Genomic DNA, 238,588 nt, shown 5'->3' with positions numbered 1-238,588 from the left:
GGTTGGTTGGGTTTTGGCTGTGAACTGAAAGTGACATATACCTGCTACAATCCTCTTCAACAGCTGGTTAGAACCTGATTCAGATCCTGTTGGACTCCAGGTGGGGTCCTTGCTGTCACATACAGCTGTCAGACCTGGCCAGAGCCCTGCACAGCACCCACAATGGGCTGGGTACCATCTCCTTGGCTTCACGGAGGTGGTGGGGCTGCACCACCGCTGAGGTGTCCCCAGAGGCTGGGGGCTGGGGTGGCCCTCTTGAAAGCAGAGCCAACGAGGCCAGCGTAGGGGCCATGTGGTGTTATCCAAAGCATGTAGGTTGTGGAAACTGGGGCTGCAGTTTAACGCCTGCTCCAACCAGAACATCTCTTCCAGAGACCTGCTGCTGGCATAAGGTGCTCTTTCTTTTTCTTTCTTTTTATTTTTCTTTTTCTTAGGCATAGTAGAAGGTAGTGGGTTGGGGGACGGGGATGGGAACAGAACATAAAGCTGTTAACTGCTACTCTTAAACAGTGTTGTTTAATGCCAGTGTCCTGCAGCTCCTCTTAAAACCTTCGCTGCTTCGATCGGATCAGGTGAGAGTTGAACCTTTGTGGGAGCAGAACATTCATGTTAACTTCTGATCTTGTGCATCTTGTGGGACCCAGTGCATGCACAGAAATAGTTTGTTGATAAATATAAATGCGATCTATTTCCAGGTCTGCACAAGCTCTCTCTTACTTCAAAGCAAGTGGATTCAAGTGCTCTGTGTGGTAAATATTGCAGCATTGAAGTTCTGAGTGCTATTCTGATGCATTGAGAATTTATAAGACTGAGTGCAAAACCCTTGTCAGTCTTTCCTAAAGGCCATTTAATTGACCTGGGCCAAACTACATTTGCAAAGATTTGCCAGTAAATCTGAATCTTTTTCTCCTCAAAGAAATAAAGAAAGAGTGATTGTGCCTTGTAAACATCACATGTGTGTGCATGTGTGAGCACTTGCATGTGAGCATGCATTTGTGTGGGACAAAGGATGATTTTCAAAGAAGAATTGTCCTGTGCTTTTATATTTTACAAGCTTGCCTACTGCTTTTGTTTGCTTGTTAGTTTATTTGATTCCTTTTTGAATTTTTTGCTTTTTTGCTTTGCTTCCTGCAAAGTGCTGTTTTGCAGCACAAAACTGCTAGTCTCTGCTTTGTTAGCCAAATATTTTGGGCAGGCTTTGTAAACCAGCAAAGCAAGGTACCTGCAGTGATGCACAGAGAGCTGGTGTGCAGCTCTTCTGTTCTCTTCTCATGGAGCCCTTTTACACTGCATTGAGTATTTCAGTACCAATGGATGTGCAAAACAGAGTATCTTGATTCGAGTTTGTACCCATACCCACCTAAAAACTGGCCAGGATGGAAGGGAATAAAAGGTCTTGGGGACCTTTCTGTCTCTGTTTTTATGATTATAAGGAGGATGGGTAGCTTTGAAAGAGTAAAGAAGACAAAACATGTTTACATCCTCCTGGTCCTTGTGTATCTTTTTCTCAAATTACTGCACAAGCCCTGTGTGGAGGACAGTACAGAGCACTTTGACCTTACAAATAGAAAACGCTTTTCCTTTCTGAGGAATAAGTGGTGCTAGTTCTCCCTGTCTGTTAAATGCATTTGAATCAGTGCAGCTGTTTGTTTGAAGGTCAGGTGCCATCTTTTCACATGGGATTGCCTTGTGCTTTGCCTCTCACAGCACCTCTGGTGTGAGCATGTGTCCAGGTTTTGCTCTGTTGTGCCTGCTCTGAGTTTAATTGCTGCCCTCAGGGCTGGCCTGACATTCATACCTCTGCGAAGAGAGGGTAAAAAAAAAATATTGGTGCTCTAATCTGCTAGCTTTCACTTGGCAAAAATGTAAAGCTTTGGGGAAGGGAAATTTCTCTGGATTTTGCAGCAGCTGGGGACAGCGGTGGTGGGAGGCTCAGGGTCCAGCACAGACCTGGCTGCCCACAGTAAGGAGTTACAGGGGTCCCACATGCTCTGCAAAACAACCTCTGCTACACCAAAATGAGGTGCCAAAGGATTATTTTTTAACTGCAGTGTGACTGCCAGTTTCTATACCTTCAAGCTATTCTTAAACAGCAGCATTTTCTTTGGCTGGCTGGTGCTGGCGATTTTGCTTTTGCATTTAAGCTTTGTCATTCGAAATTTTGTCATTCGAAATCACATTAATAGCTTTTTTTTTTTTCTGAGAAAGAGAGGGGTGGAAATGGCTCCTCCATTTCCTTACTGTATATTGAAATTTTCCCTTCTGAGGTGCATCATGCTCTCCCATATGGGTAACGCCTCCCTTACGGTCCCAGGCACAGCAGGATGCAGCCAGGGCTCCCTGAGATGTCCTGGTGCCTCTGTGCTGCAGCTGTGTCTAGACAGCAGGCAGAGCTTTTTTCTGCAAAACCCCATCTGCAAGCTCCACTCATCCTGCTGCTTTCAAGGTGATGAACTGTGCGATTCTGAGCGTGTTTGTGTGTCGCTGAAAGAAATTAAGAATTGTCAGGTAAGTCAGGAGAGAGATCTGGCTCTGAAATGAGTTCCTGCAGACTGAACCTGGGGTTTGGGTCAGTCTCAGCCATCAAAGACCTGGTTCTTGGCTGCTGTAAACGTGTGTGGTCCCACTGCAGTCACTAAAGCAGCATGTATACCTGCTTAATGCATGGCTCTCCTCTCTGTTATTGTCTCATCTGTGTTTAATCACACTGAATCCATCCCTCTGGGAACCAACAGGGGTTCAAAATACTCAAGCTGATCTGCAAGTCCGATGCAAAGAGTGTCTCACTGGTGCTGGGGATTTTACAGCAACCTTGCATTTGCTAATTGTCCTGGCTGTCCCAGGCACTGCTACTGGTCTGTCTGTTTTTAAACCCAAAAGCCTAGCATGGACTTCCCCACCACCATCTTGTTTGAAGTTTAAAAGAAAACATACTTTCATGACAATGTATTTTTCCTCTTCTCTCCCCCCTTACGTGTACAAAGGGTGATGGAGCAGCTGCAATTCCCTCGTCTGGATACAGATAGAGAGTTTCTGCTGTGACTTAATTAATAAAGATTCAGTTTTCTTGGTTATTCCCAAGGACTGGAAAAAGTTCAGTTATTGCTCACATTTTTAAATTCTCAAGTGAATAGTACAATTAGGCTTCAAATAATATTTGAAATATTAGACCAATGTTTCAGTAGCACCTCTTCAGCATTCTTGCCTTGTGTCAGGCAAACAACAGCACACCCAGCTACAATGACCACACGTGCATGCACATTTGCACCAAGCAGTGCTGGTATTCAATCTGTTGTGATGTCTCTTGGGGGAACACTCAGAACAAGCTCCCTGTTGTACTGCACCGCTTGCTTCACCTGTAGCTGAATATGCCCTGGTAACCCAAGGGGTATAATTTCAGTGCTATTTTGCTTTATTTAATATCATGGCCCTAAAAACTGCCTCTGGATCACATCATCTTTCATTTTGGTCAGACTGTGAGGATTCTAGAAATGAGAAGTGTTTATGCATAGCAGCTGTAAGATATCAGCTGTGTTAAGTCTAATTAGATGGCACACACTCTGGATAACACTCTGGATAATTATTTTTTAAATTTTTCTTTTGGCAATTGGTCCATCTTTTCCTTGGTTGCTCTAATTCTTCCAGGAGACTTTTCCAGTAAAACAATAAAACCAAATTCCTCAAAATAAATCTGAAACTCACCTCATGTATTTATAAGAAAAATAAAGCTGAGTTAATGTGGTGACTTCAAAACCTTCATTGGTTTGGTCATACAGATCATGATCCGCTTTGCTATCATCTTCTCCAAACTTCCAGCTCTAATCGCTGTGCTCATCCCTCCCATGCAAGTTCACCTTCTGTTGAACTTGCTGAGGCTCCCTGACATTTATTCTGAGAGAAGCTTCTTACCTGACTTGCCCTTAATGATTTTTTTATTAAAAAAAGCTCTGGCCACTATCATCACAAATATCAAAAGAATTTCAAAATGAAGAATCCTTTGCTGTTCTTCCCAACGCTCTGTTTGTGACCTTGCTTTTAAGTTTGACCTTTTCTTAATTTTTGTCTGAAGGAATGGCCTGATTATGCCTAGAGATGGAGCTAACTATGGCTGCAGCACCATAATTGCACCGTGCTGTTTCTACACAGATTAGAAAATCCATGTCACTGGCCATTTTCTCACCTCTGCAGAGCAAAATTAACACCACAGCGTCAGCCAGACATTAATGACTTAAATTGCCTTTAATGAAATGAAAGGTGTTTTGCATGACCTTCTTGGCTGGGGTGAATAGGAGGGAAAAAAAAAGAAGGCAAATCTCTGATATATGTTGCTTAATTTGTTTCTACAGATTCCTTTAGGCTAAATTACTGCAGCGGTACACTCAGCTTTCTTCTCAAGGCCCACCGTCATCAGCAGTGCTGAAAGACTTCTTTAGGACTTCTTTACCTGGCAAAGCTGGTGTTAGGCAAGTGTTACATGTAGGGTACAGTGGGTTTGTCAATTGCAATATGCACTGTTTAACTCCTTCCAGGTTCTTCCAACAGGTCTGACTCAAAACATCCAGGTGGAAAATTATATAGCCAAAAAGATGAGCCTGGGATATCTCTTTCATGGACACCGACTGGCTGTGAAGTAGCTTGTGCTGCCTGAGGGGGGAGGGATGCTGTGGCACTCTGGAGAAGTCCGTGGAGGTGAAACCATGACCAGGCCATCCTGAAGTGCTGCCAGGCTTCCAGGCAGAGAGGGTGGGTGGATGGGGGGAATGGGACCAGCGGAGAACAGCAGCAGCAGCAGGTCATAGCTGCACTGCAAACGGACAAGCAAAGACAAGAGTCAGAGCTGGGCTGGTTATGCACCGTGAATGTACACAGAAGCTGCAGGCCAAGGACTGGGAACAGGAGGGCTTAGTGGAGAAAGTCTGAGCAGGAAAGCAAGCCTCGTCATGCCTGCAGAGAGTTTTGATGTGCCAGAGGCCCAAGTGTGATGAGTTAGTCATGAGACCTCCCTCCTGTGGAGTTAAGTCCTGGAGGGCAGTGTGAGCTTGCATCTTCACCAGCTTCCTGCATCAGCATCCTGCCTCCTTGAGGCTCACAGGCACAGGACAAAACCCGCCTTGGTATGCTGCTCCCTCCTGTTTAGAGGTGCACAAATCTCTTTTTCTTTTCCTTTTAAAAAAAAAAAATAGGTGAAACCACTGAGTATAGAAATAGATGATGAAAAAAGCCAGGAAAGTAAGCAACCTGGCAAAATTCACAGAAGTCATGGGACTGGGTGCTGTAATTTCTAGTTCCCAAACTTCTGTTTGGTTGTCTGGGCTACGCCTCCCTCTGGTGCCCTATCTTGAATTTCATTAATTTAATTACTTCAATGGGAGAAGGAGCAAGACCTTAGGCTAGGATTTTCAAGGACAGTTGAGGGAGTCAGAGACTCACTGCTGTTTTCTAGAGGGATTTTCTTGTCTTTGAAACCTATTCAAAAGCCAAGATCTTTTAAACTGTGGCCTAGGGAATGTGGAGTTTTCCCCTCCTTCTTTCTGCAAATCAGGAGTTCAGAAGAATTATGTGGACCCTGGCAGAGCTAACAGTTAATTGCTGTATTTGTTGGCTAATGCATGTAGCCATTGGCTTTTCTGACAGGTAGGCATACAGGCATGCTTTGTACTGTAAGCGTTTAAGAAAATTCCAAAGAAATGTAAAACTAAAGAGTGGTGTGACAGATGGTCTTGCAACAACAAAATTACAGCTTGATGCTCTGGACCTACCTCTCGAATGCCTCCATGATATATTAATACACATGTTTTGGAGGAAAGGCTGAGGATCATAAACTCCTCCAAAAAGGGTGTTTTTCTCTGCCTAAATCATTAAATTTTACGGCTCTCACTGTCAAAGTGTCTCTGTCTCTGAAACACCAGTAACCCTGCTCTTGGCAGCACTGCTGGCTGCAGGGAGGAACATGACATGATGTTATTTCACAGAGCAGCTTTGACTTGCTGAGGGCCTAGGGCAGGGGACAGGACAGCCTGTGACCACATGGACAACCACAGCGGGGAGCACAGGAGCAGTGAGTTCCCCTCATCACCAGTAAAACCCTGTGGGTTTCCAGCCACCTCTGCCGCAGAGGACCAAGCGGTATGAGTAGGTTGTGCAGCCATCACAGAGATCCCCCTGCATTTCCCTTGGTCTGCCAGGATTTACGGTGCAGCTCAGGAGATGCGGCCACACCGGGAGCTGGGTCAGTCGGAGCAGACCCAAAGCTGTGGGATGGGTGAGGAGGAGGGTGTCTGGCAGCATGACTGCCTGAGCCATATTGCACATCTCATCTTCATGCAGATGCTCCAGGAGTCACGCACACACCATTACCCTTGGATGCAGAGGCACACACATTACATTCGCACAGCCAGCGGTGCTCTGCATGCAGATCACATGCCAGTAAATGCACATGCAGCGTGTTTGGCATGCGACTCTCCTTCACAAGCACAAATGTCAATGTAAGGTGTGAGAAATAGAGACCCACAGCCAAACTCCCAGCCATTAGCATGCAGAGCAGCTTTGGTACCATCAGAGTCCCCTGTGCTCTGCCTTACCGTAAGTGGGTGATGAATAAAACGCTGTCATGGAGAAGAGCACAGTTCCCGTAACTGCAGGTGAGGGATGTAGAGATGGCATGGCAACACCATCAGCTCCATCCCACTGCGGGACATGGGGAGCGACAGAGAAATAGTCATCTCAGTTCCCTCTGCAGAGCCATCTCTGGTGCCTGCCACAGGTGTGTGTGCACCTGCAAAGCATCATTTTATATATATATATATACACTGCCACATCTCCTCGCAGTGTCTGTCCCAAGGCTTGGTGGAGAGCTGAGAGCATGCCTTTCTGATGCAGCTCCTCTGTTGACTTTTGCCCAGACAATTTCACCAGTAAATGCTGTCCAATATCAGGATTGCATCACCACAAAAAGACATGCAGGTAAACGTTCATTCCTGTTTGCAGAGCTGTAGCTAAAAGGGGTTTACAGCTGTGTTTGAGAAAAAAAATCCTTTCAGGATTTGTGTGAAAAGCTGTGGTACTGCACCACCCACGACAAGGAAGTTACCACCCAGCAGGAGCTGTGGTGCGCCTTGATGTCTCTGAAGCCTTTCCATGGGGTTAGGGGCACTAACAGCAGAAGACAGAAGTGAAGTTTAGTGACACAGGGAAAGGAAAGCAAAGCACTCTTTCCAGACTTGTCCTTTTTCTGGGAACACTTTGTGCAGGGTTTTAGCTACGTGTTCCTCCACTGCTGTGGTGGTGACCTGTGAAACAAGCACACCAATGCACACACACACGCCTGCCATTCCAGCTGCAGCTTTGATTACAAAGATTTAACCATGTACTTATTCAAGTTACTTTCTAAATCCATCGTGATGGGTGGCATGTCATGTTTCTTAGAAGCAGCCTGTTTCGGGTCACAGAGTGTAATTAAAGGCAATTAATGCAATTACTCACAACTGTGCTGCTGATAATGCTCCAGATGCCGTTGCGGCACCACGCTTCTGCCACCAGCCCTGCAGGCTGCGCCTTTATGTTCCCCTAATGTCGTCCTTGTGGTTGAACCAGGGGGCTGGAAATGGGAGAAAAGTATATTTTATTGTTCTCAACTCCCCTTTGCCTGGCAGGCTTGAGATTTCCAGACTGACCCTAAATTCATTTTTCTATTCTTTTGTCTGTTTACTGACTGGTGGAGAATAAGGGGGAGACAAGGAGGAGACATCGGGTGAAGAGTGCCCTGGAAAATGGTCATAGCTAGAATCCGATACAGCACTTATACGTAAAAAAGTGTATTTTACAGTAGTCTGTTCTACAATTAAGTATGTACTAAATGTGCCAATTTTCACTAATGAGTTTTATAATTATGGGCTAACTATTCAAAGGGACTATAACTTGAGGCAGTAAAATCTGAAAGACTTGAATTAGCCGTGAACTTCAAACTTTTCCTTTGGCATCCAGCCCTGTCTTTCCCTTCTTTGTCAGCCACTGCCAAGTAATTTACAGTTCAAGAAAGGCTAATGGAGCTATAAACAAAGCACAGATGCCTCTCGCATTTCCCTTATTGGGCTGTGGTATGAAAATAGCCACTGCTTGCAGAGGAGGCAACAGGAGTAATTACAGAAGTTCCTCAACTCTCCTGTTTATCTACAGCTCAGTTACACCATAAATCACCTTTTGTCTTCAGTGGGCCTGGCTTAAGGGGCTAAAACCTACCTCGTTTCACTTTCTGTCGTCCGGATTTATTTTTGTAAAGGGAGCATTGGCCTACCGGGATGACTGTTAAACTCATTAAGTTTCTGAAGCAGGACTGACTGCAGCAAGCTTGGTTTTAAGAGCTGTCTTAGGCAGATAGTGGGATATCTTCAGATCACCTCGTGAGTCTGTCAATCACTGAACACACATTAAAGTTCAACATTTCCCACTTGCATCAGCATTAATCAAAAATAACTCCGCTGAACTGAATGGTGTTAAAACCGTTCCATAGCAATGCGGTCGTGACTGAGTTCATTAGCACCAGGACAAGGCAGCCTCACGCTCTCTTGCGCCTTTCCAGAAATGCAGGTTCTGCAGTGCTGCAGCCCAGGCAGATGTCACCATCCCGCTGCAGCTGGTGTCCCCTCGTAGGGACACCTCTGAGCACTGTGTGCCACCAGGACCAGCTCCTGCTCCTGCTCCAGCAGGGAGGGCTGAGCCCATCTCCCTCCTTCCCACAGGAGTGGTTGCGGGAAAGGGGAGTCTGTGTCCTCAGAAAGATCAGGTTTGATTTTTGGATCTGCACAGAAATACCACTGCTCAAAACACAGCAGTGGCAGCATGGACCCCTGGTCACTCAGAGCTCGGCTCTTCCACTGACCACATTGCTTGCAGACTGTTTTGGAGAGCCAACCTTTAGAAGGGTGGTATGACTACAAGGGGAGGAGAGAAACAGGGTCTCTGAGCTATCATATTTAGAATGGTTTCTCTGATACTAAAGGGGAAGGAGCTTCTACCTGTATAAAGTATAAGGTATTATTTCTGTACTACGTTGTACAGCCCATGCAACACCCCTGAAGGCTTTTGCCCTCTGTATGACTTCTCTTATCCAGAGTTGTGGAACACACCAAGCATATCTCAGGTATCTCCCGCTTGTCTCAGTGGCCCTATTTCTGCTCCCATCCCTGCTGGCCTCAAACACATAGTGCCAGGGCAAGCAGACGGGTGGCCAGCTGGGGACTGGGTTCCCTGCCGGCCTGGCAGCACTGTGCCACAGAAGCTGTCCCTCTGCACGTGGTCAGGAATGTCATCTTCATTGCCAGGGCAATGCACAGGTGAGCAGAAGCTTTCCTGCTGAATTCAGTTGCACCTTTTCCTGATATTTATAGCACATTAACTGCAGTAATATGATTACTGGCAAAAACAAGATGTGAGGTGACACACCATTGGTTGTGGTAGGGCTTAATCCATCTGGAACCAAATCAGTACGGTTTAGTTTCCATACAATAACCAAAAGGCTGTTCATAAGACTTCATAAAAGTCTTACGAAATATATACCTCCATCCACTGAATCAGTCTGTAGAGCTTCGCATCTCATTTCTTCTGATGGCTAGTGCACATGGATGGTTGATTTGAGAACTTCCCTGTGGCAGCAGCTCCACCCATGGAGGAGTCCTGTGAGCCAGGGCCATAGACTGGTCTCCAGTTAAACCTCCTCTGTTTTGTGAGAATCACTGTGAGGTATGCAAGGACTGTTTCACTGAAACGGGTTGCCTGGAGAAGTAGTGGAGTCACCGTCCCTGGGGGCGTTTAAGGAAAGGGTGGACGTGGTGCTTAGGGACATGCTTTAGTAGGGGATATTGGTGGTAGGGGGATGGTTGGACCAGGTGGTCTTAGAGGTCTTTTCCAAACTTAATGATTCTATGACTGCTTTCCATCATATGGCACTTTAAAGCTGTCATGGCTGCATGTCTTGTTCACAGGGGAAAATGAAGAATGGGAAGAGCAGAGACTTGAGGTGGTTCCTGCTTCACTGGGTAATCAAGGCTAATCCCATTTTCTAGTGTTAGGAGCGGAAGACGAGATGTGAAATCTTACATTAATGATCAGTTTATTATAAATGCTGCTCTGTATCCACAAAGCCATTTAGGAGCTGAGGCTGTATTGACCTGAGCCTTGCATTCATTCCAAAGCCTTGAGGCGTCTGAACGTCCACGTGGAGCCTGGCTGATGACATACAGCTAAAATCAGGATGACCAGAGAGTTTCACAGCACAGCCTGACACTGCCATTAACATCTCCCTACCGTGCACAGATGTGACAGCAGTGCAGGTGTTTTGTCTCCACTTTGGGCAGAAGGAGGAAGAAGAACAGAAAGTGTATGGGGCAAAGGGTCAGCAGCCATGCCTGGTCAGCCAGTTCTGCTGTATAGACCAGGGTCTGAGCTCTGAATGTTACCTGTCTGTCTCTGAGTCACTGCCAAGTGCTGTCAGGAGCCTCTGATCCTGATTTGCTAAAGAAAAACAAGCTGTTTGTTCTCCCAGCTCTGCAATGTACTTCAGATTTGACCTAGCAGTTTCATATCTGATGGAGAAAGACTCCTTCAGCAGCTGTCATTTGTCTCTTTTTGTCGTGATAAAGATACCAATCATACAGAAACTGGGGAAAAATAGCCACCAGTTGCAGAGATGAATCAGCAGGGAACTTGATGGGTATCAACTTACCGACCTTGACCAGTGGTCAGATAAATTAAAATATCTTGCCCTGTTACTCATGATTCATCTCTTTTCTTAATGGGCAACTAAAAAAAATAAAAGTGTTTTAAAATGTTTATTGTCAGTGTCAGTGTTAAATGCAATCTGTATTTTATGCTTGTAGTTTAACACAGAAAAGCTCTAAAATAATTTGTCTGTTGGTGCTCCCTGCTGGTGAGGTTTGCCTGCAGTAAAGCTACAGAAATTTTGCTAATGATCATGCAATTCCACATCTTAATTGCTTTAAATAAAAGTCCTGCAAAAAGCCTGTTTGGGGTTGCAAGATCATTCATACATACAGTGCTTGAAAGACTGAGCACTTATGCAGCACAGTGCTGCATAAAAATTGGAAAAATGTACACACCAGCTAGGAAAATCATTTTTCCTTCCAAACCTTTGTTCCTTTCTATCCTTAGTATTGACATGACCCGTAAAGCTTTCCCAATAAGACGAGATGAGACTCTTTTTTCTTTCCTCTTTCTGTATCAGACAAAAGCCGGGCGCTAACACAGCCAGGCAGACACACAAGCACGGAGGCACAGGGAACGTTTCTGCTGTTAAAACATCCCCTGGGCTGGACTTCTGCAGCAAGCGGTGGGGTTGCCAGTGGGGAGGTCTCTCCTGTGGTGGGCTTGGTGGCTCCTTGCCCATTAACGTGACAGGCTGGGGACAGGCCATTGCCCAAAAGGACCTTGATGTCTTTCTCTTGGGGTAAACTATCCCAAATTGAGAAATGCCTGAGAGAGGAGAGCCAACAGCCACAAGCCTTCTGCCTGCAAAATACCTGCGTGCAGCCCAGCATAGCAGGTCCCAAGTGCAGATGCATACATGTAGCAGGAGCCAAATATGACCACACTGCCCCTGAGCAAGAGAAATTTAGCCAAAAAAAGGTTTGGTTTCTTCTGCTCTCATCCACCGCCAGCTGTGCTGCAGGAATTGCTCTGACCCTGAGCCCATGGACAAAGCCTAGCTGAACTGGTAAATCCACACCACGTACGTCTCCTCCAGCATGAAAACCCTAAAGCCTTTGGGTTTCCCCAGCACATGCTGGGATTTACACCCACAAAAAGCAATGAAGGAACAAAAGAGGAAGTTGGGGCAATCTGTAAATCAAGATTTGGTACCTTTTAAATAGGTGTACATTTTATATATAAATATATATATATATGTAAAGACATACATACCTTTTAAATTACACCAAATAGCACCACTCTCAAACACTAAAGCACAGTGCAATGGTATTGGCTGTGGTCCATTAGTCTCCGTTAATGCAAAAGGCTGATAGCACCCCTGTTATCCTAAAAACTGATGCACCACAAGAAGCCCTCCTGTGCCAGAGTGCCTTCTGTGTTGGTGGGCGATGCTGCCCTGTCAGCACGGCCTCATGCCTGAGCACAAGGAGGCACACAGGTCTGGTAGTGCGCTATTACTTAAGCCAAGATGCATTTCTGAGCCTCTTTGGAAGGATCCTGTTTTCTGCTGTGATTCCTTCACCTATCCACAGATGCAGACCAAGTTTCCCAGGAATGCCTCAGCTCTGTTCTGGAACATACAGCAATCTAGCAAATTAGCTCTCAGCCTGCAGGACAGACACTAGGGCAGATGTGCTTCTGTTGCAAAGCTGATGTGGCTGTTTAGATTGTAATTTTCTTGTTGTTCAGACAGGGCTGGAATGGAAAGCTACCTCTTAGCAGCTCGGTATTTCTGCTGCTCAGCTGCGGGTAGCACCACAGCAGTTTCCATGTCATGCTGCCCTTCCATAGACACTGCCTGGTCTTAAAACCGCAGTGACACCTGTCCTATTGCTCCCAACCAACACAGCTGCACCAGCTCTGAAGCTGTCCAAGAGAAGAAAGGTTACATTAAACATTAAACATGATAGCAGATAAAAGTTCTGCTTGGGAATGCTTGGCAAAAGTAATGAAGATTTATCAAAGGGAGATTCATAAGGATCACTTTTAATTAACTGTACCATAACTAATTTATATGTAATACAATTTAAAGTAATCACTGCCTTATTCTCTCTCTGTTCTCCTGCCTTTCCAGGCAGGATGGCTTGCTCTCCTGCAGCACTCCATATTTCCTCTCCAAATTGACGGAATAATAGGCCAGCGGTTGAGTTCCTTCTTTTGCCTCATTTAAAGTAAAACTCAATTTATGATACGGTAGGCACAGAAACATATTTCTATCCCATCAACTGCGGCAAAAGCCCACAAACATCTCTCTGCCCATGTAATCACATTGCATTTAGACTTCTCGATAGTGCAGCTCTGTACTGACTTGTCCTGCAGTGCTCAAGCTAGAAAATTTTATTACTGGATCTTAGCTATATGGGAGCTCAACTGAAATCAAATCAAAACTCGGCACACAAATGACCTGCCTGCATCTCAAATGCGTAGCACATGTTTAGGATGTTTTCAAGTGAAGTACATGCACACATCGTGTTATCGGCGTTATAAGCTGTGAAATGCTCACCAGCCACTGGTGCTCCCACTGCAGTGCACCATGTCTGCGGGGAAGTGCTGCTCTGCTTCACACATCCTGCTGAGTTTTCCTCTAAAGAAATGAAATTCACGTTTTTTTCATTACTGCAAAGTGATCGGAGGGCAGAGGCAGCACCAGAGATGAAAGATGGGCTAGTACTGTGGGAGCACCCTGCCAGTCACTGCGACTGCCAGGCTGAAAGGAGCTTTGTGATGGGGGATGTTCACAGACAGCTTCTGTGGAAACACTGCTGGAGGAAAGGCGCTGAATGGGTGGGGGATGTTCTGTAGCCTCCCGATCACCACCAGTGCCAGGGGCTGGCCATCCTGTCTCTCAGGGAGGAAGGGAGGTGGCGGTTCAAACGTCACTCCCGCATCCGCGCCTTGTGAGATAGAGGCCCTGCCACCAACCCTGTGAGCAGCTGAACTTTTCCTAGCACTGACCTTATTTTAATCTTTTCTTGCCACATTCTGTGGTGGAATCAGTGCCAGTTCCCCCAAATCCTCCTCCTTATTATGTGCTTCGGAGGTGATGGATGACTACTTGGTAAAATTTTGAAAAGGAAGAAAACCCAACAGCAAGACATCTGGAAGGACTAGTTTAATTTTTGCAGCTCTGATTCCCAACACCTAAATCTGTTCAGAGCTTCTGACCATGCAGAGAGACCCTGCTGGGGTTCTCCTGCAGCATCATCCCTGATCGCTTCCTACAACTACATCAAAGGAGGTTGTAGTGGGGTGGGGGTTGTCTCTTCCAAGCAACAAGTGATGCAATCATAGAATCATAGGATGTCCCGACTTGGATGGGACCCACAAGGATCATCGAGTTCAACTCCTGGTACCACACATGTCTACCCGAAAATTCAGACTGTGTGACTAAGTGCACAGTCCAAACACTTCTTAAACTCCGACAGGCTTGGTGCCGTGACTAATTCCCTGGGGAGCCTGTTCCGGTGCGTGACCACCCTCTTGGTGAAGAACCTCTTCCTGATGTCCAGCCTAAACCTCCCCTGCCTCAGCTTGACACCATTCCCGTGCGTCCAATCACTGGTCACTAAAGAGAATAGGTCGGTGCCTGCCCCTCCACTACCCCTAGCGAGGAAGCTGTAGGCTGTGATGAGGTCTCCCCTCAGCCTCCTCTTTTCCAGGCTGAACAGGCCAAGTGACCTCAGCCGCTACTCATACATCGTCCCCTCTAGGCCCTTCACCATCTTAGTAGTCCTTTGTAGGACAGGAGGAAATGGCCTCAAGTTGCACCAGGGGAGGTTTGGGTTGGATATTAGGAAAAATGTCTTCATTGAAAAGGTTGTGAGGAGTTGGGACAGGATGCAAAGGAAATTGGTTGAGTCACCATCCCTTGGAGGTATTCAAAAGACATGTAGATGTGGTGCTTAGGGACTTGGTTTAGGGGTAGACTTGGCAGTGGCAGGGTAACAGCTGGGCTTGATGATCTTAGAGGTCTTTTCCAACCTAAATGATGCTGTGATTCTATCATGAGCTTTGGTCTGAGGGCAAACTTCTGTGTCTCCCCTGACCTTGGGGCCCCAGGGAAGACAAAAACATGGTGTTTCACTGCAGGGCAGCTCAGCTAGAAGCACTAGGAAGCCATTGGAAAAGACTTACGGTTTATTTGGAAAGCAAGTCAGTGAAGAAATAAGAATTTACTGGTGACAGATCTGGAAGGTTTCTGGCCACCTCTATTTAGAAAAGAAAGGATGCAAAGGGAAGAGTGGAATATGGGCATGAGAGTGAACTGGCTTAGCTTGTGCAAAACAGAGAGAACTGTGACATTTCTTCTCAATTTGAAGTACCTGGGGGAAAAAAAAGAAAAAAAAAAAAGTTTAATTTTGGCATAGAAACAAATGGAACCAAGACTCATGGAGATGCAGGGAGCTACCTTCAGTGTGTTTAACCACCCGTGGCAGAACTTCTCTGGATAAATAAGGGTGTACCAAGGCAAAGCTGCAGGGCTGTTATTCCAGTGGCTATTTTGGAGTGGGTTCCTGAAGGAGAGCACAAATGACGGGTGCCCTGCTGCTGGCGATGCCGTGTGCCGCGCCGTGCTGCGGGGAATGCCACCCTTGTCATCGGGGGGCCGGCAACAGACAGAATAAATGAGATATTTTACAGTTCACTTTCCTTATTGCCAGAGGATCTGTCAAAACAGCTCAGTATTGAAGCTGTTCAGATGGCCTTTTCTGCTTAAAGGTGCCTTCACTTTTCTGTTTGTTTCTTTCAGTGTCCCTTCTCATCGGGGCCATATAGGGTGGTAAAAGTTTAAAGAGGAGAAAAAATACCTACTTGAATTATTGAATGAAGTGCTAGGAGTGTTTTCGTCCAAGTCCAGCTGGATATTAATCTTTAATCTGCCACATAGGGATGAGAGATTTATTTTGTTTTTCATTTTCAGGAAGAATTTGATTTTTGTCCAGTGAAGTGCCAGTTTATTCTCTTAAAACTCCAGGCTTTATCAACAGTGAAGGTGAGGGCAGAGAGCTGCAAACACATCTACAATGTCTGTGTGAGATGATGTGTGCTGCTCAGTAAACTGTTGTTCATCGCCCAAAGAGCTGGAGGTATGTGGTAACCACCTGCAGTTGTGAATTTTATGGGACAAAATAAATAGTTTTTCCTGTCTCTGTATCTGGGGGATCTGGAGAGCACCAGGAGATGACATTTAAATTTGTGAAGTTTTGACTTCTGCTTTGCTTACCTCCCAGAAACTGTTGTGGTACTTGCTTACTTCCTTCTGCTCTTTCCCCTTTACAGTTTCAGGCTTTCTCCCTTGAGCAAACCTTTGGGGTGAGCCTGTAAGCTGCTCTTGCTCAAGTTAGAGGTTAACGTGGGTGGATAACGTGGTATTTTTTGGAGCAAGAGGAATTAGAGGATGAACTAGATGAGGTATGACCCTGTGAAACCCAGCTAGAAACACGACAACCTCAGGCCGAATATTCACTGGCTTTCTCAGCTCCATTTAGGAAACATTTTCCCTTTCTCTGAAAAATGATCTTTTGTAAACACACTGTGGCAGAGATGAAGGCGTGCTATCTTTGTTTTGCATGAGAAGTATTTCTTATAGGAATAATGAAATTGATGTCATTGATAAATGCATAGGCCACTGTACACTCTCACAAAGTCTGTGTGCTGTAAAATGTCATGGATCTACACACTGACCTCTCTGGGTGCTCCCTGCTTTCTTCCAGTTACAGTACTTTGGTCTTCAGGGACTGCTGGATCAGCACTTAAGACCAGAGACTTGGTAAGGGGCAGCGTAAGGTGGATGTAAAAATTGCAAGACTGCAGTCCAGGGTGAAAGTAACTTTGGTGGTGATATTTTTCCCCATGAAACTCAGCTCCAGAAGCTGACCTTGTTTGCAAGAACCATTATTTCCTGTGTTGCTGATTATATTTCTCAGTGTTTGTTTCTCTAAGATTTATTTGATTTCTTATACTCTTGAACAGCCTTCTGAGCAGCTGACTGTAGACAGTAGAGTGTCAACACTAAGGTATCTCCTCTTGTTCAGATGCCCTGGCTTGTCCTGTGTTATAAAGGATGGACATATATTTGCAAGAGCTGATGTCCAGATGGTGCAGAACAGAGTGAGATTGGTCTGTGGACTTCCTACAGACAAGGCCTGTGATGAACAGATCAGCATTATATACGAAGAGCAGTCCTGCAGTGCCATGAGCTGAGCTGCCATGCCTGGGAGAAGCTCCTTCCTCGGGTTGGGCTTCCTCAAGCCCAACCTGTCCTTCACTGCTGTGGCCCATCATCTCCAGTCGACTCAGTTACGTTCACATAAATCCTTATCTATGGCTTCAATACCAATGTAGTCGTACTGTCCTCAAGCTCTGACTTCAGTTCGACGTCTGTCAGTGCCACCTACCACCTAATGCTATTAATGCCAACTGTGGTGCTTCTCTGCTAGCTTGTTCTCCAGCTATGAGTGGCACAGTCTGCTTATGGACTGTATGAAGTGCCATTTCCTTGTAATCCCTTCTAAATATACGAAGTTTGAGTTACTCCTTCTTTCTCTGTTAAGGAAGTCCACAGTGAGTTTTTCAGCTAGAAGTGTTTAGCCATCTGCATATTATGATATCATATATTATAATTTTACATTGTATAGTATATTATATATGCTCTATAATCTGACCTGCAGCTCACAGTTGGCTTTTTTCTGTAAGCCTGGAGAAGCCAGGCAGCTCCTGTTGGGGGAGCCCACCAGTGCTGCAGGAGCTGCCCTCAGAGAGCTGGAGGTGCTGGGTGTTAGAGGATGCTTTCTGGAAGGCAGAAGCCAGTACTTTTCACACAACTTTACAAATTCCACCCTCCAGCATCCGTGGAGCCAGTGACTATTATTTATTTTGATTTCTTATGACAAGTTTACTTGATGTAATAAGGATCTGGCTGAACATAAGTTCACTAGTTGTCCTCAAGTTGTGCAACAACACTTTCTTGGCCAGAATCAAAACATGCAAAGGCAACTGGAAAAACAGCTCAGCTGTTTTTCCTTTTCAAGGACATATATGGTGTTGGGTCCCAGAAAAAGAACATTGGGTCCCATCCCATGAAGATGATCAGAGGGCTGGAACTCCTCTCATGTGAAGAAAGGCTGAGAGAGCTGGGGATATTCAGCCTGCAGAAGAGAAGGCTCTGGAGAGATCTCTCTGCAGTCTTTCAGTACTTAAAGGGGGTCTTATAAAAAGGATGGAGAGTGACTTTTTGCTTGGGCAGATAATGATAGGACAAGGGGGAATGGTTTTAAACTAAAAGAGGGGAGATTTAGATTAGATGTTAGGAAGAAATTCTTCACTCAGAGGGTGGTGAGGCCCTGGCACAGGCTGCCCAGAGAAGCTGTGGATGCCCCATCCCTGGCAGTGCTCAAGGCCAGGCTGGATGGGGCTTTGGGCAGCCTGGTCTGGTGGGAGGTGTCCCTGCCCATGGCAGGGGGGTTGGAACCAGATATCTTTAAGGTCCCTTCCAACCCGAGCCAGTCTGTGATTCTATGAAATAGGGGAATGTGTTTTGAGGACTCTGACTTGACACATTTCTGCCAGCCTGCTGAGATGAAGGGGGATTCAGTGCACTGCCCCCAGGTGGGTCACATGTCAGTTATCTGGGAGGCTTTGGGTTCTGTTCCAGGCTTTGCTTGTTTCTTCAAGGCACACTGCATCCTCTGTGCTTGTCACGGCTGTGTCTGCTCTGCAGGGGTCTCAGGGTGGCGCCCATGTGGCCCAGCAGAGGCACTCAGCACAGAGCTAACCGTGGGTGGCAAAAGACAAGGAGCCATAAATAACCACAAATGTATTTGGATTTTTGCTTTCTCTCTGAAACCAGTTTTCCCCCGTAAGAGAGGGTGCAGCGTCAGACAGGTGTTTTTACCCTGGCCTATTCTGGCTCTCATTTCCTATTGAAAGCAATAATGAATTACCAGCATGTGCCAACTTAACAGATTCTCACTCGTTTGCCTTCAAACTGAGAGCAGAGAGGTGGTACGCCTCTATCAGGCTCTGCAAGGAGACCTGCAGTGCACTGAGCCATTGTGGCCTAATGCAAACATTTGTATTTCTTCTCATGTTGGGCAGCTAGGAGTGAGGAGAGATGTTCCCGCAATTCTCCAGAAAACACCTGCTGCTGAGGGTACCTATGGTGGAGAGGCTGCTTTGTGCCAACCATTCCCATCACCAGACTGGATCTGCCCTCATTAACGAGTAACCAAATCAAACAAAACCTCCAACCTTTGATTTTAGAGCCTGCAGCAAACCACACCGAAGTTGCGCCAGGCTGCAAAGTTGTCTGGCATTGCAGCCAGCAGTCTCACAGTAAGTTGATAAGGAAACTTTTAAATGGCTTCAATGCATGCAGGTTAAAGTATGGAGAAGCTTCTGAGGTTTTGATTTGTTTTGTTTGTTTGTTTGTTGTCGTTAAAAGGTTAAATTCATCTCTATGTGCACTTACCTTTATATAGTTGCTGACACATTTCTCATGTACTGATTGGCTGGAGCTTTGCTAACAGATGAGAATAAACGGTGTTTTTTATGTAAAGCACAGTGAAGGAATGAACAAAGTACTGGAGAGAGTCTTGTAGGGCTTCTTCATCTCTCTTCTAAGTTGGCACTGTTGGTGTGAGGAGCCAGGAACCCAGGTAAGGAAAAAGATCTTCCACCTGCTCTCCTCTTGGTTCATTGGCAAGATTGTTGATTTCTCTGTCTTCAGGTCCATTATACTGTGCTGATTATACTTAAATCTCTGAGAAGCTTTTTCATTGAATGACTGCATAAAAAGTGCAGAGTTCTCACTGCTACAGCTGTGTGGAGTTTTACTGGCTTTCTTTACTAAAGGAGGAAGCTACGTCTTTACTTCACAAAAATTATTTTTCTTAGCAAGCTATAAAAGCCATAAAAGCATGTGTTATACAGTTAAAAAAAAAATAAAATAAAGTAGAAAATAAGTGCATGTTTCTTTTCAACATTTTCAAAATGAAATCTTTCAGAATATTTCTTTAAAATAAATATATTTGTTTTTATGGTTCCATTTTTGTTTGTTTGTTTGTTTGTTTTGAGACAAAACAACATTATTATGTTCTGCTGTAACATCCTATAAAATATAGTGTTGTTTCAGTGACAGGATGAGGGGAAAAAGCTTTTGCATTTTTTCAGCGAATAAATGGTTTGCCTGGAAAACTATTTTTCAAGTCTACTAAATGTTATTCCTTCCCGGAGACTGTCTATAACCTTCTGTCTCACCAAATAAATTTTGATTGACCATTGGAGTGAGAAATTGGCTAGCTGGTCTCTCTTCAGCTGTTGGTGAAGAATCTGGATGAGGTTTGAATAGTGATGGTTTGCAGTTTCGACAGGCTATTCTATACTAAGAACAATAAAAAAGCTGAAGGAAGGATTCACTGCAGCAAAGCAGTTAGGCAAAGGGGGATCATAGACACATGAAAACAAATTGTTTATGGGCAATAGGTTGGGGCTAGTTAGTTTTAACTTTCTGTTGTTTTACATGCTCTGTAGGAAAAACAGTCTCATGCTTTTATTTGAATTCCTATAAAATATTTTTGAGAATACTTGGAAAAAATGAAGAGCAGTAGCAGATCTCTGTCACATTCAATATGATTGATAAACAACTTCTTAAATAGAATTAACATGCAGTCGTGATTAGTACTCAATAAGTGAAAAACCCTTGATAAGATTAGCCTTTGACATCTTGTCTCGTCACGTACCACTAATTTATTTCATACCTTCTCATGCGTTACCACATTCCTGGTACAATGCTTAGTAACTTTGTACTGTGAAAATGATTTATAGACCCTGCAAGTCAGAACAGACATGTCACTAAGATACAGGCATAGCTGTGAGTGCTACAGTTTACTGAGCTCTTGTTACCTGTCCGTGTGCTGTAGATGAACACCTCCACAATGAACAAGACTTTGATATTGCACCTGTTCCTGCTGAGCCTGGTGGTTGGCAGCAGCCAAGGGTGCTACTGTGAACATTACCCATGGGGGCCGTGGTCCAGCTGTTCAAAAACCTGCAATTATGGCACACAGACAAGGCACAGGTAGGGCCAAATGGTCTTACTACTTTTATGGTTCTACTTCATGTCTTAAAAACAAAACAAAACAAAACAAAAAAAACACTTTGGGGGAGAATGGACTGTGTCTGAAGCTCCAGCTTCCATAATATATTGGGAAAGAAAAGTTGTTTTATCTAAATGTTTAACACATTAATGGATTTTAACTGCAAGACTTAAAAATTACAAAACTGCCTGTAGAATCCTACAGGGCCTCCAAATGTACCTACTACTGCCAAGACACATAGTGAGGTGAGATCAGCCAGGTCCTACGATGGCCTTGCCAGCAGTGGGCATTGGGCAACCAGCCCCTGTGAACAAACAGGGCAGGTGTCCAGTGCAGAGCAATGCTGTGGGAGGAGAGAGCTCCAGCATGGCAAGCCTACAGAAAGCTGCTCCTTGTACAAACAATTTTGCAATGACAGTTAAGTCGACTAAATATTCAGCAGCACCAAACTAGATGCAGTACAGGGGTATACTCTACACTTGCTGGAAATCCCCTCTTTCATTCCTGGCTTTTTCTGTTGCCATTCTCTTGACGGGATGAATTGAAGTTTTCTGCTCTGCAAATTTAAGGCATTGTTGAATTTTTTATTTCAATCAGCATTCCACAACTACCTATTGTCATTCAAGTTTTCATTGGGTTCAAAGCATTATCAGCCTTCATCCACAGTTCGAGAACATTTACATTCTGTTTCCTTCCTGGTGTAACTCTTTCAATTACATTTTTTAGGCAAATAAGAATGGATGAATATTATAACCAAAACTTCTGTGATCAGTTGTGCACGAAGATGGAATCTCGTGCTTGTAACCAGCAAACATGTCCTATCAACTGTCAGCTTGGAGACTTTGGACCTTGGTCAGAATGTGACCCATGCATTAAAAAACAAGTAGGTAGAAAATGCATTATGTGGGCTAATTACAAGAGATTATGCTTAAGAACCTTCTTTCTTTCAGATATTCGACTTCAAGGAAATTGGATCTGCAAAATGACAGTTTAAGTTAATATGGGTAATTGGTTACAAATTATAATAGTAGGAGCTGGAGGGAACAAGTTAAAATAAGTAGATCAAAATAGAAAGGAGCAACTCAGTAGTGTAAATCCATTTATGTGAAATTCCTTCAAAAGTGCCGTTGTCATTATTAAAGATGAGTTTCCTACATGAAGGATAAATTAAGATAAAGTTTACATGTCTGTTTAAGCAGGACCAAGTCATGGGATCTTTAACATAGCATAGCATCTTATATGTTCTAAAGATGAAAAATAACAGGATCAAATCATGCATTGAAAAGAGTTAACTGGCAAATCCTAACCAGTACGGGCTAGAAATGCTGTATCTTACACTGATGGTCAGGATCTGTCTGAGATTGCTGTTAAGAAATCCAGAGTACCATTTTTCCAAGCATTATAGCCTACACAAAACCAAGGGGGGTGTGCTTAATATCTGTAGAACAAAATACTCCAGTGACCAACTCCCTGGGCCTGCGTTTATTCCCTGATGGTAGAGTTAGGAGTTAAGTGTGTCTTCCCTGGCAGAGAGGGAACGGGTGAAAGGGCAGGTTCAAGTAGGTTTGACCTAAAGAAACCAAGCCCTGTCAAATATAAGGTTATAGGGAGTGGAGCACATTTTGTTTGGGGTATTTATGTGGCTGGTGGATCTGAGCTTGAGGTTTACCACAAGAGTAGCTTTGAGTGTTCGTGCAGACATAGCCTACAGCTCTTCTGAAGGTCCTGCCCAGTTTCAGAAATCCACACCTGAAGAGCGATTGCAAAATGCCTGTTAGGTATCATAAGTATATCTTTACACATATATATACGTACCTTGATGTCAGTGGAGGACAAGAAAGACATAGTGTTGGATGTTCATAAAGAAGCAGTTCTAAATGTGAGATGTGGACCACCCTGTGGGGTTCCCATCCTGCAGCCAGGATGGAGAGTGACAGCAGAATGGGGAGAAATGGTGGGAAACAGCAAATAAACCGTAATTACTGAAAACAGATATTGCTCTCATTCAAACTGATTTTTGTGATCAGTATCCTCTTGTTAAATTGTTGAGTTTCTTACCTACACATATGTGAAAGAATTGTTCATTTTTATTAACTTTAAATATTGATGCAAAGTATTTGCTGCCTTTTTTTTATTATTTAAAAAAAAAGGGTGCTTTTATGAGCTAATCTGTTTTTTCCATCCAAACTATAAAGATCACTGCTTCTGACCTTTATAAATATAAACAGCCATCAGAATAGAGAATGTGACCTCAAGATGAATATGAAGACTAGTGTAAGCAGGCTCACAGTGAATGGGAGGGGTGAAGAGGTTAAAGCTCACACAAAGAATATAATGAGTGCTATAGATCCCAAATGGAGTGGTTATCTTGCTTTTAGATGGTCTGGTGCTGCTCCATGCACCCTCCATTCATAGTCACTGAGTTACTGCTATTTCTCGGAGGTCATTCTGCATTGATTAACTTCAGGGTCCATCTACAGAAACAGTCTGTAGATGTTAAGTCTGGTTATCAAACGTCTGATAAGTCTGGTTATCAAATGGGAAAAAAAAAAGGAACTGGTTATCAAATGGGGAAAAAAATCCTACCCTTTTTTAGGTAAACAACAGTTCAGTCAGATGCAGATCAGTTTCACCAGCAGTCCACTGAAGTGAAATGGAAAACGTATCTGTCATTATTTTTCTAGCAGCCTTCAGCATCATTATTCTGCAAGTGGGGTTCTGATTTGGGGACAGAAAACCAAATGAGCTTGAGATTTTGCTCCCAGATAGAAACAATAGAAACTCAAGAACAGTTTCTATCCTGTCCAGTTCTCCCCAGACAAGAGGTCCCATGAGTGGAAGCCAAACCAGCTAGTTTTGGGATGGGGATACATGCCACTGTCATGGTACTTCTGTTTCAACAGAGACGATAAAAACATGAAAAAAATCTCCACTAGCCTGTTCACACCCACTTCCTACCATACCTCTTTGACTGAATGTGCTGGGATTGAACTTTTGATTCCTGCTGTGATGTAGCTCATGTTGTCGAAAGTTTCATTACTTGTGCTCTGCCATTGAGGCTCTTGGATTTCAGGTGCCTACTTGCCTTACCTGGGATGAGGATGTGGTAGGGTGTAAGGGAAAAATCAACCAATGAATTTCTCCAGGTCTCTGATTTCAACAAAGCTTCAGCATCACAGAGACATGTGGCTCTGCCTGAGGGGCCAATCAGCTACAAAAGAGCTCAAAATTTTTTTTTTTTTTTAAAAAAAAAGCTTTCATTTCTTCTGCCTTCCAAAAAAGTTTTCTTTTCTTCTATCATCCAGTTTCGTGTTCGAACACTCTTGCGACCATCTCAGTTTGGGGGTCAGGCCTGCTCTGAGCAACTGGTGGATTCCCGCCCCTGCTTTCCAGCCAAACTCTGCAACATAGTGGAGGTCAACTGCAAGAATAAATTCCAGTGTGAAAGTGGTAATGATGGCTTCATAGCTTAACTGCTGCATTGTTCAATAGTAAAAAAACACTGCTTGAGGTGAAAAAAGAAAAAAAAAAAGAAAAAAAAAGAAAAAAAGAAAAAATAAAAAATAATAATAAAAAAAAAGGTCATGATTTTCCTTATGTATTCCCTGCACAAATTCCAGGGAAAGGGGCAGGGAGAAATCTTTACTAGAGTATTTACATATGTTAGTAGGAGCTTATGTTTGCAGTTTCTTCTGTAGCTAAAGGGAATAATTCAGGGTAGTGCAATCTTTAGCTTGGGTTGTCAGCAAAACCATGGCAGCTAGAAAGTATCACTTTTCCAATGAGATATTTTTTTTGCACATTTTTTTCTTACACAAACATATTCATACATTTTGTCTGAACCCAAAATTGCACTATTTCTGTTGAAACTGCAAAACATTTTGTTGGTGTTTCTTGCTTGCTTCAGTTTAAGTATACCTGACTAGGTTCTATAACTTTATCATCATATCCTTTTGCTAAAACTTAACTTAAGCCGTTGCGGCTTCAAAGCAAGTCAAACTGGCAGAATAGAAACTACTACATTTATAGGAGTAATCTAGACTTTATACTGCCTTGCTGTTAATTTCTGCTGCAAGTTTGCACCTTTACTAGGGAAAGAAACTGCCTTTCTTTGCATTCAGATGCAATGAATCTTTGCATAAGGATTATTGCTGCTGCTTTTTCTCTGATGCAGGTCGCTGCATTGCAAAAAAACTGGAATGCAATGGAGAAAATGACTGTGGGGACAACTCTGATGAAAGAAATTGTGGGAGGAAAAAGACAGTGTGTGGCAGAAGGTTTGAAAGCATCCCCAGTGTGCAGTTAATAGGCAATGGGTAAGCCAGCTTTGCTTTTCATAAACATAAAATTGTTGCTGAGTAATTTACATAAACTAGATAATACCCAGATTTGCATGTGAGAGTATCTCCAAACACATAATGTCTCAAATTAAAACTAGCAAGAGATTACAAAAATGCAACCAAACTGTCAGGCTAGGACTTGTCAGCTGCATTTGTCAGTCCTATTCTGCACTGCTGCTGAGGAGCCATCAGAGAATGTTGCTGTCTGAGGGACCTTACCTGCCCTCACAGCACCAGAACATCACGTGTTGGCAAATTCCAGCTCAGCTATGCCAAAGAACTTCAGAAATGTGGATGTTCCTCTACAGATGTGTGACTGTGCGTGACAAACCACTCACAACACAAACCATAACATCTTCCAGCCTACCAAAAAAAGCAGTTGGACACTTAAACACAGAAAAACAGAATGGTTGGAAGGGACCTTAAAGATCATCTATTTCTAACCTCCTGTCATGGGCAGGGATGCCATGGACCATGTCCCAGGTCTTCTGGTTTTGAATGGACTTAGTGCACTCTGGAAGCATCGCTTGAAGCAGAACTGCTTGTTCATTTTTCTAGGCCATTTTTGACCTCTTTACCTGAGTAAGAGCAATTGTCTAGGGAAGTCTTACACTGACATTGGTGTTATCTGGAAGGTTAGGCACTACTGGAAAGAATAAAACAGAATTGCTACTGTAGCCTGGGTGTGTGTTTTTTTCAGGTGAAATCAGTGTGAATTAGAAATTTGTGTAGATAAATTTCATTCAAAACAGTAACATTGCCTTTACACTCACATCCTCTCATTCAAACATACAGTATCTTCAACATAGCTGTATTCCAATGAAGAATCCAAGTTTATGTCTTCCTGACATTGTTTAATAGTTGGTTTTGTTTTGTTTTGTTTTTGGTTTTTAGATTTCACATTTTGTCAGGAGAGAGCCGAGGGGAAGTCCTTGGCAATTCATTCAATGGAGGAGAATGCAGAACTGTGAAGCGTAACGAGACAAGGATATTATATCGTATTCCTGCGAACCTGAAGGATGTCAGCTTTCAGGTACTCTCTAGCAGCAAATACTAGCTGAAAAACCCTTGTCATAATTGTAGTCCAAGTTAAGTGCTGAAGTCTTAAGAAGTACTGCATGTTTTAAGGCAAGATTTCTCAATGTGGTAAGGCCTGAACATGCTTATGGTGATGTGTGGAAATGGGATGAATTGAATGGTGTTGGGTGGCTTACTTGTGCCTTTCTGGTCTGCTTTTACCAACTGCGCCATATATTTGAGTGAACGTGATGGATTTAGGCTTCTCTCCTGCTTCTCATGGCCATGCCTCTGTTGTGACTTGATACCAAGGGTCTTGATCCCAACCCGGACATAACCCAGCCAGAGGTTTGATCAAGTCCAAAGCTCATTTCAGCATCACTGCTGTGTCCTTCTTGTACCAACAGCTCTCCCAGCTGCAGCTTCCCTTTCAGTCATCTGCAGCCTTGGGACAAGCTCTTCCTTGAGCTGTTTCAGCCCCTCCATCCTGCCTGTTGCCCTTCCAACCCTTCCAACAAGCAGTGAGAAGAGGAGGCAGATACAAAATTTGGCAGGCAGAAAGACAAGAAACACATGGTCTGGGAACGGGTTTTGCAGGAAAATCCAAGGACAAAAAGGTGCTGGCTTATATTTTTTCGAAAATCCCTGAATCTGATTTTTAGATAATATATTTTAGATTTTTAGACACGGATATTTAGAAAATAATGTGAGTAATGTGGTTAGTGCACAACATCTGGCTGCATACATATGACAGGCTGTCTGAAGCAAGTAGCTACTGCGTTGAGAAGGAAGAGATGCAGGACACGAAAAAAGGCTCAAGTAATGTGTGAAATCTGAACTGCTAATTTTTGTCACAAGTGCTGTCAGATTTTAGAATTACTTTAAAGGAAGCAATTTAACAAAGGAAATCCTTTTTATTCATTTTCTTCAGTGGAAAATTTAATGAGTTTGGCTATTCTTCTGTTTTGTTCAGGGATGATGAAAAATTACTACATGCAGAAATATTCAGTCAGGAAAGCAAGTCTTGTTTTGCTGTGGTTGTTTCACACTGATGTCCAATTAGACTTTACCACATGACTCCCTTACTCCTCCTTCTCAAAAGAAGGGGGGGGGGGGGGGGAAGGCTGAAAATATGATGGAAAAAAAAAAAAACTCATGGGTTAAGATAAGGATAATTTTTAAATAAAGTGAAAAGGAAGAAGGGGAAAAAAAAGAGAGAGAGAGAGAAAAAAAAAAAGAATAAAAGTCTAGGTGGAAGCAAAGAGAGAGAAAACAACTATTTGATGTTCAGCCATATACTGGGAAGCAGGGCTTCAATACACATAACGGTTGTTCAGGAGGACAGATGCTTTCTTAATGAGAGCCCACTCTTCTCGTTCTCCTTTCCCAGCTTTTATTGATTTTTCTACAGCTTTTATTGCTGAGTGTGCCATCACACGCTATGGAATGTCCCTTGGTCGGTTCAGGTCATCTGTCCTGGTGATGTCCCCTCCCCACCTCCTGCCCACCCCCAGCCTGCTGGCTCTGGGGTTTTGGGGAGGGTCTTCTCAGCAGCAGACACAACACTGGTGTGATACCAGTGCTGTTCTAGCTACAGGTGCAGAGCACAGCACTGTATGGGCTGCTGTAGGCAAACTGAAGTCCGCTGCAGCCAGACCTTGTACATTGGCCCACATCTCCTCAAAGTTGTGTGCTTTATGTTGTTATTAATGTCCATCAGCAAAAATGTTCAGTGTTTGTGACTCTCACTAGGTTTGCACCACTATTTCTGAACATTTAGAATAGTCTTTGGTATAGAAAGGTCACTGGTTCAGGTTTTCAACTCCGTTGCATTTTCATGCAAAAGCATGTGACTTCCTGAAGAACAGAACTGGATCAGGGGGATGGACATCAGTGCTCAGGGTCCTTTGCAGCCCTATTAGGTGAGCCTAAAAGGGAAAAATTTAATCTTTCTAACACCCACAGATCTTGGGAGGGATTTGCCCAAGTTTTGGGAAATCAGTTACTTTTGAACTGATGCTGAAGTCATCTTCGTGATACTGCTTTACACAACATTACCACTGAGACTTACCAAGTTTATCAGGCAGGTTCATCCCCTGTTCCCCTTCCCCTACCCCTAGCTCATCATGCAATATGGGTGCTCACACTGCAGGTATGCTCTAGAACTCCCCCCTGGATTAAATGTTTTCATTCATCTAGCAGGCAATGAAGAAGAAAGGAAAAAAAGGCACCAAGTTCTTTGTGCTGTACACACAAAAGCCATGGGAATGGGACTTACTCCTGGTATCAATGTAATGTGCAGCTCTGAGAGTCTTTGAAAAGTGTGATGAAATATTTGTTGAAAATTATTCCTAAGGTTCAGATCAGGGAAGCTGGGGAATTTTGTGAAAAATCTTTTGAAAGAAAGTGATCCACGCTTACCTTTTTTTTTTTTTCTTCCCTTATAATGTACCTATTCATAAATCTACTTATCCTTTAAGTATCTCACCTATTAACTCAATTTATTATTTTTTTTCCCTTTAAGGACAGCTTTTAGCTTATTGGCAAGTCTAAAAAACATCAGGCATGTTTCTTCCAGAAAATGTCAAGAATTCATTGTTTAGTAGGTTGGTTTGTTGCAAGTTGTTATTTGGGCAAATCCATTTTGCTTTACTGAATCTCCAGGTAACAAATGAAGAGGATGATGTAAAATCACATTTCTACAGAGATTTAACTCACCTGAGTGATGGTGATCAGCGAAGTAGTTCATCCTCTCATGAAGCACGAAAAAGATTTAGCATCCCAATACTATTCTCAAGAAAGAAACGGGTTCAAGTCACATCATCTTCCTCCTTCAAGAAAGCCATAAAAGCCTCACAAGAAAAGGTAATTGAATGTTGCCTTCAATTTCTTCGTTTCTTTGAGTTTCCACCTGCATGTTTTAGAGAACTGAGCTACCAAAGGTCACTGTCCATTATCAAGGCACTGGCATTACATTTTACAAAACTGCTAGAATAAAACATAAGGAAGGTCAGAAAACAAAATACGTCAAAAAATAGTCTCAGAAATAACATACCAAGATAAAAGTTTCTAAGAATAGACAACCCTCTCCCATAAAATTCTGCCCCTTTAATGCAGAGGAACACTGTGGCATATTAGATGCACGTACTTATAGAGTTTAATGTCAGTAAAGGATCAAGTATTATTTTGTTTACAATTCTGCCTGGCAAAGGCCATAGAACAGACCACAATTAAGGTCTGTTGAAATCCAAGAGTTGTAATAAAATTAGAAGGCATCTTTTACAAAAATACCAGTCTAAATTTTCTTCCTATGACATAAGCTTTATTGTGAACCTTGCTAACTTGTCCTAATTAGTAAACCTGACTGCTTAAAAAGTTCATTATTTCTAGTTTGAATTCATCTGTACTAAAGTTCTGGCTACTGGAAACCTGTTTGCTTTCATTCCCATGTAGACACCTATATACAGATCAAGCTGGTCTTTTGTAGAACTGGTAAGTTTATTTTGGTAGTGTCTTCTTATTGAAGAACCCATCAGAACTAGATGAGTTCAGAAATTATCAGATGTTCATTTCAATAAAACTTTCATGAGGAAGATTTCTTGGACTTACGTTGGTTTTGACTATTGCCATGCAATTTCAGAGACCCACATGAAATATCTGATAGCTTAGAGCTGTTGGCTCTAGACGTAACAGGTTAAAATCCCACCTTAGTATGTCCATGGCAAGAGTTTTATCTTGGGTACTCCTCATGTTCTCTACTGTATTATACAGGATACAGTATGTTTTTACCTCTGTTTTTACCTGTACCTGTCTGTATACAGTTTATTTATAGGTGTATATACCAGTAGATATCTATATGTATGTGAGACCAATTTATAAATTTACATTGTTCACTTAAATAGATTAAATAAACCACTTAAAAGGAGTGAGAACTTGGGCTTTGGGAGGTCAAATTCAGACCTATATTTTAAACCGTGTGTATATGGTCTTCACATGAGCATCCCAGGGTCTCAAGCCCAAGTGACTTGGAAGATCTTAAATTTTTCCATGTTAGAATGGATGAAATATGAAAACAGTGCTTTAAAATTTATATTTGTTTTCCATAATTCTTTTGCTAAGCTGACCTTTATAGGTCCTCTAGTATGCCACTTTGCCATGATCTCTCTGAGGTCTTCTGCTTATGTTAAGGTAACCATCTAGGGTGGTCCATCTTGCATATCTGTAGACAACAGCAGTTCTACAGAGATCTGCATCTCCCTCCTTTTGTATCAATGAAGAGAAACTGGGTGGATTTCTACATGAACGTGTGTTCACTGAATAGTGTCTTAATGGAGCTGTGGAGGGAGCCCAGGTGACCAGTTCTCACTCTTCTCTACTTCCTACTGTACAGAAAGACTTTTACAGTGAGGCTGGAATATCATGTTACATGCTTCACTATGAACTACTTTATTAATCTTGCCCTTCCTGCTGCATGTTGTTATTTTTATACATTATTTTCTTCACTTTTTTGTTACCGAATTCCTATGCTGTCTAATTTGTTGAACTCCATGTTGCTTCGAGATTGGGGAGAGAGCTCAGAAACTGGCACATCAGCACCTGCCTGATAGCATGTGCACTGCAGTCAGTCAAAGTCACCATGGACCTTGAACCAGGCTTTGTGCCCAGAGCCTTAGCTCAAGTTCCTTGTATTCTTGGCTGCAGTTAATTGAGTTGGATGGCTCGAACCACAATTCAAAAACTGAGGGCTGAAAGGTGTGAAGTCTTCTCCATCCTTGGGGATGTCAGGCATGGACAGGCATAATTCCATGGCAACTGTGCTTACAATACTTGGAATTAAACATCACTTAATTAGCCAGTATATTCTGGTGAAACTCTACTTTGTTAGAAATTTTCCAATTAATTAAAACTACTGATTTCAACACCAGCCCATCTCAGCTTGCGTTTGGCTGCTTTTTTTTTTTTTTTTTTTTTTCATTGGAGTAGTTTTTATAGAATAAATGAACTATCTAAGTGTTTACACTTGATTTAGATCAGTTTTTTTGGCTGACCATCTCTGGAAATGATCAGCTCTGATCTACAGCACTATAGTTTGTATTAATAGCTGGTATTAATGGGTCAAGATAGCCACAGACACCAGAGGCTACCAGTACGTTTAGATGTGTGCCCAGAAATAACTGAAGACATTGGAATCCAGTTTCCTGAATTTCTTCTGTAAGTAAGAGCTTCCAAGTTTGTTCAAGTCTCGGGGATTTAATATAGAAATCATGGGATAAGGTAAATTGCTAGTAAGAAATGCGCTTAAGGTACTTTTAGTAGCAGAAAATATAAATGTGAGATGTATGTCAAGCAAAAATTCTTATTTGGTATGCAGAAGCATTTTATCCAACTGAGCATTTAGAATCAGTATTTGCCAAACTGGCCTGTAATTTTGTTCATCATAATTGAAATGCTAGCCACCATGGCTGAAAAATCAGGATCAGAACCCAAAGGAAGTCCTTTTTCTATAAATGGTATTACTACAAGGTATTTTAGGAGCTGAGTACAGCCTGGGGACTGTTACATACCCTATTTCTTCCATTCTTATTCTCACTGCAGCAAAAAGCTGAGCACCCTTAGCTTATCTTCCAGTGTGCAAATGAAAGCACTGAAATGAACAGTGCAGAGCTGTGCACAGCTGGGAGCTGAGATCCAGCTCATGTGTTTTGTTGATGAGTCCTGGCTGGAGAAAGTCCTTATCTAGATGCTACCTTGTGTCTGCTAAGCCAAACCAGCTTGAAGACTGAAGGGGAGCAAAAACAATGTACCCACAGCAAAATTCAGCAGAAGAACTCACGCATCTTTTTTTTATAATGATTTTTTCTGTCTGCATGTTACTCATTTGCTCCAGTTTCCTGTCACTCCTTTTGCTCTTGATCTCTTTGCTTCAGCTTTTTTTTTTTTTAATTGGTCCTCTTTGCTACTTTATATATTTCTTCATTCAGTATTCTATTTCTCTCCTCTCTTTTTAGTTAAACTCCCACATTGACAACTTTTAGCATTGAAAAAAAAAAAAAAAAGGAATTAACTGTCTCTAAACATGACATTGCTCAATGTAAGAGGTTACATTTCCAGTTTCTGAACTTTTGCTTTTGCTTTTTTTCTTCTCATATCACTCTCCAGCCCTTGCCTGTTAACAGCCTGACACTTAAACTGAACGAGATCTTTATTCCTGTGGTTGTAGTTTTAGCAGACTGATAAATAGTGTCTGAGACTTCATGACAGTGAGGCACTACACAAAATACCTACTCAGGATTAGTTTCAAACAGCCCACAGATGTTTATAAGCTGCAGACTAGCTTTATGGGTGTCTTACCAATTTCAGGTGTATTTGTTATAGCAGGAATCATTTTACTTTCTGTTTTTCTAGTCCTTAAGAATTCTTGTGTTGGAAGGTTATGTCTTCTAGTGCTTAGGAATTCTTATGTTGGAATCCAATATACTCCCACACCGTAAAGTAGTAATGAGCATTGTCTTCAAGAACTTCACAGGGCTCTTGGGAACTCAATGGCTATCTTGTGTTCATTTACTCATGATTAAAGCAGCACAACAGACAGGATGAAATAATTCTTTCAGTGTAGTTCAAGACATACTCTTGGCCACTCTACTTTCTGCAGTTAACTACCTATTAAGACTCTCTCTTTTTTTTTTTTTTTATTTCTAGAATTCCAACTTTGTTAGAGTCCATAAAGTCATCTCTGTTGCAAGCTTCACAATGAAAGAGTCAGATCTGCAGCTTTCAGATGTCTTTCTAAAAGCACTTAACCACCTGCCCCTGGAGTACAACTATGCTTTATACAGCAGAATATTTGATGACTTTGGCACTCATTACTACACCGCTGGGAAGATGGGTGGTTCCTATGACATTCTTTACCAGTACAGTTCAGATGAATTGAAGAACTCAGGTGTGTAATCCTCAACAAGAAAATATCATGATATGTTTACCAGCTTTTCTTATCACTGCTTGGTTTTAGGGCTTACACCACATAGTAAACTCAACAAAAATCCTTTAGGCTTTCACAGGCACAGGAATTATCCACACTGCCCAAATACAAAGCAAGAAAAAAATCATATCCCATGTTTTATTTTGAAAAGTTCAAGATTTTCCTTACTTGGTAAACACCACTGTGTTCAGGGACATCTCTTAAGACCTTCAGATCAAGGTCCTGTGACACTAGGAAGAGGTATTCCAACATACCCCAGTATGGGACAGAGGTCCAAGAGGTATAAGTACTATCTTCTGAGCTGCAGTCAGTAAAATTATTGATATTGATTAAAAATGAGTCTGAAACTGTTCCCATGCCAAAATGAAAAAAGAACACTATAGAAGTGGAAATCTAAGCTTAAAAGCTGTGAAAATTAACACCATCACTGTAACTTGTATAGATACGGGAGGATACCTGAACAATGTGGTATGAATCAGTATAATGCTGTTTGCACCTAGGAAGTGGGTACCTGCAGCAGTGATGTCTCCTTCTAGACCGGTTAGTGCCGTATGCCCAAAGTGCTGCAGGAACAGGTACAGCCTTTTGCCATGACCTCAGAGAAAGGTTTGTTGTTCCCACCACCTCTGACTTCTGCAAAGCAGCACCTTGGGAGAGTGTGGTTGGGCTGTGAACAACAAAGGATTGTTCCACGGTGTACCAGTAGCAGGAAGGAGTGTCAGATACCACAGAAGAGGTTACATGGGAGAAATACCCAGAAAGGAATGGGAGGAGGACTTTGGAAGAGGGTGAACATGGTCAGAGCCTGATGGGACTAGGGAGATGAGGAGCAGAAAAGCCACTGGCAGTGGGATCAGTGGTGGCTGAGGAGCTTGAGTGAAGAACAGAAGTCAGAAAGAAACCAGTGAGCAGGGAGACCTGTGGTGGCTCACCTTGATGCAGGAGCCTTAGGGCATGATGTGGTCATGTAACACAGGGTGATGCAGCTGCTGCTCTGGTATTTCTAGGTCTGACAGAGGATGAATCAATGGAATGTATCCGAACAGAAACATCGCGGCGTGTGCTCTTCAAAAAGAAGAAGAAAGTCAATACCAAATGTGTTACAAACAAGATGACTGTGAAACATGAAGGTGACTCTGCTGATAACAGGGCTGTTATCCTGTTAGTTACCCTGAGAGATACCACCCCCCTCATCAAGGCACCCCAGGTGACCTCCCAGCTTTGAACTAGCAATGCTCTTCTACCACAGTCAGAGAAACCAGCATTTCACTGTTTCCCTGAAGCAAGCATCAGAAACATCTACTTGCTAGCAAAAGAAATTATGACGTAGGAGTGCTCATCCTCTGCTCTGGAGCACTGTCACTTGAGATCCAGTGTCACTGGCTCTTCCCAGCAGTCATGGATCTGACAAACATCCCCCATGGCCCCAGAGCCAGGTGTGCCAAAGTGGGAAATGGGCACAACTAGAAATGTGATCGCAGCCAAGTCCCTGATCCTCTCTAGGGGTTGCTCAGGGCTGCTGAGAGAGTTGGGCAGTAATAATGCTCCCTGACCTTTCCCTCCCACCTTCCTCATGCCAGGCAGACATCTAGGTGCAGAAAAACCCCAGCAATGTGTCTCAAACTGCAGACAGCTGGTATAATTTCTGCAAAAATGGGAAGAGTCACGTTCTGCATCACTAAAAACAGGGATTTCCTCACCTCCACTGCTTTTACGCTCTTTCTATGATCAAGTCCAGTTACTCAGACATTTACTCCTGGGACTAAAGAGCCTGCCTAGAGGAGCCTTCTGTATCCCATGCAATTTCCACAAGTCTTCTGTATAGTTATATCTCTGTGGTGAGAGTCTTGCACATCCTTCTTTGGCAAACTATGGCACACCACTGAACAGAATAAGGATTGTTTTTCTGAGCTTAGACTCCTTTCTTCCAAGGATAACTTTATAAAATTAAAGATAGTATATTCCTTTCTATCCTTTCTAACATTTTTTGTTGTAATGTTGATGTTACATCCACTGTCTCTGAAGGCCTTTTTCTCACAGTTCTGTGCTGAAATCTCCTTTCAGGTTCCATTCTGGAGTCAGCTGAACAGTCCATCTCTCTGGTCAAAGGTGGCAGGTCAGAATTCGCTGCAGCTCTGGCCTGGGAGAAAAAGGGATCTTTTCCAGGGCACCCAGTCTTTGCAACATGGCTGGAATCAACAAAGGACAATCCCATAGTGATTGACTTTGAGGTAAGAGAAGGGTAAGAAAAACATTGATTTTACAAAGAGCTATGCAGATGTTTCCTGTCTTTTAAATCAGGATGGTGGTGTGTGTGATATAAATTATATGTGCACACACATCTGAGCATGATATAAAAAACAGTGTGCGCTTTCCTTTGTCATGTATAGAATACAAGGTATGGCACATAGCTAAACTGAAGGTAAGTGCTAACTGGATAGCTGTTTTACAGGTGTCATCCATTGTGGACCTGGTGAAGAACGTGCCGTGTGCCGTGACCAGGCGTCGCAACCTCAGGAGAGCCCTGAGGGAATACGCAGCCAGGTTTGACCCGTGCCAGTGTGCCCCATGCCCCAACAATGGCAAGCCCGTGCTTTCCGGGATGGAGTGCCTCTGTGTGTGCCAGGCTGGCACCTACGGCAATAACTGTGAGATCCGTGCTCCGGGTTATGATTCAGGTGTGTGGAGTGATACTGTCATGATACATGTCTGGTCAGGCCCAGAGAGAGGTGGTGAACAAAGTGAAATCCAGCTGGCAACTGGTCACTGGTGGTGTTCTCCAGGGGCCAGTGTTGGGGCCCATCCTCCTTAATACCCTTATTGATGATTTGGGTGAGGGAATTGAGCACACCCTCAGTAAGTTTGCAGATGACACCAAGTTGGGAGAAGTGTTGATCTGCCGGAGGGTAGGGAGGCCCTGCAGAGGGACCTGGACAGGTTGGGTCGGTGAGCAGAGGCCAGTGGGACGAGGTTCAACATGGCTAAGTGCTGGGTCCTGAACTTTGGCCACAACAACCCCATGCAGCGCTACAGGCTTGGGGCAGAATGGCTGGAAAGCTGTGCAGAGGAAAAGGCTCTGGGGGTGTTGGTCGATGCTCACCTGAACATGAGCCAGCAGTGTGCCCAGGTGGCCAAGAAGGCCAATGGCATCCTGGCTTGGATCAGGAATAGTGCAGCCAGCAGGACCAAGGAGGGGATCAAAACCTGAATGATTTTAGAAATGTGTTTATAAATTTATACATGCAATTATTTGCAAAATAATAAATGCATCTATGGATGCACAGATTAATAAATGTAGCATATAAATGTTTCATGCAATTAGCTGTCTAATACCTGAATCTTTCTCTGCCATGTTATTTCCAAATCACGTTTCCAGTACCTATCAAAAATTGTTTTTCTTAATACAATGTTATGTAGTCCTGAATTTAGAATAACTGAGAAGCTGTTGCCAACAGAGCTGAGACCATTACAAAATGCTGAAAGATTAGCCCTAAAACAGACTGTCCTGCTCCTGTCTGGGCTGCTGTTTTCACAGTGCTCAGACTCTGTAGGCGGGACATGCACAACCTAAAACCACAACGATGTTATCTGTTGGATAGCACACACAGAAGACAGCTGGAGTTTAGCAAGATATTAGGATAAGCATTGGTTTGTTCATTTTCCCTCTAAAAGCCCAGGAAGTCTTTGGCCAGGGAAGCATCAGCCAGGTGGGGAAGAGCTGGTCACAGCTGCACTCTGGGACAGGTCCTTGATGTTAACTTTTTATATCCTTATCATATTTTTCCAAAACACACATGATATCATAAATTCCCATCATACCTTTTACCTGAAAATCCCCTGGCAATTTTGTCAAAGATAAATCTGATATAAGCTTCCCTTACTAAATCCATGGCACTTCTTGTCCTATGGTGATGATCAGAAAGTATAAAAATAAAGAATTAAATTAGAAAAAAAAATAAATCATAATGAATAGGCACAGCTCATGGAAGAAATTACAAGACATGGTAAAATATTCCTTAGCTACATTAATAAGATAGTAGGAAATTAGTTGTTTAGCAATAAGAATGAAAATGAGATCAAAGATAATTGATGCACACATTAATAAACTCATTCCTTAGTTTTCCTATAGCTTATTATGCTTAAGACAAAATAGCTGATGGATATAAGAATTTTTTATTACAGTGTGGGAGGAAAAATCAGTTTAAAATGTCTTAAGGATAGGGATCATAATCATTATTCTCAAAAATAACAAAGAACAATTTCACACAAAAGCAGTTTTTGAATGATTTTGACACTAATGACATACATATAGAAAAGAGAAGAGACTTTCAGTATATTATTACTACTATTGTTACTGTTATTATTATTATTGTAATACAGAACCAAAAGAGGGCAGAAGGAAAAGTGATTCAGGCAACTATAGACCTCAGAAAGAAAATAACAATTTTAGGTATGCAGCTATAGATATGAATGTAGATAATATATATTATGCAGAAAAGAAATGACATGTAAATAAAAGTCCTTATATAATCCTTCATGATGGCACAGACAAAATACCCTGGTGGGTAAAAAAAGACAGTAGCGTTTTAATTTAGCTTGTGTGGGAGGTAGACTTGGGTTTAGACTTGGTGTTAGAACTCACATTTAATTTGATAGCTCATCATTTCACGAGTTATCTAAAACAATAGTTGGTACCATTAAAACTCAAACATCTCTGTGTGCAATAGAAGTAGAAAACAAGCTGCTTCTGGGTTTAAATGTGATTTGCACACAAAACTGAAAGGGAAGGTGTGTTTTAGGCTCTTATGAAACACCTGGAATTTGGCTGAATCCTCTGGAAATGGCTATCATGAATTTACCCTCTCATATGTGACCTAAGAAGTATGATACAGATTTCTCAAAAGACGGGATTTTCTTTTATTTCTTGCAGTTGCTGTAGATGGCCGCTGGAGTTGCTGGTCTGAATGGAGCCCATGTGACACTTCCTTCAAGAGAAGAAGGACCCGGGAGTGTAATAACCCATCCCCGATGAACGGTGGAAAGCCCTGCAAGGGTGAACAGGAAGAAGAGGAGGACTGTCATGTCTCTGTGTTCATGGACAAGTAAGGAGATGCTAGATCAAAAGACCTCTGTAGTCATGAGGCAGAGTTACAGAGCCCTCCAGGGCAGCTTTGTGACTACTAAGGAGAAAGGAGACAGGCAGATCTCCTGTCTGAACATCTGTGGAAGGAGCTGAGAGAAGGAAATGTCTGAAAATCATTGCAATTTGCTTCAAGTTTGGATTTATTAATTGCTTATTCATAGAAAATGGCTGATCAATTACATACTAAAGTATGACTGTAGCTCTCTTAAGCTGTTTTGTATGACTTCCTGTCCAAAGTCATGGAGAATTCATCTACTTCCACTCACAGGAGTTTGCAGTGTTTTTTTTTTTTTTAAATACCACATCCTCTTCTCTTAGAAGTTTAGGTCTGAGCTCAATGCCTCAGAGAATTCCACTGAAACTACCAAACTTTTCATATTCCTGCTTTGATTGTGTCTGATGTACCAGTTTTGCAAGTTCTCTACTTGAAATCATATCTCTAGCCCCAAAAGTCGCTGAATTTCTTATCTCTTCAAGAACAAGACTTTATACAGGTTCATCTTCTCTACTTGGAACAAAAAAAGCAGAATGAGAAAATGAGTCAGGTTTTTCATCATCCTTGCTGTAATGACTACAGAGGAGGTTCTGGAGCAGACAGGAGTGGATGAAAAGCAATGGACTGTGTGATTCTTTTTTACTCATCTCAGACACCAAGCTTTACAGCCCCACACTGATAGAAACCAGCCTCCTTTAACCATTGTCTAATAGCAGCAGCTGGGTTATGACCATGCTATCTGCTTTGTAGTTGTTGTTTTTACAGGGAAAATACTCTGAGCATTCCTGTCCAAAGCTTCTGACATTCTGCCATTGCTTCTTGGTGACTGCTTAGAATGTATCCTTAACACCAATTTTTTACTTTTCAGAGGGGCTCCCTGTATTAATGATGATGAGGCAAGAAGAGAAGAGGATATCATACCTGGTGAACCTGAGTCTGGATGCTCCAAGCCAGACCCACCAGAAAATGGATTTATAAGGGTAAGAATGAAAGATGGAAGGAAAATGCAGTAGTTGCAGAGCTATATATATATAGCTCTATATATTATATATAATATTATATATTATATATAATATATATTATATATATATTATAGTTTTTATTTTATTTATTTTACTTTATTTTATTTATTATATATATATATATATATAATATATAGTTTTATAGTTTCTTTGCTAGGAATGGCCAATACCCAAGCTACATAGTGTGCTAGTGAGCATGTTGTGTACATGGTGTGTTGTGGGACTGCAGTTCACCAGGGTCCACTATCAACTGAACCAAAGGCAAGGCGAAATCCATTTCAAACAGTGGTCTATGAATACTTATTTTGTAACCATGGCATTAATTAGTGTAGCCAGACAAATGTTCTTTAGGTGAATGGATGACTCCTGTTTCAGAGAGGGAAAAGCAAGCACTTATTTCAATTGAATAACATCAGGCCTTTGTCGTTGTTTCTTTTGGCAATGTCTATTTTTATTACTGCAGATTTTTATTTTTTATTTTTAATTACTGTAGGCTTTTTACTTTGTTTGTTTGTTCTGGTAGAATGAAAAGAACCAGTATGATGTCGGGGAAGAAGCTGAAATAGCCTGTGTGAGTGGTCATGTCCTCAGTGGCTATCAGTTCCTCCGGTGTCTGCCTGATCAAACCTGGACACAACAAGTAGTTGAATGCCAACGTAAGAAATAGAAAAGTAATTTGGCCCTGCAGCAAAACAGGTGGAAGAAAAATACACAAAATTTGTTTTAACAAAAGAATCTGTAATGATATCTGAAGAGGTAGCATTTTAAGAAGGTATTTTAATCATTCACACTAGACTTGGCAAAAACCTGCTGAGTCAGTACATCATTCCTCTTTCAATTCAAAAGTGTTGCTGTTATGTGCCTTGTAAGAATATTGCAATGTTAACTGCTTCAGAAAACACTCAGATGTTGCAAGGTCCTTCTCTCATCTAGCTTTAAGTATCTTTGAGAGGACCCATCTCTTGTTTCCAGACTTCCATAGATAATCTTTAAGTTTGACAGTTATGCTGAAGAAAGTGTTCTTGGAGGAATCTTACTACCACTTTTTATATTAAATGGATGATGTCTCTAAGTCACCCTTACACTGCCTTGAAAATCCCCACAATAAATCAATGCCTTGAAGTATTTACAGTCCAGTCAACAGTTATGGATCAGAACTGAGCTGATCTTGTTAAATGAAAAGATTCCAACAGCTTGCTGGAACTCAGTGTAATTTGATTATTTAGTGTTCATTTTATCAAAATAATTTCCCTGAATATACTTTTGAGTTTTCTAATGCCATTCATTTTAATTATTTTGTTTATAACTTCATTTATAAAAGAAAGTTTAAAATACACTGTAAATGTCAGCCTTATTTTTAACAAACTTTAAAATTAAATTACTCTTACTGGCATACATTAGAAGTTCATTGTAATTATTCAGTTATTGATTGAAAAGTATTTTTACAAAATACATTGACATGACAGTGCACTGAAAATTTCTAGACTTAATTATGACAAATATTAGTTTGGAATGTCAGTCAGCTGTTAAGTGTTATTGTGAGTGCCTTCATGGCTCTTCAGCTGAGGCATTATGACTTGCTGTAAATATCCCTACACCATGAAAACAAGATATGTTTTTTCTTGTTTATTACAGCCGCAGTATGCCTCAGGCCACCAATATCTGACAGTGTCACAATTTCCCCATTTAAGCAACACTATGACATTGGTGAAACCATGAGGCTAAGCTGCCAAGCTGGGTTTATAGTCACTGGTCAACAACAGTACACTTGTGGAAAAGACCTGTCGTGGATGCCACCTGTTTTGAGACATATTACCTGTGAAAAAGGTTAGTATCTCTGCAAATGCATTACTGTTCCTATAGTGCTGGTATCCACATAATGGTGTATTATAGCTAGCTAGAACTAGGAAGCAACTGACTGTTTTTTAGATGTATGGCAACTGTTCATTAATTTTGCTTTTACTTTTTTCAAAATTCTTGGTTGCAATGTATTGTACACTTTAATCGTGGAGCTGAGATGCTGACACTGTTATTGGGGAAAAAAAACAGCTGTATTAACATGGCTTTGTGAAAGTAAAGTAGGAGAATTCATTCTGTTGAAACTTGTACAAGTTTTTGCAGTGATTCTTGCAAAGAGCTTTGTTTCACTTTGTTGTTAGTTACAAGAACTCTCCCTTGTTTCAGATGAACAAACTAAGATTAGAGGGTTTTGCGATCCAGGTCAAAAACAGGTTGGATCTGAATGTGTTTGTATGTCTCCAGAAGAGGACTGTGGGTAAGTTAAGTGCTTTCATTAGAAATATAAAAGTCACCGTTTCCCCAGTGACAGACAGAGAGTCCATTGTGAGCACAAAACAAAAAGTAGCGAAAGGCAACAGCAAACTCAAGGTTACTGGTCTCTGTGCAGATACTAGCCAGTTATGCCTCTATATTCAAATTACAGCCTTCTTTATAGGTCTATGAAATAAATGAACAATGACATTAACCAAATGGCACACCATGGTCTGTCCTTCTACTCTGCTGCCACTGTCACCTGCTACTGGAAATCCCCACTCTTTCTTTTCTTCCTTTTTTTCCTCCAGTTTCCTAGGCATTGTCATCACCTCCCTATAATGGGTCTTACTCCTTGTACTTTAAATTCACATTTTTCAGGTGAACATGCTGCAAAATACATTGCATATTTCAGACTTCAAAATCATATAAAACACATAAGACTTGGATTTACTGTCTCTCACAGAACACAACCTGCACAGACCTTTGAGACTTTAAGTTAATAGAGGATTATCCTGGAGGATTTTTAGTAAATTGCTGGCCAGAGTGGAGGTCATGTGGGGCTGGAGATGGAAAGAAGAGCATGTATTGAATATGAGCTGGGCTACTATCAGGCTGAGATCATAGGGTCTGTGCAAGTATCCTGTGCCTTGAGGAGGCAACAGCATCTCCTGTTTTCTTGCGCAGGAATGTCTTTCACTTCCTATCTCTCGGATGGGAACAAAACTTCCTCAGCTTGCAGCACTGTGCTGTATCATGGGCTTCCCAAGGTCCAGATACTGCAGTAGCTAGGACAGCCTTAGGTCTTTAGACAGATATCCAGCCTGGCCATGTCTTTTCTGTGTTTCATCTTATGCTGGTGGAGTATTTAGAAGCATGGACTTGTTCCATAGCCTACTAAAATAATTCTTCTTTTTCCTTGGGGTAGCCACTACTCAGAAGACATCTGTGTACTACATGCTGTTTCTGAACAGAACATGACGAAGTCCAGCTGCCAATATTCAGCTGAAATGTGCCTTGGAGAGCAGTCATTTCATTTCTTGCATGCTGGCCCTTGCCTTGGTAATACCAACATACACTGGGCTATTGAAAGGGCAAAGCTCTCCACAAACAGCATGAAGAAAGTGCCCTGCGGCTATGACACCTGCTATGACTGGGAGTACTGTCCAGGTATGGCTTCTGAATGATGGCATTTATCCCAGCCCTTAGGCACTGAAAATAAAACATGCTGGCTCCTTCACTGCTCTAAGAACAGAATTTACAGGCATTGCGGTCTATTTCAGCAATTTATGGTGAGGGGAGTGTGGAAGTGTGGTCAGTCCCGTGTCCCTGCTAACATGTTTTACACTCAGGTATGTGCCTTTTCCCTTAGGCACAAGTGGTGTAGTGTTGCCACTTCCTATCAGTAAGGGACAAAAGGAACTTGAAGATTAAGGGAACTTAATCTGCAATCACAGAGATGTAATCAGAAATATTATCACCTATTCCCTGTGAGGCTACTGAAATCATCAGCTTGTGCTTCAGGAGTAAACCTGAGCCACACCCTCTATACCATGTAATTAAATTATAAAATTAAATCATAAAACTACTTAGCAAGACAGGGGCCATCAGGCTTAATGGGTTTTTAATGGTAAAAATTATGAATACCCATACATGAAAGCTGTGTTTATTAGGAGTTTTAATGAACTAGCTAAGCTGTTTGGTGAAACCCCTAAAAGGATTATTTTATAAACACTGTTGTGCAACTTGGCTATTTACTTTGTAACCGGGTGATAAGAGCAGTGGGTTTTCCTGTAAATGTCTGAGGTGCTGGCTGGCTCCACGCATATCACACACTTGCCAGGAAAAGTCTGAGTGGCAGCCACGCTCATTCCTCCACTTGCTTCCAGAGACAAACACGATCCCTATCACACCTTGTCTGCTCATGAAAAAACAAGCAACAGCGGTGGGAAGCAATCTTAAAATCCCATTTTGCAAAATGACTTATGCAGCACAGGATTTGAAGTAGGTGGCTTAAAGGTACTACACAAAGTATTGCTCCTTGTGGGGCTGAAGCAGGGGTCAGGACCAGGCGTGCCACTCAAGGGGCACAGTGTGGTGGAGCCTCCAGAAGCATTGGGCTCTTGGGTAGGTGGCTATAATTTAAAAAAGCATTGGGCTTATTTCTTCCAGAGCCTGTAAAAAGTCTATATCTGTTCCCACTGTGAAATTGGCTTAAGGCTGGATCCTGTGGCATCACCTCAGTTTTGTTTTTTTTTTTTTCAAAGACTCACAGAGAAGCGCTGTTCAGCAAGCAAAAATGATGGTGAGCAAGAGTACCAGGAGAAAAAATACATTAAATAAGTTTTATTTGGGGTACTCAAGGGGTTTGAATTGGACTCTCCTCCTCACTGTCTTCACAAAAGTCTTCTTTCCCATGAATATGCACAAACATTCAGCAAAAGGAAGTTTTGGTGTTCCTGAGAATGAGTAGTTAGTATCAACATAGAGGCAGAAAATACTGTGGAACTATATGAAAGCAGCTAAACTGAGGGAAATGCATGTTTTTCATATGTTTTCAGAGAGGAAAGGCAGAAAGTTGGTTTCCTGCCTAGGGAATTTCTGGGAAAGAATATAAAGAGTCAGAATCTGATTAGATCAGAAATGGGTAATGAAATAACCGGCAGGACTGAGTTTACCACAGGCCAGCAGCAGGTAGCTTAACATTCATAAAGGGAGCTGTAATGAAATAGGAGCTGACACAATACGGACCTTAAGACTCCATTTCACAGCAACATTGTGTGCAAAGATAATTGGGAACAGAAAGTCAACTTAATATCTTTTTGTTTAGAAGAAAGGTCAGGGAAAACCAGTGGATAAAAATAGTTAGATAGTTCATTTCTGCTCCTGTATAGGCCACTGCTGCAAAACCTGGTATTTAAAACTTCTTTTGTCTCTATTCCTAATACCCTATCACCTAGTGCATGCACTATAGGCCCTCCAACTAAGGTATCAACAATCTGCAATAGCATTTTTCCCTGTTGGTTTTTGAAATGTTGTCACACTACAAAATGTTTTTAGTTATGACGTTTGCAGCTAAATCTCCAACACATTCATTCCCAGAGACGCAGAGCCAGTGCTCCTGCCTGATGCCTTACCAGTGTCCCAAAGAAGACAGACGGCTTCACTGCATCCAGATGGAGTCAACAGGGAGAAGGAGGACAGTTGGTTATTGCATGCTGGCAGCCATGAAGTGTTCTGGCATCAAACTGGAGGTGCTGGAGGAGAGGAGCTGCCTGGGGTAAACCGACGTCTCTCCTGGTGGCCACCACCAACATCCCACTACAAATGGGCTGAGCCACGTTGGGGAAAACTTGACTGGTTATGAAAGGACAAATGGATCAAAAAGGATGCAAAAAAAATAGAGCTCATTTAGTGGGAAAATGGTGGCAGTGGGTTTTTTATTTCATGAAGATGATGTGGGGTTTGAGATACGGGGATACTGCTCTCACTGTCAGTAACTCTGCATGTGCAGAGGGAGGCAAGTGAGAGATGGGCACAGAGGAAGGCGAGTGCTGCCTCTCATTTCCCTGGTGCTGGATTAGACTTTTCCTTTCCTCAGCCATTTGTTGCTCCCTCTCTGCACTGGTGAATGCTCTGCACCCTGGTCATCTTGCTGGCTGAGCGCCCGTTGGGCAAATCAGGCACTTCAGCATCATTGCACATTCCCTCTGACACCTAACAAGTTCTTGACAGAGGCTACACGTATGGGCACTCACCATGCAAATTCAGGGAGCAATACGAAATACTGAAAACCACTAATACACAGTGATTGTGCGAAGTCTTCTTCAAAAGTATGAGATATTTTTTTTTAATTGGTGTAACTGAAGGGAGGAAGGGTTTGCTTTCTGGGTTTGTTTGTTGGTTTTGAGCCCTAGGCTCAGGATTTTACAAAACAGAGGATTAGAAACCTGCCTTCCAAGCAGGGGAAAGCTGAAAGTCAGTTTTTTTCCACCAGCAGTCAGAAAAACAATGAAAATCTGGGGGGGGGGGGGGGGGGGGGCAGGGAAAGCATCCAGTGTCCATCCATGAATAATGTGCCTTATGCATAACTGTCACACCTATCCAGAAGCTGGGCAGAGTCACTTGGAAGCAGGGAGTGGGCTGTATATGAAATGATTATTTCCCCTTCAAGGAGGTATTATACCCCTGCATTTGGGATGCTGCCAATCTCCCTAAATCTACAGTAGTTAATTTCAACTGGATGGAGCTCAAGGAAGAGAAGCAATGAATCCTTCAGCTAAATACAATGAAGCATTACATTTTCTTGCTTAAAATGTACTAAAAATGATTTTAATAAAAAGATAGGTTTGCTCTTGTAGTTCTGTACTTTTTTTTTTTTTTTTTCCAATGGAAGATTTATACTAATATGATGGCAATGGTCTGGGGGAGGGTTGCAAATTTGATTGTCCCTGGCTTCTGGTTTTTGTACCCTTATTTCATATTGCTGTTCACATCTTGTAGGGAAATAATCACTCAGAATGACTTCCTCACCCTCAACAAGCACTGAAGATTTCTTGCTCATGGCCTTCTAACCTCAGTACTGGCTTTTCATTACAGGACTATGACTTCAGTGTGACTGTCTAGCAGTGTTTGCTGCAATGGGGGGATTTTTATTCCCTGATGCTTCTCACCATAACAAATTGCCAGATAAAATTATTTCCTGGCAAACAGAAGGCAAATGATGGCTCCCTGACTGCCCCTGTTTCTCTGACACCTCTAGTCTCAGAGTGGTTGTGTGCTGTGTGAGCGTTCATATTAAGACTTGCATTGTTATCTCTTGCTGATTGGGATAACTCCCACAGTTTCTGTTTTACAGCTGAGCATTATTGCACAGAGTGGAGACATCATCTGCTGATCACTACTAAGGTGGTGATTCAGCCATAATCTGAATCCGAAGGAAATTTTCAGCTTGCTGAAATTAGTGGGAGTTTTGCTGTTGGTTTCAGTGCGGTCAGGATGGCACTTGCAATGACTTGAGACTCATTGCTATGTTCTGTGACAGGGGTCCCCAACCCTCACATCAAAGACTGCAGCTTTTGAATGTTTCCTGTAACATACATCTTTTCTTATTGGAATAAGCTTTCTTCTGCTGCTGTGATAACATATTCAGTAATGATAGAGCTTTCCTGTTCACTGGTGGTAGGAAATGCCTACCCTCTTCTGCCATTTTAAGCTCCAAGTAACATTATCTGGTTTGATGGATTGTTGCCTTGGGTCATAAATTATAATTGGAGAAGATGAAGCAACACCTGAACTGAATCTGTCAGGGTAACCAGGGTCACATGGACCTTACCAATTCTCAAAGGACAGCTGTTTCAGTAATACAGCTTCTCCACTGCACAGAAAAATCTTGTCTGTTTGTTCTTAATGTCAAAGAGGGAGGCATTATCCAAAATGAATATAATAAGCCTTTTCACTGACGCAAGAAGTTCCATACAACGTCCCAGCATATCTAATTTTTCTCTAGCACAACAGTATGTGGAGTGTACATAGAATACACTTACCACAGCTCAACAGCTGACGCATGATTCAATGGCTGGACAATTAGCAGCTGCTGTTCTGGGCTTTTGTATAAATAGTCATTGCAATTGTAATGTAGAATGCAAAATTTGACCAAATATAGAATAGAACTGAATATAGATAGATAGATAGATAGATAGATAGATAGATAGATTGTTCAAGTTTGTCCTTATGCATCTCCAGAAAGGGGAAATCCAGAGTTTGCTTCCATGGAGTTGAAGGTGGGGTAGGTGCAGGTTTCAGTTGTACCTGGATAACTTTTAAGAGAGAGCCTTTGCATATTTATTGCAGTTTCTGTTTCCTATTACAGCTACAAGAGAAAAAAAAAAGGCACTAAATGTTTGAGTCCTGCTGTCTTTATTTCAGCTGTTATATGAGAGGTAGGTATCTCTTAAGAATTTGGTACAAAACAAATGGTGACTATCAAACACATATGCAAGATACATGTGCATGGAAAGTTAAGTGCATGAAGCCACACAGTAGACTGAGTAACAATGCTTTTCCTAGTGCCATTTTCCCACTGAGTGATAAACAGGAGGTGATATCAGGTGCTTGTTCCTGCTGGATTGCTGCAGACCTCACTGCCATCCAACATGCTCCTCAGCTGACACTCAGGAATGCACCTCCAACAGCAGCATAAGGTGTGGTGTTCATGATAGCTCCAGTTCAACATATTTGGGAGAAAAGGTCCATCACATTTTCTGCTCAGAGAGCCCTGAGTAGTAGGCTTTAGGTAGCTGTGTCAGAAAACAGCCGCTTCGGGTGCATCTGTGACAGAACTGATTCAGCTCTGATGACATTTTATGGGATAAAGATGCTACTAATAATATTGTCTGTCACTTAAAACTTAAGTGTATTTAACAAACTCTCTGCTCAGAGGGGTGAGTTTATTAAAAAAGGGTCTTTCAGACAGCTCTAATGGCTCTGAGGGTTTTTGTGTGGGTAGGTCTGAAGACTTCTATTGTTGAGGGGTTTGGGTAAGCTGATCTTCCTTGATTTCTGGGAGTGAGATGCCTCTAAAGGTGTATGTCAGATTCTATGGTAGTCATATTTGGCCGTCCTTTTAGTCAGGGGAATAGAGAAAACAACCCTTAGAAGGCATGATTTCTGTTGTCTTAAGCAGACTCCTAAAAACAGGCCAGGTGAGTCATGCCCTAAAGGTGCCTGTCTTCCTGAGTTGACTGTAAAGAAGTGGGATGTGACTAGGCCAGATACAATTTTGTTGTTGTTGTTATAGATGTCTAAAAGCAGACTAAATTAAACCTACCTCTTCTATTTTTAAAATTCTGCATGTGTGTGTATTTAATATATATATATATATAAATAAAATCCTAATATTTAATTTCTAGCACTGCATTGTTTGATCTTGTAGATCAGAACCATCCATATTGACACTTCTCAGGAATAATTGAAAATGCTTTGAGTTCGATACATAAAGAACATTACTTTATACATGAAGCTTCATTGCCTTTACTTTTTTCTTCCTAGAGCCCAGCTATGTGCTAAGTTGAGGGTGAAGAAGTCTTTAATGGGACACAAATGAGCTCATAGGAAACCAAGAAAATACTGTAGAGAGATATTGTAACATTCCCATTTTGATTTTGGAAGTTGTTTCTTCCATAACTTCCAGGCTTTCACCTAGAATAATATTCAGGTGACAAATCAAATCCTCTAACAGGGCATAAAGGACATCTCAGGTGTCAGGGCCTGAGAGCACCAACAACACTTATGTCCCAGGCCAACCCCACACAGGCCTCCCCCACCCTGCCCCTGTCCCAGGAGCCCATTTTGGCCTTCACAGGGCTACCGTCAGTGCCTGCCCTGCCTGGCCACATCCCTTGCTGACTGGGACCCCCATCCTTGGGTTGACAACTTGTTCTTGGCCATCCCTGTCCCCACGGAGGTGCCCAGGGCCTGGTCGGTGGTAGGCCCTGCTCTGCTACCCCAGGGAGCCTCAGAAGGCCCCAGGAAGCCCCTGGCCCTCACTGCACCCTGGCACCAAAGTACATAAGGACACATTTAGCTCAAAGTCATAAACATGTCAGCAAGTGCAAAATTCTGGTGCTGTTTTCTGTATGGGGGATCAAAACCTAGTTTCTGGGGACTTTCTCCCTTTACTGGTCTGTGCTGCCAAGAGCTTGACAAAAAATAATAAAAATTCTTCCCCTTTTAGTAGATCCTTCTGTGAGCATGGTGTAAATAGTGCAGCTGATAAGAGAGATTCATTTTCTGTCGTGATATGTTACTCTTCAGACAAATTGAAAACAACACGTGATTGCTGATAATGGGGCACCAACCAGGAATTTCAGATCCTTAACAAACAAGTGGGTCCTATCAAATGCTGTCTTGGAGACCTCAGGCCCTGGTCAACATGACCCTTTCTTAAAAAAACACTCAGGGAAAAAATAAAACTGATTATCTGTTGTTTCCTCAGCCCACCCACTGTTTACTAGTACCTCAGAAAGGCTTTTTGAAACAGCACTGCAAAGCAGCCAAGCCGTAGCTTCAGGTCATTGGTCTATAGGGACAGAGCTGCAAATAACAGCAGAAATTACAAGATCTGTTCCTGGAAATCAGTTCAGCTGGAGAGAAATGGAATGTATAGCGGAACAAGCTATGTTTTTTGTTTATGTAAATATAAGCTGGTTAAAACCATTTGATATTTTCCCCCTAATTTCCATGTTTAACATTGATGTTGCAATGCAATTAGGTTATAAGTACAGGTAAGTACATAGGTGCCATTGTCACAGTTTCTCCAGAAATAAGTCCCTGAATGTGCCACCAGACACTGTGGGGATTGCAAGACTTGCCTCACTGGATCTCATCGATTATCCCCGCCCATGAGAGCAGCAGGTACTATGTTTGTTGCCTCCCACTTCCTTATGCCTTGCAGGTATGCTCAAGGGATAAGTGTAAATTTGGAAAAGAAGGTTGGATCATAATGTATCTGCATGACTACAGCTGAAGACTGGTGGTAGGAACACAAGGGGAAATTAAAGTGTTTCCATTCCCTTAGACTATTACTGCATGAGATAAATAAAAATAAATAAATAAAATAAAATAAAATAAAAAATTAAAATTAAATAAATAATAAAATTAAATAAAACATTAAAATTAAATATATAATAAAATAAAACAAAATAAAATAAACAGAAGCCCTGCTGCAGATGATGCAAAACAAAAAGTTCATTAAAAGTGAACCATTTTTGCAGGGGGGTGACATGATTTCAGACGTGAATGTGTGCTGGGTAGTGCTAGATTGCATTACAGAAAATTATACAGCATGATGGACTTGGTTCACCAGGGCCATGCACCAGAAAAAAAACATCTTTGCTAAAAAATACATCCAAGGACTGAAACAGGAACAGGGACAAGAACCATGACACACAGCAGTTGGGCTGCTGATTTTGATGAGTATGCTTTAGATTTCAGGAGGGAGACGAGCACTCACATTTTATGATTGTTTGTGGAGTGAGGTTTTTTTCTCTTCATTTTAGGTTTTTCTCCTTTCACAGTGACAGCTCTGGAGATATTTGCATTACTTGCATCCTTGTCAAAGTCCCATAAGAGAAGAGAATGAAGCCACTTTACCAGCATTTAGCTGAAAACACCTAGATGACTGATAACTCTGCTTTCTGTGTCCTGGTCCCTGTAACTGAGACATTGACATGAATTGGGCTATGAAAAAAGCTAAAATCTTCATTGAGGTTTGGAAGGAAACAACCCTGCAGGTATGACACCTGCTACAACTGGGAAATATGTTAGATATGACTTTCAAATGCCTTGATTTAGTTCTGATATTTTCAAAGCTAAATTTGGTGGCCCATCTTTGTATTCACTGAAGTTACAATTAACTGTGGCCATCCAAGAAATAAAAATGACCTCGCAAATGGCACTCCAGAGATGGACCTTAGCAACAAGCCATTTTTCTGGAACTATTTCAGAACTGTTTCTTTATAAAGCAGTTAAGATTTTATTGCTCACGTAATATTTGTTAACTTTCATTGCTCAAGATGTTTTGCAAGTGGAGCATTTTTAGTTCTGGGCCCTTAGAAGCAGCAGTGTAGGGTCACCATAATATGCTGCAGCTGACTGAACATGTTTCTGTCCTCTGTCAAACAGTCTGGTTGTGTCTCTGCTGCTAAACTAAAGACCACCAGGTCATGGGATTCAGGAAAGGGCACATGATTATCCTTCCTGTTGAATTATTTAATGTGGTTTTGGCCTGTGCTAGCTATCCCTCCCCCAAACTGCACTTGGGCCCAGTGCAATAACTCAGATGGACCAAGGGCTCTTTCCAGCAGGACAACTGTTTTTGTGGCAGAAGGTTAGATGACTGGATGTGAACTGACCCATACCCCTTTGCCTCTGGGGCTGTAAAATGAAGCCTGACCTGTTTTATTTACTGGTATAAACACTGGTTATTTGCTCTTTCCCAGGAATTCCTAGACTTGATTTACTTTATTTGCACGCCTGTATCTGTTTTGAAACTCTCTATTGTGCACTAGGGATAGAGAGTTAGATAGATAGAACAGTCCAAGGGGTCAGTGTTCAGGGCCAGAGAAATATTCCAGGTTTTGAAATATAAATGAAACCTAACAGTAGTGTTTCAGTCGTCTGGGATCTCTCAATGAGGATGGGAAATTTTGAGAAACTGAGATCTCTTTCAAGTATTGGCTGAAACCTCAAGCAATGTTTTATGTGTTCCTTCAGACTCTCTTAACTTAAATCTGCAAAGGACGATGTGGGGTGATATACGATGATTTATGATAATTATCTCATATACTTGGTTTATTTTGTTAGGGCGTAATTTCTGCATAAATACATGTGAAATCCCTGTTTATTTTGTTATCATCTCTGAATACAGGGTTGTTTTGTCTGTGAAATTCCTCTGCAAGTTGCTGTGTCAATATTTATTGTGCAACACTGCTATTTACTGTGTAACAGGGTGAGAACGGCAGTGGGTTTTCCTGTAAATGTGAAATTTTTCTTGGCTGACATGATGTGCAGAGCTCTGCCAAGAAAAAGCTGGGTAGCAGCTTCATTCCTTCTTGGCTTAATGGTTGTGCTTGGTGTGTACAGGCATGTATCTTCACACATGCATAAAAACATAAGCTTTTAGGAGGGACTAGAAGCGCTTTAGCAGTGGCCAACACCACCATGTGCTCCCACCACTGTTCGAGCCATGGAAATTGCAGTCTCCTTTTAGGTTGCAGTTAGCCTGTGTTTGTGGGCATGCACAACAGAGCAACTCTGTCAAAGTACTCATAGAATGGCTTGGGTTGGAAGGGACCTTAAAAATCATCCAGTTCCAACCCCCCTGCCATGGGCAGGGACACCACCCAGTAGATCAGGTTGGCCAAGGCCCCATCCAGCCTGGCCTTGAACACCTCCAGGGAAGGGGCATCTACAGCCTCTCTGGGCAACCTGTGCCAGTGCCTCACCACTCTGTGAGTGACAAATTCATTGTTCTTGCCCCTGTGTGTAAGAATTCAGTGTAGGATTTTGGCTTGTTTTTTTAGCATTATGATACATGTTCTCAATTTCTAAAATTATCAAGACTTGTAAATAGTGAGCAATGTCTTGAGTGCAGCAGCAATTTTGTACAATTTTGTACAAGCAATCAGTCCTTGCTTGATACAGTACTGGCTGTTATTCTGGCTCTCTTTTTTTTTTTTTTTTTTTTTTTTTTTTGAGCTACCTCTTTCCTCCTGAATGCTGGCTTAAGTCTCAGAACACTGCCCTGTGCTCAGGTTAATCCATCCTGATCTCCCCAGCACTTATTTGCTCAGTCACTGTATTACCCTAGCAAAGCTAGATGGTCCCCAGATCAGGCTATCTTCTGTCTAGACAGCTTAAAGAGCAGGGAGACTAGGTATGTACAACCTGAAGCCATCTTTGTGACTTCTGGGGATTTGGGCTTCTTGGAAAAGGTTTTTATTGATGAGCTGCCATAAAATCTGGTAAAAAAAAATAAAAAATAAAAAGGAGGAAAAAGAAAGAATAATAAAACTCCAGCTACCCTGTAGATTATGTCCCCAAAGTTTTCCATTGAGAGTCAAAATGCCTATTCCTCATGCTCAGCCAGTGTCTGAAGGATTAGACACAGCATTATTGCATCTTGGTGGGAGCTTCATGCTGAAACACAATATCCAGCATTTGTGTGCTAGGAGCATTGGCATGTACTGAAATAAAGGTGACAAACCTATTTTGGGGGAGAAGTCAGCATCTACATGTCCTGGGAGATGATCCAAATTAATTCATTCTCAGTCAAGAAATCCAGCATTTGGTGTCTTTTTCTGTTAGTGGAGGGTTTGCAGAAGCCTTTGCTGGTACATGTGCCTAGACTAATTGCACAGGTAGAGTGCTTGCGTGTTGGTTACCTGCATACGAATAAAGGCAATATTATGAGTAAGGTCAGCTGATGTCACACATTGGGTGCATACTCAGGGAGTGAATACTGCAATCACTTTAAGAGTCTCAGTGTAATTACTGTCAACAGTAAGATATAAAAGCAGGATTTTGCTTTACCAGAAGCTAGTGATCCAGTCAGTTTAAATTATCACCCTGCTCAAAAGCAGTATTTGCAGACCGGCAGGGTGAGCCCTGAGCAGCTAACATGTCCCCTGAGTTTAGCAGGAAGAGCTGTGGTGCCAGCACCACTTCTGCTGGTCAGAGACATCTCTGTGTTTTGCAGTACAGAGAGCAACAAATAAATTGCAGTTTATATTTCTGAATCTTCTGTCATATACATTAATGCCTCTGCTATTACAGTGGTGGCTTGTCATGGTGAGTAATGCAGTGGGGCCACAGTGCAATGGAAACAGAACTGATCTGCAATAACATAATGAATATGGCAATGCAATGGGTTTAGGTGGTAACAAGACCAGGGCAGGAGGTTAATGATTAAGCTTCTGTTGGGGTTGGAGAGAGAAACAACAAAGAAGCAATGCAACAGCTCCCAGGCTGGAGATCGATGGGCAAAATCATCGGGTTTAGAGATCCTTCCACAAAGAAATTGCAAATGTTTCTCCTCATGTTATGAACTTGTAAGAGTTAATTTGCAAGTTAAGCCCTTTGAAAAAAGGAGTGGAATAGTGGAAGTGCACTTGACCAAAGCTGTCTAGGGAAGACATAAACAGAACAGGAGAGAAGAGAGGCTTTTTAGAGGCAATCTGAAAAGATTATCAGCGGTGCGAAATAGTATTACTCGCACAAGTTATTAACACCAGCTTTTTAACGTTTTCATGTTATGTTTTTCTTCATTTTTTTTTTTTTTAATTGGTGATGTTTTGCTTTAGTCAGGCACTAAACTGCTTATCCATTGTCACCTGGGCAGTTCCTGGCCGGGCTGCAGTGCAGGGAAGTGCTCTGGAAACAGCAGCTTCCTGCTCCATTCACCTCACCCTGAGAGCTAGAGGAGACCTATAGCTGCAAGGGGAGAGCTCTGGGAGCTGTGAGAGCGCTCTGGGGATATGCAGTCTCCAGCGAAAAAGGGTTTTGCAAGTGGTAGCACTTATGTTTAGTGCCACCATTATTAGTTCAGCAACAGCAGGTTGTTGGACATAACTTGCTTTCCTTTTGTTCATCTCCATGTGCACATTCATCCCAAATCTTTTCCATGCAGACAGGCTGGAATATGAGGGGGAATGTGGAAGCTCCTCCAGTGTCACTATATAGAAAGGCAAAGCATTTGCCATTCTTCAGACATTAATTTTTTGCTCCCAGATTAGAAACAGAAGAGCACATCAGAAGAACTTTATTCTTTCCTTTTTGCTAATTACTTGTCTGTCCTGCAGGAAATACTCCATTTCCTGCTTGGAAATACACCTGCATGATGTTACACCAGCTGAGGTTAAGAAACAAATGGAGTTTTCCCACTGAATTCCCTCCTCACCTGAAATCACCTACTCCTCTTATGCTTAATCTGTCTTCAGGGCCACTACTGCTCTGTGCAGTCCCACTGTAGCCTTCCCACCTCTGCTTCTGGGGCATTTTATTCCTCCTTTTCCAGCTTCTCATTTTTCAGAAAGGGAGCCTGTCACAAGGCCATTTGGGCAGTGGTCTGTCTACCTGTGTTGTCCCTTCAACAGTGTTTGAATCCCTTGTCTACCTTTTAGCAACGTGTAACTGAAGGCTAGAGGTCTCAAAGGCATTGGCTCCTTAATAGCTTTCGTGAAAATGGACAGCTGGACAGAGCAAGATCTCTCCTGCGTATTTCCCAAGGGAAAGGATGCAGTGCAGAATAGTTCTTATTTATCTGGGAACCTATGCAAAGAAATAAATTCCTAGAAAACTCGGATTTGGTATTATTGCTGCTCAGGGGACTGGTTCTTTGCAATGAGGCTACCAAAGCTGATTTTCGCTCTGCATGCTGGTACTGTTTTTCAAATATCATCAGCTAGGAGGAAATTTTCAGTGTTATTGTTTAGTAAAAGTCCCTCTACTGTCTTTGTACCTGTGGCTCTGCATCAGACAAACATTTTTACTGAGCGTCTTCTAACGATATCTTCCAAGTCACTGGCCTCAGACAGACACGTGAGTCTGACTCATCAGTATGGGTAAGTTCACCTCACCTAAACCTAAGTTACATCTGCCACAGCACTGATGAGTCTCCCCATAGATTTCTGTCTCTCAACAGCTTCTTATAGGTGTTCTTTTCTTTGTTGAATGATATCTGCAAAAATTTGCCAGCTTGCTGTAATTTTTTTCCATCAGAACCTTCACACGATGTATGAAACTGTTGGTCCCTCTATGCATCCCTGGAGGAGCTCATGTCATTGATAACAGTGGCAGATATTTACTCTGCTGCATGAACACTAACATCAAGATGTTCCCCCTTGTGATGTCTGTGCAATGTAGGTCTCATTGAATCTGGCCTCATAGACTGGGAAATGTGAGAGCGAGACAGAACGATGCTGCCAGCAGATAAAAGAGCCCAGGTCCCATAAAGGCCTGTTGACAGCCACTGAAGTACCATACAGCTCTCTATTTCTGCTCACAGTCCAGCTACCCAAAGCTCGGGTGATCTACACCAGATTCCTCCCGAGTGTCCTGGACACAGTGACAGGGCAAAGGCTTGCCACAGAGAAGCATGTGGCCATTTAGTCTAGGTGTTAGCAATCTCCCTCAGGTAATTTTGCAAGGCTGGCTGTCTCCCTGCAACCACTGTCCCCTCTTTACTTATTCTTCTCGCCTGACACTAATTCATGTGACTCTGCTCTCTCAGCCAGAGAAAACATCCTCCAGCTGCTTGTTAGTTTAATGCAGCATCATGATGATGAAGAGGGGAGCAGCATTGACTGGGGATCCTTCTGTACTGACAGGGCCAAAGTGTTGCCAGCAGCTGTGTGTACACACCGTGGGGATGAACAAACAACCAATTAGACAGATAGTCCTCCCAGACACTGGTCCTACACGAAATCAGTTTTCCTCTTTAGTCATGTTTCTTTGAAGAAAACTACCTACTTACCTTACTTCTTCTTCCCTTCCGAGCAGTATTAGGCAGTCAGCTGGATTTTGTTGTTGTTGTTTTGTTCTGTTTTTTAAAAGGCTTTATGTCCGTTCTAAAATGCTGTAAGGTGTTCTCAGGAGGGATGAAGTACTTTCTGACCTGGGCAAATACAAGACCGAAAGCAGAATGCGATGGGAACCCAGGGGAGAGGACTGTGGGGTCCTGGCACAAAGGGGAACAGAGTTGTGCTGGACACCCACGGACAGGAGGCTGGGAGGGAAAGGGCCTACAAGGTGGTTACGGGGAAGGAGCTGGCTGGGGTGAGGAGCAGGAAGGGAAGAGACAGAGTGAATAATAAGAAAGAAAGGTGAGGAGCAAAAGAGCCCGGTAAAGATTTAGATGTGTCAGGTAAACAGTGAGATGTAAAGGACTAGATGAAGGATTTAAAATGCAGTCTTCATCAATATTTCGTTTATCTTATCTTGGACTACTTCATTTCATGGATGTGAAGAATTGTTCCGGCTGGTTGTGTCAAGATGAGTATCACGCAACCTTACTATTTTTTTAACTGTTTCTTAATCAGGAATTCAGAGGCACTGGCACAGGCTGCCCAGAGAAGCTGTGGCTGCCCCATCCCTGGCAGTGCTCAAGGCCAGGCTGGATGGGGCTTTGGGCAACCTGGTCTGGTGGGAGGTGTCCCTGCCCATGGCAGAGAGTTGGATCTGGGTGATCTTTAAGGCCCTTTCCAACCCAAACCATTCTGTGATTGTATGATTCTCAAGATTTCTTGACACCCTATGCTGGTTTTCTACATTTTCTTCTTTGAAGACGTGAATCACCAAGTCACTTTTCTTTTCAGTGCTCTCTATTTAGAATTTTCCAGATGATTTTCTTTGCCTCCAGCAAGTATGGAGGCTGTTGCCACCTAGTGGGCTCATTGTCAAATCACGTGCTGTGCCTCCTGGCACAAGAAAAAGGCCAGGAACCGTGAAAAAGAAAGCTGGTAGTAAACGGGGGGCAAGCATTCAGCAGCTCCCCCAAAATTCTTCTCCTTCATATTCAGCAAGTAATTCAGAGAAAATAACTGATTAACTTGGCTTTTATGCTATTTATTTTCATCTGTAAGCTGTCTGCAAAATGTATAATTTTCTAAAAAAAAACAAAAGCCATTAAGTTCCAGAGAGCATAAAGGACAGGAGGTCCTCTTGGTCACTGCTGTGGAAGCCTTGTCCTCTACCAAAACTGCCCTTGGAAGCAGAAGTCTCCACAGGAAAGCAGACCATTTTTGCTCTGGCTTAATTCTCACTACCACAGAAAGCAAGCTTTTATGATTCAGGGTAGGGTTTATGTGAGAAAGGTACAGGTACAAACATAAAACCTGAGAGAGAGATTTTATCTGGTAGGCATTTATTAATAGTAAGAAGTAAAATCTGTTAATTACAAAGCATAAAAGCTTCTTGGTGGTAGTACTGCACTGGCTTGATCATTTGCTAACCAGCCCTTAGTCATTATTTGCATCTGACAATAGTCAGGAGGGGATCATACTGCCGGGATGAGAACCTCAGCTTGCAAGGTACACCCTATGTGAACCAAGAAGTCGTTGCCTCATTATGCTAGACAGCGTGCTTAGGTGTATAAGGAAAGAGTGTAAAAGACTCCTCTTATTTAGGAACAATCTTAGGAGATTGTCAAAGGTTATCTCCAGGGGAACTATATGCAGAGTGTCTCCATTCTGGTGAGGATGTGTTTCCCTTTGAGAAAATTGTGGAAAGCTGTGGTGGAAGACTTCCATGTGCAATGGTCTGTGAGCAAACGAGTTTGGGCACAAACGTAAATGTATGTGACATGCAATGCAGTTATCTGCGCTTACAAATGTAGCTCACAGTGTTAGCTATGACAGTGTAAAATGGTGATTTTTCATGAAGTGTTTCTGTGTACAAGAGGCTGAAAGCATAGGAATTCTCATTACTTTAAGCTGACTTTACTGTTAATGCACATTGTTTTGACCTTTAAAAGCTTCAGGCTCAACGACAGTTTCAATGCCATGCATGCTTTTTGCTCAACTGAGTAAGGCACATTAGGAAGAAGTTACTTTATTAAAAGTGAGGAATCATACATCTTGTTTTGTAAAGGCTATTATTCTGAGAATCTAAATATAATCAGTACATGCATATGGTTGTGTGGCTTTCAGAAAAATGTATTTACAATGTTAGACACTGTAATCCATCACTACTTTGGCAACTGTAGTTCAGGAACATTTTTAAATTGTGACAGGAACGCGAAGAAAACCTGACAGTGCTAAATCAGGGGCCTAAGCCAAAAGCCCTTGGTCAGCAGTAGCAGTGAGTGCAGCTCTGCCTGGTGAAGAGCCTCAGGCCAGAGCCAACTGGAGCCAATGCACACGGTCTCTTTGGCTGCAGTAAACTTCACGGCAGAGCTTACATTTGATAGAGCAAGGTTTGAAGTATGTCCTGCCCAAGAGCTGACACATTTTGACATATCCCATGGCAACACACAAAACGAACCACAACACATCTTATTTGCTCTGCACATTGCAAGGCCTTATGCTGACAAGGGTGACGGTCTCCCCGCGGCACCTGAGCCGCCCAGCCTCGCACTCCGTCATGGTCCGATGGGCAGTGGAGCCGCTCACTTCAGCACAGATCTGGATGCCTCCCTCTTCACACGGTGCATCTTCGTCGCAAACACAGCTGTTGGACTCTGCTGAGTAAAGAAAGAGAGGGAAAAGCACTCGGGATGGCATCCCACTCAACGGAAAACAGACCAAAACATTCCTAGCAAAACTACAGAAGTAACAGAGACGTGTGGAGGGTCATTCTCCTAACGAGAACTAACTTTAGCTAACATTCAGGTTCCGTGGAAAAAGCAGAAGCAAGAACAAGTGGTGCTGGCTGTCCTAGGAACGCAGTGCACCTACTGGGGCTTCCTCTGCTCAGAAAGTCTGGTTGTGCTTGTGGGAAAAGCTTCACCAAGGTGCCTGAGATCCTGCTCTCAAAGGTATCTCTGATGTTTCTGCTTGAAATCTGCTAGCACCTGTTCACGTACCTACTGCTCCACATTCCAGGTGACATGTAAGATGAGAGGTCTGTCCTTGGAAAGTAACAAAACGGTCATGAACGTACTTACCACTTCTATTTTTATTTACATGTAGGTAATTCACTATGATCAAAGGATCTGCTCCTAGAAATAAATATGTAGCTCTATTGGTGACAAAAGCTAAACAACCAGATAAGAAGGTCTGAGATTTATCTTTCATAGTTATGTCTTTGTTTTGGTGTTCTATGTTTAACAACACCACGTATGTTCTGTTCGTCTCTGCTGAGGCTCCTGCCAATTTTGAAAATCTATTATTATTATTATCTATTACCTATTATTATTATTATTATTATCATCATTATTACTACTATTATTGTCCGTTCAATGTCCGTTGGTAGACAAAATAGACAAACTCCTATCAAGTGATCTTTTTTATTGTCAAAATATGACAATAACTTTGCCTTCTATCTGAGGCACTTCTGAAAACCTAATTTAGTCCTTTATCTTCCCATTTCTGCCAACCCTCCATTAAATGCAGTGTAATGGAGGACACTCAGGGAAATTAGATCAGGGAATTTAAGAAGTTCCACTAAAGACAGATTGCAAAAGTCTGGGCCTTTTTTCTCTGAGGGAATATTCCTTCACCTTTGTTCACAATATGAGAAACTGGAGATATACGGTGAAGTACAAACAAAAGCAAGTGGCTTTTCTAGACAGTACAGAATGAGACTGTAGTCTTAAGCTGAAGAAAACAAGGAAACCTTGAAGAAAACAGTGAGACTGGTAGCCTTGAGCTAGCAGAAGCAAAGGGGATAAGGGATGAACACTAAAAAACAGAACAAGGAGGAAAACAGCTGAAGGAAGATTCCAGACTGACCTATGAAACCTTCTCTGGTCATTAAGGGTTGATAACATATTAAAAAATACACCCATCGAAATGGAAATGTGGGATTTGGTGTTGTGTTGTTCTCCTCCTCCTTTCCCCCCTCCACCATGCCACAGAATTTAAAATGGGTGGAGTCGGTGAAAAAAGTATGGCAAGGGTTTCACCCCAAGCTTACTGAAGCACATCACATTGGGTAACCTACTCACAAGGGAGCAGAAATAAGCTTTTCCCAAAGACAGCTCATCCCATTACAGTCTCCTGCAGGGTTTCCCATGTCTTTCTGCCATATTTAGCCACCAAATACTGGGCTGATGGTTCGAACCAGCTCAGCAGTTTGTGTGCACCTGGTGCTGCTGGGAGGGTTGGAAATGCCGTCCCAGCACAGAGCTACCGTAGTGTGTAACTGGGGATAAAGATTTCATTTTGTTTGTATAAACAATTTCACTTACAATCATGAAGAATCTTACCATCACATCTTTCCCATGAATGGCATGATCCACATGATTTCTCAGTGGCCTGAGGAGTTTTGCAGTTGTCTGAGCTAGTAAGAGAATATTTTCTGCCCGTGCACTCCAAGGCATACATCTTGCAAACAGTTAAAGGTATGTTTCTCTTGGTTCTTTGATCTGTGGCACAGATGTCCAGGGAAGGACTGAAAACAAAAAACACACACAAAAATACATTTAAATGTGTTTTATCTTGGTGTGTCTTAGAAAGAGCTGAGAGGATGGAAAACATTCAGTGTCTGATTCTGTTTTCCCTATTCACTGAAGTAAATCCTGAGAGTGCAGAGATGAACTGGAGACTTAGATGCATGAATAATTCAGACTTTTTTATTTTCCACAGGTTGCTGCTCCTCAGCAGACACAGCACCTGTCCAAGGACAGGAACATCACTGGGTATTTTGCCATTAACCTCAGTGGTACTGAGGGAGAGACTTCTTGTTTAAATGAGTTCAGATCTCGGTTAGTCTCTAATATACATGCATACACACAAGTCCATACAAACAAAATATTTCATATACAAATAATGATATATACTCACATATATTAAATTATTTTATAATTATTTCTAAATTGTAAGAGATGAGAATATACTTAAAGACCTTTTCTCTACTGTCCTTTAAAACCTGAGTTTTTACCAAATAAAATGTTGTGATCCAACATCAGAGACCAGAGTTATTTCTGGAAAAATGGATACATGTACACAGAAATTTTATGAGAAATCTTCTCTATTTATCTAGGGAGTTTACATGTTTGTTTCTTGAATGTCAGATATTGTGCTAATACCACCAAAATTAGCTTGTAAAAGTGGTAATAACGATTCTTGGACAACCTTAGATAGTATTTGCTTCAGGGACAATTCCAGGAAATAGTTATTATTTGTGTTTCATGCTGTAAGCATAGGAGGGGGGAAAAAGCCTTTTTTTTTTTTTTTTTGTAATCTCAAAACCCAAGCTTCTCCACTTGCTCTTAATTCACTCCATGACGTCTGTGTGGGGTGAACAAAGCCCTGCCTCCTCAGAGGTGGCCTTCCCATGCTGTCCTGGCTGTGTGGCACAGCCAGAGGTAAGGCACTGCACAGGGTACCAGAGAGCAGAGATACTCCTAGGAGATGGAGAGCTTTAGATGCAGAACCAAAGACACCTCTCACATTCAGCACAGCTCCTCTGTCTGAGCTCACAAACACTCCCACAGAAAAATTAAGTACCTAACAGGTTGGTTCTGAGGGTCAACCTCAGCAAAACAGGTGGTTTAGCGGGGATGAGAGGCTGATAATGAATGGGCAAATAGCCCTAACAAGCTCCACAAGGCTTCATGATGGGAAGGGTAACAGGTCATGTGCAAGTGGCTCATCAGACAGGGGAAGAGGAATTTGGGAGAGGGAAGCTCTGGTAGGAAAGTCCTCACTACAACTTTGTTCAGTTGATGGTCAAGCATTGAGGTATTTTTTCTTTTTTTCTCCTTTTTTTCTTTTTTTTTTTCTTCTTTCTCATCTTTTTTTTTTTCCTTTCTTCTTCTTTACTTCTTTTTTCCTTTTTCTTTTTTTTCTTTAGAAAAATCCTTCTTAGAGAGGTGATTCTGAAATGTCTTGAAAAGGTTGGATTTATGGAAAACTTAAATTATCTGTAACGTACTGCATCTTTAAGATATTTAAAATTTGGTACAGTTTATCAGCTGATCCTGAGAACTTTGACTGTTGCATTTACCTGCAACTGAATATGTCTTCAAGTATTACTAACTGTATTATATTCCTTAAGAAGTTAGTGTCCTCACTTGCAGTGGGTCTCTTAACTGTGGTGCTTAGTCAAAATATGAGCTGCTGAATCCCTAATAAATTTTTATTGCCTACATTTTCCTTACTGCTCTTCTGTTAACATAAGGAATAAGGTTAACTCTTATTCTGAGGCACAGCAAGAGGACAGACCAATGGATATGTAGCACCAAGCAGCTAATAAAGGAGCCCATACATCTGTCTCCATTACATCATTTTCTTGTCTAGTAGCACAGCCTATGAGATAGTGGTGCACTGATTTATGATGTGAAAGTTATCTTTGCAGACAGAGGTATAGGAAAATCTTGATTTTGAAATACCGGCTTAGATTTGGAAGAACATAGTGTGATTCAGGGGAAGCATCTAATCTGTAAAGTTGTTTATCACATCTAAAATTGCTCAGAGGCCTTCTTTATTTGCCTTACAATGATAAATCTCAATATCTGAGCCTTAAGGACAAAAGCTAGTTTACAAGGCAAGTTAATTTAGCTGAAAAGATAGGAGTGTGTTAATGTCTCTGCTTTGCACCACTTTTGTGACATCCAGCAGAGGGGAGGGAGGCCAAAGTAACCAGCTGGTTGAACCTCAGAAGGTCTATTTGCTGTGGAAGTAATGCAGGGAGTGTGTTTTCTATTTTGTCTAGCTCTAGCTGTCTTGAGACTGGTGTACATTTTTGCTATGGCTGGGTCACCTGGGGAAATCGACGTGTTAGTGGAAATCGACATGTTTAGATGCCTAAGAAAAAGGATAGAGAATCTGTACTCATAAGAGTATTTAATATTTTCCAGTCCTTGTTGAGGAAGGATATTACAGGGGAACAATAGTAGCACAATAAAAGTTATTAGAGACAAGGAAGGGTCCTTGTGCAAAGGGAATCTGAAAAATTCAATACCTTTTACCTGGGAGAAGAGAAAGAGGAAAAAAAATAAAAAGCTTGAGTAAGAACAAGCATTTAATAAAGTACATATTATGAGAAATAAAATAACTGTAAGTCAACAAACAATGTCTCTCCCTTTCACCTGCTATGAGAGGCAGGCAAATTTCAGTGAAACAAAAAAGTGAGAAATTGAACTGTAAGTTATTTTAACTTCTAAAAATTGTATTCAAGACCATGATTTTTAATCCAACACAGGCTGAGAACCCCTAATAGAGACATGTGTGCTACACAAATAAATGTGTATAAAAAGATGGAGTATTGAAAAATTATTGAATCCCATGCTTCAGTGTGGAGCTGGTCTTTAGCCTCCGTGTCTTCATCCATACTAATACACTAACTGTGCTCTGACCCTTTCCTGGCCATAGGGCCAATTCATACAGAGTAGAACAGCTGGTGTTCATACTGTTAACTCATTGTCCACAGAAGGAGGAGACCACGTTAGATTGCATGTTAGGGATGGTCTCTGACCCTCATAACTCCTGAGCTGTGCCTGGGAATTATCTGGGAGCTGGCCCTTGCCAAAGCACTGCCAGGAACTGCTTTAGTAATTCAGCAGCTCCATTGTTTGGGATCGTTCCCTGGCTATAACTGGGGAAGACAGATGTCATCACCATGTCATGAAGGATGACAGAGCCCTCAACAGCTTCTTGTGGGGTTCTTGTACCTAGAAGTCTCTGTTGCTGGTCTCTTGAAAACTGAAAGGATGTATGATGGATCTGAAGCCATGGTGCTTCTGCCTTCCTGTGTGAACTTCTCACCTCCTGAGCAGAGGCTGCTGCTGAAAGTCACCACCACAGCAGTGTAAAACGTGTGTTCTGAGGAAGGACCAAGATCTACTTACATGCCTTAGTCCTACAGCATTAATAGGCTGGTAGATTGGTCTGCTTTGACAGACAATGATTTATCCTTCTATTATTAGATGTGTTATTTCAAGACAGTGAAAAGACAGCATTGGGTAACAAAAATGACTGCTATCTATCTTCCTGCCATTTTGAATGTAATTAAAAAAAAATAGAAACAGGAGCCAGTAGAATAATTTTAACTGAAGCCTAAATGCATAACTGAACGTAATTAATTTAATTTCAAAGTAATTGTGACTCTACTCAAGGCCTTCCCCAGCATTGTGGACTCCCCTCAATTTCTATGCAACTAACTTCACTGCACCCATGAACCTGAAAGGGGGTTGTTGCCTCACTTTAATCAGTATTGAGACAAAAAGAGTAGGACCTGGTTCATTAAATACCTAAATATTTTAAATATAGAAATAGACTCTTGACAGATTTATTACAAACCTGGCACTTAGGCAAGACAATGGCCTCAAATTCTAGGATAGTGCCCAGTGGATCTACAAAACCTGAACAAAGCTGACCAATATTAATTTTGAGATGTTCAAATTGTGGCTTAGAATTAGAGTCTAATTAGAATCTAGAATCAGCTTAGAATCTAAGCCCATTTTGGCTTAGAACCTGAGTAACCATGCAGGGCACCCTTGAACTATATGGCTGATGGAAAGTGCGTGTACTCCAATGAGAAGTTCTGTAACCTTGAAATCTGGAGAGGACTACAAAATTTCTTCCACCTGCTACATGAGAATGCTGTACTGAATTTTTCAAACTGCTTAGCTCCTGCTGTGACATAAACTGGCCAGATGTCATGTCCAGAACTCAGTGGTGACTTCATAGGAAACTTTATCTGGTCTGTGAAAACCAGCCCAAATGTTGGAGTGCTGAGCTCTTTGGCACATCTGGCCATCAGCGCCAGGTGCTCTTAGGCCTCTTCATGTTACTCTTCTGTTTTGGTCCTGTACCCTTAATACTTAGCGAAGAACTGAGAGAGTGACTCATTTCCATACCTTTATCCTGCATTGTTTATTACTGAATATAGGCTTTGATCAAATAGGAAAAAATATAGTCTGGTCTGCAAGTTATGAGGTCAGGAAAGGTAACATGACTGGTCTGTGCAAACTGCTGTGTAAATGGGAGATTAGATTATTTTGCCGTTCATAACACTCCAGTCTCTCAGCAGGGAAAAGAAATCTGTATTTCACCAGCTTACTGCTTTGATGGTTTATGTCCCAAGGGTCTCTGTTCTAAGTTTTCCTCCATCTTCTAAATCTTCAAAATATCATCTTATCCTTTTCCATCTATTTCACAGATCAAGTGGAGCTGAAATTATCCCTTCACCTTCTGTCATCTAACCAAATTCCATCATCAGTAAAACCCAATGACAGCTCTGACAAGGCAGGTAAGTAATGAGCAGGACATTGACTGAGCTGTAAAGCAAACAAAGTATAATGCCTGCTTCTCATGAGTAAAGCTTTCCAATCTGTCATAGACTGAAAATTTAAGAAATTTAATTGGTCTTGAATAAAGTGAGAAAGCCTTTGCCAAATTCAGCCTGAACTTACCCACACTCATAGGGCATTTTGCACACACATTGCGACTGCTGCACTTTCTCCCATGGCTGACATTTAGGCTCTGTCACTTCTGTTTTCACACTGGGTTCTGAAGTAGAAGAGCACAGACAATGCTATTAAGGGTCAGGAAAAACAAGGGCTGTTAAAGGTCTACTCTGAAATTATCCTATCAGTTGAGCATAAAAGACACTGGATTATACAGCTGTGACATAAAGTCACATCCTGCATGTTCATTAAAAGTATGTACTGCATAGAAGGAATTATAACTATTAAAAAGATACGATACGCTTTACAAACTTACTGAATGATAAATTATCCATGGGTCAAGAGTCAGATAGAAGGAGACAGGCACAATGTTCAAGCTTTAACATTCATCTCATTTCTGTGCAGCTGTCTGTTTCTGCTAAACTTAACAGTGCTGCCAACAGCTTTATCATTAGGTTTCAGAGTTACTGGCTTTACTACTGTCACCAGAAAAGCTATGGCTCCAAAGCCCCATGTAGAAATAGTTAGCCTTAAAATTGTTATGCACTGTTGGTAATGAAAACAGAAAGTTCCACCATGTAGTTCTTAATTTGCAATAACTTAAAAAACAAAAGCAATAATGATTGGGGTGAATGGGGGGGGCGGGGGGGGAGTGGAGGGGGGGAGAAGGAAGGAGTACTGTACACATGTATGTTCTGTGACTGCTGAGTTTTATTCCAAGCTTTAAGATGAAATAGGCCTTTGCTGCACGTTCCTCTAGAGGCTTCTATAGCAAGTAATGGCATGACTCTATTAAATCCATACGGACACACTTTCAGAGGAAGGTTTATCCTGATTTGTGTTTTAGATTAGGTGACTGTAGTTTTCTACTTTAACATTGAAGTTTAATATCCCTGAACATTGTTGCTTTTATTTTTTTAAATAAATCTCTTGTAAGGATTAAGACTTACCAAGCAAAATAGACAAGCAGAAATCGCCAGAGAACTAAAAATAAAGCTGTAGTGCTTTGCAGTACAGATAGCAGACATAACCCTGTTTGCCTGCAGAGGGAAAATTTTCACCAGAAATTACTTCCTTGTCTCCAGATCTGGGGCTCTTTGTTGTATAGTTGACTGTTACCAACACTATTACTGACTAAATACTCCCACCCACCTTATTTCAGTACGGTCAAATATATGTGTACCACCATGGCTGCATATACACAGATCATCTTAATTTTTGCCCTTTTTATCTCATATCCCTTGTTCTTTTAAATGATTAATTTAATTGTTATTCTAATCTAATTGTTTTAGATTCTAATTTCCTTTTTTTTTTTTTTTTTTTTAAATATTGTACAAAGGTAATGCTCCCCTAAGCAAGGCACATGGTTTTCTAAGGATGGAAGCAATTGAAACTAATTGTTACTGAAATTTGAGTATGTGATATAACAAACAAACAAACAGGGTCACTAAGGCTAAGCCTAACATGTTGGGAATTGTCAACAGTCGTACTTTAGCTCCAGTACTTTTGTACTTCAGCAACAGTGAGCTGTGTTATGTACAGGTGTGTTATTCCTTCTGAAATCCTTACTCTTGGTGTGCATGTGGATGTGATACAGAAAAAGATGACTAGGACTGGGAATCAGCAACAGGTGGGAATCAGCAGATGACTGAGACTGGGCTGCTACAACTTTGTAGTCTAAGCCTGATTGTCACCTGCCTTTTGCCTCAGATCAGGCCGCTTTGGGCAGCAATTGGCTGCTAAAGAGAGGACAGACATGAAACGTAGGAGTTATGCCTAATCAGAACAGCCAGGGTTGGAAGAGACCTCTGAAGATGATCTTGTCCAACCCCCCTGCCTAGAATGATCACCTAGAGCACATTGTGCAGGATGGCATCCAGGTGGGTTTTGAATGTCTCCGGAGAAGGAGACTCCACAACCTCTCTGGGCAACCTGTTGCAGTGCTCTGTCACCCTCACAGTAAAGAAGTGCCCTCTCCTATTCAGCCGGAACATCCTGTGCTTCACTTTGTGCCTGTTGCCTCTTGTCCTGTCACTGGGCACAAACGAAGAGACTGGCTCCATCCTCTCAACACCCTCCCCTCATATACTTATACACATTAATGAGGTCTCCCCTCAGTCTCCTCCAGGCTAAACAGGCCCAGCTCTCTCAGCCTGTCCTCATACGACAGGTGCTCCAGTCCTCTCATCATCTTCGTAGCCCTCCTCTGGACTTGCTCCGGTGGTTCTATGTCCCTCTTGTGCTGGGGAGCCCAGAACTGGACACAATACTCCAGGTGGGGCCTCACCAGGGCTGAGTAGAGGGGCAGGATCACCTCCCTTGACTAATCTATCTGAAAACAGCAGTGGCTGTTAGTTGCCTCCAAGCAAGGGTCTCAGCAGGGATGTGACAGCATCTGAAACCTGGGGAGAGGATGTAGCTGGCTTGAAGCAGCATGCTGCTTGGATGCTTCTGCATCACTGACCAGCATCACAGGACTGCAAAAGAGAAAGTCTTGTCTGCCCTCCACAGCTGGAAAAGATGAACTGAGACAAAGCTGCTTTATGCTATACGCTGTTTCCCTCTCTGCCACAGACTGCCAGTGACTGTTGACAGCTTCAATATCTGTTATCATGAACCAGAAGAACCATTTCCTCCTTGCTTCCAGTTCCTGGCAATTTACTCCATATCAGCTGTGGGACTGTCAAGCAGGCAAAAGAAGCCATCAGGCCCCGTCCCTTCTCTGTCATGAGATGCTGTGGTGCACTGAACAGCTTCCAGATAGAGAAATAGTATCTGTAAGGTGCAGTTCATGTGGTGGTGGCATTACACAACTTTGGTGGAAAGTCAAGTATATTTGGGTGGCAGAATAGGCAACATTTATCCCAAGTAATGTCTTCAAATATTGTTGATGATAATGCTTGTTACAAGTATGAGTGGGAATCAAAAAGCCATAAGGAAACCTCAGAAAAAATGTCTTAAGGCATCTTGTTTGAGGAGCCCACAGAAAGCATGCACTCGTTTTCTGTACGTCCTGTGGGCAATAAAAATGCAATTTCTCTATCACTATATCAGCTATAGTGCTGTGTCACTTCTGTATTACCAGTAGTCTGTCCAGGAAAGTAAAATCTTGAGCTGCATTTGGAGGATTGCAATGGCTTACCTGTTTTTACACACTGAATAGTTTTCATGTCAGGAGACCACTTGAGACTGGGCTCACACAGAATGGAGTGTGCTCCTTCTAAGCGCATGCCTTGTATACAGGACAGAGTTATTTTCTCACCAATCTCATATGAAGGTTTCCATGGGTCTCCTTGCAAGCCATCCTCCAGGACAGGTAGGAGACAAGAAGTTTCTAAGGAATGAAGAATTTGAGACAGTCACAGTGAACCAGTGGGTTGCAGAAAGTGGTCACGTCTTATCTTCTCCTTAATTTCTTAGCAAATTGAACAGTAAGATTAGCTGATGTTCCCGTAGAAATATATTGATCATGTTAACTCAGGCTATCAACTCATCATGCCAAGGATGGAGTGATAATATCTCCTTCTACTGCCTGCAGGTCTGGCCCTAGCTCATACAGAGATTCTCTGTTCTTAGGATCCATGCTCCTACTAGTGGTTCATACAAGTGAGTAACAGCCTAGTAGGGATAGCCTACAAGGTTATTTGAGAACTTTGTGGTTGCCCAGTACTGCCCACTGGACATTTTACTCGGTTTGCTTTACAAATAGACAATACCAATTGTTCTTGGGTATAGCCACAGGATTGAATTAAGCAACAAAGGCTGTTCCCACAGAAAGTAAACCCTGGACTGGAATTTAGTCTCCTTGTTCCACTTCCTGTCTTTTCACTTCTTTAAAACTTGACTGTATGGACGTTTCTATTTCAATATAACAAAATGTGGCTTCAAAATAAAAGTCAACATAGACCCAGTTCTGCCTAAGGATCTGGGAAATACAGGTGAAAGCAGACATTCTGAGACGTTTCACTGGAATTAAGTTGTATTTCAAAATGGGAATCCAACATACCCTGGCAATATCTTTCTCCAACTTGCCACTCTAAATTACTGCCACACTTAGCAACAGGATCACCGACAAGAGAATATCCATGTCTGCAAGCGTAAACAATGCTTTTCCCAACAGGGTATGAGTTTTCAGCATTCTGGAAGAAAAGAAATAGATTAAATATTAAATATATAATCTAAGAATCACCAGCAGTGTTGAACTCCCTTTGATACTGGGATGCTGAGGACAGTGAGAAGGATTAATGTCACTTCACAGTGTACTGCTGAGAGTGTCTGGAATACTGTGGGCAGTGCTGGTTATTGATAGTCAGAAAATGTGATCAAAATGGAGGTGTTACCAAAAGATTAGCAGAATATAGAATATTCTGGTTACCTTAACTTAGCGAAGGGAGGGCTAAGGTCAAGGGTACCTGTGCCAGAGGTCTGGCAGTGATGGAATGGTGCTCTCTTGGTAGTCCATAAGTTGACTGCAAATCAAGCACTGTTATCAAGCACTAAGGGAGGAACATAAGCTCTTGAACAGCCATGCAAGAGGGATCAGTACAGTGTATAGGGCTTTGCTAATTTTTAGGATGGCATGTTATCTGCTCCCTAAAGGTTAATATGATATGGTCACTCAGAAGAACTGAACTTAAAGACACAAGTCTTTTGTCATTTTATATGACCTTCTGTTCTAAGGAGAAATCTTATGAAAAATTGAGACTACACCTAAAAGCGCAGCGTTTTATCTTTAGTTTTTGAACCAAAAATATTCATATGGGAGGCAACTATCAATTACAGAAAAGAATACGAGCAAAAGAGAGAACACAAAATTTAGGACCTTGCCTCAGTTTGCAGTTGTGCAGTGACAACTGATGGATTTGTAACTAATCCTTCTATCTATTTATTGAGGAGAAATAGAGAAGACATAATTTATACCCTGAAGAACTTTGTTTCCCTTGGTAAGTAGGCCCAACTTAGTCAGCCCAAATACCCTGCCAGATCATAGTTACAACAAAGAATAAGAAAATTCAATGGTGATTCACAGGATGCAAACTAAAGATTGCTAAAATCTGTTTATAATTTTGCTAGGGATTTGCTGGATGACCTTGGACAGTTTATTCTCTGTGCTGCTTTTTCTCCAGTTTTGTGTACTTTAATATGTAATTTATGTAGCACTTTTTTTTTTTTTTAATGTGTATAGGACAAATAGATTTTTTTTTTCTATAGCCAAAAAGAAAAGGAATCCAGAAAAAGATCCAGATCCAGAAAAGCAAAGATTTTCTTCTGACTTCTTGATTTTCTTTTATTCTTAATACAAAGTCTTGTAAAACTCAGCCAGGAAACAATGCTGAGAAGGCTGCTATACAGTAGCTCTGATATAAAGCTTAACAAGATAAATACAGGTCTACAAGCAAATCTCTATATTAACTGCAGTTGAGACACTGCTGATAGGAATAGGACAAAAATAGAGAAAGAGAAATAGCTTACTTGAATAAATCCATTTGCCAAGAGAGGAGGAGGTGAACAGAATTCTGTTGGAGTTATGGATGTATCAAAACAGTGTGGTTCAATAAAGCTATAAAGAAAACAAAAATACAATTAAGTTTAATTTAGTCTCTCTTCCTCCCAAAATACTACACTTCCCAAAGCCCATTTTCAAGACTATTATATGTCCCATTTACATCATGATTATATTTAAATCAGGCACTGCCAAGCTATCTGAGAGAGTACTAAACAGAAAGGTGCCAAGTTTACTGTTTTTTTACCCCATTTTATAGTCTTACTTTGTATCAGAATCAGAGCTTCTAAATTTCATTTTGTTTCAACTTAAATGTGAAAGCTCAAGAAGTGCCCTTGAATTCAAATCCCTGAATTCAACAGCTTATGTGCTCCTTTGGATTACTTTAAAAATTCTTCCTGTATTCATTATCCGACTGTTCCTTTTCTGCCTACCGCAAATGCTGCAACTCTTCATCTTCACAGGGTCTGCTTTCATGGTGCTCTCCTATGCAGGCCTTCCCTCCACCACTTGGGGAGGGGTTGTTGCAAGTTCGACTCCTTGATTTCCTTTCCCCTGAACAAGAGCTCCAGGAAGACCAGCAGCTCCAGTGTCCATCAACAACACCTACGTTACATTTGAGAATATTTGAGTATTTCACATTAACCACTCTGTAGGATTGTTGTCCTTAAAAAACAAAACAAAACAAACAAACAAAAAAACCCTGCCATCTACTTTTCAAAGCTAACGATGAGCTAAAATGCGACCATACAGAGAGGTCCAGATTGCAACTATCTAATTTCTCCCAAATTCACCTTTTTCTTAAGAATAATTCCATGGAGTCTATATGACTTACCCATTTAAGAAACCACAGAATTAACTACCAGCTACAACTAAGTAAAAATCAGAGAACAAAAATTTCTGAAGTTATCAATACCCAGTCATTTAGTGTGTATATATTTACATATATATTTTTTGAAGGTTGCCTTATGAGTTGTTAATATTGTCCACTGTATTTAACAATAATAACACAAAGGGTTCTTTGTGAAGTACTGCTTGGATGTAATAAACAGGACTCAGACTCAACAAGAAGACCATCCCCGTGCTGTGTGTTGGGCAGCAGCCACTGCCCAACATCAGCCACTTGTTCGGTTTTTGCAGCTGGACAAAGAGACTCCAGAAGCAGAAGAGCACACACACGCCACTTCTGAACACACACAAGGTTAATGAGTGCTGACCTGCCTGATCTTGCACAAGAGTTCCCTTCTCACAAGCTGCTCCAAAGGTGTAAGGTTTGCAGTAACACACGCACTGAGTTCCATCCACAGCCGCCTCACCCCCATTCTGGCATGGCCGACACTTGCAGGGATCATTTTCAGCCATATATTCTTCAATGGCTTGTTTTAGGTAATGCTTTTTGACTGAGGAGCAGGGCACTTCCTTTACCAGCTCGTATAATGGTGTTAGCTACATACAGTAGAGAAACATTTATATTAAGTAGTTATATTGGGGATATAAGTGTTCATAAATGTGCTTTTCATATGAGATAATTTGTGATGTACGTTCCTGCACATGGGGCTTGAAAGATGCTCTAATTTCCTAACTAACTGGCTAAATTCTTATGTTAATATTTAATATTAGTTTTTTTTCTGGAAAGTTGGATTTGCTTAACAGCATCTCTTAAAGCTAATGCTTTGACAGGTTTAAAAAAATGAGATATGTGACTACAGCTGAGATAAATGTGTGTCTTAACACAGACCACCAATGCACAATAACACTTATCCTCACTGAAGCTATTTTCAGTATAAAAAGCTAGAGATTGTAATTTCATTGACCAGTGATTAAAGGCAGCAATAACCAAAAACACTTTTGCATTTCTATTGCATGATTTATGATATTCTGTGTTTCTACATTTCATTGAAAACTATTTGACAATTCTTTTGGTTTTATAACATTCTTCAGTTTTGGGCAGCTCGCAAAAGGGACTTAAACAAGGTAGCAGTGAATATGATCATGCTCAACTTTGAAATGTCTGGCTCACAGAATACCCAGTATGCCAAACTTCTGCATGCAGAGAAAAGGGAGAGAGATAAAAAGCATAGAGAGAAGTTGGCAAGCTTAGTGGAAGCCACACAGACCTGCCAATATATATTTCAGAAAAGGGGCTTTCTCCAACGTTAGGGTAACCCTCTATTCTTAAGCAGAACTCCACTAAAGTCACTTAAGGTTTGTAAAATTGTAGGTATTGACTTGCCAAAGGCTAGATTTATGATTCAGCTGATCACTTTATATTAGCTTCATGAATTTTTGTCCTGTGATTTTTTCTTTATAAAGTGACCTGAATACAAAACGATTGCAGACTACAGCCTGACTAATCACCAGCTATAACTTAATCATTTCTCCCCTTGAGGTTATCCCATCTGCTCATCTCTGCTCCAGCAAAATATCCTTACCTTTTGTTTAATTACTTTGGGATAGTCTGTCACTGATCTGGCCCAAAAGGAGTATTTCTTACTGTTCCCAGCAGGATTATCCAGTTCTAGATAACTAAGGCCAGCAACAGCACTTGGGCTTCCTCCTTCTACGTAAGGGTCTCCTTTAATCTTATTGCTGCTGCTTCCTGGAGATTGGGATGAGAAATACAGAAAATACCAGCATTGCTATATTCACAAATGGAAGTAGAAACAATACACACAAAATATGTATTAACGAGTAGTGAAAGGACACGTCATTGCAGATGAAACATCTGTGCCTGGATCAAGTGCTCCTACATGGATAATATATCCAAGGGGTGCCTGTTTTTCCATGTGTCCAGAAAGTAATCACTATTGGGAAAGCATTAGCTACGTTTGATGGGAGCTGGGGAACCTTTCAATCTTGGCACTTGGTGTCTGGGTTCAACTTGTTAAAATCACAGATACATAGAATGATAGTATCACAGAGTGGTTTGGGTTGGAAGAGACCTTAAAGATCATTGAATTCCAACCCCCTGCCATGTGCAGGGACACCTCCAAAGCCCCATCCAGCCTGGCCTTGAACACTTCCAGGGATGGGGCATCCACAGCTTCTTTGGGTGACTTGGTCTAGTGCCTCACCATCCTCACAGTAAAGAATTTATTCCTAATATTTAATCTAAATCTACCCTAAGATACAGTTCAACAAAGCTATCAATACCTGCTCCTCATTTTGACATTTGTTTTGAAGGACATGGAAGCTCTAGACATGACAACTATATAAGTCACTATGGAGCATTTACCTGAAGAAATCCGTAGCATTTCATCCAGCTTGGAGCACTCTGTTTTCTTCTTCTTCACAATGAATAAATTCCAACCTGATGAGGTGCACTGGTACATGTCCGTTGTGCTCAGAGCTGCAGATCATAGAATCATAGAATCATTAAGGTTGGAAAGACCTTCAGGATCATCTGGTCCAACCATCCCCCCATCACCAACATCACCCACTAAACCATGTCCCTAAGCAAGACGTCCAACCTTTCCTTGAACACCCCCAGGGACGGGACTCCACCACCTCCCTGGGCAACCCATCCCAATGCCTGACTGCTCATTCTGAGAAGAAATGTCTCCTAATTTCCAAACTGAACCTCCCCTGGCACAACTTGAGGCCATTCCATCTAGTCCTATCACTAGTTACCTGTGAGAAGAGGCCAACCCCCAGCTCCCCACACCTTCCTGTCAGGTAGTTGTAGAGAGCAATAAGGTCTCCCCTGAGCCTCCTCTTCTCCAGACTAAACAACCCCAGTTCCCTCAGCCGCTCCTCACAGGACTTGTGTTCCAAGCCCTTCACCAGCTTCATAGCCCTTCTCTGGACATGTTAATCCATCTATTTAATAATCCATCCATTAATCTAGATAGATAATCCATCTATTAACAATATTGCACATGTAAAGTATGTTGGGTTCATTTCTGAGTTTCTTGTTGACTACAGATGTGGTTTAGAAAGAAAAAAGTTAGAAGGCAGCTAAAAAGCAGGTCCTGTGAGAAGGTCCATGTGTTGCTAAAGCCTATATGCATGGAAGCTGACAGATGGAAGGTGTACTTGGAAAAAGTTTATTGCTTCTTTCATTCTTTTTCTCAGCAATCCCGAATCCTACAGCACTGCTCCCCACTGAGTACAATCATATGTGTCACTCTGGTGTTTGCTCTGTTTGTAATTTATTCTACTTTATGCAGTTTTACCCAATCTCTAAGTAACTTTTAGGCTTTAAAATTACTTGAAATTCAGATTGGCACTAGCCTTGTGAGGTCCTGAACCAACTAGCAAATCTTTACTACCCAGAGCACTGCAGGTCACAGATGCAGATCTGTAACTAAACATTTTAGTTTGACCACTTTTAGCAATCTTTCTTTTGCCTGTGAGGAGAATGTAGTGACAAGTAGAAATTTCTTACTAGAGTTTAGATATTAGCTGGAAGAACACACAAAGAAATTTTTATTCTTGTTTGTTCAGTTTGTTTCTGATAACAAATACTCTACCTTCTGCTTTCATTTTGTCAGTATCCATATAAAATATAAGTTTGTAATGTCCTCCTAGAGATCCAGACTGCAAGAAATGAGTCCCAAAATACTCAATAAATCTTCGGTAGGCATTGTAATCGTAGACAACTGGAAGGTTGGCAAGTTCCTTCCAGAATGGCTCCGCAAGAGTGAGAAAGTCTGGGCGGTTGTTAATAAACTGAGCAACTTCCACACTGTTCTCAATAACCATCAGCTGCCTACTCTGGGGGAAGGAAAAGAAATCAGTCATGCTCCATTTCACTAACGGGATGGTTTCAAGCAGCCAGATGATGTGCACGTGATATTGGCTGCTAACCAAAACTACTCAGCTTGACAGAGTTGTTGAAAGCAAATTGGAGGCTCCAGAGAAGTGTTCTTTGCACCCTGATTTTGTCTAGAGAAGCCCTTTTCATAAGGGCCTGTAGCCATTCTGAGGATGCTGCTGAATTATAAAATCCTATATGCCTACACTCAGACTCTCACAGTTGCTTTTGAATTTTGTTACACTAATTCTCAAAATATTTCATTGTTAGTGCAGTAAAGCAAGCTTGTTCTCTGTCAGCTTGGATGCCATAAAATTTATATGTTTGTTGCTTGAGTTTATTTCCTGTAGGATAGAAGTTATACTTCTTAATGGAGAGTCAGTTGGAAATTATTTATCTAATGCTTCTTTTTAAGTAAGTCAAAGGCGTAAATGCTGTGATTCCTGGCTGCCTAAGACACTAGATTTCTCTCTTATGGTATTATAAAATAACTTAGTTTTAATCACAGAATTACTTATTTTTGTCACTCCAAGATAGTGACAAAGGTAGTAGAAAAAAAGTGCAGTAAACTGTTAGAAGAAAGTGGAAAAAAGTCAATTAATTATGACAAGAAGACGATGTTTTTCTTTCTCAAATAGGGAGGTAAACAACTAGTAAATAAATAAATCACTACTAAGAAGGTAAAATGGAGAAATAAAAAACAGCAGCCAACTCATCTCAATTGGTAACCAAACCAGTGATTTCTTTGTAAAGGTTATATGGGATTTTTTTTCTGTCATGCACTTAGTGCCAAAAATATCTGGATAGAATAAATAAATACATCTCACTAGAAAAGTGCTTGAGAAAAGTGACGAAAACTTTTATGCGAAATAATAAGCTATTGTGAAAACTTATACATACCTTTTGCCCGTGCTTCTTATTTTCATTTTGTGTATGATAGTGTCCACTGTTTGATGTTTCATGCCTCACTACGTGCTTCATATAAGACCAACTACTGTTGAAAAACTCATAACTGAAATCATTCTGAATTTTAACCTAGAAGATTGAAGATAGAATTCTGTATAAAGGGCTTCATGAAAAAGCTTCGTGTTAAAAATGATAACTTACAGAATAGAGTGAGTCCTTCCTGACATAAAAAAAATAAAAATAAAAAAAAAAGATCTGTTTTTCAGGTTGAATCCATTTCAGATTTCACAGAAAGTAGTGAAATCTATTGGAAAGAACATTATATATATATATGCATATATATATACATATATATATATATAAAACATACTTATGCTACAAAATAAAGTACTTTAAGGATTGTTTGGCATGCTTTTGATAAGGGGGAGACAAACCAAATCTCTGAGACAATGACTTGATGGAGATCAATGGAAGATCTCCATGAAGCATTTCAAAGCCAGGTGCCCATCACATTTCTTAGGTTGATTCAGACCAATACTTATTCTAAGGAGATGATTTTACATTCAGTATAATCGCGAAAGAATTAGAAATCACATCCAAGAAATTACTTTTTCTTTCTTTCCATTTTAGCAAGATATAAATCAGTCTCTTTCAAAATAATAAGTTTACGTAAACACCTTCACAATAATTATACATTCTAGTTTATTTATTTTAGCTTTTAATATACCAGATTCTCTCAACATGAGCTGACACAACTTTCACAGAGCATCTGGTGACATATGGACCTAAACACTATGGTGGCACTGATGTTTTTTGCTAGTGGCAGTGGTGTTTGTTTGATACAACTCCAGCCAGCTGACAGCTGTATACAGTGCCACAGGATCCTTCTATTTGCCTTTAATTTTGTGAGAGATGAAGAGCAGCCACAGTTATGAGAGTCTCTACAGAGAGGGAATAGGCATCATTCAGCTTTATTTAGGGAAGCATACCTGCCAAAACACCCTACAAGCTTTGCATCATTCTCTGATTTATAATCATTACTTTAGATACAAACGTGTGCTTAATGGAAACATACCTGGAAAGTATATGCAAGAACGCTTTCACTCAGCCTGTAGTATTCTCTCCTGTCATTGCTGAAGACCTTTCTGCATTGTCCTCCAAAGTTTTTTGTATGAATGACTCTTCCCCTAGTCTCTCCAGTAATGGCATCAAAGCTATGAGAGGAAAAACATGAAAGATCATTAAGACAGAGAGGTAGCAAATCATTGTACAGGAGGTAGAAATTACCAAGCCATTGTAACTGAATGCTGTATCTGCAGTTAAGATTGAAAGCTTATTTATCTACAAAAAGGGAATATCAACGGGATGACCCCTTTTATCTGAAGAACTGCAATGTGCATAACGTGTTAGAATACGGAAAACAAAATGTTCTTGGTTTGTCAACACAAACAAACACATGTCAGTATCTGTTAACATTAAGACATTCACACCTAACACAAGTGATTTTATTACTTTTTTCCAGCAATTAATGCAAAACTGAAAAAAACAGGACATGCATTCCAAAATCTTTTGGTATTGTATCTGAATTATATCACATTCCAAGTGATACAAATACGATAAAGAAAATTGAGATAATTATTTTGCTAGATTGCAGATGGGATGAATGAGTAGAAATCCATATGGATCCACCGTACCAAATGCAAGAGCAATAAGCAGAAAGAATGGGTATTGTTGGCTCATTTTATTCCATGCTGATGGTTATGTGCTATTGGTTTATGCTTTGTTTCACATCTTAGAAGATGTGTGTTTAAATAGTGGGATAGGAAGCTTTATTCTGTGCTTCAAATCAAAGGGCAGGTACATCCAAGCCACACTGAGCCACTGGTATGGTGGAATTAGCTGTACTGCACACTTTTGCATATTGGATGCTTTACCATAGGCCCAGGAAGTCTATCTGTACAGGCAGAGCTTGTAAATACAACCAAAACTTGAATGCATTTGGCACCAGTACTGCTGAGCTCTGCACAGAACATTACCCTGTTCCTGTAAGCTCTGCATTTGGAGGTGTTTTATCAATATCACATATAGTCGTCTTCTCTTCACATCGATCTTCATCAGTGCCATCTTCTTCACAATCCTGATCTCCATTGCATACAAGAGATCTGCTAATGCACTGACCTAAATGAAAACAAAAATGCATGGGGAAAGGAGAAATGTATGTTCATTTAAAATAAATCACCTAAAATCAAAGCAAAAATCCCAGTTATCTATGATGCTAGCTTGTCTACTCACACAGTGAACAGTCTGTGCCCAGAAGGGCTTGTGAAACAGCAGTAAATGTAGACATAAAGAAGTAGTGCATAATTAGCCTTGAGGGATCACATGTGATTAACTTTGATTATCTCTCTTATAGCTCCAAAACATCATATTCTTCTGTGATATATGTCTACCTACTGACGTAATTGTTTTTTTCTTGGTGTATGTGTGTGTGTGTGCAAGTGACCTAAGTTGTTTGGATTCTAGCACTGTTTTTGAGTCCCTCAGTTTTCAGGACCCAGGTAGTTTTCAGGATGTTTGGATATAATCTAGAACAGCTTTGAACAATCTTATCTAAGGTTGCATTCCTTAATTACCTGCTAATAATAACAATAACAGTAACAATAACAATAAAAATAACAATAACAATAACAATAATAATAATAATAAAGAGTACTCTGGGGCATAGCAGTAAATTAAAAATTAAAAACACGCACATCTATGGCCGAAAAAAAGGAAAATTCTTGCTGAATCAAATTTATATGTAGGTCAAGGGTTTTCAAATGGTATTGCCCATTTATAAATGTAAAAGACAACAAGGTTATCTTCTTAAATTTAAGGACCAGAAAATCGTGAAAAAGATCTTAGTACCTGAAAAGCACCTGAACCGATCACCACAGCCATCCTCTGTTGGGCATCCCCTTGTGGGAGTGCAGGGTCTTATTTCAAAAGCGTCGCCAGAGCAGGGATTTCCCCCATACTGCCCATAAACTGCTACGGTCCGTCTCCGAATCTGAATGCAAATCAAAGGAGATCTTAGAAAATCTAAATGCGAAGAAGAAATAATTTAATAGTGTCAAGACAATGCTGCTGCTCTACTGCTGAAAGGTAATGAGGCATTCACTATTTTTTTCTAAGAATAACCACAGTTTGTATTACTACAATATGGTAACTAACTCACAGGTTAGTGGTCCAAACTCACAACCGTAAGGTCTTGATACATAAACTTGGCTGGTTTGTTCAACAGTCTAATACATAGCTGAAACAAAGAGGAAGCTGCTGACAAATTTCAGTTTTATTTTACATTTTTGATAGGACCAGTCATGCCTGATATAAATTTTCTTAAGTTCTTCAAAGTGATAATATCATTATGGAAGATGATAAAACATAATATCAACTGGGCTACTTTTTGCTTCTAAAAAGAATAAATACAGTATCAAGGCACATTTTTAATTTTGACCGATCCCTCACTAATTGATGCAACATCAAAGTAAATGAGAAAGAAAATCAAAGGCAAAAGTGTCTTGCACATCAGTAGAGTTGCATTTAAAAATCATCAACTTGTTTTTCATTGAGGACAATATTTTGTAACAAAATTTTCTTGCTCTGAGATATGACACCTCTGATGAAAAATGAGTGGAAGTGGTACAAACCAATATCAGCTGAGGAAAGTCTCAGTTTACTGGACAGTTCAGCTGAGCTTTTTGGAGCTATCACCAAAATAAAAACAGTGCAAGTTATTTTACAACATGAATATCATAGCTCTGAAAGAGAACATAGAGGGGACAGACTGGAGGATTTTCCTTCTCTAGGGCCCAGCAACTTTTTTGTTCTTCTGGGAAGAGGCACTTCAGGTGCTTTTGTTTGACAGTTGATTTGGGTTTAAAGACATGGCAGTTTCTTAATGTCTTGGGGGGGGGGGGGGCGTGGAAGAGAAGGGGTGAGCATATGCTTGCAAAATCATGCATACATAAAGGTGCGGCCATCTATACCTGTTTGTGAGTACAGCCATCACACTCGGACCAAGGGCCAAAAGAATTCCAGCAGCAATGGACTGGATAGGAAGGGCTGCTCCAGTAAGTTGTTTTTTGTTTTTGTTTTTCAGTATAAAAGCAAAACAGGGAGATTGTCAGTGATTTCCATTCATAAGCATTAGTGCAAAACTTTCCAAAACAGCAAAGCAGACCTTCAACATAAATTACAGGCATCAGGCTCCCTCTAAAAACCACTGGGATTTGCTTTTAAAGTGCAAGAACAAAATTGCTTCCCACCTGGACTTTCTGGTCAGTGAACAACAGAAAAGACTAGGCATGTTCACCTGGCCTGACAGTCAGTAGGGACTCTTGAGTCCATATGGACACCTTCAGAGATGAGCTCCACATTGCAAAGCAGAGAGGGGCCAGACCACATCTGGAGATGGCCAGGCAGTGGTCAGGGGCTGTGTACGTCATGGGGTGCAGATGAATTTTCCAGGCAGCTCTCAAAAAGTTGGGGTGCAACCTGCCCCTGGAATGAGGGCTGTCTTGGGGCAACCCTGTGTTTTGCAGGCTCATGCTACTGCTGTGCATGTTATTCCTCCACTGGACCGGGGCAAGGGACAACGTAATTCTGCACTCTTGTCATCACTGATGGCATGGGCAATGCTGACACCAAACAGTGTCTTCTCTCCCAGGAAATACATCTGAAATTCCCTTTATGCCCTGTCCCATGACATGCACCAGAACTGTCTGTTAAATTATCCATGCCTAATGTTCAGTAATTTTCTAAAGAAATATTCACCTGGAAAAAATGGGAAAGAAGCCTGTAACTTCCAGCAACACAAAAATCCCCAGCACCTGAAAAAAAAGAGGAGCAAAAGCAAACTAAACTTACTGTTTTTTTGATTGTTGTTTTTTTCTGCTTTTTATAGCTCATGCAGCTATTCAAACTTTCTGCAATCTTTACACTACTCAGGTTAAAGGAAAAAAAGGAGATTGGTGCACTGACTTTCCTCATCTGTGTTGTGCAAGGTATTGTTTTTCAGTTTTCTTCTTTCTTGCAATTCTGCCCAATTACATTTTCAGCCAAGTATTTCTCCATACAAATTAATATTTCATTGCATTTGCCATATTCACTTCATCAGTACAAATTAAGTAAGCAATTGTCTTACCTTCATGTTAGATGAAATACTCAGACATCCAGCAATTACCAGGGAAAATGCACTTCCACTCAATTCAGCAGCTGAAGGAGTCAGTCAGTCTGCCTGCTACTGTATCTCTCTTCTCACTCTGCCTTGCAGAAAAGCAGAATAGCTTTTCTTTTCTCCAAAAGGCTGAACACTGCTGAGGAATTTTTATCTTGACCCAGCTAGTCCTCTCCAGGGACACAGCCAACTTTTAGAGCTGCTCAGTGTTTTTAAAACATATAAATCAAGGCTTGGCTAGGCTGAATGGGCCTGGCACAAAGTTGTGAGGAGCAGTTACTGGAAGAACATCTTTTCCTTGTCTTCTCTGTCACTCCTTCTTTCCTCTGAACAAGACTTTTCAGATATCCCAGGCCAATCCCAGTGCCACATACTCTGGACCACAGCTGTGTCCCTATCTTCGATAGGCAGAGCTGCTCTATATTTAAGCTGATGTTTCCAAGGGTTAATTGTGACCGCAAATCTTCTGTCTCAATTTGTGCAGTTGGGTTGATTTTTTTGCATCAATTCTCACACTGAAAATCAACTTACGGATCTGAATGCAAGTTTTAGCCTATTTTTAGTGTGGTTCTGCTGTGAAAAGGATCCTGAGACCACACGCAGACACTGGTTTCAATTCTACATCAACAGCTGGCTTTTTTGGGAGATGCTCTTACAAAAGTAAGAGCATTTCACTTTCTCTTTCCCCACTCTGCCATGCCCTCTTATTTTTTTCTTTTGACTTTTTTTCACTTTCCAGAGCTGATCCATTCCAGTAAGAGCAAGAAAACACTACAGCTGGGGAAATTTCCATGAATGTATCCTGTCAAAGCCTTGTGGAAAAACAAACCCTTGTGGAAAAGCAGCTCCAAGTTCTGAAATCTCTTCAGATACTACATCTTAGGCACTGTATCTATTTTGAACAGTTTAGAACAGTCCTCAGAAAAACAAGTGCTTCATGTCACAGCATCACTATATGGTGAATTTTAAATCCTGTACTCTTTTGGCACAGTCTGCTTAAGAAAGTGCCTAGATCTTGGGTCATGCTACTCCATCCAGGTCAGGTATGCCTGTGCCTATTTCTCAGAAGTTAGCAACCACAGAGCCCATTAGCTAAGACAAAGATTGTTCTTGTGTCTTGGTTTCAGCTAGGATAGAGTCAATTTTCCTCCTAGTAGCTGCTAGAGTGCTATGTTTTGGATTAGGATGAGAAGAGCACTGATAACATGCTGATGTTTTAATTGTTGCAGAGCAGTGTTTACACCAGGCCAAGGACTTTTCGGCTTCTCGCTCTGTCCTGCCAGCGAGCAGGCTGGGGGTGCAGCAGGAGCTGGGAGGGGACAGACCCAGGACAGCTGACCCAAACTGGCCAAAGGGGTATTCCATACCATCTGGGGTCATGCTAAACAATATATAGGGGTGGCTGGCCGGGGTGGGGGGCCGGCTGCTCGGGGATAGGCTGGGCATCGGTCAGTGGGTGGTGAGCAATTGCATAGTGCATCACTTGTTTCATACACATTATTATTAGTAGTACTATTATCATTATTATTATTATTATTTTCCTGTCCTAATAAACTGTCTCTATCTCAACCTACAGGCTTCATTTTCCTGTTTCTCTCCCCCATCCCAGCAAAGGAGGGGGAAGGGTGAGCGAACGGCTGTGTGGTGTTTAGCTGCTGGCGGGGTTAAACCACAACAGTACTTTTTGGCGCCCAATGTGGGGCACGAAGGGTTGAGATAATGACAGATCTGACCAGAGTGTGTTAAACTAAAATTGGTATAAGTATCAGACCTGCTTAATAGCTGCTAGTCACAATGTTGATTGCTTTAATCTCAGGTCTGCTGTGCCTCTTTTCCAAATTGAGTTATGTAGCACGTTACTGTGATGCTGTTTATCCTTTCCGGGCCCTGGTTTAAGAACATTATGGTACTGTGCGGTGTAACACTGGCTTATGATATGATGAAATTGCTGTCATGAGACTAACCTGGTATCTGTACTCAGCACTGTCGCCGACTCTATACTTTGGAAACCGTATCTCAGAAACAATTAACAATTACGCCTATTGCCATTTTTCTTCAGGGAGCCAATCTGTGGAGGGGACAGGGGGACATATTTTTTCCTACTTGTTCACTCTTCCTTTCTCCTTCGCTCCCCTCTTACCCTCTGAGCTAGTTACGATATTTCTTCAAGATTTTGAATATCCTTGGGATACTCAGACCAACATGTTGTTATAGTTATGTCTCCTGAATGCGCTTCAGATTCTGTTTAAGGTTAAACAACTACTTAGGAATGCCATCCAGAGGTCTGTCCTGATGCGGGATGCGTATGAGTGGCAGGGAGTGTGGGAGGATATGGGCAGGTTTCTAGAGCAGTAGGCACCTCCACTGTACTTTTCACATTTAGTAACTATGAACGTCTTTCATGTGATTCATATGCTTTCATCACTTCTAGAAATTTCAGTTTCTGTAAATGCATCATTAGCTATAACAACCTTCAAGATAAAGATATGCTGTAATTAGGTCACAGACTACACATGCAAATAAACAAATAGAGGCCAAATACAACTAGCCAAGAATGTGTGTGTGGTGGGGGTCTGATCTTAATTAATGGGTAGTAAAGCTATTGATAATGAATATCTTTTTCAAATGAGTTAATACTGATGGAATGTCTTCTTGCAAGAATCATTTAGGCCCAACAAAAATGTTGCTTTGCAGATGCTGTATTCTACTGTACAATGTAGTCCGGTTATCATACATTTTAAGGTACGTCAACCCAAAGATGTTACCTTCCTACATTTGGAAACAGGATCCTACTTTTTTACTGACTGTGGCTTCAGCAGTAATGAAATCAAAGAGACTGAGCTGGCAAGGTGCAGAGCAGTAGGAGGCAGAGGCAAACTTGTGTCCCTCCTAGGACTGCAAGCCCATGGCTCCTGTGGCCGGTTTGCAGTGGATTGCTATTCAGTCTCCTCTACTGAGGGACTGTGAATGGTTGATTCTTCTTCCATTTCATAGGGTACTTACAGCAACCTTTTTCTACTCAGCACTTAGGCTCTGAACCTTTTAGATAGCTTTCTACTTTTGCATCGTACTGCAGTATAAGCCTCTGTGCAGTTGTGGGATAATCTTGCATTATCACTTTGTGATGAGGGACTATTCAGCACCTAGCACCGTCCCAGGCTATGACTGGTAGGTACTTCTACAATAAGAGAAAATATTACTCACAGGTCTGACTGGGGGATGTCACCAATTACTCCCCCAGCGTGCACGCTAGTGAGGAACAGTGTAACTTTCAGAGTAGATAAGGCTGATTTTTCTGTACTGTTAGTGAAAACAGCAATGTTTTACTCCTTTATTAACATTTTTTCAGTAAAAGTATGTTTATCATAGCAACTTTCAGTTCTTGCTAAACATTTCTACTGTCTATTCAGAAATGAACTGGCTTCAGGCTTAAAAAGGAAGTTTGGGAGAAGTAAAGGAGGAGTAGCTTGAGAGGCACAAAGGGTTAGCCATAAGGCAAAGCATTTCTTGTCTTGCACCACATTCTAGCACAAGAATGATTAATGCAATGCTTCACTTGCTGGGCTAATGATATCCTGCCTGGTCTGGAGACAGCATGAAATGCTATTGTCTGTATTTTACTTCACACTAAGGTCAGCCAGAATATAATTATATCAGCGATATTTCCCTGTAGGCTTCCAGCCTTTTATAGGTTTGATGCTAAGGTTACTCAATAGTTTACCAAGCTTTAAATAGTCTTGTGTCTTCATTGTCCAAGTTCATTATGCATTACGGCCCCAAAGACAGTCTGTGCTCCGTGATTGCTGCAAAGCCAAGGATCCAGTGACAACCGAGTGGAGAAAGAACATCTAGCCATTATGGTTTTAAATGGTGAAATTGACTCGAAGAGTTTTTGGATTTGTTTCTGTTTGCTAATGCCATCTAACTTTTTTTTTTTAAGTGTTTTAATTGCCTAGTTTGCTTTTAAAGTATTTGTCATATTTCAAGGATTAATGACAATGCCTTGGGATGTGTCTCTATAAAATATGTCAAATAGCACTAATGCTGTGCTAACTGTAATACAAATGATCCTCTCTCAAGGGACCTTGTAGAAAGATATTGCCTTAGATACCGGAATGCATATGCTGCAGAGACTATGCCACACAAACAAGGGCTGTGAGACTTCTGGTTTGAACAAACTAGGTCAGAAGAGAAGAGCTCATGTCATTATAATTCAAAATTCAGAGGGCTTTAGCAGCAGTTAAGTAATAAATCAAACTTATCTAGAGCACAGACATTTCAGCCTGCGGGTACACAGAGGTCTTTACTGGGCAAATGAATCATTACTATTCTCTAGAGTTATGTTCTGATGTTAAAATACAAGACATGGTGAACAAATTTAACAGCTTGAAACTGCCCCAAATGGTGAGTTACTATTTCACATTTCCACCTCTTTTCCTGCTGTCATTTTCAGTCATCACCATGTGTTTCTTCTGCACATCTGGTGCTAGGTTTGGCACATTTTTGGTCCTGTCTGTGGAGGACCAAAGTTTAATTTATTACAAATAAATCCAGAAAATAATGTGGATGGTTTTCTGCTATTTTAATGGGTTAGATCATCTGCCATGAAGGTCTTGTGGGCAACAGAGCCAGAAAGAGGATGGCAATGTACAGCCAGGGAGGAGAGAGAGAGGAGAAAAGAAGTGGAAAGTGTGAGAGAGAAGGGAGGACAGAAGGAGAACCTTCTGCTTGCAGATCCAGCCAGACACTGCATCTGCTCAAGTGCTTGCAATCCATGACCTCACACAAATTATTCTGGTTGCTGTTACTCCTAGGCTAGTGTCTATAGACCACCCTGCAGCTCATTGCTTCATGGTACTCTGCTGGACATGAGGGTGGAATCCACCTTATCAAGTGACCAGATGCATAGATAAGCCTGATTTAGTTGTTGATTGAGGCCGAACATGTATTTCTCTCTCCTACAGTTACGGATACTTGGCTCCCTAAGACATCCCTCTTTCGTGCTGAAAAAATGCTAAGGTTTCACGCATCAGCCTTTGGAGATAACTGCGACTGAAGTGTTGGTAGGAAATATGAGTGAAATTTTCAATGACTTCCATCACTGAAGGTTGGAAGCAGCATTATCACAGAATGGTTTGGGTTGGAAGGCACCTTAAATATCACCCAGTTCCACCCCCCTGCCATGGGCAGGGACACCTCCCACTAGACCAGGCTGCCCAAAGCCCCATCCAGCCTGGCCTTGAACACCTCCAGGGATGGGGCATCCACAGCTTCTCTGGGGAGCCTGTGTCAGGGCCTCACCACCCTCAGAGTGAAGAATTTCCTCCTAATACTTACTGTACATCTACCCTCTTTTAGTTTAAATCCACTCCCCCTTGTCCTATTGCTACAATTCTGACAGTCCCTCCCCAGCTTTCCTGCAGGCCCCCTTTAGGTACCGAAAGGCTTCTATAAGGTCTCCTCAGAGCCTTCTGCAGGCTGAACAACCCCAACTCCCTCAGCCTGTCTTCATAGGAGAGGTGCTCCAGCCCTCTGATCATCCTTGTGGCTCTCATCTGGACTTGTTCTAATACTTCTCTTCCCTTCTTATACTGGGGGCCCCAGAGCTGGGTGCAGGACTCCAGGTGGGGTCTCACGAGAGCAGAGAAGAGCAGAGGTACAGAATCACCTTCCTCACCCTGCTGGCCATGTTGCTTTTGATGCAGCCCAGGACACAGTTGGCTTTCTGGGCTGCAAGTGCACAAAACCAGGTCATGTTGACCTTCTCATCAATTAGCATCACCAATTCCTTCTCAGAGCTGCTCTCAATCCACTCCCCACCCAGCCTGTATTTGTGCTTAGGATTGCCCCAGCCCAGGTGCAGGATCTTGCACTTGGCCTTGCAGAACTCCATGAGGTTCACCTAGGCCCACCTCTCAAGCCTGCCCAGGTCCCTCTGGATGGCATCCCTTCCCTCCGGCATATCGACTGCACCACACAGCTTGGTGTTGTCAGGAAACTTGCAGAGGGTGCACTTGATCCTACTGCCGTTGTTACAACAAAGGCTTTAAACAGCACTGGTCCCAATACTGACTCCTGAGGAACACCACTCATCACTGGTCTCCACCTGGACACTGAGCCATTGACTGCAACTCTTTAAATGCAACCATCCGGCCAATTCCTTACCCAACAAGTGGTCCATCTATCAAACCTGTGTGTCTCCAATTTAGACAATTGAGGTCCACCATGAGTCCCTCTCAACCTGAAAACCATGCCCACTGAGCTCACAGGGATCATGGCTTCTGCACAAACTCTTCTGAGAACTCACCTGTCAACTGTGTTCAGAACCAGAAGTACTATGACTGCAACAGATCCATATGCTCTCGCAAACCTGCCCAGAAACAGAGGCTCACACATATATAAAATAGGTGTATTTCATGAATCACAGAGGTCTCATGATTTTAGCACTTTAAATAAGCTAATACAGAAAAAGTCACATGAAACAGGCTAAAGTGGAAGTACTACTGCATTTGTGATAATAGTGACAAAGAAGAGCAAAAAAAGGCGTGTCTCAGAGATTAAATCACCCAGAGGACTGTAGAGTCAGTTCTAAGCAATTTATCCTCAATAGCAGACAAATTCAATGTTTCATAAATATCCACTGATTTAAGTTTTTTTCTTGTATTCTTCTACATTAAGTGTGAATTTAATTCATAGTTTAATAAATTTGTAATTTTTCCATCATTTTATATGACTGCCTGAGACAGCAGTATTTAGCGCTGATGATCCAGAAAGTCTCTTTTAGTCTGATGTCTTAGCACTTTTCAAAATACTGTCTAATTGTTCTTTGTAGGGCAAGTAGAATGTCAAACATCAGCTATTAGCAACCTTGCCCAGGATTTTATATTTCTGTTTCTTTCTAATTCATTGGCACATATGTATTAAATAGTTTAGAATTATTACTGTAACTAGTTGGAAAGGTAAAATGCTTCAAGCAGCAAACTTTGAACAGAAATCTTTCATCAAAATCCATCAGCCTCCCTCTGAAAATTTCTGAGCATCTTGAAATTAAAACCTAAAAAACATTTTTCAATAAGCAGAACAAAGATTCATTTCTTGTAGAAGAGAGTTAGGAAAGAAAATTAAGGCAGGACTTCAAAGAAACAGATCTTATTAGGATGTCTTTTTGAACTACAGTGTTTTTTGGATCATCTGAAATTCATTATAATTTTGTCAGCTTACTCCACAAATCAGTAGCTAACCCTAATTGCTACTGTGAAACTTCCTGGAATGAGCTTTTGTAGACACCTTCTAGCTGGAAGGAAAGTTTGACAGCCAATGCAAGCTTTTGCAAACTTTCAGTGAGGCAATGGGGATGTAGAGCATTATGCTATCAGCACCAAACCGAAATGTGGTTGACTTCTGCCTTCCCTGATTCTGGGGTGGGAGCATATAAAACAATCATCAGACTGCAATAAATAAAAACACATAGCAGTGATAACAAAGGACTAATATAGTTGCAGAGATTCACCTGGGCTCCACTGACATTCAGCTGTGCTCAATAACATTTGTTATCTCTTCCACAACCAATGTATAAATCCTTAAAATGAATATGATGTTCTTTTGCAAATTATTCTTTTTTCTCTCTGTACTCACAGCTGTGTTCAAAGGAGAAGCACTGAAGCACAGGGTCAATGTGCTGCTGTGATTTTTATTTTTCCTTTTTTTGGTAGGTGGATATGTATTTTCTTTTGTGCTAGTGTTAATGTTGTACTTTGTTTAATCCAGATATAAAATTCTCAGACAATTTCTACTTATCAAGCCATGCAATTATTGTTATGTACCATTTTTGATTGGTATATAATAAGTTGATTTAGACCTGTCTCTGCATCAAATGTAACTTGGAAAATTTTCATCTGGTAGTGAAGACCGTATAACTAAATATTTTTGGAAGAATCTGCATTCCTGGAGATAGTATTTGCTCTTAATTAACCTGTAAACCCATTCTTTTTTTGGTTATTTGGTTAAAAAGCCATTATGAGCGTGATTAAACTTATGACATTTCTGATGTGAACAGAGACAATTAATAGCTAGGAAAAAGTATTCAGCAAACAGCAATGTCCAGACTTTTTAGAGCTATCAAGTGTCTTGGATGAGGAAGAAAAAAAAAATGAGAGAGAGAGACAGAGAGACAGATGATTCCAAGGAGAGAATAAAAAATGCAAGGCTTGTGATAACAGCATACAAAAACCCCAATGGACAATGAAATCTCATTTTTCTTTCTTTCTTCCTAGGCAGGCTCATAGCAAAAGAGGCACACACCTCTTCCTGCTTATTGGTGACTGTATACCATACCTTCAGAGGTAGTAATGAAGCTTGCTCAGGAATATACTGCCCCACACAAAGTGCATCAGCCTTTTCAAGAAGGCTGTTCAGGAAAATCACCTTGGGAAAGGTTTGTGCTTGGCTTTGACTTAAGTCAGTAACTTGTAATTTAGTTGAAATACTCAGCAGAAAAAGTCAATTACCAACATCATTGTTTCAAGGGTTACCACATTTTATTCTGCTGTTAGAATACAGTGAAAAGTATGCAGCAAACAGCAATGTCCAGACTTTTTAGAGCTAGTTTTGTGACCCTTTGTGTCACAGTTTTGTGACCTTTTATACAGTGCAAATTCCTTCAGACATTTCCTCTCTTCTCTAGCAGCCACTTCTTAGGCGACATCTCCACCATATGTTCAAGCAGAACTGAAAAACATTGCTAACTTACAGCAATTGGTTATCAACTACTAACTAACATGATAAACCAGACGTAAAACTGTAAGTACGGGCATGTTCTCCACTATCTGCCTAAGTGCTGGCAAAGCTGAGTTTGTTCTGCTTCATCTAAAGTTAAGTCTTTCAGAGGTAGAAAGGTGCTAAGGTGCAGTTCCAATCTAAACAGTGGCAACTGCTTAGCTGGACACTTAAGAAAATCTGATCTGATCCAGGCACCAGATAACCAGAACAGCATTTCCATTTCCATCAGCCTGCCAGTGTAAAACGCAGACCTCAGGCCATGACTGCATCCCATCCCCTCCAAAATCTGCTCTGAAGAGACTGGCTGTGCTGCATATGCTAGTCTACTCTAGTTCTTGTGTCCACAGGATTGTAAGTGCCATATTGTGATCAGGTAGGAAAATGTTCTTTTTATTTCCTCTTTGCACACATTAAGAAGGCTAGGAAAGGTTTTGCACTCTGTTTTTATTCAAGTGAAATGGTATACCATTGAAATTGTACGTGGATATTAGGGGAATTTCCCGATGGAACCAGTATGTGTCAGTTCCAGTAAACAGAAAGCTGAAAATGCCTGATACAGGAAAAACCTATTCCAGAATAAACAGAAGATTGCATTCATAACTGCAGGCTTAAGCTGACCTTTGTTAGCAAAACGTTTGACTTAGGGAAGGTTCTGAGCTGCTGAACATAATAAAATGCAACAGTGATTTTGATGAAGAAAGGCTAACTTACTTCACCTGTGGAAATAGGCTTTATCTTCAACAAATTTAAACTTGCAATCGTCCATTTCATTTCGCTGAAAAGACTTTTTTCTTATACCGTGTGTCTTGCATCCTGATATTAAAGGCATAACACACAATTCCATGCAGAGCAAAGTGAGCTGTGCAAGTGTACAGGTTTTTCTACTTTTAGGTGAGGTAATGTTTCTCTTTCTAGTCAAGAGACAGAGTGATTAGGGTAAACAGTCATTTGTGGTAGCTCTAGAGCCAGGTATATGAAGTTCTTTAGAATTCCTGAGGTGAAATTAGAGATAAATAAATTATATATTTGGCTTGTTTTTCTGATTTTCAGATTAAATATGAACGCCCCACTCTTCTCCAATGTTTTCTCCTCTGACTTCCACCTGGCTGGAACCATGCATTTTTATTTTTTATCACTGAATATTAGATTTAAACCAAATTTGATCTGTATGAATATAAATGTTTGTGAGAAGCAAATTTGTATTTCTGAAAAGAAACAGAACATTTTATATTTATTTCATGTGCATTTTAATCACAGCTTACTGGTGCTTTCAACATCATCATGTGTCAAACTTGGATAGGTGTTGTAAGACTGAATTACCTGCCTACCTTTGGAGAGAGAAGGTGCTGTAAGGTTTTCTGTTCCCCACCAGTTTAATTTATATTTTGTTTCTAAAGAGTCAATATGTCCACATATCGTCCATACTGGGAAATTTGAAACTGTAAAAGAATAGTTATTATAAGTTATATTTAGGTGTTCAACTCTGGGCTTCCAAGTTAGCAAATTTCAGCCATAATGTTTAAGCTTAGATCTACTCTGCATCCAGCTATGAACCAGACAAGCTTTTGATATATACACATATATATATATAAGAAAAAAAAAGAAAACTTTGCTAGTACTGCTAAGTGTGTACCATTCATGTGTATGTGTCTGCATAGAGATATACACTACTGAATGATATTTGCTTTTATTTTGTTCAATACTGAATTTTTCAATGTAATGTGCTTTAGAATACCCCTGCAAATGGAAGCCAGAGACCTGCATTACCTTGGTAAAGGACAGATGTTTAAAATGCATGACTGTCTGTGCAAGGCAAGTTTGTAAGGCAGAGCCCATAGAGTTCATTTTATACTTATGGTGTTTATTTTTATAATTATATCTGTAGCATTTATTTTATATTTATTTATAGAAGGCATGCATCAAACACAGCATTGCTAGCCAGTCAAGAGAAGGGATTCTCCTACTCTGCTCTGTACTGGTGCGGCCTCACCTCCAGTACTGCATGAAGTTTTGAATTCCACAGTATAAAAAGGACATAAAACTATGAGAGTGTGTCCAAAGGAGGTCTACAAGGATCATGAAGGGTTCAGAAGGTAAGATGTATGGCGAAAAGCTGAGGTCCCTTGGTTTGCTCAGCCCCGAGCAGAGCAGGCTGAGGGGAGGCCTCATGGCGGCCTGCAGCTCCCTCACGAGGGGAGCGGAGGGGCAGGCGCTGAGCTCTGCTCTCTGGGGACAGCGACAGGACCCGAGGGAACGGCATGGAGCTGGGACAGGGGAGGGTCAGGCTGGGTGTTAGGGAAAGGTTCTGCACCCAGAGGGTGCTCGGGCACTGGGACAGGCTCCCCAGGGCAGAGGTCATGGCATCGACCTGCTGGAGGTCAAGAAATGTTTGGACAATGCTCTCAGATACAGGGTTTGGTTTTTGGGTGGAATGGGACTCGATGATCCTTGTGGGTCCCTTCCAGCTCAGGATATTCTGTGGTTCTATTATTCCACTTGGCCAACCAGCATAATGAGAAAAGCAGGTGATATCTGAATTTGTGAAGATCTGACCTTTTTTTCAAATCATACAACATCATACATCACATGCTTTTCTCTGAAAACGTGACACCTAGGGAAACTGGAGATATAGTTATGTCTTTACATTTAGAAACCTCTTATAAAGTCACAGCATTATAGAAATATGTCTGGGAGGAACCTCAGAAGATCATCTAGCTTATCTGCATCCCCACTAAAAGATCAGCTAAGCAATTCCAGACAAACATTTGCCCAGTCTCTTCTCAAAAACTTCAGACACATCTGAAGGAAAATTAAGTCCAGTGCTTTGCAGTCTGTAGTGGTTCAAAAGTTTTCTTAATGAGTAAAACACACTCTTCTGCAGTTTAAGGGAGACATTAGAAGCTGGGCCTTTCAGCCTGAAATGTGATGCAAATTACATCTCTCAGTTGCAGTGGCTCAGAAGCACTTTATAGCAGATCTCCAGTGCAAGTTTTGTTTGATACTTGTGCATGTGCATGTGTGCATAAATAATACAAGAAGGGTTTAAGACACTACCCAAAAAAGATTGTTTGTCTTGTTAGGATTACCCTGATAACAATAACATTTAGTTAAGTTGTTATAGAACTGAAAAGAGAAAAACAAAACAAAACAGCTACTAACTTGTAAAGGAGCTTGCAGCTTTCTGGTATGCACCCCTTCTGATGCTCAGACCAAATTGCCACACAACCAACACTACAAGCTTGAGGACACCCAGTTAAATCCCCTCTGACATTTACTATTTTGGTGCAACAAGGCACCACAAGACTGTGATGTGTCTACGTGTAAGCAGAAAGAAAATATATATATATATAAAGAAATTTCAAAATTATGTAAGGTGCTATTGCATCGTATACCAAGCATGTTGCAGGCTCATAGTTACCTACACTGTACAGAGGAATGCTGACGATGCTCCCCTATAAAGATGGAACAAAGAAAGATTTTTGTGGGATTTCTGGTTGGGAGATAACCAGGATCCCTCCCAGCTGCCCCAGCATAAAGGTTGTCCTTTACTCTTGATCTCTAGCAGGTGAAGAAATGCAGCTGATCAGGTGAGTGAGAACTTACACACTTCGTATAAGCTTTGTTACACAAAGGCTTTTGATACTTTTCTATCATTTCCACTACATTTTAACAAGTAATTTCATAAGTTAGTGACAGCTGTTTAATTGTCTTCTACTCATTCTCATTTTAGAGAAACATAGCCTTTTGTATTAATCGTTAGTTTCTTAACAGGTTACAAGAAGACAAGAAAGGCTAAGGCCCATTTGGAATTAAATCTGTCAAGGGATGTCAAGCACAACAAGAACGGCTTCTTCAATACATCAGTAACAAGAGGAAGACTAAGGAAAATGTGTGCTTGCTGCTGAAGGGGTAGGTGCCCTTGTGAACAAGGATACAGAAAAAGCAGAGTTACTGAATGCCTTCTTTGCTTCAGTCTTTACTGCTAAGGCCAGCGTGACCCCAGAGGCAAGAGAAGAAGTCTGGAGAAAGGAAAACTTTCAGCAAGGCTTCTGACACTGTCTCCAACAATGTCCTCATAGCTAAGATCAGGAGGTGTGGGATAGATGAGCGGACAGTGAGGTGGATTGAGAACTGGCTGGATTGCAGAGCTCAGAGGGTTGTGATCAGCAGTGTTGAGTCTAGCTGGAGGCCTGTAGCTAGCGGTGTCCCCGAGGGGTCCATACTGGGTCCAGTCCTGTTCCACTTATTCATCAATGACCTGGATCAAGGACGTGCACCGTAGCAAGTTTGTTGACAATACGAAGCTCAGAGGAGCGGCTGATACCCCAGAGGACTGTGCTGCCATTCAGAGGGACCTGGACAGTCCAGAGAGTTGGGCAAAAAGGAAACCTCACGAAACACAACAAAAGCAAGTGCAGGTTCCTTCCCCCAGGGAGGGATAACCTCATGCACCAGTGCAGGTCGGGGGCTGAACTGCTGGGAAACAGCTCTGTGGAGGACCTGGGGGTCCTCGTGGACAAGTTAACCATGAGCCAGCAATGCCCCCTTGTGGCCAAGAAGGTGCAGTGGTTTTACTCGGGTGGGCAGCCAAGCTCCACCACAGCTGCTCTCTCACTCCCCCTCCTTAAAGGGGATGAGGGAGAAAGTACAACACCAAGGGTTCAAGGTTTGAGATAAGGATGTTTTAATTAAAGGGAAAAGGAAGAGGGGAAAAAAAAAAAGAAAAAAGAAAAGAAAAAAGAAAAAAAGGAAAAATAAAAAAAAATAAAAAAAAGCAAAGGCAGTGCATAAACACAGAGAGAGGAAAGCAGTTACTCTCTACTTCCCATCAATGAGTGATGTTCAGCCATGTTCTGGGAAGTGGGACCTCAATACGCATAGCAGTTGTTTGGGAGGACAGACGTTTCCACTACGAGAGCCCCCCCCCCCCCCTTCCCCTTCCCCTTTCCCATCTTTTATTGCTGAGTGTGCCATCACACCCTTTAGTCGGTTTAGGCCAACTGCCCTAGTGATGTCCCCTCCCCACCTCTTGCCCTCTGACTCTATGGGGGTTGGAGGGAGTCCTGATGCGGTGCCAGTATTGCGCAGTAATAGACACAACACTGGTGTGATACCAGTGCTGTTCTAGCTACACGTGCAGAGCACAGCACTGTATGGGCTGCTGCAGGGAAAGTTAACTCTAACCCAGCCAGACCCAGAACAGAAAGCCAATGGTATCCTGGGCTGCATTTGGAAGAGTGTTGCCAGCAGCTCAAGGGAGGTGATCCTGCCCCTCTACTCAGCCCTGGTGAGGCCCCACCTGGAGTATTGTGTCCAGTTCTGGGCTCCCCAGTAGAAGAGGGACATAGAACTACTGGAGCAAGTCCAGAAGAGGGCTATGAAGATGATGAGAGGACTGGAGCACCTGTTGTATGAGGACAGGCTGAGAGAGCTGGGCCTGTTTAGCCTGGAGGAGACTGAGGGGAGACCTCATTAATGTGTATAAGTATATGAGGGGAGGGTGTTGAGAGGATGGAGCCAGTCTCTTTTCAGTTGTGCCCAGTGAGTGGATGAGACACAATGGGCACAAAGTGAAGCACAGGAGGTTCTGACTGAATAGGAGAGGGCATTTCTTTACTGTGAGGGTCACAGAGCACTGGAACAGGTTGCCCAGAGAGGTTGTGGAGTCTCCTTCTCTGGAGATACTCAAAACCCACCTGGATGCCATCCTGCGCAATGTGCTCTAGGTGATCCTTCTTGGCAGGGGGGTTGGACTAGATGATCTTCATAGGTCCCTTCCAACCCTGCCCATTCTGTGATTTTGTGGTTCTGTGATGATTCTATGATGACACCACCACTTCAGGCAACCAAGAGATGCTGTTCGATTCTACCGTCCTCCTTGGACAGCCAATAGCTGATAATGTTCCTGATATTCTTTAAACATCTCTTGATTTCTCATGCATGTTCCCACTTTCTTGGGCCAATTTCCTCATGCCCAGGCTCTTTTTCACCTTCCCATGTGATAAGCTGCTCCTCAGTTTCTTGTTGTGTCCTCCTTGATGGTCGCTTCAGGGCGTCCCCTGTGCTCAGGTGTCCAGCTGCACATCAAGGACGTCCCTGGCTCCCAGGCACAGTTCCCAGGCCGAAGGCCAAGCTCCTGGCCTGGACCCCAGCCTGGCAGACATTGCTCCTGTCAGCGTGGAGCAGCCATTTTATGTCAGCATTTTCTCATAACAGTCACGTTAATTCCCTAAGTGCTGCCACCAGGGGCACCCCAAGAGCCTTGTGATGTCACCAGAGAGTTGCTGTCACCCTATGGCTTCACAAAAGGCAGCTGGCCATAAGTGCCCTGAGCATCCAGCCTGCGTCCAGTCCAGCTGGTGGCACTCGAGAGGTCGAGATCCTACTGCTGGAGTGTGAGAGTTGGAGGTGTTGCTAGTGGAAGGCACGACATCGTGGTCATTCTGGTGGCACGCGAGATGTCAAGGTCCTTCCTGTGAAACGAGAGATGCGAGGTCCTTCTGGGTGGCAGGTGAGGCACCCCGGTCCTTCTGGTGGAACACGAAATGTCAACGTCCTTCTGGTGCCACGTAAGATGTTGAGATCCCTCTGGTTGCAGGCAAGGTGTCAAGGTCTTCCTGGTGGAGCACAAAGCATCAAGGTACTGCTGGAGGGCTGTGGCTCTCTGAGATTCTGCCAGCGACCCGCAAGGGAGGTGCTGAGGACCGGAGGTGCTTGATACCTGCTTGTCAACAGAGCAGCGTCCCGCAGAGGACAAGCATCTCCCCACCAGGACAGAGGCAGGCACCATGAGCCAGCCACGCCAGGAGCTGCGAGTGGAGGCGCCCAGAGAAGAGTCATGCACCATCTGCCTGGGCCCGCTGGCTGACGCAGCTCGGCTGGACCCCTGCGGGCACTCCTTCTGCACGGAGTGCATCCAGCCGTGGGCTGCCCACAGAGCCTCCTGCCCACTCTGCCAGTGGCCCATCCTAGCCTAGCTGGTGCCACGCTCTGTGCAGGACGCCTCGGCTCGCCGGCCCTGGGGAAGGGCCCAACGCAACGCGGGGCTGGAGCAGCGGCAGCAGCAGGGGCGGCGGAGTCCCTCCAGCTACCGGTCCCGCAGCGTCTCGTCCAGGCGCAGGGAGCGCAGCCCCTCCACGCCACGACAGCTCGTACGAAGCTTCTCGTGGCACTGGGAGCAGGATGGGCGCAGACAGCCCCGGTCCCCGCTAAACACCAATGCTGGGGACACATCATGGCTGCGCAGGGCTCAGCAGGAGGAGCCGGGGGCCGGTGACCACAGAGGCTGCCAGGCCAGGCCCCGCATTTAAGGAAAAAATTTTAAAAAATGCTAAAAAGCAACCCAGATGGAAGTCATTTGAGGGATGGGAAATTATCATGGAATTGGGTAACGGGGTGAGGCAGCAACCCTAAAGGTGACCATGCCCTACTGGAAAAAGGCTGACAGAAAAAGTCTCCTGAGCCTGGGGCAGAAGAAAATGCCTGCCGGCCTGAGAACTGCCAGCCTGGAAGCAGTACCACAGGGTGCAGTCCTTCAGGAATTGACTGCTCCAGCAGGGGCTGCTCTCCACGGAGCAGCACAGGAAGCTTCTCAGACAAAAGGAGCTCCATCTGGGGTAAAAATCAGGCCTGTTTTATACCATTTATACCTCTTACCCATAAGAAGGCATAGGACAAGGGGGAGTGGTCTTAAACCAGAAGAGGATAGACTAGCCACTATGAGGAAATTCTTCACCATAGAAGGGTGGTGAGGCACTGGCACAGGTTACCCTGAGAAGCTGTGGATGCCCCATCGCTGGAGGTGTTCAAGGCCAGGCTGGATGGGGCTTTGGGCAACCTGATCTAGTAGGTGGCATCCCTGCCTATGGCAGGGGGGTTGGAGTTAGATGGTCATCCAGAGGGACCTCGACAGGCTGGAGAGTAGGACCGAGAGGAACCTCATGAAGTTCAACAAGGGCAAGTGCAGGATCCTGCACCTCGGGAGGAATAACCCCAAGCACCAGTACAGCTGGGGGCTGACCTGCTGGAGAGCAGCTCTGCAGAGAGAGACCGGGGAGTCCTGGTGGACAGCAGGCTGACCATGAGCCAGCAATGTGCCCTTGTGGCCAAGAAGGCCAACTGTATCCAGGGCTGCATTCGGAAGAGTGTTGCCAGCAGCTCAAGGGAGGTGATCCTGCCCCTCTACTCAGCCCTGGTGAGGCCCCACCTGAAGTACTGTGTCCAGTTCTGGGCTCCCCAGTACAAGAGGGACATGGAACTACTGGAGAGAGTCCAGCAGAGGGCTACAAATATGATTAAGGGACAGGAGCATCTCTTATGAGGAAAGGCTGAAAGAGTTGGGCCTGTTTAGCCTGGAGAAGAGGAGGCTGAGAGGGGATCTTATCAATGTATATAAAGATCTTGAGGGTGTCAAGACAGTGGGCCCAGGCTCTTTTCAGTGGTGCCCAGTGACAGGACAAAAAGCAACAGACAGAAGGTGAAACACTGGAAGTTCTATCTGAATATGAGGAAAATGTTCTTTGTTGTGAGGGTGACAGAGCACTGGCACAGATTGCATAGAGCGGTTATAGCATCTCCTTCTCTGGAGATATTCAAAACCCCTCTGGATTCAGTTCTTTGCAATGTGCTCCAGGTGTCCCTCCTTGAGCAGGGAGGCTTGGACTAGATGATCTCCAGAGGTCTCTTACAACCTCAACAGCTCTGTGATTCTCTGAACAGCCTTTCTCATAAACATTGCTGTTTGCTCATATTTTCTGTTATTATCATAGAGATCTAAGAACAGTATAAATGACATTGCTTTCAATTTATTAACCTAACTTCCTGTTCAGAGAGTTTCAACTGAGTTGTTCGGAAGTTTTAGTTGAACTATGCTGTCACCTTGTGGTGACCAGTGTTTATCATTCAAATTAAAACATTAAAGTTTATTTTCAAACTGAAGAATCTGAACACCGTACAAACAAAGGTATATTTTCAAACTAGATACTCTTCTTGTGAGTGCTTTTTAACAGATATTCAGGGCAGCTTTTTCACCACTATTTCCAATGAGGTGTCTACCTTTGAAGATCAAGATGACATACAGAAACAAAAGCATCGAAACTGTCATGAAAATCTTGTCCTTCAATTATTCAATTTTCCTGCAGCCCAACAGAGACACTGTTACCTAGGTCAAAGTGTCCAGTTCCCAACAGGATCAAACATTTGTTTGATCTCAGAGAACACATTTAGAAATAAATACTTCAGCTGACCTGCATTTCTGAAGATAATTGGTATCAAGCACCTACTAGCTTCTAGCATATATTAAGCTTGAATCTTCACTGTTCCTATCCCTTGTAGTCATCCCCATTTGTGCAAACAATGCGCCACATGTGCACAACTAAGAGATGACACATGATGACATCTGACAGAAGTTGTTTGGGTATCAGTCTCGCATTTGCCACACAGAATTCCTTTCAGCAGTGTTCAGGTTTTGAAGAACCAGAACAACTACTCTGCTTTGGAGCAAATCCCACCATAGTCACTTCAGGGACTATATAGCTGTACTGTACCCTGGTGATGTTGCTAACTAGCAGTATAACACCAAACCCATGAGAAGCAAATGCCACTGAGGCTATTAGGTGCTTATATCTACCTCGCTCTTTACTGCCTAGGCAGCCCTGTTTTGGCCTCCCCTGTCCCCCAGTTGGACTTATGTGTAAGGCGACACTGTGTTAGTGCAGCCAGGGACTGGAAGTAGGCGATTCTCCTCCTCTTTCCCAGCAAAGTGCCAGGGCAAAGCAAGGAGGTCAGGCAGGTCTATGGATGGGATCAGGTTGAGGCAGAGAGGCTTGTACACCTGAGGGATGGAAGGAAAAATGGGTGGGTATGTCCAGTGTTACTTTTGGCTTCAGTTTTTCATTCCCAACTATATCAGACAGGCTGCAAAATACTGTGTTAGGGGATACAGAGAAAGGCACCCACCTCGACAGTATTCAATAAACCTTTATCTAGATGCATAGTACGATCACATTTTCTGCTGGCATTGCAACAACAGTTTCCCCCATCACTGGCTGGACGCCAGGTGCTGTGCAGGAGCTGCAGTATGTTGTAGTGACAGACTGGTGTTTCCTGCATCAGAAAGACAGTCCTGAAATCCAGACCTTCTATATCATTTGGGTTACTTCCTATTGCATTGAAAAAGAGTGAATTGGTCAGTGAATTTAGGCTGGTGACGTTCAGCAGCTGTTAGTATGCGAGCCTGTGGTTTTAAGTAGGCCGGAGTTCACAACTGGCAGTGAATGCCATCTTCATGCATGACCTGTGTGGGGGCTAAGAGCTGCTGGGATGATATGGGGTCAGCCACGGCTCTGCCCATTCCCTACTCTATAAGTTTTCAGTCCTGAATACTGAAGAAGACTGCATGATGATACCAAGAGTCCTTCTTTCCTAACAGGTTTGAAAATATTTAAATGAACAAGATTATTTTTACCCCACAGAGGACAAGAATAATTCCTTTGGCAATGTATCCTTGCAGGCAGCCAAACCAACACACTTCTGTTGGAGGCTGTTGCTATGGTATCTGTCCAACGTCTTCACAGCATCTTACAGATTTCTGAGACCTATTGTGAAAAAAGGAGAAGAAAGGAGGCACCAGATGAAAGATGCACACCCAGGTTTCAGGGAAAATATGACCCAGTCCAGCCTGTAGGATGAATTCATACTTAAACAGTTGTTTGTTTTTTGTTTTTGTTTTTGTTTTTGTTTTTTCAGTGAGAGTTGAGAGAGACTTGTCTCTCACCTTTCACTACAGATGGACCGTGGATGGACTAGATGCGATATATTTCCATCTGGGGATGGAAATCGCCAAAGTGAAAGAAGTGAGCTGCCTGGAACACACCTTTATGTGTCTGGAAACAACGCAGATAATGTCAAAATGGCGTTTTTGCCCCATCTCTCAATCCTAGAAGAACTCAAAAGCCTTCCAGCACATAAACCAGCGCTGAAGGAATTCGGTGGGAGGCCACGCTCAGGAAACAAATGACAAATTAACATCAGGACAACTGCACAAGGCTGATTTGTACCAAAGCGAATATGCAACACGTGAGGCCTAATTGCTTTTGAGGTTGTGCCATGGGCTGATCTCTTTTTCTGTTGAAAATGCTCTACATTACAGGGTTTCAATTGTCCACGTTCTTCACAAGAGGGCTCCTCATGGTTTGCAGGCTTATAATTCCACAATCAAAGTTAAATAAAGTGGCTTTATCATCATTTCCTGATTTTCGTTTAGGAGTGTATGCATTGAACTGGTGATAAAATAAACACAAATTTATGCCATTTTCTCTGTATGTGTAATTTTGTCCAGTATTAACTCTGATGTAATTTCCTATAGGAAATTTCTAGGTCTATTGGAGATGTATGGTAGGAGAATGTATGTGGTGCATCTGAATAACAACTGATTTCTCACTGATGATGTGTTTTAATGCTTTAGACGGTATCACAGGAGCTGTGTGCCACGGACGAGCGGACTCTCCACTGTTTACAACAGCTCACTTCGTATTTGTCACAGCCAAAAACGCCCCGCTCCTGCATGTTAACTGTGCGAGCAGCTCTCCCCAAGCACCGCAGCCCAGCAGTGAGGTTTTGGGGGTGGCGGGCCGCAGCGGGGACAGCGCAGGGGAAGGCGGCACGTAGGCCCTGAGGGGCCGGGCCGGGTGTGGGGGGCCGGGCTTGCCTGTGCGGCCGCTCCCCCGGAAGCCGTTTCGGGGCTATAGCGGAAGGGAGGCGGGGCCCGGCCTCTTTGGTGCTGGCGGCGGGGGAAGATGGTGAGCGCCGGGCCGCGGGCGCGGGGCATCCGCCGCCATCCGCCGCCACGCCGCGGCCGGCGGCACCGCGGGCCTCGGCGGGGGCTCGGGGAAGCCCCAGCGCCATGCTGCGGGCCCGACCGGCGGCGGGGCGGCCGATGGAGGGCGGCGGCCTCGGGGCCTGGCCTCGGGGCCTGGCGTGGCGGCGGGGGGGCTGGGGTGGTGCTGCCGGCGGGGCTCCTCATGGGGCCCCTCGTAGGGCCCCTCGGCTGGGCTGTGCGGGGAGCCTAAAGGGACGGGGTTCGGTTGACCTGGCCGCCCGCGGTGAGCGTGTGGCAGGCATGCGGGAGACAGGCGCCTCTTCTTAGGAAAAGCAAGTTTAATATTCCTTGGTGAGGAGGTTGGGGGAGACGAGAAGGGCTTTGGGGATAAACGCTGGGTGGTTTCATGTGGATCAGTGCACAGCAGGGAGTGGGGCCGGAGTGGTGGAGGGAAGTATAAGGAACCCATTTCTGAAAGCGGAGGAGGCCTACAGGTAAAACTGGGGTGGTGGTTTAGAGTTCAGCGAGGCTCTGACACGCTCACTGTGCCAGAGTTCCACCCAGCAACTAATTCCCCAGAGGAGTTAGGGAATTTCTGCCAGTATTTTAGACAAAGTTATTCTTTGAGGTAAGTATCTATCTTTCAAGTGGTAGTGATATTCACAGTGTGCAATGTCTTGAAATCCTTTTCAGACGAAGGGTACGTCATCATTTGGTAAGCGAAGAAATAAGACACACACCTTGTGTCGTCGATGTGGGTCCAAGGCATACCACCTGCAGAAGTCTACCTGTGGGAAATGTGGATATCCTGCAAAGCGTAAGAGAAAGTGTAAGTATGGAGCTTTTAACTGACTTGAGCTTAAATACTTGCATTTTTCTTTTTCAGTAGTTAGACTTTTTTTTTCAAACCAGGGAAGAATAGTCTGTCATCCTGGAGTATTTGAAGCTTTTCTGAAATTGGAAATTAATACTGATTTAACTAATTTAGCTGATACTTAAGCTACATTGCAGTATTACTACATAAAAATTGACTTGGTTTAAAAGGTTTTTTTTCTTTTGTTGGTCAATATTTGTGCTATTCAAATGTACTGTGCAGCAAATTATTTTGTGGACATCGTGAGTAACAGTAACTTGCATGTTCTAGATAACTGGAGTGCAAAGGCTAAGAGACGCAACACCACTGGTACTGGTCGCATGAGGCACCTGAAAAAGGTCTATCGTCGATTCAGGTATGATGTTTCATTGCAAACTAGTGTAACTTGAAATCTTAACGTGGATTTTACTGTATTCTGAAATCCATCTTGATTCGGGGTTAACATGTTTGGTTAGCACATTTAATGTGGTAGGGTCTTTTTAAAATATATCATGAGATAAGGAATGCCTAATATAATAGGTAGCATATTCCTTTGAGGTTATAAAGCTTACCATTAGTAATACATGGGCTGTGTAAGAAGCTCTGATGTTTCTTTTAAATGCAGGTAGTGCAGAACAGAGAGGGTATTGTAATAAAATGGCCAAATTTGAAAAGATACTCCCTGTATTTGTGAGTCAGTTAAGTGCTGGTTGCACTCAAGTGTGGGTTTTTATAAGAGAATTCTTGAAATGTGTTCTAATCGCTTCACTTAAATCCACAAAAAAAGTTGAGAATTGAAATAGTTCTGTAGTCCCTCTGTTACCTGGGACTCAGTTAGCAGTAAGTAGTTATAATACCAGATTATGTTGGAGGTTTCAAGAGCTTACTATAAAACTGGGAGTTGTACTAACGAAGTAATGTAGGGGAAGGTACTGTGCTGTTAAATTAAGAATTCTTCTTGTATTAAATCCATGACAAAAACAGAACTGTGTAACTTCTGGTCTAGTAAGTCCTGGAACTAGGTGTAGTAGAGGGATCATTTTCATAGGTGTTTTTTTTTTAATTAGCACAGTCTATCGCAGCAGCAGCTAGAAAATAGCTCTTTTATAACCGCAACCTCTGTTCCACCAAGTGTGGCTGAAATGTAAGTGTCATGTCCAACAGCAAGCTTGGGGCTGACTTTTGTCATGCCTGTGCTAATTTTTGGTTGGAAGCACGGAGAACTTCTGTAAGAAATGGACTTGCTTTTTTAAGTTCTAACAAACTGAAATGTATTGTTGAGTTGCTTAGTAGAACATAAAATATGGGATGCCTTCAGCTGATGTGCTAGATCTGATTCAGTCTCACTGTTTACACTCAGTTACTGAAATCTTCCTATTTGAAGAAGTCAAATCCACTTTAACAGAAGAAAGAAAGCCATGCCACTAATTCCAAACAGCTTGTCAATGATGCTTCTTACTAAAAATGTCTGAACATATGAACTTCATAGTGATTTCAGTGCATTACTGAGATAAGCTGACAAAAAGATGGTAAACTTGATCTGTAATATTGTTAGAATAAATGACCTGGAGTGAAAATACACCTTTCAAAAAGTGATAACTATTTCTAATTGCAGGAATGGATTCCGTGAGGGAACCACACCGAAGCCGAAGAGAGCAGCTGTTGCAGCCTCCAGTTCATCATAAAGATTCATCTATTTGCTAAAATAAATGGTCTTATCCAGAAAATGTTACCTTTTATGCATGCTTTACTTTATTGAAACATGGGATTCCTGAAAATACATATGCCTACACACAAAAATTCTTAAGAGGTTTTATGTGTTACTTGAGAAATCACTTGCAGGAGAAATGGAATGCTGGCAGTGTGGACTTGCCTTTGAGTTTCACCGTGTCCATAAAGGTGTCCATAAACAACCCTGAACACCTGAGTATTTCTGATGAGTCTCTTAGCATGGAGAATTTATTTCAAAAACAGTAACTTGTATAACAGCTCTTCAGTGCTGTTCTAAGATGCAATAGTTTAAGAGGGATGCTCAATCATAGACGTTGTTCACGGTTTTGTGGCTCTGAAAGGCCGCAAAGAACACTGCTTATTCAGTGGGTGGTTGTTCCAGGGAGGGGGAGAAACTCCCAGATCTGGAGGGACTTATTGCCAGATGAGAAGGGATGGGAGATAGGGAGTTAAAGCAGAAGTTACCCAAATGGTCTGAGAAGGTCAGTGTGGAAAGTTGAGGCACAGACAAAAGTAATAGTAAGGTACATAAGTGAGTGGGTTATGTTTGAATTACGGAATGATACCTGATAAATTTGCACCCTGTGTGGTGTTGCTGGGTCACTCAGCTAGCTTCAAGCTCCCAGCCTTTAAAAAGTTCCTCATAATACAGAGGATGGCAGTCACTGGAAGGGTTTAGAGGATTTTCAGATGTCTTGAAGACAAAATACGGAGTGGCGGTTGGGGGGAACCTGATGTTTCCTTGAAGCATTGGCCTGTTTTTAATTTCTTTGGTTTCATCATAGATTTTACAGAATCACAGGATGGTTTGGGTTGGAAGGGACCTTAAAGGTTACCCAGTTCCAACCCCCTGCCATGGGCAGGGACACCTCCCACCAGCTCAGGTTGCCCAAAGCCCCATCCAGCCTGGTCTTGAGCACTTCCAGGGGTGGGGCATCCACTGCTTCTCTGGGCAGCCTGTGCCAGAAATTTCCAGAGATTGCACACAGCTTTGTCAATACTCGAGGATTAGCGGTTAACAAATGTGTCAACTAGTGCAAATCTTTAAGGAAATTTTCAGCTAGGTTTGAGATTGGGGTGTATACACCTGGAGTGTCTTTAAAAGACATACAGTTTGTGCACTTCAATAATTTAATGTATCTACTTAGGCTGTTTCTAAGCAAGAGAAAATTCGCTCTGTTTTTGCCTTAGCCTGTAACAAGCACACTGCGCTCTGTTTTCAACTGGTCATCTGAGAGATTCACAGTGTAAGTGTTGAGGTCTTAAAATAGATACATTTTGCACATATACATCTATGTATTCACAAGTTTCAGGAATACCTCTGAAATGAGTTTGTTGATGAGGTACTGGAAAATGCTTAAATAGACAAAGTAATCGTACATGCTTTTTTATTAGAGCATCCCCTCAAAGCATCTTAAAACAGAAGGTCAGCAAGGCAATAGGCTTGTTGAACAATAGTACACGATACAACACTGCAAAGGCAAGTGCTCAGCAATTTGATGCTGCTACCTGTTAGTTGCTTAGCATTAATTATATTACACTGTACTGTGCTCCTGAAAAAAACAAGCATTTGTAATAATACGCAAAGTAGGTAACAGTGACTGAAACTTGAAATGACTTGCGGTAACTTTTAAACCTACAAACTTTTTCAAGAGAGACTTTTACCTGCAATAAGAGCAAATTCTATGTTGAAGCAGGTTGACAGCATTTTCAACTGTTCTTAAAATGCTTTTGGGTTATATTAAATCAAAGAGCTTGGGTAATCACTAATACATAAGTCATAGCTGGACTACAAGTCAGCTTTGCTGGATGTAGATTCTGAAGCACTTCATTTGCAGTGTTTCCTTAAATGCTGAAAACTTAAACTTTGTTTTTGTTTTTTAGTGTATAGATAATCTTTTGTTGAGATCTCATTAAAATAATCTTGAGGGTTATCCGTTAGAATTGAACCCCTGTGTAGTACTCGCTGTAGTTTACATCAGCCCCTTTCTGCACAGAACTATTACCATACAGTCTATAATTACTGATTTTTGCACCCTTCAGACTGATACACGTGACACAGTTAATCTAAGAGACCATTACACGGTATTACCTAAATTATATCTGAAATTACTAAATGTCATATTCAGTGTTGCAAGTCTCACTTTTCAGACAACACTGTATCAGATTATTTAAATTAAGGTTTCTCAAAGATAGAGAGGTATTTGAGCAACTGTGGTGGCAGAAGATTAATCAGTTTTTGGCATGTCTAGCTCCAGAAGTGTAATAGCATGCTAGAGTTTAAAAAGCAAAACGGATCCTTGTCAGCCTGACTTGAGGGTCAGAATGTTTTTTCAGTCTCCAGCTTGTAAACAGGAATTCTGCTTAGTGCCATGGAGCAGTATTTCATCTGTGTTGTTTCATACTGTAAGTTGAAGGGATGGTGGGATCTGACACAGCTGCTGAATGTATAGTGAACCATACATACTGGACAACTAACCAGGGACCCTCTTTAAACCCAGAGTTCTAGTTTTATAGTAGGGTGATTTTGTTTTCCTTACGTATGGTCTTTTGAGGGTAAGAAGGAACAAATGCGTAGACCAGTACTAATGTTTCTTAGTTGCAGTTGATAAAATTAATGCAATCCCTTAAAGGCAATTTAGACATTTACTACTGTTGTACTTCCTGCAAGTACACACAAACAGTAGTACCTATTTCAGATTGCACGTGTGCACTGGCAAGCCCAATCTCACCTGTATCAACATGAGGTTGTTGCCTCCACAACAGGAACAGCTGAAGATGTTTCTATGATCCGGTGTACTGACATACAGTCAGTTTGCTTTAGGTAGGAGTTGTGACTAACTCCTCTGCTGCTGTATTGATAGGTAGTATGGACACCAGTCCAGCTACTTTTTTTTTTTTTTTTTTTCACAATGACACAAAACAAAATTCACCAGATTTTAGTAGCATCCTGGAAAAGGGAGGGATAAAAGTTGAGGAAACTGTTGTGGAGAAGTGTTAATCACTTTTTCCTTATGAGTTTACATGAAAATGGTTTGTGCTTTGATTCATGACAATGATGTAAAGATCTCTCCTAAATTACTTTTCCACACACTGCCTAAATACTACACTGGATTCTTAAGCTTCTCTCACCCTAACTGAGAACCTTTGAGGTCTTGACCTTACAATATAAATGTGAGAGGGCTTTTAGCTCAAAATACCAAATAACTTAATTGATGTTATTTCTCTTACTCAGAATGTGTATAAACTCCACTGCCACATCATGGGGCAGTTGGCATAGGCTGTCTCCGTAAAAACATAAAGGTAAGCTCCAATTTCTGGGTTTTTGTTGTTGTTGTTTCATGAACTAAATAGGTTAATGAACGGTTAATGAACCAGTTAACTAACATGTTGCAGCAGTCCTCAATTCAGGTTGTGTACAAGTTGGCCAAACTCTGCAATTTCTTCCTGGAAACAGCCATATTTCTTGACTGATAGGGAGATCAATGTTCTAGTGCTTTCCATGAAGCATTACTTTCCCAGTGTTTTTATCCCTAGGGAGCCAGCAAACTGTGGCCTATGCCTCCTAACAAGGTGTTTTATATGTAGGACAGAGATCATACATTGATGTATAGGGAAAGATGCTGGAAGACAGACTGAATTTTCTAATTGCAATAAATCTGGGATTAATAACGCATTTCATCCCACTTTTTTCTCATGGTAAGCTTACCTAGTGATTCTCTGCTGTTGTATATGCAAAATAACTTTCCATTAGAATTCGAGATATAATTAGTCACTGGAATTCTGTAATCCAATTAGGAACAATTACAGGAATTATTTTCAACTATTTTATCAAATACATGCACTCTTAGTATGTACTCCCCATATGCCCTGGAAATACTGGTAGACACTTTCAGGCTTTTTGCTTCAGTAGTTGCAGGTGGTCCCAGCTATCCCGTGGTTCAAGCATGTCCTACTGAGCAGCATTAAACTCTTGCAGCCATTTTTTCCTTGTTTTTGTATTTCTGTGGCTTCCATCAACAGTTCATGATTATCTTGTGTGGTTTCTTCAAGGACAACACTGCAGGTTTCTCAAATGTGAATCTATTAATCAGCTTTCTGTGGAAAACATTTTCAACAAACAATGTCTAACCCTGATGCTTATTATTCTGCTGTGGGATATGGGAGGTTGTAGTGGGTTTATGTGGCAAGGTTTTGGTAGCAGGAGGCCGTAAGGATGGCTTCTGTGAGAAGAATCTAGAAGCTGCCCCATGTTAGGTAAGTGCCCTGCTGCTGACCAGAGCCGAGCCAATAAGCCAATAAGATGTTGTTTGCTCCTCTGTGAGAACATATTTAAGGAAAGGGAAAAACAAAACAAAACAAACAAACAAAAACAAACAAACAAAACCACAACTCTGCTACACAGCAGCTGGGAGAGAGAGAGGAGTGAGAAACTGCCTTGTAGGCGCCTAAGTCAGTGAAGAAGGAGGGGGAGAGGTGCTCTATTTCTGGAGCAGAAGTCCCCTGCGGCCTGTGGTGAGGCCCATGGTGAAGCAGGCTGTCCCCCTGCAGCCCATGGAGTACCACAGTGGATCAGGGTTCCACACTGCAGCCTGTGGAGGAGACCACAGTGGAGCAGGTGGACCTGCACCGACGGAGGCTGCGGCCTGTTGAAGACCCCTGCCGGAGCAGATTCTGGGGCAGACCTGCATGGCAGACCATGGAGAGGAGCCCACAGAGGAGCAGGGGGTCTGGGGGGGAGCTGCTGCCCGTGGGGGATCCAGGTTGGAGCAGTTTGCTCCTGATGGATGGACCCCATGGTACGGACCCATATCTGGAGCAGTTCTTGAAGAGCTGCTGCCTGTGGGCAGCCCCCGCAGGATCAGTTCAGAAGGACGGCATCCCGTGGGAGGGACCCCACAGCACAGGGGACGAGAGTGACTGAGGAGTGGTGGAGACGAAGTGCTATAGACTGACCACAACCCTCATTCCCCCGTTCCCCTGCACCACTCAGGGGAAGGAGGTAGAAGAAGGTGGATGGGGGGGGAAGGTGTTTTCCGTTTCTTTCCTTTATTTCTCACTTCTCTAGCATGTTAGTAATAGGCAATAAATCTTACTGTCTCCATACTCTGAGTCTGTTTTGCTTGTCACAATAATTGTTGAGCGATCTCCCTGTCCTTATCTCAACCCTTGAGTCCTTTGCATCATATTTTCTCCCCCTTTCCGTTTGGGGGGGGGGGGAGTGAGAGAGTGGCTGTGGTGGAACTTGGCTGCCCACCCAAGTAAAACCACCACAGAGGTAATGGTGGTGGATAAAATATGTCACAGAGTAGAAAGTTAAGTTTATGTAAATCAACATAAAATAGTTTTAGTATTAGCACTTTTAAAGCTCAGGCGTCATTTTATTACAGAATTGAAATTCAAGTAAATTAAAAGCTTTAATTACTGCTTGCTGATAGCTCTGAATTTGTTCTGCTCTTCCTTAAGAATAGAGGATGCCCAGATGGGAACAAAGCCTGATGCTCGCACATTTCCCTCCAGTGCTGTACATATGCTGAGGATCTGTTACAGACGGATGGGAACGGCTGCAGAAGACAGGAAGTTCTGCTACAGAGATCAAAACTGCACAAAGAGAAACTGACAAATTTCTGTACTCTATTCTTTCCCAGTTACATGAACTAAAAAAATTGTACAACTATATGGTTCTTAGTCCTCCTAGTGCTGAACATGAGCTGTGATACAAATTAGAATTTCTGTGGAAATACTTCTCTTTAGATGATGTCCAGAAAGGGCAAAACTAACATTCCTGAATCAGAAGTCAGAAAGAGAACAATCTGGCATCTTTACACATTAACACAGGCTTACTAAAGAACATTAATATCTGCTTTTCCTGCATTACATACTATCTTTTTATATGAATTTATTATGTTTAAATAAAAGCTTTTTACTGGTCAATTGGTGCTTGCTGAAAGCATCTCATATTTTCTGCTCAGATGATCTTCATGAAAATGCTTGAAATTAAAATTCTAAAATACTCAAATCACAATCATTACTTTTATTTTCCTTGTTTTTACTATTTTACCATGTAAAATGTTATTTTATTTCATGTCATGGAAAATTTAACAGGATAAATATTAAGAGTAGTACCTGCTTTGCTTAACAACTTATATTTTGGCACTGGCTGAACAAATTACTTTTTTTTTTTCTCAAATAATAATAATAATAAAGTTTTTTAAACTAATTTGTATGAAATCTTTTTTTTTTTTTCCTTTCACAGTAATAAACAGATGGGTTTTAATTTTTTACCCCCTTACGGCAGAGGGATGATTTTAAATATACATTAAAATAAAATTAACAATATAAAAATATTAGTAACATAGATATATGATATATATAATTAATAATTATCAGTCATGTAAATAATATAAATAATATAAAAATATCTTCCAAGGACCAGAGTTTGTTTTCCAACCTTCCGTTAAATTCATGACTGCTGCAACGTAAGTAATACTGAATACTCTCTGAACCAAGTTTAAGGTCATTAGCAGATTTTTTAACTTCCTGTCGTCTGCACTGTGAAAACTCTTTGTGTGGTCTGTATTATAATACATTAATCTACTTGCAGACACGTTTATGGGCTGTGCATAGGGGAGGCAAGGGAAAGCATTTCATTTGGCATCATTCACTCAGTCTGGAGAGCAGGGGAATGGAGAAAGGATGGGAGTTGGCAGCAACCTTCCTCTCGAGTCGATGATCTCCCCAGACAAAAGTATCTACCCAATTGTCACTTTTTTCCCCCCCAGTTTCATCCGTTTCTTTGAAGGCAGGGCGGGACAGTGCTTTGGGACAACCCGGCTGCAGGCGGCAACAAGGAAGCGCGGTCTGTGGCGCGTCTCCCTGAGGACAGGGGACAAGTTTAAACCAAGGCTTTGTTAAAACAAAACAAAACAAAACAAAAAAACGACTCCGCGGGCCTGTTTCTGTGAGGCCCTGTGTTTTCAGAGCCGCCTAACCAAGATGTCGCCTCACTGTGGCGCCGGGAGGGACAACCCCCTCTCAGCCCCGAACAAACCGCTCCCCCCCCCTCCGCAGGGCCGCTGGGCTGGCCCGCCCCCCCCGCCGAGCCGCAATGGTTCGTTCCGCGCAGGGCGGCGAGGCGGTAAATGCGGCGTTCATTTCCGGGGTTCGGTGCGGGCGGGCGCAGTGTGGTTGCTCCTCCCCCGCCGGCCCTCTGTCCCGGCGCGGGCGGGCGGCACTATGCGCAGACTCGGCCCTTGGCTCAAGATGGCGGCGGCGGATAAACAGAAGCACGAGCACGGGCGGGTGAAGATCGGGCACTACATCCTGGGCGATACGCTCGGCGTCGGCACCTTCGGCAAAGTCAAGGGTGAGCCGCTGCCCCGGCTCCTCCGGCCGGGGGAGGGCGAGGTGGCGGTGGGCGAGGTGCGGGGCCGCGCTGTCAGGCGGGGGGAGGGGGAAGAGCGGTGGCTGTCGCGACAGAGTCGCGACTGCGGGGTTGCCGACCGGGGGTGTGTCGGGGGTGTCGTGCTCCGTGTGTGTGGAAGCAGCGCTGGGAGCCGGGCGGTGTCCGGCCGGGGGAGGCGTTAAAAACGGCGGGCTGGGGACGGGGATGAGGGTGTCTCGGCCGCCCAAAGTCTTTGTGACGGATTTGGTCGGTTCTTACCCAACTTCTGCTCTTTTCCGACTTAAAAAAAAGTTTTCCGGGTATGGGTGCAGGTACCCCGCAGCGGACTTGAAATGGAATAGAGATTAAGGTTTCCCTTTATTCCTCTTCCTCATCTGGCGACTCTGATAAAGGTTTCGTTACTTGGCAATTTCAGAAAAAGCACTAAAAAAAAGTCACATTGCTCAGTTCTTACTCAGGTAGGGTTTCCTGTGATGTCTGGGTCAGACATCTGACTTCTTGGAAGTGGGGTTTTAGTTTTAACAGTAGTGGCAACCCCAAAAATGGGCTGGAAAACCAGCGCTTTACACAGTGACCGTTAAAGGTCTCCTGCTGCCAAGGTATCTGTCAGACGAATTTGCCCTTTCACTTGCCTTTTTACCATCCCAGATAACTGACTGGTGTGATGTTTTGCCAATTTAACTCTTCTTCTAGTTCTTGGAGCCCAAATTAACCACTGACCTCATTCACTTGACTGTGCCTCAGATGGGCATCCGTGGAGAAGACAGCTGGTTCTAGCCAATACACAGGCAAAGCAAAATACCACAGAAGGGAAAGACTGGGTAAAAGAGAATGCTGAAAATAAATGAGTTTTGTGAAGCATGTTCTCATTTAAATTTTACAAGGATTCAGCATAAAATATTACCCCTGTTATAGAGTTCTCTATTTTTAAAATACCACTGATGTTTCCTGCTGAAACCAAAAGCAAAGTTAATTCCCAGGTGTTTCAAATGATTAGCTTTCATAAAGGAAGGAGTAGTCAGACTTTGTGTAATTTGTGCTGAGATGAGGTTACTATTTGTGGTTGTAAATATACAATACTTGTCCTAGTCTTTAGAACTAGGTTAAGAATGCTGATCTGGATAGTCTGCAACACTGATGTAAATAGGCCTTGATGAAGGCAGTGATAAGACACCTGGCAGGGGACTGTGAAGATCAGTTTTCTATCTAATGTAGTTGTTCAGGAATATGCCTTTGCACAGTATTAACTTGTGTCCATGTAATTTAGTAGAAACATTAATTTAGCTCTTTTTAAGAGTACATTCTACTGAGCTGTGGATTGGGTTGTTTTTGGTCCCTGTCAAAGTATTTGTGTACCTAGCATGCTTGTTCAGCTTTTTTTTTGTAGCCTTTATAACTGGTATCTGTATTTCGTAAGAATGACATATTTACTCTGAATGGCCTCACCATTTTTCTTTTCCAGCTGAAACCCTGCTGAGCTGACTTTAGTTTGTTGCTCCTGCATTTAAACAGTTAAAACAAATCATTGCAGCTTTGAGACTTTGTCTCTGAGTGTCTTTGAAAACTTGCTGCTTGTGCATAGTGAAATTTGAAGGCAATTGGTGTTAGTGATAGGGTGTGAGGAAACTGGTTCTAGTTGCACCAGGGGAGGCTTAGATTGGATATCAGAATCTCTCCAGAGAGGATGGTCAAACTTTGGAATGGAGTCCCCACCACTGGAGGTGTTTAAGGGACGTGCACTAAGGGACATGGTTTAGTGATGGGACTTCAGTAAGTCAGGTTGATGATTGGAGTTCTTAGTCTGGAAGAGACTTATCAAGACCAGGTGATTCCGTAATTCTCTTACCAAATAATAAAGAAATACAGAGAAATACTAGGAGCTTCTTTTTGCAGTGCTTTTCTTTTCAAAGGACTGATAGCTGTTACACAGTTGGAATGATTAACAAATATATTTTGATTATTTCTAATTTCTGAGCCAGCCTCTTTTATAGGTAAAACTTACGTTAAGAGGTAATACAGAGTAGCTTTCAGAAAAATAACACTGGCTTCTTGGTTTTCTCTGGGCTTTATATAATATCATCTGAAGTCATGTTTTCAGTTCTGTCTTAATGCTGAATGCAAAAATAGTCAGTGGTCTGTTACCAGTTAGTGTCTGCTGTTTTGCTGGTAACGCATCAGAGTTTGAAAAAGTTTCAGTCATTGTGGCAATTAGTCAACTTATCATTCAAAACACAAAAAAATTGTTGCCTTTGTCCTCGCTGTATGCAATGTGTCAGTGTACACTGGACGCCCAATTATCACTTCAGGACTAAATTGTAATGGGACTTTACCCTGTCCTTTGGAGCACAGGGTGTGGACCTATCAAAAGGGAAAAGACTGACAAACAGTTGATGTGAATGAAGGTGTTGTTCTAGGACAATGAGGTTTCATTTGTGAGAGTAACACTCCTAAAGCTCAAGATAACCTATTTAGATATAGAATAAAATATCTGTCACTTCAAAATATATCCCATCAAGATTTCCAGAATGGTAGTCCTATATGTCAGGAAAGGATGTGTATGTATGTGAACATTTGTGTGAATCCTTCCTAATAGATGATGTTGTTCATAGTGTTACATACACATGAATTAGAGCGATTGATAACTTTTCCATAAATATCAGTTCTGATCTTAATCTTTCTGCACCCATAATTATTTGCAAAGATTTTTCTTTCGATTATATGCTGTGTCGCCAACTGCAACCAACACCTGTTGGAGTGAATTTGACCCTAGTCAAGTGGTTTCTCCATAATCCTGACCTAGCAAGCCTCCTACAGCAGGCCCAGAGAACAGGACAAAAATCTCTTAGAGTCCATCATGAAAGTGAAGAAATACATCAGGTATTGTAGAGAGTCAAGAAGGATGGAGAGCATCAGTGGTGCAAAGTCCTTCTTGGATGGTCTCCTACAGCAGCAGGAGTACTGAACCTGACTCTTGCACCCCAATGTGATTTTACTAAATCTGGATGTTTTATGTTTACTGCTAGCCATTGCCTTACATATCAGGGTCTGGATGATGGCTAAACAAGTTGCACTGCTGGAAGAACCCCCTCATGTATACAGATTTGTTTAAATTTTCAGTTTATACAATAGGGCGTGTGGAAAACAAAGGAATAAGTGTTGTGCTGTAGCTCATACTAATGATTCTTAAAGTTGCCCACATACAGACATTAAACATTTGCCAATACATTTATCCCACGGAGGCAGAGTCATCCTGCCACTCAGAGGGTAAAGTGAATTGGCTGTACTGATGGGGGTGGAGTGTGGCAGGTACACTCTACTCCTTCACCTGAGCTAAGACTTGCTCAGAATTAGGAGCCACAGTAGGCCTTGATGTGATTGTCCTTGAACTGCTGCACAGTTCTAGGGATGGAGCGCCAGCAGATAGATGCCCGATGCCTTGAAATCTGTCTCTGGAAAATGATGAATCGCGTTGGAGTCCAGGAACAACATGAAGCAATTGACTTGTAGTTAAGTTCCCTATCTAATAAATATGGTGCTGCATCATCTTTTCTTATCTGTGATTCAAAGAAAAGCTGTTGGGCATTGTTTCTCTGTTATCTACAGAGTGTGGTGAAGCCTAACACTGGCTCACCCTGCTGTCACAGATGTGGTACAGGCATGGGATGATCAGGCCTCCCCCCGACCATATCTGGGGCCCCTGTGGTGTAACTAATTGGTAAAGGCACAATTAAATGCCGAGGGTAAAGGGACTGCACAAAATGAGCCATAAACAAAATGAAAAAATACTGGAATCCTGGAAAATTCTAAAAGTCACTTATTTCACAATCCTGTAAATACTGTAAATACTACTCTTCGAGTTCTTGAGGGACAGCAGTGGGCTGGACCCTTGTTTCCCCCTGAGCTGGGATGCTTTTTCGTGGCACCCCTGAGAGGACTGCGTCTCGGGGCTGACACCTTGAGGTTCAGGCTTGTCTGTGGACAACTGCAGGTGAGAGAGAAGGGTGATAAATTCACCTCAAAGGGGGATTTTGGAAGCATGTGTCTGAGTTTAGAACCGCCCCCCCAGTACCATGGAATAAGTCTTGCGTGAGCCTTGCCATTCTTGAAGCTTTAACTAAGTTGCTGTTTCCATCGTAGCAAATTATTTTATATAATAAATCCTTAATTACTGCTTAAGTAGAGTTGTGTACAATCAATTCTGTGGCAGCACCATGTACTTTGAACTGCTTCAGCTTCAAGTAAGTTCTTAGGGCACGTGGATAAAGGTTTATACTACATGACAACTATGGTTTTAAGGTGTTTTCTTGGTGGAATTAACCAGCTTACTTCTAATGTGAGGTATACAGTCAATAACAAAGCTGCAAAGCCACTCTACAGTGAAGAAATAAGTCAATTATTTTATTTTTTAAAAAGCATGTGGAAAATCTTGTATTTGCTATTATATTGTAAAGCAAAGTGAAGATTACTTGTGCCTGGGAAGAATGAAAGATTTATGAAAAGAATGTAGTTTGAGATTTAAAGTATGTGATTTGCGGTAGCTGAACAGGAGTAGTGGATACCCTATATATTTGCAACAAGACAGTTTTCATGAAATAGATGGTGGTTGGAAACTCCAGTCTTAGAGCTAGATTTAATATAATCTTGAGTAAAAAAGGGGAGTAAAAACTTGGTAAAATATTACTGAAGAAAACAATCATTAAATTTGTTAACTTGCTAAAGACTTTTCAGACTTCTGGGGATCTTTCTGTATATGCACAAAACCACAATATTTTTTATTTCAATATTTTATTCAAAGTTGTTGAACAGGTGAAGAAGCAGAGAAGCATTTCTTCCAGTCCTTGAATAAAATCAAGGCTTGAGGCACACAGTTGTGATGACTAAGGCTCAGTCCACTGCAAATGTTGCTGCCTAATAAGTACTTCAAATAAAAAAGTTTCAATAAAATGCTTCTTATGTACCTTGCATATTGAATATAGCTTGTTTGTACCTAATAAATAAACTTCTATTGCTTTTTTCTGGGTTCTAATTAAATTCCAGTTGTCATCTAAGGTAGCCTGACAAATCAGAAAAACAAATTGGCTGATTAATTAGACTTTACAACACAATGCATGTCAGAACTGAATATCTGAGCATTTATATGGTAAGCTGTAAAATTGCTCAAATGCATGTGCTACTTAAGAAGGTATTTAACTTAGTACTTTGTAAACCAAAGGGTGCTGCAAATTCTTGTGTAGTGGATTCTCATTTAGTTTCTAAGACATTTCTTATTAACTAGAATTAATGTTAAATTTAACTTACTACTAAAAGGATTTTTTAAATACTTCTGACTTACCTCTGTTCATATTATAGGTAGGTAAAGACACACTAATTCAAATGGAATAATTGTTTTTTGATTGTTTCATGTTAATGATTTGTTACTCCTTAGGTTGTGAACATAAGTGGTATAATTTCTTGGCTTCCTTTGAAACCTCAATCACATTTGAATTGGAGAAAGCAAGAGATAATTGCTCTAATTGTATGCTTGGTTGAAAGCAAATACTTCTTGTGCGCAACATGACTTTACAGTACCAGGCACTCACCTCTAATAATTTGTGGTCTGTCTAGAATTTGTGATTAATTGTCAGCCTTGTCCTGCATTCCTCGGCAGTGTGAATGTGCTTGCCCAGCGTTTGGTTATTGTGTCCCTATTTAGGTAATAGCTCCTGTGCGCTGGGGGATGTGTTTTCCATCCCGTAGTTGGAGCCTTTCTGTGATCTCAGATAAAAAAGGTGTCTCATCACCACATCATGGTGGTTCAGTTTTGTGTGGTCCACTACTCAGTTACTTCCCAACTTAGACATGCTGCTTTGTTTTACATGATAAACATCTTTTTGTCATAAAAATAATCATTCAGAGAGGCTTATCGTTATCTATATCTCACTGCTAAGAATTGCTTCTCACTTGCATTTTTTTATCTTAGTGTAGAGGTAAATGGCAGCAGGAGGGTTTTGTACTAGAAATGAGATCAACAGATTGATAATCTTTTGCTAATTCTGTCAATTATCTTGAGTGCAGGAAGTTTTTTTTTGTGGATAACTGCAGCAAAATAATGATTCATCCACTAGGGAAGGAACTGTCTTATACTTTCAGAAGAATTAGTCAGTCATGTAGTTCTGGCCTTAAGCTTTAACATCTGAGGTGTTGGCTTAGTCCCTGGTTCTGTGCAGTCTTTGCAATTCTCAATAATGTGGAGTGACATATTTTCTACTTTGTGAACAAGCAACTGTTTCTTGCAAGCAAGATAAGTACTTCCAGATCCATTAGCTATACTGTAAAATAATAAAATGCAAAATTGTTGAGGGCTGTGTGGATAAACGTGTTAATTGTGCTGTGTCAGGTAAACTATATAGGTACAACTTCCAGGGTAAAGTTATTAATTATATCAGAATTGTTTATCACAGCTTCCTATGGATGCACTTAAATATGTCTTGAAGCCTGGGAGTTGGTCAGATTTTCAAGTGAGGAGATCACCCAGATGAGAGAGTACTATGTTCAGCAGAGGTTTGTTGCCAATGTCCAAGTGGACATTTAGCTGTCTTGGAATCTGGCTTGCCTTTAGAATATTGCAGAGGATGGCAGCTGTACGTCTGAAAATGGATATAGTCGTGATATTAGCAGTGTTAAACTACTGCATGCAGAAACTGATGCAGATAGCAAAGTCTTCTAGTGCAAGAGATGCTTACGTCCTGTAGTATATCTGTGATCCAGCACTGGATTCTAAAAAAATACTGGCACTGGATTTAAAAAAATATATTCATAGCAACTTTGAAGCCATTTTAAAAAGCACCTGCAAAATTAAGGAATTCAAGAAGGGTAACTGTCTAGTGTTTTACACTTTAAAATTCCTTAAAGAAAAAAAGGAAACAACTTCTTGAAGTAGGAAGGAAACCGAGGAATGTAAGAGGTTGCCTATTTGTATTGCTTCTCATAGTTGTTAGATTCTATTGTGTGCGTTTCATATGTTTTTTGCTATTTATATAATAAAGCTCTGGTATGATAGTCTTTTTTACTGCACAGAATGTGTAGCTTATATAGGTTCAGATTGCTACATGGACAGATAAGTAATTAATTTTCAAGTAAACTGGTCCCTCTTAGCAGTAATTCTGAATAACTGCTGAAACATGCTACTTGAGGGGAAAGGAAACATTTTTTTTAAGTAAATGCAATGCTTGTAGATTGAGTAGGAAAGCTGCAGGAGAATATGTCTGAGTGGATTACCATGTGAGTCTAAAGCTTGGAGTGACTTATACAGTGAAATAAGATGGTCTCCTACTTAGCAAGGATGGCAGTGTTTTGGATAGAAAAATGTTTTGTTTGTAATAGTGCAAAATGTAGTCATGCTGCAAGACTTCTGAGGATGAGGTTTAAGGTTCATTCTTATATTTCCAGTGAATCTTCTAACAATAAAATTGAGAGAGGAATTAGGGTGAAGTGAAGGATATGATGTGCCATCTGGTTTTCTATCTCCCTAAAGATAATGGGGATATGTGGAATGATTAATATCTTAACTGTGGTATTTCTTGGTTGTAGTTGAAATGATCCAGTAAATGTTCTTATGGGGTAATTGAAAACCCTGGCTAACTAAATGTTTTCTTGTTCCTTGCAGTTGGCAAACATGAGTTAACTGGGCATAAAGTTGCAGTGAAGATCCTGAATCGACAGAAGATTCGCAGCCTTGATGTTGTAGGAAAAATCCGCAGAGAGATTCAGAACCTCAAACTCTTCAGACATCCACATATAATTAAGCTGTAAGTTTTGTTTGCTATAATCAGATCTATTTAAACAATCTCTTGTGCTATCTTTGACCTAAAACATGGTCAAAGGGCAAAAACACTATCGGTAACTTGTTAGAGAACTAACTAGCTTCCACGTATTCCATTTTCAGTATCCTCTGATACATTTTCACAGAATTGATATTTTCTGTAGGGCACAGAACTTTCTTTAGGCAGGTTAAAAGGTAGTGGCATAATAGATCCTTCTTGTACCATCAGTTTTATTGTTTTTAGCTGCTGTTTCAGTATTCTTTTTCTGGTTGTATCTGATCCTTTTTTTCTGCTTAGAAATTGATTAAGAACAAAACTGTAGAGTGCTTTCCTGTGCAAGCTTACTGTGTTTTTTTCTCAAAATATCTTTTATCAACATGATGGTCAGTGATTTACGGTTTTCTGATGTAGACAGTGGATTGCAAAACTTTTCTGAATTAAAGATGTGCAGTATGTTAAGTGTGATCTATATAAAAGAATTCTGAAATATCTGCTACCACTTGTCTGAATTAGTACAGCATTTATATTGTGCCTGTTCAGTCTCTTAGTTATTAGTCAATCAATAACTTACCAGCAGAGTTCAGAATACAATTAAATATGTGCTAGACTTGTGATGTATTTTCTCAGACCAGATATAAATGCCACTTATTTTTGACTTTTTTGTTTCATATAGCATACCTACGCATCTAGCAGGGCACATCTATTGTGTATGTAACTTCTACTCTTAATTGTGGTGTTACAGTTCCAAATTTTTTTATTGGCAAAGTCTTGTGTTAAGACCATGCTACCACTGATAGATGCCATGCCAGTACATTCCTTTAGTTTGGCAACAGTATGTAAGTCAGTGCTAAATCAGATTGAAGCAGGTGGTGAGATGATCTGAAGTGGATTGGTTTCAGAAGGCTGTTGAGCTTCTTTGTCTGTCTGCAGCATTGCTAGTGCTTCCAGTGAAGAGTTCATGAACTAGTCCAAAGCACATACCTGTAGCCAAAACAAATGGAAGTATCAATGTATCAGCTGACATATGGGGTGAAGCAGGAATATGTACTTTTGGTTAAGCTGATTTAACAGCAGAATAGGTTTCAGGTAAATATTTCTAGTGAATTATGGGGAAAAATTCTTTTTCTTCTGTGTGCGGAGGAAAGGGTCGAGATAGGAGATAATATAGGAGATATGTAGGAGATAGTGGAAAAGGTGATGGATACCCAAATTTTAAGTTGTTCAGCCTGTACTCCCAAAGCAGAAGGGTTATTAGCATGCATGTAAATATTGTTTGAGCTATAATTGATACAGCTGTGCAGGTAGACGTGCTGGGAACTTAGGATCATGCTGCTTGCTCTACTAGGAACTAGATTGAGGAATTGCTGGGTTAAAAGTAAATGGATTTCTTCAGCTGAACATTACAAATTAGACAATGTATAATTTGGAACACTGTGCTTTACTAAAAATTGTATAAAATGCTTCAAATCTGTCTCAAGATTTTTTTTCTATACCATAGTTTAATTCAAAAACCTTTAGACCATCTCTTTTTCTGGTTTTTAACCTCTAGCAACAGGATGCATTTTGCTTTTCTAAAAATTCCTCTTCCTGCATTCAGTCAACTATGATGTGGGGTTTGATGACTGTACTTGTGTTATAGGTACGTAACTCTTCTTTTCCACAGCGACCTTCTCCATAACAAGAAAAAGCAAACTGACTATAGAGAGGCATTGCTGAATCTTCCAAGAGATGCAGACTTATTGTCTGAGATGATGTTATTTCCCAACATTTGGTTACCTTGCTGTCCAGAAGGTGGACATCTCTGAAGATCTCAGCTATAAACTGTTGCTCATGGTTCCTGAAGTTTATAGTTTACCGATTTCACAACTATGTGAAGTCACACATGTTGTTAGGAATGAGGTTGCAGTGTAACTTTTGACGAAAAAGGATTAAAATACTATTTCTGTATTAGTGGGTCTTGGCCATAGCTTCAAATAAATGGTGATGTTTAAGTATGTGAGGCACTTTCAACCAAGGAATTAGAAAGAAAAATCAGTGAAGATAATTGCTTGTAATTCAAGATACTTCAGGGTAAAACTAACTTTGGAGATCTTATTCTGATATTTGCCTCAGTGGTATCCAGGTTATTACACTACTTTAATATTAAGCTGTTAAAACATGTACACGTACACCCGAATAGTCTGATTTCACTGTCTATGCAGTTGAAGAATAATTTGTCTCAGCAAGCTGAGAAATGTTTGTTTTCCTGTCTTGTCTTAGAATCGGTCTTTTGATGAGTGTTGGAGTTCTGTAGTATGTGTGAATTAACTTTTCTTTAGTTGGAATATATTTGTATGCTTAAGGACAGTACCTAAAAGCATTCATTTTAATCCAATTGCTACCTTCTGTCTTCTCAATAGTTTACCTGAATTTTGACTGAGGAGTCATCAGTGTGCTTTCTTTTTCTGTGTAAAGAACAGTCATTTCTCACTGCTATAAGAGGAAAAGTACTAAACACCTTTTCAGTTAAGGATACACAGAAAATATTTCAAAATCTTCTAAGTAGGGCATTTGTTCATAACCTGCTTATTTCAGAACTCCATTTTCCCCCCAATTTAATTGAAGTATAATGATAAAAACGTGTAGACCTCATAATCAAAGAGAATTAATTTGCATCATCATGAACATTTTTTTCCAGTCTTGAAATACACTTTATTTATGAGAAGGCAGTTTTATTGTCTATTAGGGTTGAAAAGTGTGGATTTTTGAGGCAGTAGCAAAATCCTTTTGTACTTTTGTATTCCTTCCTCACTATGCTAAGCTGTCTGTGAGGTACTTCAATTCAGCACTTCAAATACTTTCATTGAAATATCTGATCTAAGAATGTTCCTCTGAAAGTATGGAGATTGATCTTCCTGGTGGGAAATATAAGTTTTCTTCTAGTCTTTACAATGATGTTATCACATAGTGAAAAGAGAAGTAGGTTCTGAAAAAGTGTTATTGCAGTAACTGTAAATCGACTGATGAAACTAGTGTTGTGCAAGGAGTTGTGCAGAAGTATACTTTACTCTAAAATGTTTATCTGAATGTAACTAGCTTCTTATACTGAGTACACAGACTAACAGATACCTTCCTCTATCAGGTACCAGGTCATCAGTACACCAACTGACATTTTCATGGTGATGGAATATGTTTCAGGAGGAGAACTGTTTGACTATATCTGTAAAAACGGAAGGGTAAGAAGTAGTCCAACTCTACAAGTCAATGACTTGCATTCTGTTTTTGCTTTTACAACATTTCTATTAAAAGAAGGTTTGTTTTTGTGTTCAGCATTAATTTTGCTGTTAGCAATTAAAGATACTTTATGGCTACATTTTGTAAACATTTCTCATTCCAGAGCATGCTAACTTAGCATAGTTCAGATCTTAATGTATGACTGTTGTAGCATTTTTTCAACTCAACTAAAGAATTATTCCAATTATGGGGAAGCTGCTATTCTGCCCTTACTATTATCTTTGACTAGTAGAATGGTTTCTGTGAATGCCCTAAACTCCCTTATGTTAAGCTATCTAGATAGGCAGGATCCTTTTACTTAGTTAGACTGAGCTGACTTCCCCATGTTATAGGGCGTGTTGATAGGAAGTGCCTAGCTAAGTCTGCTGTCTGGGGAAAGCTGCAAACAGAACATAAATTGCATCAAAATTTACTGCCTTTGTGCCGATTATCAGCAGCTTTTGTGTTAAGTCTTGTACTGTGCTTAAGTATCAAAGTTCATTGATACTCTGTTTAGACAAAGTTAGAGTTTCAGTGATGATAATTTCAAAAACATGACTGAGAAACTTCAGTAATTCTGAGTGAGTGGATACAGTTTTGTCTTAGTCATTTTAGAGTTGTGGTGGAAGCAAAATGATATAAGTTATGAAGCTTTCTACTGCAAAGATGCAGTCATTTGCTGTATAAAATATTAAAACTAAAAATGTTAACTTTAGGTCTTTGGAAACATTTCTGCAATTCATATAAATGAAAAATAATTCATTTCCACTGTTTCAAAACTGTTTAAAACTTTTGTTTGTCTTAGCTTGATGAGAAGGAAAGTAGACGTCTGTTCCAGCAAATCCTTTCTGGAGTGGATTACTGTCACAGGCATATGGTAGTACATAGAGATCTGAAGCCTGAGAATGTGCTGCTTGATGCACACATGAATGCCAAGATAGCTGACTTTGGTAAGCATTAATATCTTGTATGATCACACTTTTGGTGTTACTTAGGTTCTGTTAATTGCTATGGAAAATACTTAATAAAATGTAGTTACTTGGTTATCCTGAAGATGGAACAGAATCCAGGAAGAGTATAAATGCAAAGCAAAACTGTGTTCTTGCACATCTGTAGTTTTTCCTCAAGCTTTCTTTTTCAAGCCAGGTATTTTGTATGAGTGGATGAAACTGAGCTGTCTGGTTTAGTTTTGTTTAAAAATATTTCTCTGAAATGCTGAATTTCAGTGGGGACATAGTTCCCCACTTTGTCACTTGAAAACTGACCCTCCTGTTGCCACCTCCTCCATCTGTAAAATGCAGATGCGTAGCTCTCTTGGAAGTACAGTGCAAGGGCAGTCGTAATTAAGAGCCACTTTGCTCTAGTAAAATGTTACTCCTTCTATGAAACTACTCTAAATTCCCTTTAAAAACTAAAGATGTGATTTGGGAAGAAAGTTAAAGTGTAAAAGGTAAAATTGTTAATTTTGCAAAGTCCTAGGCTCTTTGCTACATAGATGCTTAACTAATCAGAAAGCTAACTTGTTTATACTAGCTGTTTGTGACACAGTGAGGAGACTGGTAGCTAGTTTTTCTTTTTTTTAAAAAAAGGGAAGAATGACTATATAAATACAGTAAGGTATCCATACTGCTGTGTTCATTATGATGTATCTCCTGTAGATGTAGTAGATAATACCTGCCCTTATGAAGCATTTTGAGGTGTCTGATCAAAGATGCTAGCTAATGCTAAGTATTCTAAGTATATTTTGAAAGTGTAGGTGTTCGAGTATGTGGGTATTGGGGATCCTAACAATTTCTCAAGTGTAGAGAATGCTTTGGGTGAAATTGCATACCTGGTGAAGAAAAGAAGTACAGCAACCTATAAAAATTGTCCTGCAACTCCAGCATAAGCAAATCAGTAGCACTCAGTTAATTGTGACTAGCTTACTAAATAAGAGCTTAATAAAAGCTTTTATTTGAGTGTGAAAGCTAGTCAAGCTGTGTTCCTTAGTCTCCCCTCCTGCCCTTGGTGAAAGGGCATAATTCCTTCTCTTTGGACTGAGTTTTCGGGCCTGTAGTAATCTTTATAATGCAGCCTCCACTGAGGAAATTGGAAAATATTTTCCACAGCTATTCTGGAAGTGGTAGTTCAGACTGTGCTGAGAGCTGGTGAACAAAAATGGCCTGGTCCTAAAGTATACTTTAATCACTAACAGTATCTAAACCAAAACTGTACTAAGCTGCAGTGATTCAGGAACTAGTTGAGAGTGCAGGTGGTTGTGGTGACTGTCGCCTGCATATATATATATGTGTGTGTGTGTATATATATATATATATATATAAAACCTCTTAGAGAATTGTGGGCAATTCTTTGGTAACATCTTCCACTTTACTATTTAGAAACGAATATGTTTAAAATGCCTTCTTGTTAATGATCAAAATCCTATCTTGTTCTAAGGGAGACAGAGCAGCATAACAACTCCTTTCTGTCATGTCTGTGTAATCAAAATCGTTTGTCTTAGAATGAATGTATATTTTCAAACATGCCTTGGCTGTGTACAATAATGGATTATGTCAGACACAAATTTCTGCTAAACCTAGGACCACATAGTGTTTTCATGTATGAAACTTTTGGTAATTCCAAACAACTATGCTTCTTAACTGAGCTAAATGTTAACTTTCCTATTTAAATTACTGGTGACTTGTTCTAGGTGGTATATGCAGTGTGAAATCACTTTGCTCTCTGAATTTTTAGTAGCTACTCTTATACACTTTCAGGTCTATCAAATATGATGTCAGATGGAGAATTTTTAAGAACAAGCTGTGGTTCCCCTAACTATGCTGCACCAGAAGTAATTTCAGGAAGGTAGTTTCTTTTATTTTGGATACATGTGTGCATGTATTTCAGTTATTTTGCTGCTTGATTCTAAAGGTTACAAAACTGTTGACATTCTCAGCTTGATGCTGAGAAACTGGGCTGACTTGTTAATTGCCGTGATAATTTTTTCGTAAGCATTTGAGGCTCCCATAAACTAGCTTTGAATAGCTCCTGTAAGTTGGAGGTGATGTCTAATGCCACAAAATCCACTGTGTACTGTGTCTGAATTAGTTTAAAAATATCACAGCTCACATCTTGGAAACAGGTATGGATAGAATTAGAGGTGACATCTGCTGTGAAGTTGAATAGCAGTGAAACACCCATTGCAGAATTATATTCAGCCTGAACATAACTTCTACTTTTTACTGGACTCTTATTGTTAAGTCTGCTGTTTACAGCAACTCTAATACAATCTATTGCTGATGGCAGGCTGAATATCTATTTTATCTGGGCGGTAGCATATAATGTGTGAAAAGTCCTGTTATATGGACTTCTTTCAGTTTACCATCATATTAAATTGCATTTGTGGAGTATTTATACACAGAGGAGAAAATTACATACTTGTTCCCTAGCTTTCATTATATTTTTGAAAGGAAAGGATGCTAGAGTTCAAGGGAGGCATAGCATAGAACTGAAATATTATAATAATTGCAGATTAGTTGTCCCCAAGTTCACACGATTACAGTAATATAAGTTAAAGTATGTGTGCATGTGTATGTTTGAAATCTATTTAAAAGTATTAAACACAAACCACTAATAGCTAACTTTTTCCCAGGTTATATGCAGGTCCAGAAGTAGATATTTGGAGCAGTGGAGTTATTCTCTATGCTTTGTTATGTGGAACACTTCCATTTGATGATGATCACGTGCCAACACTTTTTAAGAAGATATGTGATGGTATCTTCTATACCCCTCAGTACCTGAATCCATCTGTCATAAGTCTTCTGAAACACATGCTGCAGGTGGATCCAATGAAGAGAGCAACGATCAGAGACATTAGGTAAAACACTGACATCTGCTTGCATCATTGTCTTGGTTTGTGTACGTGCAGTATGAAGAAACCACTTGTACCATTTGTCCTTGTTTTATAGTCTGAGACAAAATAAAAAAAATCAACTTCTGGTCATTTGGCTTTAGCTGTAATGGTTAGAATCATAGAATGTTTCAGGTTGGAAGGGACATTAAAGATCATCTATTTCCAGACCCCCTGCCATGGACAGGGACACCTCCCACTAGATCTATATGGCTAAAGAAGTATTAGTTGGAGGTCACAGTAAAATGTATACATTACAGGAATCTTCAGAAACTCTTGGTTTAAGTAAAGCTGTTTACCTGCAGAGTGGTTTGCAAAAACTGCACACCACTATTCTTTCTGGGGAAAAAAATCTTTGCTTGAAGAACTATTAAAGCACTAATCTGTGCTTTAAATATCTGATGGGAAATTACAACTCTTAACATAGCTACTGCTTAATCCAAGTTTATACAGACCTTGGAAAAATCATGTTAAGACAGTGAATATTCTGTTGGTAGCACTCTTTGGTCTGGCTTCAAACCCTAGCATAAACTGGTGTATAAGTGACAATTACTATATAGAATATTGAGGAGCTAAAGCTACAGATAGCTATCATGGGCTCCAGATTCCAAGATGGGATTCTGGAGGGGGTGACTGCTTTGACAAGTGTGAAGTAAGTAAAACAACAACAAAAGAACTTAAGCTGTAATTCATCCAGTAGCATAATTACATTTTCCTGTCTCCTTTGTGAGAAACTCTAAGAAGGAAGCACTACCTTAGTGAAAATGCTTCTTCCTTTAGGCTTGGAAGTTAGGAAGCTAGCAATGTCTGTGTTTTTTCAATAAAAGAAAAAAAATGTGGTACACATCGTTTGGTACTTTATTACAACAGGGAGTATTTTCTTGCAGCTCCAATCAGAAAACATGGAAACACTGTAAACTAAGAACTGTAAAACTTGAGTGGAAAGGAACTCTATCTTATCTAAGTTATCTTAAGCATGTCCAGATGACAAGTGATATGAAAATGTTGAAAAATGTTGGTGACAGAACATGGGTGGATTTTGAATCCTAACCAGTTCTATACTCAGCTGTAAAACAACAGTTTAAAGGGCAGCATTATTTTAATTACTGAATACCTTAACTGTTCTAGGGGGAAGTGTGCACGTGTGCAAGAGGAGAGGCTCATTGCAGTGAATAGTAATAAAATATTTTTCTGAGCTCAGTTGCCCAGTTAGGGCTGTGGTTTGTGTTAGTATAGGAAAAGCTTTTTCTGCTTCCGAACTGTTTGTTACTGATCAAAGCGCCTTTTGCACAATGTATTGGTGATGAGGCATTGTTGTGGTTTAACCCGGCTGGCAGCTAAACACCACACAGCCGTTTGCTCACCCTCCCCCCTCCCTCTCTGGGATGGGGGAGAGAAACGGGAAAGTGAAGCCTGTGAGTTGAGATAAAGACAGTTTATTAAGACAGGAATATAATAATAACAATAATAATAATAATAGTGATAATGATAATAGTATTAATAATAATAATGTGTAAGAAAACAAGTGATGCACTATGCAGTTGCTCACCACCCGCTGACCGATGCCCAGCCTATCCCCGAGCAGCTGGCCCCCACCCCGGCTAGCCACCCCTATATATTGTTTAGCATGACCCCAGATGGTATGGAATATCCCTTTGGCCAGTTTGGGTCAGCTGTCCTGGGTCTGTCCCCTCCCGGCTCCTGCTGCACCCCCAGCCTGCTCGCTGGCAGGACAGAGCGAGAAGCCGAAAAGTCCTTGGCCTGGTGTAAACACTGCTCTGCAACAATTAAAACATCAGCATGTTATCAGCGCTCTTCTCATCCTAATCCAAAACATAGCACCCTACCAGCTACTAGGAGGAAAAATTAACTCTGTCCTAACTGGAACCAGGACAGGCATATTTTCAGATGACTAGATAGAGCTTGATCAGCGTAACTGCTCTTTAATCTGTAGTAAGCCTAGTTTTGATAGTTTTCATTTCTGCAACATAGCGTCATGCCATATTCTTTGGCTGTTTAAGCAATTTACTGTAGGCACACAAGTTGTTCAGTCATAGAGGGAAAAAATAAGGTTAATTATCTGGTTAATTCTGGATCTTTCCTTTTCCCCTCTTATGAATACAGCTCATGGATACAGTAGTAAAGAGGTACAGATTGACTTACATGTAGCCTTCCCTCAATTCTGTATGTGTTGGAGACAAGCTGGCTCTTTTCTGAATGGAAGAAAAAATAACTTGTTGGGGGTGTGGAGCATGTGAGTTTGTTCAAAAATCCTTGTCAGAACATCTGTCAAAGAAACTATTCAGCACTGAGTTTTCTTTATTTTGTTATTTGTTATGTATGTGCTTGTGGAGGAGGGAGCACTTTTCAGATGAAATGGTCTCAAAACTAAGGTACTGGCAGTTAAAACTAAATATATGTATCACTTATGTAAAAAGCAGATTGAGTTACAAAAAGGTATTTTTTGAGCTAAGGTAGTTGCAACGCTTCTAGGAATTTTTTTTAAGTCTCCTGCCAAATGTCAAGCAAAATGTTGTGAAGGAGGCAATTTTTACTTTCCTCTATGTAGAAATGTCCAGTTGCCTTATCATACTTAACTTGCTTCGTCAGAAGCACAGGAGGAGTGCTTGGGCTGACAATTGGTTTTTTTTGTACAGACTGAAAATAACTTCTAAAGAATTTAATGCTAGAAAGGCTTGCTTTACATACATAGCCTTAAACTTGTTGTTTTTAAATCTAGGGAACATGAATGGTTTAAGCAGGACCTTCCCAAATACTTGTTTCCCGAAGACCCTTCATACAGCTCTACCATGATTGATGATGAAGCCTTAAAAGAAGTGTGTGAGAAGTTTGAATGCACCGAAGAGGAAGTTCTAAGCTGTCTGTATAGCCGAAATCATCAGGACCCCTTAGCTGTTGCTTATCACCTCATTATAGATAATAGAAGAATAATGAATGAGGCCAAAGACTTCTACCTGGCTACAAGCCCACCAGATTCTTTTCTTGATGATCACCATCTGTCTCGCCCTCATCCTGAAAGAGTGCCATTCTTGGTAGCTGAAGCACCTCGTCCTCGCCATACTCTTGATGAGCTGAATCCACAAAAATCAAAACACCAAGGTGTAAGAAGAGCTAAGTGGCATTTGGGAATACGGAGTCAGAGTCGACCAAATGATATCATGGCTGAAGTGTGTCGAGCAATTAAGCAGCTGGATTATGAATGGAAGGTAAAAGAATAGAAGGTCTTAATAATAGATAATAGATATACTAATAGATAACAGTGTTAATAATAGATAACAGTAAATTTTTGCTTGAGCTGTGTGATTAAATAGACCAGAAGTCTAAAAAAAAAAATGCATCTTCTTGTGCAGGAAAAAATCTTGTGCATCTGTGCTGACAGCTTTTGCTTGCTGTACGGGAAGGCTTTTGGGGGAGGCAGTTTATGCTGACAGGATAAATCTTTGTAACATGTCAAACCTTTCTGTTGGGGCTGTAGGAATGTTTTTTTCTATTGGGGGGAAGCTGTGACAGGTAAGCCTTAAATCACTTAATACCAGTGAGTCGAAATGAGAGAAACAATATGCAGTGTATCTCAAGCAGTTCTGGTAACTTGCTCAAATCTTATTTGTCCTAGGTTGTAAATCCATACTACTTGCGTGTTCGAAGGAAGAATCCAGTGACAAGTGCATACTCTAAAATGAGTCTACAGCTGTATCAAGTGGACAGCAGGACATACTTGCTGGACTTCCGTAGCATTGATGGTATGTGGAGACTTACATAAGTTAGAATGATTTCCCTTACAACTCAGCTAACTGCCAGGTCTTGATTTACTTAGGTAGAAGTAAAGTGAAATTCTTGCCCTTTGTCAGTTGAAACCAAGTGTTTTTCTTCAATCCTGGTGTTCCTGTGATCAAATGGTTAGCTGGTTCATCCCTAAAATCACTTTTTAGCTGTATTAACTCCTGAATCGCTCCTTTCATGTCTGCACTAGCACTAATGCCACTGGTACAAAAGGGGACAGAGCTATGAGAGGCAATATAGGAATCAACCTAAACTGCCTGTGGGGCTTAGATTTAAACATTAATTTAAATCTGAGCTAAGACTGTGAACATCTCTTCCTAGTGAAGATAAAGCTTGACATGTAGGTGTGCCAGTTTGGCTTGGATTATACATTGTTCTACTGGGTCTGGCTGAGATGGAATTAATTTCTTTATAGCAGGCAGTATGGTGCTGTGTTTTGGATATGTGACTAGAAGCATTAGTAATACTATTGTTTGGGCTGTTGCTGAGCAGTACTTGTGCAGTATCAAGGCCTTTTCTTTTTCCCAACTTTGCCACACATGGTGAGCAGGCCAGGGATGAGCAAGAAGCTGGGAGGGGACACGCACTGTACAGGTGATCCAGACATACCCAAGAGAGATTTGGTGACAAATAATACCATGCTTAGCAAAACATGCTACACAAAGCAAACAAACTGAGGGGAGGGAGAATTTGGGGAGGTAGCCTTTGCTCAGAGGCTGGCTAGACATCAGTCTGCTTGTGGGAGGTAGTGAATGGTCTCCTTTGCATCACTTTTTTCTTGGTTCTATTATCCATGTTTATCTTGACTCATGAGTTTCTTGATTTTGGCCTTCTGATTCTCTTCCTCCATTGGGCTGAGAAATAGAGGAGTGAACTATATAGTTCACTATATTCAGTATATATAGTATAGAAATTAGCTAGACATTCAGCTGCCAGCCAAGGTCCACTGATCAATGGTGGTAGTAGATGATTTGAAATAAGAATTGTAGTAACTGAAGTCTTCAAAGATGATGGTTTAACCTGCAGCAAGGTCATACTTCGTAGGGTGACTGTCGTACTGCATAAAACTAAGTTGGCTATTTCCTTGAAAATGAATGGAAGAAGGTGTAACCTAACAAGGGTGTAGTAGAATAAAAGCAGAATTACATACAGCTAATGGGGTACATAACTTGCCTAGGAAAACGTGGCAGAGAAGGGATTTACTGGAGTCTGACTGGATTACCGTATAGGATGGCTAAGGCTGGTTTTAGGTCAGTTTAATGTAACTTGTTATTCCTGTTCTTGCCTCATCCCTTCTGACAATACAGGTATTTGCCTAGATCCAGTGGTACTTGATAGAGGGGACCAACCACTTTCCTAACAACTGTATATAGGAAAAATGCTAATATAGTTGGAGGGGAGATGACTGCCTAGAGCCATGCAGCTGTGGGAGATTAGACTGCTGCAGTCCTGCCTTCAACTCCTGAGAAAATACAACCCCAGGGCATGGATTTGGCAGCTCTTCCAGTCATGATGCTTATTTGATACTCTGTTCTGACACAGTTAACAGTTCTCTACTGCTCTTACCTAAGTAGTTTAAAGTAGCTTTGACTGATGTGAAAAGGCAGACCCTTTTGTGTTCACTAATTTCTCCTGGAAATAACTTCTTAGTGACAAGTGAGTCAAGCTAATGTTCTGTTTAAGTAAGAATAGAGATACTTCAGCAGAACATTACTTCTAAGGTAGGAGTATTTCTTCATATGGGAGGTAAGCTTAAGTTGCTGCAGTATAGGTGTAAAATATACTAAAAGAAAATCTTCCAAAAGAGAAGGATAAATTAATGTAAATTAATAGCAATTGATGCATCAATTATAATAAAAATATTATAACCAAATATAATTAAATCAAAGCCAAATAAAATAACAAAGTACTAGCAAAAAGCATCTACAAAATGTGTACGAAGTGTTATTTGACTTACATGGGGTAGCATCATAAGGTTAAATTTAAAAGATAAATTAAGCAGATTAAATCAATTGAACTGTTAGTCACTGAAATTAGACCAGCACCTGCCATGTTTTTCATTAACTAACTAAAGTAGATGAGATAGGCCTGAAGCACAGTTCATAGCACAATACTAATTTGCATAAGGACATCTGCACAAGATTAAGTCTCAGGAAGGGAAGACATTTGCTGTTCCCCTGGTCAATATGATGTTGATAACTAATTTTTCTACTCTCTCCTTCCCCATTCAGATGAAATTACTGAAGCAAAGTCTGGGACTGCAACTCCACAGAGATCAGGTTCCGTGAGCAACTATAGATCCTGTCAGAAAGATTCAGATGGTGATGCACAAGGAAAATCTGCAGATACATCCCTTACCTCATCAGTGACCTCTTCACTTGACTCTTCAACGGCTGACCTAACTCCAAGATCAGGGAGTCATACAATAGAATTTTTTGAGATGTGTGCAAATCTTATTAAAATACTTGCACAGTAACTTTGAAGATGGGCTTATTTCTTTTACAGCAATAAGCATGCCTAAGTCATAGTCAGATGCTTCCAGTTGTAATCAAGTTAAATTAACTAAGGCGCTGAAAAAACTAGCTGCAAAATGCAATTTACCCAGGGACTGAAATGATTTTGGGCAGTTAGATATATTGCTTTGAAGCTGGAGCAAATTCTGATTGTCTGCTGTCCAATAGCTTAATACAGGTACAGGAAGTCACATGTCCTTTGGACAGTGTTCATAACACTTTACATCAAGTGCACATTAGGCTTCATATAACACTTAAGTTACACGGACCTTCTTGTTTTTTTGCTAGCGATGCATACATCTGATGCACTGTAAGAAAACGTACAATTACTAGTTCAATGACCTAAGAATGACTTGCTGGTCACCACCTACAATTGTGCCTCAGTTGATAACTATTAGTATCTCCTAACAGTAATATGTTAGAACTACTGTTTTTTTCCCCCTTATTTGGCAGCAAATGAAATCAAAGATAGTTTAATATGCTATAATGTACTACTTTTAATAACTGATAAATCTGTTTAAATCCAATCAATTGGAATTTTTAAAGCACATAGGTGCTTTGTAGCACACTTAAAGGTGAAGTTCTGTGGGGTGTAAGTAGAACAACTGAAGGTACAGTAGTGCCAAGAGATTTGATGCTGATATTTGGCACCCAGTGGGCTGAAACAAAATGTTGATCTGAAGAACCGTCAGCAAGCTCCTGATTTGTACAGATTTGCTAGCTCATAACTTAGTGTGGTAGCAGCACAGCAGCTCCCTGATGCTACTGCAGGCTGAGAATCCTTAGAAACACATGCATTTATTTAAGAGCACAGCTTAGGGGTTGTTGCATATTATTCCACAAACTAAAATTGACAGTTCTAAAAAAGAAATTTTTTTTGATATGGCTGCTTATATTACATGCTGACTTAGCATATGTGATATAGAATTCACGGCAGTTGAAACTACATACGTAGGTTAGGCTTTTCCAAGCCACTTGTATTAGTAAATTTTGCCACTTTAATTGTGGAAGTAGTCCAATTTATCAGTTGAACATTGTAAACTGAAGATGACAACTCAAGTGTCAACATTCAAAACGTTTTCAAGTGTAGATTGCAATTAAATGCAAAAAACAAATACAGAAGAATTTGTCAATGTTTCAGAAAGAAAACAACCTTAAATGTTAAAATCACAGCAAATATTTGCACAAAGACATAATCTTTTGTACATCCAACTTGTATACCCACAGTTCTAGTTTCACCTCGCACTAATGGATGTAAACATTAATAGACTCCTATTATAAAACATTGTAAATTCTCATTCAAGGATTCTTCCCTTCAAAATAAACTTCATGACTTAATTTCAAAGATTGCTCTCCCATTTAGAAACTGGAAATTAATGAATTAATGCAAACACTCTAACCTGGACTCTGTTAGAACAGATGGGGATTCTTGCCAATGACCAGTGAGTTAGATTTTATTAATGGCAAACTGCTAACTACGGGTAGAACAATATAATGCAGTCCAGCTGGGTGCAGTCCAGAAATTCATCTATTAGGAATTTGAAGAAATTTACACCTGCTTAAGTCCTGGAACTGCTGTAACTCTGTTCTGAACTGGGCAATTGTGGTCTGTCTAGTATATAGGTACAGCTTTCAGTTCTTGTCCTCAAGTAGTGTCTCACGTGGTCCCTGTAATGGAAGGTTATATTCTCAAAGTGGAAGGTTTTTCTTAGATAGAGCTTTGGGTTTTAACCGAGATTGAGATGTCAACGTGAGGGACCAGCTGCAAATCCTACTTAAGTCCTTTTTTAGTCTTGTAAGAATTGGTTCGATGTACTGAATAAATGTGTGCTCATTTTTGTTATCCTTTTGTTTTGAAACTCTTAAGTATTGCACTTGTACAAACATAAAAAAAAAAACGCACAGATTTTTTTATTGAAGTAATTCCTCACTGGAATTGGTTTGGGATCACTGAAACTGTCTCTTGCATATGTTAAAATAAGTATTTGCAAATGGTATCTGCTCCTGGTTTGTAAATTTGTAGTGCTGATCACAAATGCAAGGTGTCAAGGTGCAAATAACTTATTTTATATACTTTTTTGGCCCTCTTGTGCTTTAAAGCAACCATGGTTTTTACTTTGTCTTGGTATCTGGGGATTAAAATAAGTTTCTGGCAGAAATGTACTGTATGCAAGTTTTAAATAAAGTAAATTTTATTGGTATGATAAATCAGTTTTGATGGCCAAAAGTTTTCTGATTGAACTGAGTTTTTTATACAGGGAGGGAGAAAAGGACTGACAAGCTATTTGAATCCAGTACAGTTATCTTTAGTGTGACTTTCTTATGCTTTGTAGATCTTGGTGTTGAAACTGCTTTCTTCACACGTTCCTACTGATCTTGCAGATCTTTTTTTAGCATCACATCAGGCTGTGAAACCAAATTTCACTGAGAAATATGCCAGGGTTGTAAGGATGCAGTTTAAGCAAGTATACAAATCGGACAAGTGTGTTACTCTATAATCTCACGTTTACTCAGTTGAGTATGCTGAATTGTGTTGCCTTTGCATTGTAGCTTTACAAAAGCATAGATAAACCTTGTTGTCCATGAGCAATATGACTCACTAGGAAATAGGTAAAAATTCATTTGGGGATATAATACTTTGAAAAAACGAAACTTTCATGTTTGTCTTGCTCTAAGCATTTAATACGAACTTTGAAATAAATTTTATTTTATCAGTTGATTATCATTGTAAGATGTGCAGTCTTGTTCTTTTAATACAGATGTGCCTACTGCCTGTGTTGATTTTTTTTTGACAAAGCTGATGAATGCAAAAGTGCTTTCTAACTGTGTGACTTTTTAAACTTTCACAACATGAGTAAATACAAACTGTATTAACCACGTTATGCTGAAGCTGTGTGCATGCTGTCTTGTAGTGTTATAAGCCCTGCCTTCTGCCCTTATAACTAGGGAGCGACTTTTAACCCCCGTACCCTGCCTGTTTTCTTTTTGTTTCTTTTGTTTAGTTTTATTTGTTTTATTTGCCCTCCTGGCGGCCAGCAGCAGGGGGCCCTGCCCGTCACCACGACGCCCCCCCTGTCGCGTCATGGCCGCCGCCACAGCCCAGCGCCCCCGGTGGCTGCCGTTTCCCGCGGGGACTACACCTCCCATCACCCCCCGCGGCGCCACAGCCGCACCCGCCCTTCTCGTCTCGCCTCCGCGCGTGGACTACATCTCCCGTCACGCCCCGCGGCGCCCACAGCCGCACCTGTCCTTCGGCTCCGCGCCCTTCCTCTTCCTGCCGGCCGGCGGGGGGGTGCCGGGGGTCTCGGCGCTCCCGCAGCGCTCCCCATGGCCTCCTTCGGGTGGAAGAGGAGGATCGGCGAGAAGGTTTCCAGGGCCACCTCCCGGCAGTTCGAGGCAGACGCTGCGGACGACAGGGGTCTGGCGGGGGAGGAGGACGACGAGGGCTGGGTGCTCGCGGCGAAGAGGAGGAAGGAAGGCCTCGTGGGGGGCTGCGTGGAGAAAAGCAGGCGGCTGAAGGATGAAGGCGCAAGTCTGGCCGAAAACAGGAGGTACCAGTGCAACCTTTCTCCGTCTAGCCAAGTGCTCGATGGTATTTTGATCCCTTTTCTGAACACCAGGCAACTTGCTATACTCCTGCGCTCGATTTCGTATTTAAGAAACACAGCAGTCATTCTTTTTTTGTTTCGCTCTGCCATCTGCACTGAATAAGCGGTGTTCCTTGCTGGTGGGGTTAGCTGCTGTGACGTGAAGTTTGTATTCAGGTCTCTCATTTCTGTGTGGCTGCGTAACAAAAAAAATGATAAAGGGAGAGAGACAAAAAAAAATGGGTCTGAAACTTGAGAAGGTAAATAAGGTATTGTGGGGTAAGCCATAGCGTAAGTAATGCTTCAGCTACTCTGCAAGCTTTCTCTTACCTTGCAGATGTGTGCTCATCCTGTGCAGCGGTTTTTACAAGTAAGTGTATTTTCACATATGCAGTGACCAGGCAAATAGTGCAGAGCAGTTAATGCACAGTAATTCTGTTTAATTCTTTGGAGAAGTCAGGTTCAGGTTCAGGTGGCCACTCTGAACATCTTCTAATAGGTGTACTGAGCTTTTGGATTTCAGCAAGATTTTTGAAGGGATATTGCATAAATGGTTCCGTTCTCCTGTTATGCTTCAAGCAGAAAATCACTTTGGAGTGGGGGATGGATAAAGGAGGTATGAGTGGCTATAAGTAATATGTTAACTACATAATTTGACTAGTTCTTCTCTAGAACAACAACAAAAAAAACCAAACTACAATTCTAAGAATAGTCCTCTTAAAATCTTCAGAATGCTGGATATTTAACTCTATTCTGACTTTAGTCATATAAAGCATCTCTGCTTTATTCATTGTTCCAAATCAGCAATGACATTATTTTCCTGATACAAATATTTCCATAATAGGTCAGCATGCACTTATCTTCTGTTAAACTGGTGAGGGCCTGTTTACAGACCGCCAAACCAGGATGAAAAGACGGATGCGGTGTTCTATAAGCAGCTGGTGGAAGTCGCTCAATCGTCAGCACTTGTTCTCATGGGGGACTTTAACTTCCTGGACATATGCTGGAAATACAGCTGGACATATGCTGGAAGTACAGCCCCGAGGAAGCAGCCTTGGAGGTTCCTGGAGCGTGTGGAAGAGAGCTTCCTGACTCAGCTGGTTAGTGAGCCTACCAGAGGGGGTGCCCCGCTAGGCCTGCTGTTCACAAACAGAGAAGGACTGGTGGGAGATGTGGTGGTAGGGAGCTGTCTTGGGCAGAGTGACCACGAAATGGTAGAGTTCTCTATTCTTTGTGAAGCCACAAAGTTACTGACCCTCCTGGGTCAGTAAAACTGCTACCTTGGACTTGCAGAGGGCAGACTTTGAACTGTTCAGGACACTGGCAGGGAGGGTCCCTTGGGAGCCAGCCCTGGAGGGCAGAGGGGCCCAGGATGGCTGGAGCTCCTCAAGAAGGAAGTCTTAAAGGTGCAGGAGCAGGCTGTCTCTGTGTGCCGTAAGTCTAGCTGGTGGGGAAGAAGGCCGGTGTGGCTGAACAGGGAACTTTTGATGTGTGTCTGGGACAAAAAGAGAGTTTATGTCCAGTGGAAGAAGGGACAGGCAACCTGGGGAGCGTGCAAGGAATTTCCTAGCGTATGCAGGGGACAGATCAGAAAGGCTAAAGCCCAACATGAGCTCAACCTGGCCACTATGGTTAAGGATAACAAAAAATGTTTTTATAAATATATTAATGGCAAGAGGTGGGCCAAGGAGAATCTCCATTCTTTACTGGACGCAGTGGGGAACATGGCTACTGAGGATAAGGAAAAGGCCGAGATTCCCAATGCCTTCTTTGCATCTGTCTTTAATAGTCAGACCATTTATCCTCGGGGTACTCACCCTCCCGACCTGGAAGTCTGGGATGAGGAACAGAATAAACCCCTCACAGTTCAGGTGGAAACAGTTAGAGACCTGCTGCTCCACCTGGACTGTCACAAATCTGTGGTGCCAGGTGCTGAGGGAGCTGGTGGATGTGATTGCTGAGCCACTTTACATCATCTGTCAGCGGTCATGGTCATCCAGACAGGTCTGGAGCATTAATTAGCAAGACTGGAGACTTGCTAATGGGATGCCCATCTATAAGAAGGGTTGTAAGGAGGATTCAGGGAACTCCGGGCCTGTCAGCCTGGCCTCAGTGCCAGGGAAGGTGATGGAACAGGTCATCCTGAGTACAGTGACACAGCATGTGTGGGACAATCAGGGGATCAGGCCCAGTCAGCATGGGTTCATGAAAGGCAAGTCCAGCCTCACCAACCTCATCTCCTTCTATGACTGGGTGACCCGCCTGGTGGATGAGGGAGAGGCTGTTGGTGTAGTCTACCTAGACTTTAGCGAGGCCTTTGACATGGTCTCTCCCATGTATTCTCCTGGAGAAGCTGTCAGCCGATGTTTTGGACAGGTACACTCTTGGCTGGGTTAAAAACTGGCTGGGTGGCTGGGCCCAGAGAATGGTGGTGAACGGAGTGAAATCCAGCTGGCAACCGGTCACCAGTGGTGTTCCCCAGGGGTCGGTGTTGGGGCCCATCCTCTTTAATATCTTCATTGATGACTTGAATGAGGGAATTGAGTGCACCCTCAGTAAGTTTGCAGAGGACACCAAGCTGGGGGGAAGTGTCGACCTGCCAGAGGGTAGGAAGGCCCTACAGAGGGATCTGGACAGGTTGGGTCGATGGGCAGAGGCCAGTGGGATGAGGTTCAGCATGGCTAAGTGCCAGGTCCTGCACTTTGGCCACAACAACCCCATGCAGTGCTACAGGCTTGTGACAGAATGGCTGGAAAGCTGTGCAGGGGAAAAGGCTCTGGAGGTGTTGGTCAGTGCTCACCTGAACATGAGCTGGCAGTGTGCCCACATGGCCGAGAAGGCCAATGGCATCCTGGCTTGGACAAGGAGTAGTGCAGCCAGCAGGACCAGGGAGGTGATCATCCCCCTGTACTCTGCTCTGGTGAGGCCACAACTTGAGTGCTGTATTCACCTTTAGGCCCCTCACCACAGGAAGGATATCGAGGCCCTGGAGCATGTCCAGAGAAGGGCTACAAAGCTGGTGAAGGGCCTGGAGCACAAGTCCTGTGAGGAGTGGCTGAGGGAACTGGGGTTGTTTAGTCTGGAGAAGAGGAGGCTCAGGGGAGGCCTCATTCCTCTCTACAACTGCCTGAAAGGAAGGTGTGGGGAGCTGGGGGTTGGCCTCTTCTCACAGGTAACTAATGGCCTCAAGCTGCACCAGGGGAGGCTCATGCTGGAAATGAGGAGACATTTCTTCTCAGAAAGAGCAGTCAGGCATTGGAATGGGTTGCCTGGGGAGGTGGTGGAGTCACCGTCCCTGAGGGTGTTTAGGGAAAGGTTGGATGTGGTGCTTAGGGACGTGGTTTAGTGGGTGACATTGGTAGTAGGGTGGTGGTTGGACCAGGTGATCTTGGAGGTCTTTTCCAACCCTTGTGATTCTATAAACTGTACCTGTCAGTAAAAAGAAGGGATGACTGAGGCAATCTGTAAGAGAGAAAAACTTAGAAGTCTAAACCAGGAAAATTTATATGTTATTTTAAAAACACTTCGTGTGTTCTGATTAAAATATTTTCTTTGAGGAAAGGCTTTCTGCTCAAATAATTGAAGAGGTTCATCTTCTTACTGTTCGTTCTGATGTTGACACTATTCAAGGGGGTAGTGGTTCATTCCTATACATACACCTCTGTTCGTGAGTTCTGTAGGTTCCAAGTTCAGAAATTTGTCAATACAATTTTGAAACTTTTAAAAGGTGACTTTAAATTAAACTGAAATTAAGATAAATCGTTTCAAACATGCTGCCACTATATTAATCAACACCTTTAATGCAGTAGCCACATCAATCGGCTACAGTAATATAAAAGTCTTCGAACACAAAATAGCCCAAGTAATTGTGTATTGTTAACATATTCGTATAAACCATTTCCAATGTTAAAAACAATGATCTAAGAACGGTAGACCTATTCTGTCCTTTTTGAGATACAGAGTTTGCCTTTTTCAGCTTGAGAAAATGAATTATTTCTAAATGCTTTCATTCTGCAGCTGGTAATCACTAATATTTACTATATATGAAACAGAAATTCATCTTTATTTCTGTCATCCTCCTTCCCACCTTTATCCTCCTCATATTTTGCTTTAGGATGATATATTCTGTGAAACACGCCTCAGTTCCCTGTAGATGTTTTTATCTCTTAGTTTGCTTTTAAAATTAATTTTAAGTTTTGTTTGTAAAATGCAATAAATCTCTTGAACAGTAGCAAATAATCCATGTGGTCTGCAGCTGGGAGATCAGACTGCTTTATTGCCTGCTGCTCAGAATAAATATTCTTTGTGCCTTTAATATCATGGGTTAGTGTGAGGGACTGAGTTTTGTCCTAAGACTTTCCTTTTAATGTTGGTTAGAGAACCTTACAAAAAACTCAACCTATTAATGAGTAGCAACTTGTGGTTTTGTTTCTGATTTTAATGAGAACTGTATCTCACTGTGGTGCTTATGTGAGCTACTGAGAAACACTGAATGGTTTATAAGAAATGTGGAAAAAAAATAGCAAGAAATTAAGATGTAGTTTTCAGGAGACTTTTCATTCTCTGGTGTTAACACTGGTATCTTAGGTTTAACTTAAGTTCCGAGTTAAATCTGTAGTCCTTATACTTGAGGGGAAATTATCACATGTTGCAGAGTTTAGGCAATTGTGGTAATATGGCATTGTCACCATATGTAATTTTCAGGTGGACCTCCTGTAGAAAAGATTTAGCACAGATATTTAATCTATGGAGGCTTTTATTACTTGGACAGGTGGAATAGTTGGCATACCATCACAATGAACTTGAAGAAGCAGTATGAAAGGAATGTTCATTCTCTCTGGTGAAAAGTGGTGGTTGTAATCGTGGGTTAGACTTCTGTGGTCTGTTTTCTGAATAAACCTCTGTACAAATTGTGTAGAAATGAAATAACGCAGATTGTTTCAAAAAGTAGCAAAGTTTAGTAACAGTTAAAGATTTTGAGTTGTATTGTGCTGCATTCAGTTAAAAGGATGATATTTTGATGATATTTTTTGATAAACGGATGATTTCTTGGCAACAAAGATGATACGGGGCCTGGAGCATCTTCCCTGTGAGCAAAGACTGAGAGACCTGGGTCTGTTCAGCCTGGAGAAGAGAACACTGAGAGGGGATCTTATCAATGTTTACAAATACCTGAGGCGTGGGAGACAGAGGGATTTGGCCAACCTCTTTTCAGTGGTTTGTGGGGACAGGACAAGGGGCAATGGCCACAACATGGAGCACAGGAAGTTCCGCACCAGCATGCGAAAGAACTTCTTCACAGTGAGGGTGACGGAGCACTGGGACAGGCTGCCCAGGGAGGTTGTGGAGTCTCCTTCTCTGGAGATATTCAAGGCCCGCCTGGACGCCTACCTGGGCAGCCTGCTCTAAGGAACCTGCTTTGGCAGCGGGGTTGGACCTGATGATCTCTCGAGGTCCCTTCCAACCCCTACAATTCTGTGATTCTGTGATATTCATTGCAGAACTTCAGAAGAAAAGCAAAGCCTGAAAACTAGTGGGAATTGAAGGTGGTATCTTAGTTGGTGTTACTTGTGGGATGGAGAAAAGAAGCAGGTTCTGGAAGGAAACAGATGGGAAGAAGCAAGACTAAATAAAGAATGGAAAGTAATAAATTCAACTTTATTTCTTTTTGAAAAGAGACAACAAGGTAACGGGCATGGCAAAATTAATATGATGAAGGGTGAATTTTGTAAGTGGATCCACTATCACATATACAGAACAGCGTTTACCACTTCTGTGTTTGGTTAGGTCAGGTAGCTTGTTCTTCTGGTAAGGGAGCATCACAGCAGTGATGGTGTTACTTCCCCACAAATGTTCCTGTTTTCATTTTTGGTAAGTACGTGTCTGCGTATAAGTGAGATGAAACTGACTGATTTGTGCTTGTAAAGTGAGTCTCAGTGTTTTTGGGGGGAGCAAGGAATAATGGGGCCGCTAGAAAAACTCATATGGCCTGCTCTTTGCCCATTGTTAAGCTCAGGAGTGGCACAGGTGAATCGTATGGGGCTGCAGGCACCAGCAAAATGGGTTTTCAGCTTTTATGCCAGTTGCTTGTGCAGTGTTTGTATGTACCTGGTGTAATGCATGTGCAGTAAGCCCGTTAAGTGTGGAGACAGAGCAAAAGTGGTGCTGAAGGGAACAGTTTCTGATCCACACTTCAGTCTTCTGAGGAGTGGGAAGGAAGGTGGGGAGATGCTGGGAATGGGTGTAGAACAAGTTGATTACCCCAGTGGTCTAATATATTGTGGAGGACATGGGTTAGGAAGTTCTGAGCTACAGTTTTGATTGGTAGGTTGTTATAATCAGTAATCCTTTTTTTTTTTTTTCTTACTTTCTGATAGTGTGAAAAATCAGATATATGGAAGAAGTCTCACATTTGTCTGCTCCTTATATATGTGGAAAGGAGTGATATAACAAAAAAACAAACAAACACAACATGTACGTTCTTTTGAGAAGCAGTCTGTTGGTTGAAAGAATGCAGTATATTTTAGAAGAGAGATTACTTTTGCTTATATGAAACTTATAATGCTGGCACATTGTCCAAACTGAGATACTAGCATGGATGTATCCCCATGCACTGGGAGTTAAAAAAAAAAAAAAAAAAAAGTTTTTAAAATAAAAAAAAACTGTTTTTTGTTGATTGTCCTATACATTTTTTCTTTAAATCCAGCACTACACAAAAGAATAAAAAATTATACTCAACTTCAGGATATTGAAAACAGCAGATTGTTGCAGTGTATTTAGAATGCTAGATAACAATTCCTGTGGACACAAGCCTAAGAATGGGTTCAGATGAGATTAAATAATGGAATGGTCTCAAACATAAGATGTGTTGAAAGCTAACAGCAAGGAGTGGAAATCTTTTGTCTGACTAGCATCTCCGATATAAGTGAATTGCATATTGATGTAGATAAATTTTCAATCTCTCTTTTTTTTTTTAAAAAAAGAAACGTTTTCATAGCTGCCCACTAGGTGGAGGTAGAGTTCTTCTCATTAAAACCTAAGAAGTGCAAAAAATGTTTTTTTTTTTTTTTTTTTTTACAGATAGACACTGTTGGGTTTAAGTTCTTATTGATTTGCATTTAATGTTTCAATTAATTCTGAAAAATAAAAGTTACACTAGTCTCTTATTTCTGATGGTTCATTTTCTTTATTATGTTAAAAAAATATCTCCATCTCTCAAACTGGCACTGGTTTTGGAAGGTCACGGTTTCATCTGTAAAACTCTCTTTTGGCTGAGCTTACAGAGATTTACCAATGTTGAAATAAATAATTGACGTTGCTTTGTCACTTGTTGATCTAAATTAGACTGACTAATAATGTTTTACAATTAGCTTTTGCAGTGGCACATTAAAGAAGGATATATTAAAGTGCTACAGACAGAGCAGGCAATAGATTGATCTTCGTGACATGGTGTGTTCTTCTAGGGGAATTATTCAAATTCGTTCTCTAAACCATTATAATATAAAAAAAAAAGTCCAACTTTTCTGATCTGCTGCTTAATCCACATTTTAACAGTTGAGAGTTAAACTTTTTTTTGCTGACACTAATATGCCAGCATCACTTCAACATGCGTAGTCTCTTAGGTCACTCCTTAGGTATATATGCTGTAGCTGAGCTTTTTTCTCACTAGATACCTTTTTTCTCACTAGATACCTTTAAGGTGTCAGCATAAAATGATGAGAGGCACAGAGCTTTTAAAAGCATGTTTAATGTAGTGATCTGTTGGATTAAGCATTATAAAAAGTTCCATTTAGCAAATGGAGCAAAAGAGTAACATCTAGTTCCAAAACAAATGAGCAACAAATGAAGAGTTGAAAAAACTTTGCCATGATTTTATGTTTGTATGTGTTCAACTTACCAGTGTCTTTCAGGTTTAGATCATAGAATAACAGAATGGTATGGGTTGGAAGGGACCTTACAGATCACCCAATTCCAATGCCCCACACCTCCCACCAGCTCAGGTTGCCCAAAGCCCCATCCAGCCTGGCCTTGAGCACTGCCAGGGATGGAGCATCCACAGCTTCTCTGGGCAGCCTGTGCCAGTGCCTCACCATCCTCTGAGTAAAAAACTTATTCTTAATGCCTTATCTAAATTTACCCTCTTTTAGATTAAAGCCTGTATTTCTGCTTGGGGTTGCCCCATCCCAGGTGCAGGACCTTGTAGTTGGCCTTGTTAAACTTCAAGAGGTTTGCACAGGCCTACCTCTCAAGCCTGTCTAGATCCCTCTTGCTTATTGTAAGTACTTGATTACTAATGAATTACGAAAGCACTAAAGTAATAGACTTCCTTTCAGGTTATCTGGCATATTTATTTATATGCAACTAACATGGCAAAGGTCACTGGAAAATTTGCCTTTCAAGTTTCAGATAATAGAACACTTAATTATTTACATAATAAAGTGTTAATATATATTTCTCAGAAAATCCAAGAGCTCTCTTTGGCAGAAACTTTTCAGGAGGCTCAATTACATTATGTAGTAGCCTAGAAGAAGTAGGGTGTGTTAGAATATACTGGGTATTTTAGGTGGAGTGGGTTACGTTAGGAAGATGGGGGCTGGGTCTAGGAGACCTGGTTGCATTTTGTTTAACAGCGCTCTCCTCCATGCTCAAGAACGGCTCATCCCAATGAGGAGAAAACTGGGAAAAGGCGATTTGCTCTTCCATAAGTATGATCTGAAAGCCTTACACTGTTGGATTTTGTAACTGCATATAGGCAAAATCAGTGTAAAATAGTTATGATGAAACTGGGTGAGCACAGGAGGCACTTCTACTCTTTGGAGGTTCAGAGTAACTGCTTGGTATCAGTCCCCAGGTATTATTAGCTCTTCCAGATAGTACTTGCCTCTTTCAGAGTGAGTATTCTATAAGGAAAATGAAAATTTTTAATTTCAGTAATTATTTGCTTTGATTAAGTGTAATTATTTGCTTTGATTAAGTGTAATGTCAGTCATAAAAAAATGCAGAGAAAATAGGTAGGCATATTCCTCTAGAACTGTGTAGTGCAAACAGGGGCTTGATAAAATTGTCTCAACTTCTAGTCCAAATGCCCAGTCACTACTTTTCAGGGCTTAGCATGATTACCTATTGTGCAATTGTGTATATTGTGTATATAAACTACTTTGCTGTTAGCTTCCTTGAGAACGCTTTACACGTGACATACTTACTAAAATGAGGCTAAGGGTGTGTGATCTGCAGCTCTTCAGTGCAGAATACATGAGCTGAAACAGAGAAGTCTGAACAAGTATGGACTTTTTACCTCCAGTTTTTTGGAAAAGCACATGTTGCAGCTTCTCTCCCATTAGTCAGAACATAGGATTTGTTCTGCAGGCCTCAACCTTTCCACAGAGTTAAGAGCACTTTCTGCACTTTTTTGTTATGTTCAACAACCTCCTATAAATCGTTTGCCTGAAATAGCACTTTAATTTTTGTCTTTAAGTTAATTTTTATTGCTAGCATTACTGTTTTCCCTCACTTGCTGATAAGAGTTGTTGCTTCCTGGTGATGCATATAGTTGGCTTCTGTTGTCGAGGAGGAAATTATTTGCAGAATGTTGAAGTAGTTCCTTTTGTTTAAATTGTTGTTTATCTTTGGTTTAGCTATTTTCCTCTTACTCTGACAACTGGTTATTGTTTGGCAAAGGAGGAGTTCAGTTTTGAAGTTTTGTTATTAATTTATTGCAGATTTTTCTAGAGAGTATGTGCACAAGAATCAAAGACTATTTAAGAACTGTACAAAAACTCTGATCAAATTTGGGAATGTCTTTTTGTTACGGTTACTTGAGGATACTGTGTTGTGTTGTAGTATCCATGTATATTTGAATGTGTGCACGTTTATGTAGGTATCTATTTGTAAATTGTAAATCAAATATTCATAGAACAAATGTAGTCTTTGTGAAAAACATATATAAGAAATATTTTAATATACATATATGTGGAAAACAAAGTTTATCTGCCTTCACTCTGTATAATTTCTAGGTACTGAAGGGAGGCAGTGAAGAAATGAATCTGTATTTATTCAAGGTCTCCTCACAATATAGGAGAAAGAGGTATCTCCAAAGCACAATTCAGCTCACATAGGTGATTAAATTGCTCTTTGTTGGGTCCTCCTGATGTTAACCATATATAACTACACTATAAAGGTGCCAGGACTGCTTTTGGGTGCACCAGCACAGAGTGATCTGTGGTCCGTATACAAAATGGTTTTGTGACCTTGGAGAGGATGACCATGGACAAACTATCTTCTGGGGAATGCCGGTGGCCAGCTCTAACCCCACCTCGTCCTGGGAATAGCTGGGGAGGGGTGTCTGGCCACAGCCGTGCCAAGGACCCATCTGAAAAATACCACTGAGTAACACTGCTGGAGTGCCAGTGGCCAGCGACGTTCCCTGGCGGTGCTGGTTTTGTAGTACGGAAGCAACCTGTCAGACTACAAGATGGATGAAGTCTTAATCTAAATGCTCAGCATTAGGTACCTAAGGTTATGTGGGGTGAATCAGGTGTAACTGCTCATACCTGTCGGGAGATGAAGGGTAGTCCTTGTGCTACCTGTCCTTGCACTGAAGTTTAGAGGGTCAGTGTGTTTCTATCGCGTTTCTTGCGTAGAAGAATTTGATCAGAGAAAAGCTCCTATGTTCACCAGAGATGCGTTAAAAATACTATTATTTTTTTAAATAAAAGCAGAGAGGATGTCTGTTTACTTAAAAAGAAACAAAAATAACAAAGACTTCTGTTGATATGTGTTTTGAACCCTGGATACAATATGCATGTGCCTCAGCCTTCCTTCACTTTTTTAAAGCAAGAAAAACTCTGTAATAATAATAAAAGATCTGTAACATAACAGTATACTAATGTAAAGACAAAAATTTGTTATTTTTATTTATTTTTACCAATTATGACTATTTTACATTTAATTTTTATAAGTTGTCATTGCTGTGCTTTAAAAGGTAATTTAAAAAATCTTTGAAAGCACATGCTGGCATTTTTTTTTGACTTGTAAATTATACATAAGTAGAGTTAATTACTTTTTTTTTCTAGTTTATTTTTTTGACAGTCTGTTATTTTGCATGCTGCATGTATGCCATGAGGGATTTGATAAGATGTATTTTCTCAGCAACACTTAGAGCCTTCTGCTGCATATGAGGGATAATAAGAATATACAGCAGAGTACACCTGGCACGTTTTTGTTTCCTCTAACTGTTGTGTTGGAGCAGTTCGTATCACAGTTGTCTTTTTTTTGTCTCCAAAGTTGATTGCTGAAATTTCCTTCATTTTTTTCCACTCATTGTTTATTTCTATTATAAGCAGGCTGGAATACGGACCATCTCTTAAAAGCCTAGACATGGTAACAGCAAAGTCAGCACCCTTGCCATCCTGCAGAAGCCCATTTCTGCAGTAGGTCTGTACTGATGGATAGGTGCAGGTTGGAGATTCGTGTACGTACTTCAATGCAAAAGTCCATTGAGGAAGTTAAAGAAAACGTTGCTAATTTGAGCTAAGGGGTTTTGCCCATAGTTTCAATCAGACATTGTAATAACACAGCTTTTAAATGAAGAGAATTCTATTATTTATATACATAGTATAATACAACTTAGTAAAATCTAGTAATTCACAGAATCTAAGAAATATTTTACAGAGAAATACAAGCTGCAGCCTTTTCCAGACCCTTTAGATAACAGACACTGGCAAGAGTTGCTCAACTGAAGTACTGATTTTGGTGTCCAATATTCTCGATATTAATGATGTTGTGTTCCGACTTGCATACTGTCACATGGCTGCATTTATTTTTTTTCTCTCAACATTACTGTTGTTGATGCTTCTATATATTGTCCAGATCTACTTTTATATATACCTGGTTGCTTTTACCTGAAAAATAAAAGCTTTTAAAAAATTAAAAATAAAATTCATATTTATAAATGATTTTAAAAGTAATTATTTTTGTTCATTGTTGAAGCGAAAGAAACTAACCTGTTTCCTAATTTAATACTTTTGTCCGGTTGCTCTGAAAAGCTAGCTATTGTTCCTGAGAAAGACAACAGCATTTTTCTACTACTACATACATTTGGCTTTAAAGCTCATGATCATAGAAACATAGAATGATCTAGGTTGGAAGGGATCCTGTGAGCAGGGACACCTCCCACCAGACCAGGTTGTCCAGCCTGGCCTAGAGCACTTCCAGGGATGGGGCATCTACAGCTTCTCTGGGCAGCCTGTGCCAGGGCCTCATCATCGTATGAGCAAAGAATTTCCTCCTAATGCCTGATCTAAATTTACCCTTTTTTTTAGTTTAAAGCCATTCCCCCCTGTCCTATCACTCCACCCCCTGACAAAGAGTCTCTCCTCAGCTTTCCTGTAGGCCCCCTTTAGGTACTGGAAGGCTGCTATAAGGTCTTCTCTTCTCCAGGCTGAACACCCTCAGCTCTCTTGGTCCCTCTCTATAGGAGAGGTGCTCCAGCCCTCTGATTGTCCCTGTGGCCCTTCTCTGGACTCGATCCAACAGCTCCATGTCCTTCTTGTGCTGGGGGCACCAGAGCTGGATGCAGGACTCCAGGTGGGGTCTCACAAGGGCAGAGCAGAGGGGGACAATCCCCTCCCTCGCCCTGTTGCCCATGCTGCTTCTTACACAGCCCAGGATATGGTTGGCTTTCTAGCTGCAAGGGCACATTGCCAGCTCATGGTGAGTTTCTTGTCAACCAATACCCCCAGGTCCTTCTTCTCAGGGCTGCTCTCAATCCGTTCTCTGCTCAGCCTGTATTGGTGCTTGGGATTGCCCTGGCTCAGGTGCAGGACTTTGCACTTGGCCGTGTTGAACTTCAAGACGTTTGCACAGGCCCACCTCTCAAGCCTGTCATCCATCTGAATAGCATCCCCCTCTTCCACTGTGTCAACTGCACCATTTAGCTTGGTGTCATCTACAGACTCGGTGAGCGTGCATGATCAGCGCGTGCATCCATCCCAATCTCAAAAGAACAATCACAGCATTGTAGTATCACACTCTGTTTTCTGTTACGACATTGAATCTGACAGCTCAAAAGTTCTTAGACAATGAGTTGTACGTCTCTCTACCTCTGGGTGGTGTCCAGAACCCTAATAATAGGGAGAACATATCCCTCACCTTCTTCTTACCTCCTGAAAAACAGTTGTAGAAATCTTTCCTTGAGAAACTGAGGCTTGCACTTTTGAAGCTGTTTCAAACTGATAACTTTTCGAGGCCTGCCATTCTTAGTGTACATTGAACGTGTTTTGATGCCAGTCTCTGGAGCTTCAATGTCTAGACAAGTCTTAAAAAACATTGTTTTGTCTTTGACCTGTCAGCTGGTAATAAAAATCTGATGTAGTAGACCATGACTTAAGCTTTTTTCTCATCTGAAAAAAAATAAGAAATGACAGTTAAGACATAATACGGACCATGGCTGTAGATTTTTTTTATTTTAAAACTAGATTCCTTGGGTAAGGGATTTTGGCGATGAATAATGACTTGCCGTCAACTGGCTCCACAGTCCTATTTTACTGTTAAAAATAGAAGACATCTATTAAGTATGTTAAATAACATAAACTTACTGAAAGGCTTTCTTCTGCCTGTGTTTCTCTGTAGGAAGTTGTATTTGTCTGGAGGCTTTAGTACAACCATTCCTTTTCCTGGCAATTAACTCCTGTGATGATCATGATAAACTTACCTCCATGAATCTGGATGTTGACAGAAGTGTTTTTAATTGTCTTCAGCCTAATCTGTCAATGAAACTGTTCTGTTTGTCAGAAGATTAACTTTCCTTGGTATTACTCACACATAATTTATTTTTCTGGACATTTTATTTGATGTGTTGCATGTTCTAAACTAAAATCGTGGTTCAGTAAGCATTTCAACTTTTGGTTTTCAAAAAATATTACTGATCTGAATTTGATAAATATTTTTTGAGATTTTAAAGAAAACTTAGGGTCTTAAAAGAATTGTATAAACCAAGTGTTTGGGGATGGTAGAATCACACGCTGATATTGAAATAAGTTTTCTAATGTTTTATTTTTCACTGAAAATGCATTTTGTTTTAGTTGACCCTTGCTAAACCATCTTTCATTGCCAGATTGAAAAATCTATTTGCAGAGCTCTTAATGTGAAGGTGGTAGGAAGCTATTTGCTATGGATGCTGTTTTTATAATGCATTGTGTGTTTTATGAATATCACAATATTTGCCTTGTTTAGTCAAGTAGGGAGTGTGAACTGCTTCTCCAGCATCCAAAAATATACTTGAGATGCTGGTGTACAATATAGTGGTGCCACTATTGCTTAACAAAGCCCTGTTCATTGTGTTTGTGTAGCCAAATGGAGAATTAGACTGGGGAGCTGCTTGGTGTTTTAAAATAAACAAATTTTTGGGTAGGTCATAACTTGTTTCAGATCATTGCCATGGTATAAGAAGCACAAGTATTTATGCTGGTGCAAAGTAGGGGGCAAGAAAGAGGAGACTGAGGAGAGTGTACTACTGAGAACTGACTAAAAGTCTTTTTACAACTTTATATTAATACATTTTGTATTTGCCTTTCAAAAATTAATTCTCATACTTCTGTATTGTGGGTGGAACTGAATTAACTGGGTTTTGTGAATTTTGTATATTAGCGGCTGATTTTATTTAAGAGATTTGAAGAGAGAAATTCCAAGTGATACTAGGGCTAAACTGTTAGAATCACTACTGGTACACAGAATGAAATAAGCAAATACTAAAATTAGAATAATAAATATTAAAATGGAATTAGTTTACACAGTCTAATATCTGTCATACAACATAAAGTTTTAGGTAGAGAAAGTTTTAGGTAAATTAGTATAAGCTATTGTATGCAGTATTGTGTCAGTATGGGAGAAATCTTTAACCTGGACTTCTGTAGGTAACTTATAATTGTTGAATATATCTTAACTGTTTGTGACAATGCCCAAGTTATTCAGTTTCAGCAATTATATCCTGAAAATAAATTGAAATTGAGAGGGTGAAATTTTAAATAGTAAGCAAAACATGAAAAAAAAACATGAAAGGAAACAGGGTGAGTGTATTTCTATGTCTAAAGTGAATTCTTTGACATTTTGAGTTTGTGGATGAATTAAATACAGGATTCATTTAATACAGGAAATAGATTTATAGAAAAGATAAGGCATTAGCGAGTCAGACTTAATTGTGTTTATCTAATCAGTGGAATCAATCTAATGTTTAAAGACATAAGGTAGTAAGGAATATATGTTAAAGGGCATATTTTTGTAATTGAGACATCCTTTCTCCAGATTCAAAGCTAAAATTACCAAGCTTTGATTACTTCACTTTTTTTTCTTCTGAAGAAAGGTGTCTTTTTTTTTTTTTTTTAATTTCAGTTGTGTGGATTATCTGAGCAAATTCATCTCTGCTGTCCTGTCCTTTGCTCAAAGTGTGTTGTAAATTCATGAGTAATTTAATGGACAGGGTGTCCTTTCCAGAACTTGAAATATTCTTTGTATGTGTTCCCCTCTAGAGCATGGGATTTGAGTCATAAAATAAGAGAAAGAGGAAGACTTTATTTCAGAAGTTAGGCTTCAGAAGTGTAAGATAGTGTGAAATAAATGCCTTAATTATTGGTACCAGTAACCAGTGTTGATAAAAACATATGAAATACTAATCTTTTGTTTATCTTTAATATTTTTTTTCATCTCATATTGTGGTATGAGAAAAATGGAAGGAGCTAGTTCAAACAGTTCTTGCTGTTTTTCTCACTTAATAGGCAGTATTTATGTGTGTGCAAAATCATGCTGCCAAAAACCATCATTGGTCTGCATCTATAGCTTCCTGTAAGGCTGCTCATCAGTAGATGAACATTTTATTTAGTACATCATTTTAAGCATTACAGCATGGCACAACATTTTAGGTTATTTTAACTGTTGTGGGAATGCGAGCACAAACTTGTGCTTGCCTCTTCTCCCACCTTACCAAACATTTTTGGTTAACGACACTTAGGCTCAGTGCTCCTTGTACCTGTAGTGCTGGTAGTCAGAGTTCCCACTCTACTTGCCACTTTAATTTTAAATTTGTATGTTTGTGTATATTCGCAGGTCCTCCTGGGATTTAGAATTATTTGATGTATATTCATTTGGTTTTGGGTGATAATGGTCCCTCCCTGTAAACAATCTGTGTATGTTATGTCCTTTTATGTAGATTGTACTGTTTATTGCACAATTATATTTCACTTCAGGATAAGTGACATTTTTTGCTTACCAGTACTTGGATTGATACTTTAGTCATTTTATGTCAATACTTTCTAATCATTTCAGTTATACTGGGAGAGTAGTTTAACTTGTAGGTCTTTTCATTAATCATAAATCGTAATTGCCCTCTATAAGTCTCACAATGCCATGGAGAATTGCACATTTCCCCTGTCTTTATCTATTTGTGTCTTTTTAATGTAACTTATTTAATTATTACTCTGTGATATTGGTATCAGCAAACATTGTAAAGAGGTTAGAAGTAATAGAAGGAGAATTACATTATTTAGTACAGGTAACAAGAGCATATCATCGAGATGAAATGCGACTACGCAGAGCAGAATGTGAACAGGCTAAAGACTACTGCTTTTTCTGTATCATCTCTCCCCAGGTGTTTTGCACTTACTCTCAAGCATTTTTGTCCTTACTCTCAAGCATTTTTTTTTTTTTGGCAATAAGTCATTCTGAGAGGGAGGTAAAGAAACAGTGTTATTGAAATCCCAGAAGGGGGTGTTTGTGTGTGTGTGTGTGTGTATGTGTATTTGCTTTTTGTGTGGTGAACAGCTTTTGACTTTGTCCTAGTTTTGGTGATTAATTTGTGAGAACTAGTAGGACCATAGTATGAGGTGCTAGAGATGGATCTGTCTGCCATTGTGGACAAAAATATTTGAAAGATTGAGTTGAAATGCCTGTTCAACTAAGAAAACAACGTAGTTGTAATGAGTGTTCAACCAAGAAAACAAATAGCATCCATCATTCTAGCTGTACTTCAATGTTTCTAAAAGATATCTGAACAGATATCTCAAATAAGACCAGAATACAACCTCAAAATTGCTTTAAATACATCACAACAGTTTTTCTTCTACATTTTTCTTCCTGTTGCTTTGAGAGGAAGTACTGTTGAAGCTGTTTTGAGGAACTGAGGCTTTGTATTTAAGATTTCATTTTAGCAATAAAAATACATTGCTTCATTACCTACTATATTAAAATATTTATAAAATATTACAACTTGAAACTTGATCTATATTAATTTGGATCTTTTTGTTTAAGGATAGTAAAGTAGTGAATTGATTTTACCTTAACTATGCAATTCCGTTTCTCATGAAGCTTGTAAGGTTACTGTGGCCTGTTCTTACTGCTTACATAATAGTGAAATGGCAGGTTCAGGAATAATAAAACTTGTATTCTTCTTCTTGATTTGAATTTATTTGTGTAAACCTCATTTCTGCTCTTATTTGTTATTGTTTGTTTCGGCTTCCTACAGGTTTGTCACCCATAGAATCACAATCATCTAGGTTGGAAAAGACCATCAAGATCATCAAGTCCAACAGTTGACCTGACTTGCTGAGTCCCATCACTAAACCATGTCCCTTAGGGCTATGTCCGCATCTCTCTTAAATACTTCCAGAGGTGGGAACCCCACCAAAATGACAATACCATTGTCATTTTGATTTTAGTCAGGTAACGTTAAATTACAGGGCTGGGATTTAATGAAATGTTCCATGTTTATAGATAGTTGCAAAGCAGATTTAGAAACAGCAAGAGGGTTCTGTAGGTGTTTAAGCTAGAAATATCTCATTTCTTTTTGAATCCTTAAAGTCAAACATTTATCCTTACTGTAGCTGAGTTTTCTGTGGTAATAATGAAAATACTAATCCCTACAGTCCTTCTATCTGGTAATGTTTCTGTAGTTAATCAGGTATGCAGTCACAGACAGTAGGGTCTTGTGGTTTTTATGACAAAACTAGAACAGCAAAACCACCACTTACATGGAGGAAGCATAGTAAATTCTTCCAATTCTGTTCTTCCACTCTGAATAGCATGCTGGTGTCGAAGTTAGCAGCTTGTAGAGAACTTCTGCTATTAACCATTCTCACTTTCAAAGTTACACTACAGAGTTCTGAATACTACCACAAATAATTAAAATTAGCCTGAACTTGTCAAATAATGTTAGTTATTTGGACTCATTGGAGTATTTTTGTAGGATCATTTACAAAGATAAAGAAGTCTTTTTGATTACCAGGGAGCCAGTGCCTAGGATGCCCTGGGATGCTCAGTGTAGGGGGGGTTGGGAGGGGAGTAGGTGAGGGTATGGTACTTGACTGCACTCGTGATGAGTCAGTAATGTAATCCTATTACAGGTAAGTAATTTCCTCTGTGTTACATGGTATAAATAATTTTATATCTAATTCATATTTGGGGGTGGGGTGTAGGGGGCTGCAATTATGAAGTAGCAGTGCCAGGCCTGAGGATATTCTTCAGCAGGGCCAGAAACAAAACTCTGTAATTCCCAGTTTTTAGAATGTTGAGTGTAACTGACATGTTTAACTAAGATTTTATTTAGCAGCATGCAACTTGTTCAAGTTTATGATGATTGTAAGGATTATTTTAAGAAGAAAAATATGTGCCTTGGTCTTTCTTGAAGCAGTGCTTGTCAATCAGCTGTGCAATTCTGTGTTCATCAGAGGTGAAATAAGTATTTCATGGTTCTAGAATAAACACAAGCATATGCATACACATACACTCTTTCCAAAGCTCTCCTTGAGGACAAAGCCCTGTAACTGTGCATACTGATAGTAGTAATTGTTCAGTTAGCAGTGAGAGAATTGACTAGCTGCCAGATAAGTTGCATTTGTGTTGCAAATTAGCTTGTCTTCTTACGGGTAAGTGCAGTAGCTGAGTGGGTTTGACCATGAGTCAGTGATTTGCCAGATTGTAAAGAAGGATATAAAACATGGCAAAGGCAGCAGGGCCCTCTGGACACAGTTAAATATAAAATGTTTTTGTGAAAGACATCTTACGACAGACCGTCAAGTCTAGACACTGATTACTCCTGTCATTATCTACTACTTTCAATTTATTGCATTAATTCCTGTCGTTTGTCATTAAAGTAATGTACTGCAGTATGCTCCATACCTGGCCCTCAAAACAATAAAATAACCATGAAGTAGTAATAAGTGATTTCTGATAAAGTTTCTTCACATGTTTTATGTGAGAAAATTAAAATGTTACTCTGCATGAGGGAGGATGTCTCTATCAGAGAGAGTACCAGAATCCTGATGACATGTTTTTCACTCCTGGACATTAGCTACAGAAATATCTTTCTCTATTTATTGGATTTGGTAGGTTTTCTTTGACAAAGGCAGTTTCAAAAGAAACTGCATTTGCCTAATAGATGAAATGATAAAAACGTACATAGGTACATGTGCCAATGAAATACAGCTTAAGAAACTGAGATTGAACTCATGTTGAAAACCTCATTTTATAATTTTGGCATGATAATGGGTGGTAATTGTTCTGGCATGTGATGAAATGGTATTTCTCATCTGCTCTTCTGTGGAAGTTCCTAAGAGAGATAAGTCTCTTTGAAGTAATTGTGGAGCTGTTTAATTGTGGGCTATATTCATTCAGCTGATTGATTTAGTTGTAGCAGAATTTTGCTGCATAAAAAATTCTGCTGTATAAATCCGACTTCTTTTCACTGTTTACACTATGTGTGCCCAGATATCAATGACCTGATATCATGGGGTCTAGTATGTGCAGGAACACAAACTCTTACGAATAGTTAAGCTTTGAAATGATGGGCATCAGCTGTGTGCATGCTGTTTTGTCCAGTGGTAAGTTCTGTATAGTTCACCAACTTGAAGGGCAGCTACAACAAGCTTGTTTGCTTTTATCTGGCATTTACTGTGGGGTAAGAACATGTATGTGGTCAGTTGCTGTTGAAGAACTATAATGTACTTTTTTACCTGTGGTAATTAGTGTGGCCATATTGAATCAGCCTGTTTAAAAAAAAATGTTTCATTGGAAGCTGTAGCAGGTAGCAAAGCAGACAGTTTTAACTTTATCCCTTTAAAATCACAGGTAGTGTAGAGTACATTATTTACTATAAAATAACTATTCTGTTGAGCTTCAGCCTGTTGGTGATTCATCAATAGCATCACAATCATCTGCAATTAAAAAAAAAATGGTTTAAAGACATGATAATCTTGTGAAGACTGCCTGTGAGGTTAAATGTGCTGTAGGTCACTAACGATGGATTAACAAAATTAGATTAACAAAAAAAATTGTTTTCACCTGCAACTGCACATTGTTCTTGCTAGATGCTTGTATAAAGTACCAGTTCCCTCCCCACACCCAGCAGAGGAAGCATTTTACTACTAAAAAATCTGTCATAGAGGACTCTCAAGTTGTTTAACCCAAGAAAGCTGTGCTACATTCATTCTCTTTTGTTGCTTTTAGTTTTCTCCTTTACCTATTTCGTGAATCTTCTCCCACAGTGCAACCCTGCATCATCACCCAGCTTGTGAAAAAGAAAGTTGGTTCTTATGATCAGATTCTCGTTTGCTTTTCATTTCTCTCTCCTTTCCATTTTATGTATCCTGTATAGTTACTGGCTGGTGTTCTTTTCCTCTAGCTCCCACCAAAGTTTGTTGAGTTTGTCCCAACACTTGATTAAGATTGCTCTTGCTGGTGTTTCTGGTGGTCACAGACCATTCACCTTCATCCTCTGTGATACGGTTCAAGTATTCGAAATGCTCTTTTTGAAATCTTGTTTTCCTCTGGCCTCTGTCTGTGTTGTTCGTTGTCCTCCTGAAAACATCTGAGCCTCTCCAAGTCCCTGAGAATTCTGGTGGGTTATGTCTCCTCTTTTCTGCTGACATGGCACTTCTGTGATTTGCCTCTCTCCTGCAGGCGTGTCTCCTGAATTTGCTACCATCTCATCTCTTCAGTATATCTTAAGATGTTTTCAATGTCATTCTGCATGTGCCCTGTTTCAGTCTTTGCCTGCAGCATCAACTGTGGCAAGCCTGTCAGAATAAAGCTACAGGACTCTCTGGTCTGTTATATGTAACTTGAATCAAGTTGTTTTGTTTTCTGGATTTTTTTTTTAAACCCAGAAGCATCTAATTAAATACAATTAATGAATATACAAATTTGGCATAACAATTTTGTTTAAGAGCACAAGAGATCCCGTTTTCCCAGAAGTGTTATTGAAGAAATGAAGTGTAAGCATAAGATGTTTGTTTCATAAGTTCACAAAGCTGTATGAAAATCTGCCAAGTCTCTATAGCTCCCAGATGGTCAGTAGCATGTCTTAAGAGAGCAATTTTAGTATTTCAGGGGAGCCATGGGATTTCATGTTGTTAAATAAAAATTGGCAAGATCCATCACATCTTGTACTCTGAAACCATCCCAGATGTGTCAAGTTTTCAGTAATTTCTTCTTTTTTTTTGGAATTTCAATGAAGAAAATAATAACTATGTTCTGGTTATAATTGCATAATCTTTTCCTTTGTAGTAAGGTGTACTATTTTATTGAAATCACTGTGGGTAGATAAAAGTCAGTATACTGTATCTTTGTACTTGCATAAATAGCAACTCAATACTTCAAAATACAACAGTCTTTTCTTAAAAATGTTTTGTATTACTGGAGTTTAGAGGCTTAGTTACAATGCATACTTTTGCAGCAGGTTTTACTTTTGCAGCAATATTAATTTGATTTTCTAAAAATGAATATATGTCCATTACAAATGTTTTGTGATTTCTTTATGGTTATATTAGGTAAGCCTTATAGTAATCTCATATGTGTGAAAATTAATGACTTTGTAAGATTCTGTTTTGTTTTCATTTTGTCAGGAGATGATCAGATGTCCTTTTAAACTACATGCCACTGAGGTTGCCGATGTCATAGAATCATACAGTCTTAATGAACCTCAGGACATTTTTCTACTCCATTTACCACCTCAAAGCAGGATCAACTAGAGCAGGTTGCTCAGGATGTTGCCCAATTGGCGTTTGGATATCTTAAAATGATGGATACTCCACCACCTGTGTGGGCAACCTGTTCCAATATTCAGTCACCCTTTACAGTATTTTTTTTTTCTTTCTTTCTTACATTTAAACAGAATTTCCTCTGCTTCACTTTGTGCCCATTGTCTCTTTTCCTGTCACTGGGCACCAATGAGAAGAGTTTGGCTCCATCTTCTTTACTCCTGCACCCACTTCTGAATCAGATATCTCTACGCTTTGATAAGATCTCCTGTGAGCCTTTTCCTCTCCAGGCTGCACAGTTTCATCTCTCTTAGCCTCCCCTTACATGATAAGGGCCCTACATGCCTTTAATCATCTTTGTGGCCCCTGGCTGGACATGCTTTGGTATGTCCATGTCTCTCTTGTACTGGGCAGCCTGGAACTGGACCCTGCACTCCAGATATCATCTCACCAGATCTGAGAAAGATCCCCTCTCTCAACCTGCTGGCGATGCTTAAAGCCCTCCACAATGCTGTTGGGCTTCTTTTCTATGGGGGCACATTGCTGGCCTTAACTTGGTTTGTTGGCCACCAGGACTCATGGGTCTTTTTTCTGCAAAGCTGCTCTCCAGGCAGTAGGCCCCCAGCCTACTGGTGCTGGGACTATTTCCCAGTGTGATAAATATCAGAGTTTTCTGAGGAAAGTTTATAAAATCACCGGTGGATGGATCTGGGGTTTTTGAGTCTCATTCTTGTTTTTGATGCAAGTTATTTTAATTTTTTTAAGTACTAGGTTTCATATCCCTTTTTTCTGAAGGGACATAGGATTCAAATGCACGTTACTGCACATCATCTGTGCTATATATAGCATGTGTTCTGGATAGATGTGCTCTCATTCTCTGTCAGGCACATTGGAAGAGTTAAGTTAGGCATGTGATCTGCATTAAGATAAATGGAACAGCATTAAGCAAAAATTATTTACCAGACATGACATGGTAGTTTTTGCAGCTTGGCTGATGGATACTGGCTTGTTACATGCTAGTAACTCAATTGTATGAGTTTATTTGTTTTCTAAGAAAAAAAATGGGAATAGCAAGTGGAATATTCATTAAATTTGTTTTAATTAAACCCAGAGCATGTATATTTATATTGAAGCTCTCTTTTTCAAAATTATTTTTTCTTCCTTACAATGATAAAGATCCTGTACAACAGGATCCTGACGGACAGTAAAATGATCAGGTTTTTAATTTTTTTTATTTTAGCAACTTTAACTATGTATTAGCTCATTTCTTATGTCGGCCAAGGCTTACGGTTTTTCCGTGAACAATGGAAACATTTTTTTTTCCCTGAGTATTTGTAAAACAATAAAACAGGTGTGTTTTATCACCCTTTCTTTTAGGGTAATACATGTGCCGAAAAGATCAATGTTTCACTGCAGTGTGGGTATGTCCATGTTGTAAACTGGTTGTCATCGGTCTGTCTTGAGCAGGTGGTTCAGCATATGTACCTGCAGACAAATCTTCCCTTATCAGCCCTCTTCTGGTGTGCTCTTTCTGGCATTCCATCTTCATTTCTCTCAGATAAATCTTTCTGAGGCTCAAAGGTTGGACTGAGTTTTTTCCTGACGAATGTTCACTATTCTGCACCTTCTGGATCACTGAACTGCTCTGTTCGTACATATATCATACATGTTGTACAATGCTTTTGTGAATAAACGGCCTCCTTTCCCTTGCCTATCTTTATTCTGTTGACAGACTGTTGGCAAATTGGCAGCAAAACCCAACAGAATTTTGAGCTGTATTTGCCTGTATTTGACACTACCTTCAGAGGTAACCTGCTCTTGCTGTGAGTTTTATCTCATTCAGATTGACACTTTCATGAACAATGATGTCCTCTTCATAGAAGTAAAATGCTTGTTCTTGAAAAGAAACTTTGATCTTGTGCCTTTCTATTTCCAGAATGCAAGTGTTGTGTCTTCTTTTCTATCTATTAAATACTGTCACTGTGTTACTCAGGTTTGTAGTCTTCTGTTTCTAACCTTTTTTCCCCTACAGTCACAGTCTTGTGGCTTCCTGCGTGGCCAGGACACCGCCTAACTGAGCTCAAAATGCCCTTTACTGGTGTATTTCTCATAGCCAGTTAAGGTTTTGTTGTGCTATGGCTGTGCTGGGTTTTAGACAAAGCTATAGTTTTCTACTGAAAAAGTGGTTTTTGCTAACTAAAAGACGGCTTATATTTCTACTAACGTGTAAAAAATGTGGTGATGCTTCCTGTAGTGTGAACACCTGCCCATGGAGAATGAACTGAGATTGCAAATGCACAGCTGGAAGCTAAACTTGGAGGAAATGGGAAAATGTATTGAAACATCTTTTTACTTGTGGTTAATTTGAGTACTAAGCATACTTAGCAGTGTCACCTACAAACATTTACAAGTAATACCCGAATCATTACTGAGTGCTCAACTTCAATTTTGTTGCTTTTCCAATCTATTATTTACTTCCAGTCAGTTCAGAAATCTCTCATGTGACTGATTTGGTGTGATGCGTGCCAGAGGACTGAAAAATGGGGGAAGGGAAAGAGAAGGGAGAATGGGAGTGAGTGAAGGTAACTATTTTAACTATATATCAGGTGTGTATGAAAACTAGTTTTATTTATACTATATTAAAAGTGCAGTGTGTATATCAAGAGTAACTGCTTCATACCTTCACAGTGAAGTTAGTGAAGTTAATAGAAATGTAGTGGTTCCTACACAGTTCTGTGACAAAGGTGAATTTTGAAGTGGAGGATTCAGAGAACTTGCTGCACTCAGAATACTCATTGATGTTAATGTGTGGCTTTCTTTTAGTCTGGAAGATTGCACCCCTCTAACTGTTTATTATGCTGTTACAGTTTTTCGGTGTGGTTTAAAACCATAGTATGCGTTTGTCAAAGTTCCACCTCTTTGTTTAGACAAAGACCTACTTTTTATCTTTTTATTGGGTTTGGTGAACTCATTTCTTCTCTCTCTCTCTCTCTTTTTTTTTTTTTTTTTTTTTTTTTAGGAGAGGGCAACATATTACAAAGCTACTGTGTATCTTCCCAAAGTTGAATAATTTCAGTATACCTGTTTACTTTCTGTTTCCTTTTTATCCTTATATACTAAGGTTACTTGAACTTATGTATTTTAGTCTTTGTAACAATACAGAAATGCTGGTTTGTAACTCCAACAGGCTTTTGAAATTGAAAACAAATTTTAAATGATGACTGTAGTAAGGCATGTTGCATTCAGATTACATTTTTTTAATACGTGACTGAACATGATTTTTGACGACGAGGGGAACTGGATTCAGTTCAAGAATTCTAACTTTAGTTCACTGTTTTGACATAGGTTTCCTATGTTGACTTGTAAATTCAGTTAAGGCAAGTTGCACGCTAGTACTTAGCATTCATTGGTCACAAAAACAAATACCCAGTTCCTCAAAGCAATTCAGCATGTTTTAAGGGGAAGTGATTAGAAAAATTATTAATATTAATGAGATGCTTTTGCACTTTAATTAGGAAAACGTCGGGTTTAAAAATAGAAATTCTTAATTTAAGTCTCCTTTAAATATAGTGAGAGTGTGATATTGTTTTAACTGCAGGTACCGGGAGGCTATTCAGAAGTGGGATGAAGCACTTCAGCTAACTCCGGAGGATGCTACGCTTTATGAGATGAAATCACAGGTAAATCATGACAATTCTTTGTGAGTTTAGAAATTAAAACTCTGTGGTCATTGACCACTGGCCAATGTTGCTGTATGCATAAACTACATCAAAATTAATTTAGGATTTCCATTTATTCTCAACACAGCAGGGTATCTTTTAGCAGGAGTTAAAAATATGCTGTATTCCAGCCAATCATAATAAATAACATCTTTGCTAGGATCTGAATTAGGATGTTACAATGTAGAAGAAGCAACCGAAATATCTGAAAATTATATTTTTGAGGGAGCAGAGAGAACCTTACTCTTGACAGATGAACAAGATGAACAGTGTGCCTTGGAGGCCACAAGGGCCAACCGCACTCTGGGGAGCATCAGGCACGGCACTGCTAGCTGGCTGAGGGAAGGGGTTGTCCTGCTCTGCTCTGCGCTGGTGCGGCCTCACCTCCAGTACTGTGTGAAGATTTCGTCCTCATTATAAAAAGGACATAAAACTATCAGAGAATGTCCAAAGGAGGACTACAAAGTTGGTGAAGGGTGTAGAGGGCAAGATGTATGAGGACTGGCTGATGTCCCTTGGTTTGTTCAGCCCAGAGCAGAGCAGGCCGAGGGGAGGCCTCATGGCGGCCTGCAGCTCCCTCACGAGGGGAGCGGAGGGGCAGGCGCTGAGCTCTGCTCTCTGGGGACAGCGACAGGACCCGAGGGAACGGCATGGGGCTGGGACAGGGGAGGGTCAGGCTGGGGGTTAGGGAAAAGTTCTGCACCCAGAGGGTGGTCGGGCACTGGGACAGGCTCCCCAGGGTAGGGGTCATGGCACCAAGCTGCCAGAGTTCAAGAGAAGTGTTTGGACAACACTCTCAGACATATGGTTTGGTTTTTCAGATGGTCCTTTGGGGACCCAGGAGTTGGACTTGATGATCCTTGTGGGTCCCTTCCAGTTCTGATATTCTGTCATTCTATAAAGTTTGACTCTGCCATTAGAAATCTGCCTGCTCTTTTTAGTCGAAAGAGTTGGTTTAATATTCTCAACATTAAACACGGGTACTGTACACAAGACGTGCTACACTCTGTTTTCACATTAAGTATTTCAAAGATAAATTGGTCTTGGAAAACAGCGTTAGTTGGAGTATATTTATGACATTAATTCATCAAAGCCTTTATTTTACAAATGTTTTGATGAAAAAGGCTTGCAGCCATCAACACTGCTTGTCAAAGTTATGACATGAGCTTGTAATTTAAGTGTGTCTCTTCGTGTAGCTTAGATGGCAAAAGTGCCAAGATTTGTCATTTTGTTTGGATCAAGAAGCTTTTGTCTCCATCTGTTTGCCAAGGTATGAGAGTACTTTTTTTCTCCCCCATATTAAATAAAGATGCTGTTCTACAAATACATTTTTAATTTGAATTGAGAATGAGAACAAGAAAATACATGGCTTCTGCTTTTTTATCACATTATTTTTCTGTGTTTAATACCTGTTAAAGCTGCTTGTTCTGTTTGCTAAAGGCTTTTGTCGATCTTCCTCATCACATTTTTTCTATTTTTTAATTAATTTTATTCTTTTTCTTTTAAGAATATAAAGGTTGTGCTATGTCATAGTTGAGATGAATGGAAACAGAAAACACTTGCCAAGCTGCTGAACATGTTACCTGTGTTTTAATGTTTTTGTTTGTAGAGTGTAGTAGATTAGCAGGCTAGAGGGAAGATGAAAAGTAGCGATGTTGTATATTTTTGCACATTTACAGAGACTGCTTCAACAGGAATGGACAGGAACTATCTCCTCACATTGACAGTTTAGGTTTTTTTTTTGGAAACATAAAAAGCTTTTCTTCTTGCTAATGTGCCACAGTATAAGCACATTTGTATCCTCTGTGAGAGAGCCGTTTGTTGCTTCAGAGGAAACCGTGAGAGCTATTTCTTCTTCATTCATGTTTTCTGAAATCCTTAACTAATAGTTTAAGCCATAAATTGTGTATGACGTTGAGTCACTTAACGTATGTGACTACAAAAGTCAGAGGACAGGTAAATAAATTGAGATGAAGGGAGAACACTGAAACTTACATGTGGAAGAAAGGCTCTTTAAAAAACAATCTTCCATCTGTTTTACAGATTAGAAAGGGAAAAAAAGTACTCTTAGGGAAATAGCTACCAAAAATATGGGGGAAAAATACTTTGTTTAAAGCTGGGAGAAGAAAAAGAGAAAGGAAAAACAGCACATCAATGAATGTACTATGCCACTGTTGGGAAGCATGGTATATTTTTTAGTATTAAAATTGTTATTGCTGCTGCAATTTGATTCTGGTATAAAGATAACAAAACCGAAAACACAAGATGTGGTAACTGCTACTTTTTTTTTCTTCTGGATGTTATCACAACTGCTCATGTTGTCTGTGAACTGAAAAAAGTTAGATTCTCTAAAATAATAAATTGAGTATTGTTGGATTACTTTGTCAACATATATGTATATACGGGGTGAATATAGCTTGTATTAGAAAAACTTGGGTGGTGTGGGTGGGAAGATTTGAAAAGGATATCAGTCCTATAGATTTTTTGGCTATAAATAAAAATTTAACTCGTTTGAGTAAAACAGACCACCTAGTAGGATATCTTGATATCCTTGATATCTTGATAAGATATCTTGAGAAGAAATGATTCGAGTGCTTTCTTGCTGGCTCCTTTATGCAGAATGCTTTTGCTGTAGCATTTATTTTGCAATTTGTTTCTTCTGTGTTTTACTCAAGAGTATTCTGTTGAAAAAGGCAGTGGAAATAACAGAAGTACAGGGAATTGTTAGCTTACCAAGGTCTGGACTAGGGTGTGGAGTGACCTGTGCATACAGGTGCTTACTACATCACCATTCAATTGGTACTCCAGATGCAATAGGTAATACTGATGTGTGGTTGCATGCTTGGCACCCCCAATCCTTTTATATTTCATCTAAGTGACCAAGGTATATAGAATCATAGAATCGTACAATATCCCAAGTTGGAAGGGACCGCCAAGGATCATCGTGTCCAACTCCTGGCTCCACACAGGTCTACCCAAAAATTCAGACCACATGTCTGAGAGCGTAGTCCAAACTTTTCTTAAACTCCGACAGGCTTGGTGCTGTGACTACGTCCCTGTGGGGAGCCTGTTCCAGTGTGACCACCGTCTTGGTGAAGAACCTCTTCCTGATAACCAGCCTGAACCTCCCCTGTCGCAGCTTGACCCCATTCCCTCGGGTCCTATCACTGGTGACTAAAGAGAACAGATCGGCGCCAGCCCCTCCACTCCCCCTCATGAGGAAGCCGTAGGCTGTGATGAGGTCTCCCCTCAGCCTCCTCTTTTCCAGGCTGAAGACTGTATAAGTGACTTGGAGGAATATATAAGTGACTTGGAGGAAGAGGATACGTTGCTTTCCTGCTTACCAGGAAGGGCTCAGAAACCAGCTGTGTGACTGTAATTTGGCTTGTAAAATTTGGCTTGTAAAACTTCTTTGCCTGTCTTAATGATACTGTTGGAGAGGAACAAAACCTGAAAGAATGGTGGAATTCAGGCTTTCACTTCCAGTGCATCTTTGCTCCCTTTCCTGTAGAAGGGAGCACAGCTGGACAGTTGCACTGTTTCTCTTTGGTTTCACTTTTTGTTATTACGTAATGTATTCTCATTCACAGTGTAACAGAAGATAAGTTTATGTACAAAATAGTGTGCATTTATAAAATTATTTCTTAAATCTTTTCAACAAAACCTCTATTTTAATCTTGTAAATTGGCAGTATTTCTTTAGTACATGCAAATAACTATTACAGATGTTGTTTGCAGTATGACTTATGCTTACTGGAAGCTGATTAGTATAATGTGTAATCTGATACCTTTCTACTTTTAAAGGCACTAATATGAGCTGTAAAAGTCCATTTTTTGCCAAAATAGGAATATGTTAAGTCATTCCAAAAATATTGTGGTTAATATTTAAATGATACCGTCTTATGGCTGAGTATGTAACTCCAATCCATCACACCAGCACAAATACTGAAGCTATTACTGTGTAGCTAAATGAGAAAGTTTAGGCAGCTCCAGATTTGGAAGAAAGCTGTACACCAATTTCAGCGAGGGCTTGACCAGTATTGGGACCATGAAAATCTGCCTGTCTTGATGTGAGTCACATACTAGAGGAGGTGATTCATGCTAAGAATGACTTTGCACTATATGCAAAGATTCTTTATGGTCTATACTGATTTTCTGTCAGTGAAGAAAAGCCTCCCCGTGAGTCACGCTTTTTGAGAATTAACATAGGATGGGATGGTTTTAATGGGTCTGAATATCTGTGTATCCTGTTAGGTTTATAAAGATTGTCTTAGGTTGGGCTATATAGCAGCTCCCCAGTTCATCAGTATTTGCTTTCTCGGCAGCAAAGTAACATCTTAAATATCCTGTTGTTTAATATGCAGCTCAGAAAAATACACTAAGGACACAATAGGAATCTAAATATTTATGGAAAGACTTAAAGATCCCTATTTTAACTGATGTGGGACAAATGTCTTTCCTAATTTCTGAAGAACGGAAATACCGTTTAAAGTTTTCAATTGTCAATGACAGTTGCATTAAGAGTGTTTCCAGAAAATCATATGGGAGCTATGGAATTGCTCAACTGTATTTTGGTTCAAAACCCATAAAAGTAGATGAGTTTCTTTCCATCGCTCTCAGCTACCCTTTGATCCCTTTAAAAACAGATGATTATGGTGTGTTGAGAGGTTAGGGTTGCACATACTGTTCTCCTTTTCATGCAAGATGTTTCAATTTATATAGCTTATGTTCCCTTACCAGCTTAAATTGTTTCCCTGTTGCAAGAACACTGAGTATCCAGTAAATGTTTATGCAAGCAGTTCAGTTCTGTATTATTATAATTATTTATTGTTTTGGCAAAACTAACACCCCTAGTATTAATTCTGGTATTAGACACTTAGTATCATATTCAAAGGAGTGTATAAAGCCCACCTACATTAATGTAGTCTCTTAGATGGCTTGAAATTCATTGAGGCCTAAGTTTTTATACATTCATTGCATTATTTCACTGCTGCTTTGAATTACGAAGATGGAGGAGCGTGCATGAAGGAGATGTGTGAATTTGGGTCTGAACTTTTGTACAGTGGACCAGCCAGGACTCTCTTCTTGGGGCAAGAGAGGTATCAAAAAAGGGCCATGGTACATATAATGAACTTGCTTGGGATTCAGGCAGGATTCCTGAGAATTCACCTGGCCAGTGTTACTCATGCAGTGATACTTGTACCACAGAGATCTCAGGTAACAAATTCGCGAACACCCTGTGCAACTATGACAGCATTCCTACCGTTCTTCTGGGATCCTGAATCTGCATAATGGTTTAACATTGACGGAGTTTAAATGAATTCCCCTATATTTGGGGGACAGGATCAATCTATTTGTTTTGCCATGCCTTAACATATTCTTAGCATGTCAGGTTTAAAGTAATGTGAGTATTTCAAAGTAAATGTAAAATAACTTATTTAAAGGAATCCTAAAGTGCACATACAATTGTATATAGATATGTATTGAAACGAGTGAATACTAATGTAAACAAGCAAAAAGGGTTATCATAGAATTATAGAATGGTTCGGTTTGGAAGGGACCTTTAATATCAAATAATTCCCACTCCCTGCCACGGGAGGGAAACCTCTCACTAGATCAGGTTGCTCAAAGCCCCCATCCTGGTCTTGTACACTTGGGATGGAGAATCCACAACTTTTCTGGGCAACCTGTTCCAGTGCCTCACCATCCTCTGAGTACTCCTCTTTTTTACTAATGTCTAATCTAAATCTCCCCTCTTTTAGTTTAAAGCCATTCCCCCTTGTCCTGTGACTGTACCCCCTGACAAAGAGTCCCTCCCCAGCTTTCCTGTAGGCCCCCTTTAGGTACTGGAAGGCCACTATAAGGTCTCCCCGGAGCCTTCCCTTCATCAGGCCGAACAACCCCAACTCCCTCAGCCTGTCTTCATAAGGGAGGTGCTCTGGTCTTCTGATCATCTGGACTCTGGATTCACTCCAACAGGTCCATGTCCTTCTTGTTCTGGGTGCCCCACGGCTGGGTGCAGGACTCCAAGTAGGGTCCAATGAGAGCAGAGCGGAGGTGGAAAATCAGCTCCCTTGCCCTGCTGGCCACGTTGCTTTTCATGCAGCCCAGGTTACGCTTGGCTTTCAGGGCTGCAAGCATGCATTGCCAGCTCAAGTTATGTAAATTTAATAAGCTTTTTGGCTGTTTATCAGCTGTCTGAGGATCTAGTTTCCGTACAGCCCTGCATCCTCAATTTGCATTCATTGAACAGGATCAGGGTTTCAGCTGCATATCTCTCTTTGTATGCCAAGCCCATTATATGGATATTTAAATTGTTCTACCCTTGTTCTTAAGGCTTACGAAATTCATAGCTCAATGAAGAAATAATTTCAACTTCCCTCTTTCCCTCTTTGTGCCTAAGAAGTGATAAAGTTTCTAAGAAATGGCCAGATTTCATAATCAGTAGTTTAAGTTATAACAAATCAGCTAATAATTGCTGATTTATATATAGTTGGTCATATATAAATGGTCATTGGTAATGATATGTTTGTTACGGAATTATAAATTTAGCTTAATACAAGCTCTGCATTACTGGCAATCAGTTGGAACCAGACATGATGGTAAAAGATCAATTTATGGTGATGACTGCTGCCAATCTATTCATGAGGGATACTATGACAAAATAAAGAAACAAAATAAGAGAGGAATGTGGGTATTATTTTTTTTTCCCCAGGCCCACTAGAGTCCCTCTGTTGGAACAGACCTTTGGCTAACGTGGCTATTACAGTCACTAAACTGTAGAGGTACGAACCACTCTGAGCTGAATTTAGTGTACTCTTCCAAGAGGCAGTCTTATACTCCTATTTTCTTATAACAGACAGAAACTCTGCTACCAACTGCTGAGATCAGTTGATTTAAAAATAGCATTGTACATTTCTGTGAATAGAAAAAAAAAAGTCTACTAAAAAAAAGTTACTAATTAAATATTACTTCTAAGCAAAACAGCAGGTCATGCTTACAGTGCAAATGATGTACCTGTGTAAGTTTAAGAGGAGATTCGCTGCGAGAGTTGGGGCAGAGCGTCTGCCTACTCTGAAGTTCTTGTGCTGTCCTTGAACTGTATTTGGCCTCTGTGGAACTGGAGGAACTTCAGAATATGAACTGCTGAATTCTTCATGTATTCTTTGTCAATATTACAGCTGTATGCATTATATTGACTCTATAGTTGTGTTCAAAAGATTTTTAGTTGTTGATTTGTGTTGGTTGAGATTAACCAGTTTGTGATGTACTGTAATTATGTAATGTTCTAATGTTACTTCCACTGTGCAAGCTAGTAAGCTAATAAATATTTTAGTGTTTTAGATAGGTTGGTTTATTTCATCTGCAAAGAAATAAACTTCACAGATACCTATCTATGAAGGATATAGAACCATTGGTGTCCAAAGGAGGGCTACAAAGATGGTGAAGGGTGTAGAGGGCAAGATGTCTGAGGAGCTGCTGAGGTCCCTTGGCTTGTTCAGCCCAGAGCAGAGCAGGCTGAGGGGAGGCCTCATGGCGGCCTGCGGCTCCCTCACGAGGGGAGCGGAGGGGCAGGCGCTGAGCTCTGCTCTCTGGGGACAGCGACAGGACCCGAGGGAACGGCATGGAGCTGGGACAGGGGAGGGTCAGGCTGGGGGTTAGGGAAAGGTTCTGCACCCAGGGGGTGGTCGGGCACTGGGACAGGCTCCCCAGGGCAGGGGTCATGGCACCAAGCTGCCAGAGTTCAAGAGGAGTGTTTGGACAACACTCTCAGACATATGGTTTGGTTTTTCAGATGGTCCTTTGGGGACCCAGGAGTTGGACTTGATGATCCTTGTGGATCCCTTCCAACTCAGGATATTCTGTGGTTCTATGTTTCGTAAGATCCCTATTACCTAGTGGGAGGGTGGGGGTGTGTGTAACAGAGGAGAGAGATTCTTCCCAGAAGCGTCCACCAAAATAGTAAAAGGCAATGCTTACCAATGACAGCAAGAGAAATTCCAGTGTTACATGAGCAAGAAAAAAACACTTTTCAGTGAAAATGATTATTCTTTAAACAGATTTCTGAAGAAACTAGAGATATTTAGTTTATTTGAAAAAGATGTTGAACAACCAGATTCAAGTTAACAGTCTTTGTTCGAGGAGGTTGGACTACATGACCTCCAGAGGTTCCTACTAACCTAATTGAGTTTGTAATTCTCTTCTCTGATCACAACATAAGCAAGTATAAGCAGTAGGGAGTTTCATTTTATTTGTTTTTTAAACTGGGATGTAGTAAAAGGAGTTTACCAAGAAAACTTAGAAAATACCAGAAAGGTCCGTTAGAAAAGGTTTTGTTGTATGGTACAACAGTAATTGCTTTGTGGCATGCGTAAATGTGAACTGGTTACAGGTAGGAAGAATTTTATTCATGACTGTTTCAAAATGGGTTTCTGGGTGGAAGAAGGAATTGGGTCGTTTTCACTGGACTTGGAATGTGTCTATATATAGTGATTCAGCTTCAAGCCGTTGATCTCATCTAAAGTGAGGACTCATTCGAATTCATAACACTTCCAAAATATTGTGGGTAGCACAGGACAGGTCATGCTAGTGCCTGGATTTTTTCGCTTGGTCAGTCTCCTGATGACTGTTGCAATATTTGATTTTTTTTTTCTCCACAGCGTTCTCCACTTACACTTTTTTTTAAAAAAGCTAGACCTATTAAACAAAGTCACCATAGTGACAAAGATGTTCTTTGTTTCAATGCATGCGATAATTGTAAGTCTGTGTTGGAATAAAATAACCTCAGAGAAGCCACCTACTGAACAGCTTTATAAGAAATATATTAAAAATGACTAGACAGAAGCATGTGCATAGGAAGAGAGAGCCTTTTCTGTTTTGTAAGATTTTGTTTTCTTCTCTAATTGATTAGTTTTAACAATGTTTTCTAATGAATTGCATTCACTGTAACTGGAAAATAAAATTTGCAATGAGATTACTTAACTGTGAAGCTTGAGTGCCATCTTGTTAATGAAATTTGCAAAAGAAGTTTCATGCAAGAAATTAGTAACAGAAAACGAATAGAATCTTAGTGTCAGCTCCTAAAAGGGACATTCATAAATACACACGTATCTTGATCCGTACTTTACAGGCAGGTGATTCTGGCAAAACAACCCTTTTCCCTCATAGCTTGCTTCAAAATAAACATCTGTTTTGCTGATAAGATTGTCTCTTTGTGGAGGTTTTTCCCAGAATAATTATGACAAGTAAAAGCTTGATATCTTTGTCCTTTTGAATTAAAAGGTTATATTGGCACATTTTTCTGAGTGATACGTAGTTTCTCTGAAGCATCATCCTATTTGTCTGGTTATTGAAAAATACCCTAGTGCAACTGAATTTTTTTTTTCTTTCAAGGTAAAATCCATTTTAAAGAAATGCTGCGTGACTAGTCTAATTTATTCTAGTAGTTTGTGACCATTAAAATAACGCTTGCTTGTTCCTGTTTACTTTCATAATCTGAGTATTTGTTAGAAGTGACTAGCAGAGAATAGCAGAGAGTAACAACTATTAATCTCTGTCCAAAAAAAAAAAATTCCTACCAAAAATACGGACATAGTTGTCAATATAAATTGAACCAAAAGACATCACACAAAGCAGCTGATGAAGTAATGTAATTGTATGTGTGTCTGGATTCATGCTGATTATAGCTTGTGGTTTAGAATCAATTGTACTGTAGTCCAAAAAAGATTAAGAAAAGGTCAAGAGCTTTGTTATACTAAGTATAATAGAGCTCCCAACAAGATATATTCTCCACATGGAGGAGTTCCTTCTGAAAGGAGTTCAACTAAATCAAAGAGCATGGTTATTTCAGAGAGAGCATTTGGGGGTAGGTTACTTCACCCAGTTTTCTTCAGAATAATTGTGGCAATACAGTTAAATATCCAAGTCTAAACAAACTTACAAATATAACAAATGACTGTAACAATGAGAAGATAAAATACAGCCAAGTGGCTGCAAGTATTCTAATAAATCCGGATGTAGGGACTGCTACTGGTTGACAGATTCCTGTTTTGTTCACATATCTGAAGGAAAAAATAATAGATCAGCTCAAGTATTTCAAGCATCTGCGTTGAGATGAAAGAGGACCTGGAGACATCTTTGTGAGAAACAGAAAACTAGACCATTATGTTCATGCCATGTTTGACCAAGTAAAAATAATGTATTCAAAACCAGATAAATGAACCAAAAACCATAAATTCTTAAAATGAGGGTAAAATCAATTTGTGTACAGTAGGAACTGAGCCCAAGACTTTGAACAAGACACTGTCATTCATTGTGTCTTAATTTTTTTTTTTAAATCAAATGAACAGTGGTTCATTCTAGTGCGATATGTAGGGATCAAGGAAACCAACAATGAAGAGAATATAATCAAAACAATGTGAAAGAACTTTAGAGAGAGCAAAAGAACCTTCATAGACTCATAGAATGGCTCGGGTTGGAAGGAACCTTAAAGATCACCCAGTTCCACCGCCCCTGCCATAGGCAGGGATGCCACCCACTAGATCAGGTTGCTCAGGGCCTCATCTAACCTGGCCTTGAACACCTCCAGGAATGGGGCATCCACAGCTTTTCTGGGCAACCTGTTCCAGTGCCTCACTACCCTTTGAAGAATTTCCTCCTAACCTGTAATCTAAATCTCCCACCTTTTAGTTTAAAACCGTTCCCCCTTGTCCTGTCATTATCTGATTGATCAGAGTCCATCTTTTATAAGGCTCACTTAAGTACTGAAAGGCTGCGATGAGGTCTCCCCAGAGCCTTCTCTTCCATAGGCTGAACACCCCCAGCTCTCTCAGCCTTTCTTCACAGGAGAGGTGCTCCAGGCCCTTGATAATCTTCGTGGCCCTCCCCTGGACCCGCTCTAACAGCCCCACACCCTTTTTGTGCTGGGTGCCCCAGACCAGGACGCAGCACTCCAGGTGGGGCCTCACAAGGGCAGAGCAGAGGGGCACCATCCCCTCCCTTCACCTGCTGCCCACCCCTCTGTTGGTGCAGCCCAGGACGCAGTTGGCCTTCTGGGCTGCAGGCACACACTGCTGGCTCATGTCGAGCTTTTTGTCCACCAGAGCCCCCAGGTCCTTCTCTGCAGGGCTGCTCTCAGTGGGTTCTTCTGCCAGCCTGTGCTCATGTCTGGGATTGCCCCGACCCAGGGGCAGCACCTTGCACTTGGACTTGTTGAACCTCATTAGGTTCATGTAGGCCCACTTCTCCAGCCTGTCCAGGTCCCTTTGGATGGCATCCCTTCCTTCTGTTGTATCAACTGCACCTCTCAGCTTGGTATCATCTACAAACTTGCCAAGGGTGCACTCAATCCCACTGTCTGTGTCATTGATGAAGATATTGAAAAGCACCAGGCCCAAAACAGACCCTGAGGGACACTGCTCATCACCAGCCTCCACCTGGACATAGAGCCATTGACCACCACTCTCTGGGTGCAGCCATCAAGCCAATTCCGTATCCAATGGATGGTCCACCCTTCAAATCCATATCTCTCCAACGTAGAGATCAGGATGTTGTGTGGGACTATGTCAAAGGCCTTACAGGAGTCCAGGTAGATGACATTAGTTGTTCTTCCCTTGTCGACTGATGCAGTCACTCCATCATAGAAGGCCACCAGATTGATCAGGCATGATTTACCTTTGGTGAAGCCATGCTGCCTGTCCCAGATCACCTCTTTGTCCTGCATGTGCCTTGATACTGTGTCCAGGAGCATTCATTCAATGATCTTGCCAGGCGCAGAGATGAGAATGTTTATATTTATATTTATAATGATGTTTTGGAGTTGTTGCAGTAGGAAATACTTGTAAAAAGTACTGATTAGTCTGAGGTGGCATAAAATTGTTCAAGTAATGATATACTTGGATTTGTTTTCTCTTATGAGAATAAATACATTAAAGAGACGAATGTAAAAGCTAATTGAGGGGTGCAAAATTGTTTAATCTTGGTAGGATGTACACCTCTCCTCAGGTAACAGTTTGACTCAATTCATAGATCTGTTGCAGATTGGAGAAGCTGCACACAAAAAGCAGTTGAACTGAAAGTTTTAGAAAAATAAATAATATTCAGTACCAACTTTGCTGAGAAAGTACAGTTATTGGGAACTACTAAGAAAAAAGAGGGAGAAATGCCAGTGACATGACATACAGCTATGGAGTGTGTTTAAAGATTTTTAGGTACTTTAAATTCCAGTGTACAGTCTGTTAAATCAAATTAAAGCAAAAACATGCAATTACTCTCCAGAAAAAAATAATCTTACTAAAGCATCAGAGGTATGGATCCAAAGGCTTTGTTGGAAGTTTTGCTTGCTGTGTTTCTTGTGTGCAGGGTTACTTTCTGAGGTAAAGCTCTCTTACTCTTCTACTCCAGTTACCCTTGTACTGTGCAAGTACTTTGTGAATTAAAGTTAATTAATTAATTAATTCAAGGTAATTGCATTTGAATCTTCCTTTATGCTACACTTATATTTGTCTGTTTAATATATCGTGGGGCTGTAAGGTTAAATAAATGTGTTTTACTCTTCAGCAGCAGTGAGAATGTATTCTGATATTATTTGTCATGCTTCTGGGTTGACCAGTTGGGAAGAAAGTGGTTGCCCACACATGAGTCTTACTTGTGTGGTTCACTTTTTCATCATACTGTTGGAATGCAGTTGTCATTTGTTTCTTACACTGTTATCTATCACCATAGCATGCGGGTGTCTGAAATCATGATCTCAGAGTGATGCAGGTCTTCAGGTAACATGCCAGTCTCATGGAGGTCTTGGAAAAATAAAGCAAGCTTTGAGACATGATATGTGCTGTTAGCTATGATTTATAGGCTTAGTTATGGAGATTCAATGCAAGGGATAGAATGCTTTGGTAACAGGCTAACACTAACCTGTAGTGTTTGTTGAGTAAACGAGATTTCCAGATTCAGAAACCACCGTTTTACATTTTTTATGTAGATTACTTCCTATACAAGTAAAGCATTCTACAATAGCAAAGACTTCTCTGAAATCATCATTTTTACAGTTGTTTTCAAGCTGAATTACAAGGGTTATTGCTATAATTGTATCACATGCACTGTAACTATGTAGGGTAGATTTTGGTTTTCTATTAAAAAAAAAACACATGGGCATTTTGCAACAGCACTTGCTTATGTATTGTGATTAATTCTCAGTGTTACTCTTTCTGTGTAATATCACAGTTCTGTTAGTCTTCTACAGAATGTAGGATATGTAGGGCAGAGGGAGAGACACGGATGCCTTCACTAGGAGAGTTGCGTAAATTGTTCAGATAAATCATCCTGTAGCACGCCTATTTCTCTCCGTGAGTTACGGGGCGGCACTGGGTGACTCTTAGATTAGGCAACTGACTTGTAAACTATAAAAACCGAGGTGAGACAAACCTGTCCTTATTATTGAAACAAGGGTGATTGCTTGTGTAATCCCAGAAAATTTAATTCCGTTTTCAGTTTGTTTATTCTTATTCCTCTTATTTTTCTGCCATAGGTCCTGATGTCATTACATGAAATGTTTCCAGCAGTGCATGCAGCAGAAATGGCTGTTCAGAGAAACCCACGTTCCTGGGATGCCTGGCAGACTTTGGGACGTGCCCAGCTTGGATTAGGAGAGATAGCACTGGTAGGAAAATTGACAACATTGATATGCTAAAATTATAAACTGCATCTTCTGACTTGTGCATGAGAGAATGAAAGTACAGAAATATTCAAGGTAGCTCAATATCTATAAATAACCTGAAAATAGGCAAGGAAAGAGGTTCTTGCTATTAATTGCCAGTATGTCCTCTACTTGGTTGTTTTTCACAAGTGCTTTCTTTGTGGTTATGTCACTGGGCTTGTGCAAGACTTGTCTAGCTCAAAGCCTTTTGTGTAACATGCTGTGTTTGAGTGATGGCTTTATGTAACAATATGTTGACATAACTGCACATACTACATTCTGGGTGCTGTACCGCTACAGTGCTTAAAGCTGAAGGTCCTGTGAAGTGCCAGGTGATAACCCAGCCTCACCTTTGTACATGGCTGTTAACAGACGTCTAGCATCTTTTTTGTTTTTCCTGTCTCCTACTTTCCAGCTTCAGGTGCAGCAAATCGTATATGCACCTACACGCTTCCCTGTGGCTTCTTGACTCCAAATGGTGGGTGAAGTTGATTCTCTTGCTAAAAAGAGAGTAAAAAGATTGGGTGCTCTGCAGTAGCTCAAGTGCAACTTTTTTGTAGCTCCAGCTGTACTGTCCCATCCTACTGTCTTGGCCACATTGTGACCAGATGACTCATCCCCCACATCAAATCACCCACTGTTTACAGGTTATAATGGAATAATTTTCTGAGTGTTAAAGTGTGGAAACATAGCAAGTGAACCTTTAAATTCCGATACATTCAGAAAAGTCCATTTGAAAAATAACTTGTCACGAGCTCTTAGATTAAAAAAAAGAAAAAAAAAGATACTGGCTTGATTTTAGTTCTAATGCAAAGTAGCTTTATGTTGGTTTGGTAGAAATAAAGAATTTGTTGTTAGTTAGAGTATTTCTGGAAAGTTAAAGTGTTTGGGCTGAAAAATTTTCAAGAATAAATTTTTTTTTTTTGAGTGAGTCTAATGAATCATGCATAAACTTTTTTTCTTTTTTTAATACAGTAAGGAGCAATATTAAAAAAAAAAAAAGCAGTCCCAAAATGTGAGAATAACATAAGGCGAAATCTGAGCATTGCAGATGTGTTTGTAGTGTGCTCCTTTATATTGTCACACTATGATAATATGAAATATTTAGTATAAATCCATACATACCTGCATCACATCAAATAACTGGTGACATTTTGTTGTTTTTGTGTTCTAGAAGGTAAGGGCAGATGGTCTGTCATGTCTGGATCAACGATCCATAAATCCTTCTTTTTTCCTTAAGTGCTTCAAATTGTCTCTGTAAATTATGTCTGAGATTTTAAATACATTTAAATACATTATAAATCCTTTTTTTTTTTCCTTAAGTGACTGAAATTGTCACTGTAAATTATGTCTGAGATTTTAAATACATTAGTCTCAGGAAATTCCAAGTTATTTCCTGCAAGGTAACCGATGCTTCTTATTCTATAAAAAATGTTACAATCACAGTAATGAAAATTATAGGTACTGATTTACCCTTATTAGTTATACCACCAGGTCTGCTCACCAGGTCCTGTAAGCTTCATCTGCATTAACTAGGCACATCATGCCAACAGGAGTGGGTATCTCAAGTTAATAGTGTTGGGGACTTACCCACACAGTGTTCATTTTGCTGTAGTTCAGACTAGCTCTGTTTGGAGCTTCAGGTGCTGTCCTGGAATACGAGTTTAATCTCAAAGGAATCCAGTTTATGTTGTCTGAGACTACTCTACAGTGCAAGCCAAATCGTTTTCAGTGGGAACAATCAGAGATTTGCATCAAAGCACATTATGGATCTGAAACAAAACACTTCTGTAGATACACCTGTAGTTATGTTATGTTGACCTTACTGTCTGAGAAGAGAGAAACAGGTTATGGGGGTTAATCACTGGGTAGGTTTTGCTCTCTGAATGCTTTTGTCTCTCTGTTTTCCAAGCAGGGATCCCAGAGGAGGGTAAGCTCCCTCCCATTGGCTTCTCCAGTGCTCTGACATGGGATGTTTCTTCTTCTTTGCTTTTCTGTGTGCTTAAGGCATATTGAGTTGTCTTCTGATGAATGTGTTCTCATACAGAAAAGTGCTTTGGGAGGTATAATGCTCACTATTTTCAAGTGAATGAATTTTTAAGGAATCTTAAAAGATTCCTTAAGGAGTTTTAAAAGACTGGAGAAGCCTTAACAGGTTAAATGATTTTTCAACTAATGAGCCTGTGGAGGCTTCTTGAACTAGAGATCTATTGTAATTATACTCTTCCCATTAGCTTTTCATGATTTTCTCATCTTTCACTGAATTATATTTTTTACAAAGAAAACCTAATAAAACATAAACGTCATCACTTTTAGTAATGTTTGAGATGTGGGAATTATTGCCCTTCTACAGAGGAGCTTTACTGTTTCATTGTTTGAATTCTCTTCCCCCACCTCCCAACCCTCAATGTGTTTCTTTGCTACCCACATCCTGCCAAATGTTCTGTCGTAAACATTTTCATTACTTCACAACAAATGATGCACTTTTCTTAGGAAAAACAATTTATTGTATTTTGATCTTGTTTCCCCTGTCTAAAATACGGCTTCCAAACAAATCTAATCTATAATATGTGCTGCACAATATATTCATTTCTTTCAAGTGAAAAGAAGGATTTTTTGTCAAACTTGTGAAAAGAAACAGAATGAGATAAATTAGCCCCATTTTCATTAACTTTTACAAAAAGTATTTTGTTCTTTTTTCTGAATTTAGTAAGTAGGATAAGTCAATAGTAACAAATGCAAACAAGCAGAACTTAATTTCTGCAACTCAAGTAAGACGTAATTCCGTAAATTCTAGAAACCAATTTGTAAAAGCACACTTAAGAGTAAACTGCAACATGAATATAGAAACTGCAGAAATGTATTTTCAAGCTTGCAGTATTTCTTTAATTGTAAATGTTTTGCTTTTATAAGTGAGTTTTACTGTATTGGTGATGACAGTTTAAACAGTAGCAACTTCTTCATATCTTCATTAGAACAATCCTTCCCGTTAGAGAAAGTGAGACCCATGCTTTCATTGAAAAAAAAAAAAAAAAGAAGAACAAAACCCACCAAACAAATGACAACAACAAAGGCAGCATTAAGAAATGACCAACTGAAAGCAACTGAGTCTCCCACCTTGGAGATATTCAGAAGCTATCTGGACATGGTCTGCAGCAACCATTTGTGGGTGTCCCTGCTTGAGCAGGGTGTTGGACCAGGTGAATCCCGAGGTCATTGCCAGCCGCAACCATTCTGTGACATAAGTTTACCCCATTGTGAGCTGGGCACTTGTTTTCAAAGCTGTGATATTCATGATTGCGAAGATGTGTAAATACGAACCAGCTGTGGGCACTTGCTGCTTGATGTGTAGAAGAATGCACTTTGCTGTGTTATTACTAAGTAGGTGGTGGTGTAAGAGTGAGACTGCATTCTGTAAAAGAAATCCAGGCTTGACAATATGAATCTTCAAATCGGGCTTTTCCTTTAATTTCTCCTGAAAGAGATAGTGTTGAGGTCTTTATGTAGTGATAACAGTTATGCAAAGAGGAATTATTATATTTTATTGGAATCTATTTGGGAATCAAAAGGAACATTAACAGAATGTCATGCCATTTATGTGTAGCCTTCATAAACTGATAGTTGGTCTTCCACTGAAATGCAAAAAAGCCTGTACTTCAGATTGTGTTCCTGCCACATTGAGGGGATAAACAACTCAGATTTTATTTTTATAGACTTATATGGGATTAAAATATTTAATTACACTGCTCTGATGATCTTCCTTCTAAGCCCAACACAATGTGTGGATGATTTTTGTAGTCAACTATTTATGCACATTGATGGCATATTTAACTTTATTATACTAATGTAGTCAGCACTTGCTATTCTTATGTGCATAAATGAAAATGAGAAGATCCAATTCAATTTTAAAAATAGTTAGTTGGTTTATAATTTTGGCTTAGAATTTCTTGTTACTCCATTTGAAGTGTGAAACAAAAGCTCGGTCATTTATATATAAATATATATGTTTATATTTATATATATAAAGTGCCTATCACCGTATTGATAAACACTCTTTGGAACCACTCTGATGGCAGGGGTAAGAACAGGAGTTGGCCTGGTACTGCCTTCCTTATCAGGATTTGATAAAGGACATTTATTTAAAATAAAAAATCACAGGGCATGTTTTTGTCCTGCTCACTCCATCCTGAACTACATGCCAGGCACATACACATTCTAGCACATAGTATCTGGGAGGTATTAAACTAAAATTTGAGAGAAAATAAAACGCTTGGTCAAATAAAGGAGATTAGGTTCTCTTCAATAGCTTTGAACAGTCTAGTCAGGAATAGATACCGCTTGGTGATGGAAGGTTCCCAACAGGTCCTGTGTCTGTCCTGTAGTCCCCAGCTCCTATAGTGTATTCTTTTTTTTTTTTTTTAAACACTGTTGGAAGTCATAAATAAATTTTAGTATACCATCAAATATATGTATAATTTTAATGCATGAAAATGTCACCTACTCAGAGATTACTTTTATTTTCAGGAAGTAAAGCAGAAGAGCAAGCAAATTTCTGTAAGTTTTGAGTGTTCTTTCAGCTACATTTCTAGCAGATTTATAAGCATTCTTTAGAACATGTTCATGTAACAATTTTATCCGTATCATTTGGTAATAGAGAAGTCAAATATTTCAAGTTTTAGGATGGGATAGTTTTTTTTGTTCCCTTGATCAACCTGGATTATGCTTATGTATGCAGTAGAACATACTGTACAGATCTCTAAGGTAGAGCCAGCCTAAAACAATTACTTGTACAGAGCTTGCTGCAGTGTCTTCCGAGGATACTCACTGAGGGATGGCTAATGGCAGAGAGGTGATAAGGATTGTGAAGAAAGAAGGCCAGGAAGAAATGAGTTCCCCCAGGATATGGAGAACGCTGAGGTACTCGATTTTTTTGCCTCAGCCTTCACAAGCAAGAGCTCCGGCCTTTTAGCCCAAGCTCCAGAAAGCAAAGCCAGGGGCTGTGAGAATGAAGAGCTCTCCACTGTAGGAGATCATGTCTGAGACCAGTGAAAGAACCTAAAGGTGCACAAGTCCATGGGACCTGATGAGATGCATTCATGGTCCTGAATGAACTGGCAAATGTAGATGCTAAACCACTATCCATCATACTGGAGAAGTCTTGGCAGTCCAGTAAAGTTCCCACTGACTGGAAGAGCAGAAACATAACCCCCACTTTTAAAGGAAAAAAGGAAGATCCAGGGAACTACAGGCCAGTCAGTCTCACCTCTGTGCCTGGCAAGATCATGGAGCAGATCCTCTTGGAAACTATGCAAAGGCACAAAGAAAATGAGGTGACTGGTGACAGCCAACATGGCTTTTTAAGGACAGATTGTGCCTAACAAATCTGGTGGCCTTATATGATGCATAAGGACATGGACCTATTAGAGCAAGTCCAGAGGATGTCCTCAGAGATGATCAGAGGGCTGGAGCACCTTTCTTATGAAGACAGGCTGAGGGAGTTGGGGTTGTTCAGCCTGATGAAGGGAAGGCTCCGGGGAGACCTTATAGTGGCCTTCCAGTACCTAAAGGGGGCCTGCAGGAAAGCTGAGGAGGGACTCTTTGTCAGGGGGTGCATTGATAGGACACGGAGTAAACTAAAAGACTGTAGACTTAGATTAGACAGTAGTAAGAAATTCTTTACTCAGAGGGTTGTGAGGCACTGCAACATGTTTCCCAGAGAAGCTGTGGATGTCCCATCCCTGGAAGTGCTCAAGGCCAGGTTGGATGGGACATTGGGCAACGTCGTCTAGAGGTAGGTGTCTCTGCCCATTGCAGGGGGTCTTTGAGGTCCCTTCCAACCCAAACCATTCTGTGATTCTATGAGTTGGTGCAAAGGAAGCTCAGGGAAGTGGGAGCACCTCACTGGAGCAAAAGAAAGTAGGACAGAAATGCCTGTGTCATTGTCAGATGAAGAATGAACATGCACACTGAAGAGAAACCCGAAGTGGACACTGTGACTGACAAACTTTCTATAACGCAAGTCTGTTATGGAGACATGGGCTCAGGGCCGAAGAAACCGAAGAAGATTTTTCTACTAGTTGCCAGAGGCCGCTGTGTACTTGCTGTATTCTTGTGACTCTGGGGTAATGCATGTCAGGCTCACGTCCTGTGGCCTTTTGTGTCAGCCCTCAGATGCTGTGCCCCAGGGAGGATGTATGCTGAGTCACCCCTGGGGATGATGCATCCTAATCCACTCCGCATGAATACTCTGCAACGGAGAAGTTCAGCGTGGGAGAACTAAGCTACTGTTGCCTCAGACGTCTGGCAAATGGGAACGACTTTTACAGGTGTATAGCGTGGCCGAATTCCAGTATGTTTAATGCAAAAATCTTTCACATCTGGAAAATTTCCTATTATAACTCTAGTCATATTTCCACATGAAAACACTATACCTTCTGAATAAAATGGATTTATAAACTTAAGAACTGCAAAACATAAGGTGTTCATCTCGTTCTTGAATGCGGAAGAATTATTTTTGTTGGAAAGAAATTTTCAGTGAAAAAATGTCTATTGGAAAGAAGAAATAATCTGAACAGAAATCTTGTATAGGAAATTTTAGCCTATTTTAAATTAAAATAAAAGCATTTGCTATTCAGATTAAGTCAAAAAAATAATTAAACTAGAGTGAAAATATCTGGAAGAATTGGATTTCTTTGGGTTTAAAGAAGAGAAATATAAAGAGGAATTTGCTCAGTGTCTTTAAATATACTAAAGGTTTCTGCAAAAATGAGTTATGTTAACTGTGAATAGTACAAGAAATAACAGGCCTAAATTGCAATAAAACATGTTGGAAAAAAATCCTTCTGTAAGGATCATCAAAAATGGAAAGAGATTACTTATAGGTGTATATACATCTCCACTGTTGGACAACTTTCAAAATAGGTCAGCTAGACTCCTGTCAGATGTAACATAAAAACCTACTGTAAGCCCTGGGGACAGGTGTGAACTGCATAATCTTTTGAGATGCTTCCTTACCTTTTCTTAAGGGGAAAGGTCACTGTATAGCAGCAATTACTAGGTCCATGTGATATAAAAGCATGTTACTAATGATTGTAGTCAGATCAAAACTGCATTTTACATTTAAAGACTCTGCATACCAGCAAGAGAGATTCTGCTCATGAGATGAATAACAGGATGATTGTTTGCAGTAGAAAACCCAATAGTATGACAAAATGGCAAATATTTAAAAAATACAAATTCTTCAGATTCTTAACTCAGCAAGCTAGAACGTCATGCAGTAGCTTTTATAGTACGCTTATTTGAAGAACCAAAACAAATGCATGAACCTCTACTGGGTTAAAATCACAACATCCTTAGATGCAAGGTCCCTGAGACCACAGCTGCCCATTAAAATGAAGCCAAAAATATCAAGTTTGTCTAGCACCATCACATTTTCCCATAAGGCCATAATTGGAGTAAGAGATTTACATCTCCATCAGCAGGAGATTTAACAGTAGCACTTCCTGAATTGACCCAAGTGAATGAGTGAATGACTTCAGTACAAGAGTAAAGAAAGATGCATCCCAATTTGCTTTCAGCAGCTGTTTGTCATGATTAAAGTTGTAAACAAGATGAGAAATAGGAATATAAATCAGTTTTGTACATTTTATCTGGCATATTCTAGATGGATGGATAGATTAACTGCCACCCGTGACAGTTTGGGGTATACTTACGGATTTCTGTCTTCCTGTTATTTTCAGTTCTTTTGTCTTAATAGAAATTGATGACTGTAGAAGCAAGTACAATAGCAACATGAGATTTTATGTGAATAATAATTTGGCATTTTTCAGTATTGTGTTGTAGCTTTAAAAGTAATCCCTCTGATCTTTTGCGCTACTTCAAATCTATATTATTTATAGCAATGTCATGTCCAATTTTTTTTTTCTAATGGATTTACAAAGAGGATTGTTTCATGCTGTATCATACAACTGTCAAGGCAGCTTCTCAGCCTATTAAATGTAGCTGTACATTGATCTGTATTTGATTACTGTGTTTAATGTTGTTTAATGTGCATGAACATAACTATATAGAAAGGTTTTAATTAAAGGGCTTCTTTCATGGAAGGTTTAAAGGCAGATGGTGTTTGTTTATATTTTGTGTTTAACAGAAATAAAAAAAAAATAAAAGAGCATTTAGTGTTTACTTGTAGCTCATCTATCCCTGGAAATTAAAGGAAGCAAAGTTGAACAAAGTGACACTGTTCTGCAAGAATAAACTGTACTCCTCCTGTTTAAAGTCCAGCGTGCTCCTACACTTCAGATCTGGCTGTGGACCAATTATAAAGTATTTCTTTTTCCTGGAACTGAAAGGCTGCCTATTACAACAGCAATAATGCTGATAGCATAATCAACATTACTTAAAATCTGCTTTGTATCTCTCATCTGTTGCTTCTGAGTTTACGTCATACAGAGTTGTATATTACTGTGTGCCAGAAGAAGGATGAATTGGCAGTTTCTGTTAATGCAGATGAAAAGCAGTGATTTTTCAGATTTATTTGCATCCTGTGAGTATTTATAAATTATGAAAGAATACATCATTTGATGATTGTTCATGTCTTTAAAGTCTTTATATGCAAGTTACTGGAACTTTTCCCAAATACTATTCAGCAGTATTATCCCCGATTTTCTACCCCATGGGAAGGCTTCTGTGCATCGTCATGCAAGAATTTCATCATTCAGGTGGCCACTATCATAACTGACCATAAAATTGTAAATGTGAAATAGTTATGTGCCTGTGTGTACATACCTGTAAATCAGAGTAGATAAAGTTAGTCTTGACCTTTCCACTGTTAATATAACTATAAATCCAATACAGTTTTAATTTTTGTTCTGGCATTTTTCCAATGTTGTAGCAATTTCTTCTTATTGCTGATTATCACATCTACTGGATTAGACAGAATTTTTATATTTAGCAATGTCTGTGCTGGGTATTTGTGTTTGCCAAACTTCTCACAATTGAGCTTAAAGAAAAGACAAAAAATGTCAACTATGCTTAATTAATTTTATTAATATTACATGGTTTATAAGATTAGAGGATTTCTTTCTTAGAGCAGCTCTCCAAATTGGAAGTTCATTTGTGTACTTTTGCCTGATTCAGCGTGTTTGCAACCAATTTGCTTAGTTGACCTGGTACAGAGACTTCTTATCATGAGGGTAGGATTACTGTAGTATTAGGTCTGCATATGAAATGACTACGTGCTAATTTAAAAGGAGCGATGTTAGTGATGCTTCAAATCCCAGTCATTCCTTTTCTGTATTTGTTTAAACTCTTTACACTTGCCTTCCCATACATCTGATGTCAGGAGAAAAGTGGGATAGAAAGCCATCAAAACAAAAATGATTTGGCTTTTAGCCTTTTAATTACAGTATTATTTTTGACATGTGAACTCTTATTTGTTGTGCCTTTGTTGCCAGGTACCTGATCTGTTCATGCATTCTTGGTGCTTTCAGACACTTGCATGCAGTGTTATCTGGGGGTAATGCTATTACTGAACTTTGAGCTGAGGAAGGATGTTCCATTAAAGACAGATTGGAGTGAAATTATTTTTGTCTTTGCTTGAACAATATGCTTTTTTTTTTTTGTCAATTTCTGCGATGAAATGTGTAGGCATTAAAGTTGCCAATCTGTGTTTTTCTCCCTATTCTGTTTGTAGGCAATTCGGAGTTTTCAGGTATCCTTACACATCTTTCCAATGAACCCTGAAGTATGGAAGGAGGACCTTTCGTGGGCAAGAAAACTGTATGAACAGCAGAAGGCAACAAAGACTGAGACAGTGCAAGCACTGGCCAAAGGAGAAGAGATGGCACAAGCATCAATCCCAGACTATGACTTTGAAAGCGATGAAATTGTGGCGGTATGTGCTGCCATTGCAGAGAAGGAGAAAGCTCTTTCAGCAGCTAAAACTGTAGTGATTGTGTCTGCTTCAGGCACAGTAGAAACTGTTACTGAGAAGGAGAATTGCACTGCAACTCCTGATGAAACCCTTTTTATCAGAGCCCGATAGGGCCACCCTATGTCTTGTCAGTACTGTTTCAAGAACTAGTGTTATTTATTGCATTGGGTTTCTTTTGTTTTTTAAGCAGTGGGAGAGCCTGCACAATAAAAGGATTGAAATTATTTTTCTTTTGTAAAGTGAAAAAAACAATAACCTGAGTTGTACTTCAATCCATATTTTTGGAGAAGAAAGCCAAGACTTGATTTTGAAAATCTCATGAACAAATGTAATGTTAAAATGCTTAACTACATTCTAGCAACTGCGTTCTTCTTACTGTATTCCATAGTTTTACAGGTTAATGTCTATGTTTTCTGAGTAATTAATGAACTCTTATTTAAAATGCAAAAGGAAAAGAGATTTTAAACAAAACATATTTCAATCCTTAATCATTAGCATTATTTGTCCTAGAGCTAGTGTGACCTGTTCTCTGTTATCAGAAGTCTTTATTTTCATCAAGATTAATTTTTCTATGGTGAAGTTTTCTGTGAAGCAGAGATAGATTTTCATTTTGTGTGTTGGTGTGTGATAGCCCTGGGATCTGATCTGTACTCAGCGTAATCAGTAGAAACTTTCTTGTTGCCTTCATAGGTGAATGGTTAAATACTTTATATATATAAATACTTTCTGATTAGATGAAAGGCCATGCTATACCAAACAAGCACCTGAATGCTTAGTTGTTATTAAATGTTTCACCAGAAGAAAGAACATTCAGTGGAGACTGAAGCTGGCCTTCCCTTATCTTAAGTGCTATACTACAATATATACTATACACCACTGAAAGTAAAATGGTGGGAGTTGGACATTGTTACATCTGAAGGCTAGTGTATTACATTTAGCCTTTTTTTGTCCTAGTAAGGCTAATCTGATAAGGGAATCAATTTGCTTTTCATAATTCTTGTGAATTTAAAGTGTGCTCTCAGTGAACCAGTTGCTCAGGACAGCATTGCCCAAGTCTCCCTTTTTGTATTCTTTTTGGATTTTAGATGCTGTGGTGGTTATGGGTATTCATACTGTGAGAGACTTAAGAGACTTGTTTGCCTGGTCTTCATCTTTCTTTAGGGGAAGGTGGCTGTTGGTTCCTCACATGGACAGTTAAAAGAAACAAAATCAACCTATTTCTCTTATGTGCTCCGTGTTAAGACTACTCTCTTTTCATTCTCAGGGGAGACAAGACAGAGACGATAGGTTCCTAACTGGACTGGAAAAAACAGTCTAGTGTGGAACTCTCAGAGAATTCAGGATTGGGAACATATCATTTCCACTTAATTTTTATAATATTTTGCATGAAAAAAAAAATTCAAATAAGAGGTTTGTAGCCAGGTGAAACCTTTTGAAATCTTTGCATTTGTAATACTTGATTTCTATTTTCAAAATAACACATTTTTAAAGGCAATAACATCCTTTTTGCTCAAGAAGCATAGTGTTTTTTGAAATAGAAAGTGTATTGTAGAAAAATCACTTCTCTCAGAGCATAGTACAGTTGAATATTGTTAATTCTTAAGAGGGCATTTACAGTTGTTGCAGAAATTAATTGTCCTTTTCAAAGACTTAATTGCCATGTTGGTCTTACATGACTAAGCATTCATTAATTTTTGCAAACGTGAATTTTTAGATCAGTGTGCATGCACGCACACATATAATCATCACTTTTCAACATCTAATTATCCAAAACAATTACTATTAATTTTATAAAAAATGTAAAACATCACCAAGATATATTTTTATTTGTTCATTCAGTTCTGAAATAGATTCGTAAGTGCTTATTGAATAGGCATTTGATTAGATACGGTTTCATTCAAGTTTAAAGTCATGTTTTTTGAAGAACTTCTTCATCTTGTTTTTTCATAACAAATAATATAACCTGTTCAGACATAGGAATAGTTAGCGTGAGAAAGATTTTGACATTTCTTCAAAGAAGAGACGTTCTCTGTCTAGAAAAGGAAGTGTGCAAGAAGCTGTAAGGTGTTTTCTGTTTCCTGTTTTGAAGGAGCTCAGCTATAATCAAACACATCTTTCCTTTCTTTGCCTTTTGTGCTTGTGTCAGTGTTGTGTATTTACTCATATGGGAAGGACTGCCTCCCTCCTTTCAGAGGTCAGTGTTATCAGTGTATCTGTTTCCACTGAAATGCTTTGCAAAATTGCTATTAACTTCAGCACGGTTGAGCAAAGTTAAATAGAGGGGTGTTCATCTACACCATCAGGCTCAACAGTTGTGCTGGCTTTGAAGGGTTGTCGTTCCCATCTCCAGCAGTAAATGTGATTTTCCTTCTGATGATATTAGGTTATGAATTCTAGTTATTGTCATGATAGTGACATCTTGAAACAGGGAGCAGAAAAGTTCTTGTGACCATCTTATTCTCAAACTGGAATGAAGCTTGACAATTGGTGATTGCAACATCTGTGTTTTTTGTTTTGTTTTGGTTTGTTTTTTTGTACAGCATGCCATGTTTTGCATGTATAGGATTTCCTGGATCTGTTTGAATAAAATACTGACTTCTCTGCTGTTTAATGATGCCTGTTTATTCTTTTGGTTTTAAAAAGAAAAAGGGTTAACATTGACCACTTTAGGATGTTACTGAATTAATTAGTTGGCTTCTTCTGTCTCTGCAGAACATGTTAATTAGTTGTGGTGGAAAATAAAACATAACTGTCTGGAGAAAAATTGTTAATAAAGGGTAGTTGTCAGCTGTTTTGAATCTCTCAGGAGTATCCAAATGAGAGGGATCTAAAGGAGAAAGCCTTTGTTATTAAAAATGAAGTACTTGTGAAGTACACTGCCACTTTGCCAGCAGGGATTTATTTATATATTTATTGTTCATCATCATCACTAGCAGCCAGTGGCTGCACTAGCTTCTCTGTCTTTGTCTTTCGTATGAATTGAATATGAAAATGCTGAAGTGTTACAATGTAGTTAAAGAGGAAATCTCAGTGGCAACAGTAGTTTAGCTGGGATTCATTTTTGCTTAATTTATTATATACAGCTAAACATTTAAATCTGTTCTTTTTTTTTTTCTTTTTTTTTCTGTTTGAATCTTTTTATATCCAGTGGAAAGAAATACACAGCCTTAGAGGGCCATTCATATGCCTCGTGCTAGATAAGTATCTTTGAATTAGATGAATCAGCCTCCCAAGGTGCTTAATTATTTCCATTGACTACAAGGGAAGCCTAAGTTGACTGGCAGTTAACTTCAAATGCTGAAATAGAGTAGATGAATTCCACCCGTACAGACTGAGATAAACATCTTTGAAAAATTAAACATAGATTATAGTGAGAGAGAACAAATGCTTTCTGACAATACTGGAAGATAAAGTATGGATCAGATAACTGTGACTCGGATTTAATAATATGAGATTGGATTTTAAAAATAGTTATGGAAGGCAAAACAATTTTTTTTCCTCTAGTCTTCTAATTTCTAAGATTTCTTTGAGTAACTGTTGATATTTGGAATCAAGATGAGAAAGGTAGCATTGAAAACTTATCTGGCTACATGTGGTAAGTGCTCCCCAGATCATAAAACCAATGGAAAGAAAGTAAAAGCTTGTGTTGAAGGTTGGTGCTCTCTTAGTTTATTTCTAGGTCATACAACAGCTATGAAATTATAGTAAGGTAAGAGGACTGAGGTTCAGGAAAGCAGAAGCATGTGGTCTTGGCTTATTGTCAGATTGCAGATAAAGCATTTTATTGTAGGTTGGTGTCATGTTGATAATTATATTCTCAAGTGGAGAGTCCTTGGTATTTTCACAGAGAACGAGTTTAGAAGCAAAATAAGCTTATGAGCATGGATTACTGCTGGATCCTGACAGATGTGCTGTCCTGGTTTTGAGGGCTGGCTTTCTAAGAGCAGCAACTCTAGGAACTCTACGAATTGTAGAGGGTAAATAATCAAGGGGAAATATTGGAGGTAGGGAATGAATCGAGTATTTGGGTTCAGAAAGGAGGGGATTTAGACTTGGATTCCAGATCTCATCAAGCTGACAGGTCTAGAACGGGACCTAGCAGTGGAACGGTCTGTCGGTGTTTAGTAGCTTGAAAAGTAAGTAAATCTGCCGTAAGTAACACAGATTTGCCATTGTTTTGCAGCAGAATACAGAGTAAAAAGCTTTGTAGGAGACTTCTTGTTTAGGATGATGGGTGGTACCATTTGAAGATAGTGGATTACGTTGCATTGCTATTAGTGCTTTGGCATTGCACCTGTAGCACTGATTTGGGTTAGGTAACACTTGTGTTGTAGACAGCAGAGATGTATAAGCAGCGCTACAGGCTTGGGGGAGAGTGGCTCGAAAACTGTAAAGAAGAAAAGACCAACTGTAATGCTAACGTATTATTACCAGAGATTGAAATTAATTTTCATAGAAACCTGTCTCTTATAAGTACTGACTTTCCTCTACCTGTGGTGGGTAGGTTCTCCACACCTCGCCATAGGACAGGGGCTTAACTTGAGTTTGGGACAAGGGTTTGGGGAGTGGCACAGGTGTGGGAGGTCTAGCAGAACTTGTGGATGGAAAGGGTTCTGTGAAGTTGCGGTTGGGGGCGTGTGGGCAGAGGCAGGCTGTTGGAAGTGAGGGTGCAGGACCACTGGTGATGGGACCAACAGGGTGGAGTCAGGGAGATACAAATTGTGTATGTTTTTGAACTGGGAATTAATGCATTTTCTGTGAACACATAGAGGACAGGAAAGCGGATACATATGTGAAGATGGACTGTATCACAGGGTATGTGGGTTGCCAGGGGTGAGGAGTGGAAGGGAACTACCGTGTATGAGAAAGGAAGCCCTTTCAAACATCTGAAAACTACTCCTAATACCTAGCAGGAAAATAACTTTTTTTTTTTTAATATATATTTAACTTGCGTGGTGCAAATTAATCTCTACAAACTTAGAGCTTTATTTATATTTTGCTAGACTTAACCTAAGGGAAGCCAAGGAAGAGAATTCAGCAACGTGTCCATTGTTCAGCCTGGAGGCAGAATGGAGCAGGGTTCCAAAGCTGATCAGCACTCTCAGGTATGAGGAGAGAGACGTTGGTGGTCTGTCACCCTAAACACAGGCACACTTGCCTGGTTCTTTTAGCCAGGCTGCTTCTGAACATCCTCGTTTGCAGCTAAGTGGTAGATGGACTCCTATTTTGTTTTCATGCACTGCCATTGAGTTCTCATAGACAGTTCCAGTATTGCTCATGAGACTTTTTAATCTGTAGGTTGATTGTGAATTCTTGAGTTCATTACTGAGGAAATTAGTGCTGATTTTGTTGTGTGCCTGTGAGTCCAGTCCACTACTGATACACCAGCAGTACTATGGAAGGAGGAAGACTTCAGGCTTATTTGAGTTTGCTAAGGGAAGGTTAGCTGCTTACAATGGTCTATTCCTGCTTAAAAGTCTTCCAGAACACATGCATTTTCCATCAATAATGCATAGGCCTTATAAAAATACTGGACTCTTACACACCGGTGATATTTCCTTCTGTCATTGCATCCAGCACCAATAATTCATTCTGCTGTTTTGTTCCAGCTGTGAAGGTGTGGCTCAGTATTCTTATAGGTTGCACAGTTGCAGGTGGTGGTCCCACCTTCCTGCTCTGTCAGGTACTGCTTCCTATCTTAGGCAGTACTAGTGTGTTCTGTTTGCTGGTCACTAGTAAGCAACAGACCATGGTTAAGTGATTCAATTGCAAAGAACTCAGGCAGATCTTTATCTGTAGCTCCAGCAGGAGCTTGAGTAATACTGTTCTCCAACTTAATCAGTGCAATATTGGCTTCTGCTGCAAATATTTGTGCACAGATTTAACTTCACTTCCTACATGGGTAGAGGTAAATAAGCTCAAGTGCTCCCATGTTAAAGGAACACAATGAAGCAGGCCTGAGGTTTAACTGCATGGGGGTTTTGATTTTTTTTGTTGTGTGAAAAATTTTCATGGCTCTGTGTCAATGCTCTCAGGGACATTTTCAAAGAAGGCTTCCTCTTGCTAATGGTGATCGTTCTGTGGTGTTTTGGAAACTTCCAGACCCAAGTATGTTTTGAGAGTAGCTAAGCACAAAGTGTTCCAAATGGGTGGCTTTTTAAAGTGAGGAGTTGGCACTGAATGGCAGACTCTCATAAACTTTTGAGCTCAAGCAGAACATTTTCATTTAATTGTTATCCCCAAAGTGATTTTGGTCAGTACAACTGCTTAAACATACCATCAACATAAGGCTCAAGATTTTCATTACAATAAAGCATTTCACATGAGAACACTTTAAGCAGCATAACATGCTTAGTATTTAACAAAACATTCTCCAAATATCTGTACAGAATTATTTTAGTAAATGGTCTTTCTGGAACAAGACCTACCCCTTACAAAACAAAACACCAGAAGTCCTTTTGTCACTAGTTAACAGCTGTTTTGGGTGATGTCTTTGCCATTAAAACTCTAGGAACAAATAATCTGCAAGAGGTACAAGACCAGAAGATGGTTCTATATAACCTACACTTTTAAATGAAGATTCTGCTTCCATGGTTTTGTATGTTTATTTGGTGGAATATCAGATTACAGCGTCATAAAATTCTATTTACTATTTAAAGTAAAATGATAAATGTTATGAAAAAATACCTTTATTACATCAGTGATGCTTTAACTAAAGTGAATATTAAGACTATTAACCAGGGGTGGAAAGTTTTAGGCCCTGATATTAAAAGCACTTCTATATGTCCTTAACTTTACGTATAAGGAGTCTCCCTGGCAGCGGAAGGGCTACTCTGATGGGCAGTGTTAAGTGTGTGCCTAAGTGCGTGCAGAATGTGGGCCGAAGTACTCAGAGAGGAGCAATGTGTTTATACATGGAAACATTCTCAGCACATAAATAAAATCTGGCTTTTTAGTATGTACATACACTGAAAGAATATTCTTAACTGAAAGGATGTGTTTTCTTTTTCTCAATGGTACATATGTTTCCGTTTCACTCGAAGTGTTTACGTATTCTCAGCTAAAGAATTATATCGGCCGTGAATGTAGCACGGATAACAAATCTAAAACAAGAATGTCTTATCAGCAGGCAATACTGGGGGAAGAGAAGGCTGGCAATCATTTCTACATACCTGGTATTAGTAAGAACCCTTCTCATAGAGAAGAATAGACTTTTAAATATTTTCAGTCCTGATACATGTACAACAGTAAAAATTCACATTTTCATGCTTTAGTGAGACGCTTTAAAATCCTACTGCAGGCAGCTGTCAGAGTAGCTCTGTCCAGTTCCTAGTAGCTGCCTCACATTCTGCTCTAGTACCAGAAGCTTAAACTCTTGATAGTTGAGCAGCCACAGGAAAACACAGTTCTACCAGATTTATAAAGGGAAAGAGAAAGAAAGAAAGTGATGGGTCTTTCTATTTCAAGAGGCCCAGTAGCTCTCCTGCGTCCCAGAACAAGACCTGTTCATGTTTCCAGTCCCATTAGACCTGTCTTGTACAATTTCTGATGGCAGTGCCAATGTCTGTTCCACACAGTCCTCAGTAGTCTAAGAGAAATGTACCCATCACATGGCAAGAGAAAAATAGCCCTTTGGAGCATAGCTGAACCCCTCTCCCTTTGAATAGGCGGAATACCTATCTATTGCACCAGTTTTTCCAGCGTACCGGGAAGGATCACCAGGGTCGATGCCTTTCGTTGCTATATACACTTCTCTGATAAATTCAATGTCTCTGTGGGGAAGGTGACCTGGAGCGGGCTGCCCTTGGATGTAGAGCTGGCCCCACCACCAGACCTGATCTCATTCACCAGGAAGACACTCTCTGAGTCCTGCCCGTGTGAAGAGTCTGAGGTCTCTGAGCTGCGCAGTGTCCTTACGGATGTAGTGTCAGACTGAGCCAGACTTGCACTGGGGCCGGGAAGCAGCACGCGCCCCCCAACGCTGCTTTCACTTAACTCCGGGGGATAGAGCAGTGTTTGTGAGGTGCTGCTGATCTCCCGCAGCTCGCGGGAGATGAAGGAGGGCGACTGACTTGACACGGCAGAAGAGGTCCTGCGGCCATCCACGCAGTTGAAATTGCTCCCCGAGTGCTGCCTCCGGGCCCCTCCAATGCGGCAGAAGAGACACTTGATCTTCTCGATGGCTTTGCTGAGCACAGTCTTGCGGAGGAGGATGTAGACCCACGGGTCCAAAATGGGGTTCACCGAGGCAATGCGGATGGCTTGCAGGTCAGGGTTTTGCCTCACATCCTCCACTAATGCGGGCTGATAGAGCTGATTCACGAAGACACGGACCTACCCAGAGAGATGGGGGAGGAGAAAGGTGCAATTTTACAATTACATCAGGAAATCAAAGTTTACGTATCGAAGCAGAGATCTCGATTTACATCTGCAAGCTAGAACATGAGAAGAACCTGGCAAAGCAAAGCACCTTGGATTAGCAGCCACAAATTTATTTTTGGAAATGGCAAGAAAACCAGAGATTAATCTGTTATAAATTGATCTTCTGTGCTACAGGTAGGAAAAGAATGGCTCTTTCTCCCTGCTCCCCTCATAATTAATCCTTCAACCTTCAGTTTGGGCTGCTGCTTTTGAAACTTCTTTGTTGATGGATATAACCCAGGAACAAGGATTTAGACCTGTATCCTGCTTCCTTAGTATATCTCAAGTCTTACGCTATCTGCAAAGGGATATCTGAGTTCACTGAAGAGACCTGGCCAATCAGTTCCTCCAGTAGGGGTCTAATAATTGCATGTTTAGAAATAAACTGAAACCCATATTATATTCCAGGTATATTAACTTCCAGAAATAAGCCCAGAGCTGTTGATTCCCTAGTTTAGAAATGCCTTTTGCTGGCACCTGTCCTTACTGGAATTGTTTGTGTACCCTCAGCTGTTTGCTTATTGCAGCATGTTTTGGACAAAAGAAATAAAGGAACAAAAAGAAAGGTCCCTCACAGTTTGGAGATTTTTAATAGGTCAAGATGATGAGATCATTCCAGTGCTGGACTGGAGTGCTTTGCTCACCTACATGAGCCATCATCGGGTCCTACTTAGAAAAGCGTGAAAATGCTTATCGAGTAGTTAGGAATTGGAGATTCTGAAGCTGCCTTTTGAATTAGCACTTTCAGTTTATCATGCACAAAATTTAAGACAGGATCCTGTCATCTACACAGAAATGCCTCCTTCAAGTTCTTCCTTTGAATCTAAGAAAAAAAAAACAGTCCCTACCCTGGATTTGGGGCTACTTCTGTAATGCTGTTCTAAGGCACAGGCCAGTTCTTTGACATGAGTTGTTGTTATCTTTCCAGTGTCCCTAAAGAGCATGATGTCATACGAGTTTGTTTATCAGTCCCAAATAGCTGCTCTGTTTTAGCAAGACCTACGCAGTGTCCTGCATTTTAGGAAGGCCTAGGAAAGCCACTGAAAAGAACGGATAATGGAACATGCAGTTTACTTTGGACTTCTTAAGGTAAAGCTAAATAAATCTATTACTTCTCTTTTTATGTGATACAGTAGAAATCTAGTAGCAAAACTATGGATGTTTTAAAGTCTCAGACTTAGCTCCTGAAATGAATCAAGCCTGGCCTAGCTAGGAGAAGGTTACAGGCAAGGAGGCAGACAAGCATTTAAACAACAGCCAAACTAGAACAGCCTCCTCGAGTCATTTTTACTAGAAGTTATACTTGTGAAGCCTGGTGAAAAAAATCACAAATCTTTTAGAGAAATTTTCCTGCAGCAGGGCAATGTGGGGGTATTCTGCCTGTCAGGATTCAGAGCTTGAATGTGCTCCAAAGCTATAAACAAAGTATATTTAAAATAATGCAGAGTGCTTCTTCGGAAGTCCTATGCATACAATCTCTCTCAAATCAGTGAGTGTGAAACTGATGATCATCTATATTTTCTTTCTCACTACTTTTGTATGGGTTTATGGGTAACAAAACCTTCACACAGAATTCCAAACATGGGAAAATCTTGAACTGATACAGAACTATAATGATCTGAGTTTTACTCTCTGTTACTTTCCTAATTATTTCTAACATTGCGTATGTTTTTTTGACAACTAATTTACAGAGCTGATTTTTCTGTTAAGCCGCACACACAATTGAAGTACTTTAAAGCATATTCCTATGCATGTAGATCTTGTCTGGTTTTTTATTTATTTATTTATTTTTCTTTGAATTTTTTCATTATTTGTTTGTCTCCAAACTGCTGCCACTCTTATCTGATATCCATCACCAAAGAACTCTGTGTACTGCTGGCTGAGAGACGACCAGTCCCTCCAGAGTCCAAAATTCGTAAATACAGTTTTGCAGGCATTCACTGAGGATTATTTCTTTAAAAAAGGCACATTGCTGAAATCTCCTGCTGTGGGCTTTTGGAAGTGGTGTCCAGGAGAGCCGTCCTCTCCCCCGCGGTGAGTGCAGCCTGCAGGAGCGCACCGCTAGGTGGCACAGATGTCCCGCAGTCGCAGCATCCCCGCTTCCCAGACCGGGTACCCGCAGCTCTTGCTAGCTGCCCCCATTCCCATGGGCAGCAGTTGCAGCCCCAAGGGCGGGAGAGCAAACGTAAAGACACTGCCAGTGATATCAACTCTGCAGGTGGGGATTAGTCCTGGGACTTGCATAAGCTTATGCAAGTAGAGCTGCACTTGGTGACACGGGCTCTGAACCTGAAAAGCAGATGTCAGGTTTCCATAACGTGAAACTCTGAAAAATGAGTTGATGAGACGATGGCATCAGCTAAACGCTGGTTTGAAATCTACTTGGCCATGTGTGTGAGATTCCCTTCTCCCCCCTTCCCCTCCCCCCCCCCCCCCAAAAAAAAAAAAAAGCTGGTAAGAGGTCATAAATACATGAAGAACCAATTTCCCTTAAGGATTTGACCTGCACCGTAACAACATTTCTTTACAGATGCTCCTCCTTTTTCTATGCTGAGATTTTCCTTTATGCAAGGGAATATACCCTGAAGGTGTGTAAATGCTGGTCGATGTATCTAACCATTGATCATGGGAAGGGTACCTGCCCTGAGAGGCAGGAATCTAAAGGACAGTGTTGTGGGAGTGGAGGACTGCTAGCAGCTCATGCTAACTACATACAGTCATTACCACGAATATCAGAGGTGTGACACGGAGAGGTATTTACTGATAAATTCATCCACATCACAGAACCAGAAGGCATACTTTGAAGATAGCTGAAGTACACAGACCAACTTTGGAGACCTGATTTTTATTTTCCTTTTTTTTTTTTTTTTAAAGTTAGACCTATAGTTACACATCAGTGACTTAATAGTGGGATTGTTCCTTTGATAAGCACCACCTGAAGTTGAAGTACCTGATTCACCTTTCTCTGACTACCTGGTAGAGTTTACGGAAAGACAAAAATGTCTTTAAGTGCTGACGCTGTGGTTGAAAAGTACAATCGCAAATTGCACAGCTTGCTTTATGTTATCTCTGTATGCTTTATTTCCTTGTGACAGATATGTGACGTGTAGGGAAGAGATTCCTAAAATGGACTTACTTATTGAAAACTTTGTACCGTACAAAACTGTTTCAATTTCACAGAAAGGTCCCATGTCTTTTCTTAGCAGCCCCCCAAAATGTCAAATGCATTAATCAAATCAGACCTGTTGCATGGATTACATATTAATCACAATATGGTAAAAATTAATCTGTGTTGGAATGTCACTTTATGATTTCTTTACAACCTGGTAAAGAAAGAGCATTTGTTAACGTATCACCTACACTAACAGTAAGAGATGTATCCTATTTTGGCTACAAGTCTTCTGTTACAGGATGAAGCATGATGAAGGATATTGCCTTGCATCTTCTTAGTAAATCCCGAGTAAGTGGAATTGATTACTGTGTTAGCTAAGCTGATGTTTGAATTTCTGCAGTTTAAAATCCTGATTAAAGAAAGAAGCGAATGGGAACAATTCAAGTCTCAATAGAACGAGGTTTAAATGTTACATCTGCAGCCACAGAATACAGGCAACATATTTTGAAAGTATTTGTGGTTTGTTTGCAGTTGTGTTAAGAAGCACGTTGCTTCATGGTGCATTGAGTTTATGGTGAAGCGATAGGTAGTTGTAGATCACAGTCCTGCGTGTTTGCTGCTTTTCTTTTTTACTAAATATGAATGTGAATCATGACTTCTATTCCTATGCAGTATGATAAAGTGACTAACATACTTATTGTTCCAGAATAATTAAAGGAGTAGTTATCTTCATAGCTTCTACCTGCCCTCATAAAATCTCCCCACATACTGATAGGATAATTTTAAAATCTGTATAGTAGAAAGCAGGAAACAAGTTTTTCAGCTCTACAAGCCAATACCCTTTGCCCTTCAAGGGTTTGGTGTCTGCTGTAGCAAATCACTCCATTGCTCGAAAATCATGCCTGCCACCTTGCTGGTTTTGGCTGCAGACAGCCCCTGTACGTCCGAGACAAGCCAAAACAAACCAAAAGAAAATCCAAACTTTTAGGTCAATTAAACATTAAGTTAGAAACCTTTGATTATTTCATATGATCAAGCACATGCACACCTTGAAACATAGCATTTTATTTTCAGTTTCACTGCAATTCAGCAATGTTCAGTGGTCAGGATCAGGAAAAGTCACATACTTAAAAATCTAAAAGTGTCTGACAGGCTGCTGGAGTGAACTGGAGTTTGAATACTATGTGCTTGTGTACACTCAAAAGGGTTGGTTTTGTCTTTTGTAAAGGCTGGATAGCAATTTCTAATATGTTCTTGACACCCCTCCCCTCCCATGAAACTCATCCCCTACTTTTAAGTATATTCAATTCTGTTTTCTAAAAACTCACAGATTTTTAAAAGATGAAATAACCAATGTGGAATGCAGGAAAGAGGCAGCATGCAATTTGTGTATTTTTTTCCTTATTTCATTTTTAAACTGTTGTAAGAGTCTTCTTCATGCCTTCCACACCACTTTCTGTACACTGAGAACACATCAGGTTACATCAGAAGGTTATTTTTGCTAATGATTTTTGTTCAACTTTTTTCCCTTAATAAATTTGATCAGCCTTCAGCTCTGCAAAGTTAATTCAGTCTTTTGTACAATGCTCAATAATTTTGCTATAGTAGTTGTTGTTGTAAAATTTTGCTGATTTTATGAATAAATCACTAAAATGCTAAACAACTTTACTTGCAAACCAAGTCCTGGAGCATTTCATTATTAAGAACGTCTGTTCTCTGTGACTCAGCTTGCTGTTCTTTAACCACTTTTTAAATCAAGCCAAGCCTTTTCTTATTATTTCAGGGCTATTTAATATTTTAAGACGTGAAAATTTTTGTTAAACCCTAGTAAATACAGTTTGCTGGACTGCCTCTCTGTACTAGTTTATTGTCTTGTGAAAGTGTTAATTCTAAAAAGTTAGAAGCTTACGTCTCTCTTTCTGAAGTTGCTTTGACTTCAGTGATAGTTTATTCAGCTGAAATCATCAGTAGGAAATCAGCTCATCAGAAAATGTCAGTCACAAATCACCCTCTGAGCTTGCTTTGTGTATCTGAATCATGCCACCACCACCTTACTACTTGTATGTTCTTGGTGCCCGCCAGGATCTCCTGTTATAAACGCACCTCTCAGTCTCCTCTGTGGTGACAGCTCCGTAGTTTAATTCAGAGGAGCTCGTCTGAGTCATGAAAATGTATGTGTATATGAGTGATTTTCCTGTCTCTGCTGGTGGCTCTTTCTAAGGATTTATAGCATAAAGGTGTCACTTCTCTGAGTTTATCCTGGAATGCTTAACCTCAGTGCATAAGTAACACAGAGGGCTTAATACACATATGCAACAGTGCATCACCGTATAAAGAAACATAAATGGGTACAGGTTATTCCCACGGGGGAGGCAAATGACTGATAAAAGCTACATTTACAATGAAGCAGTTTAACCATCCTGGACACCGTAATGATGTGTCTATATGTGTTTAAAAAAAAAAAAGTTTTTTTTTCCTAGTCACGCACCTAAGTGAAATACGGAAATAGTGAAATGACAGTCTTTTACTTTGTTTTACATACAGAAGAAATCTGCGGCTTTAGCTGAGAAAAGCTACCATCTGTGAGCACTCTCGAGGCAACACCATGCCTTTGTAAGAAGCGAAATCAAGGTCTGAGAGAGCTTCAGAACTTCGTCACCCGCACCTTCACACATGTTAAGGTTTTCACCAGCTACTGTTTAAATAATAAATCTCTCGCCCCACCCAAGTTCATTAATTTTAAGTGTCAACAATCTAGTTTCCTTTCTGGCAATCTCTCCCTCTTGATTTCCCCCCCCCCCCCTTTTTTTTTTTAAAGACTTTATAAAAGCTTCCCTAGCTCCTAATGTATATGAACAATTTCATTTTGCACTCAGCTGTTCTCTAGCTAGTCCTCCGTGGGATAAGGTTTTGGCTTTTTCCTGACACCACAGAAGTCCATCAGCTGGTACCCTGCACTGTGTTGTGACATTGCATTTAATTCCCAGAACCTGTTCTCTGCGTTTGCCAGCATCTCTTTTGAAGACAGCATATTGTTATTTTGTGAAGTAGCTGCTACAATATTAGATTAATCGCATTAAGTACTGTGGGCCCACAGGTACTCTCAGGGTTTGGCCACTCTACAACCTGATTCCTTCCAGTGTGGCAAGTCGGCTTGCCCGTGAGGTTTCTGGTGCTGGACTGCAGAACAGGTTGCGTGAGGTTCCTCGATCTAACATGCGTGCCGCTCAGAGGCAGCCTGTGCACAACTCAAACGGCATGTTTTGATTTCCTTTAGGCGACGAGCAATAAATGGACAGGAAAGTGTCCAGTTATGCCATGGCACAACGCGAAGTGACACGGCGCTGTGGGACAGGAGACAGCCTTCAGCGACAGCCCGAGCACTGGTGCTCCAGCAAAGCCACACTCCACTGGCTTCTGTTTATGTTAGTAATGTGGCAAAACTGGCCTGACCCTTGCAGTTACACCCTCCTTTGAAGCAGGGGGATGGACTCACTGACCTCTCCAAGCTTTCAGACGTATTTTTCTGAACTTCCTTACTGAGCTGTAGCCTGTTTGTTTCGCATCCCCAGCTGGCCACTTGCATCTCACGCACATCACAACCCCTCTGTGACACTGGGATTGCAGAATAGTTCCTACCTACAATAAAATCCCTGAAAACAATCCATCTTCCAAAAACACTTTCTGTCTAAGAAGTAGTGCTTGGCTCCCTAAACTGTGTTTTGGAAGGTGGCGAATAAGGCAAGCCAGCTGCTTGTTTAATGTTTCTGAGCCAGAAGGGGAGAGAAGTTCGCCAAGTTTTATTATGGTGGGTGGCAAGCAAGAACTGAGCCTCGAGCTGGTGTGGTTTTTTTTTGTCTTCCTTTGAGATAAGGTGGAGGAATAGAAGAAAGTAGATCCTGCATGTTCAAGTCAATGACAGTAATTGTACCAGCTGTTTCAGAAAATTAGCAAATGGTTAGTGGTAATGTTGTCTGGCATTTTGGTATGATCTCTAGCTTCATGTGGGCCAGAATCCTCCAATTCCCATTTAACAGAAAATTGCACTAAGTGGCTCCACTGAATTTAGCCCTCCAACACTGGGGAGCTGTTTGAGGGCTATAAATGCATGGGGTCTACCCCCAGTGAATCCTTCAGGACGGGACCTCAGTTCTGGTTTTGGGCGCGAAGCGCTCTGCACCTTGCTGGTGCCACATGAAGAGAACTCTCTCCTCCTGCCAGATCCTACAGACTGCTGTACACTTCATCAGCAGAGTGCCTATTTTAAAAACACAATAAGCATCCAGCAGTGTGGGCCAGCCCCAAACCTCACTCATCACAAATTAATTTTGGAAATGAACTTTAAAGTGCCTTTAGCTCTCAATAAGATTTTTTCTGTGTGGATTCCAGTTAAAGGGTGGAAAATTTGTTAAGAATTTTTGGCACTGTATGTCAGCCAATCAAAGGAGCCTGGGACTTGGGATGAGCGTGTTTCTTTTCTTGTAAATATAAACCAGTACAACTCTCTTCTATCACCACGTATGCATGCTAACTGCACTGAAATTACTCTAGGGTTTGCAGCACCAGCTAAATGGGATTCTGTCCTACAGGCACAGGCTAGGAGGAGAAAAGACTCAGCAATGTGGGTGATGGAAGAAGAAGGGTTGCACAATGTTACTCACCACAAGAGGAATGGAGCAGATGAGCACCACCAGGGAAGTGGCAATGAGCAGAATAACCATCTGGATCTCTGCTCCGGCCATCCGACGGAAGCTCCGGCGTCTGCGAAAGTCAGATAAGCGGCTGGAGGTGGTGTCTGTCCCCAGGGATGTGCGTCGCATGAACTGGCGGTGCATGCGAATTAGGGCCACGCAGACCAGGATGTTGCAGATCACTGTAACCATGATCAGGAAGGAGCTGAAGCCAGCGTACATGTAGGAATATGCTGCATGAGTGGCCTTCTTTGCTCGCCAGTCTATGAAACACCAAGTGTCAGGGTACTGCCGGGTTGATTTGCCAAGCCCCATGCTGGGGAGGGCGCAGAACAAGACGTTGGAAGCGTAGATGGCGAAGAGCGTGAGCCCTGCCAGCTTCTTATCTACGTAATGGTTGTAGAAATAGGCATGGTTGATAGCCAGGTACCTTTCAATTGACATGGCACAGATAATGCTGAGGCCAGACAGTCCAAAGAAGAGGAGGATGAAGGAGCTGTACTCGCACAGCGCGTCTCCTCCTGGCCAGCGATTCTGCAGGTAAGTGGCAATAGTGACCGGACTCACCAGGCAAGTCCCCAGGAGGTCGGTGACCGCCAGCCCGCAGACCAGTGTGTAGAAGGTGGTCTCCTTCTGCTCCTTCCGGGACTTGCAGAGCACCACGATGGCGATGAGGTTGCCCACCACACCGAAGATGAACATGACGGTGGGGATGGTGGGGGGCTTCCCACCCTCGGCCCCGCCGGCGGTCCCGTTGGCGGAGCCGTTGGCAGGTGGCATGATGGTGGGGCTGAAGGACATGGCGCTGCCGCTGCGGAGCCGAGGCAAGGAGAGGGTCCGGGAAGGAAAAGCAAAGGAGGAATCGGGGAGGAAAAAATGGAAATTACGAAAGAGGAGAGAGGAAAATTGCCGGTGTGGTTTAGGCAAGAAAAAAAAAAAAAAAAAAAGAGGAAGGAAAAAAAAAATCGTGAGAGGAGACGAAGCGGGGGCAGCCCCGGCTGGCAGCGGGGAGAGCCGAGCGCAGCCCAGCACCGGATCCCAGCGGATCCCCGCGGATCCCGGCGTCCTTCGCCGCCCCTCTCCCTCTCAGCGGCACCGGCGAGGGCTCCAGGTGCCGGCGGGGGCGTCGCGGGAAGGTGCCGGAGCGCGGTGCCCGCCGCTCATCCCCTCCTTCTTCCCTCCCTCCCTTCCCTTCCTTCCCTTCCCTCCGCGTCGCGGGGCTGGGGCTCCTCTCCCCTCAGCGCCGCGCTCCCGCCGAGTTTCGCCGCGGAGGGCGGAGGCGGCCCGGGGCAGCCGCCGCCGCCGCTCCCCGCCCTCTCGCTCCATTGGCCGGGCGGCGGCGGGCAGGGCCGGCCCGCGGCACCTCCGCCCGCGGCGGGGGCGGCTGGGCGGGAGGGGGCGCCCAACGGCCGTGAGGGGCCGTGAGGGGCCGTGAGGGGCCGCGAGGGGACCGCGAGGGGACGTGGAGGGGCACCTGCCGCCGCCCCGGCCCGCTGAGGGAGGGTCGGTCCCGCCGTGGGGGCGGGTGGCCGGGAGATAAGGCGGGTGGTGCCGCGGGACCGCGGCGGGAGCTCTTGCATCAGGCTCCCGCTGCCAGCCGTCGGCTTTCCTCACAGCCCGTCATCGATGTATTGCTTCTCCCTGGCTCCCGTGCGCTGCTGATGGCGTTGCTAAACACAGGAAGGGTGTGTGTGCGTGTGAGGGACGTGTTTGTGTGTTTGTGTCGAGGGCTCGCTTTAGCTTGACCACGAGGAGATCACGTACGGGCTTGGGAATAGGATTGTACTTGCCGGCGGAGCCCGGTCGTTGTGGCTGGGCTGACGGTGGGACGAGAGCTGTGTTTATCTGATGCTTGGCGCGGTGGCACTCAACGAGCAGCGGTGATCGACGAGTCCCTGGAGCAGAAACACCGGCATGGAGCTCACACCACGACAGGTGGACACACGCAAAGGTGTTCCTCTGAGAGGAGATGCACCAGTGGTGCCTGTGCCTGGTCAGGAGCAAGGTCCTCAGACCGCCATGCCGTGTCCAACACCTGGCTCATGCTGGCCGCACGGCCTCTCTCCTACATGAGATGACATCAGTTGCTACAGTGGATACGAAACCCGTGCCCTGAAGCACGAAATTTATATCCTTAAGCAGAACCTCTTCTCTGAAGTAAAGGCAAAACATGTTACCAAAGTCTAATCTTTTTTCACTCTTACTATCCTCCACCCCCCCCCTTTCTCTAAACCTCTGGCAGCGGTGATGTCATGGTGTGCTGACAGTAAAAATTCTGCCAGGGCAAAGTGCATGAGGCCGTGTATCGAAGGGAAGAGGGTGAATAATACCAGTTTTCAACGTTGTGTGAGCAGATGTGGAAAAAAAGGCGACTTTTATAATTTGATCATTCAGCATTTTAGTGTTGTTATCTTGCTTCTTGGAAAATAAAGTTCATTCTTAGGAAATATATTTGGCTTTAAAATAACTCGTATATAAATAAGCTATACTAGTTTTGATGGTCTGTTCAGATAGAGTAAATAGGACTTTATACGTTTGGCTGGTATGACAGCTCTTCAAGCCTCTACAAAATCAGAAGAATATTCTGTCATAAACGTAGAGCTACATGTGGGAGTAGAGGTTGCTCAATTAAGTTTGCCTAAGTGTCAGAAACAAATCAGAAGCAGCCCAAAACACTTGCAAAGGACATGCACAATGTAATGCACTGCACAATGATTTTTTTTTCTTATCTTTTAAATAGTTTTCCGGGTGTTGCAGCATAAGAACACCTGGTCTGGGTGTTCCAGGAAAGCTGCCCCTGGTACACAGCAGGCTCTGAATTCAAGCTGTGTAACTGTATGTGTTTTCTCTGTTGTCCTTCTTATAAACTGGGACTTTGGTGCTCTGGTATTAGAGGCCATTATGTGGGATTAAGTTAACACAGGTGCAGCAGTATAGGAGAAGAATTGCCTGACTTCCCTGAAGCAGAGCAAAGGTTTCTAATAACTAAGGGCAGAGGAAATGATTTGTGCTTCTGTGTTGCTGCTTTTTCTTTGACTTTTTCCTTACTTACAGATCCAGTCTCATGAAGTATTTTGACCATCTCGTAACAGGTTGTGTGTCTTCAGAAGTCTTAGTCTACAGAAGTAGAGAGCGCTCAAGTCTTTTGGGGGGTATGTATACCTGTGTGTCTGTGTGGGAGAATGAATGCTATTTTTCATTCTACAAGGTTTGTCTTGCAGTGAGTATATCTAAATAACTGATTAAAAATGCAGAGGAGCCAAGGAGACCAGTGAAATAACAATAGAAATGTAGCTTTGAATGCAAGGATAGTGAGATCAGTTTTTTGAAATAATGTTAGTTCTTAGAGAATATGATAGTTACAGAAGTGTGGTACAGATTACATGTGATTTTACTGTATCTCTCCTTGGTGTAAAAATTCTCAAATAACTAGAAAAACTTAGTAAGTTTTAGGAATTTCCCTTAGAATTAATAGTTCCGATATCTAGAACTCATAGTCAAGATGAGAATGATAATCATACAAAAGATTTAGTCTTCAGAGGAAGGAAGACACTTAAAGTGGAACTGAAAAACTGAAGAAATTCCGCTTGCAAGGTGAGTAGTCATGCTGTCACAGCAATAGTGTCACGCATTGTAGCACTGAGTAACCACCAAAGAACTTGTATGTGAAAACCGCATAGGGGACAAGTCAAAATAGCATGAACAAAAACCAAAAGCTTCTGAATGATAATCAAGTATGGAATAAAACTTCTCATTTTAAAAATACTAAGCGAGATAACACGATCACTAGTTTATAAAATGGATGCAAACCATTGTAGTGTATGTGATTTAAATGTGCTTTGCTCTTTACTTATATACACAATTACATGACCACCACACAATAAACAAGACTTTTTAAACATGAGGCTTATTGACCAGTGGAATAGTTCATTTGGAAATGTTTTTGATTTCTATATTGTTAGTGGTCTTTTAATCAGGCGAAATAAACATTGTGATATCCTGTGGCTCAAGCAGAAGCACCAGCCTTGCTAACAATGATTAGGATAAACTTTACTTGTCTCAAAGTAATTTTTTTCTTTTTTTTTCTGATTTTAGTACTGTTACAATTGTTAGAAGATTATACTCAAATACATCAGTGAACTACTATGGCTTGATTAGTTGAGCTATATAGAGCTTTATAACTATTTGTGGTTATATTTCTAGCATGGTGAAAGAGATTTAAATTTGCATACTTGGCCTTCCCTCCCCCATTCCTTTCCCTGTCCCCCCCTCACCATGATGTGATAAGAGGCTCATAATTATTCAGCATTTCTTGGCTGCCACATGACAGCCTTTTTCAAGCTCCTTTAGCCTGCTGATGGTCCCAAAGCCCTACCTGTGTTGCTCAGAGGGAGCTAGACTGTAGACAACTAACCTATTGAAAGGTCTAGCGAGTGGAGCTCTTTGTAATTTTGACACCAAAATGCCAGTGTAGGCTTGTAAGTTAATGTCTTCTTTACTGGAAGTGCTCCTATGAGCTCCATTTCCAGATGAACTGCATTTTCAGTGGCTTTGTAAGTTGGGCACTAGAAGTGGATATGCAACCAATTTTGGAAGCTTTGGCCTGAGTTCTTAACATATTGCAGGCCTGAAACAATGGTGTGCATGGTAAACTCCCGTTAAATAATTCAGGATCAATAGTATTCTTGAATTACTCAACCGTTTGTCAACTTTTCTCCTTTGGTGGGAAATTTAGCTACATGAAAACTTCCTTGTTGCATTTTGCTTAATTTTTGTTCAGCTATTCATGCTTTTGACATTTTTTTTTCAGGGAAAAAAAACAACAAACAAACACAACATAACACAACACTGAGATGTTGAGATGGCTATTACTAAACTATGCCTGTATGCCAAAATAAAATCATTATTAATAGACAGTGGAAATAGACCGAACCAAATGTTACATAATGGTCTTTAATTAATCAATAGGAAAGAAAAAATACACGAGGAGTAAGTTGAAGAAACATTTAAAAGGAAGTGGGAGATTCTGTAATGTAATTGGAATGGAAATAGCATTGTAAGTAGATACAAGTTTTTATATTTTAAAGCACATAATGTTTTTCTGCCCGCAGATTTTCTTGTAACATCATCACAGATAATAAAGTATTAGATTTACAAATGCAGGTAAACCAGTATTAGATTTAGATGTATTAGATGTACAAGAAAACCAGTATTAGATTTCTTTTAAGAGTTCCAGTTATTACTAGCCTGACTAGTAATATTACTAGTACTTCTGGTACATTTCCTTTGTACCTGATGAAACAGCTTGCTGTGTGGGGGCTTTCCCTGGGAGGGGGAATTCTCTGGGGAGGAAGGGGTATCTCCGGGCCACTCCGTGAGAGCAGTCCCCATCGCCCTTTTCTCCCTGCATGACCATCCAGGAAAGACCTGCAAACTGCCACTGGAAGAGGAGCTGATGGGGAGCAGGCACACAAGGCACCTCTGCGCTCCTGCAGGATACTAATACTCCCAGAAAATACAATGTGTTCCGTACTAGTCAATCATGATACTGAAGTTATTATTTTTTTTCCCAGTTTAAATGAAGCTATTAATCTTTACACTACACAATGATTTTTTCCTCTGTAATAACATTTGTTACTGCAGCGTTATATAGTTCTATTTTAGCAGTTAAAAAATCTGCATTGAGTTACTTACTCTTTTCTCCCAATTCATTTCTTCAAAGCAATACAGTTAAATTAGCTTCTTCCTCAACAGTTGCTTACTATTTTTTCTGTTTTTTCTAAGATGGACGGTGCTTACTTGTCTTTCAGAGGCCAACGGCATAGAAGGGGTGTTCACAGAAGAGCACAAATGGTTAGTTTTTAACATCTATTCTTATTTTTCATACATCTAAATAATTATGGCTACTTCAGGTCTTACCTGCTGAATTACAAGTAGACAGTAATGTCCAACAAAAATGCTACAAATTGAATTCCTTTCATGCACAAACTGTTGCACCTTCGTTAAAGCAAACAACTATATTTTTAGAACATATGCTGGATTGGTTTTGCAGGGAATTTTAGAAGGCATGTTGTAAGTATTAGTAATTTGATTTTTTTCATTTGTTTGTTTTGTTTTGTTTTCAGCAGCTGGCTGCGTGGGGTGTAGGTTTTGTTGTGTGTGGTAGACAGTAGTGGTGGAAGCAGACAGAACCTAGCACTGCACAGGAAGTAGTTCTCTGACAGGTCCTGTTGCTGTCTAGTTCTGCACATTTTCCACGAGAGAGCTGAAGACATAAGATTCTTTCTAAGGATCCTGATGGTAATGGTAATTCTTTGATGATATCTGTGTGCCAGAAATTTCAACAGACTTTCTTCTATTTTTTTTTTTTCTCCAGAGGTATGATAACGGTAAACAGGAATGTGTTAAACAATCATATCCTGTAACTTTGAAGAAGGAACTGAAGTTATTCACTTCTGTTTGAAACTCATATCAAGTGTTAAAAGATGTGCACCATATACCCCTGTGATGAAATCAGTCGACCTGGGATTTTTGCAGCCAGATCAACAGTCGTGGAAGTTGCATAATTCATGTGATTTTGTAGCATTCCTTTCCTTGTTGTCATACTTGTCTTTGGTGTTTTTTAACATCTCCTTGTAAAATAAACCCATCTTTCTCTGGAAAAATCTACTTCCTCTATACAAATTGTGTTCTCTGTTTTTGTCCTGATTAAGCATTCCAAGAAGACTGTCAATAATTTTGAGGTGAAGTGTTTTCTTCAGTGAAGGTACTTGGATCATCTTTCAAAAGAAAACCAGAATCCTTGGTAGTAAGAGCTGAGCTGGTATGCCACCTATGCAGCATGAAGGCTGGCTTGGCATCTGATTTCAGCCTAGATGGGAGTTACGATCAGTTCAAAAAGTTGAATAGAAGTTTCTTCTTGTACCATCCTGTTCACGGTGGGGCTGGGCTTGAAAGTGTTTTTAACTGTCAAGACAGATTAACAATTAATAGTGCAATGCAATGGCTTTTTCATTGCCTGGTGGAAGAATTCTCTTGATAAACGCTGAGGCTGGCACTTTGGGAAAGACTTTTCCTTTAAATAAATGACAATTACAATTATTTGGGATGTTTTTGTATACTATGTAACCACTGTATATAATCAAATCTTTCATGGTGTGAACTTCATCACATTGTGCTTTGAGTTCTGAAAGATTCCAAGACCAAGAAAATACAAACCAAGGAGCTACTGATTACTGTATGTAAATCAGCAGCTTGGTTCTTAGAAAAAACTATTATTCTCATTTCAGAAAGGCTAATTCTGTGGGAATGATTCATTTATTAAGAGAGTCAGTTATCTTTCACAAAGAGGACACTCACTGCAAAATTATTGGAGTAAAACCCAGCGTTAGTAAGCCTACAGTAACAGACAAGTGGTATTTGCAATTGAATGCTTTTAAGAATGTCTGTAGAAAGTTGTTAAGGAAATTTTTTCTTGCCTGTAAATTCTCTGTTATTCCAGCAGAGGGTAGTTTATCCTCTAGGAAGCTAGGTGTGTTGAAGGAATGATCAGGAAAGGTAACTCGATGATTCCCATTTCCGTTTATTTGAGATAGAGCAATAAATAGAGCAATAAAAATTATCTTCAACTGACTGACGTTATCAGATTAACAAATGCAGAAACATATTGTTAGGCTACAGAATGTTCTTAGGCTGGAACTGGAAGAGGCAGCCAAATTCAACAGCAGTCCCCTTTCTGTTCTGCTACCAAGCACTTCATTTGCCCTTTAAGAATTACTGCAGTTTGCTTGTGCTGGGAACAGTTTCATTATCAGCCTGATGCTTAAGAGCTACTTGACTTTCATTTGGCAGCTGGTAAAGTAGATACAACACGAAACTTTTGCAGTGGATGCACAGACTAGCTCTATTTGAAGGTTATTTGGCGTGTTTGTAGTTGCTTAAAAATTCTTTGAGATCTGGACTGATGCAATTGTATCTACTCTCACCTCTTTATGGTGAGGGTATTTTAGCAGTGGTGTTGAGACACATACCACTTAAAGCTTGCCACAAAGGTGGTAGTGGCTCTACAAATGGTGTTATCCACCACCCCTACTTCTGCCACTGTTCCCACTGCTACAGCACCTGTCCATGTTTGTGGACTCTTGCAGTGGTACCTGCCTGCACCTGCTCTCTGCTATACTGACAGCATGCAGTGACTGTAGAGATACTCTGTGAGTCCTCATCTTCTCTGGCTAATTTTTTTAAGCAATCATCAGAGAGGAATCCTGCCTGTAAGCTTCAGTGGCTGTCAGTCCTGAAGTGCAGCAGAAACTTTTGTGGTATGAGAGCGTGAAGGAGTGCAGTGACCACCACGTTCTGGGAAGGGTAACAGAAGGAATCTGTGGATCCACAGCTATTCTGTTGCTACTGGAAAATGGAACCTACTACTCAGAATGTGTTTCCATTGAAGGCATCATTTCAGCCCTATACAGCTCCTGCTGGATAGTACAACCAGTACTATGATGAATATTTTGATTTTGATCTTCCATATTGTTTTTCTCTTTAAAAAAAAAAAAAAAAGTACTCCCTTAAGAAACCTGAATATGGTTAGTGTCAATCATGTCCATGGAAATACTTCTGAGGCTATTTTGTGCTCGGTGTAAATATTCCCCGGGTTTTTCTGTGGTGTACAGGACTTTGTTTTTTCTCTTTTTTTGAGTATATGTCTGTGTCAGGCAGTCTAGAAAGTAAAATCTAGCTGTATCCTTCTGTGTTCTAGCCTTTTTTTCCCCTTCTAGTTTTGAATCTGCATTCAGAAATGACGCTTCACTGTTTTCTATTTGTTGGAAAAATAAACAGACTGTAACAGGGATGAATGATGTATCTAAATTCTTTATTTTGGAGCAATACAGGTATAATTAATTACATTGACTCCATTTTTAAACCTACATGATCAAAGAAGAGCAGAAAAGCTTTTATATGGATCAGTAGGAGAAGGTTTATGTCATGTTCTCCACCGATTATACAAGAAGCTTATGCAATTAATCTCTTAGGCCATGCACTTTGGTTAGGTATCTTACTTACGTGGGATGTTTCCAGGCCTCCAACGTCACTGTTGTCTAAACATGAAACAGAGAAAGGAAGGTGGAGGAAACAGAGACAGCTTTTCCAGAGACACAAAAAAGGGTTAGTGCCCGAATTGTTACTTGCCAGTTGCTTACAATCTCAGTTGACTGTGTTGCCTTCCAAAGTGGAAATAGCTTTGTCTGGAGGAGACAGACTCATTTAATGTTGATTTAATGTATTTAGTTTGAACTTTATATTGTTTCACAGGTAAGCAGTTTGCAAAGGGCTAATATCTGGTTAATTAAGACTGTAAGCTTGTCACAGATGGAGAATGTATGTGTTAGCAATTAATACACTTTAAATAGACACAAGTGATCTTTGAGCCACAGCCTTCTGTAATAAACAGTTCGCCATTTATTAAAGGTATGTAGTAACTTAGTAATAGTTTTGAGCATTTTATACGTGAATCTTCATGCATATTGCTGGTATTTATATGTCCCATCCTTCATGATAACATCTGGCTGCGGTAGAATAGCAGACTGGAATAAAAATGGACTCCATTTAGAAATGTAGATAGATAATAGTTAGAAATAATGTACAAATTGAATTCCTCCTGCTGCTTTCTTCACCAGCTGGAAAGCCTCTTACTGTCGGAAAGGCATTCAGTGTGTTTGACATTAGGGGTGGGGGAATGTTTGTGTAATTATAAATGTTAGACTTGCAAACATGCCTTTTGATTGCAACAGCCTGAACTTCCACATGTCAATAGGAATCTAACTTTTCACAAGGTACACCTTGGTTTATATACCTTGGCATTGTCGCTGTTCTTTTCTGTATAATTTCTGTGCCTTTATCTCTAAACTGGAACTGGATTTTACATGCATGCACGTTTCAGATGAGACATGGAGATAATCTAAGTATTCTTGACTAAACATTCAGTTGCTACAGCTACTGTATGTAGCCGTAACAGTTTTGGTATTGTGATGAAAGCTTAAATCACACTTAGTATGAGTAACTACCTGTGATCACACAGGCTTGTGATATCTTGTGCAGTGCTGCTGAGCCTAGTATTCATTCTAGAAATGTTTGCTGAGGTCTGAACATTTTCAAGGAACTCTGTGTGATTCTTTCCTAGTTATGTAGCAAGAAAAAGCTGAGTGCTCTACACTGTCTTTGCAGTGCTGCACAGGTGTTTTTGTTTGTTTGTTTGTTTTGATTTGGTTTCACTTGGAAGAATTATTTAAAAACTGGAGGATGGATTTAGGAATTGGAGTGGTTGAAGACCTTATCTGATCTGAGGAGGAGGAAAGGGATCAGAGTGAAGTGGCCACTGTGTCATGTGAAGGATTACACATTAGGACTATTTGTTATAATATGGTAAATGAAGTTTCCTTGTGCTTCCTATCCTTTCTAAGATAAACTTAGACTTTCAGGTGCATGATATGCATTGTCTAATTCTGAACATGATTAAGCAGTTCTCAGAAAAATACTATCTCAGGATGCATTAAATTTTGTACCAGGTATTTCTATGCTGTGGGAGACCCCTTGAAACATACTGACAAAAAAAAAAAAAAAAAAAAAAGGAAAACAATGCAAAGGAGCAGTGTTTCTTGCTGTATAATAATGACACATGGAAATCTCAGAGGTTTATGCCATCTCATTTGTAATTTCTTCCTGCATGTGTCCCTATAATATGCTTATTGCAGCAATGCTCCATCCACACCTACCTGAACAGGTGCAAGTATAGCAGTGTTGTGGGACACCCTCTCTGACACCTCAGATCTGAAAGGAATGTTATGTGATATATCAGTCTGTTCACGGATGTCTATGTCATGTGGACAGCATTCCTGCATAATGTTCTGATGCATATTAATTAGACAAGCAAGATCCTCCTATGATATAAATCAGATTTTCTTGGAAATGTACCAGTTTGTATCATAACTGAAAATCTAATCCAGTATCCCTAATTAGGGGAAGTTGCAATCTGAGTTACAAATAACCTAAAATAATTTTTATGTATGTTCAAAGAGAGATTCATATAGTGTATTTTATTTTAATGATTAATGGTTAATTGTTAATTTTATTAACATGATGAGAGAAGGGGTATTATCTGTAGAGCTGTAGAAAGACGGTAGCTTTCAAGACAGTTTGGCATACAAATTGTGGGAGGTTTGTTGATAAGACTGGAAGTGATGGAAGAGAGAAACACAATGGAGGCATGTGGACTAGTAGAATTGGAGAAGACTTGTTTTGTAGGCGTACCTCCTTTCCTCTGAACTTTGTATATCGAAAAGTTTTTCTTCACACTGTTTCCTTGTGACTTTCTGTTGGATTACAGTGAGTACTTCCAGTTTGGGCTGCTCGCTTTTAAACTCTATTGCCTAGTGTCTATCCAGAATTGTGCTGCCACCTAAATCATGGATGTATTTCCTCATTCTGGCAGTGACACTACACTCACAAAAGAAAAGCACATATACTTCAACTTTGAGCTTTGCAGTGTGTCGGTGCTAGGTGTTAGTGAATCAATATCATGCAGATTAGTTGCTTAAGCAGCCCCTATGGAAAGAAGTGTTAATGGCAAATCTCAGCAAGCTGAATGGAGAGCTGCTTGGGATATACCTTAAAAAGGATTTAAGGTGAGAAGTGCCTTAAGCTGTGTAGTTGTCTGGAACTGGGATACCATAGTCTCCTTCAGCTCAGGATGCCTTTCCTGAAATTAGTCATACAGCCTTTTTTGTTCAAAACCCCTTATTGTTCTGTTCCTTGCTTGCCACTCCCAACACACACTATGCACTAGCTCAGCAGTTAAAAGGTAGCAGACTTGTGTTCAGTTCCTTCCTCTGCCTGAGGGAGCTCTAATCAGCATCTCCCATCTTCCAGGAAGGTATTCTGGCTATAAAATGCTCTGAGATGGAATGGTTGCAGTGTCTCCTTTTGAAGGTGTTTTGCTTTGCACGGAATAATTAAATATTAATTGGGAGTGCAAGAGAAAATCAGTTTACGGATTACACATCTGGGAGCAGAGACAAGGGTTTTAAGCTCTAGCTCTAGGGAGCACTTGTCATTAGTCCTGCTGTTTGTCTTCAGCCTGTTCTTCTGAGGGTGTCCTTGATTAGGGTATCACAACAGAGGGAAGCAGAGGAATGTGGAACTATCCATAGATATGAACAGAAGTGAAACCAATTAAAATTAAGATGGTACTGGAGATGTCAGCTATCTTGAGCAATAGCAGCTGAGTATGCTGATAGATATTCAGGGTTAAGTAGCACTGAAGATCTTGATTATCTAATTTTGGAACTTAAGCACCAAATCAAGAATCTAAATCTTATGTATTTATGTAGCTCTAACCATGCATGACAATGATGAAAGTGTAAGGTATTTTTAAAATCCCATGTAATTTCTTGTTCTGCTATTATTACTTTGATCTGTTTTGTATTATGAACCTCTTGAACCCTCCTCTTTGTGCCTTCTATTTTCATGGCTTCCCATTTCCATATATGTTGCTGCTTATTCTGGCAAGAACCTCCCAGTACATTTTCTGCTAGATTCCATGTCTAAAAATTGCTCCTTCAAATATACTATTTAATGTATATCAAAGCTGATTGGTTTAGCAATAGTTTCAGTAGGTTGTTTTTTTGCTTTCATTGCTTCCTTATTGCAGTACTTTCTGATGCCATATTAACTGACTTAATATACAACAATGATTATATCAGTGATCGTTCTGCTTACTGTTTGTTTGCTATGGGAACTGATCAATATATTTTATCTGATTTTTTTTATCCTAGTTTTTGTTCATTATTTCGCTGGATAGTCATTGGTAGTCACCTTTTGAGAGATGAATGGCTTATTTAGTATTTTATGCAAATGCATAAAGATTTAAACAGTAGAAATGATCTATGCCAGTTACAATTTTATCACTGATATAAACTATTCCAAAGTTTGGGAACAATGCAGATCATAGGATTTTGTTCTATTTCTTTAGTAACAATAAAGACCATGAAGATAATAATATATATACATATACATATATATATATATTTTTCCAGTTTTACTACTGGTTCAGAAGAAAGTGTGATAACTGGCTTGTACTTTCAAACTGTAATCTGACATGGTTTTAGTTGTGATGTACTAAGCATATAGATGTGACCTCAATCTTAAAAACTGTGGTGGGTGTTAACTTTAACACCTTCTGCAAACCAAATTTTAGTAGTCAAGAACTCTAAACAGGTTATGATAGTTTGTTTTCACTGTCACCAAGCGTTGCTAAGTCAATAGAGTGTTTGGTAAGACTCTCCCAATACCTAAGAATACCCCATTCAAACTCAGAAATATCTGCAATAAAATATGAGTCGTTTTTATATGCCTAGCATCTAGAAATCATTAATGTGAAAGCTGATGTTGTAGGCATCAATTTTTGGAGTAGTTCCTATTCAGGAGACTTAAATGCCAGAGGCATCTGTATTGAATGGTATGTTGAAAAAGTGCATCTGTTGTTATTCTAGTACCTTACTGGCAGTTCTAAGCATTGTGTTTTGTCTGGGAATAAGAAGGGAATGTGTTAGAGCACCATCTAATCTTTTATAAACTAAAAAACCCACTCTAAATTCAGTTATAATAGAAACAGAAACCTCTTTAAATGTCTGAAATATCAGAGTATGACAGATTAATGGATATTTTAGTTATATGGAAAACTGCAGTATCTATTTTAGTAGAACAATATGAACTTCTCAAAATACTGGCTGCTTTATCTGATGTATACAAAGATATTCACATCAGTCAATTTTAAAGAAAATGGATCATCATGACATTTCAAGACTGCTGGTAGAGGTAGTTTTGTCTATATGCTTTCCTACTGATTTAAGAGTGTAATATATTTTCATTCAGCACTAACACACAGTATCTATCCTTTGATCTGCACAGAGACAGTGGAAGAAGCAGTTACCCTTTTAATACTTTTGTTAAGTGATTGCCATATTTTTTCTTTTTCTTTCTTTCTTTCTTTCTTTCTTTCTTTCTTTCTTTCTTTCTTTCTTTCTTTCTTTCTTTCTTTCTTTCTTTCTTTCTTTCTTTCTTTCTTTTCCTTCCTTCCTTCCTTCCTTCCTTCCTTCCTTCCTTCCTTCCTTCCTTCCTTCCTTCCTTCCTTCCTTCCTTCCTTCCTTCCTTCCTTCCTTCCTTCCTTCCTTCCTTCCTTCCTTCCTTCCTTCCTTCCCTGCCTCCCTCCCTCCCCCTCCCTCTCTCCCCTTTCCCTTTCCCTTTCCCTTTCCCTTTCCCTTTCCCTTTCCCTTTCCCTTTCCCTTTCCCTTTCCCTTTCCCTTTCCCTTTCCCTTTCCCTTTCCCTTTCCCTTTCCCTTTTTCCCTTTGTACTGCATTAAGCCAACAGTAGTAAGTACAATGTATGGTTTCCCTTTTACATAGTGATGTATTCAGCTGTTGTACTCCAGGTGTTTAACATTGAAATGATTTTTGATATCAGAATTCAAAATTGAATTAACTGCTTCTAAATTTTGTTACTCTCTAGCTCCCAAATCATTTATTAATTATGACAAAATCTGATTCCTTTTGTGAACTTACTGATACAACACAAAGTAGCTGCAATGCTGGTCTTAGCAGGAAAAAGTATCCAGATATGTCTGGATAACTTCTTGCTGATTTCCCCCTAACAGGGAAGAGGTCAGAGAGTGTTTTATAGCCAGCCAAGGAAATTGCACCATAAATGTTTTAAAATGACAAATAAAATTCCAATAATTGCGATGGACTCTTTGTATGAAATTGTAGTGATGCACCTAAGTCAAAACAGGTTGAAATCATGCTATGCTGTTCCAGGCCAGTGTTTTCAGTATATTTATGCTATCAGAATATTTGCTCGGTGTGACTGGTTTAATTGAAGGTACTGTGAAAATGTCATTAACCATTGTCATGATGATGCACACAGATGGGCTAAAGGTTCAATTATTTCTTTGTCAGTTATTCCTTCACTGATAAGCTGTATGTTAGGGATTTGATGTTCTTTTTCAATCTTAAAACTTTTTCCATGTTCTTCATTTTCATTCTTCACTTCCCTTCAGTTTGTTCTTTTTCAATCAACCTCAAATTTGATTTGGACTGATTGTTCAGTTGTATCTCCGAGAGACAGGAACAGTGAGCAAACCTAATACAAAGTAATATTGGATAAGAGCTACAAACCCTGGTTCAGAATTTCTTGTTTCATTTTAAAGACTTTTTTTTCACCCCCTCTCTTATATTGGATATGTTTATAACCTCTGGAACTGCCACTTTGGGTTATTCTTGGAAATAATGTTGAAGTAATTTGTATAAGGAACTGGAAAGTTAAAATTACTCCTGATCACATCTCTTTTCTTCAGGTCACCATCTTCAGTTTCCTTACTGAACTCCAGTGGAGCATTGGCTTTGAGGAAGATTGCAGAGGGGTGTAAAAGAACTGCATACTTAATTTACGCTTCATTTCCTCTATGCAGTTGAATTCAGCTTCCAGAAGTTTGTTTAGCACTATGCTTAATAGAGGCAATAGAACTCTTGAGCATTAATGAGATACAGAGAGATAAATACACTTCATAATAAATTCATGTTACTATCCACTCAGAACAAATTTTAAGGAGGCAAATGAAAATTAAATATTTATAAATAAAATGAACTGAATTGCAAAACAAATTTCAGTCTTTAAGAGGAAGGGGAAGCTTTCTGAAAGCTAAAATTGCTGTTACAGTAACTGGAAACTCAAATATTGCACAAGAGATTTACACTGACAGCAGATGAACAGTTTAGGGATATGAACAACTGTGCAGGTCTATTTCCAGTAGATGTAATAGATCCAGCACATTACTTAAGGAGATTACATCCTCAGGTTTGGAGGGCTAATAAGGTGTGTAATTTTTTGCCCACTTACTAGAATATGTTTTCTCAGTTGGAGTTTATACTCTTATCCTTGCTCTTTGCTTGTCAGGTTGGTCTTACTATGAGCTCTTGCTATTTGATTTTCAACGTGCTCCTGAGCCATTGCTATGATGGCTGGCTATTTTATTTTTTTGCTAAAGTAACTTGCATTTTAAGAAAAGTTTAGCAAATAATTTAATTGATGTCCTGCTGAAATCTGCATTTCAAAAACTTTTATGTAGTTTATTCACACTAGTAATTTACGCCTTTTGGCTTTAGATTGCTAAAAGGCAGACCTTTGTCTTCATAGAGGTTAGATTACAAAATAATATCCGATATGGAGATTTTCACCCAAATTATGATTCCATGCAGATCTTCAGAAATCTGTACTTAACTATACAGTAGGGATCTATACCACTTATATTATACTTTGTATGATCTTTCTTGGAGGACAACAGATTAAGAAATACTTGAGAGGAAAGTCATTGCTTCTTTTCAGTATGACTTTCCAGTGATGCAATGAGAGAAAGAGATATATTCAAAATATCTCCTGTTAGGTTGCCTTTGTTTTGCTTTTCAAGAATGTTTCCCTTTTAAGTCCAACATTGCCCTATTGGTCTCTTGAGTCAGAGGAATAACCATGTCACCATTTACCTGATAATTGCAAGGTCCTCCTCCCAGATAGTTTCTCTGTCCTTTTGCTTCTGAGAAATACTTCATTTCACTCCCTCTACACCCATCCTCTTCTCTCTCTTTTGGTGTGTGTCAACATATCTTAATTTCTCAGAGGCTCCTGTGAACGCTGGCTCCTCTTGAGTTTGCCTAATATCCCTGATGGTCTGGATTTCCATTCTGCTGGACATTGTAAAAGAGGAAAAATAACAAAATAATAAAAATTTTAAATTTCCAGGCTTGAAAATATGGATTTGCTCATATTGCCACACTATGTGGTAATCCAAATATTTTCTAAGTAGATGTTGCTTACAGTAGCCTTGATTTGAAAAACTGCCCTGCCCTGTTTCCTTTTTTTTTTTCATTTTTTTATGTTTTATTTATTTATTATTTTTTTTACAAAGTTAAACCTTCCTGAATGATACTTGAACAGATAAAAAAGATGAATACCTGAATACCTAAGGTTTTTTTTTTTTGTTGTTGTCTTGAGTTAGTTTCTGGCACTGACATTGTGTATGAGATGGGTACTCCAACAGAACAGAAGATACAGTTTTAAACACTCAGAAATCATATTTCTTGGGTAAAGTATTTCTTTTAAAATTCAGCGTAGTTAGCAAGATTAAACATGCTAGTTGTTTCTAGTCAGGACAATGGACACTATCTTGGAACAGAAGTCAAAGCAAACAAATTGACTAAGATGAGATTGTCGTTTTATTTGCACAATATTGAATGTATGTCAGCAAGAGAGACAAGAAGAAGAAGGGGGAGATCTGAGGCTCATGGACGGGTGTTACCATGTAGGCATGCCAGCTGTTTCACAGGCTGCATTGTTTTGAGCATGTGAGTTGGAACTAATTCAACAGGGAAAGAGCACAAGTATATAAAACAGCAATTCGGAGACTCAGGTATAGGCTTCAGATGTGTATTGTAAGAGATAATACTAACACTTTACATGACTGGTGGCAGCTAGAAACCCATGCTGGAAAATGGACAGGGAGGATGAGAGGCAGGATGGCTTCAACTTGCCAGATGTTAACTGGGAATACCACACAGCTGATACAAACAAGTCCAAAAGATCCCTAAAGTACCTTGTTGATAATTTCTTCATACAGGTACTAAGGTAGCCAACTCGGAGAAGTGCTACACTATATGGATATTAGAGACATTTAAGTGGGTTTCATTTGCTTTCAGCTACATTTATAATGTTGTGTAAGTTTCTTCTGTAATGAAGGGATACTCTAGAACTGCCTGCTGTTTTAAGCTACAGTTTTATTACCATTTTAAACTAAACTGTGTGTAGGTTGCTTTTCTCTATCTACAGATCATTTATATATTTATTTTCTGTAGGTGTTTTTTGACTCATATTGGGCTTTATGTTTCTGAAAGAGAGTTGTCTGGAATTCTTTCAGTTTATTTTCACCTGAATGTGTTCCCTGATCACATTGAATGTAAACATACGAGGACTTGTAGGAATGTGTAGCTAACAGAGACAAGATTGTTCTTTCAGCAGCAACCTGAACTTAAATGTACTCCAGGTGCCATAGAGACCTCTGGGAGCGCCCTCTGGGAGCGCCAGTCTGTCTTCACTGACCAGAAGGGGAGTCTTGATAACTTACTGACACAACACACTTTAAATCAAACGTGATTCTGACACTTTTTCTAAACTAGCTGTTCTTATATGAAGCACAGGAAGATAAAAAATTGTATTAAAAAAAAAAATTTATTCTCTCTCTTAATGTTTAAGAGTGAAGGGTACGTTGAAGGGTACGTTGCAGTGTTTCTGTTATATGATTATATTTTTACTTGATATGGTATTCTGCCACTCTCTCTTTGCTGAAAAATAGTGTTCATGATTCAATGCACTAGGACTTTGTGACTGCAGTCATAAGTAATATAGATGGACTTGAGTGAAATAAGAATCTGCTTTTACTATCTTATCTGCTTATGAATATCACTAGTTGTCTGCAATTTTATTCTAAAACTAAACCTACTGATTTTTCTTAGTTGCAAGAATAAACTGGAATTCAGTGGAATCAACAGAAAGCACTGTGTTTGTGGAAATGTTTAATTCATTGAAATGTTTACCTTATGTAATTTATCTTTTAAAAACTCATGTTGTGCAAACTAAATGAAAATTTTATTGTATTTTACATTTCTTTTTAAAGAAACTGGAGAATGGGTCTGAGCCTGCAAACTGCTACCCATGTGAACACCACCATGAAATGAACTGGCAAACTTCACAGTGGCTCCATAGTATGTGTCTTTAATGTCAAATCCAGTGCCTTCAGTATTACTATCTTTGGGTTTAATGAGGAAAACATTACACTAAGTTAGTTCAGTATTTTATGTGTGTCTGCACTAGTTAGCTGTCTGATGTCTATAGCTCCTCTTTTTCTTTCAGTCTGTGCTTCTTACTGCTGTTTTCCTGATGAACTTGGTTTAGTTTTCCAGCTGTGTATTTTTTCATGTAAACTTTCCCTAGCAGTTTTCACAAATAGGCAAGAAATATAAAGAAAATAGAAGGAAAGTGGTGTGTTTATTTTGTGAGATGTGTTTTTCTGAGAAGAGTTTGCAAACATTAATCTTCTTTTCAACAGAAAAAAAAATCCTTTCTTGATCATTGTTGGAGGATGACAGCACTTCGTCCCTGTGACAAAAACAGCATTAAACAATATTGCCTTACAAGAGAACTTGGCTTTTTTATACTTTAAGAACCATAAAAATATTATTCATGAATCAATGACAGGGATTGAATTTCAGCTTTAACTTGCAAGCCTATTCTGAGGAACAAAAAGGGAACAGAATTGGAGAACTTTTCATATGGACATGTCTTTTGGCCAGATTTTTTTTTTTTAATTGTTATTTTCTCTTACCATTGAGGTTAACTCTCTGTGTGTGCTTTGGCTCTTGTTTTTAACTACTCATTCTGGAGAAACAAAATAAAGAAGAAAAAAAGAGGCTTAAAGAAGCATGCTTTTGACCTGAAGACAACTACTATAGAGCTTCCAATTTTCACCATACTGAAGAACAAAGAGACTTCATTGAAGTACTGGGTAATAAAATGAAATAATGGAAAATGAGTCTGTGAGGTTAAAATAATTATGGTGATACGATATGGTGAGGACTATGCCAAGGAACAAAGGGACGATTTGTTCTTAGGTTTTGTTTCCAGTGTCCTCTGTTATTAAATACATCTCACCGACACATAATCTCAGTATCAAAAGACAGCATTCTTAATGTCTGTCCTGTGTGTGGTGATCCTGATTCAAATCTTTCATATCCAAACTGTTCAAGAAGCTATACTGGCCCAGCAAAAAGCAGCTTATGTAAAAGATGTGAATTCTTGTTCATCTTGTTCAATATCAACTGGTGTAAATTCTTTGGGACAGTTTCCCACTGCCATTTAGACTGAATTGCTTCATCCATGTGAAGTGGCATGGACTCAGCTGGAACTAAAATTAGACTATTAAACTAGTCTACTGTGTTAGACTATTCAAGTGGAAGAAAGAACAACAAAATAATCTTTCAGAATTCTCTTAAGTATTTCTTTGATAACAGAAAATCTGTCTGCTTTATTTTATGCTTTTTAAGAAGGTGAAGTCATTAAATCCTAGAGCACGCTACCCTCTTGACATCTGTATGTGCGGACACTAAAATGTAAGATTGTTGTTCCGGCAATTAATATTTTTCCTCTCAAGACGCAAAACCAGCTATAGTTAAGGGGATCTTTTTCTGGCTTCAGTGCATCCATGAGGCTACAACTACATTTTAAACTCTAGGTTTTTGAAATCATGTTTGTTTGTGGTGTTTTAACAACCGTTATTCATATTATCTTTCTATATCTGATAACATGTAAAATACCACCACAAAAAAAAAAAAAAAAGTGTTTGAAAACCTAGTTTTACTGAAGTTGACAGCAGATACAACAGTTAATTTTAGTGGGACCGAGATTTCAACATCAGCATCCTGTTGGAACAGAATTCTCTCATAGGAAACAAACAAACAAAAAAAAAGCAACAGCTTAAAATTCTTTGTTTGCATGATTTTTATGAGGGATCAGCACAAAGGCTTAATTGGAACATAAAGGTGGTGGTTTAGTCTGGTTCTGGACCTTATTCCAGAGATGTATTTAATATTCTTAAAGCTCTATGCCAAAATTCTTGATACATGCTTCTCTTGTTTATAAACCATTCTAGCACACGATAAATATGAAAGATGCTGCAGATGCTGCATAGAAGATAGTTATGTTTGTTTGTTTCTTTTTTAAGAAATAAACTGCTGACATTTACCTCTAGCTTAAACCGTGTGATTTATTTCCTTGATTTCCTTTGTGTTCAGTTATGATTAAGGTACTGGTCAGAGATCTCCTATACTGGGTAAATACCTTTTGTGGATGGTGACATTATTAGCAATCAATGAACATATTTATAAACTAGATGGGATGATTTTTTTTTCTTTTCATTTTTATTATTATTATTTTTGGTCTGACTGGTATCACTAGAAGGTTATTGTTTTGCTTGACTGCTGTGTTGCTTTATTTTTATTTTTATTTTTCTCTTTTAATGGCTTGGATTGAGAATTAGTGTCCCTGTACTAAATGAGTTACATGAATTCAACAAAGAGTTAGGTAATTTAAATAATATCAACATGTTTTGATGGTCCCACTTATTTGGACAAATGTTTTTTATTAGCATGGATTTGTTAGCATTTCATTTTGGAGAACTCCTATGGAAAAAAGATTACCAAATAAAGGCTGCACAAGCATCAGGTATACAAACTTTGCACTTGACTCAGACAAGTTTGCTGTTTTTTCCATTTTCCTTTTATAGCAAATGTTTCTTGTGAACAAAACAAATGCCACCCACCATTTGTGGGCTTTGATTCAACAAATACAGCTGGTGTTTGCATCCCTGAACGCACTTAAATCACACATTATCTTAAAATTAGCACATGTGTGTTCTCCTAGGTTGAAGCCAGGGAAATGCTAAAGAAGGACTCTTTAACAGGGAGTGTAGTGATAGGATGAGGGGTAATGGTTTTAAACTAAACGTGGGCAGATTTAGATTAGACATTAGGAAGTTCTTTACTGTGAGGGTGGTGAGGCACTGGCACAGGTTGCCCAGAACAGCTCTGGATGCCCCATCCTTGGCGGTGCTCAAGGCCAGGCTGGATGGGGCTTTGGGCAACCTGGGCTGGTGGGAGGTGTCCCTGCCCATGGCAGGGGGTTGGAACTGAGTGGGCTTTAAGCTCTCTTTCCACCTAAGGCATTCCATGATTCTATGAATATGCCTGAATTTCTCACCATTCCTACTTTCTCCTACCTTCTTTTATACCCTGGAACATTCATCACACAATTTATATAACTCTACACTATAGCCTAGGATATTCTATCTGGTCTCCTTACCCCCATATTCTGTATTATGATGTAAGAAGAAAGTTCATTCCTGCTTAGCGAATGTGCCTAACACCTATGGACTGCTAAAAAAAACGCTTTATCCGGAAGATAGACTGGTTTTGAATATCAGCACAATGTTTCTAAAATTGCAGAACTGCACACAGGAAATTAATTAAAAATCTCTCTACAGTATGAAGATATGTAGAATCATTGAAAGTCATCTTGTAGTGGGTAGATTTTCTGTGGTCTTTTACATACTAACTGCAATAAAATAAGCACTTTTATTTTCTGTTGAAGAAATTAAAGCTCATGTAATTGTATTTCTGTGAGTAAGATTTATGGTTAAATGTAATAAAAAAAGTACAGACCAAACTGAGTCATACCATTCCTTATATAAATAGTACCATAATGTGTGGATGGTGTCCTTGTCTTCAATGAGACTATTCAGTCTGAGGAAGTGTGGTACAGATGGTCTTTGAAATAGTCAGATGGGGTGGAATTCATTCAAAGTGAGTATTTTAATATTTATTTCTGGAAAAACTGAATTGTCCCACACTCAGGAGATACATTATGTAGGTTAAAAGTTAGTTTATGTAACTTCATATTGTGCTCACCTGTTTGTGTCAGGAATTCTGTGTGTATGTATCATCAGTTTCTACAGAGTTCATTCAATAGCTCTATGATCATCCACATCCTTTCCATGCATAACAAAGCATACATTCAAACTGCCTCAGAACTGAAATGGGCTTCTGCATGATCTCTCCATTTTTCCTGGGTGAGCACAGACCTACTTTCTTGGGTAATGGATTGAAGAGATCTATTATTGCATTGGAATACTTTTAAATGATGTGTGTGGCTCCTGAATATCTACACTAATCAGTCACTAACACGAATACATACAATGCTTGTACAGAAGAGCAAACTGTGCAGTCCCTCTGAAATGGAAGAGTATATTTTCATATATATTTGTAACTGATCTGCCTAAATGCTTTAGACTATCTGTGTTGTGATTTACGAATTAACAATACTTCCTATTTTCTTTACAAGAAAAGAAGTTGGATGTAACTGGTAATCCAGGATCAAATCTTCTTACAGAAAAAGTGGATGGTAAAGATTGCATTGTTTGTGCATCAGGATTAGGCCCAGGACCATGAAAATGCCTGTGTCATTGCACTCGACAAATCTTTCACCTGTCAACTTCAAACTCATGCCACACAGGCCTCTAGGAGCTGTGCTGGCTTTGCCCCACTGTGTTCGTTTTATTGGGTGTCTGCTTACAGAAATCTCACAGCAGGGTTGGAGCTAGAGATGAGGTGTTCTCCTAGACAGGAGCTCTGCCTCTTAAACACCTGCCCAGCTTTTCTGAATCTGACAGTAATCTGGGTGGTGGAAGGTTTTCCAGACTTTATTATAGCAAACTAGTCAGAAAAACTGTGGACAGTAATGTGCAGTGGTGAAACAAGTAGTATGTATTGATATACGTAATAAGTATACCTAAGTGAATTAGGAGAATATAAACACTTGCAGAATCCTGAACACCTAAATATTGTTCCTACTGACTTTTTTGGCAACTTTCCCATTGACTCATTAGGGCCAGGAATTTACCCTGAAACAGAAGCTGAGGTTGAGGTGGAGAGAGAGGTTAATTGGTAGTAGCTGTGCTTGTCAGCAGTGAAAGTGTAAATGGATTTTCCAATGCACGCTATTATCTGGAATATATAGTATGCTGTGGTAGCACACTGTGTGCCATATGCCTCACCCTTTCATGTTACTCCCCCTCATTTTTAATGACTCGCTCTGTATATTAAGTGTGGAAACTATTCCAACAGTGAGACTGGCACTTTCTTTCCTCAGCTGAATTGACACGTCTGAACTGCCTCTGGCTACTGGTTATAGACTGCCTTGCCTTCTTTCATGGAGAATATTTTTTTGCCTAATTTTAGTCATGCAAATCCCGCAGCATGATTTTGTCATAAACCTTTGCGCAGCAGAAGGCGGCAGCCTGCCTCCTTGGCCATATTTGGCTTTTATGTTGCTGCCATGTGCTGGTCCTGACATCACCTGAATGTCACACGCACTTCGCTTTGTGTGAACTGCCAGCTGCATCTGAACAAAAAATAATAATAATTCTGTATGAGATAGAAATATCTATCCATTTGGGACTCTTGTAATAACAGAGATAAAAAATGATTACAGCTAGTTGTATTTTATGTCATTTTCCTCTGGTGTAAAGGAAAAAAATATTGCCAAAAGTCAAATAGTTTGGTTACCACCAAAAACCCCATTTACTTTCCCTAAATATATGCATATACATATAGAAATATATAAGCAAACAAGGAACACATTCATATACACCCAAAGAATCTTAGCTTTGTCAAGAGGACATTTGCAAAGCCGCGTACACCATTACAGTTTGTAGTAAAAATGTGTGGGATCTAAGTGAAATTCCTGTTCACGTCTTGGAGAGCTCTGCTTGAATTTAAGTCCCAGATTACTCACTGTGCAAAATGAGAGTTATATCTGTTTCATTCTGACATTTAGAGAATAAAGGCATCAGAATAAAGGTTGTGCATAAAACTCTTTTAATCTCTCAGGTGTATGCATTGAAATATGTTAGTTTTCTGAGTGCCTTCATGGAGTCCCTAACTGCAGTCACTCAGAGTAGCATTCTGGACTGAATTCCTGGTTTCCCACCTGCTTAAAACATATTTAACTCAGCTTTAAATCTTGTATGTCTTTCTTTTCTGATGCTCGTGCCAGCACACGTTTGCTGTGATGCAGAGTTACTCCATTTTAAACAAAATATAATTTATTACTTTTTCACCTTTAAATAGTTTAATGCTATGAGAGGCCTAGAATGAGGTTCCTTACCTAGGCTTAACCTCTGCCTACTGCATATTCACACCACTGTCTTGGTAAAGCTACTTTCCTTTCCTGTTTGTCTAGATTTAATATTTGTGTTCAGGACATCCTCCATCCTTCCATGGTCAGCAAGGAAGCATGGTTTAGCATTTCTATTTTTATTATATTCAGCTGTGATGAGCAGATTTTGATAATCTTTTCACCGTTTCTTGGCAGTGGTGGTGGTCCATTTCCTAAAGGCTTCTCAGTTAACTGCCATTCACCAGGATTTTCTTAGCAGTCTCCTTTGCTGGGTTTTCCAGGAGTCCTGCAGTGATGTACAACACACGTCATTCCTTCCTTTCCCTCTCAAAGACGTGGGGAAGGGTCTGGAGTAAGACCAGTTTTGTGGTTGGTTTGGATCAGGAATCTGCAGCCAATACTTGCTGTTGTCAGGTAGCTGAGGAAATGTGAGAGGTTGCTTGTAAAGCAGAGGGTGGTCTGCCTCATAGGTTTGGCTTACTTCATATTCCTAATTGGTTTTCTGTTCCTTCCAAATTTTCTTAGCACTCTGTAGATATTATTTTTTTTTATAATTACTTTATAATATTAAAGAAGAAAATGAATGAGTAGAAGTACTTGGCTCCAATGGCATTTGTGTTTTAATGTGTTAGATGTGAAGTATCTCCTTCCATCAGTTTTAAATTTGTTATATTTTCATGTTAGTTTAAGACCTCATTCTTGTGTCATGAGGCAGAGAGAAGGAAAACATTTATTTGCTTTCTCCATAATTCATTGTAGTGCAAGCTGGTCGTTGACACTCTGTTCCTTTCAGGAGCTAAGTAATTTTTTTTAATCCTTTCTGATTATTGCATATGAGGTTTCCAGCCCTTTGATCACTTGCATTACTTTTCTCTGAATCCTGCCCTGTTCCACAGTATCCTTTTAGAGACTAGGTAATCAGAAGCATATACAACATTCCAGTTGAGACTCCACCACTGATTTATATCATGGCATTACAATACTTTCTGTATTATTCACCGTTCTATTTCTTATCCTTCAAAACATCGTGTCTGCTTTTTTTACCACAGCTCAGCACTGGGCTGAGGTCTTTAATGAGTTTTCTGCAGTGATACCAGACTCTTTTCCCAGGTTCACACAGTTAATTTAGGATGATGAAAGTATACTCTTCCTTTTTCTTCTGTCCAATGTGAGTTATTTTTTATGTACTAACATCAAGTTTCATTTGCCATTTTGGTGATTGCTTAGGTTTGTCTTGTAAACTTCTCACAGTCCTGTCTGGACTTGACCACCCTAAATAACTTTGAAGCACCTGCAGTTTTTTCTTGCTTACTACTCAGACTTTGTTCCAGTTTTCTTTCAGTTATATTTAAAAAGAAACAAATAGCTTGATCTTATATTGATCAGCTTATTTTTTCAGTAAAAAAAAAAACAACTGCTTATTTCTGCTCCTTTATTTTTTATCTTAGCAAACTTTGGCTTATGACAATGTTTTGTGGATCACACATTTACTATTCTGATCCTTTAGGGGCATTTTGAAAGTGACTCTGTCAGTAGTCTGACAAAGCGGGAAGACACGCATAGCTCATTTCAGAGGCAGTTGCAAGCATCAGAAAGCAAAACCATTACTAGTGTCAAAAAGCCCCAAATCTTCAGTTGTTTGTTCCAGTGAAGCCTCCAGTATAGATGTTCTCAGATACCTATCAACTGACATCTTTGCCTCTTTGTCACCTGGGGCTTTGCTAGTCAGAAATAAAGATTGTGATAAGTAAGTAGAGGTGGCATGAGTAGCCTCAGCAAGCCTGGCTTTTTTTACTTTTATTTGGGCTTTTATTTCATGATTTTATTAAACATCCCAACTGCTGTTTTCATTGTTGAAATGTTACTGCAGTATCATTCTACAAAGTGTAAAAGAGCCTGTGAGAAGCCCTTGATAACTTTTTTTAACAGCTTTCACGGATGAAGTTATGAAAAAGGAAGAGAATGGCTTTATTTTCCCACTGGGAAGATCACTTTCTTTGTTTGGGAGGGGATGATAATAGAGAAGAAAAATCTTAGGCACACCTTCACTCAAGTAAATTATCTGCTTAAAGTTTTTTTCATATTCTTTTCATTAAGAAAAAAACAATACTATACTGTCTGCTCTATTTTTGTATAGGAATGTAGTATAGTAGAGTATAGTACAGTATACTAGTAAAAAGTTTTGTGTAGTACTGTGCAGGAAATATGGGAAAAATAAATCAATTACTTTACAGATCCCACATAATTAAGTTTGTATTTGAAGAGAAATGGGCAAATTGTGGTACAGAAAGCTGTTTTTATGTGATATAGATTGAAACGATGGGAATCACATTGTGATGTGTTTTTGGATTCATAATTTTAAGCAATTTTCAGAATTTGCAGAACCCTTGGAAATTTGTTGTATTTATTAGAACCAGACAAATCTAGAATGGTCCCATAATTCAACTGTGCAGTCTGACAGTATGAATGCTATGTTGTCTCTAGAGTACGTTATATTTTGACAAGGGAGAAATGGCACAGAAAAGAGGCAGCATTTGTAAAGTGGTGACAGAGAAGTGGAGCCCATGGGAAAAATTTAAAGCAAACAAGCAAAGAAAGAAGGCTACTGTGATCCAGGGCAATAGACCACTGTGTGCATTATTTAGCAGTTCATCCAAGTTCAAAGGTGATCTAAGTTCTGCAGGTGAGTTACGAATCCCTGCTGAAAGCTGTCACTTGGATCACATAGTATGTATGAAACTAAAAAATGAGGCTTTGCTGAGCTTCGTTTCTTTCTACTGTAGCTGTTTTAGGGTAAACAGAAATGAATAATGCCTTGCAATGGAGAGTACAGTGCTGTTTTTTGCAATAATTTTATAATATTTCTTCAAGCGTCCTTGCTTTTCCTTGACTTTCGAGATACTATTACACATTGAAAGGATTCTTAACTAAATGATCATAGAAACATGGAATCACAGAATGGTTTTGAGTTGAAAGGGACCTTAAAGATCATCTAATTCCACCTCCTCTGCCATGGGCAGGGACACCTCCCACCAGACCAAGTTGCCCAAGGCCCCATCCAACCTGGCCTTGAGCACTTCCAGGGATGGGGCATCCACAGCTTCTCTGGGCAGCCTGTGCCAGTGCCTCACCACCCTCACAGTGAAGAATTTCCTCCTGTCATCTAATCTAAATCTCCCCTCTTTTAGCTTAAAACCAATCCCCCTTGTCCTATCATTATCTGCCCAAGCAAAAAGTTGCTCTCCATCTTTTTTATAAGCACCCTTTAAGTACTGAAAGGCTGCATTGAGGTCTCCCCAGAGCCTTCACTTTTGCAGGCTGAACATCCCCAGCTCTCACAGCCTTTATTTATAGGAGAGGTACTCCAGCCCTCTGATCAACTTCGTGGCCCTCCTCTGGACCTGCCCTAACAGCCCCACATCCTTCTTGTGCTGGGGACCCCAGACCAGGACGCAGCACTGCAGGTGGGGCCTCACAAGGGCAGAGCAGAGGGGCACCATCCCCTCCCTTCACCTGCTGGTCACACTGCTTTTGGTGCAGCCCAGGATGCAGTTGGCCCAGAAAGGCTGCGAGTGTGCACAGAATTCACCAGTGAATGACAGTTAACTGAAAACCAATGTTCAGATTATGCCATCTTTGCTTTGAATAGCACCATCCTGAATTTCATTTGTTGCTCTCCATTTGCCTATCTTTATAAAGATCCTCTGATACTTCTCGGTGCATTTAATCTTGATTATCCACAACGTTGTGTAATCTTCAGATTTTGCTGTTGCATAGCTCATTACTTTTCACAGGTGACTCATTTTAGTATGGCAGATTGGGTGTCCCACCTTTTACCTCCCAGTTCATTGTTCTTTTGTCTTTCAGATTGTCCATGCTAGGCAGTGTTTTATCAGCTGCTAAGCTTTTATTACAGCTTCTTCAGATGATTGGTATAAGTATTTTCTTATAGATTTAGTATCTTCTTGCCCTTCAGATCTTGACAATGATTTTAAGATTGCCAGAGATTATTTAGCCCAGGCTGTAAAGTTACACCAATTGATTTTGAAGCTTTCTTGTGAGATTGGGAGGATAAGGGGGGTGTCTGTGTTGAAGTTTTAGGTATTGCAACAATTTACATCAACATGTCCAACTTGAATTAAATAGTTCCGATGGTAATAACCACATAACTATGGTAGCATAGTGCTGAACATACAATATAATGTATCTGTAGAAAACTATATTAATGTCAGATGACCAGCTGGCCCTGTGTAGTTTCCCACTGCAGTTATTGTTCTATCAATTTCTAAGCCAGCTATTTAAAAAAGAATCTGCTTTCTGTATATAAGCTGTAATCAGACCTGTAAATGCAGTCTGAACCGCATACGGTATCATAAGTACTTCCATTAGGAAAATATAATCTCTCTTTCTCTCTCTCTCTCTCCCTGTCTCAAGCTATGTAGTTGGTTTTGGACAGTCTATACTGTGATTCAGCCATTTATCTCATGGGCTTGTGGTATATCCATAAACTTTAATAAGTAGCTGCTGATTTCCTATGTACCAACTGTGACTGATGTGCACACATCTCTGCTAACACCACTTGGGTAAGTGTAAATGTAAGAACCATATTACATCCCAAGTATTCCTGTTATAGCACGGGAATGTAGGTTAGGCATTCTTTGCATTATAATATGCAGTTTATATAAACCAATTTGTAGTAACACTAGCTGTCTGTTTTGCTTCTCGCATAGTCAGGTGATGTGTCTGTCTGAGAATCAGTGAATTATTTTACCTGGCATATTCATTGTCTTGGCTTTCTGTGCATAGGTCTCCACTCCCTTTTCTAAATGTATTTTGCTACTCATGTTAACCATAGAACTGATTTTTATCACCTATCAGCTCCTACGAAATATGCACAGATCCCTTTTCAAAGATAAAATTTTCCTACTTTTCACAAGTCTGAACATCTGTGAATTCTGACTGTCTGTATTCATTTCTCACCCTTAGGACAATGTTTTCTGAAAAGGGAGACTAGTGCCTAAGGAACATACTTATACAATGCAGCTTGGCAGGTAAACAGGTGGTTACTATAATTAAGAAAGGAGAGTCTGGTTCATAATGCACAAGTAAACACATTCAGAAGTAACTGCTCAGCACAGGATTTAATTTTCTGACCACATCCCAGCCACTAGTGTTTTGCATAGCTCAAAGATTTCAATGTCTTTGTGCCAGCTTACAGTTGCAGACGTGACCCAAGGTACTCAACACTTATTTTTCAAGAGATGACTCTGACTTATGGAGTCTGCTGTAAGTAGTGTTCAGCAGCTAGGCTTGACAGATTCTTGTCTCAAAACCTGCCCCTCTGTGTTTCAGCCCCTTGTAATTATCTGTATGGCACAAAACAGTGCTGTGCAAGGGTACTTAGAGCTGCATTGAAGGATGATAGCTAAGATGTCATTAGTGGAGCACTGCCAATGATAAGCACCTTGTTGTGAATTAGAATGTTGCCTCAAAGAGCCCTGTGTTAGTGCACTTATACTGCTTCTGGAACTGAAGTTAGCTCATAGAATGGTTTGGGTTAAAGATCATCTAGTTCCAAACCCTCACCGTGGGCAGGGACGCCTCCCACTAGACCAGGCTGCCCAATGCCCCATCCAGCCTGGGCTCGAACACTTCCAGGGACAGGACAACCACAACTTCTCTGGGCAATCTGTTCCAGTGCCTCATCACCCTCATAGCAGAGAATTTTTTCCTAATATCTATCTTAATCTAAAACTAACTTCTTTTAATTTTAAACCATTGCTGTTTGTCCTATTGCTACAGGCCCTTGTAAAAAGTCCCCCTACTGCTGTCTTGTAGTCCCCAAGGGTCCCTTGTAGGCCCTTTCCCTTTTACTGGAAGGCCACTGTAAGGTCTCCCTGGAGCCTTTTCTTCCCTAGGTGAAAAAAAATCCCACAACTCTACCTTCATAGGAGAGGTGCTCCAGCCCTCTGATCATCCTTGTGGTCCGCCTCTGGACTTGCTCCTACAGGTCCACATCTTTCTTATGCTGGGGCCCCAGAGCTGAATGCAGTACTCCAGGTGGGGTCTCATGACACCAGAGTAGAGGGGAGAATCTCCTCCCCCACCTTCAGATGCAGGACCTTGCACTTGGCCTTGTTGAACTTCATGCACCAAGTGATCTTGGCTCACTTGAGCCCACCTCTCAAGCCTGTCAAGGTCCCTTTGGATGGCATCCCTTTCTTCCAGCATGTTGACTGCACCACACAACTTGGTGTCATCTGCAAGCTTGCTGAGGGTGCAATCCCACTGTCCATGTAACTGTCAAAGTTGTTAAATATCACTGGTCCCAACACTGACCCCAGAGGAATGTCACTCATCAATGGTTTCCGCATGGATGTTGAGCCATTGGTGACAAATCTTTGAGTGTCACCACCTAGCCAATTTCTTACCCACTGGGTAGTCCATCCGTCAAATCCATGACTCTGCAATTTAGTGACAAGAATGTCATGTGGAACAGTATCAAACACTTTGCACAAGTCCAGGTAGGTGACATCTGTTGTTCTTCCCTTATCCACCAAAGCTGTAACTCCATCGTAGAAGGCCATCAAATTTGTCAGGCATGACATACTGGCTGTCATCAATCACCTCCTCATTTTCCATGTGCTTTAGTCTGTTTCATGCACTCAGAGGTGAGACTGCCTGCCTGTAGTTCCCTGCCTTTTTTCTCTTTTTTAAAAATAGGGTTTATGTTTTCCCTCTTCCAGTCAGAGGGGACTTCACTGGAAGACCATCCTGTCAAATACTGCGTATATCTGGAAGAGGATTTATGCTGCTGTATGTAATAAAACAACATGTAATTCACCCTATTTGGGCAAAATCCATTCAGCTGATATTATTTTTTAGTCTACCTATTCCAGTGTAGATCCTACTGCAAATATTACGTGAGGATACATATTAATATTTAGCTCATAATACATTGCATTAGCATTAATGCAATATTAATTATTATATCAGCAATAATTTTATAACAACAATGATCAATCATTATATTAATATAATATCAATATTATAATATCAATATTAAGTTACGTAATGTAATATTAAGTTCAAATGCAAAGTGTATGAGCAAAAGTAAATACAAAACACATATTGTTACAAAAGTACTAAAAGATAATGTTTTAAAAACCACTTGTGTTTAAGCAAGTACTCTTTCATCTCCATGCCTTTTGCCATGGGTTCTATGATGATACCAAATGAAAACACCCTTCCTTCTTCAGGTTTTTGACAATTACAGTTCATGCAAATACATCATTTTATCTCTTGAAGTTATTCTTTTCCTACTGCACTAGTATGCTCATGTGTCATCAGACTGATTGGATGATTTTTCTTTTGTTTATTCTAATCAAGCCAAATGTTCATATTTGAAAGACCAATTTGGAAATGTGAAGCAGAATTTCTCTCTTAAACAAATGGAGCCATCTGCTCAGAAAGTAGGACAAGGTCTGGAGCTGAGGATGAGCCAATAGTTCAGTAAAAAAAAAAAAAAAGAAAAAAAAAGAAAAAAAAAAAGCCTTATTTTCACACAGGAAAAATAATCTTACTACTTTAGGGAAAAAAAATCTCTGTCTGCTCATTGGTATCTGTGATAACATCTACTTTGTTGCCAGAGTACTCGCCATGATATGGAGACCCACAAATCTGGGACAAATCTGGGCAACAGATTAATTCAGATTATGTACTAAATACAGTGGTAACTGGGTATATTGAGAAAGCAGGGTAGAGAACATATCTGAAGATGGACTTGCCAAAATGGGCAAGGGAGAAGCAGCCCCTGCAGGTGTTGCTCAGGTTTGTGGAGAACCAAGAAGGGCAATTTTTGAAATGCTTCAGTGGTGTCACAGTCTTCTGCATGTAGAAATTAAGTGGCACTACTGGTGAAAGCAGAAAGGCAGGAATGAGGGGAGTTCATTGCATGTTATTGATATGTGGATGATTTTATGTTTTTTAAGGCTTACCTTTCCAGGTACTAGTGCTGCAGTGCAGTAGTTTTTAAAAGTTGCTGAGGGGATGGTGTCAGCCCCATTTTTTTTTTTGGCCCACAAGTCATTTAATTTTAACTGACTTTACTGTCAGGCTCATATCTTTTCCTTGTTAAGGTGGAGGCTAGATAGATTGCTACATTGAATATTTAGTAGCAATATATGCTTATACTGATTGAAAATAAATGAGAGAAAGATGACAGAGGCTTGCTGTCACATGCTTTATGCAAAGGGTCATTCTCCCAGAAGGTAGATAGGCTTCTCTTGAGCTCTATAGTGATTTTCTTCTGCATGGCAAATAACAAGCCTGTAGAGGAATTTAGCTTCTCAGCTTATTCCTTAAGTAGGCATCACTCACACTTAAGTACATACATAATGAGTATCCTTTTGGATTCAGTAGTCAGGTTTTATCTTTCCAGTGTCATTCCTGCTTGGTTCAAGTTGTACCGAAACAAGGAAAATTAGTGAGCTGATGCCATTTAAGTGGGTCAACTCTGGTATACAGATTATCTATGTAAATAGGTCTGGGTTACTGTACTTTTAATTGAAGGAAGTGTAAGTATTTTGAACACATGCCAAAACATGTGGAGTTGTTTAATTAAATTAATAAAAAGATTAAAAGAAAAATAATGAGGTATAAAGCTCATCAGTACATACACCCACGTAGCTGCAGCATCCACCTACATTAGAGTGTGGAGGAGGCCTCATGGATACACTTATTCTCTTTACTAGGATCAGATTGGTGTTTGCTGCTTTTGATTCATTTAAAATTAGGTTCTATTTTGAGAAGTAAATGCAACTTCCGTGCTTGTTGTGTGCTAGCTAGGGCTATGGCTATTCTAAAAGTAACATTATAATGTTAGTTGTCAGTAGTAGAAATAAATATAGGAAAAAAAATCTAAAATCAATATTAAAACATGCTGCTTTGGTCTGTGCATATGCTCTCCATTTTTTCGGGAGTAAAAACTTGTTTTTGTTGGGAGTAAAAACTCCAGAAACAAACAAACAAACAAACAAAAAAAACAAACAAAAAACAAAAAAAGACTTTTTTCTCCAGAAAGAACTACATGCATAGAAGAACTGTCTTTCTTCTAGTGAGCTGGACTACTCCTCTGTGTTACTAAGATATTTATAGTACTGTGCATTGAAAGGACCCATCATTCAAGCTAAACCCACTTACTACACAAATAGAAGAATGAATATTTTCTTAAACTATGTTCTGTTTCTGCAAACATGTTTTGCTAGAGTATAACTTAGAGTATAACTGTGTACCATGACCAGTGTAATAGGACATGGATTCCCAAAGTAAGTATAAGAAATTTACAGTTTTGCATTAGGAAGCACACAGACCAGGTTGTTTGCTGTTGTGAAATGCTACTGAAATCAAGGGGTTTAGCAACCTACATACATAGACTCCCACAGATGATCAATAGTGGAGCTCTTTATTGAGGCATCAATTTTCCCAGAGGTTTATAATAGCACTGTTGCTCTTTTGGAATAAATTCTGGACAAGCAGGATCATTTAAAATCAGATAATTATTTCAGACAGATTATGAGTTAGGCAAGCAATTTTTTTTTTTTTTTTTTTCTGGCAAATATCTAGTCTTATTTTTAAGAATCCAATTTTATGTTCCAGTGAAGTCAGCAGAAGACCTCCTCTGACTTAAACAGAGGAAAAATTCAGTCTTTATGAAATGTATTCTACATAAAATCGTTGAAAAGTCTAATTAAAAAAGAGCCATCTGAAATTTTCTTTAGAGTATTTGAAAACAGGCAAGAGTTGAGATATTACTGGAAAGTGTTTTTTTTACAGCTCCAGGAATTGAGATACTTTCTGTAGCAAAAATTCATGTCATCAGAGTTTACAGAGGTATTGAGCTGACTAAAAAGTAAGTCTTACGGTGTTGTATGTGAACACAGCTTACCACATGGAAGGAAGATTAGATGGAATTTTAAAAAATTAATAGTGCCAAATATTAACTAGGTAAGAAAATGTATGGAGCTTAAAAAAATTATTTTTGTAACTTTTCAGAACATTTTCTGTTAGAGTTTTTGGTCAGAATTTTCAGGACAAGCCATAACAGGCCATTGTAATTATGGCCACTTTTATATTAACATGTTACA

At 40.5% G+C, this 238,588-nt stretch overlaps 6 protein-coding genes and 4 long non-coding RNA genes across 17 annotated transcripts; 8 read left to right on the top strand and 2 right to left on the bottom strand.

Moving 5' to 3' along the window:
* Positions 1-18,899: 18,899 nt before the first annotated feature.
* Positions 18,900-45,946, top strand: C6 (complement C6). Of its 3 annotated transcripts, none has more exons than XM_080575012.1 (19): positions 18,900-19,056; positions 19,203-19,379; positions 20,643-20,800; positions 21,546-21,702; positions 24,125-24,269; positions 24,994-25,135; positions 26,054-26,192; positions 28,841-29,041; positions 32,876-33,116; positions 34,163-34,285; positions 35,220-35,386; positions 35,608-35,833; positions 38,086-38,257; positions 39,162-39,273; positions 39,839-39,971; positions 40,951-41,142; positions 41,500-41,590; positions 42,515-42,756; positions 44,689-45,946. In XM_080575012.1, the coding sequence occupies exons 3-19, from the start codon at positions 20,643-20,645 to the stop codon at positions 44,868-44,870; spliced, it is 2,823 nt and encodes a 940-aa protein (XP_080431138.1). In that variant the 5' UTR covers positions 18,900-19,056; positions 19,203-19,379; the 3' UTR covers positions 44,871-45,946. The 3 variants fall into 3 exon arrangements, with proteins under 3 accessions (XP_080431138.1, XP_080431140.1, XP_080431139.1); XM_080575014.1 differs by having other exon boundaries at positions 18,967-19,056; positions 19,281-19,379; XM_080575013.1 differs by having other exon boundaries at positions 18,969-19,056; positions 19,166-19,379.
* A 12,733-nt stretch (positions 45,947-58,679) lies between these two features.
* C7 (complement C7) lies at positions 58,680-82,834 on the bottom strand. Of its 2 annotated transcripts, none has more exons than XM_080575016.1 (18): positions 82,508-82,834; positions 82,138-82,193; positions 81,351-81,426; positions 80,230-80,371; positions 79,359-79,500; positions 78,398-78,536; positions 77,317-77,451; positions 76,133-76,376; positions 74,896-75,009; positions 74,093-74,259; positions 72,878-73,106; positions 72,095-72,266; positions 71,630-71,717; positions 70,164-70,296; positions 69,300-69,491; positions 66,164-66,260; positions 61,013-61,197; positions 58,680-59,323 (listed from the first exon to the last, which is right to left on the bottom strand). In XM_080575016.1, exons 1-18 carry the CDS (start codon positions 82,511-82,513, stop codon positions 59,139-59,141), a joined length of 2,502 nt encoding a protein of 833 aa, XP_080431142.1. In that variant the 5' UTR covers positions 82,514-82,834; the 3' UTR covers positions 58,680-59,138. The 2 variants fall into 2 exon arrangements, with proteins under 2 accessions (XP_080431142.1, XP_080431141.1); XM_080575015.1 differs by having other exon boundaries at positions 58,680-59,326; positions 82,508-82,832.
* Positions 82,835-90,699: 7,865 nt separating this feature from the next.
* LOC308186162 lies at positions 90,700-94,787 on the top strand. Its single transcript, XR_013943938.1, has 3 exons — positions 90,700-90,974; positions 91,548-91,691; positions 92,369-94,787. It is a non-coding gene; the product is annotated as an uncharacterized lncRNA (long non-coding RNA).
* Positions 94,788-102,979: 8,192 nt separating this feature from the next.
* On the top strand, positions 102,980-105,716 carry RPL37 (ribosomal protein L37). Its single transcript, XM_080574475.1, has 4 exons — positions 102,980-103,116; positions 103,830-103,965; positions 104,281-104,365; positions 105,605-105,716. Exons 1-4 carry the CDS (start codon positions 103,114-103,116, stop codon positions 105,672-105,674), a joined length of 294 nt encoding a protein of 97 aa, XP_080430601.1. The 5' UTR covers positions 102,980-103,113; the 3' UTR covers positions 105,675-105,716.
* Positions 105,717-112,877: 7,161 nt separating this feature from the next.
* PRKAA1 (protein kinase AMP-activated catalytic subunit alpha 1) lies at positions 112,878-137,113 on the top strand. The gene is made up of 9 exons (XM_080573778.1): positions 112,878-113,086; positions 120,771-120,912; positions 124,049-124,142; positions 124,985-125,129; positions 126,936-127,023; positions 127,811-128,035; positions 130,809-131,295; positions 131,703-131,829; positions 134,101-137,113. Exons 1-9 carry the CDS (start codon positions 112,957-112,959, stop codon positions 134,343-134,345), a joined length of 1,683 nt encoding a protein of 560 aa, XP_080429904.1. The 5' UTR covers positions 112,878-112,956; the 3' UTR covers positions 134,346-137,113.
* A 504-nt stretch (positions 137,114-137,617) lies between these two features.
* TTC33 (tetratricopeptide repeat domain 33) lies at positions 137,618-189,944 on the top strand. Its single transcript, XM_080573780.1, has 4 exons — positions 137,618-137,933; positions 163,590-163,671; positions 177,235-177,366; positions 187,094-189,944. Exons 1-4 carry the CDS (start codon positions 137,710-137,712, stop codon positions 187,442-187,444), a joined length of 789 nt encoding a protein of 262 aa, XP_080429906.1. The 5' UTR covers positions 137,618-137,709; the 3' UTR covers positions 187,445-189,944.
* LOC308185531 lies at positions 137,982-145,045 on the top strand. The gene is made up of 2 exons (XR_013943442.1): positions 137,982-139,069; positions 144,347-145,045. It is a non-coding gene; the product is annotated as an uncharacterized lncRNA (long non-coding RNA).
* A 3,588-nt stretch (positions 189,945-193,532) lies between the features above and the next one.
* Positions 193,533-204,746, bottom strand: PTGER4 (prostaglandin E receptor 4). The gene is made up of 2 exons (XM_080573779.1): positions 203,528-204,746; positions 193,533-195,667 (listed from the first exon to the last, which is right to left on the bottom strand). Exons 1-2 carry the CDS (start codon positions 204,356-204,358, stop codon positions 195,074-195,076), a joined length of 1,425 nt encoding a protein of 474 aa, XP_080429905.1. The 5' UTR covers positions 204,359-204,746; the 3' UTR covers positions 193,533-195,073.
* On the top strand, positions 203,962-212,543 carry LOC308185530. Of its 5 annotated transcripts, none has more exons than XR_013943437.1 (5): positions 203,962-204,097; positions 206,650-206,709; positions 208,526-208,613; positions 209,342-209,410; positions 209,934-212,543. It is a non-coding gene; the product is annotated as an uncharacterized lncRNA (long non-coding RNA). The 5 variants fall into 5 exon arrangements; XR_013943438.1 differs by lacking the exon at positions 203,962-204,097 and adding an exon at positions 204,964-205,242 and having other exon boundaries at positions 206,612-206,709; XR_013943439.1 differs by lacking the exon at positions 203,962-204,097 and adding an exon at positions 204,995-205,060 and having other exon boundaries at positions 206,612-206,709.
* Positions 212,544-212,547: 4 nt separating this feature from the next.
* LOC308185533 lies at positions 212,548-225,946 on the top strand. The gene is made up of 3 exons (XR_013943444.1): positions 212,548-212,722; positions 222,331-222,418; positions 222,763-225,946. It is a non-coding gene; the product is annotated as an uncharacterized lncRNA (long non-coding RNA).
* The last annotated feature ends 12,642 nt before the right edge of the window (positions 225,947-238,588 follow it).

The sequence above is a fragment of the Anser brachyrhynchus genome (genome assembly GCF_964034855.1).
Source record: "Anser brachyrhynchus genome assembly, chromosome: Z".
NCBI lineage: Eukaryota > Metazoa > Chordata > Aves > Anseriformes > Anatidae > Anser > Anser brachyrhynchus.
The sequence above is the reverse complement of the archived record's forward strand: the minus strand, read 5'-3'. Positions and strand labels throughout refer to the sequence as shown.

Excerpts from the sequence above, each read along its gene's own strand:
- C6 (XM_080575012.1), top strand. The coding sequence starts at position 20,643 with ATGAACACCTCCACAATGAACAAGACTTTGATATTGCACCTGTTCCTG. Across the intron at positions 21,703-24,124 it reads ACCCATGCATTAAAAAACAA|TTTCGTGTTCGAACACTCTT; the intron begins GTAGGTAGAAAA and ends TCTATCATCCAG. Across the intron at positions 35,387-35,607 it reads CCATAGTGATTGACTTTGAG|GTGTCATCCATTGTGGACCT; the intron begins GTAAGAGAAGGG and ends GCTGTTTTACAG.
- C7 (XM_080575015.1), bottom strand. Across the intron at positions 73,107-74,092 it reads CCAAAGTAATTAAACAAAAG|CTAACACCATTATACGAGCT; the intron begins GTAAGGATATTT and ends TACTGTATGTAG. Across the intron at positions 59,327-61,012 it reads TTCATGGGAAAGATGTGATG|CAGAGTCCAACAGCTGTGTT; the intron begins GTAAGATTCTTC and ends TTCTTTACTCAG.
- RPL37 (XM_080574475.1), top strand. Across the intron at positions 103,966-104,280 it reads TGCAAAGCGTAAGAGAAAGT|ATAACTGGAGTGCAAAGGCT; the intron begins GTAAGTATGGAG and ends TGCATGTTCTAG. Across the intron at positions 104,366-105,604 it reads AAGGTCTATCGTCGATTCAG|GAATGGATTCCGTGAGGGAA; the intron begins GTATGATGTTTC and ends TTCTAATTGCAG.
- PRKAA1 (XM_080573778.1), top strand. The coding sequence starts at position 112,957 with ATGCGCAGACTCGGCCCTTGGCTCAAGATGGCGGCGGCGGATAAACAG. Across the intron at positions 124,143-124,984 it reads ATATCTGTAAAAACGGAAGG|CTTGATGAGAAGGAAAGTAG; the intron begins GTAAGAAGTAGT and ends TGTTTGTCTTAG. Across the intron at positions 131,830-134,100 it reads GGACTTCCGTAGCATTGATG|ATGAAATTACTGAAGCAAAG; the intron begins GTATGTGGAGAC and ends TTCCCCATTCAG.
- TTC33 (XM_080573780.1), top strand. The coding sequence starts at position 137,710 with ATGGCCTCCTTCGGGTGGAAGAGGAGGATCGGCGAGAAGGTTTCCAGG. Across the intron at positions 163,672-177,234 it reads TTTATGAGATGAAATCACAG|GTCCTGATGTCATTACATGA; the intron begins GTAAATCATGAC and ends TTTCTGCCATAG. Across the intron at positions 177,367-187,093 it reads GATTAGGAGAGATAGCACTG|GCAATTCGGAGTTTTCAGGT; the intron begins GTAGGAAAATTG and ends TTCTGTTTGTAG.
- PTGER4 (XM_080573779.1), bottom strand. The coding sequence starts at position 204,358 with ATGTCCTTCAGCCCCACCATCATGCCACCTGCCAACGGCTCCGCCAAC. Across the intron at positions 195,668-203,527 it reads TCTGCTCCATTCCTCTTGTG|GTCCGTGTCTTCGTGAATCA; the intron begins GTGAGTAACATT and ends CTCTCTGGGTAG.